The sequence below is a fragment of the Vidua macroura genome, chromosome 15 (genome assembly GCF_024509145.1).
Source record: "Vidua macroura isolate BioBank_ID:100142 chromosome 15, ASM2450914v1, whole genome shotgun sequence".
NCBI classification, from domain to species: Eukaryota; Metazoa; Chordata; class Aves; order Passeriformes; family Viduidae; genus Vidua; species Vidua macroura.
Genome location: NC_071585.1, coordinates 2073619 through 2353832, shown reverse-complemented (window position 1 = coordinate 2353832; position 280214 = coordinate 2073619). Strand labels below are relative to the sequence as shown.

At 51.2% G+C, this 280214-nt stretch overlaps 10 protein-coding genes and 1 non-coding gene across 21 annotated transcripts; 6 read left to right on the top strand and 5 right to left on the bottom strand.

Moving 5' to 3' along the window:
• Positions 1–136152: 136152 nt before the first annotated feature.
• On the top strand, positions 136153–154347 carry DELE1 (DAP3 binding cell death enhancer 1). Its single transcript, XM_053990967.1, has 11 exons — positions 136153–136271; positions 136356–136452; positions 136556–136676; positions 136993–137136; positions 143446–143501; positions 145194–145287; positions 146004–146146; positions 146956–147114; positions 147910–148002; positions 151254–151410; positions 152295–154347. The coding sequence occupies exons 1-11, from the start codon at positions 136168–136170 to the stop codon at positions 152549–152551; spliced, it is 1425 nt and encodes a 474-aa protein (XP_053846942.1). The 5' UTR covers positions 136153–136167; the 3' UTR covers positions 152552–154347.
• Positions 154348–154983: 636 nt separating this feature from the next.
• PCDH12 (protocadherin 12) lies at positions 154984–165528 on the bottom strand. Of its 2 annotated transcripts, none has more exons than XM_053990965.1 (4): positions 162520–165528; positions 161990–162084; positions 160691–160854; positions 154984–155998 (listed from the first exon to the last, which is right to left on the bottom strand). In XM_053990965.1, exons 1-4 carry the CDS (start codon positions 165421–165423, stop codon positions 155634–155636), a joined length of 3528 nt encoding a protein of 1175 aa, XP_053846940.1. In that variant the 5' UTR covers positions 165424–165528; the 3' UTR covers positions 154984–155633. The 2 variants fall into 2 exon arrangements, with proteins under 2 accessions (XP_053846940.1, XP_053846941.1); XM_053990966.1 differs by having other exon boundaries at positions 161990–162051.
• Positions 165529–169965: 4437 nt separating this feature from the next.
• On the bottom strand, positions 169966–173779 carry SMIM33 (small integral membrane protein 33). The gene is made up of 2 exons (XM_053991179.1): positions 173540–173779; positions 169966–173093 (listed from the first exon to the last, which is right to left on the bottom strand). Exon 2 carries the CDS (start codon positions 173075–173077, stop codon positions 172694–172696), a length of 384 nt encoding a protein of 127 aa, XP_053847154.1. The 5' UTR covers positions 173078–173093; positions 173540–173779; the 3' UTR covers positions 169966–172693.
• A 1970-nt stretch (positions 173780–175749) lies between these two features.
• Positions 175750–195521, top strand: ECSCR (endothelial cell surface expressed chemotaxis and apoptosis regulator). Of its 4 annotated transcripts, XR_008439550.1 has the most exons (12): positions 175750–175829; positions 184912–184953; positions 185456–185506; positions 186816–186929; positions 187389–187442; positions 189266–189334; positions 189868–189966; positions 190712–190810; positions 191368–191404; positions 192535–192634; positions 193149–193212; positions 193412–195521. XR_008439550.1 is itself a non-coding variant. In XM_053991519.1 (11 exons), exons 1-11 carry the CDS (start codon positions 175778–175780, stop codon positions 193155–193157), a joined length of 726 nt encoding a protein of 241 aa, XP_053847494.1. In that variant the 5' UTR covers positions 175750–175777; the 3' UTR covers positions 193158–195521. The 4 variants fall into 4 exon arrangements, 3 of the variants coding, with proteins under 3 accessions (XP_053847494.1, XP_053847492.1, XP_053847493.1); XM_053991519.1 differs by having other exon boundaries at positions 193149–195521; XM_053991517.1 differs by lacking the exons at positions 193149–193212; positions 193412–195521 and having other exon boundaries at positions 192535–193141.
• A 54-nt stretch (positions 195522–195575) lies between these two features.
• On the top strand, positions 195576–209975 carry DNAJC18 (DnaJ heat shock protein family (Hsp40) member C18). Its single transcript, XM_053991106.1, has 7 exons — positions 195576–195690; positions 195812–195957; positions 197287–197472; positions 200153–200265; positions 202050–202159; positions 203839–204011; positions 207475–209975. The coding sequence occupies exons 1-7, from the start codon at positions 195653–195655 to the stop codon at positions 207597–207599; spliced, it is 891 nt and encodes a 296-aa protein (XP_053847081.1). The 5' UTR covers positions 195576–195652; the 3' UTR covers positions 207600–209975.
• A 3570-nt stretch (positions 209976–213545) lies between these two features.
• Positions 213546–218474, top strand: PROB1 (proline rich basic protein 1). The gene has a single exon (XM_053991465.1). The coding sequence runs from the start codon at positions 213546–213548 to the stop codon at positions 218088–218090; it is 4545 nt and encodes a 1514-aa protein (XP_053847440.1). The 3' UTR covers positions 218091–218474.
• Positions 218475–219081: 607 nt separating this feature from the next.
• MZB1 (marginal zone B and B1 cell specific protein) lies at positions 219082–220452 on the top strand. Its single transcript, XM_053991355.1, has 4 exons — positions 219082–219273; positions 219558–219664; positions 219868–219972; positions 220049–220452. Exons 1-4 carry the CDS (start codon positions 219082–219084, stop codon positions 220221–220223), a joined length of 579 nt encoding a protein of 192 aa, XP_053847330.1. The 3' UTR covers positions 220224–220452.
• A 34-nt stretch (positions 220453–220486) lies between these two features.
• Positions 220487–225122, top strand: SLC23A1 (solute carrier family 23 member 1). Its single transcript, XM_053991456.1, is given in 17 exon segments — positions 220487–220541; positions 220544–220609; positions 220612–220682; positions 221156–221227; positions 221415–221519; positions 221609–221766; positions 221838–221926; positions 222003–222070; positions 222208–222389; positions 222963–223083; positions 223187–223343; positions 223530–223677; positions 223797–223902; positions 223979–224108; positions 224289–224432; positions 224574–224669; positions 224787–225122. Coding segments are annotated over 17 exon segments (2016 nt in total). The 3' UTR covers positions 225035–225122.
• Positions 225123–228188: 3066 nt separating this feature from the next.
• PAIP2 (poly(A) binding protein interacting protein 2) lies at positions 228189–235731 on the bottom strand. Of its 3 annotated transcripts, none has more exons than XM_053991282.1 (4): positions 235712–235731; positions 232011–232176; positions 229615–229794; positions 228189–228419 (listed from the first exon to the last, which is right to left on the bottom strand). In XM_053991282.1, exons 2-4 carry the CDS (start codon positions 232146–232148, stop codon positions 228354–228356), a joined length of 384 nt encoding a protein of 127 aa, XP_053847257.1. In that variant the 5' UTR covers positions 232149–232176; positions 235712–235731; the 3' UTR covers positions 228189–228353. The 3 variants fall into 3 exon arrangements, with proteins under 3 accessions (XP_053847257.1, XP_053847255.1, XP_053847256.1); XM_053991280.1 differs by lacking the exon at positions 235712–235731 and adding an exon at positions 235583–235665; XM_053991281.1 differs by lacking the exon at positions 235712–235731 and adding an exon at positions 235583–235665 and having other exon boundaries at positions 232011–232170.
• A 2470-nt stretch (positions 235732–238201) lies between these two features.
• Positions 238202–264047, bottom strand: MATR3 (matrin 3). 5 transcript variants are annotated; one of them, XM_053990766.1, is made up of 15 exons: positions 263970–263994; positions 255096–256176; positions 250754–250815; positions 250156–250197; positions 249806–249909; positions 248620–248672; positions 248011–248136; positions 247288–247413; positions 246930–247100; positions 245553–245684; positions 244314–244357; positions 243457–243847; positions 241463–241856; positions 240752–240873; positions 238202–239265 (listed from the first exon to the last, which is right to left on the bottom strand). In XM_053990766.1, the coding sequence occupies exons 2-15, from the start codon at positions 255984–255986 to the stop codon at positions 239215–239217; spliced, it is 2709 nt and encodes a 902-aa protein (XP_053846741.1). In that variant the 5' UTR covers positions 255987–256176; positions 263970–263994; the 3' UTR covers positions 238202–239214. The 5 variants fall into 5 exon arrangements, with proteins under 5 accessions (XP_053846741.1, XP_053846740.1, XP_053846743.1 ...); XM_053990765.1 differs by lacking the exon at positions 263970–263994 and adding an exon at positions 263607–263822; XM_053990768.1 differs by lacking the exon at positions 255096–256176 and having other exon boundaries at positions 263970–264047.
• A 2900-nt stretch (positions 264048–266947) lies between these two features.
• Positions 266948–267150, bottom strand: LOC128815125 (small nucleolar RNA SNORA74). The gene has a single exon (XR_008439557.1). It is a non-coding gene; the product is annotated as a small nucleolar RNA SNORA74 (small nucleolar RNA).
• Between the last annotated feature and the right edge of the window lie 13064 nt (positions 267151–280214).

The window sequence follows — 280214 nt, the reverse complement described above, 5'->3', positions numbered from 1 at the left end:
ATCTCCTGCATTCCAAAGGATTTCCATGTGCAATATGGACTAGAGCAAGGTGCCTCTGGGAGCATTACTCAGTGCAAGAGTTCAATCTCACAACTCCTGGGAAGGAGAGATCCAAGACTGCAAAGATATCCAAAGCCTCATCTCAGCACCAGGCACCTGGAAAGAAGAACTCACAGCAAACAAGATTTATGTGCACTGAGGAAATCAAAGCTCTGTGTAAGCTTTTTGGAAGGTAATTAATACATTTTGGCATTTGGGCACATCTGACACAGCAGAGAATGTGCTGGACTCCAGGAGAATGCAAAGGGCTGAGTGGAATGACCAGCAAAGAAACTCACCCTGCCCTGAGCTTCCCACCCCAACCAGGTGTTGACCTAAATAGAAATGAGGAAATGGCTGGAAATATCAAAGGTTTTGTGTTCAGGGAACTTCTGCTCTTTCCAAATCTCTCAAAGCACCACAGAACTGTTAAAATTGGCAAATAAGTGAGAATTCTTGAGAAAGGCATGAAGGAAAGGAATTATGCAAATGTGCAGATGATGGAAACAAAGATCTGGTGGGAGGATGGGAGAAAGGAGCCTGAACTCTCAAAAAGTCCATGACTTCCCCTTCAGAGGGGTAAAAGCAATCTCTAAGGAGATCACACACCCAAAAATAAACACATCAGACAGTTCTTGGTGATGGGGGATGAACACTGAGCAAGAGCTAAAAAAAAAATCTCCAGGCATTCCCCATTTCCGAATGCCTTCAGAAAGAGCAGGAAATGGTAGGAAAAGCAGCATTTTGTGGGCACTCTGCAAGCCCCAGCAGCGTTCCCAAGAGCTCCAAGAGCTTGGAAGTTTCCTGTCATGTTGCCACATCCTGACCCCGCTGATCTGGAGTCGCATTCAAAGGTAGCCAAATCAAAGGCGGTGCTAGCCCCCGACGAGGCTGGGACACCACCCATGGCAATTACTGGAAACACAGGGATCAAAAAGCTCAGCTCAGCTCCACCAGGAATGGACTCACTCAGCAGAGGGATAAAGAATTCCCTTTGCTCCTGCCTCGCCTCCCAGTGCAGGAATTTTTCATGGAAGGGGAATCACTGCAGGGCCATTCATCCCAGCCCTGCTGCTGCTGCTGCTGCTCCTTTGGAGCTCCCTCCCAGCAGTTCCATGATTTGGAGCAGCCTGGCACGGTCAGGGCACGGAGAAAATGCAGCATGAGGCTCCTCAACAGCCTGGATCCCTCTGGAGTCCTTGGGAACACACAGCTGAGCTGAAATAGCACCAAACATCCTCAGCAGCCACAGGAGAAACACTGAGAGGGTGTCATGAGCTGATCTCAAAATTGTAGAATCAGAGTTTAGACTGGAGGGAACCTGAAAGCCCATCCAGTGCCACCCTGACATGGCAGGGACACCTCCCAATGTCCCAGGCTGCTCCCAGCCCTGTCCAGCCTGGCCTTGGGCACTGCCAGGGATCCAGGGGCAGCCACAGCTGCTCTGGGCACCCTGTGCCAGGGCCTGCCCACCCTCACAGGGAACAATTCCTCATTCCCAATATCCCATCCATCCCTGCCCTCTGGCACTGGGAGCCATTCCCTGTGTCCTGTCCCTCCATCCCTTGTCAATTGTCTCTCTCCAGGTTTCCTGGGGCTCCTTCAGGCCCTGCAAGGCCACCCTGAGCTCACCCCAAAGCTTCTCCTCTCCAGGTGAACAATCCCAGCTGTGCCAGCCTTTGCTCCCAGCAGAGCTGCTCCATCCTCTGCTCATCCTGGAGCCTCCTCTGGCCTGGCTCCAGCAGCTCCAGCTCCTCCCTGTGCTGGGCCCAGGGCTGGGGCAGCTCTGCAGGTGGGGGCTCACCTGGGCACAGGGGCAGAATCAGCCCAGCCCTGCTGCCACACTGGGCTCAGCCCAGGGCTGGGGGTTCAGGGCTGGGGCAGGTCTGGCTCTGCCCCACCAACCCCCCAGGGCTCCCCAGCCTTTGGGGACTGTCCCCTCCCTCCCAGGGCCACAGCTGGCAGTGGAGTGGTTTGATTTCGGCAGGCACTGGGGCTCAGAAATGAGAAGTATTTTTGGCAGTGTCCACGGTTGCTATTGCCACGCACTCCGCTCCAATTTTTGTTCCTGTCTCCCACTCCAGCACCATCCAAATGCTGGTGGAAAGGGGTTAATTTCTTAATTTAGGAATCATTAGTGAGAGAAATTGCACTGCGCAGCTGTCTCAGGTCTTTAGGAAAATGCCTCGAGCAGCTGCAGATTTGTGATTTGCCTTGACCAGCTCTGTTCTCATCCGTTTGACACCAACAGCAACAGTCATTTGGGGTCAATTAAATGTTTTCTTCTTTGTTTATCACCATAAGTCTTAATAATACATCTGGCAGCATGAGTCCATCTGAAGAGGAGGCCACCACATCCATAATGGATGGGAGCTTGCAAATCACAAACAAGTGGGTAAACACCAAAAGGCCTCACATTCCCAGCTGAATTCCTCCTCTCCCCAGTGCTTTGCTCACTCACAGGGCCTCGCAGCAGCTTTGGGTGCAAGGCTTCACTTCTGTAATGATTTTTAACACCGTTTTTAATTGCTTTTCTGTGGCCCTGAGGAGCCAGCGCTGTCAGCACAAAATTCGGGGTGATTACACAGCGAAACAGAGGCTGCTGCTGCTGCCTGTCCATCCCTGCCCCACAGCCCGCCAGGCAGGAGGGAGCCTGCACGGGGCTGCTGCGGGATCCTGTGGAATTCCTCAGGAGCTGTCAGCAGGAGCCAACGCCCCTGTCGGTGCTGCTGGTGCCGTGCCCTGCAGCCGGCGCGGCTCTGCAGCAGCCGCTGCGATCTCTCCATGCTGGGCTCCTGCAGCAGGGCTGGCTTGCATTTAATAACCCCACACTTGGCCTTCCTTCAGCACAGGCTGATCAGGATTTGGACCTCGTCTCCCTCAGCGTTCTCATTTGGGAGCTGGGGAAGTTCAGGCTGGATGAAAGCGCTGTTAGAGGGCTGGAAAATTGGCCAGGGATCGATGGCTCCACCTCTGCTTGGCAGCCAGGAATCAGCAGAGCCTCGGGGGTCAATAGTGGGGCTGGTGTGGGTCAATATCTTCATCAGGAGCAGACAGAGCCACCCTCAGCAGCTCTGGGGGCACCACGGGGTTGGGGGAGGGGGTGATGGACACAGCTCTACTCCTGAGGGGCCTGGAGGAGCCTGAGGATGGGAGCGACAGGAGCTCCACGGAATTCAGCAGGGGCTGTGGATATCCCTCATGGCTGGCTTCATTCCAGGCTGGGAATGAGGGATGAAAACCAGCACAAAATCATCCTGATACTCCAAACCCCACCCTGCACTGGGGGAAACATGGAAAGGGACAGTCCCACCCCCTCAGCAGTGCTGGGGACACCACGGGATTAGAGGGTGATGGACACAGCTCCACTCCTGGGGGAGCCTGAGGATGGGGCCAACAGCAATTCCACAGAGTTCAAAGAGAAGCAGGGACTGTCCTCGTGCCTGGCACCATTCCAGGCTGACAAACCAACCCCAGCACCCTCATCCTAAATAATTCAGACCTTATCCTGCATGGGGGGAACGTGGCCAGGAGACTGCAGGAGGTCCCCATCCCCTCTGGAGCTTTGGGATGAGAGGGTGATGGACACAGCTCCGCTCCTGGGGGACCTAGGGGAGCCTGAGGACGGGGTCAACAGGAAATCCACCAAAACTGTGGGTTGTCCTAATGCCTGGCTTCACTCCAGGCTGGGAATGACAGGCTGGTGAGGAAAACCAGCACAAAATCATCCTGAATAACTCAGACTCCTTCCTGTGCTGGGGAAACACAGATGGGGACGGTCCCCATCCCCTCAGCAGCTTTGGGGGCATTATGGAATTAGAGGGTGATGGACACAGCAAACAGGGGAGCTCCACTCCTCAGGGGCCTGGAGAACCTGAGGATGGGGCCAACAGCAACTGCAAAGAAGTTCCTGGCACCATTCCAGGCTGGGAACCAGCCCCCAGCCCCCTCATCCTGAATAATTCAAAGCCCATCCTGCATGGGGGGAGCAGGGCAGGAGAGTGAGGGAATTCCCAATCCCAGTGCTGGGGGTGTCACAATTTGGGCACCACCAGTTTTGGGCCCCCGAGTTCAAGGGTGACATGGGAAAAGCAGGGATGAGGCACCAGAGGCCACCAAGGTGCTTGGGGTCAGTGGATTCTAACCCTGAGAGTCCAAACACTTTTCCATATCCTTTCATCTCCATCAGGACAGGCCAGGGGACGTGGCTCAGTGTGGCCACCAGTGGGCTCAGGGGTGACCTAACTGTGTCCTTCACCTCCCCAAAGGCCAAAGAGGACCATGGAGACCCTCCCAGGGGGTCAGAGCAGCACTGCGGGCACGGGCTGGACCTCAGGAGGTTCTGAGCTCCTCAGAGGAGCAGCGGGAATTCCCTCTGGAGCTTTCCAGGGCTTGGCTGCACAACACCGTGGCCTGATCTGCTCCAAGCACTCCATTTGACCAGGAACTCCTCAGCAGCACCTCCCCAGCCCCTCAGTTCAGGTGGAAATTTCAGAGGATTTCCATCATTATTGTGGGCACCCCTGAGGCCCCCCCTGCTCACCCATCATCCCAGCTTTCAAAATCCAGCCAGTTTCCCCTCCTAATCCTCACCTAAGTGTCCTCCAGCCAGCCTTTCTGCCAGAAATTGGGATCGTAATGTGCTGTAATCACATAATTCCTGTCAGGAAAAGTAAACAGGGATGCCTGAGTGATTTCCAAACAACACACTAATGGCCAAAGTAAGGAAAAAATCCTCCTGCTTCACTTCTCCTCAAATTTTTCTTGAGCCACTCTTTTGCTGTTCATATTTATTGTAGGTTTTCGCCTCATTTTTAGGTTTATTTACCCTGAGCTAATGAATAACACGGTGAACATATGCTATAAACCACCATTAAGATGAAATTTGGAGAAAAGAAAATTACTTTAGTGGCAGAGCTGAGAGGATGTGTAACCACTAAATGCCCAGTGCTGATATTTGAAGGCTTCTTAGGAGAGGTCTCTTGGGATTTCTTGGTCAAATAAAATGAGGTATTTTGTAGGAATTCTCCTTTCAAAGTTAGACTTGTTTTTCTAACAGCCTGATGCAGATGCTGAAAAAAAAAAAAAAAAAAAAAAAAGAGTCAACTATGGACTTTTTCCATCTTGAAGGCTTTGAATCTCATTTTTCCTGATTATCACAGCTGTTCCAGGCAGCAGGGTGAGCAGTGCCAGCAGATGAGACCTTGTACACCAATTTTAGAGGGGGTTTGAGCCATCTTGCAGCAAACTCAAGCATGGAAATCTACAGACGTGGAAAACATTTGAGGAGAATTTCATCCAGCATGAGCACAAAAGTTGCTGAAAACTTGGGGTTTTCAGAGGAGCTGTGAGTGAGTCGTTGTCAGAAGGAAAGGCCCCAAGGAGGCTTTTCCACAGCACATCTGTCCAATGTTATTCCATTTTTCATTAGGGACCTGGCTGCTGCCCCGTGGAGATGCTCATTAATTGGGCTGCTTTAGTGGGGAAGGAGCTGCAAACATCTTGGAGGATGGGATTAGAGCCCAACATAAGCCTGAAAAGGATTATTTGTTATTAAAATGACACCATCCAGTGGGATGAGGGGGAGAGTCTGCTCCATGACTGCACTCACTCCCAAGGAAATGCTGGATAATGGGAGCACAGGCAGGAGCTGGAGCCCATTCCAGCAAACATCTGCTGACTTCCAACAGACCTTGGGAACCTGGTGGTCATAAAGGGAAAAAAGCCCTTCAAGACACAGGCAGGGAAAGCTAATCAGGCTCCTAAACCTGCCAGCTCCACGTTCCAGCCCAGGCCCAGAATTTTGCAGGAATACAAAACAGCACGGGCACGAGGCGAGCCAGGAACAGCTGGAGCAGCAGAGCCACCAACATTAACTCCAGGATCAAAGGTGGAGCTGCCACAAACCCTTGGAAAGCAGCAGGAGGAGCTGCCAGGCACCTGCAGCCCCTGTGGCACGGCTGGGAACTCAATCATCCTGGCAGGAACAGCTTGGGGAGGGCATCTGGGCACGGCTCGGGCTTGTGGACACGGAATGTTTGGATCCAAGGCCTGGAAGGAGCCTCCAGACACAATTCCCGTGCCTCTCCTCAGAAGTGCAGCATGTCTGAGCACACACAGACCTTTCCTGAGCCAGCCAAAGGCATTTCTTGTTTGGGGAAGTGAGGTCTGAGCTGGCCCCTGAACGAGTTTTAGGAAAAGTTATTCCCTGCTTTTCCTGCTGGGGAGGAGCAGCCACATCTCTGAGGCTCTGAAAGGCCAGGCTGCATTTGCCTGGTGAATCCAGGGTGGATTTTGGTGTGATCTCAATTATTGATTCCTTCCCTCAGCCTGAAATTGCTGCTCATGATTCTGGAGCCACCTCAGTCACGGACCAGCAGGCACCTCTTGAACAGAACTTCTCATTTTTACTGGGAGAGGGGGAAGTCCCAAAACCCAGGATGTGATTGGGGTTTTCTTGGGACTGCAGCTACAGAGGAGCTAAAGGGAGGAACATGCTCCTTGGAGCAGCCACTGATTACTCCAAGGTTTCAAGGAGATGCCAGATTTAACTCCTTAGGTTTAAAGGCGATTCCAGGCTGGTTTTGCTCCCTGTCACCCCTAACCAATGGCACTTTGCAGTGACTTCTGCCATGCCACCGGTGAAAAAGAAGGACAAAGCAGCTCAGTCCAGGGACAGCAGCTGACACCACCCCAAAGGGGACATGGGTTCAGCCTGGGGAGGTCCAGACTGCTCTCCAGGAAGGCAGGGACAGCACCATGAGGTTCTCAGGAGCCTCCACTGCAGCCCCTCCACCTGCTGAGGTGACAGGGCTTGAGGCTGTCCCTTGCCAGTCCTGATTGCACAATTCCAAACAATTCCAGTGTTTGGGAGCTGGTTCCTTCCCTGGCCCAGGACATCCCTGCGTTCCCAGCCCCCCTGCACTGCCTGCCCTGGTGTCCCAGTGCTTCCATCCTTCCCTGGATGCTTTTTCCAGGGTTGCTGTGGCTCCATCCATTGCAGCAGGAAGAGAACAGGGGCTGTGAGCCCTTCTGTGTTCACAGAGCTGCCAGAGCCCTCAAACAGCCCCAGTTCCAGCCATCTCTGCAGTCTCTTTGTGTCCAGCCCTGATGGGTGTAGTAGCAGCTGTTTGTGTTTCAAAGTTGATTTCTGCCAGCGTTGTTTCCTTGTCTTTTCCTCCACAAATGCCATAAAAAGCTCTGGTTTCATTTTCTCCCTTTCATCCTGGCATTAGCTCTGCAAACAACTTCCTTGCTTCTTCCTCCAAACTCTTTGTCTGGCAACCTCGGCTGTCTGGGACCAGCATTTTGTTTTCTCTGGTCGCAGTTGCTGCTTTGTTTGTTCATTAAAGACACTCTGCTCTCTGCTGTGATCCCACAGCACTTTCTTCTTTGCCAGCAGAGTCCTAAACTTAATGACTGGGGAGTTTTTTCTGGAGGCTAAGCAGAGACTCAGGAAAAGCATCCAGCTCAAGAGGTGCTCGTACCTGAAGAGGCAGCCAGGAGAGCAGGGCTGGCTGTTCAGGCAGCACTGAATGAGAAATAACTTTGGGTTTTTTTTACTCTCAGTGATGTTAAATTAGTTTATTTTCAGAGCTGCTGTCCCAGCTGCACTTCTCACCCCACTCCTCTGCTTTGCTCAAAACATCTTGTGCTGCTCCTGAATCGTGGAATGGTTTGGGTTGGAGGGGACCTCAAAGTTTGTCTTGTTCCACCCCTGCCATGGCAGAGACACATCCCACTGTCCCAGGTGCTCCAAGCCCCATCCAGCCTGGCCTTGGGCACTGCCAGGGATCCAGGGGCAGCCACAGCTGCTCTGGGCACCCTCAGGGCATCCCCACCCTCCCAGGGAACGATTCCTTCCACATGTCCAACCTAAACTCTGTCATTTTGAGCCATTCCCTCTTGTCCTGTCCCTAAATTCCTGATCATCTCTGTGCTCAGTGCTTTCCAGCCTTCTGAGATCTGAGTTGGAGGGCCCCAGGGAGCTCAGTGCAGTTCTGCTGCCAGCAGTGCCACCCCTCAGGACAGCCCCTGCAGAGCCCAGGCCATGTCCTCTGTCCTCTGGTGCCACCCCCAGCTGCCCCTGCCCAAGCAGGAGCTGCCCTAGGGTGTAAACTGAAGTTTGGCTGCATCAGTGTGGGAAATGGATTTACGGAAAATCTTTAAATTTGGACAGAAGGCTGACATGGCGTGCATCTGTAGACAAACCTTGAGATGAGAAATGCTGACTTAGAAATGCCATGGAATAAGACAGACATTGTTCAGAGAGAAATGGAACTAAAAACAAGTCCTAGAAAGAACTAGAAACTTAGTCCAACACATAAGGAGCTGTGTTAAAGCCTTTATACCTCGGCAAATAAGCTGAGCTTGGTGTGCAATGTTGCCTCGGTGCTGTTTCATCTCCCTGGCCTTGCATGAAACCATCAGATGAATAAATCCGGGCAGCTCTGGGAGATGCTCTGCTTATTCCTGCCTGGCCCTCTCCCTTTGAAACCCCTGGAGGCCAGGCAGGCTCTGAGCAGCTCATCAGCACGGCCTGAGCGAGGAAGCAGCACCTGCAAGGTGCAGCCCACAGGATTCTGCAGGGAGGGAGCAGAGGAGCTGCCGTGGCCCTGGCAGCCCCTCTTCCACAGCCAGCTCAGAGATCAGGCCCTGGGGCTGCCAGGGCAGCACAGCCCAGCCAGAGGCTCCTGCCAGCTCACAGGGCTACCAGTTCATCCTTCTGATGTCCAGCAGCATTCCTGTGAAAAGGTTTCACAGCCTTGGAAAGGCCAGAAAGTCTCCCCACCTCTCAACCTGTCCTGTGCTCTGTTCCCCTGGCCCCTTCTCCCAGTGTTTCCAGCCCTCTCCAGGCATCTGCACCCTCTGGCAAAGGCTGCTCCTGCTTTCCTGGCCTGGGGCCCACCCCCTGTGCTGCTCCCCATCCCCAGCACTCCCTGCTTACCCTCCACCAAGGGCTGCCCACATCAGTGGCACTTCCATTCCACGGGGTCAGGAGCGTCTCCTGAGCTCCTCCTGGTGAATCCCAACCCCCCCGGCCCCTCAGTGCCCTGATTTCACCACTGCTGATCCCACTCAGTGCCCTGGAATGCTCCTCCCATCCACAACCACCCCAAATCCATCCTCCAGCGGTGGCTGTGCCTGTTTGTTGGCTTCCCATTTCCAGCACCACCCAAGAGCTGAAGGAGACCCCAAACTGTGCCCTCGGGCTTGGTTCCCTCCTCTCCCTGCATGAAGAGATGTTCCCTGCCTATCCCTCACCTTGTTTTGCTCCAGCATCCTCCCAATCCAATGGGAAAAGTCCCTCTATTCCCAAACTCCACCTTTCTGGAGCCCTCTGAGCCCACCAGCTGCTCCTCCTTCCTCCCCAGCCTAAACCCTGCCAGCTTCCAGCACGGTGGGGCAGGATCCTTAGCAAGAAATTCCAGTTTCTCTCCCAGCCCTGCAGACTTCCAGCTCCATCCTTTTCCTTCCTCACCCCCAGGCTACGAGGAGGCAGATGAGGAGACCCCACTAATCCATTTTCTTTCCCCAGCCGAGGAAGGTGGGAAATCCCAGAGGGGGAGGAATGGGAATCCCCTTGGCACCTGGATGCTTTGGGAAAAGGCACTTTTAGGTGGAGCAGCCATGAGGGGCAGCCACCCTGAGTCAGTCCTGTGGGACAGCCGTGTGGATATTCAGGGACAAACACAGTTTGAGGTATGGGATCTCCAGGCCAGCACTGGAGGAGCTTCACGGAGCTCAGATTTTCTGGGAACTGCAGGAGCAAAGCTGCTCTGGATCCCACCTGCTCCAGGCTCAGAGCAGGAGAATTATCCCAGCCAAAAACCACTGGCACAGCATCCCCCAAAACAACACCCTCCCAAAAAATGGCTTTTGATAGAACCCAAACTGCTGCTCCTTAATAGGGCCTGGTAATGGCGAGCCTCCCCTCTCCATGCCAGCTTTTATCCATTCCAGCAGCTATCCAGGATGTTCAGTGCCATGGTGGCTGTCACCTGTCCCCTGGGGGTGCTTCCCAGCCAGCCCCAAGCCCCCCAGGAGCGGGGCAGCAGCAGCAGGGCTCCCCCCTCGCCGGCAGAACGAGCAGGAGCCGCTGGCTGCTCTCCTCCTTTCCCTGGATATGTGCTGCTGGAATTTTAAACAGATTATGTAAGTGGCTCTCATTTAATCCAGCTGAACTCTCCTCTTTTCATGGCAGCGAGATCAAAGCAGCTGCTGGGAGACGAGCAGGGTGCAGCAGGGCTCTCCCCGTGCATCTGGCCTGCAGTGGGTGACAAGGAGGGGACACTTGCCAGGCCACCACGCTTCACCAGCTGCTTTTTAAAACCCTCCACAGCAAAGCACAAGAGCTGCTGCCACTTTCTATGGATTCCTCGAGGCCTTCCCTTTGTTCCTCTGCATCCCAGAGATGCAGGACATGCCCACGGATGTGGAAGTTCCTCAAAGAGAGAGCAGCTCTCTCTCTCTGTGTCTCTCTCTGCAATTTATAGAGTTTACCTTTTTCATTCCTTCTCCTGAAGGCTGACATTTAAAAATGTGTAATTGTGTTTATCCCTGGCAAGCTGTGAATGGCTCCCCGGGCTGGCCGTGCTTCCTGCACTGCTGGATAAATTACACTGACAAGCCCTTATTACAAAGGGAAAAATAAGTTAATGGGAAGGCAAAGCAGAAAGAGATGCATAAAAATCCCCGAGTGGCCGAGTCAGCAGAATTGCCCCCACGTGAGAGTCATTGCCAGGGTTTAATTAAACAGAGATCGATCGTGGGGCTGAGGGGGAGCCGGGGGGGCGCACGTGCAGCCCAGGAATTGGCACTTTTGGGCTGGATTTATTTTTCTGATAGCCAGGAGTTATTGATATTTCACTGAAGGCTGCCCTGGCAGCGTGGCTCGGGGAGGGAGAGGGGCTCCCAGGCTTCCTCCCTTCCCTGCATCTCTCCCTGCATCTCAGGGATGGCTGGCAGGGAGCTGGATTGCCTGGCTGCCCCTCGGGAACTGCAGAGGCTGGAAGTGCACCTGCCTCGAGGTGTGAGCAGCAAATCTGCACAGCAGCACAGGGAAATAGGAATCACCTTCCCAAAAGAGCCCAGGGTGCTCAGGGAAAAGGCACTTTTAGGTGGAGGAGCCACCCCAAGTCACTCCCGAGGGATGGTGACGTGGATATTCCAGGAGAAATATGGACTGACACAATTTGAGGGGTGGCATCTCCAGGCCAGCACTGGAGGAGCTTCAGAGAGCTCCAGTTTTCTGGGAATGCTGGGAACTGCAGGAGCAAAGCTGCTCTGGATCCTGCAACCCATCCCTGCAGAAGGCCCTGAGGGGTTCCAGGGGGCACAGAGCTGGATCAGAGCTCCAAAGGGACCCTGCAATCCACAGGGTCCTGTGGGAGAAGGCTTGGAGGCAGGGAGAGCTGCCTGCCTCTGCCTGAACTCCCTAATTCAGATCCTAAGGAAGAGCTGCTGCCTGTGGGGCTGGGAATTGCCTGTTCATGGCAGATTTGGGTCTGTCCTGAAGACCAGCTCTGTCTCCCTGTGTTTTTCCATGGGATGAAATGCCAACCCCCAGTCAATACTGGAGGAGAATTGCTGGGAATCCAAAGCAGATCCTAAAAAAAGCACAAAATGGCCGGGCAGAGGTGGGAGTGCTCGGCTGCAAGTGCCAACAGGAGCTGGGAATGTTTCCTCTGGGGACACTGTGTCCCTTCCTGTGCCCCCACGGGAACCATGGGCACACAGGCAGCGCCAAAATATTTTGGGAGGCATTAAGTGAAGATGTGCAGAGTGAGAGTGAGCTCCACATGCCCAGATCGATTGGAATTCAACCATCCTGGGAGCAGAGCAGGGAGGTTCCAGCTGCTGGAAATTACACACAGCTCCTTTCATTTCCACACATTTTTCCTGCCTAATTGGAGCGAGGTGAGGGCTCGGGAAGGAGCTGGACACAATTCCTCCATGACTCATTCCTGAGGGAGGGAAGGAGGGATGCAGGGATTGCTCCCTGGGGTACCAGTTGCACCAGTCTGCTCTTACTGGGCATAGAAGGAGGAACCCATTATCTCCAGGCACCCACAGATGTCATTTGGATCCACGGGATGAGAAAAGTCCCATTTTTCCTGTTTCAGGTGTGGCTGTACTGCTTTTCCACACCTCCCCCTCAGCAGCAGCAGCATCCAGGCTGGGCTCCTGTAAATGTTAGCTGAGACTCGATGGAAAGGAAATAAAACCCCCAAACAAAACAAGAGGAATAATTCCTATTTCTGTGCCGCTTTCAGATCAGTCCCACAGCCCCAACATCTCCCAGCTAATGACTGAAAATCCCTTTTCCTTGCAGCCTGGACACCAATCAATAGTCCACAAGCAATTTCCAGGGCTCGTTAAAGCCCAAACATTCCCGTTCTGGGAAGGTGGGTGGCACAGTGAGTCACAGAGAGCCCAGCAGGATGCTGCCTCTACCTGCTGCAAGCCAGGCTGGAAAGCAGGAATCATCCAGAAAAAGCTGTTTTCCCAGCCTAGGGATGAATCCTGAATCCCAGTAAGCACTGGAGAGGCTTCAGGAGAGCAGCAGGTCCCAGAGGTCCTGGCATTGCCACCTTCCTGCTGCAGGAAGGGCTCACAGGGTTTGGGAGCTCATCCTGATCCCAGGCTTCCTAAAATGTGCTTTTCCATGACCAGTGACTGCTCCTGGCAGGTTTGCTCTGAGTCTGGGATGTGGCCAGAGGGGCTCCAGCATCACTGACCCACCCAGCTGCCATCCCTGCAGGAATTCTGGCCCCTTCCTCACCCCTGCCCCTGCAGAGCTGGGACAGACCCAGTGGGATGGGGCACCAGGCTGGAGCAGGAGCCTGAATCTCCCATCAGGGATGGTGGCTGGGCTTTTCCAGCAAGGGACCCCCCCAGGAGCTCCTCAGCCTGCCCAAATGAATTTCTTTTAAAGTTGCTTTCCTTAATTACTCTGGGATCCATCTGAAAATACGAGGGCCACGAGCCTTTGAAGTTCAGAGAGACTCGAGCAGGTGCTGTAATCCCCTTACCCTAATCCTGATGGCCAAGATGCGCTGGCTGCCCTTTCTCCTGGCCGAGGTTTAAATCCGGAGTCTTTGTCTGCTCTCCTGGGATGAGCTCTGGAACCCCGCTGACCTGTGTGGTGTTTATGGACATCTTGGCTTGGCTGGGGCTTATTTATATCTCCCTAAAATCTCGTGGGAGCACCCAGGAGGGCAGTGGGTGTTTTTCCGTGCCAGGAGGTGGAGAAACACTCGATCCACCCCTGGAAGTGGCTGGAGCGGGTCGGGGGCTGCATCCTGGGGCATGCAGAGTTACCAGGACCCTGTGGCTCTGGGAGAGGCCAGGAGAACATTCCAAAGGCTGGGAGTCGCTGCCATCCTTCAGCCAGAGCGAGCAGGGAAAGAAGGAATTCCTTTTCCACAAGCAACGGGAGCGATGGAATCGCCCAAAGCAGAACAAAGGAAGAGCTGAGGGAAGCACTTGGGAAAGCTGCAGGGATGGGGATTTGTCAGAGGGGTCTGGGGGCTTCTCTGAGGGCAGGAAGAAAACCAGGAATGATCAGGAAGCTCAAGGTGGCCAAAGCAATGCTTTGTTCAGAGGAAGCAGCAAGGCTGGGATGAGCTGCCCAGGGAGTGGTGGAGTCCCTGTCCCTGGAGGTGTTTGAGGAAAGCCAGGATGTGGCACTCGGTGCCATGGTTTAGTTGAGAAGGTGGTGGGGGGTCAGAGGTTGGGCTTGATGATCTCAAAGGTCTTTTCCAACCTGGATAATTCCATGATTCTGTGATTGGAAAACGGCTCGGGAGGTCTGGAGGCCTCGATCTGCTGCCACAGCCCAGCTCAGCTCAAGGGAAGTGCCGTTCCCAGGAATGTTTTCCATCTGAAACGAGCTCCACCACAAACACCTGGCTCTGCTGCAAGTTCCCTCCAATCTGGCAAGAGCTGCCAAAAGTCGAGGCTGGATCGGCGCTAAGTACTTCCATCAAATTCCATAATTGCAGGATGGTGAACGAGCCGGGAAATAAAGTCAATTGTGGAGCAACAAATGAAGTATTCACTGCAAGAGAGGTGCTCGAGCTTTCACCGCTCACGAAATGTCTTCTCTCTCTTTTTTTCCCTTTCTTTTCCCCAAATTAAATTTTCCTTGAAATCAATGTATTCCCATGGAAATTCTTTATTACAACAAAGTGCCATTGAAATGCCATTTTCTGCAGGCAATGCTCTGTTGGTTTATTACTGACACGCTTCAATTGCTGCACTCGCAGCAGCCCCGTGCCAGCAAACAGCACCCAGGGCACTCTCCCCTCATCCTCCACTGGCATTTGTGTCCCCACAGCTCCAGGGGCTGGAATCCAGCCTGAAGGGATTCCTCTGGAATGTCTTGATGCATCCTGGGTGCAGAATTCCTGAAGCCTCTTGTGCTGCTTCATCCAGGACTGTTCCCATGAGGAGTCACGTCCTGTCCCAGGCTCTTCCCACCTTGGAGCCCGGGAGAGACACCAGGGCTCAATCCATCCCCTGAGTGCAGGAGAGGCTCCAGACCTGCTGAATTCCTTCTCCAGGCACAGGAATCCTTCATTTGACTCCCATCTCCTGCTCCTCTGGCCATGGATTTGCATCTTCTGCCTCTGCACGGCAGCCATGAGATTTCCCAGGCGCGGGAGATCCCACAAGTGTGTCACCAGACTGGTTTATAGCCAGACTGGCTGGGTTTGTCCCAAAATTCCTGTGGGAATCACACGCTGGGCTCACAGCTTCCAGCTCCAGGCAGCTGCTCCCTGTGGTTTTTAACCCTGCAAACCTGGATAAACATCCCAGATCCTTTGAGGGGGATCACACCACTCCCAACTCCAGCAGGAAGTCACCACTGGAAGCCCTGGAATAATTGTGCAGGGGAAAACATCTCCAGTGAGGTCACTGTCTGTCCATGGCTGGGAGGAACTGGGGCAGCAGGTGGGACAGAGGGCCCCATTCCTCAGGGAAAAGGGAATGGATTTAAGCCAGAAAATGGGATATTTAAATGGGATATTGGGAAGGAATTCCTCTCTGTGAGGGTGGGCAGGCCCTGGCACAGGGTGCCCAGAGCAGCTGTGGCTGCCCCTGGATCTCTGGCAGTGCCCAAGGCCAGGCTGGAGCAGCCTGGGACAGTGGGAGGTGTCCCTGCCATGGCAGGGGTGGCACTGGATGGGCTTTAAGGTCCCTTCCAACCCAAACCATTCCATGATTCCATAAAACACCTGATGGACAAATCATCCCTCACGGGGACATCCACAGGCTGGAGAAATGGGCTGGTGGGAGCTTTGTGTTCCCAGTGTCCCCGTGACAGGCCAAGAGGCAGCAGCACACACAGAAATATGGGAATTTTCTCTCGTGTGAGAAGATTTTATTGGGAAGTGCATTCTTGGAGTTCACAGGTGGCCATGAGGGGTTGTGATGTTCCCATCCTCGGAGATTCCCAAACTCCACCTGGATGTGGGAAACCTGCTCTGGATGACTCTGCCTGTGCAGGGTTGGGCCAGGTGATCTCCAGGGGTGTCCTCCAAGCTCAGCTGCTCTGGGATTTGGGGATACTGAGCCCCTATTTGTGGCTGCCCTCCCCAGGCCCCTGAGTGGAGAAAAGCTTTTCCCAACTTCCCTGTGCTTGGGAATTTATCTGGTACCATCTCCTTGTACAGAACTGGGGGGAGTTTGGAGTGATGGATCTGTTGTCCTGGATCAGCTGGGGCTGACCTTGCCCTCCCATCTGAGCACGTGTTCCCTCTCCAGGTGTTTTCCTTGCTTTGCTGTGGAAGCATCCAAGGAAATGGAATAAAACCTCTTCTTATCCCTCAGATCCTTAAAGCAGAGCTCCCAATTCCTTCCCAAATTAGGCTGATGTCCATTTTGGCAGCAAGTTTAATCTCCTGAAATGCTCCTGAGAGGCTGCAGGACCCACTCTGCCATTCCCCTCAGCCAGGGCTCCCCAGGAGTCAGGGCTGAGTTGTTCATTCCCTGCAGGATTTATTCTGGAAGCACAAACCCTGTTTTCCTGGGAAGTGCTGCCAATGCTGAGCTGTCCCAGCCTTGGGATTCAGCTGCCATCCCTAAATCCTGCAGGAACCTGCCCAGGCTCCTCTGACCACACCACAGCCACCAAGGCCCAGATCCAGCCCTGGGGGATTCATTCCCACACAGGGATTCATTTCACCCCCTCGAAGTGGTCCAGGCTCATTTTCCCTCCCCTTTTCCCATATTTTCCCCTGATTCTCTGCTGCAGCAGTTCTTTTCCTTGGAAGATGAAGAGTCTTGGAGTTTGTCCTCCCAACAAACTGACCAACCCAAAGCCAATTAAAAGCAGCTCTTTGCCATGCAGATACACTTGGCTTCAGTTTTATTTTCAGGCTTGGCAGTTCATTAATAACAGAGAAAAATATGCCACAGCCAAGGAATCAGCAGCACTCAGCAAGGATCCTGGGACAGGGCAGGCAAAGGGAATAAAACCAGGCACTTTGGGCCACAGAAATGCAGCTTTCCCTGGCAGGCAGCTCAGCAAACTCTTTATTGGGGTCATTTCTCTCCTGATGGAATATTTGCAGTGGTTTTTTGGATCCAGCGTGGTTGGTGATGAAGCAGCTCCGTTAATCACTCGTGCCCAGCCATTCCTGTGTGTTCTTATCCCACTCTTTGCCTCAGGAGCTGGGAATCCAGCTTCCCAGGACTTACAGCTCCCTTTGTGCGTCCGTGGGCAGAAAAACGGGCTCAGGTTGTTACCTGAGGGCCAGGAACAAAAAGGAGTCCAAGGAAAATATTCCAGTGGGGGATGACTGGTTTTTATTTAACACATTACTTTTTCAAATATAGGCTCCAGCTTACTTAAGGCAAAGTTCAAGTTAATATTGATATTTGAAGGAAGCAGCACTTTCATATTAATCAGCCACCTATTAAATGTCTGTTAGGAGACAAAGCTCGTGGACTCTGGCTCCAGACACGTTTTCAAATGGTTCAGGCTCACTTTGATCCCTCTTGATGACAGAGAGCAATTAGAAAATGGGTTCAGAAACTCTTTTCACGCATAGCTTGCATGGGTGAGAAGGTTTTTTTTTTTTTGTAATGTTGTCAGATAATATCTCCATGACATTTCTTGGAAGCCAAAAATGCCCCTCCTTGGCTCATCCTGCTCAGTAATGTCAGGTTTGCAGCAGCCTGGAGGTGAAACGGTGACAAAAGTGTGAGGGGCTGCAGGGGAGCAGATCCTGAGGGTCCTCCCTCGGCCTGGGATGCAGGAATTGTCCAGCAAGAGCAGGAAGGAGCTGGGGATGCTGTTCCCTACAGGACCTCAGGCATGGATTGCCACGGCAACCACATCCCAGGGCAGCAGGGATGGTGGGAAACCCATCTGACCCCAAAGCCAGCATGGAGTGGGACCTGACAGCACGGGCAGGGCAGGAAGGCTGTGACAGATGAGTGATGCCGTGGCTGACTCTCACAATTCAAAGGCAAATATCCTGTATATCTGTTAGGAGAAGTTTTACAGATTTATAGTTGTGTTTTATCCCCCTTGTGCTGTTATCAGGGGTGCCTGGGTTTGGGACATTTGGGAGGGTCGGCTCCTTACTGTGGCAGCACCTGACCTCCAGTCAAGGTGTCAGGAAGTGATCTCCAGCACTGGGCAGAGCAGGAGGAGTCGATGGACAGAACTTTGGGGGAGATAAAGGGTTAAAAGGTGAAACCTCCACTGTGTGGATGAGCACATGGTGGGGAAAATCCTCTGCTCCCAACACTGTAATATTTTCTCTCTTCAGTCTTCTGTTGTGTTTTTGATAAGGTTTAATAAACCTTTTAAATTCTTGGAAGGGAGCATGGTTTTTCTCACAAGGGGATCCCACATTCCTGCCCTGCTCCAGGCTGGACATCGGTGCAGGTTTTTTGTGGGGGGTCAGGTCTGTGGTGCTGGCTGGGGATCAGAGATGGGAAAGAGTGATGGGAAAAAAGGGCTGGAGGAGCCAAAAGGGTGCAGAGCAGAGTGGGCAGCTCAGCTGAGGAGAAAGGTCCAGCAGAGGCTGTGGCTTCTTTGGGCAAACCCCAAATGTGCTGGAGCTAGACCCTCCTGCAGGTGCCTCAAGCTCCAGGTGGTCCCCAAAGGCACCTCTGTGGATCAAGGAGAGTCCAGGGTGAAAAATCTATGGGAGAACCCAGGCACCTGGAAAACTTCACCCCATTCAGCCCTGTCCACGTCTCTCTCCCCCCCAGCAGGAGACAGGAACTGCCCCTCTAAGATCACCTCATTTCCAGCAGTCACATCCTAAAAACAACACTAAACAGGCTGGAACCATCCCAGGAAGCCACAGCATCCAATTCCCCCTTTCCCCTCTCCCACACCTCCAGCTCCACATCTCCTGCCTGGCAAGAGGGCAGCAGGGCCGGTGGCAGCTCTTGGGGAGCAGCTGGAAAATGGGAAAACAGGAGGCAATTCTGTGGGGCTGATCACACGGAGCCCCTCTGCGTCTGTGCTGTTGAGCCCTTCCCAATTTTCCCTCTTTGAGAAGGGGAATGTTTCATTCTGCTCCATCTTGGCATCTTTTTAGTCTCAGGTTTCCTGGACTTGCTGACTGGCTCATTAGGGAGCAGCTAACGAGCTTTCTCTGCCCACAGTGGATGGGTGCAAAATCCCTGACAAATCTCTTGTTTTTCCCAGGATTCCTCAAGGTCTGGGTTTAAATTGGTGTGAACAGAACAGAACAGATAAAGGATTTCAATACTAATGAAGTCTCTTTGTTAAGGAGGTGTCAGGGACACCTCACCACCCCTCCAAGGGGGATTCCAGAGGTGAAAATGGTCCAGATCCTGCTGAGAAACCCCACAAATCATGTGGAGAATGGACCTAAAAATCCATTAGGTGTGGCTACATCTGCTAAAAGTATAGGAGTTAAAATCCTGGGAGCCCAGATTCCATCCACACCAAGGCACCTGCATGAGAAATTTGGTTTGCAAAAATAGGGAGCGAGGCAGGGGCTCCCAATGTTCCTGTGCAGCCTCACAGCACAAAAGATGCTCCTTTCAGCCAGCCAAATTAGCAGAGGGAAGGGAAAATTATGGTTATTAAACCCCTCTTTTACCTGAAATGCAACCTTTTATTTAGATAACAAAGACATTTTTGGATATTATGGGCACTTTCAAGTGTAGCAGTTGGAACAGTGACATCAAGAGCACAATCCCAGCGTGAAAAATCAAAATATAGAAGTGACTCTGAGGTCCTCCATGCCCCTCCTAGTCAAATTAATTTAAAACCAGCTCTAATCAATCTGGACCTGACTCAGCTGCTTCTCCCAAGACTCTGTGATGGCACAGCTGGGCTGAGAGCTCCATGCTCAAATTCCATAGGCAGGAGAAGGAGATGGGCTGGAAAAATCCAACGTGGCATTTGTCAGAGAGCCCTCTGGCCTCACCTGCTGCAACAGCAAACGAGGCCCCTGCCAGGTGCAGATTTGCAAGCCCCAGTTTTTGTGTTCCCATCTAAAAAAAGGGGGGCTCTGGGAATGCTTTTGAAACAATTTTGGTTCACAGCTGCTCTGCTCTGCTTCTCTTTGGGTGGCAAGGACACAGGATTGCAGAATTCACAGACTCTTCCAGTGCCTTTGGAAAACCAGGGCTCCTGGGTTTGAAAAGGCAGGTGAGTGCTAAGGAAGGCAGGAGCCTCCATTGAAATGGAAAATTAAACCCCCTCCCTCTGAGTTGTTATAAATTTGAAATTAAGGGGCTCTCAGGCAAAGATATGGGAGCAGGAATAACAGTTCTTTACATGGAAAACTAAAAATACAAATGCAATAGTACAAACAAAACCAAACCCTGCCAGAGTCAGAGCAGGCCCTGGCAGGCTGTGGGTCAGGGTGTGGCAGCAGTGCCATTCCATGGGGGCTCAGCCCTCCTGCAGTGCCAGCTGTGCTTCTGCTGGAGCAGGATCCTGGACAAGGCTGGAGTTTTCCTCTGGAGCTCCAGGGCTGCTGGAGATGGGCCTGGGCTCCCTCTGGGAATGCAGTGGGGCAGAAAGCTGCTCCTGTGGGAATGCAGTGGGGCAGAAAGCTGCTCCTCTGGGAATGCAGTGGGGCAGAAAGCTGCTCCTCTGGGAATGCAGTGGGCAAAGGCTGCTGTGCTGTCCCAAGGTCAGATTGTATCCAGGTAGGAATTCTTGGCTCCTCCCCTGGGCAGAGCCTCTCCCCATGGGATGCTGGAATTTTCTCAGCCATGCAGGGACACTCAGTGGCCATGAACAGAAGAGATCTCCTGGAGGGAGGATTGGCTGTGGGAGAGATAAAGAAAACTGCCCCATGAGCAGAGGAAAACTGCCCCAGCTCTATGATGATAACAGAATTACACTCCCCATTTCCAGCCTAAGGCACAGGGAGACTGGAGGGGCTCCCGTGCTGAGGAAAATGCTGCAACCTTTTCAAAGTCTGCAAAATGAAGGGAAGAAACACCCAGCAATCCAGACAGGTCCTTTTGTCTGTGGGGTTTCCACCCCGAGGGCTGGCCAGGCTGTGTCCCAAATCCCACGTCCCAGGCTGTTTGTGGTGTTTGCAGCCCTTCAGGTCCAATGGGACAGTGCAGGGAGCCCTCTCCACCTGCAAACCCAAACATTCCCTGCCACGTTCCTGCTTTGATCCCCTCTGCTCCTTCCTGGGGTGGGAATTGTGGAATGGGGCTCTGATGGATGCCACTGACCTGGGAACACACCCTCACCAAGGGGTGAATTTGTATCTTGGCCTGAAGCTCTCCATTCTTAAGAGAGGAGAAACCCAACCAGGAGGAATTCTCATGTCAGCCTCCAAAATGAGCCTCCGAGATGCCCAAAGAAAAGGGATTTTTATGGATCCTGCTGCTCCTCATGCCAAGTGAGGATGTCCAAGTGAGAGGAAACAGCCTCCAACTGTGCCAGGGCAGGCTCAGGGTGGGCAGCAGCAGGAATTTCCCCATGGGAAGGGTGCTCAGGCCTTGGCAGGGGCTGCCCAGGGAGGTTTGGAGTGTCCATCCCTGGAGGTGTCCCAGGAACACCTGGAGGTGGCACTGAGTGCTCTGGGCTGGGGACAAGGAGGGGATCAGGCACAGCTTGGACTCGATGATCCTGGAGGGCTTTTCCCACCTCAGTGATTCCATGATTTTTGTGTTCACAACATTATCAGTGGCATGAATCCATCTTTCCAGGATGCTGCATCCTCGGGAAGGTCTGCCAGGGGCTGCACATCCATGGAATTAAAAACTGCAGCAGACCCCCAGTCACCTGCAGAGATGACAGGCACCAGGGCTGTCCCCAGGACTGAAGGTGCTCCTCTCCACAAGAGAGGAGTCTGGAGAGTGATTTCTCCAGGCTGGCATTCCACATCTCCAGTGCAGGGAGGGACGAGGCTCTGGGAGCTCGGCCTGGCCCCTGGCTGGTTCTGGGATCAGGTGACAGGCAGGTACAGAGCACAGCCAGGCATGGGGGGCTCCTGAGCTCTGCAGCCATCCCACAAGGAATTAGGAACACTAAAATACCCCTGAGGGTTTTTTCCCTCCCATCTGAGCCTGGGCAGGACCAAGCCCAGCATCACAAACCCCAAACTGGAAGCTGCACTTTGGGGAAGTGTCCTGCAGGAAGGAAAGGATTAGAGACGGGTTCTTGTCAGCAGCACGGGGTTATCCCAGCACTGATCCTGCGGGAATGGGGGACAGAACCCCCTGGGAATGCGTTTGACACCAAAAACACCCTGTGCTGCTGTCAGTCACCAGCAGCAGGGAGGGGAAGGTCTCCCAGGTGACACCACTGCCCTCACATCCTCATGCCCAGAGCTCTGCCTTTCACCAAAAGCTTTTGGGGAGCTGGAAGTGCCACTCTTCCCCCACTGCCACTCCCTGGAGCTGTAGGAATGGGAATGACACCCCAAGGCTGTGCTGTGCCCCTCCCAGGTGGCCCCGCTGGATCCAGGCCCTCCTTGCAGGAGGGAGGAGCTGTCCAGGAGGGAGGGAAGTGTCCCACGTGAAGGTGAGCGAGCGTTTAAGCCCCGTTTAAAGCTGCGTAAGACCTTAAACCCTCGGTGTCACCCAAGGGCTTAAAGGCCTTAAGGCTGCAGTGAGTCCTGAGGCAGAGTTAAAGTAGCTTAAGCCTCCTTCAGCCTCCCTGCTCCTCGAATGGCAGTCCTGCAGCGTCCCAAGGGCTCCTGCTTTAAAGGTCTCCCCAACCTGGGCTTTCAGAGAGTGGCACTTTCTTCCAGGCTGCTCCAAAGTCTCCTGTTCTGTCCTGGCTGGGCTCAGTGCAGGACATCTCTCCTCCCTTCCCCAGGTTTAAGACAAAAAGGTTTCTGGAGCTGGTTTTCACCTATTCCTTGGCTGGGAGGTTGAAGGAGCAAGTCCTGGGATGCTGCAGGATAAAGGCAGAGTGTTCTCCAGCTGGCACAGCCCCAGAAATCCGGGCTGGACAAGGGCAGGAAGGGCAGGAGAGGCTGGCAGAGGGACTGTGCCCTCTGCAAGCCTCCATGCCCTGATCCCCAGGGCTTCTCAGAGCCTACAAAGCCCCGTCCTGTGGCAGACCCTGTGAAGATACTGACTGCACATCCCTGCTTTAAGCCCCTACAGCAACTTAAACTGGCTCTAATGTTAAGCCTTTGGAGTATTTTAAACTGCTTAGGCTGCTCAAAAGACCAGCTTAATCTTAAACTGCAGAGCAGCTGCTTAAACAGTTTAAGCTGCTCTCAAAGCTGGCAGGAACACGGGGCTTGAACTGTGCTTAGCCCTGGTTGTTGACTGAAGCACGGGGCTGGCCCTGTCATACCCAAAGTGACACTGGAGCCGCTCTCCTGAACAGACCTTGCACAATCCAGGGGGAAAAATGACCTTTTGTGGTCCCTTCCCAGCAGCTCCAGGTGTGCTCATCCTTCCCTCAGCTCCCCGGGGCTCCAGGAACAATGGCCCCAGCCAGGGAGGGCACGCTGGGAATTGTCACCTGGTGTCTCTTTGGTCCTTACAGCCACTGGGAATTGTCACCTGGAGTTCTGTTCGGTCCTTACAGCTGCTGGGAATTGTCACCTGGTGACTTTTGGTGATTACAGCTGGAGTTTTGCAGGGAAAGGAGCTCAGGAGTTGGATTATTAATGGTGCTCCCCTGCACAGCCCAGCAGGAGGGAAGGATGAGCACAAAGGCACCTTTGTCTCCCTAAAATAAGGAATTGCTGTAATCTCCAACTTCATCCCTGAGCAGGATGCAGCCACATCTGAACCTTCCATGGCTTATCTCAATCCTGTGGCTCTCTCCCCCAACAGGCTCATTTTTCCCCACTCTCCCAGAGAAATCCCATTGTTTGTCTGGGGTTTATTAAACATACTCTGATTTTACAATTTTTTTGGTTTTTTCTCTATTTACACCCATGATGCAGCAAAGGACTTGTGCATTGGCTTGGGAAAAGGAGGGAATTCTCCCTGGTGGCCTGTCTAGGTTTGAAAAAATGGGTGAATATTGCCCAAAATAAAAATTATATCATGCTCAGCTGATGCTTTGCCTTGTGGATGAGTTCAGTTCATACATTGGTGATGATTTGGGCCTTTCATATAAAATTCCTAGTTTTCACATCATCATGATATTAAAAAACACCAAAACCCAAAGAATTGCCTTCCCAGTTGTGCCAAGCACTGATGGGAGGCTGTAAACCCCCACCTTGTGCTGTAATTGCTCCCCTCTGGAATATTTAACATTTTTATGCCTGGATGTGGCTGCTGATGGCAGAGACTGCACAAGTTTCAAAGGGATTTGCACCTTTTCCTCCACATGAGACTTTGACAACCTGAGAGGGCACAAGCTGTAACTATTTTGACAGATTTATCACTCAGGGAGCTGAAATGGAATGTGCCTCTTGGTTTGTTTCCCTAATGGATGTCATTCCAGGCCTGTTCCTCCTGCTGAGGCTGTGGCAGACCTGGAGAGTCTCTGTGCTCCTGTGGCATTATCCATTTCCTAATAATTCACTGGAATATCACCACAGGATTATAGTCTGGGCTGGAAGGGACCTTAAGGATCATTTAATTCCAAACCCCCTGCCATGGGCAGGGACATTTTCCACTATCCCAGGTCGTTCCAAGCCCTGTCCAGCCTGGCCTTGGGCACTGCCAGGGATCCAGGGGCAGCCCCAGCTGCTCTGGGAATTCTGTTCCAGGGTCTCCCCACCTTCCCAGGGAACAATTCCTTCCCAATATCCCATCTAAATCTCTCCTTCTTCAGCTTAAAGCATTCCCTGTGTCCTGTCCCTCCATCCCTTGTCCCCAGTCCCTCTCCAGCTCTCCTGGAGCCCCTTTAGGCCCTGGAAAGGCTCTGAGCTCTCCCTGGAGCTTCTCCTCTCCAGGTGAGCACTCCCAGCTCTCCCAGCCTGGCTCCAGGGCAGAGGGGCTCCAGCCCTGGGAGCAGCTCCGTGGCCTCTCTGGACTCACCCAGTGGCTCCACATTGTCCTTCCTGTGCTGGGTACATCCAGCAGCATGCTGGGGTGGTGCTGGCTTGTCACACGGTGTCACCCAGACACGGGCAGGGGTCACCAGGCCACCCCTGGGAGAGGAATTGTCCCACGCAGCAAAGGTTGTGGAACGCCGCCGGGCTGGGAATGACAGCGGGCAGGGACTGTCCCTGGCAGCATCCAAAGCTGTTTCCCAGAGCCTCGCTGAGACGGGGAAATTTAAAAACAGGACTCGGGATGTGCGGAGAGGCCTGGAGGAAAGGCCACGCGTGTCCCCGTGCTGCTGCCAGCCCGCGCGGATCAGATCCGGCCCAGCGCCCTGCCGCCCTCCCGGCGGATGCACGGCTCGCAGCCACCCCCTGCCTGCACACACAGCTCCTGCCTGCCAGGAATTCGGGAATTTTCTGCCCCATGAGACCCTGCCTGCCAGACCCAGAGCCCCAGCACGGCCCCATCCCTTCCCTGCTGTCCTCCGGGAGCTCTCCCTGCTGCGCCAGCGACTCGGGAACTTGCTCCTGGTTTCCTGGCTCGGGAATCGTTATCATTTATTGATAAGCTGCCTTTTGCAAGCCTCGGGGCACTCTGGAGCCGCTGGGGCTGAGCACGGGGGGAGCAGCCCGGGCCCGGCTGCAGGAGCACAGGGGACAAAAGTGTCCTGGCCAGGGTGCAGAGAGCAGCTGGGTGGGAGCACTGTGGGAAACACGGCCACTCTCCCATGAACATGTAAAAAGTTTAATAAAGGACAATGGGAGACAAGGACCCCAGAGCAAAGGCTGTTACAGCCAGGTGCATCCCTGCACTCAGCCAAGAGCACCCTGTTACCTTTGGGTACCCCTTCAACACCTTTTCCCTCCCATCAGCCTGTTGCATATTCATAGACCCTTATGCACAGTAAACTTTCCTCCAAATAATTTACATGTTCCAAGAATTGTTTAGCCTGGCTCCTCCTTGGATCTGCCTTTTCAGAGGATGCACATTCCTTGGTTGTGGTTTTAGTCCAATCTCATCACCTCCAGTTTGAGCCCTGGCCCACGCTGCCCTCAGACAGTGAGTGCTGATGGTTGGCAGATCCGTACAGCTGTCCTCATCCCGTGTCCGTTGGGTGCTATCCCATCCTGTGTCCATTGGGTGTTATCCCATGTCCATTGGGTGTTATCCCATCCTGTGTCCATTGGTGTTATCCCATCCCGTGTCCATTGGGTGCTATCCCATCCTGTGTCCATTGGTGTTATCCCATCCCGTGTCCATTGGTCCATTGGGTGTTATCCCATCCCATGTCCATTGGGTGTAATCCCATCCCGTGTCCATTGGGTGTTATCCCATCCTGTGTCCATTGGGTGTTATCCCATCCTGTGTCCATTGGGTGTTATCCCATCCCGTGTCCATTGGTCCATTGGGTGTTATCCCATCCTGTGTCCATTGGGTGTTATCCCATCCTGTGTCCGTTGGCTGTTATCCCATCCCGTGTCCATTGGGTGTTATCCCATCCCAGCAGGAATTTTAACACAAGCACACCGATATCAGCTATTGCACTGAGCTTAATTGCCAACAGAAATAAAAACTGTATCTTTAGAACAAAGTCACTTTAACACCACACATATAAAATCCACTTTAATACCTGTGAAAAGCCAATATTATAATAGGCATCTACAACACCAGGAGCTGCAGCAGAACTCCTGGATCAGCACCTGGATGTGTGTGGGAATGGTACACATGGATGTGTGGGAATGGCACAGGGATGTGTGGGAATGGCACACAAATGTCTGGGAATGGCACATGGAAGTGTGGGAATGGCACATGCATGTCTGGGAATGGCACACGAATGTCTGGAATTGCACACGAATGTCTGGAATTGCACATGTCTCCAAGGCTGGCAGCAGGGCCCTTGGGAAGCACCCCAGGCTCCTCTCGCCCACTGCAGAGCGTTATTCCAGCAGCATTATTCCAACCTCATCCACACCATTCCCAGCTCCTGGACTCCCCCAGCCTGCCCACCGTGTGCTTTCCCTCCCTACCCACTCACACCTGGAGTTAAGTTGGTACCAAAGGGTAAAGCAAGTTCTCCTGAACAGGAGGAAATTCTTCCCTGTGAGGGCGGTGAGGCATGAAGGAGCCAACAAAAAAGATGGAGAGAGGTTGTTGGCAAGACCCTGGAGTGCCAGGACACAGGGAATGGCTTCCCACTGCCAGAGGGCAGGGATGGATGGGATATTGGGAATTAGGAATTGTTCCCTGGGAGGGTGGGCAGGATTTCCTGGAATGGATTTCCCAGAGCAGCTGTGGCTGCCTCTGATCCCTGGCAGTGCCCAAAGCCAGGCTGGACACAGCTTGGAGCAGCCTGGGACAGTGGGAGGTGTCCCTGCCCATGGCCGGGGGTGGGATGAGATGATCTGTAAGGTCCTTCCAGCCCCAGCCATTCCATAACTCCATGAGGAACAGGAGCTGGCTCTGTCACCCCTGAGCCACCTCCCCTGCCAGCAGCACATCCTTGCCCGGGCCTAGCTCTGGCGTCTGAGCAGCACAGAGACAATGTCCTCCCCTAACTGGGTTAGAGGAGATTGGATTAGCAATTTCTGAGTTAGTAAAAGTCTAAGGATGGCAGATAAAACAAAGTGTGACAGCCTAAGCAGCCCCTGTCAGCGGGGATTGATCACAGCGCTAATGGCCAGCGACAGGCACACATTAATAACACAATAACCCAGCTCGGGATATTGGCACTATCACAACCCTTTAACCTGGCAATAACTCATGGGGAAAATGCTCCCAATGGCAGAGCCAACGTGGCTGTGCTGCTGCCTCCCCCTCCCACCTGCCAGGCAGCTGCAATTCCAGGGGGTCACCTGGCCAGGCAGGTGCCAGGTCCCACCCCGAGACCCAACCTGTGACCCCAGTATCCCACCCTGTGATCCCAGTGTCCCACCCTGTGACCCCAGTGTCCCACCCCACGACCCCAGTGTCCCACCCTGTGATCCCAGTGTCCCACACCCAGGCAGGGATTTACACCAGGATGCCCCTTTGGGGTGTGGGCACAGCTCAGGGAGGGGCCAGGAGATGTGCAGTGATGATTCCAAAGTGGCGGCAGGGAAGAACAAGGAATGGGGAACATCAGGAGTCAAGGAAGGTGGGACTTCAAGCTCAGAACACTCATTGAAGGTATCTGAGAGAAATGGGCATCAGGTGATTGGGGGAAATGTTGGGATTTTTTTCAAGATATTTTGAATTTAAGTCACACAAACCATTCCCAGTTTGCCTGAAGCCTTCTGCTTCTACTCCAAGCTATGGTGAGGAGACACTGGGGAAATAACAAAAAAATACCCAATCAGGACTGTTTAGAAAATTAAAAACTGAATTAGAGACTGATTTTTTTGAGAAATGTAACTTAAAATTTGGGGAGGGGTGAAAAAATTAAAGCCTATGTCAAGGCAGAGAGCAGCCCCTGGTTTCCAAAGGCTTTTCCAGAGGCTGCTTAGTGTCACGAAGCAGGGAGAGGGAGGAGAGATGGAGAAATACCCCTGCTGTTTCTCCACCCTGAGCAGGAGCAGGCTCTGCTCTGGCTCCCTCCCAGCACTTCCATCTCTTGGTTGAGCTCGTCAGAGCAACGCCGAGACCAACCAATTCCAGGGATTCAAAGGGCAGCAAATCCCGAGTGAGAGCAGGGCTGCAGCACCGGGATCTGCAGAGGACCTTCCCTTCCCTTCCCTTCCCTTCCCTTCCCTTCCCTTCCCTTCCCTTCCCTTCCCTTCCCTTCCCTTCCCTTCCCTTCCCTTCCCTTCCCTTCCCTTCCCAGGGCTGGATCTGCCAGCACCTTCGAGCCCCAGACAGGTGGAATTCCTGGGAAATGCTGTTGCAGCCCCAGTTGGAATTCCTGGGAAACGCTGTTGCAGCCCCAGTTTGGCCGTGTGGAATTCCTGGGGAATGCTGTTGCAGCCCCAGTTGGGCCGGGTGGGGGATCTGGGATGCCATGAGCTGAGCCTCCTCCATGTCAGCCTTTCCAGCGGACCCAGCTGTCCTTGGGTTTGGCCCGGACACTGCTGGCAATGTCCATGTGTGCCAGCCATGGAGCAGGAGGTGCTGGGGAAGGAGAGGGGCCTGTGCCTCAGTGCAGGGATCAGTGTCCTGCCCTGTTCCCAGTGTTCCCTGCATCCCCTCATCCATCCCTTCCAGGAAAAAGAGGATTAACCCACTCCTGCTGTGCCAAAAAATTGAATTTAAGGGCACAGAAACCCCACCAGCTGTTATAAAGTGCATTAATTCCAGCATGGATTGCTCTGCTCCACCTCCCAATCCATGGCTGAGGTGCTGCTCCGACCTCTCTTTGGAGTGGTGACCACTTGTTGCCCAAAACATCAAGTCAGGGATTATCAAGAGGAAAATTTGGGAGGCTGGGGGTGTTATTTAGGGATTCGAGGATGTGGCAGTGTCCCAGAAAAATACAACCCCCTCCTCAGCACAGCTCCCTTCAGGAGAGAGGCAAATCCCTTCTTTCCCAAGGGGTTCCTGCCACCTGTCCCCCTCTCTTTGGGGCAGAAGGCTGAGCCTAAAACAAATATCAAAAAAAAAAAAAAAAAAAAAAAAAAAAAAAAAAAAAAAAGGTGGAAATGCCATGCAGCTTTGAAGGACCCGCTGACTAATAATTCTGGGAGCTGAGGGAGCTGATCACAGCCAGCCTGGCCTGCAAATCAGAGCCCTGAAAGGTTTGCTGCCAAACGGGCACTGGGGCTGGCAGTGAGAGCATCCCGACGATCCCATCACCAGCACTTTTCCCACCACAGCTGCCCCAGCGAGGGCTTTGCTGCAGCATTGCATGCGAGGGCCGTGCATCGCCGGTGCAAAAGGGAGGGCTCAGCTTGTTGGGCTTAATTAGAATAATGAAGCTGTGAGCGTAATAGGAGGAGGGTGGGGATGCTGCGGCTGTAATTGGCAGGGCTCGGGAAGCGGGAGCTGGCGGCTGGCAGCCATATGGAAGCAGCAAAGTGAGGGGAGTGAGTGACAGCCCGAACCTGTGGCGCTCTCATTAATTCCAACAGCAGAGCCGTGATGGATGTGGCAGCTCCCTGCTGCTCCGCGGCTCCGGCGCCTCGTTCCAGCGAGCTGCTGCCGCTCCTGCTGCAGCCAGGGCCGGGCAAGGGGGCAGGGAGAGGAGGGGAAGACAGGGAGAGGCGGAATAGGAAAAGGTTGTGGGGCGAGATAGGTGTGTGTTCTTATCCATATTATCCAGGGTCAGTTCAGGCTTTCACTCCAGAGTCACATTTTCCACTCAGGATTTGCTCCCTGTTGGAGTCAGAAGTGTTTAGAGCCCCCAGGACCTGGCCCTGGTCCTGCTGGCACCCTTGGCTGTTTTTCCAGGCTCCAGGCAAAGTGGCAGGGCCAGGCTGTGCCCTTGGTGCCTCTGCCAAGGATTTGCTTCTCAGTTCCCACCTCCTCACGCTGCTGAGGGGCAGCCCAGTGGCACCCACCAGTACCCCCATCCCAGGCTGGCACCGGCGTGTCCAAGGTGTGGGATCGACAGAACCACAAGAGTTTGTGCTGCAATCCCAAATCTGAACAGGAGAGACCCTCCCTCTCCCCCACCTTCCAGGGTCCACACTGGGAGCTGACCCACAAATCCCTTCCTTGTTCTATCCCAAAGCTTCTGCCACGACCCCATCAGAGTTACGGCATTCCCAGCACTCCGTGCAGAGCCAACTGACCACGTTTAGCTTGATCTTCTGCAGGGCTTCCACCTTTTCTTCAGCTCCAGCCACATCCACGCACAGCCAGTCCATGTGGGATTCCAGCCAGAGGCAGCTCCCTCATGGGTAAGAGGTGGATAATGGGCACTCCCACATTCCATGTGCTCCTCGGATCAGGGGGAACCATGCCTGTGTTCAGGGAGAGGTGGCTGCAGGATCCAGCCTGTGGCAGGAAGCTGTGGGAGCAGGGAGCACGGCTGGGAAGAGTCTGGATCCCATTTCTGAGCACCATTCCCAGGGAAGGGGCTGGGAAGTGTTGGCTGGAGCAATCACCCATGGATGGGCAGGGATGGGTAGGGACAAACCCTGTGTAATTCCTACTCTGGTTGGCCCAGGAATTTGGAATCTTTTCCATTGGAACAGCCAATTATTGTAGTTCTCCAGGAGCCAGGTTTAATGGCTGAATGTCCTGAATGTCCTTTTCCCTCTCTGGAGGGAAGGGAAAAGATCTGGGCAGCTCCACCTCAGAGCTGTGCCTCAATGGGGCTCTGGGCACAGCATCCAAGCAGTTTTCCCTCATGGAGAGAGCTGTGGCTGTGGGAAGTTGTGGGAGAGGCTGGGAGGGCCCTGCCTGTGTCACCGTGAGCTGCAGGTTCACAGAATTCACAGAATCACAGAATTCACAGAATCACCAGGCTGGAAGAGACCTCCAAGATCAGGAGTCCAACCCAGCCCCAACACCTCAACTAACCCCTGGCACCCAGAGCCACATCCAGGCTTTGTTAAACACACCCAGGGATGGTGACTCCACCACCTCCCCGGGCAGCCATTCCAGAACTTTATCACTCTTGCCATGAAAAACTTTTTCCTTGGGGCAGTTGAATTTCCCTTGGGGCAGTTGAGGCTGTGTGCTCTGGTTCTGTCAGTTCCTGGAGACAGAGCCCAAGCCCAGCTGAGCACAGGCACCTTTCAGGAGCTGTGGAGAGTGCTGAGGTCACCCTGAGTCTCCTTTTCTCCAGGCTGAGCACCCCCAGCTCCCTCAGTTGTTCCTCACAGGGTTCACCCAGCACTGCCTGAATCCAGGTTTTCCTCCCTCCCTCCCTCTGAGGGAAGCAGCTTCCCATGAGGGGAACGGGGGATGAGGTGCCAGGATGAGAGCTCATTTGGGTGAGGCCATCAAGCCTCGTTTGTTTTGCCCCATTGCCTTTGTGAAGGAGCGTGCAAAATGAAGGATTGGGTGTGTGCAGAGAGCAAAACTCCAGCTGTCCCCTCTCCAGACATTCCCAGTGGGGAGAAGCCGAGGTGATGCCTCACTCCAGGGCTGGCTCCCACATACTGCAAAGCTAAGGGGGAAAAATAGAGAGTCTCCTTCTCCGGGCATCTCCGCTGAAAGCACGAGGCTGCTCCACTCATTTGAAGCAAGAAAAACAAAATGGAGAAGGAAAAATGGGGTTTTATTGCAGTGTTGCAGGCACGGAGTTCCTCCAGCAGGAAAACAAGGAACAGTCAGAGCAGCCAGGAGCTCTGTAGCCTGTACAGTCATTTTTCAGTGGGTATTCATGCTGGAGCCCATCAGGTAGAGGATCCCAGAATAACAAATCTCCCTTGCAGGCTCCACGGTGAGGAGGAGGTTTCTCAGCACCTGGTGCCTCCCACACTGCAGCTCTTCCCAGAGTGGGATGAGGCTTTTGCTCCTCAGGATGCTGAGATTTGCTCCATGATCCCTCCTCAGTGTCCCTGTCCTATCTGGGCATGCCACATGGCAAGGGCCACCACCAAACTGCAGGAAAGCCCAGAGGAGAGGCCAGGCTGACCTTGCTGTCACAGTGTGCGAGGGGGGGCCACAAAGCCACAGCAAGGCACTCAAACCCCCCCTGAGTTTGGGTGGAGCATCAATCTCCAGCAGTTTGTTCCTCAATAATTGGTGACCCAGCAGCTGCTGCCACCTCTGAGCTGGGACAGCCCGGGCTGCCCTCGGGCCGTGCCCGTGCAGCTGTGCCAGGGCAGCACCAGCCCCGCTCCTCTCGGATCTGTCCCTGGAGCGAGGCATGCGCCGTGTCCAGCCCGGCCTCGGTGACCCTCGGAGCCCCCAGCTGGCCCTGCTGTGACCTGTGGGAGGCCAGGCTGCCCCTTTGTTGGCCCCAGTTTGGCCCCGAAGGCAGCGCACAAGCCCGGCTCATCCAGAGCCCTTGAGATGCCTCTGGGAGCTCCAGGTTGGAGGTGCAGGAGGTGCTGGAGCCCCAGCTGAGGGAAAGCATGGCACAAATCCCAGGGCTGAGCAGCTCCAGCAGAAAGCAGCTCTGATCCTGGACAGGAGCTGTGCTTTGGAAGAGCAGCAAAGAAATTAATTAGAAGGATGTGCCAGCAGTCAAACACAGCAACCCTGTCAGCTTTTCCCACACATTTCCCTTCCTAAAGGTGTTTCCAGGGGCTGAAATGCAGAATTAAGCTGGCTGCAAGGCTGGGTGCTGTTTCCAAGGCTCTGTCTCTGCAGCTCTGCAGAGCCAACCTGTCTTTGAGCTGCTGGAGCCGAGCAGATGAGAGGAGTGCTGCTGCCTCAGTCTCTGGAGCTTCACGGGTCCTGCATGGGTGGTAGACAGCAGAAGGCAGCATTTGTTGAGTAGTCAGGAGAAGAGAAATGACTACATGATGGCCCCAGATTTGTCCTCCATGGCCATCCCAGCATTTCCAAGGCTCCCAAGCGAGCAGCAGAGGGATGGGCAGTGGGGATGTCCAGGGAAAGGCTGGCTGGGGGTGGCTGGGATGCTCTGAGCTCCCTCTGGGGGGCTGGAGGGGACCTGAGCACTCATGGGCCGGGGGCAAAGAGCCCACCACTCGTGGTGGCCACCAGAATAACGAGACAGAACACTGTGAGGGTGTTCCCAGCATCCCAGGTGCTGGCCCAGTGACAAACCCCAGGGCCTGGGGGTGTGTCCCACGTGGCTGCAGGCTTGGAATGTGCCTAAGGGTGAGAGGGAAGAGCCTCAGGCTGGGCCAGGGCAGGCTCAGGGTGGACAGCAGCAGGAATTTCCCCATGGAAAGGGGGGTCAGGGATTGGGAGGAGCTGCCCAGGGAGGTTTGGAGTCCCCATCCCTGGAGGTGTCCAAGGAAGGGCTGGAGGTGGCACTGAGTGCTCTGGGCTGGGGACAAGGAGGGGACTCAATGATCCTGGAAATGTTTTCCACCCTCAGTGGTCCTGGGATCCCGTGACCCTCTAGGGGGATATCAGTAATCAGATATGGTGGCCAAGCTCAGCCCCCTCTGTTTGGGGGTGGGGATCGGCAGGGGGAGGCAGCAGCACCTCCAAACCCTCACTGGAGCTGCTGCTGAGCTGAGCTGGGGATTTGACTCCTCCCTCACCTTTTCCATCCTGCTTTGCCACAAAATGGATGGAGAAGCAGCTCCTGAGGTGCAGCTGGAATTCCCAGATGGATTCCCTGCTCCCATCCCTGTGCATCCACGGAGTGAAACACTTCCCTGCAATCCACGCCCCTGGCTCCTGCTCCAAAGTGTCCCATGCCAGAGGTGGCGCTGGGCACGGTGGCAGAGCACACACACCCTGCAGCAGGGGACAGGCCGGGGAGCAGCACCTGGGAATTCAGCCTGCACAGGCTTGGGATACCAGGAACAGGGCTGGCATGGCTGAAGCACCCAGGGATTCTTTCCATGGTGCTAGAAAGTTCTGGAGTCATGGGAATGCCTCACAAGGACACCTTCCTCTGCCAAAATGTTGTCACCTGACCAACGTGACCAGCCTGCATTTCCTGAGCAGTACTGACACAGCAGGGTCATTTTCCATTTTCTGCTGTGCTGCCGAACATCCTCCTCCTTCTCCCCACCACTTCTGCCCAGAATGGTGCCATTTTTCTGCTCTGAGGCCTTCCACGCCCAGGTGTTCAGAGCTGATGGTGCCTTTGCTGCAGCATAGCTGAGAAAAGCTCCAAGAAGGGTCGTGCTGGGCTCCAGAGCTGGATCAGAGTTTGCAGGGTGGGCCAGGCCAAGAAATCTCCATCCTACTAAACCCAAGCAGGGCAACCATCACCCCCTGCCTGAGCCTCTCCCAGCATTTCCTCCAGGCTCAGCATCCCACAGTGCTGTGATCATCTCTTCTGCAGGGTTTTTTTTTCACTTTAAAGCTTTCCTCTCCTCAGTCTGGGGCTTTATGAACCTCCCTGGCTGTGCTGGATAACTCTGTGCTCCCAGCACCGTCTGCCTGGCCCTGCTTGCTGGGTGGATTAATGCCGGGCTGAATTTGGGAATTGGGACACTCCCCTCAGCCAGGATGGTTGATCCCTCTGGGGCTTCATGATGTTCCTGACTCCAACCTGGGAATGTTTTGACTGCAAACAAGCCAGGTGATGTGGATCTGCTTCTTAATCACATCAGACTCCTCAGGTTTCCGAGGCAAGCGCTCATAAGTTCAAAATTCCTGTCTGAAACACATGCTGCTGCATCTTTGTGTGGAAAACATTCCTGTTGGCAGGCTCTGCAGGAGTGCTTGGAGAGAACAAATATCAAAGTGTGACAAGCAGGGCTGATTACAAATAGCAGGAACATTTGCAGAGCACTGCAGAGCCAGGCCCACGCAGGAGGCTCCTGGGTAGCAGAGCCCAGCTGCTCCCCAGGGATTGTCCGGCTCCGGGAGTTCTGTCCATGAGCTGGCTCTCCAAAGGCAGGAGAAATCACCTCAAAGGCTGGCAGGAAGGGATGGGGCAGAAATGTGCACCGGCCAATATTAGCGAGGAAGCGGAATTTGGGTCTGGCTGCAGCTTCACAGAGGGATGGGTGTGCAGGAGTTGTTCTTGTGCTGCCTTTGTAAAGCTGGAACAGGTTCAGCAACCTTTTCCCATCAGGGCTGCAGAACCTGTTCCAGGACTGCAAATCCCACCCCAAAACACCACAGCTTGTTCCTGCAACACAACAACCCCGCCTTTGGTCGTGTTTCTGGCCACATTTGCGTGCTGAGGTTTGATATCTCTGCAAGGAGGGTTTGCATCCACCATGGGGTATTTGTGAGGATCCCGGTCTTCCTTACATCATTTCCAGGATGGTTTTATGGGAACAGTGAGGTAGTGCAGAGAATTTCTCCCTGGATGTCAGGGATTCAGTGGTGGTGCAGTCCCAGCATCCAGCCTGCTGGCAGCCAGCGTTCTCGGATATCAAATAAACGTTCATGGACAATTTTCAGGGTCTGCATTGTGCCATCTGTCAGAGCAGCACTGGGAGGTTTTAATTATGGTTTACACTCTGTCTTCAAGCACCTGGATTCGTTTTTTCCTCCTGTCAATTATTGATGGGGATTTGCTAAAAAGTGCTTTAATTCCACTTTGTGTTCTTCCCCTGCAGCAGCTGGGCCAGAAACAGAGATGGGAAGAGGTCAAAGTGTGCAAAATGTGAGGACACTTCTGACTCAGCCACTTCCCAGTGTGGGGGCCAGTTCCATGACCATTCCCAAGTTTATCTCTGGAATAATTTTCTAAGTGACTTATTTGGGTGAATGATTTGTGAGGGAAAAGGGATCAGAGCAGCTTCCCAAGGACGAGAGAGATCTGGATGGGAAATTCTGTGCCCCTGTGCCCAGGTGAGCCCCCACCTGCAGAGCTGCCCCAGCCCTGGGCCCAGCACAGGGAGGAGCTGGAGCTGCTGGAGCCAGGCCAGAGGAGGCTCCAGGATGAGCAGAGGATGGAGCAGCTCTGCTGGGAGCAAAGGCTGGCACAGCTGGGATTGTTCACCTGCACAGGAGAAGCTTTGGGGTGAGCTCAGTGTGGCCTTGCAGGGCCTGAAGGAGCCCCAGGAAACCTGGAGAGAGACAATTGACAAGGGATGGAGGGACAGGACACAGGGAATGGCTCCCACTGCCAGAGGGCAGGGTTAGATGGGATATTGGGAATGACAAATTGTTCCCTGTGAGGGTGGGCAGGCCCTGGCACAGGTGCCCAGAGCAGCTGTGGCTGCCCCTGGATCCCTGGCAGTGCCCAAGGCCAGGCTGGATGGGGCTTGGAGCAGCCTGGGACAGTGGGAAGCGTCCCTGCCATGGCAGGGGTGGAATGGGATGGGCTTTAAGGTCCCTTCCAATCCAAAGCACTCCATGATTCCATGAGATCCCTGCTGTCCCCAGGCTGCACTGGTTGGAGGAGCACTGCTTGGGGAAATCTCAGAGTGAGGGTGGCAGGGCTCACACAGAATCTGCTGGCTGCACCTTCCAGCGACTCCTCCAACCCCAAAACGCAGCTCTGGAACGCAGCATTCCATGCCCAGCACCCTGCAGGGCTCCCGGAGTCAAGGTGTGGCCTCCGACACTCCCAGAAAAATCCAATATATCTGATTTTCCAAAGCAGCCACTCGGTTCTCTCCAATCACTGCGTGGCCATGAAACAATGAGGGCACAGCCCCAAAAGGGGTGGGAGCAGCGAGCTGCCAGCTCTTCCTGCATCCATGAGCCCGCCGTTTCCAGGAGGAATCACTTGCCAATACATATGGTGTTGTGTGGATGGGAAATGTCACGGAACATAACGTCCTGATATGTTTAAAAATAAATCGCTGGGACGGCTGAAAAAATAAATGACTGAAGGGAGGGGACTTGTGGTGGCTTCTGCTGGGGATTAATTTTGTCGTTCGGTTTGGGGAGAGCTCGATTCAGGTGTCAAAGTCGGTGTTGGTTTGATAAACTGGGGGGTTTGGCTCGGTCTCCAAGGAGTGCTGGGGAATGAGGTCAGTTTCTTAATTAATTTATGCAAATTGCTGCTTCCTTCTCCTCTGTCTGAACGTTAGTGACACCTGTCTTATCTCCTCACAGCTAATTGCAGGGAACAAACAGGGAAGCACGGGCAGGACTTTGGGAACGGCACTAGCAGGAGCGATGGAACTTCCACAGTGAACCCAGAAAGCTGCAAAATGATCATAACGATTATTGATGATTGATTTCTATTTACACATTCTGTAAAGCATTGATCAGAGCCATTCCTGGGCTCCCACTCCGTGCATGGAGCAGGAATATCCTCACAGCAGCCTGGAGCATCAGGACGAGCTCCTGGCTGGATGTCACACCTGGAAAATCCACCCCAAATCCCCTTCCTGGGTTTCCTTCGTGTCCCTCCACCTCTCCCTCCCTGCTCTGTATGAGCCTCCCAAACCCAGAATTTGCCTTCCAAGAGAGCTGGATCCTTAAGGTCTCTTCCAAGCCAAACAATTCCATGGTTGGTGATCCCAAGGGCAGCTTCCCTGAGCCTCCTGGAGTGGTGGGAGCTGTCCCTGCTCACTGGGATTGCACTGGATGGCTTTAAAGGTTCCTCCCAACCAAATCATACTGGGATTTTTCCATAGAACTGGGCTGTAAATGAATGGATTCTTCATCATAATAATTCAAAAACAGTGCATATTCCTGCCCCAGAGGGATGGGAAAAGGTAAAATGGGCTGGGAAAAGACTGCAGTTGCTGCAATGGGAATGGTGCACCCCAAAGTTTCTCCTCTCCTTCTCCCCTCCCCTATTCATGGGTTATCTGGGGAAGAGAAAGTCTTCAGAATTCCAAAAAAAATCCTCCCTGCGTTCATTTTGTTATTAACATTCCAGATAGCTTTATTTAATTTTATTTTTTAAGAAGTTTCCCCTGGTTTTGATGAAGGCACAAGGAAGAAATCAAAGTTGGGACAGCAGGAAAAAATCCCAGCAGAGGGAAGGGAGATGAAGAATTTTGGTGCAGCTGCATCAAGGCACCAGCTTGGTCTGAATGCCAATATTTGGGGTATTCTGATCATTTCCTCACCCAGACAGCACAAACTGGACCAGCTCATGCTGGGCCCATGCAGATATCCCAGGAAAATCCTGTTTTTCTGGTGCAAGATGCTTCAGAACCAGTCAGCACATGGCAAATGCCTATTTCCAGGATAATTTATCACAATTCCCTTTGGATCTTTTGTTTCTTTTGTGAGTGATTAAAAAATACAAATTTCATTTAATAAAAGAAAAAAACCCAAACCATTATTTGGGCCTAAAATTGCAGAGTTTTGCATGAAAAAAAAACATGTCCAGGTTTTTAAGTAGTTCTAGGTTGCTTGTGTGGGTTTTTGTGGTCATTTTTTCTGAAGAAAACCTGTTTTGTTCAAAACTCCAAAGCCTCCAGCATTATATCCAAGAGGTTCTTCATGTTTTATTCCCTTCTTTTTCTTTTTTTTTTTCTTTTTTTTTTTCTTTTTTTTTTTTTTTGGAGAACTGTTTGAAAATTTGGCTGGGGTGAAAAAAAGCAGAATGACAGGAGCCCTGCCTGGCATGAAAGTTCCTTTTCCTGGCGAAATCCAACCCAGATGTGATGAAGCAACACCCCCTTGGGGGAGCAGCCTCATCCCAGCAGGAGAGCTGCAGGTGGGACTGGAGGCTGGGCCATTCCCACTCCTGGGGCACAGCAGGATTCCTGCCTTTCCATGGTTTTTTCATCAGTGCTGGAAATACAAGCTCTTTTCCCTAGGAAAATACCCAGAATTTTTCCGATTCGTGCTCCTGCCTCCCTCCTCTCCAGCCCTGGGGTTCCCTCCTCTCCCAGCCTTCTCCTGGTTCCCCCCAAAGTCCAGCCTGGCTGGATTTCCCTCCAGCCTCCCTGCCTGGGGCTGGTGGTGGGGCTCCTGAGGAGTCTTCCCACCAAACATCAATTCAGGTGTCCATCTGGGCTGCAGGGGGATGTGGGAGGACCAGGATGGGGATGGAGATGGGGATGAGGATGAGGATGAGGATGAGGATGAGGATGAGGATGAGAATGAGGATAGGGATGGGGATGAGGATGTGGAGGGGAGACATGGGATGCAGCTTAGGGCGGTGTCCTTGGCACTTTGGGCTCCATGATGGCTGCAGAGCCCCCAGTGTCACTGTCCCCACTGTCAGGTTGGGGACAGGGCTGTCCTGAGGGCCAGCAGTGCCCAGTGCTGTGTGCAGGTGCTCCCACAGGCGGGTGCAGAGCTGCTGGAGCTGTCCTGTGTCCATCTGCGGCTCCAGGAGCCAGCATCCCGTTTGTCTCCTCCGTCCCAACATCCCACGTGCCCAGGGCTTTTCCTCAAGCTCTGGACCAGGGCACAGCCACCTGCAGACCCCAGCCACTGGGCTGCACCCCACAGGTGCCTCATCCCTGAGCAATTCCAGCCGGGATGAGCCTCTGGCACTGCCCAAGCACCAGAGCCAAGCGGCTTCTCCCGAAATAACTCCCAGCGCCGCGCCGCTGGCGGATCCTCCCTCCTGGGATGTGTGGAGGGGCTCAGCACCTCAAACTCGGCAGGGAATTCGGTGCTCGAGCGAAGTGTGAGACTGTGGGAAGCGTCTGGAGCGGCGGCGGCTCCGCTGTGCCAGCCTGGCAGCAGCTGCCACCGCCCGTATGGCTCTGCCCACATGCACCCCCTCTGCAGTGCCTCCCGAATGTGCAATATCAACATTGCGGGAGCAGAGGATTTCTGCATGTCATTATCCCAAGGTTTATTTGAATAAAAGGCTGGCGGGGGGAGGCAGAGCCGGCTCCGTTGAGCGGCTCCGGCGGAGTCTCGCAGCTCGGCTCGGAGATGCCGATAGACAGCGGGAGCACACACGCAGCCAGGGCTGTGTTTGCTTTGCCGAGTGCTGCTAAAACATGTTGCCATCGAGATTCCCAAGCCCCACGTTTCTAAAATATTCATCGCCACAGCCCAGATTCCCTCCCAAGGAGCAGAAATCCAGGCAGAGACGAGAATCTATCTGGCATCCCCTTGTGGCTTTGCTTCTCCCTGCTGCGATGGGAGAGCGAGGAGCACAGCCACGGCAGAGCCCAGGTCTCGGTGGATTGCTGCCAGGCCTCGTGGCAGACATGAGAGTGTCCTCACGTAGTTATCCCCTCAATATCTGCACCATGGAGTCTGGGATGAGGAATCAGTCATGAGGAACCCATAAAAAGGGGATAAGGAATCAGTGCTGAGGGGTCTGTAAGGAGCAGCCACACAAGCTGCAATGAGGAACAACAGCCAGCAGCGTGGGCAGAGCCCCTCAGTGACACTTCAGAGTCACCTGGGCACCTTCAGAGGTCTCTGTGTCTAGGGGCAGGATGGACATGCAGAAAAAACTCTCCAGCATGGACCTGCTGTTCCTGAGGTCAGGAATTCCATCCCCTGCACGCTCTGCTGCCCTTTGGGAGCTCATCCAGTGCCCCACTGCTGTCACATGGAGATGTCACCATCATGGTGGCTTTAAGTAAGAAAAATACACTCTCTCTCCTGACCTAGTGGAGTTTTACTGTCCCTGAAATTCCCGAAGGTCCTGGTCGCAAACGCTACATTTTGGAGCGACTCCATGTGCAGAGCTTTGCCCCGAGGCAGCAACAGCTGCTCCAAAATGACCTGCTTTGGGGGCAGGGGTCCCGTTTCAAAGGACCAGGGAATGTTCGTGGACCAGTTCAGCCGCAGCCCCATGAAAAGGCTGAGGTCAGGAGGTGCCCCAGGGCTCCAAACTGCGCCTCCAAATTCCCAGGTGCAGATGTTCTTCCCACCCAGCTCTCCCAGCACCCTGCAGCCCAAACCATCGTGTTTGTGGGTCAGATTTCATTAAGGAGGGCCGGATGCTTGGAAGCCATCGAACGTTTGCCTCTGGTTATTGTCCGGGTGATTTACATAATGGATTAGCACAGATTAGCCCGGCGCTGGGAGAGGCACCGGCTCGCTTTGCATGCTCCACAGGCGAAGGATTCCGGCTGGAAATGGGATGATCTAATAACAGGGATAATTGCTGCTTTATGGACTATAAGTGCTGCCGTGTCAGGGGCTCGTCTGCCTCGACAGTGAGGCCATTGTACGAATTTAAATCCCCCGGTCACCCCACAGCTCACGGTGGCAGCGAGTGGCCCCACAGTGACTTCCACGGGGACACTGAACACCTGCACCACGAGATACCAGCAGCGAATTAATTCATCCAACCCCTTAAAGCTGCTTTCACGGGATCCCCCGGTGCTGATATTCCACTTTCCCAGCCCCTAGACCGATGCTGGAGCAGGGGAAACCGAGGCAGGAGCAGTTTCCCTTTGCACGCGGTGGAGGGTGGGGTTCCCTTATCACTCCCCAATCTCAGTGCTTTTATCTTTGATTCCCTGAGGGTAAATTCAGGGCTCGACAATTAATTTCTGCCGGGTGTTTTGCACTGCTCAGGAGCCAGCCAAGCCCATACTGTGAATATTACAAAGCTTTTTAGAACAGGAGAGCTTGGCAATTGCGACAGCACTTTTGAATCATTCATAATTTTGCACAGGGGCAACTTCTGTAGGTGTCTCGTTTCCTCTATGTTCATAATGTTTTAGGACTAAAAATAACAAGGAATTGCTGTTTGAAATGTGAACGAGGAATTAGAATTGCCAAGGAACTCAGGAGTCAAACTGAACTGGAGGACATCAGAGCTTTCCCACAGCCGCAGCTCCAAACCCAATTAATCCTGGGTTAGGCACGGGAAAACGTGTGGCTGGGAAGATTGGGAACCAGCTTCCACTTCCCAGCCAAGCAATATGCAGATGAGTGAGGAGAAGGGGATATGGGGGAAAATTAGTTGGAGCTCCTTTGTGCCCACAAACAGCACAATGCTGAGGCCAGCTGAGCAAATTGGGAGTCTCCTGCCTGTGCTTCCCATGTGAGGCTGCTCCCATTCCTTGGGGCAAAATCCTGGAGAGGTTTAAATATCTCCTGGGGATATTGGATCCCTTCCTGCAGAGCGACTTTGCTGGAGCTGCCTGGGACACTCAGTGGTGACAGTCGTGGAGCTGGGATGGGCTCCTGGACAAGCAGGGCACAGGAAGGAGCTGGAGCTGCTGGAGCCAGGCCAGAGGAGGCTCCAGGATGAGCAGAGGATGGAGCAGCTCTGCTGGGAGCAAAGGCTGGCACAGCTGGGATTGTTCACCTGGAGAGGAGAAGCTTTGGGGTGAGCTCAGTGTGGCCTTGCAGGGCCTGAAGGAGCCCCAGGAAACCTGGAGAGAGACAATTGACAAGGGATGGAGGGACAGGACACAGGGAATGGCTCCCACTGCCAGAGGGCAGGGATGGATGGGATATTGGGAATGAGGAATTGTTCCCTGGCAGGGTGGGCAGGCTCTGGCACAAGGTGCCCAGAGCAGCTGTGGCTGCCCCTGGATCCCTGGCAGTTTCCCAGGCCAGGCTGGACATTGGGGCTTGGAGCACCTGGGACAGTGGGAGGTGTCCCTGCCATAGCAGGGGATTAGAATGGGATGAGGTTTAAATTCCCTTTCGACCCAAACCACTCTGGGATTCTCTGACCAGGATTGCTCTGGGCTGGGCTGAGCCAGAGCTGCCCTCAGACCCCTCACACTGTCCTGGCTGGCTCAGAATGAGCAGCTGACCCTCCCAACTGGTGGAGTTGTCCTAAAGCAAAGGTCCCTCTCTGACCCCCTTGGGTTTGGGATCCCCTCGGATTCCTTTCCAAGAGGTCACTGCTCAGATCCTTCCCTGCCTCTCCCAAGCCTTGCCCAGCCCCCCCGAGCCCTCCTCCATGGCAGGGGTCTGCTCCAGCCACTTGCCTGCTGATTTCTGTGCTGAGCTCTCCTCTGAGCCAAGGGGATGAGGAGAATTCACGTCCTGGAAGTTTCAGCCTCTTCTCTCGGAATTAATTTTGCAAGCTCCTCCTTGGCCCAAGCTCTCTGCGGGCTCAGGCAGAACAGGGCCAACGAGAGGGGAAAGTCATGTTGCTGGTTAAATCTCCAAAGCAAAAATAATCCATTTTAATGAAGGTTCACAATCTGCAATGAATGTGAAACAATGTTGTCAGCTAAGCTGTTGCATTATTCACTTTTATTTGTACAAGGTCCTTCCATTAATATTTGACTACAAGAGAATGCAATTAAAAATTTTCTACTTGAATAAACCTCTCACCACGGTGTTGGTTAAAGGATAAAACCCTTTTAGGGTGGTGGAGAGGGGAATTTAGCACACTGGCACGTGGGTCACACACCGAGACTCTCATCCTCCTGCACCCCTGGTTTTGTTCCCTGCTCTCATTTTCTGCCGTGCCTTCCCTTCAATCCTCGCCCCACATCGGCTCCTCTGGGCTCCTCTGCTCCTTGCCCTGGCATCTGGAGGATCCCAGCGCAATCATTTCCTTCAGAGCAGAGCCAAGACAGGCAGGGAAGGGAGGGGGGATGTGCAGGCAGGTGGGAAGCACCCCCAATCCACAATTCCCCAAATTTTCAGGTTGAGGCAGAGCCCCATTTTCCAGGGAAGGAGTGGGGCTTTGCCTTCGTGTCCAGGGGTGTTTGCTGGCAGGGAGAGATGATTTATTATTTAAATTTTGGCATGCATGGCTGGGCACTGAATTAGTTGTAATCTCTCAGGATGGGAGGAAAAAACCTTCTAGGATCAGGGAAGAGAGTTCAGACATGAGCTCAGCTCATCACAAAAGAGAAGATGTTGGGGACAAGGGACACGGGGATGAGATGCAAAGCATGGAGTCACATATAGAAGGATTAGGCACTAATTCCCTTTCCAGAGCATCCAGGAACAAAGAGCCTGTGGTGAAAATAAAGCCACAGAGCTGAGGTGGGCACAGAAGGTTGAAATATGGCCAGGTTTGTACGGATTGGTGGCAGGGAAGAGGACAATCCATGAGCATGGAACTGTTGGGCCTTTGGGAGATCCCTCCCTGCTCCCAGGCCCCTTCAGGGAGCTGGGAAGTGCCACCAGGAGCTGGACATTCCATCCCGTGCTGCTTCACCTCCTGGAAGAGTCCGACACTCCTTGGGGGGCTGCTGGGAAAAGCATGAGGGACGTCTGGGAGCCTGGATGGGATAGAAGGAGAAAATATGTGTGGATGTGTGGAAAAGGAGCCTCTGACCTAAAAAAATGAAGTCTAGGAGAGGCTTGGAGCTTCTTTTGGAGCAGAAATTTGGGGGCCGAGAAAGCCAACCCTGGGGGCAGGGAGATGGCCAAAGAATGTAGGAGTGTCTCCAGGAGCAGGGGAATAACCTTGGAGAGTGACTTTTAGAGGAAAAGGACCCCCAGGAGAGTTTCCACCTCCCCAGGGACCTCCACACAAGCAGAAGAGAAACCAGAGAGGATTTTGGGGAATAAATGCTCTGGCTCAGCTGATCCAGGTCGATCAGCTTTGGTTTTTTGGGAGAAGATCTGCCAGGGCACACAGTGGGCAGAGATCCAACCCCATCCCATGGCATAACCTCACTGATCCCTGGGGGAATTCCATACCCTCACCATTAAACCCCACCCAGGAACATTTGCACTTCTACATCTCTTTATTGGTTGGATTTGCTGATCTTAAAGGCCTTTTCCAACCTAAACAATCGGGATCTGTCTCCTTTCAGGACCAAGCAGGACCTGCTGCTGTGCCATAAAATCCTGAAAAGCTGCCAGCACTGTCCTCTTCTTCCTGGGATGAACATTTTCCCATTTCTGGGACAAGCACAGCTCCTCAGGAGATCTCCTCACCCAGGATCATCTGATGGAGCAGCCCATCCACAGGGATCCCAGGGAACACAACAACCAAGCAGCAGCAACTGCAGGGAGGATTCAGGGAATATTCTGTGCATTATTCTGCTCTTCCCTTCTCTCCTCCTGGGCTCTTCCCTGGCTGTTTGAGGGGAAGGTGGCAGCGACATCCAGAGCTCCAGAGAGGCCGCTGGCACCATCTCTGGGCTCTCCTGAGGGGCCCTGGCTGCACCCCTGGAGATTTCACAGCCCACTGCAAGGGGGGATCAGCTCATCCAAACTTCAGGAATCTGCCCATGGAATGCTGAGCAGCACATCAAGCAAGGCCTGGGAGTGCACAGAGAGGAATCTGCAGACCTTCAATTCACTACGCTTCAACTCTTCCCAGATAAAATAAGGATTAGGAAGCCCATCCATCTTCGGGAGTGCTGTGGAAAATCAGTCCATTATTTGTGTCCCATTAATGTTCTCTGGGCCAGGGAGATTAATAATTCCATCTCCAGCAGCAGATTTGTACAGTGAGGAGTACAGAAGACAAGGGCCCACCCCAAACAAGCAGGCTGGAGAAGGATGTGAGGGATGGTTCATGGAATGTGTGCCAGGATTCCAGCCCAGGCCAGGCTGGGGCACCCAGGAGCTCTCCCAGGAGGAATGGAGCGCAGCTGCATCCCAATGCCAAAGCATTCCCAGAGAATCACGGACTGGGTTGAGTTGGAATGGTCCTTAAAAATCACCCAGTGCCACCCCTGCCATGGCAGGGACACCTCCCACTGTCCCAGGCTGCTCCAGCCCCAGTGTCCAGCCTGGCCTTGGGCACTGCCAGGGATCCAGGGGCAGCCACAGCTGCTCAGGGCACCCTGTGCCAGGGCCTGCCCAACCTCCCAGGGAACAATTTCTCATTCCCAATATCCCATCCATCCCAGTGGAAGCCATTCCCTGTGTCCTGTCCCTACATGCCTTGTCCCCAGTCCCTCTCCAGCTCTCCTGGAGCCCCTTAAGGCCCTGCAAGGGGCTCTGAGCTCTCCCTGGAGCTTCTCCTCTGCAGGTGAGCACCCCCAGCTCTGCCAGCCTGGCTCCAGATCAGAAAGGGACTCAGCCTGGAGAAAAGGAGGCTCAGGGGGGATCTTCTCCAGGAGGGTGGAACCACGTTGGAGTCGGGCTCTGCTCCCAGGGAACAAGGAACAAGACAAGAGGAAATGGCCTACAAGCTCTGCCAGGGCAGGCTCAGGGTGGACATCAGCAGGAATTTCTCCATGGAAGGGGTGGTCAGGCCTTGGCAGGGGCTGCCCAGGGGGGGTTGGAGTGCCCATCCCTGGAGGTGTCCTGGATAGGACTGGAGGTGGCACTGAGTGCTCTGGGCTGGGGACACGGTGGGGATTGGGCACTGCTTGGATTTGATGATCCTGGAGGGCTTTTCCAGTCTCAGTGGTTCTGGAATTCTGTGAAATACTTTCCTTTCATCCAAACCCCTCTCCTCAGTACAGACCCATCCTTTGAGCAGAGACCGATCTGAGGAAACCTCAGAGACAGAGCCTGGAGAATTCCAAGCAGCTGGAAAAGGCAGTGGCTGGACAGGAGCTGGCCGCTCCTCCTGTGCTGGGTGAGGCTCCTGTCCCACCCCCAGAGCTGCTGGGAAAGCCTAAAGGTGCTAAAATCTGGTTATTGAAGGATCCGGGAGTGCTGCACTGCTGCTCAGGGAGATTTATCCCCCATCTGTGCTTGTTTTCCTTCCACCGGCACACCTAATAAATATCCCCTTTTAAAGCAAAGCACCTCCATTTACAAACCTGTTAGCAGAGCTCTGGCATTTCCCAAGGATTTTGCCTCCAACATCCCCGCCTGCAAGGCCACGTGTTAATCCCCAGAACTCGCTGGGATTTCTCAGGCTGGAGGTCCCTCGCGTTTTCTCCTCTGCTAAAAAACAGATAATCCAAAATCTTCCAGCTGCCCACGCAGGTGAGAGCCAATAATCCTGGGAATTTGAGAGAGCGATTACAAACTGAAATTCCCATTTTAGACGAGCACATCAAGGCTCAGAAACCTTTGTTGTGCATGTAGGGAAGGGGAAAAAAAAATTTTAAAAATTAAAAATCACCAAATCCCAAAGCCCTGCGAGGCAGTAAGTAAAGTTTGGCAACTTTCAAATGCATTCCCTGTTGTTCCAAGCTGTTCCCTGTGGCTCCCCAGAGGGTTGGTCCATAAAGGATAACAACCTTTGCCTGCTGGGAGCTATTAGTTTAAATGGGAGCGGGCTGCTGCAGCATTTAAGTCTGATTAGAATGGTGTCATTGGATTTGTATGCACTGGGATCCATGCAGATGGATTTCACAAAAATTCCGAGAAATTACATCCAGGAAAGGGAGTTAAAAGGATGTCTCAATGCGTGGCAAGGCTCGCTCGGCTGACTGAAATTGCAAATAGAGGAGCAGGAAAAAGAAAAAGAAAACCACAAGGAAGTGAAAATGAGGCTGGGGAATTTAGGAACAGAATTCCAGGCTCTGGAATGGGCAGATGGATTAGGGATCAAAATGGCCACATATCTCTTCCTCATTTTTCATTAAATTCAAATTATTTTCATTAGATGTGTGAGCACATGAAATCATTGCTGGGTTACACATGGAACTGCACAAGATTCGGGATGCATGGTTACCCTCCATGCAGGTGTCACCCCTGGACTGAACCTTCTCCCATCCCAACATTTCCAGGCATTCCCAGGCCACCCTTCGAGCCAGGAAACCTCACCAGCTCAGGTAGCAACCCCCAGATTTCCACATCCTGGGAACAAGCAGGGAATTTGTCGCTGGATAAAGCCCCTGACCCAGAAAAGCATCGTCCTCTTACAACTCATTTGTCTCTCTTTGACTTGCAAATCTCAGGAATTTTCCACCCCAGTCAACTCAGCTCTCACCTCCCTCTGAGAGGGCAAGGCAGCTCAAAGGTTTTTGGTTTCCCTCAATGCTTTAGCGGCTCCTTTTGGGGGTTTTCTCACCCATGGAGCTGCTGGAACATTCCCAGCGTTCCCAGACACAGGGAGTGAAGCTGGGCTTCCCCAGCCGCCCCGGTGATGCCACAAAGGGTCACTCAGCCGACCCCAGAGTGCCCAGCACGGCGCAGTCGGAGCTTTCCAGCAGCTTCTTGGTTCCTAGAGCCATTGATGAGCTTTCACTTCATTAAAACAATCGCTAATAAGGCTGGCATTCTTCAGGCAGGCTCAGAGGCTGCTCCCTGTGCCCAAAGCCATGGCCTTGGCCTGATGGGGATGGAGCAGGGATGCTGGAATGAGGGAAAGGACAAGCAAGAGTCTTTAAACTGCGTGAAGCAGCCTGGTGAGCGTGGCCATCTTCATCCCATCATGTTCATCTTCATCCCATCCTTGGGAAGAGCTGGGATACAGAGGGGCACTGCAAACATCCCACTAATTCCACTGCCAAGGAAGGCAACGTTCCTTGATTTTCTGGCCCCACCCAGGCCCACTTCCCCAGCTCCAAAAGGTTTAACCCTTCCTTCCCTCTCCAAACCCTCCCTGCTTGGATAAACAGCGCCTCAGCCCCCAATAATCCTTTTTTTTAACATTTAACAAAATCTTTCTCTCCTTCTTAAGGAGAACAAAAAAAAAAAAAAAAAAAAAAAAAAAAGCACTTTCCCTATTTAGCAACATTCTTGTGATGTTTATTGGAACGGGCTGAAAGAGCTGAGGTTTGAAAATTAGGATCTGGCAAGGAAACAGTGTCCTCAGGGGCCAGAGAACAAACCTCTCTGGGAGGAAAGTGATGGGACCAGCCTTTAAAGGCTGGAAAATTGCAAACCAATGTGCTCAGCAGTATTTTCCTTTATGCAGTTCTTTTATTCTTAAGATGAAAATTGCTCGGGACAAAGGCATTGGTCTCATACCTGGGACAGTGTGCTCCTTCCTCTCCTCTTCCCTGTGAAAATGTGTGCTGCTTTGAAGAGATGTTCAGCACGAAGCAAATGCCAACGTGACCATTTTTAATGCAAATTCGCTGCCATCTCTCCCCTCTCCTCTAATGCTGCCTGGAAATGTGTGACAGTGCCTTGGCAGGGCTGTCACTCGGGGAGGAACAGGGGCCTGCGGTGCTTTTCCAGGATGAGAAAGTGCCTTGTTGGGTTTCCAGCCTCTGATCCCACCCGGACACGACAGCAAAAGTCTTTTCCAGCCTTCCTGGGGCTCGCTGCTCAGTCACTGCGAGGTTTTAATGAGTGGACAAAGCTGGTGGCATCACTGCAAGGATGCTCCTGTGGGCAGGGCTAGCAAAGTGCCCCTTGCACAGGCAGGGGTGGCCAGAGGTGTCCCCAGTGCCCCCTTCTTGTGTAGGGGTGTCCCGGTGTCCGTGGTTTGGGTAGGGATGGACAGAGGTGTCCCCAGTGCCCCTTTCTTGGGCAGGGGTGAGCAAAGATGTCCCAGTGCCCCTTTCTTGGGCAGGGGTGGGCAGGGGTGTCCCCAGGGCCCCTTGCCTGCGTAGGAGCAGGCCAAGGTGCTCCCAGTGCCTCTGGTTTGTGTCGGGGCAGGCACCGAGTCACGTCCCGCACCCCCAGTCCCGTCCTCCCCAGCCCGCACAGGGTTAAACCCTCTCTGCTCTGCCCGGGGCTGGGAATTGCGCTGGGGCCGCTGCCCTGCCCCTGTCCCCGCTCCGGGGGGACGCGGCCGTGCCTTTCCCAGCCGTTCTTCCCACACTTTCCCCGAGCGCGGCTCCGGTGCGGGGCCGGGGCCGGCGCTCCCCGCCCACGGAGCGGGGCGGGCAGGCCGGAGGTTCCCACAGCCCACGCCGGGAGCAGAGGAAGCGCAGGCCCCCAGGGCCGGCTCTGGGAGCCACAACTCGCCACAGCCCCCTGCTGCCGCCCGCCTGGGCCCGGCTGGGGATGCCGTGCCCGCTGCCGCACCCCCGGGCGCACCCGCGGCTCTCTCGGGGGCTGCGGGGGTAAATACAGCCAGGGGAGAGTGGCCGTGTGCCTTTTCCGTGGAACTGCATCCCCATCCTCTCCCGAGCAGCCCGCGCTGCTGCGACGCTGCCCATGCCCTTTGTGACCCAGGCACTGCCCGGGTGCACGCCCGGGGGGAGCAGCACCTCTCCTGATCACTGCTGTGGCACACCAATTGTGGAATTCTGGGATCACACAATCATGGAATGCAATGGAAGGGGTGTTAAAGCTCATCTCAGTCCACTTCATGCCATGGCAGGGACACTTTCCACTGTCCCAGGCTGCTCTGAGCCCTGTCCAACCTGGCCTGGGACACTTCCAGGGGCTGGGCACCCTGTGCCAGTGTCACAGCCTGGTCACTGTTCCTGTGCCCATAAAGGCACCTGAACACCACTCCTGGCCTGCGTCACCCCCTCCATCAGTGACACCACCCCTACAGGAGCTGGAGGAGCCCAGGAGCTCCTGCCCCAGCCTTTGGGGCTCCACACCACTCTCTGCAAGTCCTTCTCCAGGCCTGCACCTTCCTGCTACCCGGGGGTGCCTCCTGTGCCACAGAAATGCCCATCCTGGCTGCAGCTGCAGAGGGAACACGGGGGGTGGGGGTTCAGCCAGTGATGGGTCACCATTCCCAAAGCCTGGGAGGATTAACGAATTCTTACTCATTAATTAGTCCTGTCTGGGCAGCACACGTGCTACAGCAGGCATGGAGGAAAGGTCATTTCCTCCAGGTGCCCTTACACCTGGGCTTTGCTATGGAAACGACATTCCCAAGGCAGGGAATAGGAGGGTGGAGAGATCAGAGCCTGGGAACAGCATCCACCAGTGCCCCAACCACGAGAGTCCTGCCTGTGGCATCAGGTGACCCCACCTCAGACCAGGACCACCCAAGCTGATTTTCCCACCTGAGCACACCAGAAGATGGGAGGAGAGCTCCAGGAACCATTCCTGACACCCAGGGATGATGGGGAGGCCACGGGAAGCGGCTGGGAGAGGCAGCAGGCGAGGAGCAGCCGAGCTGTAATCCCACACCCTTGGCTATTTAATGCTGCTTATTGCAGCCCTCAATTCTCCCTCTCCCTGCAAGACAAATGTGATCGGTGCTCCATGAGCCTGCCCAGCCCTCCCCAGCCCCGCTGCAGCCAGCAGGGAGTTTTGCTGGGGGGCAGGATAAGATTGTGCAGATATAATAACTCCATTCATCACCGGGAGCAGGGCTGGGCGGGCGGCGCTTTGTAAATGGCTCGGGAAGTTTGGCAGCTCAGATGCCACCAATCTCCCTGACAGGCAATACCAGGGTGCCCTGGAGCCCCGAGGCAGCACAGCCAGGGCAGCCAGAGCTATGGGCACTGTGCCAGCCGGGACTCTGCTGCCCCATGGGGATAGGATGGAGGGGAAGGCTCTCCCTGCCTTGAGAATCCCAGGGAAATGCTCAGAGCAGCAGGAGAACAAGTCTGGAGGGGCTCATTCCCCAGGAATGAGAGATGGTCTGAGGCCAGAGCACCCACAGCTCCCACGGGACCCATCCTCAGCCTTCCTCAGATTCTGGGAGCTCTGCAGTTAAAATTACAAAATCACAGAAAACCTGGATTGGGAGAGAACTTAAATATCTCATCCCACCCCTGCCATGCAGGGACACCTCCCACTGTCCCAGGCTGCTCCCAGCCCTCTCCAGCCTGGCCTTGGGCCCTGCCAGGGATCCAGGGGCAGCCACAGCTGCTCTGGGCACCCTGTGCCAGGGCCTGCCCAACCTCCCAGGGAACAATTCCTTCCCAATATCCCATCTAACCCTGCCCTCTGGCAGTGGGAAGCCATTCCCCCTTGTCCTTGCTCTCCATCTCTTGGAAATCATCTCTCTCCATCTTCCTTGTAGTCCTCCTTCAGACACTTGGACCCTGTGGATGTGTTTTCTATGGAAAACCTGGATATCCAAGGATTTGGTGCTTCCCAGCTCACTCACACACTCAAACACAGCACTGGTCCGTGCGTCCCTCCTGTTCCTCCTGACTCAAAGCAGCATCTTCTGTCAGCCAAACTGTAAAAGGAATTATGGATATTTTTAAAAGAAAAGGTGCTCCAGCTGCATCCCACATTCCTCCTGGTTACCTTGAACCCCTGGGAAGTGCAACCCTGCTGCTGACACAGGGCTTGGATTCGGGAGCTTTATTAACCCAAATTCCCTGTCCTGATTCTCTCTGCTGATTCAGGACCTGCTGATTTCCATGCCCATCCATAACCTCCTGTGCATCCCTCCCTGAAAATTCCAGCTTTGCAGAGACACCAGCGAAGGACAGGGCTGTTAAACACTGCAGAGATTGTCCATTCCCATCTCAATTTTTTGGCCTACATCCATTTTTAGAGTTTTGGATTCCTTTTCTCAATTTTTAATTACCAAGTTGGTACAGAAGGAACATTGAACCCCACTAGTTTTGCTCCTATCTGTGCTTTTCATTAAAAGCCTGGCATCTGTGGAAGAAAATCCAAGAAAGACTTTGTCTTTCCTGACACAAAACAGCCTTCCTAGAGCTTAATAGAAATTTGAGTTAGGCTCTTGCTGCCAAGGATGCAAAAAAAATTGATTTTGTGTGTTCAAATTCATGCCTTATTTTTTGCAAAATATTTTCAGAGGGTGAAATTTCCCGTGCTTGCTTTCAGCAGAGTTTGCAGGAATGTGTTGAGCTGCTTGTCCATAGAACAGTGATTACCAATGTTCATTTTCAGGATTAAAATAAAAACAACAAACAAACGATTCTTGTCATTCCACAAAGAATTAGGGAGCTGTTGCAGCTTCCTACACACACATGCACAGTGTGAGGATTTCTCCACAAAATCCTTGGCACACCGAGGCTGGGTTAAAGGCAAAATAAATAAATAAGTGTATGACACAAATAATTATCAAAATGCCTCGGAGCAGCCCATATTTCAGCAGAGTAATGAAGGTAGGTACTCATTGTGCCCTGTCAAACCAAACAACTCACTTTTAGTATTCCTGCAGTTCTTTCTTCCAGGTAAGCACTATATTTACTTCTAGAATGCTATGGAGGCACTATATTTACTTCTATATTCCCCCTGCTTTTTATATTTTAAGGGAATGGCATTACAGGTGCATTAAATATGGGGATGGAGGAGCATTACTTGGAATATTCAAGGTTCTTCTCATGGGAGCACAGGGTGAAGATCTCCTGCCCAAGGGAGGGACCTCAGGCAGGAAAATCCAGGGGTTTGGATCAGGTCCCCCACCCGAACTTGAGGGAAGAGTCAGAGGGAGAAGAGAAGAGAGGTTTTCAGGCATAGGAGAAGGAATTGGGTAAATTCTTACAAATACTGAGGGGTCACAAGATCCAGAGTGGGTCAGGCTGAGGGCCCACAGGGCTCACCTGGTGCCACATCCCTGCTCCAGCAGGGCCATCCCAGAGCTCAGGGCACAGCAGGGTGTGCTCACAGCTCTGCAATGTCCCCAGGCAGGGACACCCCACAGCCTCTGCACCATCTGCCCAGGGCTGGCACTGCCCAGGGCAGCAGTTCTGCCTCCTGGGCAGGGGCAGCTCCTGGGCTCAGGCCCTGCCCGGGGCTCTGGGGCCATCGCTGGGCCTGGAGCAGAGCCTGGGGCTGCCCTGCCCTCCTGCACACAGGGATGGACAGACAGGGGACACAGGGACAGACAGAGGACACAGGGACACACAGGGACACAGGGACACACAGGGGACACAGGGACAGACAGGGACACAGGGACAGACAGGGGACACAGGGGGACACAGGGACAGACAGGGACACTCAGGGACACAGGGACACACAGGGACAGATGGGGGACACAGGGACAGACAGGGGGACACAGGGACAGACAGGGGACACAGGGACACACAGGGGACACAGAGACACACAGGGACACAGAGGGACAGACAGGGGACACGGACACACAGGGGGACACTCAGGGACACCTGAGGACATCCAGGAACACTCACAGACACTGAGGGACACCCAGGGACACACAGGGATACACAGGGGGACAGACAGGGACAGACAGACAGGGACACCCATGGACACTCAGGGACACCCAGGGACACACAGGGACACCCAGGGCTGAGGCCCCTCTCACTGGGGCTCCTCTCCAGGCTGAGCAGCCCCAGCTCCCTCAGCCTTTCCTGGGCACAGAGATGCTCCAGGCCCTTGCTCAGCTCCAGGAGCTCCTGTCCCTGCTGTGCTGAGGAGCCAGAGCTGGGCACGGCACCCAGAGGTGCTGGGCACAGGGGCAGGATCACCCCTGGCCTGCTGGGAATACTCTTCCTGAGGCACCCCAGGATCCCATTGTGCTCCTTGGCCAGAATTTATTATTTCTGTCATTTTCCTTCCCTGGAATAGGAGGGAACCACTCATCCTATGTTCCTTCTAAGTAAAACCTTCCTTGCCAGGAAGTGCTGGATATCCTTCTCAATCCCAGGTGCATTGGGAGTGCAAATGTCCTGGACAAAGGAGCAGGGAAGAAATCTCATGAGACAGAAGGTGACCAGCTGAAGGGGAGCAGTATAAGGACAGAGCACATGCAGATGTGGCTGGCTTGGACTGGGCAGACTGGGAGGAAGAGCTCCAGAGCAGGCAGGGCAGGAGCTGAGCTCTGGGAAATCCATTTGGGAATGGCCACAGGACTGTGCAGTGACAGCACAGAACAGCAACTCCATAAACGATGGACAGCACCATAAAAACAGAACACAAACCTAAAACCTTCCATCCTGTGAGCATCCCTGGAAACCAGTAATGCACAGCAGGACACGGGGTCATCAGAGCAAAATTCAAGGACTTTTGGCAGAGAAACTTCATTTTTAAGAAATTTATTGTTGATGCATGGAGTGAGTGTCCTGTGTGCATTCATTGTTTGGAAAACGAGCCCTTTCCCAGGGGCTGTGGTCTGTTCCTGCTGGGAACAGGATTCTCATCCCTGTTGTGGAGCCCTGGAGCAGCTCATGAGCATGAGGACAAAAGGAAGAGTCTGAGGGTTGTGATCCCCAGGATCAGCCTGGGTTGACTCCATTTGTCCTTTGTAATTATTTTTCCTCTCTTCTCTTCCATTGCAGCTTCATTGCAGGTATGTGAAAGGCAAAACACCTCACATGGAGATCCAGGCCTCCAGTGGTGTCCTCAGCAGCAGGAACAAGCCCTTTTCCTAAAAAATCCAGCCAGGACAACAGCCATCAGCTGGAAACAGCCTGTGATGGAAAGGATGCAAATGTGAGAGGCTGCACTGCCGCTCTCTGCCAATGACCTAATGAAGCACAAGAAGCGTTTGTGAGCGTGGCTGTGGAACAGACATTTACATAATGTTTGTCTGCAGCTCGGCTGTTACGCTGGGATGGCTCTGCAGGAAGGACAGGCTGTCCTCCTGGAGGTGGCACTGAAAAATGTGCTTCCCTCCGAGGCCAAGGGACAGCATTTGTATTCCTTGTTCCCAGGGAAATCGGCAGCCTGGGGAGATACTGGTCAGGTCACCCTGCCTTGGGCCTGCAGGGAGGGGGTAGGAGGCACCCAGCACCTTCCCAGGCACATTCCAGCCTGGAATGAGTGGCATCACTGTGCCAGGGTGTCTTAGGTTGAAAGATGTAGCTGGGTGTGAATTCCATCACCATCTCTCAGAGCTGGGGCAGTTATCCTCTGTTCATGGGGCAGTTTTCTTTATCTCTCCCACAGCCAATCCTCCCTCCAGGAGATCTCTGCTGTTCATGGCCACTGAGTGTCCCTGCATGGCTGAGAAAATTCCAGCATCCCATGGGGAGAGGCTCTGCCCAGGGGAGGAGCCAAACATTCCTACCTGGATACAATCTGACCTTGGGAACCCCACAGCAGCCTTTGCCCACTGCATTCCCAGAGGAGCAGCTTTCTGCCCCACTGCATTCCCAGAGGGAGCCCAGGCCCATCTCCAGCAGCCCTGGAGCTCCAGAGGAAAACTCCAGCCTTGTCCAGGCTCCTGCTCCAGCAGAAGCACAGCTGGCACTGCAGGAGGGCTGAGCCCCCATGGAATGGCACTGCTGCCACACCCTGACCCACAGGCTGCCAGGGCCTGCTCTGACTCTGGCAGGGTTTGGTTTTGTTTGTACTATTGCATTTGTATTTTTAGTTTTCCATGTAAAGAACTGTTATTCCCATTCCCATATCTTTGCCTGAGAGCCCCTTAATTTTAAATTTCTAACAACTCAGAGGGAGGGGGTTTAATTTTCCATTTCAGGGGAGGCTCCTGCCTTCCTTAGCAGACACCTGTCTGTTCAAACCCAGACACAGGGGAGAAGTGGGAGCAGTCAGGGGGCACAGGGTGGCAATCAGGAGCCACCAGCCCAGGGAGGTAAATGGGGACAGGTAGCTCAGGTGCCTTGGAGAATGAAATGGGTATTTCCAAACTATCCCAGTATAGGGCAGGAAAGGTATTTTCCAGCTGGGTGTTGGGAGCAGGGAGACAGGCAGGAGGTGTCAGGGAAGTGTTGGAGCACCTGCAAAGCTTGCACAGGTCAGCAAGGATAGCCAAGCTTGGGACAATGTGGGTTTTGTAGGAAATGATCTTTTGATCCAGTTTTACTTAATAAAACTGGAGAGAATCAGCCAGAATGTCACAGTTTGATTGAGGAGTGAAACAGAGAGAGTTAATTACTGATTGCAACCTGAGGCTCAAAAACCAGCCAGAAATCAGGGTTTGAAATGCTGCTCTCACCAGCAAAGCATGGGAAAAGCCATGGGAATGCCACCAGCCCCATCCCTGGGAAAGGGGCATGTCCATCCCTGAGCTCCACGGAGCTGGAGCCGTGCCCAGTCCCCACTCCCATCTGCTGGACCTGCAGGGGGGCTCAGATTGACAAAACTTCAGCTTCCCCATGGATTGGAGCATCAGAAATCCAGGAGCTGAGAGCGGACACCAAAATGGACTCTGATTTTAATTTTTCAAAGACTTCTATACTTAGAAGTCTCTTGTTGGCCCTCAAAGTGGACCTGTTACTCTCTGCTCTTCAGATGATTTATTAATTACAGGCAGAGTTACGGAGAGCTGCAGCTCCCCCAGTCCTGGTGATTTGTGTGAGACTGGGAATAAAAGCCATCACCCTTTGCAGAAATAAACCCCACATGCCCAGGCAGGAAAAAAAAAAGGAATGTCATCCTTAAAAACTACACCCAAACACACACAAATATCTATTCAGATATATATATATATATATATATTTATATATAGCATTTGGTGATGTGTCTCATGCTTCAGGACTGAAGCTATTTTTATGCTTTTCATAAATGACCATGGAAGAGCATTTCAAATGAAGCTCAAAGAATAACATCCTTTTGTTCCCATGAACAGATACAGCCAGAATGGTCTTGGCTGAGAAATAAAATCAGACTTTGAGAAGAGGAGACAGAGCAAAGTTACCTGAATAGCTGCAGACTCAGAACTTCTCATCTCCCTGTCACTGCATGAGAGATTTCTCGAGTTTGGAGAAAGCTCTGGGTTCCATCTTAGGAGGGACACAAAGAACAGTATAAAGTCTCCTTCTAATTCCCAAAAGAATCATTTGATGCTCTTTTGGAAGTGGTTAAATGCCCTGAAGGTCTCTGGAGGTGTGTTAATTATGGACAACCCAATTCTGCCCTCATGGATGCTCAGCCATGGAAGATATTTCAGGTACAGCAAGGCAGACACATCACAACTCTAATAAATAGGTGGATCCTTTATTAAATGTAAAGAGAGAGCCAGGATTGGAGGGAGAAGATTATATTGGTTTGTCCTGGATAAATCAAACAGAAGAGCTCAACTTTATTTCTGCAGCAGAGAAGGTTCAGAAAACCCCAGACAGGTTTGGGTTGGAAGGAACCTCAAAGCTCACCCAGTGTCACCCCCTGCCATGGCAGGGACACCTCCCACTGTCCCAGGCTGCTCCAAGCCCTGGTGTCCAACCTGGCCTTGGGCACTGCCAGGGATCCAGGGGCAGCCCCAGCTGCTCTGGGCACCCTGTGCCAGGGCCTGCCCACCCTCCCAGGGGACAATTCCCAATTCCCAATATCCCATCCATCCCTGCCCTCTGGCACTGGGAGCCATTCCTGTGGATATTCTCAGTTCAGTCAGAGAGAAAAGAGAGAGAATTCTCCCAGTCCTGGGAGAGTCCTGGGAAAGTTAGGAGAAGGAATGAAAACAATTTATTATCTCTCTTTCTGTTCATATTGTTTATAGATGTGTTCTACCACCGTGTGCTATTCATAGTGCACCAATGGTGTGAAAGGTTTTCACTTTGAGACCAATCATATTTCACCTTAGTGATGCTGTTATAAAAGAGGAACGCTACTTCTTAATAAAGATCACTCTTTTGCCTTCTGAAATCGTACGAGTCATTTCACCCATTCCCTAGCTCAACAGCATCAATTCCTGTGTCCTGTCCCTCCATCCCTTGTCAATTGTCTCTCTCCATATTTCCTGGGGCTCCTTCAGGCCCTGCAAGGCCACACTGAGCTCACCCCAAAGTTTCTCCTCCCCAGGTGAACAATCCCAGCTGTGCCAGCCTTTGCTCCCAGCAGAGCTGCTCCATCCTCTGCTCATCCTGGAGCCTCCTCTGGCCTGGCTCCAGCAGCTCCATCCCCCTGCAGTGGGATGAACACAGGGATTGTGTCAGGACAAACATTCAGGATGCTCTTGGTGTGAACATGAACACCAAACAGGCTGAAGAAAGGAAAAAGTGGGGATATGGAATTTTTTGGGGTGGCTATCCCACATTATTAACCCCCCAGTGGAATCTGTACCCCCTGACACCCCTTCCCTGCTCCCTGTGGGGCTCCTGCAGCCTCAGGGATCCTCTGCACATCCCTGGGCTCAGAACCTGCTGCTCCAGCTTCATCTGAAGAAACCACTCCAGATAATGCATCTTTATTTGTTTTGGAGGAATTAGATTTAAATTCTCCCAGAAATTCAATGAAACTCCTTTGTAATAGACAGCACAAAGCCCACGAGCCCACGCTCTGCATGCCTTCAGAGCAGAACATCCATCTTTGCAGCACTCAGGTAATTCCAAACTGAGGGCAAGTTTTTGGGATAGAGACACCTGCATTAGAGCCAGGTCTTGAACCAACAAGGACACAGCCTGACCTGTGGCTCCTAAATAAGGCTTTAGAAAATACAGGATTTAGAAAATCCTCACCGAGAAAGCTGGGGAATCCAAAAGGTTTCAATGTGAGATGTGAAGTTAGGAGCTGAAATTCCTTTTCAAGACCATCAGCAGGAGGAGGACCAAATAAAAGCTGTCACTGTTATTTTTCTTGTTGTCATATGGTAACAAGCGAAAGCAGAATGGGGCTTTTGCATCAGAGGATATAATACAGTCTGTAGGTGTTGGGGAAGAAAGGGGAAGGACGCAGCAGAGGGGAGGAGGGGAAGACGAGGGGACAGTTACATCAAACTGCAAAGATGAAGCCATTTTGAGCAAGAAGGTTGAAAGAAACTGAAAAGCCACGAAGGTGGGAAGGTTTGTGCTGCTGTGCTTGGGGGTATCCATGTGGGACTGTCCTGGTGTGGGAATCCTCACAGAGCCACAGGCATCATGTCCAGTGAAGGCTGAATTTCTGACTTCCCCAGGGGATGAGGAAAAGGCTCAATTTCTATTTCCTACAAAGAATGAGGAAGAGTATGAATTTCTATTTCCTACAGGGGGTGAGGAAGAGGATGAATTTCTTTCTTCCTACAGAGATGAAGAGAAATATTTTCTATTTCCTACAGGGAATGATGAAGAGGATGAATTTCTGACTTCCTACAAGGGATGATGAAGAGGATGAGATCCCCTCAGCTGCCTCCAGGGGTTCCACAGCCACTGGATCCAGCACAGGCTTTCCAATGCAGCCCCAAATCCAAAGGGAAAGGGGAGGTTTCCCTTCGCTCCAGGGGAAAATTTCTTGCTGATTCTATTCCCACTGCCAGCTGGAACATGGGACAAATCCTGCTGCCCCTGTGGTGTCCCTCAGCAGGAATTCCTGCTCTGGGGACACCAGGCCATGGGACAAGTGTCCCTCTCAGGCAGGACAGGGTCGGGGTGCTCAACCAGGGCCTGGCATTAAGGCAGCAGCAGAGATAAAAACCCGAGTAAAACCACAAAAGTGCAGAGCGTGGCTGAGCCGTGGGGCAGAAGGGAAAAGCACCACACAAGAAATTGATTCCATTAAAAAGTAATCTCAAATTTAATAAAAGTTATGATTTGATTATAGCCGTAGAACCGCAGGGCAGGGGAGGGAGCACGGGGAGAGCTGGGGGGAGGCACCGGGGAGGGGAGAGCAGCTCTCAGGGCTGGCTCAGCCTCCTGAAGGGCTCTCCCAGCCTGCCTGGGCATGCTGGCTACTGCCTGCTGCTGCCTGGCTACCTCCTGGCTACCTCCTGGCCTGTCCTCCCCAACCCCCTGCACTCCCTGCACTCCTCTGTCCCCACTTTGGGATCAGGCTCGGGGGCAGAGCACAGGGGAGGATGGAGAGGATCATGAGGGAGCTCCTCCAAATAAAGCCAGCATTTATGAAATCAATGCCTCAATGTGCCTGCACGGATGCAGGGAAGTCCTTCATCATGCCAGGAAACGCTGCTGCTTTTCCAAAGGCTGTGGCACGGGAAAAGCCACTGCTCTGCTCCAGGCTGGCTTCTCCTGCAGGGCACAGCAGCCCCACATCCCCCTAGGGATGAGTCCCACCTCCCCTCCAGGCTCAGAGGGCTGAGACAGGACAGACCCCAGGGGATCTGCCCACCCCAGGAGCAGCAGATGCTGAGCTGAACCCTGGGGCTGTCAGCAGAGCCCAAATGTTGGAGGAGCTGCCAAGGCTGAGCCCTTCAGTGCCCAGGGCTGTGACACCTCTGCTGCCTTTGAAAGCTCTCCTTGCTCAGTCCAGGAGTATCCCCTTCCTCCAGCTCCAGTGGGGACACAATTCCTGGTCACAGTGTGGCTGGAGCCTCCCTGGGGGCCCAGCTGGGAGGGTGACACCAGTAAAAGGCTGATGGGGATGTGGGGAGGGGCTGGTCCCAGCCTGGTGTTGATCCAGACCCCACATTCTCCTAGAGAATGCAAGTGGTTCCCCTCATTTTTGCTGGGAGAGGGATGGAAAAGGCCTGGGAGGGACAGGAGGAGCAAGATGGGGAGATGGTTTTGCCACTTGAGCCAAGTAGAGGTGAAGGAGAACTTGCTGGTTCCCAGGAGGGCTTTCCTTACCTGATCAATCAGAAACCAAACCCTCCAGCTCTGCTGTGCAAAATAGAGAAACACACACAGATTATTTGCCTTGTTGGAGTAATGCAAAGTCTCTACATTAAAAAAAAAAAACCAAAGAATGAACTGATCTGTGAGTCACCATCACACTGGAATCTCTGGTTGTCCCCTCTTCAGTTCTTCTGTTCTCATGGAAAAATTTGGCAGCTGGATGGCTGCCAGTGCCTCAGCAGTAAATGCACATGAAGGATTCCTGTGTTTATACAATATTGTTCTAGGTAAAGATAGTCCTTTAAATGCAGGTGACAGGCAGTGGCTGTGAGTGCAGACACCTCTGGAAAGGAGGGAAGAGAAATTAATTAATCCAGCCCCAATTACCTGGGCTTTACCTTTTAAGCTGAGCTATTACATTATTTGAAAGTCTAGTTAGGGAAGTAAAGAACAAAAGAAGAAAACAGCCAAGTGTTAGGACTGAAAGAAATCTGATAATAGGAATTAAAAGGGATCTAATGCTGGTGTAAAGCCTGCTGCTAAATGGGAATGATAAAATTGATGGAAGTGTTGCTGAAAAGTTAAATATGTTCCAAAAATATTTCTGCTTAGTAATTAAAAGAAGCCAGAAGGATGGAATATTGCAAGTTTAAGGAGCTAAGGAGTTATTTTTCATTCTAAACTGTAACTGTGGTAGTTATTAAATTGTATTATTGAGGCAAATGCATTTAAATTAGAGATGCTGTGCACTGGGCTTTGGAGAAACTCCTGAGGAACTTGGGGCTTAATGACACATCCTGTGATAATGTGGAACACTGGGGAAGCTTCAGTGAGAGGGGAGCACTGGGCTGAAACACAGACCAGAACCACATTGCTGAAGTGAGTTTGCTCCACACTGTTCCTCCATAAAATAGCAGGGCAGCTGCTAAAAAGATAGAGCTGATAATTAATTGAGAACATTATTAGAACAGTTTATTACAGCCACTCAGCAGGATTTTCTGGTGAATTATTGAGGATCAGGCAGGATAACCGTGGGAGGGACTTTCCTGGGTGCCTCCCTGGATCACACCCGGAGCTGGAGGATGGACAACAGCAACTCCACAACAGGAATTAAATCCAGGGCTTCAGAGAAGCATCCTGAAGCTTCACAAGCCACAGATAATCCTCCAAGGTTCCTTAAAGCTCTTAATTTCAAGTCTAAAATATCAAAGACTTCAAAAACAAGGAGAGGGAGATTGTGAATGTGCCACTGCTGTGGGTTCCTGCAAAAGGAGGGTCTTGGCCTGATAAAAACGCCCAGGAGGCCTTTGAGAGTGCAATTCCATGTCATAAAGAAAGTAGGAAATAGAAAGGCATCCCTATGATCCTTGATTTAAGAAAAATCTTCTTGATCCCAAATCTGGTGATCAGGTCAAGATGCATCTTCCCAAACCAAATCTGCCTTTACCTGCAGCTGCTTGTTGGTGTTGCAGAAGGAAAAAAAACAACCCCAAACCCCCAGTAATACATCCAGTGGCAGAAATAGGAATTCTTCCTGATCCCTGAGCCCTCAGGATTATATAGAGCCTACTATGGAATAATAAATACATGTCCTTGTGTCCCCTTTAGATAGACCCAGGTGTCCCCTCAAGCCCCAGAGGTTCAGAGGAACATCCAAGAGCTTCACAAGCCACAGATAACCCTCCAAGGTACTTTAAAGCTCTTAATTCCCACTCTAAAATACCGAATTCTACAAAACCCAGTGAGTCAGAGGAAGAAAGGAGAGCCTGTGAATGTGTCACTGCTGTGGGCTCTGCAGCAGGAGGTATCAGCCCAGTCACAGCATGCAGGTGACAATTTCTCACTGCTTCCTGTCTGGAGGAGGACAAGGGCTGGCGTGGGATGCCCTGAGGTGTCTGCAGTGAGGTGTCATGGATTTGGGAGCTGCCTGTCCTGGGGAAGGGCTGGGCAGCTCTGCCAGCCTGCGAGGGAGCTGGGCTGACTCAGAGGGAACCAGGGCTGCTTTCAGCAGGAAACCAGAGACGGGGACTTGAGAAACTTCGAGCTCTGTGCTGGGAGAGGAGCAGCTGCCTCTTTCTCCTCCTGTTTTCCCTCCCTCCCTGATCTGCTGCTCTCAGAGTGCTCTGACTCAGCCTGTGAGGGGAAAAGTGGAGCTCGCTGTGAGCTCCAGCACTGTAATCACAGAATCCCAGAATATCCTGAGCTGGAAGGGATCCACAAGGATCACGATCCAGCTCCAGACCTCCCAACAATCCCCCTGTGCCTCCCTGGCAGCGCTGTCCACAGGCTCCTGGAGCTCTGGCAGCCTTGGGGCCGTGCCCATTCCCTGGGGAGCCTGGGCAGTGCCAGCACCCTCTGGGGAAGAACCTTCTCCAAAATCCAGCCTGGCCCTGCCCTGGCCCAGCTCCAGCCGCTCCCTGGCTGCTGTCCCTGTCCCGGAGCAGAGCTGGGAGCGGGCCCTGCGCTGCCCTCACAAGGAGCTGTGGCTGCCATGGCTGCCCTCAGCCTCCTCCTCTCCAGCTGAACAAACCAAGTCCCCTCAGCTGCTCCTCACGAGGCCCTTCCCCACCCTCACGCCTCCTTTGGACACTCTCTAATGGCTTTTCCTACACGGTGCTGCCCAAAACTGCCGACAATATTCCAGGGGAAGCTGCCCCAGCCCGGAGCAGAGCGGGACAGTCCCTCCCTGGCCTGGCTGGGCCTGATCCCCCAGGACACGGCCGAGATTGAATTCAGGATTTGGTGTGGGGAAACCAGACTGGCCGTGGGGTATCACTGTCACCGCCAGAAGTGAAGGGATGGGACTATTTTCAAGTTAAGAATGATTTATTGTTTACATAAACATCAATCTCAGAGGCCATGAGATTTGACAGGAGCAAGCAGTCAGCCATAGCTCAAAAGTCACAAGTTTTTTCATTACAAGGCTGTATATAACTTTCTAAACCAATAGACAGTTGCCGTAGGATTTATTTTGTTTTTCTAACTTATCACCTTTAGTTACTTCAACTGCACTGTGGATACTTTTATCTAATGGGCTTCTAACTCACATGCACACATATGCTTCTATTATAACTTTTAAACTCTTAACTTATTCTATACAACGACACCCTTACATTGTAAACTCTTCACCATCTCATCAGTACAGTTTCTCACTTAAGGCATATTCTCACCTACAATTAGAGAAACATAAGTTTATGATTTTTTTGCTTAATATCTGTGTATTGCATTTTTACATCAAAGCTTCTTCTAAGGCTGTAGATCAAATCTTTCAGTGTCTGTGGAAGTTTTGGTTTTTCTGGTTCCTACAGGGGGGCTGAGAGCAGAGGGTCTGCTGAACCCTCCACACACAGATCCAGCTCCAGGAGCCCTGAGGAATGCTGTCAGAGCAGCACAGCTCCTTCCAAACCTGTGGGACTGGGGGGTTTTGGCATCATGACAACTGCTCTTGAGACAGCTTCAATTCTCCCCCTTCTCATCAAGGTTTGCTTTTTAAAAATGTGTTGTTTCTCTCAGATACATGAGGAACAAGAGTTCTCAGCTTTGTGCAGTGGGTCCTTAGGAGGCTTTTAAGGAAATCCTCACCCAGATGGATTTGCACTTTCTCCTTCTGCTTGGAGCTGAGTCACTGGAACTGCAAACTGTGGTCAGCACAGACATTTGCATGCGTGATTCTGTTTTTATCTGTGAAGCTGATGCCTGCTTTAGAGTTGGGGACGGCGCTCTTTAAGTAAAGACCAAAATAATTGGAAATTCTGGGATTACCTGAGCCCTGGCAGCCTCAGAGCTCAGAGATGAGCAGGACAGAGAGGTCTCAGCTCATGGGTGTGGCTGCACCAGGAACTGAGCTCCATGTTCCTACTGGCCAGAATTAGGTTAGGCCCAAGATTGTCCTCAGAAAATCACAGGAATTTTCTAGAGAAGGAACAGCCCCTGGAGGATCTCTCTGTGCTGATGGCTCCAGAGAGATCTGGAGAAGCTCTGCTGTTAGGAAAGGCTGGGAGAATTGGGAATGTTCAGCCTTGAGAGGAGAAGCTTTGGGGTGAGCTCAGTGTGGCCTTGCAGGGCCTGAAGGAGCCCCAGGAAACCTGGAGAGAGACAATTGACAAGGGATGGAGGGACAGGACACAGGGAATGGCTCCCACTGCCAGAGGGCAGGGATGGATGGGATATTGGGAATTAGGAATTGTTCCCTGGGAGGGTGGGCAGGCCCTGGCACAGGTGCCCAGAGCAGCTGGGGCTGCCCCTGGATCCCTGGCAGTGCCCAAGGCCAGGCTGGACACTGGGGCTGGAACAGCCTGGGACAGTGGGAGGTGTCCCTGCCATGGCAGGGGGTGGAATGAGAACAGCTTTAATCTCCATTCCAACCCAAACCATTCTGGGATTCCATCATCTTTTTTGATCCCCTGAGGATTTGTTTGCAGGTCATCCAGCTATGAACTGGAGCAGCTCCTCCCCATGCTGCAACCCCTTTATCCCATGTGCTCCACAGAAGTTTTTGGACTCCTATTTCCCATCTCTTCTCCTTACCTCTTTCAGGCAATGAACATTATGGATTGCTGGACTGGGGCACTCTGGATGGGTGGAGGAGTTGAAATTTAGAAGTGCAGGAGCTGAGAGTTGAAAATGCCATCTGCAAGTGACAATTAAACCTTGGAATGTCCCCAAAATGCAGAGAGGAGGAGGGGCTGCACATCAGCAGGCTTGAGATGGAGAAGGATCAGGTACCAGGACATCCCATCTCTTCTCCCAGCCCCAAATTCTGCATGTTGTGAGCAGCAGTGCCACACTTCAGTAGTACTGAGCTGAGGCTGCTTCCAGAGGCTGTGGGATTGGGAGGGAACATTTTCCTGGCCTTGCATCCTTATCCCAGCAGCTTTTGTGCCCAGATGGAGCTGCCCTGGCCCTCAGGACACAGCGTTTACCCCACCCACCCTGTCTGTGCAATGCTCTGTGCAGGAGAAGGCTTTGTATACAAAATGTGTTGCCAGGCTCTTTGGAGGGGGTGGAATGTGAGTTTTTCTCCCTGTTTTCCAGTATCTTTGGAGTCCCGGGGAAATGCGATGTTTCATCAGGCCCTGATTTTGCTGCTGAAGCAAAATCCTGGCTGCCACTCATTTCTGTGTGGGGCTGTCACAACACTGCTTTGGACCTGACTTTTTTTATTCATTATTGATCATGGGAAATTGTTTCGAGAAGAGGGATGTAATTTATTTATCACCGAGGCTTCCAGCGGAATGTGATTTGCGCTGCAGTCCTGTTCCCTGAATTGTGCTCTGGCAAATATGATAAGGCTCGGGAAGTAGGACAGCTTTGATGCTGAGGAGTCACTCTTAACATCCCAAACACTGCTGGGAAAGGGCTGCACCCTCCCTTCTGTGCCTCCTTCCTGCTGTGCCAGAGGCTCCTCTGGCAATCTCCACTCCCCCTCTGCCTTTGGTGGCAATCAGGAGGGCCTGGAGCACCCCAAACCCTCCTTTATCACATCCCATCAATATTTTCACCCTTGAGAAGCTCATGGGAAGTGGTTTAGGCAGAATAAACTTTTTTATGGCAGGAAGTGAGCGAATGGAATTAACTCCGTCGTAAAGGTTATTTGCCAGCCAATAAATAGATACTTTTAAGGGCAGACTCTGGTATTATTCCATCTGTCAGAGCTATCCCTGACTTTAGGATTCAATATTTTTATATGGCAGCGTGTTTATCCTCGCCATGAAGTGAGGTTTGAGGGGAAATCCGAGATTTGAGTACCCCCAGCTGAGCAATATTCACTGGCATCTATTGCTTTGAGGTAGCCACAGGAGCCTATTCCAGCTGAAGGCAGATTATGACCTCCACAGATGATGTCAAGAAGGGGGAAAATCCTAGAACTGCTGTTATAATCTGTAATAATCTCAGCCTGGCATTGATCCTGTACTTTTTTACCCAGGGCAATCCCATTGTTTCATTTCTTCTGTTCTCCCTTCACTTCTGATTTCATTCTTCCCCCCCATAAAAGTCTGGAGTGTCCTCCTGCACTCCTGCTGCTGTTGTCCCCAGGATTTTAGTGTGAACATTTGAAAAATAAATAGCAGCCAAGGAGCACATTCCCTTTTATTACAGCAGTTCTCCCTGCGTATGCAATGGTGAATTAACTCCATTTCCACGAGTCTCTTGATTTTTATGTAGCAGTGGAGAGGAGCTCAGGCCATAAAACTTGTTTGGTCCTGTCCACATTCATGTTGTTAAATATCTCAGGACACCCCAGTGGAGCCCATGCTGCTCCTCTCTTTTTGTGCAGCTCCTTTTCAGTGTGTTTCCATCTTGTTTAATTTCCCTTAAAAGCCAGAAAATCTCCCCCAATCTGTTTCTTTGCCTCTTTCTGAGCCTGCCTGTTATTGTTGGGGAGTTCTAGCATGACACTGCCTCAATATAGGCAATTTTCTCCTGCAAACACGTTATCATCACTGCTCCAATCCATTTATTGCTTGAGAACCTCTGGGGCAGTGCCTGCTCTGCTCCACTGAGCACCACAGATAGACCCTGGCTGCTCCTAAAGCTCTCAAATTGGTGCCCTGCTCCACTGGCTGGGGCATTTCAGCCAAACCTGTGGCTGCTAAAGAAACATTTTCCTCTTCCTGGAGCTTTTGTGACTTGATCCTGCTGTATCCCTGGGTTTATGGTGGTGGATGTGCAGGCTCGAGCTCGGCACCTCGTTTATTGAGTTACTTTTATGGCAGCAGCTTCCATCCTTCTGTCTTAATCTCATTTTATGGGTTTTTTTTCCCCCTCTCCCAGCCTTCACAGCCGTAAGTATCTCTGATATTTAAATGCCCACATACATGATCAGTGGATCTTTAGAGTAATATTTTTATTTAGTTAATGCCAGGCCTGGCTCCCTTTCCGAGGAAATCTCACACTCACATCGCATGAGCTCTTCTGCAGTGGCCACAATAGCAATAAATAGGTTTATTGCTCTTGTCAGAGACATATGTTTCAAGGCCAGCAGGGCCTTTATGATTATTTGGTTGGAGATTATGGATTGCTCAGAGCAGAACTCAAAGCGCTGAGTCAAAATTAATAATGTGGAGGGGACTTTGCGTGATCCGAATGCCTCACTTGGGGACACACAGCCCTGATGGAGGTGGCACTTGAGCCTGGCTTGGCTGCACTCCTGGGAGCAGCCAGCTCCCTCCTCCGAGCCCACAGAGCTTTCCCAAAGCTCCCAGAGTGGTGGGGAAGAGCAGCCACGTGCTCACAGTTTTCTTTGCACCGTGGAAATGTCAGGGCTAATTTGCAGTTTGTGTTCCTGCAGCAGCAGGACCTGGGCATGACGGGGGCTGCCAGCAAGCTGGCAAAGTCTCCCAAGCAGTCCCTGAATCTCTGCATCCTTCTGGTCCTGCAGACTCGATATTTTTGCTGGGAACTGCTGTTCCCAGAGATGCCATCTCCAAATGACACAGCTCCCCCAAAAGCTCGTTGCTCAGGGGGTCTTTAAAGCCTCTCTGCTGCACTTAGGCCCCGCTGAGCTGTGCTGCTGATTATGATGCTCTGCAAAGAGTTGTTTCACAACTATGATTTTCCAATTACTTAAATCACCTGGAACTGAGGAATAAACCAGAGCTCCCTGTTATTTCTCTCTTTTTCTCTGCTCGTTTTGAGGGGAGTTTTTGGTCCTGTTTTGCTCCCTGCAGAGAGCACTGCCTGATTCCTGGGGGCTACCTGGATGCAGGTGTGTATCCCACCCCCCTCCCATCGCAGGTGGGCTTCAATTGGAATTCAGGACATTCCTGCAGGGATCCAGGATTCTGGAGGGCTGCTGCAATGGTTCACAGGGCACAAGGACACATCAGGAAGCTGAATTTCAGAGCCCTCATTTCCAGCTCAAACAGAGCTGGATTTCTCCTGTGGGGAGAGGAGGATGTTCCAGTACCTGTCAGACCCATTTGCTTTGGGAGGTCACAGCCAGAGGTTTAGAAAAGGGATACAAAAGACTAAAAAATGACCCACAGGGGCACCTCTGACTGCTCCAGGCTGCTGGAACACAGATCCAGATCTGTCCAGAGCTTTGGGGTGGGTTTGCCCAGACTTCCACCATATTGAAAAGACCCACCCTAAATATTAGATGGAAAACACACCAAGAGAGACGGAAAGGGAGCAGATGGGACAGAAGGGAATGTTCCAAAGGGTTATTAACAGCTCTTCCCATGCCCAGGGTGTCCCTGCAGGCAGACCCTTGATTACAGACTTGGTTTAGGCAAGTGATTAATGGATTTTGGGATTGCAGCAGCCACTTCTCATCCCAGATCTTCCCACTCTCTCCCAGGCCTGGCTCCTCGATCCCTGTCCCTCGCTGTGGGATCTCTGACAGGTTTGCAGGTTCCCAGCCCCAGCATCCCAACCCTGATCCCACCCATCCTGTGCCTCCAGCTCCTTCTGCCTGGAGCAGTGACTTGCCCTCTCTCCAGGGTATCCCACCTGATCCAAACTTCTTTTAGGAAAGGGAGACAGCTGGGAATGTGTCTGTTCCACACGAGGTGCTTCCCACAGGCCCTGGTGACAGCAGAGGGTGGGTGGGTGTGCAGTGGATAAATTCCCATGACAACATAAATTGTTTTTAGTGGATGGGGAGAGAAAACTGGATATGGATTTAATACAAAGCCACTCAAATCTGCTTGGGTAGGGGAGCCTGGTTATCCATATATATATTTCATAATTCCCAGCCCTTTTACAGGACACACTCATTAAAAGCAGCTGGAAGTTGGAATTACCTACCCAGAGCAGTTCACCAGATTGTTGCTTCCGTGAGAACAATGTTATAAACCACGTACCAGGGAAGTTGTTTTAATTAACCAATTATCTATTCCAAGTTTCTCGTAGCTCTCTTTATCTCTGTTCTTTAGCTACAGTACAATATGGAAATGAAGGTAAATGAAAGCACTTTATTAGGCAAAACAGAATGAACCAAGAAAATAAGAAGTTACAATGAATGAAACACAGGCCACCCAAACATGCTTGGAACATGTGAAATGGGGGGGTTTAACTGTGGTTGTTGAAACATGGATATTAGGAATTAAATCAGTTAATCCACGTTATCCTGCAGCTCCACAGGCAGGCTGAGCTGTACCTGCCGTGCTGGAGGGGCCCCTGGGAGAGTTCATATCCCTCACCATCACCCCAGGAATTTGTTTCTGGCCTCAGCATTCCAGCTGTGCCTGCCCTGTCCCACATCCCCTGGAAGTGGGAGCAGCACTGAGGAATTTTCTGGATTTCCCCATTAATGGTCATTCAGCACATCTGTTCTCAGTGACAAAACCCTGCTGGCACAAAAAGCCCCAGCCTGTGGTCACAGGGGAGGTGCCATGACCGTGCTGAGCCACCACGGCCTGGATGAGAGGTCCTGGTTATCCCACAAGGATCCCACACCAGGAAAAAAGCCCTGGAGAGAGGCAAACCTTCAGTCCAGGGTGTGGGGGCTTTGTTGGGCACGGCCTGGGAGCTTGCAGGTAAAAAGCTCATCCCGGGAACAAGGAACTGCCCGGAGCAGTGCCCTCTAAGCAGTGCTCTCCAGTGCCCTCTAAGCCTCATTCCACTGGGATCAGCCTCCTTCCAGTGGGATCAATCAAGTTCTGCAGAACACACCTCAGGGAAGGCTCCATCCCAGACCCATGGGATTGAAGAATCCCTTAACTCTTTGTTCCACACTTCCTGAAATGACCCTGGGGGCACTTGGGAGCAAATCTCACCCTCTGCTCCGGGCAGTTCCTTGTTCCCGGGATGAGCTTTTTACCTGCAAGCTCCCAGGCCGTGCCCAACAAAGCCCCCACACCCTGGACTGAAGGTTTGCCTCTCTCCAGGGCTTTTTTCCTGGTGTGGGATCCCTGTGGGATAACCAGGACCTCTCGTCTGGGCCGTGGTGGCTCAGCACGGTCACAGCACCGCCCCTGTGACCACAGGCTGGGGCTTTTTGTGCCAGCAGGGTTTTGTCACTGAGAACAGATGTGCTGAATGACCATTAACGGGGAAATCGAGGAAAACTGAGGATGGGGTGGCTTCCAGGCTGTTCTCAACCTCAGAATTGCTCCCACCCTGCAGCAACTACTCTTCTTGTAAATCTAGGACAGCGCTGAACCCCCAAGTCCCTCACAAGCCTTTCATTCAGGTGAAAATCACTCAGGTAGGAGCTTCCAGAGGAGAATTTGGACACCAAGAGGCATCTTGTCACTTGGGTAAAGCAGACACAATGATCAGCTCCGTGTGGGGCTTATCACCTGGAGCCAGCAGGGGAGGGAGAGCTCCAGCTGCAGCTGCAGTAGCAGGGACTGGCTTCCCAAGATAAACCAGGAGCACATTCAAGTATTTTCTCTCCAAGTGATATGAAAGTCATGTTGTTGCTCCACATCTTACGAGGCCGCTCCCTAAGCAGAGGAAGTTAACGAGATGTGGGTTGTGGATGTGATTTAAGGACTGGTGGCTGCTCCTCCAGCTTTCCCTGGGATGTTTGGTGCTCCAGGGAGAGGAGAGCAGAACAAGGGATGGGGGTTTAGTCAGCCCCTTCTGGGAAGTGCCTGTGGTTCCTGGCACTCACTGATCAGAGGGGTTAAAATGAGAGTCCCACCTGGAAGCACCTCCTGCTCCTTCCCGAGCAGGGAACAAAGCCCGTGCTGCATTTTGGCTGCTCTGGGAATGCAAAAGGAGGAGCATCCTCAGTTTGGGTGAAACAGCTCCAGCATCTCTGACCCCTAATTAATTGTGCAGCTGGAAGTTCTGCTGGAATGGCTGTTAATTGAGGCCCTGGCCAGTAATGATTGCTGGGAGGGGCAGCCCCCGTGCCCTGCTGACTGGAGCCACCCCAGGCTGTCCTCAGCCACCCTTCCCTGCCGTGGTCACACATTGTCCTGTCCTGCATTCTCCATTTCAAAGCCATAACAAGGTCTCTGAGGATTTTCTTTCTCCCTGTCTGCAGGGAGCCAGGAGCTGTGGCTGCCCCTTCCCTGTGCCTGTCAGACCCCAATTGTTATTAGGGCTGGAATGGGAACATTTTGTGGAACCAGGGATTTACTGTTGGTCTGATTAGAGCCAGAACAGTCTAATCAAATGTAACAAACTGTTATTATCCCAGTTCCAATAACACCAGGGCTAGGAATTAATACGGAAAAGGATCATCAATAACAGAGCCATAAAATCCCTGGGATCTGTCTCACCCCTGTGCTGATCCCAATCCTCGAGCAGAAAACACCCCTGGGTGTCCCAAGGGTCAATGGCAGCTCCAAAACTTCACCAGGGTGGCTGCAAGGGACCCTTCCCTGGTGTCACCACCAACCCCCCAGGGATAAATGATTGGGAAAGGTTGGTTGGGATCGAATTGGATTTGGCAAAGAGCTTGGTGCAACCTGGGATAGTGGAAGGTGTCCCTACCCATGGAACTGGATGAGCTTGAAGGTCCCTCCCAACCCAAACCAGTCTGGGATTACCCTTTCCTGAATATCCAGAACTGCTTTGGATGTTCTTCCTTATGCTAATAATAATAATAATATAATATTTTATTTCTGTTTAACATTTTATTGCTTCTATTTAATAGGTTATATATTAAAATTAATACCAGCACTTTATTTTCCTGCACTTTTATGGGTTCTCCAACATTAGAGCCAGCTACTTTTTAGAAGATTTTTTTCCCTATCAAAGTGCTATTTTGTCAAAAATTAGGCCTTTAACTGGAGTAGGACTCCTCAAATGCTGCAAGAATTTAATCAAGGAGAGTGACAATGATAATTTTGCTTTCAAAATAACCTTTCCTCTCATAACTTTTTATTCGTGGCCGACAGTGACACAAGGATTTTTTTAATACTGAAATTACTTTGGGATGATTTGTTGCAGGTGGTTTAACCCAGTCATCATTGCAGCTTTGAAATGTGGCGGGTACTGATGTTTGAAAGGTGTGAGGACATGGTGGGAGCTGCCTTTTGTCTGAAGTTCTTCTGCCTTTGGGCTTTGAGTTTGCTGATGCTCCACAGGGACTGAGCTCGAGCGATTTGAGATAATTGTGAAATCTGAAAGAGCTCCCTGACACCTCTGCTCTTCCCCTCCTGCTCCAAATGGCTGCAGGAGGGATTAACTCTGCTCTGGAATTGTCCCTGGCTCCCTGATTTTAGTGCTGGAAAATTACAGAGTCTGGTGCTCCTCAGAGTGGGGCTGTGATTACAAAACTTCCCAAAATTGATGCAGACAGCCCCGTTTGCAGCTCCCTCAGAGCAGAGAGGGGAGAGCTTGTTTTGGTAACATATTGCAAGTGTTCACATTACCCAAGCAGCTGCAAACTGCCCTCCATTTTAGGGAAAAATAATGGACTTTTTTCCAGGGAGAAGTGCATGTTTATATCTGCAGGCAGTAATTAGAGGCTGGTGAGTCAAGGCACTGCAGAAGGAACGGGGAACAAACCAAACCTGTGGGGAAAAGGAGCTGAAAACTGCTCTGCTGCTTGTTCTGGGATAAATTTAACCTTCCTGAAACTGATCCAGGTGGAGCTTTTTCCACTCTGGAGAGGCACCACAGGGTTGGCTTTGGCCAGTGTCTGTCCTCCGTGACTTTGCCAGCTGGAGCAGCTGGATGAGGGATCCTGGTGGGCAGCAGCTCCCGTGGGATGGCATTTCCTTGTCTCCTGAAAAAGGGACCCCTCCAGCCCCTCTCAGAGCTCTCAGAAAGGGCTGGGTCGTGTCCAAGTGCCTTTGGAATGTGGGAGGCTCCTGGGATGGAGACTCTGAGACCTTGTTGGGTGGATCCCATCTCCCTGTTTTCTCCCCCACAGCAGTTCCAGGTACGAGGCTGCCCTCATGCTGTTCCAGGCATCCCCATCCTTCCCTCCTCTCCTTAATATTCCCAAGTTTCACACCAACTTTTAATAGCTGATCCAAAGGGGCTGGCAGGAGGCTCCGGAAGGAGCAGCCAGGCTTGACCAGCACTATTAAACAGTGATTTTATCCATGTTCACACAGGTGCAGGGGGAGGGAACGGGGAGTACATAACAGAAATCGGATTTTTTTCTCGAGTTTACAGGAGTTTGAGATTAAAGAAGTTTGTGGAAGCTGGTTGGATAAATGAGATGGGAGCTGCTGAGAGATAACAGGGAGGATTAGTGGGAGCTCAGCAATAATGGAGAGCAGGTCTGGGGTGGGAATTGTCACCCTGGAAGTTGAGAAGACCTTGGTTCCAAAAGGGCAGACCTGACACTGGGACTGGGGAAAGACCGGTGTAAAAATGATCTCTTTTCTCCGTGAGCAGTGATGGCCACTGTGTTTTCCATATCAAAGTGTGATGGTAACAACCACTGCTCCACTCTGCCACTGGAAATTCTCTTTAATTTCCCTCAGAGGTGTGGAGCAATCCAGCCAAATCTTATGCAGTGAATTTGTGGAGAAATCCAGGAGAGAACATTAATTCTGCATTTCTCCTCTTCATCAGATCACTGCCCTTTAAGCACCCTCATAAACTCATCCTGTTCTTGCATTTCTTTGCAATATCTACAGAGAGAGGCACTTACACCAAACTATTTCCTTTTCCTGAGCACTTCCCCGCTGCTCTGTGATCATCTGCACATTAGGAAAGGGTTTGTCCCCTTCTCTCTTTGTATTTCACCTTCACACTTGGAAGGGATTTCTCCAGTCCTCTCTTTGCTCCGGAATATTCTTGTTTGGGGCAGAGTTCTCACTAATCCTGCCGAGGTGCAGCCCCTTGGCCGTTCCCATCCTTCTCCTGCTGCCCGCAGACCACACAAATCATTCGGGTCAAACAGCCTCAAACTCATTTGGGGTTGATTAAATGCAACTCTGAAGAGCTGCAAAGCTCTTCTCCAGGAAAATGTGCCTGTCCCAAAGCGTTTTCCCCGTGACTGTAAGATCTCTGACAAGCAGAGCCATTTCCTGAAGAACACGAGGATGTGCCACAACCCCCCCCTCCCCCGATGCCTCCAGGCTTGCTCATGGCCTTGAGCACAGGGACCTACTTATCTGGTGCTGTAACTGCTTTTAAAAGCCCTAAAACACACCAGGAAAATGCAGAGTGCTTGTGTGGACAATTAATTTGTGCTTTACAGTGCCTAAGAGTTCTTCTGAGTGCTGGCACAGTGACTCAGAGCTGGGCTGGGTGGTGACAACCCCGTCACTGCTGTGATGGAGCAGCTCACCAGGCTTAGGCCAGCCTTTGATCCTGCACAGGTTTCTCTCCTTGACAGGTTGGGTTGTTTTGGATTCAGTGTGTCCAAAGAGCTCAGCACAGCTCAGAGCAAGGCTGGGGCTGGAGCCAGGTCCCGCTGGTCAGCGGGTGACCCGAGGGATGTGGCCATCCGTGGAAATCAGCTGAGAGAAGGCGACAGTGGCACTGCTTCTCCACCCTACCACCTTCCCCAGGAAGCTGCCTGCTCATGGTTCACCTGCCCTCTGTTCCCCAGGGCTCTTCACTCCTTAATTCCCAGAATTCACAATCCTGCAAGGACCTGTTCCCGTGATTCAGGTTTGGGAATCATCTCCACAAGGATAAAAACAACCCTGTGACTTCACCTCTCTGTGCTCCTGTGGTGGAGCCTCTCACTCCCAGCCCTCAATCTGCCTGGGATGTGGCCACAGAGATGGGACACAGAGGTGACAGGACAAGGTCCCTGGCAGGGGCTGAACACAGAGACTCTCAGCTGGGGCAGTTTTCAGTGCAAGCTGGAAAATTGGATTTATCTAGGGGACTGGTTTGGGCATCCAAGACCAGTATGACCAGAGAATGGTGAGGTTCCTGTCCTGGATTCCCCTTTGCCTCTGGCAGAGTTCCCCCTCCTGAAGGGCTGGGAGGGCAGAAAGCCTGGCTGACAAACACCAGTGGGGTTTGCAGGAGCACCACAGCTCCACGGCCATGCCCGGATGTCAAACCTGGAGTTTTCCACCTCTGCCAGGACGTGACTTCCACAGGAGACCCCTCAGACCTATCCATGTCTGGGAATTAAGTGGGATTCCCAAAATGTCACCTCCTGGGTCACCTCCTCCTTTGCCTGGCACTTGTGTATGCGAGCTGCCCTAGGAGCTGCAGGACAGGAGTTATTTTGGGTGCTGTGCCTTGACACATTCCTGCAGGGAGCCTCCCCCAGCACCCCTGCCACCGGAGAGCTGTCGCAGAGGAGCTGTTAATTAGCCAGGATCCCGGGAGCGGCAAGGGTGGCTCAGCTCCCAGCAGTGACAGCTCCAGCTTTGCTCTTCTGTCCTGCCTTGTTTTCATTGAAACTTCCCGGAGCCCTGGAAAACGCACAATTAGAGGCTGTTAGGTGATTGATTCCTGGGCGAAGGGGCCTTTCCTCCTTGCCTGGAAGGTCTGGCAGGTATTATTTAAAGAGCTAATGAATGTTAATGGGCACATTATTTGCAAATCTTGAAGTGGAATATTAGATCAGGGCTCCTGTGTGTCATGGTAATCAGCTTTCCCTCGCCCGATCTGGCTCGGGGAGGAGGGGGAAACACCCTGCAGTTGCTTTGTTGTGTGCTTTTCAGATTAATATCCTCTTTCCAATCCAGCAGCTTTTCTCGGGGTGTTGGAGTCGGAGAAGCAGATGGTTCACATGCTGCTGTTTGATGGCTGACCCGGGGATTGTCCTGCTCAAAACTGCCCTGCTGCGAGCACAGAGCGAGCTCCCTGCTTTGGTCTCTGGTGTCTGGGAGGAGGCAGGGCTGGGCTGGACCCTGCACAGCAGCACCCCTGGCATGGAGAGCAGGGATGAGCTGCTCAGAGCCCACCTGCATCCTCCTCGGGATGGGTACCGAGGGCCAGCTCACAGCAAGAGCTCCCTGCTGCTGCTCCAAGCTGCCTTTTCTCCAGCACTTCCCGAATTTCACTTGGCTGCTTCCTCCTGCACTTCCATCCATGGTGATGCCTTGTGAAGGCTGACCTAGAACAGAGGCTGGACAGAGTTAAAGAATAAGGTAGAGATTTATTAAAAGGATCTCCTCAGTGGATCCACCTTGGGCAGCACAAGAGCCCAGCCAGGGCTGCACCCAAGATGAACCAAAATGGTCCCAAAATGCACGAGCGCTCCCGGGGGCTCTCACTGGGATCAGCTCTGCTCCATTTGCACCTTGCAGTTCATTGTCCCATTCCAGCTTTAGCCCATGCACTCCCATCCTGCTTGTTTTTCTCTCTCCAGCCCACGCTGTTTGTGCTCTTGGGCCTGAGATTTGGATCATTTGTCCTTGGTGCCCAGCTGGAGAAGGAATTGTTTTGTCTCCCTGCTTTGTGAAGAGAGCTCACCATCCCATAATATGAAGCCCAGACCCACACACTAAAGCAGCACAGAATCTCAAATATAGAAAAGCCAAAACCTGAGGCATCAATGTTCTCCTCCAGATTCCCACATCCAGGCCAGCCCAGACCTCTGGCCGGGCTGGTGCCCCCCAGCCCACATGCCCTGGATAACTGGCTGCTCCTGGATGCCAAAGGCGAGGTTTGAGTTGTGTTTTCCACAAGAACTCACTGAAAGGTTCATGCCCCAACCTTCCTGGACACATCTGGATCAGGGAGCACAGCCTCTGCCAGCTGTGACCCAAAATGCCTGGCACACCTCTGGATAGCACACACGTGGTGTCCCTCAGGAGGCCAAATGAAAGGAAAGAAGAAATCACAGGGGATTTCCCAAATGTTTTTGCTGGACCCTGCCTGAGCATCAGACAGGGAAGTGAAGAGCTGCACAGAGAGCAGCACAGCTCTGCCCTGGCTCACGAGGTGCCGTGGGCCCTCCTGGGGCCCAAAGTGAGCCACAAAATGGGGAGTTGGGAGGCTGGGAAACCTGTGGGTGATAGGAAGTTGTGATTCAGGTGTTCCACCTGGTGGGATTCAGGTGTTCCACCTGCTGAGTGCTGCTCCCAGGTAGGGGATCCCGGTGGGAAGAGCAGCACCAGGAACTGTGTCAGAAAATTCCCCCAGATGCAGCACAGGTGAGGGATGGGGGAGGGCTCTATTCTTCCAAAATAAATGAATAAATTGATGATGAAAAAAGATCCATCATCTACTTCTGTATTTCCAGTCTCCTTCTGGATGAATCCAGCAGATTTCTGCCTCGCAAGGGGAAGATTCCTGCTCTGTCATGCACCTGCTCTGCTGCTCCAGACTCCTGAGCATCCACCCATCCTCCTCAGCTTGTGGTGCCAACCTACTTTGTATTAACAGTGATTCAAATGTTAACAGCTGCTGTCCGTGTTCATCAAAAAGCAGCTTAATACAAATATATGATTATTGTATGAGCATTGTATAAAAGATACTTGGTTGTGTCTTAAGCTAAAACAACAATATACACTTTTATCCAATCCTGATACGTTTATAAATATATTTAAATGGGTATAAATATTTATAAATAGTTTCTGTAATCTCCTGTAATTAGGCTCTAAGCTCTGTGACAGACAGCATCTGTTTGATCTGCGGGTGCTCTCCGTGTGTGTGTGGCAGGTCTCTCCAATAAAAGTGGTGGAGTCAGGAGATGCCTCTGAAGGGAGCCAGCTCCTTCCCCTGGGAGGAGGAAACCCAGACCTGGAGCAGCTTCAGGTGCAGGAAGAGCCGAGCCCAGCTGGGAGTGTGCAGCCAGAGCAGGGGGATGGAAGGATGAGCAGCCCAGGGCTGATGCTGGAAATGCTCTGTGAGTTATTGGCCACTGGAAGCTGGGCTGGGAGGCAGCGAGGACGTGGTGGGTGGGAAAAGTGATCATAAACCCTTTTTTTATTTCTCCTCATAACTCTCTTTATTTCCTCTCTGTCTGACTGTCGCTTTGAGCTATCTCCATTCCAGAAGGAGAGGAAGTAACCTAACACAGAGTGAAACAAAACAGGCCCTTTTTGCTCTAAAAGCCTTTTGGGAATGCTCCCGACACAGAGGAAATGGGGTGGATTTTCTCAGGGCTATGGCAGCAGCAGATGAGCTTGGTGGCAGCAGGACAGGACAATCCATGGTCACACAAAACCACCAGGAGCTCCCATGGGTGGGATTCAGGTCCCAGAGCAGCTGCTGAGCCAGCTGGAGGCCTGTGTGGACTGCTCCACGCTCGTCCTTTTCCAGCTCAGGACAGACTGACGTGGCTCAGGTGGCTTCTGGGTATCCCTGAACACCCCATGGCACAGGGGGATCCTCAGACCATCCACCCCACCCAGGGACCCCATGGGGGCTGGCAGGACAGAGGATACCATCCCTTGTGCCAAGGGCTGGCTGGGTGTGTTTGGTGAGACAAACAAACTGGGCACTGCAGAAGCTTTATGGGGACAGCCTTCTTGGCTGGAGAATGGTTTTTGGGGTGATGGCACGGGTCACGCTCTGGGGAGCTGCTGCTCAGTGGGCACCACTGAGATGGGCAGGAGGAGGAGAGGCAGAGTTTGCCTGCCCCAGTGGTGGATCGTGATCCAGTTCAGCTGCTCATGTGCCAGGCTGTGTCCCTGGCACTGCAGAGATGGCCTGGCTCCCATGGGCACCGCTCTGTGCCCCCACTGCCCGCTCTGGGGGTGGTGGATGTGTCCCCTGCCCTTTGTCCAACCATCCCCGCTGTGTTCCTGCTTCAGGTGTGTGAGAAGAGCCTGTTGTGCCCGTGGGACTGGGGGAAAACCCTGCTGGTGGAGATGGAGGCATCTCTGCTTCGTGCAGGCTCAGGGAGAGGCCGTGGAGAGCCATGGAGAGAGGTTTGCTGTGCGGGATGGAGACAATTGCTGGAATGGCAGGGAAAGGGAAAGTGGAGCAGAGCAGAACAAAGGCACATTGAAGCAGGAGCCTGGGGCTGTGTAGGGAGTGGGAGAGGATCCAGCAGAGCTGGACTGGCTGTGCCAAAACCCTGGGAATTGTTCTGGCTCCTCTCTGGCTCTCTATGTTGAGCCCAGCTCCTGAGCTGGGCACTGTGGTGTTCTGTGGCAGATGATTGTCATTCCCAATTTCTGTGTTTAAAAATGCAGGAGAACACACTGAAAGGAAAATAATCAAATTGCCAAGTGCAAAGTTGCAGAGTGATCTTTGCTTTGCAGCTTTGACTTGGGCCCCGGCTGTGTATCTTTAATCTTCCAGAAGTCTTTAATCAGAAGAAAATCTGGCTTATCCCTAAAGCCCAGGGTCTGAGCCTGTGCAGTGCAAACAGAATCCTCGGGAGCCTCCAGGAGGGGATGGAGCAGAGACAAGTGGAGATGTGGCTGTGGCTGCCCCTGATTCCAGCAGGGCAGCGCCCAGCAGCTCCAGAGGCAGGGCAGGAGAGGAGATGCTGGAGGCAAGAATGGGGGGGGAAATGAAACTGTGACAGCTGTGAATGAATAAACAGGCTGGGGGGTTAATAGGGAAACAGGGAAATGTTGGGAAATGTTGTCTGCACTCACCTGGAGTGAAACCTGCTGTGTTTTGTTAAGCCTGGATTTACCACAGAATCACAGGTGGGAAGGGACATTAAAGCACCCCTGCCATGGGAAGGGACACGTCCCACTCTCCCAGAGTGATCCAGCCTGGCCTTGGACACTCCCAGGGATCCAGGGGCAGCCACAGCTGCTCTGGGCAAGCAGAGAAACCCCACTGATTTAGGGGTGATGCTGAGGATTTAGGGGTTTTTGAAAATAGGGCAGTGATTTCCTACCAGTTTACAACAGATTGTAAAGAACCAAGAGGAAATAGGAGAATGCAGTGGAGGCTGTGCTGCTCCTGGGACAGGAGCAAAGCCAGCCCTGCCTTTCCTTTAGAGCCCAGTGCATCTACCTCGAACTCCAGGACAGATTTTTCTGGCATGGACAAGGCTTTTCCCACTGTCTTTAAGGAGAGCAGACTCACTTTCCAAATGTTTTCAGGCAGACCCAGCCAGGGTGGGTGGCTGCTCCTGGGTTTCCCTTTCCTCCTCTCCTGCTTTGTTGAGCGTTCCTGGCAGTTTTCAGCTGTGCTGAAACCTCAGAGGAAATGATGGGGCCTGGGAACAATCCTGCTCTCAAGCTAGAACCTGGCAGAGGGGAAAGTGCTGGGATTGTCACCACCTTCCTCTGGGTGCTCACACATTCCTAACTCCCCTGTGGCAAATGTTGGAATAACCTCCTTCCCTGGGGAGAGCTCTGGGGGATGAGAGAGGCTGGGAGCTCTCCTTAAACTTTGTCATTATCAGCATAAACTTCCCACTGCTAAAGTGAGTTATTTGGTGTCGTTTTCTCATGCAGATTTATTTGGCACCACACACAAATCCAGGTAAAGCTGGATGTGTCCATTCTTAGGAGCAACAATCCCAGCTGGAGGGGGAAATTGTCCAGGGAAAGGGGTATCCTGGAAGCCCCTTTGGGCCAGGGTGGGACCTAGTGAGGTTTTAGCCCAGCTTCTGGGTTTTCTGTGGAAATCAGAGGGACAAGGCCCCAACCCATGAGAGCCAGGACAGAAAGCAGCAGTGGTGCAAGTGCAGGGGAGGGCTGGGTATTAATTAGTGCAATGAACAATTAATATTAGAAATTAACTCACTCTGTGAGCTTAAATTCAAAACCAAAGCGAAATGTTGAGGCCACATCAGCACCACCTGCCCAGGTGACTCTTAACCCTAAAAGTTGTCAAGAATTTGGGGCCCAGGGGGTGCAAACCAGCCCAGAACTGGGGAGAATTCCAAAAACTCCATGGAAAAATGGATAGAGACAGCCCAGGAGAGAATTCCTCCTTGGGACAGCCAGGAGAAGCAGTGCCAGATTTAATCCTGAGCAGGCCACAGGGCTGATTTTAAATGCTGTCATTGAAGGGTTGCTCTGTAAAAGTGTCTCAATGTACTTAAACTCGGTAACATTGTAGGAATTTAAAAATAAACCCGCAAAAGTTCATCACAACTTCATTTCAAAAAGGCTCTCCACATAAAAGGGGAGAGGCTTGTTAAAAAGAAATTAAAAGCAGCCACCAGAAGGGTGACATTTTTCCAGGGGACACAGACATTGTTTAAAGATCTTCTATTAGAGGATGAGAGCAAACCTATACAATTATCAAAAGAGACCTTAAAAGGACAAAAAATTAGCAGTTCTCATTAAAGAGCAGACCAAAGGAGGCTGTCAGAGGTAAAACAGTATCCTTCAAAAAGTGGAAGTCATGTTCAAAGGAGAAAAATGAGAAAAGGAGTGTGAGAAGACAAATCTGTGACAGCAGAGAAAAACACTTTTTTTGAGGAGGTGTAAAAATTGAATATTAAACCCTAATAAATCTAAAACTAAACATTAAAAAATCTAAAACCTTGGAGCAACCTGGCATAGTGTAAGGTGTCCCTGCCCATGGGGTGGAATCAAATAATCTTTAGGGTCCTTTCCAACCCAAACCATCCTGGGATTCTGGGATTTGAGCTGAACCAATCACAAGCCTTAACCAAGCTACAACTGCTCAGGAAATGTGACTTTTTCCTCGCATGCCCACATTGCAGATACAGTTAGGGAAAAAAAATCGCCTCAGTGATCTGTGATAGCCTAAAAGTAAATTGAGTGTGGAAATTTTTTGGGGGAAAAATGTTAAACAAAACAGAAGAGATCAATTTGTCATTGCACAGATCAATATTTCACCTGCTACTTAACTACTGTTTGCAGATCTGTTCCCTCCACTGGAGGAGGAAAAAAAAAAAAAAAGAAAGACAGGAAAGAAAAAACCCTAGGAAGGAGAAAAGATGGAGAGAGAAGTGGGGAAGATAAGGGTTGAGGAATGTCTCTGCAGGCAGAGAGATTTCGTGGATTGAGACTCTTCACTCTGAGCAGAGTGTGAGTGATGGGCAGGGCTGGCACAGGGGAGATAATTCACACTTCCTGCAGCTCAGAAACTCAGATATCACACGGGCCAGGACATTCCACACAGGCAGGAAGAACCTGCCTTGTTCAGATTTTGTGTCCCTAAAGTTCCTCCCCACAGGATTTGGTCGGGTTTGTGTGAGCTGCAGGATAGCCAAAACCTCCAGGGAGATGCACAGGTTGGTCTGGGCCTCCTTGGCCTCCCCACACCCGGCCACGTTTGCTTCCCTTAATTCTCCTCTTTGTTTGAAAACTTCAGCTGGGAATTCTTCAGGAATCTCCTGCAATGGGTGGGCTGGGCCGAGCTCTCACTTGAGGATGAGGATGAGGATGAGGATGAGGATGAGGATGAGGATGGGGTCTCGTGCACAGCTCTGTGTTTATCTAATCCCGACTGGAAACAGAGCGTGCCTCAGTGTGAGGTGGCAGAGCAGGATTTTCCTCATGGAGCAGACATTCAGCTGCTTTTCCAAGAGCATTCCCCACTGCACATCAGCTCACCTTCCACCTCCGTGAGGGCACTGGTCGTGGCTTAAATTCTTCAACAGCCTTGGAGGAAAATGATTGAAAATTCACCTCACGCTCCGGCAGAGCTGCAGGGCTGGAGCAGAGGAGCACTGCTGGAGCTGCAGCCAAGGAGGCATCTCTGGGACCACCACCGTGGCATCCTGTGTGCAGCACAAGGCTGGCAGGTCATCCAACACAGCCAGGGCAAGCAAACAACAGGCCACGGCTTCAAAGAACATTTCTAAACCCCAGCAGGACTCAAAGCACATTTCCACTGCAGCACTGGGGGCAAAAAATAAATATATTTTGTATTTTCCTTTCAGTTCTGCCACGTTCAGGTTGAAACCACGGAGCAGTGGTGCAGAAAGGCAGAGGCAGAATTTGTCATTCCACTGTCCTGAAAATGGTTAAAGCAGCATTTGTTCAAGGTTAAACACCCCAGCAAAAGTTCCTCTTGTGCTGAGTAGAAATAGGCAGATTTTCTGCATGAAAAGGGAAATACATAAAGTTGTGAATGCCTCGCATTGGAATGGAAATGCTGAGATGCCAATGAGGTGCTGGGAATGGGGAATCAGCGCCGGGAGCAGCCCAGGCCCGAAAATAATTTATTTTCTCCAGCGAAATTTATTTCATGAAAAGTCATTATTTGAAAATCAATGTAAACAAACCAAGGGACAGCCAGAGCAGCACTGCAGCTGGGGATGGCACAAAGCTCCAGGGAAAAGCTCTGCCAGGCTCCTCCTGGCCTGGGAGACACTAAAAAAACACATTTTCCCCAGATTTCACCCCCTGTCCTGAACCCCCACAGGAGGGAGGTCATGGAACAGCTTGGGATGGATCTTAGAGCCATCCACGGGCGGGGACACCTTCCACCACCCCAGGCTGCTCCAGGGCCCGTCCAGCCTGGCCTTGGACACTGCCAGGGATCCAGGGGCAGCCACAGCTGCTCGGGGAAATCCATTCCAGGGGCTCTCCATCCTCCCAGCGAGGAATTTCTTCCCAATATCCCATCTGAATCTCTCTTTTTGCAGCTTAAAGCCATTAAAGATGTGGAGTCCTGTCGTGCATCCACCCCTGCAGGACAATATTAATTCAGATTTATGGATTTCTAACCACTGTAAATCGTGATTGAGGAAATTGAGGGGATTTTGGGGGCTGACACCAGGGCAGGGTGCAGAGCAGCTCCTGCCATGTGCCACAGAGTTCCCAAAGATTAAAAACCCCATTTGGATGCAGGAATCAGGCTGAAGCCCACAGCAAAATCCGCTGGGCCATCCTCACACACAGAGCAATTGTTAAAGCTCTCTCCACTGCTTCACTGGAAAGCAGAAATGTCTCAGATTCTCCCTGAAATAACTGGCTTTTGTTTCCCTTCCTTCTTGGCAGGAGCATTTATGGTGATCACAAAGGAAAGATCACAACACATCTTGGAAAAAAAAAAAAAAAAAAAAAGAAACCAGAGGAAAGAGCCGGCCTACAGATAATAAGTAACAAATCAGGAAAGGGAGGAAGATAATGGCTGTGATTAAAAATTAGACACTGGGAAATAAAGAACAATGAATGTGAGAAGTAAAAGCATCCATTAAAAAGAAATCCATATCCAAATGTGTTATGGACAACAAGAAAACATTTTAGATTAGGCTGGAACAAAAGAAATTCCAGCAAAATTGCCATGTTATAGATCCAGGTTTTGATAGGGCAGGAATGCCATCAATAACGATGCAGATGATGCAGAAAAGCCCAAAAATCTGCTCTGGGAAACAATGAAGGGAACAGATTTCCAGCTCTCATCCCCCAACATTTTCCATCCCAACGGCAGCAGCTCCCAAATTGTTCACAGCTTAAAAATCTGTGAAGCTGCAAGCTTAATTAAGTGAAATAATTATTAATTTTTAAAAGCTTGAAATTAATTTTTAAACCAGTTTTCACCTGCAAGATCAGCCAAGTTGTTTGGAAATTTGTGGAGGGAAACTACTAAATATTTTAGAAGAATAAAGCTGGTGTCGAGGTGGTGGTAAGAGGGTGAAAAATGGGGCTGGGGTTTGTCACCAGCCCCCAGCTGGAAGTGCCACTGTCCCCTAAAGCTTCTCCTTCTCCTCCCTCCTCCCCTTTATCTTAGGCTGGGCCTAACCTATAAACCCCCTCCTTTGTTTTCCCCTTGGCATCAAACATATTTTTTATAAGCTGGGGAATAAAAATTGTTTCCAAAAGCATCTTGTGATCCTGGGGGTTCTCTCTGCTGCTGAAGTTGATTGTCCTTGTTATTCCAGGAAAAGTTTGGAGCTGTTTAATTTGTTGTCTCCCAGCAGGTGGAAGGTTTGATGCAGGATTTGTGGGATTAAGGGTGATTTGGGACATTCAGGGTTTTGCTCTGAGTGAAATCACCACAGCTCCAGCAGAAGTATATCAGCAAAATAAAGTTGCAGGGTCCTTAATTAAGTGCCCTTAATTTTATTATAAATCTTGAGGCCTTACAAGTGAATTGATGTTTAATCAGGGAAATGATGATTCTGCCTCTGTCTGTGAAACCAGAGGGAGCCAAAGGGAAATTCAGGGGATTTGGGTTCAAAATCACTGGTTTTAATGAATAACCCCCTTGAGCCTTCATGGAACACCAGAATGGTCTGGGTTGGAAGGGACCATAAAGGTCATTGAGATCCAGCCCCTGCCATGGCAGGGACACCTCCCACTGTCCCAGGCTGCTCCAAGCCCTGCCCAGCCTGGCCTTGGGCACTGCCAGGGATCCAGGGGCAGCCACAGCTGCTCTGGGCACCCTGTGCCAGGGCCTGCCCACCCTGCCAGGGAACAATTCCTCATTCCCAATATCCCATCCATCCCTGCCCTCTGGCAGTGGGAGCCATTCCCTGTGTCCTGTCCCTCCATCCCTTGTCCCCAGTCCCTCTGCAGCTCTCCTGGAGCCCCTTTAGGCCCTGGAAAGGCTCTGAGCTCTCCCTGGAGCTTCTCCTCTCCAGGTGAGCACCCTCAGCTCTCCCAGCCTGGCTCCAGGGCAGAGGGGCTCCAGCCCTGGGAGCAGCTCCGTGGCCTCTCTGGACTCACCCAGCAGCTCCAGCTCCTTCCTGTGCTGTGGCCCCCAGAGCTGGAAGCAGGAATCCAGGTGGGATCTCTTTTCTAAGCATGTCCTTCCTCTTAGCACAGCACTTCCATCATTCCTTGCCCAGGCTGGGAATGCTTTGCTCCAGGAGAGAGATGAGAAATTGCTGGCAGGATTTGTTTTGTTGGGAGCTTATTTGGGTGGGAAGGAACATTTTGCAATCCTGGACCTTCCTGTGACAACCTCAGTGTGATCAGCTGGAGTGGAGCTCCCAGAAGTTATTTAAGCTTTGCTTAATCCCAGCCCAATTGTGCCATGACCTGGCCTGGAAGGTTCCTGCTCTGCTGGAGGAGGGATTGACCCTGCTGGCACCACACCCTGGAGCTGGAGGATTTTGGCATTGCTGCCCTGTGTTCCCAGGGTTTTGCACAGCAGTGGCCTGGCAGGAATGGAATGGAATGGAATGGAATGCAGGGAATGGCTAGAGGACATCAAACACCCCCAGGGCAAAGCCAGGGCTGCAGGAGGGAGCTTTAAGCTGGGAACACTGTGCCCTCTGCTCCTGCTGCTCAGGAACCACGTGAAATTCCGTGATTTTTGAGGTGTTTGGCAGCCTACTGTTGTAGGCTGCTTTCAGATTTTTGGGAAAAGTTTAGTGCCTGAACCACCTGTGGCTGTGTTTCCCATTTGCTGGATTTGAAGCTCCCAAAGGAGGCAGATCTCAGGCTGTGGAAATGGGATGGAAAACTGCAACTTCTGCCACAGCTCTGGATAAACCCCACGGCGAGAGGAGCTCTGCTCCAGGCTCAGATTTGGCCCAAGGAGCTTCAGTCCAGTGTAACCCCAGGACCCCACAGCCTGTGGGTGCGGGGTGCAGGTGGAGCCAGGGACAGTCTGCCTGTCTGCAACTGCTGACAGCAGTCCCGGGGTGGAGGCAGGAGGAATTTATCCCCCCATTGCCAGGAGCTGCAGCTGCATCTCCCACCCCATGGCTCCAGGACACTCAAGGGCAGGATGAGGGATACATCCCAAAAATGTCAGTAACACTTGCTGAGGAGAGGAAAGGCAAAGGGTGAATTTGCTGTAGTCAGGGTTTAACAGAGAAGGGACTCAAGTTAGAGGCAGGTATAAAGAAATACAAGGAATCAATTTTTAATGGATTTGCCTGTGCTTTAGACTGGTTCCAAAAAGCGAGGAGTAATCCAGGGAACAAGGGAATAAATTGTTGATATATTTGCAGTGCTGAACAGGGCTGAGGTCTGGTGAAATCCTTGGCTAGGGAGGTGAGGAATCCTGCAGAGAAGCTTCCATTTCTTCCTTCGTGGTTATCATCAAACTCAGATTATTTTTTCCCCAAAGGTTTCCCATTATTTCTAACTCGATGTTTATTCCCTAGGGTATCTGCCCTGCTCCAAAGGCAGGGAAGGCTTTTCCTGGAGGCTTTTCCTTGGGGAGTTCCAAGATTGAAAACTAACCTGAGGGAAAGGACCATCCTGCTGAGAAAGATCATTTTTTTTCTGTCTTACTCTGAATTTTCTGTAATTGACGAGGTTCAGGTGCTCTGATAACACCAAACCCACAGTTCTGGGCTCTCCCCATGGGGTTTCCAGTTGGGAACAGGCACAGAAATCCTGGGAATGAAACATCTCTGGGACCTGCAGGCTTTGCTGCTCCTCCAGCCCTCCAAGGGAAACAGTTGCAGTGTCAATATTGAGCAGGGGCTGAATGAGAGCGTGGAGGCTGCAGTTCTTCAGAGGTCAGGTTTGATGGGATTTTGGCCAGCTGGAAGTTCCCTGTTTTTGCATCTCCCCCTGGAAGTCCGTGTTTTCCTGGTTTCTGTGCCAGTGCCAGCAGAGGCTGAAGCTTCCTGGGATTTTGGCTGTTTGAGAGGGATCTTTCCCACCCCTCTGCCCAGGGCTGGAAACAGGAGACTCTGAACCCCCACCCAAGCCTTTCCCAGCCCCTCTGGCTTCCAGGCTGGAGAAACCTGGATCCAAACCTCAGACAGAGCAAAACTATTTAAAACACGCAGGAAAAGGCCATTTTATGGACAGACCCCTGAGGGCAGCAGGAATTTCTCCCATCTCTCTTCTGTGGTGCCTGGCTGGTTGTGAATGTGCAGCAAAAGCCCCCAGGCACCTGGAGGAGGATTTTCAGCATCCACGATAGTCTTGCCTGTTTGCAGCGTGTTTCCTGCCCTGGGAAATGTTGGATTTGTTCCTGAAACCCTGAAAACAACAGGTTCATGTCCAGCCGGGGAAGTCAGTGCTCTGGATGACAGGAAAACACCACAAGGTGGTTTTCCATGTCCTCAGGAGGGATGGCAGAGCTAAAACAGATGGGTCAGAAGCCTTTCCAGCTGAAGAGATCCATTTCCAAGCTTTGGATTTCAGATTTATTTTAAAAATCCCTGTCTGGGGGGAGGCAGGAGTATTTCCAGTTCAGTATTGTCCAAATCAGGAATTCTTCATTTAAAATAACCACCACAGACCCTCTGGAGCAGCCCTGCTGTGCTGCCTCCTCGCAGGAGCTGCCAGGACACCTGGGAATCCAAACACTGGATTGGGAAACCACCTCTCCATCTCCACTGAGGCTCTTTTCCCAGCTCAGGTTCTTGTCAGGCCCTGTTTGCATCCCTTCTTTTCTGCCCAGTGATTGTTGCTGTCAGCTTGCTCTTATCCCATTTCTTATATAGGTTGCTTTATTTGGTTTTATTGCTTCTTTCACCTCTTATCTCATCAAGGTGCATTTCTTCATTGCTTCTGTGATCGGCGTGGTTTTCAGGAACACATTTAGGGCATCTTTTAAAAGAGTCTTCAGCAACTCCAAATTAATCACCCCAATCATTCTGATGATTTTCCTGCCAGTCCCTAAATGTTTTCAGCAGGGCCCTTCCCCACAGATACCCAAACCCAGGCAGGGATTGTGTTTGGGCAGAGCAACAAAATCAGGGCCTGGTGGATGAAAAAGGGTGTTGTTTGGTGATCAGTTCACCCCAATCCATTGGAAAAGGGGCTGAACCAGCAAGATTGGGAAGGTAAAGAATAGTTTGAGCTGGAAAGTAATCAGGGCGTGTTTGAGAAGCTTTGAGGATTGCGGTGAGGAGCCACCCACAATGCCCCAGGAGCTGTTCCTGGAGCCACCACAGCTTGGAGTCTCCTTATCCCCCTCCAGCTACAGCAAAACTGGAGTCAATCCCTCTCCATCTCCTTGGGTACACCTGGGGATGAGGAGGGAAATCCTGCTCCTTTGGAAGAGGTCCCCAAAACCCCCAGCCCGTGGGTGGAGATGGAGGAGCACTGTCAGGAGATGCTGGGGGCTGGTCCTGCCTCTTTCCTGGAGGGCAAACAAACCCTGAATTCCCTTCTTTCCATTCCCAATAAAGCTGCAGGTTGGCTGTGGATCTGCCACGGTGCCGTGCTCCTGGGAGTGTGTGGAGCCTGGCAATGCTGGCTCTAGGCTCCAGGCTGACACTGCAGGGCTCTCTGGTTGTTTTCCTACCACTCCGTTGTGTTCCCAGAGCATCATCAGGAAGATAAACATGAAAGCAGACAATTTATAATAATAAAAATAAATAAAAGGCATAATGATGTAAATTATGCACGTCATTAACCCCAACTGTTGCTCTAAAATGGACAGAGATTCTGCAGGAAAATCATATTGAGGTTGTGCCTTGACAATTTTCCCTGAGGGATGGGAATCTGTGGTGGCCACGGACCTGTGGTGGCCACAGACCTGTGGTGGCCATGGATCTGCCACCCTCAGCTCGTCTGTTCATGGCAGATGAACTCTTTGCACAGCTCATCTCCTGCAGCAGGTGCCAGGTGAGGGCAGGGGAGCTCCACTCCTCCCCAGAGCGCCCCTTGTCCCCTCTGGCCATGGAGGAACCCCACAAGTCCAGCTCAGGTCCCTCACTTTGCTGTCCAACATTTCCAAGGGGAATCCCAGGGCCACATGGATTTTTTTATTCTTGATTTTTGAGGAATATAAAGGAGGGGATCGGGACGGAACTGGTGTTGGATGTCTCCTCCCTTCCAATTCCTCCCCTTTTCTCCTGCTCACTCTTTTCCCTTTTCAAAGAAGAAAGAGTCACTTTAAACTCTTTCATCAGCTCACCCTCATCAAAGGCAAGTGGGCTCAGCCTGAGTGGGATTTCCCAGCCCCCTCCCATCTCCCAGATTCCTAAAGCTGCTTTAAAGCGCCTTAAACCCTTCCTGCGTAGAATTTTTCCTTGCAAAAATTAGACCTCATGAAAATAAATAATTCCCAGAGGAAATTTCAATTTGATTACAAATATTGACTTGCTTGAGGAAAGATTTTTTTAAACAAAAATCCATTTGGAATCAACATTTTCAAATTAAACATGTATGTTCGCTCTGTCAGAGTACTTAACTTGGAAAAATACCAATTTTATTTCCAGTGGTTGGGGATTTTAGGAGTTTCTCCCACCCCATAGTTTTTTTTGGCGAGAGACGAACAAAAGCGAGGCCTTGAAATCGGGCGAAGTCGGGAAAAGATTTGTTTTCATTTCAAGGGATTAAAAAAAATGCAATGTGAAATGTTGTAAATCATTTTCATGCTTCTAAAAAAAAAACCCTACAAATGCAGAAATATGGGGATTAAAGCTGGAGCTCCAGGAGATGCCTGAGCTGGAGGAACACCAGGCAGGGCTGACACAGCGGGCGCTGCAACGCTGATGTCACTTGGATGGTCCCCATGAGCCCACTGCTCCCAGTTCCAGCAGTTTGGGAGGGATTTTGCAGGGACTGGCAGCCAGGAGATGTGGGAGAGGAGCAGACAGGTGGGAAGAACTTGGTGGTTTGGCAGCTGAGTGGTGCCACCAAGCTGTGCATTGGTTCTCCATCATTTTTGGGCTGAATCCAGAGGGTTCATCAGCACCCCACAGATGTTTGTGCAGAATCAGGGACTCCCAGACTGGTTTGGATTGGGAGGGACCTTTAAAATCATCCCATCCCACCCCCTGCCGTGGCAGGGACACCTTCCACCATCCCAGGCTGCTCCCAGCCCTGTCCAGCCTGGCCTTGGACATTTCCAGGGATCCAGGGGCAGCCACGGCGGCTCTGGGCACCCTGTGCCAGGGCCTGCCCACCCTCCCAGGGAGGAATTCCTAATTCCCATATATCCAACCTAATTTTCCCTTTTCATCTGAACCCCAAATTCCCAGTTCAGTGACCAGTATGAGCAGTATGAGTCACTGAACCCAGCTTAGGCTCCACACCCCACCAAAGCAGCACTTCAGATTCTCCTTCTGGTGTCCAGCTCCGCCTAACAAAGCTAAACCAAACTGCTCACAATGTGGATCTTTGTTGTGCTCTCCCCCAGATTCTTCCTGTGCTTTCTGTGATCCCTCTGCTCCTGGAAACAGTGGAGTTGAGCTGAAACATTTGGGAAACCTCCCCCAGTTCAGGACAGGGAGCACTCAGGTGTGAATGTGCTGCTTTTGCCACTTTGTGGATTAAAAAAGGCACAAATAAATCAGCTTATCTTTGTGCAATGTAGGAGCTGTCAGGGGAGAGGGTAAATTGGTTTTTGTACAAGAACCCAGTGTCCTACTGATTTTGGGAGGGAAGGAAGAAGAAGGAGCTGGAGGAACAGCAACTTTCTGATGTAGACAAGATTTCCACACACTTGCCCTGGGAGAGGTACTGAGGGGGCCCAGCCTTCAGCCATTGTCCCTGCCATAATAACACACATCCATTAATTAAAATAAATCAACATCAGCATCAGAAGTGACCCTGGCAAGAGTTGGGGGCTCTCCTGGAGCCTGAATCAGGGGGCAGAGGGGTGAGGGGGTCCCCAGCAGCTGCAGCTTCTCGGGACCCTGCTGAGGTGAGGCAGCTCCAGCAGACACTCTGCTCACTGGAGGCATCCAGGCATCAGCCAGGAATGACTCCAGACACATGAGGGGCTTTTAAGGAGCACTTTGTTAATAAATGCACATGAGAAATGGCTGGTAACAAATGCAGCAAGCCCTGGGACGCCAGGCCCAGGCAGTGGCCCCACAGCCATTAGGCCCAGCGGGAGCTCCGGGAGCAGCATTCCTGCCAGGAGAGCCACACTCCCACATTAAAGCAGGAAAACAAGCTCTGAACTGTTCTCTCTGCAATTCCAGCACCTTCCCAGCCACATCTCAGCAGGTCCAGCAGTGCCTGAGCCTGGTTTACCCCACAGGGGCCCAGCAAAGCCTGAGGAGCTGCTGTGACCCCCATGGCTGCTGTTGGCCCCTCACCGTTTGCCCAGAGGTTCCTCGAGCCTATTCCCAAATAATTGTGTTTAAACAGCCCGTGCAGACATGCTGAAGCTGCTCAGGACAAGGGATGTTGCCAATGAGGACAACTTCTCTTAAGGTTAATTAATCATTTGTAAGCCGACCTTTGAGGGGATGAATTATTCATCAGTGCTCCTCAACCAACACAACACAGAACTTTCATCCAGTGTTTTTTGGTCGAAGTTTTCCACTTTTCCATAACTGAGGGAGAGGGAGAGCTGTGCCCCTGGCTGTCACCTCTGTGTGGGATGCTCCTGCTTGCCCAGCATTTAAACCACAGCCAGGCTTAGGCTGGACCAAAGCCCAACCACTGCTGCTCTTCCCTACCTGTATTTCTTCCTTAAAGCCTGACTGACCTTAAATTCTCTCGAAGACTCCTCTCCAGGAGCTTGACATTTAAAAGTGCAGTGACAGAAAATAACTTCTTCTAAAAATATGTGTAACTTATTTACCAGCAACCAGGAGAGGAGGAGAGGAATTCAAATGCAGACACACATTGACATCACACCGCTGGTTGTGACTTCTCCTGGGGGCAAAGCTGCTCCCTGTGCATTCCAGGCCTTTCCCCCACATCCAAACCTGGGAATGGCTGGGCAAGGATCAGGCGAAAAGAGATCCATCCCCATTTACCTTTACCCCATTTCCAAACCTGGGAATGGCTGAGCAGGAGCCAGGGATCAGGAGAAAAGGGATCCATCCCCATTTGCCTTTCCCCACATCCAAACCTGGGACTGGCTGAGCAGAGACGAGGAGAAAAGGGATCCATCCCCATTTGCCTTTCCCTCATATCCAAACCTGGAAGTGCCTGAGCAGAGACAAGGATAAGGAGAAAAGGGATTCCTCTGTACCTTCCCAGGATGCAGGGAAAGGCAAGGCTCCAGTTTTGGGGGAGACAAGGATCTGATTTAAGATCTCACAGCCTCCAAAAGTGGGAGGCAGGAAAACACAAGCCACTGTTTATTGGGAAAACATCCCATGCATCATTCTTTGTCAGGTTACAGAAATGAAGGAATAAAAAAAAGAGAGAAAAAATAAATCAAAGACAAAACACAGCACAAATCTGGGAGCTCAGTACTTGGAAAACTGCTCATTCCCATAGGGAAAAGCCTTCTCCACCCCATGTCCCCTAGGAGAAAGCAGCTCCTGCCCAAACAGGCTCCTCACCCCCTTCCCCACCCAAAACTCCAGCACAACCCTGGGGGATTCTCCTGAACGTGAGGCGTTCATGTATCTTTAATTATTGTTTCAGCCACATAAATCCATGCAGAATTAAAATTCATGATGGTTCTAGGGTACAAGTGCAAACAATTTGTTCGGTAAACTTTGCTCTAATTGGCATTCTGAAAATTTCCTGTTAATCAAGCCCCCTGGGCTCAGTTTACCAGTGTAGCTGTGCCTGGGAACGTCGGTGCTCGGAGGGTGCACGCGCCAGCGCCGCTTTCAAGGGTCTTTAGATGATATTAACTCACACACTTTGTCCTCGCGTTAATTTGCAAGTAATTTTTTGACAACCTTCCGTGGCCCTGCCTTTTATCTCGCTGCTTCGTTACTCGAGGCGAGCGAGCGCGAGGGAGAGCGTTCGTTAAAGCTGAGACTAAATCACACTCGGGAGCCGGGCGTGGAACATCCCCAGGGCTCCTGGAACTCCTCCCTCCGGGAGATGCCTTTCCAGTGGCTTTGACTCCAAGTGGCCACAGGAGACACAAAGAGATGTTTGGGCCAGTGTGGAAATCTCAGGAGTGTGAGGCAGGGACCCCAAAAACGGGGATATGGAGGCGGGGACACCTTGGGCCTCTTGAGCCGAGGATGTGAAGGTCCTGAAGATCCAAGGCATGGGCAGAGCTGCTTTTCCATCCCAACCCATGTGCAGGGAAAACAACAGGAGATGCCAGGCTCTGGCACTACCCACACAATCCAACATAGAAAAACCAGCCAGTTCTGATCTCTTTCCCCCAGGGAACCCCTTCCCTGCTCAGGGTCACCATCAGGATTTCAGGAGCTTTCAGCCATCCCCTCCCTTCAGTTTTGCAGCGTTATCAGGCCAGTCCTTAACTCACATCCCAAGAGATTTGGGAATAGGAGAAGCTTTGGATCACCTGAGCATCTCTTCGCAGCGGCACAGTGAGGCGGGATGATAGAAATAACAAAATAATGAGCAGCTGACAGAGATCAGGGCTGTGCTGGAGGAGCTCTCCTGGATGGGAACGCGCAAGAAGGAAACGCAGCAGCTCCCAGAAGACACCAAAGATGGTGCACAACAACAAACTGCTTCCCAGGAAAGCTGATAAGGAGCATAATTAGATGGAATTATGGCAGCAGCGGTGCCTAGGAGCTGGAAAAAATCATGTGGAGAGTGGGAACAGGCACATTCCTGGGGGAAAAAAAAGGATAATACAGGTTCACACAGTGGGAGCTGCTCAGGAGGTTTTGGAGGCAACCAGAAGGGGCCGCAAATAAATCAGATGTAAAAGAAGAACAGGAAGATGTGGAGGGCCCTGAATGTTTGGGGAGGGAGAACAGACTGAGCATTCCAGGCAGGGATTTGTCCCATCTCCATTGCTTCAGTCTTTATCCAAAGGTTAATTGTGGATGAAACGTAATGAAACAGCTTTGAAGGAAATTGTGGGGAAGGCCAGAGGAAGGGAAGGAATTTGGAGCCATTTGGATGTGTCAGATGTATTCAAAATGATAGAATCTGATGAAAAACACCCTGAAACATTGAACCCTTGGTGGTTATCTTCAAAACTGATGAAGGTGCAGAGGTCCTTGGAGATGAGAGAAGCACCTCTCTTTGAAGAGGATACTTAAAATTAAAAAAAAAGTTAGAAAAAAAATCTGAATAATCATCTTAGTCTAAATTCCCTGAAAGAGGCTGGAGGAAAGGCTTAAATGAGCAACTTGTAAAAGGATGAATAAAATCAAAGAACATGGGTTTGTCAAGAGCCAGTCATGTCAACCCCATTTAATTTCCTTCTTTCATAAGGGAACAGCAGGACCTGATGATGGGGAGCAGCAAATGCGCAAGCGAGGAGGACTTTTGCATTTTCCCACTAAAAAACCACTCTCAAAATCCAATCAGAGCTCAACTGGCTCTGAGAGAAACCACTCCTGAAGAGGAGGGATCAGGGGACAAGGAGATTGTCCAGCCCCCACCTTGGCTCTAGAGGAGGGGCTGTCACCCTCCCTCTCCATCCTGCCTTTCTCCAGCCTGGCAGTCCCCAGCTTTGCCCAGGAAAATTGAGACTTTGTTGTGCTGGTTTTTAGCCTCTCATGTTGGTTTATCCTTCATTTCCCCACAACATCAGCATCCCCATGAGCGTTCCAGCAGAACCACCTTGATGCAGCATTGTCCCATGTTAACCTGGGACGCTGGCAAGGAGCAGGCAAAATGCATTTGGTGGAACTTCAGTGACTCCAACCCATTTAGAGAAGGTGCAAATCCCTACAAAACCAGCCTGGGAAACCGGAGTGGGAGCGTGGAGACTCCGGAGCTCCACTCCTGGAGGGTCAGATGGACTGAGGGATGGGGCTCCTGCCCGCCCCAGCCAGGGACTTTGGGAGCTGCAGGAATGGCTGCTGCAGGATGGCAGGAGTGGAAGCTTTTGATATAGTTTCAAACAATGTGTAATTATCAGGTAGCTGAAAATTAGCCCATCTGTGCCTCGGGAGAAGACAATGGGAAGTTGTGTGTTACTAATGGCTGAAAAGCGCTGGCAGCACAAGACAGGAAATTCTCAGGCAACTTTTTTCTGCAGGTAATGTAATTACACGGCATAATCCCCAAATCTCCTGACTTTTTGGTGGGGTTTGATAAAGCTTAGGAGGTCTTCATCTCCCTTTCTGTTTCCTCTCCTCGCTGCAGCAGCACAGCTCTGGGGATTGCAGGCCCGCCTGGGCAGCAGCAGATGTGGGTGACATAAAACTGCCTTTAAACAGCCAGCTAAAGACAATCTCAGCTTTTGCTAAAGCAGATTGTAAATTCCCAACTGCCTTTGCCACAGCCTCGCTCTCTGAATGCAAAGCACAGAGCTTGTAACATTATTTTGGATAAAATTTTCTTGCTGGTAGAGTCAGTCAGAGCCTGATCCAGGTCAGTGCACACACAGGCAGCAGCTTGGGTCACTTTTAGGACCCCTTTTGTTTTCTCTGCTTTTGGGCCCTGCTGATGCAAAAAAAAAAAAAAAAAAAAATCCCCCAAGTCCCTTGATTTCTTGAAATGCCTCGAGGATCCGGTGATGAGGTCTTTGAGGGTCGGTGAAGCAAAGCTGGAACGGCGCAAACCTCCTGCAAACAGTCCAGGCAGGGTAAATAGCCGATGATTTTTTATATTCATACTTTTGTCTGAGGAATAACTAGGAGCAAATTGCTTTTCCCTTGCCTAGTTGAAATTATTCAGAGTGGTTTTTTTCTGCTGATTTTTGCTATTCTCCCTTTCGAGAGGTTTGCTCCTGAAGATGGCTCAGCCCTGAATGGAAAGCAAACGTTGCCTTCACCTTCAGTGAACTTTGAAGCGATTGATTTTCACCGGGCATGAAAGAAAAGCTGAGAAGTGACAGCTCGTGGGCTTTGGGGAGGGTGAACGTTGCCATTTCACGCCTGTTGGTGCAGGAGGACTCGGGGCAGTGTCCCAGCACACTTTGACAGATGCTCCTTGGGCTCATCCAGCCCCAGCCTCTCCACACGGGGGGTCCTGGCCCAGCCCAGAGCAGGGAGGGCTGGGAGGAAAACGATTCTTGCTGGCTTTTGTCTGGTAATCTGAGGTCAGGAAAACAAAGTGCTTCCTCCCAGCTCTCCCCAGCGCCGTGGTGGGAAATGCAGCCAAGCTCCAGCACCGAGAACAAAGCCAGAGCTGGCACAAACACAGCAGCTCCTTAAATGAGTTTGCCATTAGCCGGAAGGGCTGCAAATTGAAGCGAAGATAAGCCCCTTAGCATTTCCCTTCTTTAATCCCAGCCTCATAAAAGCAGAGATGTGTTCCTATTCAGTGGGCTTTATACAGAGGCAGGTATTTCATTTACCCAAAAAACCCCTGGATCGGATAAATTATTAATGTTATTTATAAAGGCAATTCTGCCATTCAGCAACTTCTTTTGGATCCCTCTGCTTAATCTCGCTGCTTAGCATAAGATACACTCCAGTTAAAAGGCAAAATCACATTCCCTTACAAGGCCTGCAAAATAAGGGAGCGCTGAGGTGCCTGGAAAAGGGTTGTAGTTGAAATTCTGCTCTAAAGATTAATACATTTATCAGTGGCAAACATAAGCCCTGATTTCCACTTGCTCGTACCCTCCCTGCGTGAGGATGGGGCCTCACTCACGCAGCAAGAGCTGGTTAAGCTGCTCAGCAACACCCTGGTGCTCCCAGAGCCTCTGTGAGGCTGCCTGGGGGCTGGGTGGAGCCCTAGGGGGAGAATTTCAGGATCACTGAGGTTGGAAAAGCTCTCCCAGACCATCGAGTCCAGGCCGAGCCCCATCCCTGCCTTGTCCCCAGAGCACTCAGTGCCACCTCCAGCCCTTCCTGGGACACCTCCAGGGATGGGCACTCCAAAGCCCCCTGGGCAGCTCCTCCCAATCCCTGACCCCCCTTTCCATGGGGAAATTCCTGCTGCTGCCCACCCTGAGCCTGCCCTGGCCCAGCCTGAGGCCGTTCCCTCTCCTCCTGTCCCTGTTCCCTGGGAGCAGAGCCCGACCCCCCCGGCTGTCCCCTCCTGTCAGGAGTTGTGCAGAGCCACAAGGTCCCCCCTGAGCCTCCTTTTCTCCAGGCTGAGCCCCTTCCCAGCTCCCTCAGCCTCTCCTGGGGCTCCAGCCCCTTCCCAGCTCCGTTCCCTGCCCTGGACACGCTCCAGCCCCTCCAGGGCTCTCTGGCCATGAGGGGCCAGAACTGGGCACAGCCCTCGAGGGACCTCACCTGTGCCCAGCAATCATTTCCTGGTCCTGTTCCCAGCCCCTCTGCCCCGGCCTGGAGCACTCCTGGGGTTGTGTGACCCAAGAGCAGGAGCCAGCAAAGCAGCCCCGTCCCTCCTGTGGCACATCCTGCAGCACGTCCCGCTCTGGGACACCCAGAGCCACAAATTCAGCTCTGCAGGCTCAGGCCTGCACCCACCCCATGGGCCAGGCTGTGCCAAGGGCAGCCAGGCACCAGAAGAGCCATCCAGGAGGTGTGGGGATGCTCAGAGTGCCAAGGAGGCCCAGGAGAGCTGCCAGCACGGTGGCACTGGGGATTTCAGCCCCAGCAGAGGCAGCGAGGCTCAGAGCCCTGAGGAACAATGGGATAAACACAGGAAACTGGGGGTTCTGCTCAACATCCCCATTCCAGCTCCAGCGGTGGCACATGGTGGAGCAGTTCCCACACCCTCCTCCCTCCAGCAGGCCAGCAATGGCTGTTTTGGGGTCAAACACCCACCCTTGGGAAGAGCAAAGCCAGCAGCTCCCATGGGAGGTGTGCTCCACCCTCTGAGAGGGGAACAACAGCTCCTTGCTCCCACATCAGGTAATTCCACTGGGAATCACCTCTACCCCACCCCGTGACCCCAGGAACATCCTGGGAGCTGCCACAAGCCACCCCCGAAATCTGAGGGCAGCACTCGTGGGGATTGCAGGGAGCTCTGGAAAAATCCCTCATGAGATGTTTCCTTCTCCGTCTGTTCCCCAAAATCCTTTTCCAGCATTTCCCTCTCCCAAGGCCACACAAGCAATGGAGCAGCCAGCGCTGGCTGAGGTTTTGTTGCAGCACAATTTGAACCCAGGCAGAGCATTTCTGTTTGCTAAGCTCGCCCAGCCTTTTCACAGGAGGGTTCTGACAGCAGTGTGTGTTTTCCATGTGTTTTCCATGGATTTTCCATGCTGTTTGCCCAGCCCTGGGGATGTTCAGGATGTGTTTTTCCTCCTGGGCTGGGTGTGGGGACAAGCAGGGGCTCACAGGTGGCACCTTTGATCATTCCTGGCACCGAGGGCTCCTGCAGCTGCACTTGGAGCTGGAGATGTCTCAGCTTTGGGCACCACAGAGAAGCTCACTTTTATGTCAAAACGCCTCCTAATAAGATTTTAAGTTTGTTCGGGGAGCTGAAATGAAATATTTAACCACGGCATCACAGCAGCATTTTATTCTCATGAAAATGCTGAGATGCCATTTGCAAATCAGAAATGTTTTCAAATTTTGCTTTGAAATCGCAGCGTCTTTATGCAACTGTTTTGTGTGGGTTTGGGTTTTGTTTTTTGGTTGTTTTTTTTTTTTCTTTCCAGGAAGAAACAAATCATGGGGAAAAATAGCTGAGATCTCGGGCATTTCTTCACAAATCAGGTGTCTGCTCTTGAGTCTGTCCTGGTGAGGCTCTTTGGAGCCATCATTCCCACTTGGAGCAGGGAGAAGCAGCCCCTGTTGTTGCATCCAGCATTCAAATTTCATTATCTTTGTTTCTTGCACTGACAACGAGACATTTAGGTTGGAGAACTCCACTGGGCATTAGTGCTGCTCTGAAGGGTTTGCATGATTTGAGATAAATGTCATAAAAGAAATAGCAAGTTCTGCTAGAAAAGCACAGCTGTCCTACTTTTTATTATTATTATTATTATTATTGGGGCAGTTTTCCCTTTTTTTTTGGTACAGCTTATTCACTTGCAGTTCTTTATCTCCCTATATAGAAATTATATCTTGTTAAACACAAGAATCCAGCTTGGTTCAATCCCTCCTCAAGACTTGGATACTTTCTTATTCCACTCTTTTCCCTGCTCCAGGCAGGTACCCAGAGCCATCCAAAATCTCTGGGTCTGGGTGACGTTTGGTGAGTGGCTGAATTTTGAGACATGAATTAAAGTATTTCCAAAAGGAAAAGCAGTTTTTTAGGCAGTTCTGGCCAGACACAGTATTCAAGGCTCAAATTGTTCTTAAGAAAGGGTTATTCTATAATAGTGACCAAAATATTCTTGAATTCAGCATCTTAGGATCAAAAAGCCCCAAATCCCCTAAGATGTTGCCTGACTTTAAAAAAAAAAAAAAAAAAAAAAAAAAACAAAAAACTTGTGATTTGTACACAGTTTATTCATGGGGGTTTGAATACAAAATTCAAAGAACAGCAAGGAGAAAATGTTGGCAAGCAGCATAAAAAACTGCTTAAAAATAACATATGAAAGTGTCAGAAAGAATGTGTGTCATTTATCCCAAACACCGAGGATCCGAAATAGCTGAGAGAGGAGGGGAGCAGGAATCAGAAAAATCCTCCCAACCCAAGGCAGGTCTGAACACAGAGAGGAGCCAGGGCTTGTCCTGGCCAGTCACTGCACAGTGAGGATGCCAGCGTGGTACAAGATTTTAAGGCACAAAAGGCACGGCAAGGACAGAGCTGGGAATGGTCTGGTTCTGGGAGAAGCTGTTGTGGTCCTGGAGGGTTCTCCTTGGATTGAGCTGTTCCATGCAGAACCAACTTTTAGGAAGGCAGCAAATCCACAGCCTGCAAACACTGCTCTTCTAAATCCTCCCTGAGATTTGGGCCAAACCAGGCATTGGGAAGTCTCTCAGGAGTTGGAAATGCACTGGAAAATCAGGAAATCAGCTCCTTTCAGCAGTGCCATGACCAGGAGCTCGTGCTGGCTCCAGCTGATCACAATTTCCCCTTTTCACCAGTTCCCTGATGCTTCAGGTTCTGCTCTGCTGCTGCTGGAGCTGCCACAGCCCCTTCCAGCACCCAAAGCTGCCTCAGCCCCTCCTGCTGCTTCTCCCAGAGCCACCACAGGTCAGGGGATGCAAGGGAAATCAGTCTGGAGAAGAGAAGGATTTGGGGAGACCTTGTAGCAGCATTTCAGTCCCTATAGGGAGCTTCCCAAAAAGATGGAGAGGGCCTGGAGTGCCAGGACACAGGGAATGGCTTCCCACTGCCAGAGGGCAGGGCTGGATGGGATATTGGGAATTAGGAATTGTTCCCTGGGAGGGAACTTCCCAGGAATGAATTTCCCAGTGAAGCTGAGGCTGCCTCTGGATCCCTGGAAGTGTCCCAGGCCAGGCTGGATGGGGCTTGGAGCAGCCTGGGATAGTGGAAGGTGTCCTGCCCATGGGACTAATCTTTAATGTCCCTTCCAACCCAAACCATCCCATGATTCCGTGAAATCTGGCTGGGATTTCTTCCACCCTAAAAGCAGATCCTGCTTAATGATGTTCCCACCATCTGGAGGGAACTTCCAAGGCAGCCTTCCCCCCTCACCTGGGTCCTGCAGCTCCCAGCAGGGAGGCAAAACCCCTGGGAGCACTGTGGCTCCCACTGCAGAGGGAATTGCAGTGCTGAGGCTGCAGCTCCTGCCTGGCTCCTGGGAAGCTGCCAGGGAAGGGAAGCACAGGCACAAAATGAATAGCAGAAGAGATTGCAGGTAATTATGTTTCTTAAGCTGTTAACAGGATTGGCCATTTGATAAATGAGAGGATTTGGGAATGTTTTGTCACTGACAAGGCATTGTGAGATCCGGGTGGGAACGGGAGTGTTCCTCTCCCACAAGCAGGAAATTCTCCCGGGACGCTCACGCACCGTGAAATCCATCTGAAACCTGGATGGCAGCACATGGAGGAAAGAGGACAGATCCAGGACTCAAGTTGAAAAACCTCACTAGGTCTCTCACATATGGAATTCATTTGGGTTTGTTGCTCCTCCCGTGTCCCCAGAGGCTTCTGCTCTTTCATGGTGATCCCCCATGTGCTTCCATATGGATTTTGGTGCCACCAGGGCCCCTCAAATCCCTCCATCTGCTTTGCAGTGCTCTCAATCCCTCTGGCTCCCTCTGCTTCCCTCAGCTCTTGGTTTGCTTTTGTGTTCCCTTGATGGAAAGGGAAGAGGAGAGGCAAGAGGGAGAGGCAAGAGGGACACCAGCCCTGCTCTGTTTGTCCTGCTCCAACTGTGCCCCTCGGGAGGATTTGGATACCCCTGGAGTCCCTCTGTTTCTTCTGCAGTGCCCACAGAGGCCCTGATGTGATTTTCAGGGTGTCCCAGTGCTCTCAAGCTGATTTTCCCTGGAAATCTGTGCTTTGGTGCCCTGAGGAGCTCTGTCCACGTGCTCTGTGGGCCCTCCAGAGCCTCAGTCCCATCCCACAGCAGTGAGGCTGGGGCAGGACCCAAAAGGGCAGAGTTTGTTCTCTCCCAAACCTCCCCCACAGCTTTTCATTTCTTTGCTTTGGATGTCTTTTAGCAGCCAGACTGCTGCAGGAGCTGTGGGACAGGCTGAGGATGAGGAGCAGGAGGGCAAGGTCTGCTCCAGAGACCTGTTACAAGTAAACAATTCATTAAATAAACAAAAAAAAAAAAAATCAGCTTGGTTCAGCCTGTGGCTGCTCCACTTTTGATTTCCAAGAGGAAAACTATCCCAGCATGGTTGGCTCTGGCTCAGGCCTCCCTGTGTGTGACTCCCCAGTGAGGAGCTGCTTACAGGGGCCTTTCCCCCCTGGGGCAGCTCCTTCAGGGGGAAATGAAGGCACAATCCAGCTCCTGCTCCTTTGAGCAAGCTCTCTGGAAAACAAGGTCACTGACGCTGTGCAGCTCCAGCTGAAGTCTGAAACGCTGGCCCCAAGCAGCTTGGAGGGTGGGCAGGAGGTGAAGTAGCAGCTTATTCTTAGCAATAAACACTTAGGAAAAAGAAATACCAGCAAAGACACTCCAGGTGCTTTTCCCTTACAAACAACAGGACTGAAAGCTCTGTTTTCACCCAGCCAGGGGCAGATGTGAGTGCTGGATTTGTGGATTTGTGCCCCTCTGCTCCAGCACCCCCAGCCCAGCCCAGGCTTCCCTTCTTCAGCAGGACACAGAGCTCCAGCCCAGCTAGGCAAGGCAAAATCCCTGCCAAAGCTCAGCCCAAAGGCCAGGGCAGCCACAGGGGCACCATGGGCACCTTCAGTGTGGCTCCAGCACAGAGAGGTTTGTTCCTGCCAGCACCCCCAGAAAAGGAAGATGGGTTATCAACCCACTCTTATGGGTGGGTGAGAAGACTTCCCAAAGGCCTGAGCCCCAGAGGCAGCCTGGGCCCTTCATTAATGCCCCAATTAATGGCTGTCCTAGGAGCTGGGCACCACATCAAAGGCAGCTCTGAGCAATGGGCAAGATGAGACAGGAGAGAATTACAATTTCAGGAAATCATGGAATGCTTTGGCTTGGAAGGGAACTTACAGCCCATCCCATTCCATGGGCAGGGACACCTCCCACTGTCCCAGGCTGCTCCAGCCCCAATGTCCAACCTGGCCTGGGACACTGTCAGGGACCCAGGGGCAGCCACAGCTGCTCTGGGCACCCTGTGCCAGGGCCTGCCCACCCTGCAGGGAACAATTCCTAATTCCCTGCCCTCTGGCAGTGGGAGCCATTCCCTGTGTCCTGTCCCTCCATCCCTTGTCCCCAGTCCCTCTCTAGCTCTCTTGGAGCCCCTTCAGGCCCTGCAAGGGGCTCTGAGCTCTCCCTGGAGCTTCTCCTCTGCAGGTGAGCACCCCCAGCTCTCCCAGGCTGGCTCCACAGGAGAAGAGCTCTCCAAACACCAGCCCCACTCTCCAGCCAAGGCTGGGAAGGACAGGACCATCCTTGGGCACCACAGCACTTGAGAGAACAACTGAGAATTCCTGGTTAATCTACCGGAAAGAATTTTGGAGCAAGGGGAAGGAAGGCACATGAATATGCAGCAAATGCAGTGGGGAGCTGCTGGCTGCTGCAATGGCTCATTAGAGCTGCACAGCCCCAGCCCAGCAGCGCTGCAGCTCCCTCTGAATGTGGCAGGATGTGTCACCCCAGATGGGTTTGCCTGGAGAGGCTGTTTCACAGGATGGGCCTCACATTTCCATGGAATTTCCATATTCCCCAGCAGCCACCTCGTGTGAACCAGCAGAATGCAGGGGACTTGCAATTAAAAATGGATTACAGAAAAATAATTGTGAAGTTCAGATTGGAGAAGAATGATGCCTGAAATGTTCTCACTGGAATCAGGTTAGAGCATCTTAACTTTCCACAGGACGTTTTAATGGTGAATGTCACTCACAAAATAATTTTATGTACCTGAATAAAATTAATCAAAACCAGTGGAAGAAAAGCAGCACAAGATTAAATATCCAGAAAAGAAACCCAGAGACATCTTGGCAGGAAGGATGAGAGGGAAGGACAGGGACTCACACTCCATCTGCTAATAATGAAAATGAAGAGACACAGTGGTGGGAGAACAAGGAAAGGTTCACTGAGGAAAAGCCCTGCAGACTGGAAGTGCTGCAAGTGGAGCTGTAAGAAAAGAAAGCCAGGGGCTTTCAGGTGCAAAGAACACAAAAATCCTCCAGCTCACACAAAGCAAAGGACCAGGGGCTCTCCCTGCTCACATCTTGTGGCGCGTAGTGAGTGCTGTGGGAAAGCCCAACAGAGAGGACAAATAAACACACTTTTCCTGGCTAATTGTCTGATTATCAGTTCCTGGCCTGTGGCCACCAGCATTTACAGCCCAAAGCAAACACCAGCGAAGCAGGGAGAGGACACAGGGCTCTGCCGGGCCATGGAGGAGCAGCTGCACACATGGATCTCTCTCTCCAGGCAGGAATTCTGCCCATCCACCCCAGGGACAGCACAGAGAATCAGCCAGGCCCGGGGGGACACTGGGGCTTGGAGCACCCTGGGCTAGGGAAGGTGTCCTTCCCATGGCAGAGGGTGCCACTGGAGGAGCTTTAAGGTGCCTCCAGCCCAAACCTTTCTGGGATTCTGTGACTCCATGAGGAGGCTGCTGGGGAGAGGAGATAACAGCTCTGATAAAGGAATGAGAGTTGATAAAGGATCTCTGACAGCTGGGGATGGAGCACAAGGCACAGGAGAGCCTGGGGAGCGTGGAAGGGTTTGGAAAGGGATCACCTGAACATCAGGGATGATCTCCTGTACCTGCAGCCCTGCTGGGCATGGATCAGGATGCCAGGGGCAGAGCACAGGTAGCCCTGAGCTCTTCCCCACACACTGCTGAGGAGGAAAACAGCATTGCAGTGTCCTCATCCCCTTCTGTGGCCTGGGATCTACCAACAAAGGGGGTTCTGAGATCAGCAGGATGTTGTCACCCTTGATAAAGACTTTCATTTGGCCAAACCTGGAGGCACAGGGTGGTGCTGGGCTCCATCCCACATTCTCAACAGGCATCGCACGTGGAAAAGCACCAGCTTTCCACCTCTACACTGCAGATTTTCCCTGGTCCCACCTGTGCCTCTCCAGCTATTTCTGTGTCTTTTCCTACCTTACATCTGTTTATCTTCTAAATGCTCCCTCCTGCTTTGGCTGTGGGCTCTGCTGGCACATCCCAGCTCCTCTGCCCTGCAGGGCAGTGCTGCTCCTGCCTCCAGCCAGGAGCAGGGATGGTGTTGCACAGGGGCTCTGTGGATCCAGAGCTGAACATCCACAGACTGGCGTGGAGAGAGCCTCAGAACATGGCAGATTTCTGAGGAAAAAGGAAAAAATTGCACATTTTTCACTGGGCTTATTCCTTTTCTAAATTTCAAGCCTTTAAATGTTAAGACTGTGACTTGGCAAATTTGGCATTGCTTTTGGGGGGGTTATTTACATAATAAATATAAATAAATCTATTACAAATGGAATAACAGAATCACAGAATGGTTTGGGGTGGAAGGAACCTTAAAGCCCACCCAGTCCCACCCCTGCCATGGACAGGGTCACCTTCCACTATCCCAGGTCACTCCAAGCCCCTTCCAACCTGGCCTTGGACACTTCCAGGGATGGGGCAGCCACAGCTTCTCTGTGTGAGGGCCTCCCCACCCTCACAGGGAACAATTCTTCCATATATCCAACCTAAATTTCCCCTCTTTTAGGCTGAACCCTTGTCCTACCACTGCAGCTCCTGATGGATAACACATAATAACACATTATACAGAGATAGATATGTATCAAAAACACTGGGAAAATGGTGTCTTTTCCCTAATCCTCTTGCCATTTCACCTGACACTTTAAAAAATATCACGGAGTCAAACACTTGGCGTGAAACCTTAAAAAAATTGACTGGCGTGGTCAAAGTTTGGTGGTGACATCAGCAAAGGAAAACAAAGCCCCAAAATGTCAAACACTGCTATGACATCGAGCTGGTTGTAAATCAATCGCCAGGAAAAACTCCTGACCTACATGAACAGAAGCAGGAAACAAAGAAACCTCAGAATAAAATCCATGGCTGACAGAGCTTAGCACAGGGAAGTTGTGTTTGCAGAAGAAATCCTAGCAACAGTACGGGGTCACTGCTCGGTGCAGACAGGAGCATTGGGAAGGATTATGCAGAAAATGCAGAAGGGTTCAAACAGACTTTTATTCGGTATTTGGAAAGAAGGATGATTTGCTTTCATTGCTCGAAGATGATGAAATACTTTCCAGTCTATTAGGAGCTGAGAGGGATGTTAGGATCTCTCAGCCATGAGGAGTTTGAAAGCAGCACCGCTGGCAGAGGAGCTTGGGCCCTGCTGATGCTGGATGGTAACAGCAGCAGATCTGGAAATGCCCAACTTATCAAAATCTGCTCAAGCAGAAGGGAAGCAGCAGGAATCAATGAACCATGGGAGGAAGGAGCAGCTCTGGGTCACAGCAAGGGAGGGTTTGTTTTAGCCTGTCTGTCATCAGCACGGGCAAGGGGAACTTGGAGCCACATGGAATCAGGGAATCACAGGGTGGGGAAGGCAGGGAGGGAGCACAGGGCTCACCTGATCCCCCCGCTCCAGCAGGGTCACCCCAGAGCACAGGGCACGGGACTGAGTTCAGAAGGTTCTGGAGTATCTCCAGTGAGGGTCCAGCTCTCCTGACAAACTGGAGCCACCCTCTTTCCCAGGCTGGTGGCTCTGAGGTACAGAGATGTCACCTGGCACTCACTCAGACCAAAGTTTTCTTCTCCATAACAAAACCTTGAATTCTTGGTCAGCTCACAACTTTCTGCTGGAGGTAAGAGTCAAACAAAAAAAGCTCTGGGCTCAAGCTGTGCTCTGTTCTTGCCCACATGCAGGAGCAGGAGTTTGTAACCAGGATTTTTGTGAAGCTGTTCTTGGCTGCACACTGGTCCCAGTGACTGTGCAAAGCTGGTTTGTGGCCATGAAATGTCCCAAAATGGGCACACAGAGAGCCAGGAGTGCTGTGCTGTGGCTCTCAGAGCCAGGAGCCCTCCCTCTCCCAAACCCACACCTCTGCTGGCTCCATGTGCCAGCTCCAGAGTTGCTCTAAACAAGTTTAACTCCTGTTTCCTCCAGCAAGAAGTGAAGTGAATTAAATCACTGGTCACTTTACACCCCTCTGTAAGCTCCAAAGAGCTGAGGGGGCTGGAAAGATTTAAGAGATACCAGAAGCCTTTTCTGCTTCAGGGTAGCGCCAAAGACCACCCCAAACCCAAACATTTTGGGCACAAAACTTCCCCTTTACAACTCCCTGATGTTTTCAATTCCCCCAAAAAGCGTTGCCCTAAACAAGGCTGTGCAGAGTGGAAGTTGTAAAACACTGTTGGATCTCCCATTAATGTAATGAGGCTTCACCAAAAACAGAGGAGCAGGAAAAAAAAGATTAATCAAAACCCTACGTGAATTTATTTATGGATCACAAAAAATGTTTCCAGAATATCCAAGACATGGTCGAGGGATAAAGTTAGATGAAGTTCGGATTTATCTCGATTACCTAACCTGGCATTAAAATCCTTTCCACTGATCAGCAAACAGAGGGATAAAAAGATTTTAGAGACATTATGTAGGTCTGGAATAATTCCCAGTACGAGTTCCTATAAGAAGAGGAATTGTGGGAGGAATACAAATATTAATCAGAAGAAAAGGTTCTAAATTGGGAAACTGCTCTGGCAATGAGACAAAAGTCTAAGTCATTAGTGTAACAACCTCTAATCCCTATCAGAGCAGCCAGTCTCATGACAGAGATGGACGTGAAATGGCTTTCTCCATAAATATTTCAGGTTTGATTAATTCTAACTTTCTATGTCTGGACGTAACAAATATGTTGTGAAACATACCATGAAAAAGCAGAGACATTTGGCTGAACAATCCAAAACCGTGTAGAAATTTCATTTTCTAGGAAATGGAGAAACACATTTTAAAGCTGTTTTCCTCTTGACTCCATGCAGAAAATTCCCCAGTGTCCAACTCTTTAAAAGAACTTCTCCCCAAAAGCAGCAGCCTATCTAATTAAGTCCAGAACCATGCTACCAGTTTGACCCCGATTTCAATAGGCAACTCCCTGGCAGGCACCAAAACACCTTATTAATTTTTTTCTAGGGATAGCAGCTCTGATTTATAGGAAAAGAAAAAAAAAAAAGAAGTACATATTTTCTAGGTCAGGAAAGGCGAGAAATGCCAGGCACGGTCCTGCGGTGCCAGGATTCACACGGAGCATCAGGCAGTAAGCTCAGAGTCCTGCTTTGGTGACAAGTCCTCATGTAAAGCAGATCATCCCCACCCAGAGACTGAAGCACATCCATATGCATAGCAAAGCTCCGAGATTACTCCCAGCATTCCCTTTTTTCCCTGTAATTACAAATCTTTTCCTTTCAGAGGCTGTAGAAGAAATATTCTTCAGCGTAAGAAGCTCCCCTACACCCCCACAGTTGTGACAGTTCTGTTATGTTGGGGCTACACCAGATCAGGGTGGATCCCACCCATTTTGGGGGGAAAAGGACTTTTGGGGCAGCTCCATCTGTCCCAGGCTCCTGGGCAGCCTCGTCGTGGTCAAAGGGGACTGGGCACACAGTGAAAACTGCTTAAATCTCACCCTGCAGTGGGAGAAAGGGACCTGTAATGGTGGTCTTTGGCTGATAAATAAAACAGAAATAAATAAATATTCCTTAATAAAGCAGGAATTTCCTGTGTGACAGGGAAGCTGCAGTGTTTTCCTACCAGGCTCATGGCCGTGGGGAGTTCTGGGAGAGGTTGGTACCTCTTCAATCATCACCAGCACAATGTACAGGAACTTTACCTTTGAGCTGATGGATAGGATCCCAGAATCCCAGAATATCCTGAGTCAGAAAGGACCCACAAGGACCATCAAAGTCCAGCTCCTAGCCCTGCACAGGACAACCCCAAGAATCCCACGATTAATAATTCTTGACTTTAAAAAAAAAAGAAATCCTCAAAGTACTGAAAGATTTTGGAAAAGCAGAGGGACAACTCCAAGCTCTGCTCCCAGGGAGCAGCTGGAGCTGGGCCAGAGCAGGCTCAGGCTGGATTTTGGGAGAAGGTTCTTCCCCTAGAGGGTGCTGGCACTGCCCAGGCTCCCCAGGGAATGGGCACAGCCCAGAACTCCAGGAGCCTTTGGACAGCGCTGCCAGGGATGCACAGGGGGGATTGTTGGGCAGAGCCAGGGATTGCACTGGATCATCCTTGGGGTCCCTTCCAGCTGAGGACATTCCCCGATCCTGTGGGTTTAGCATGTTGCAGTTTGACCTACTTTACAATAAAGTTGCCATCCAATTTCCCTTCATTTAAAGGTTTCCACTTCTGATGTTCTAATGGGCTCCTTATGTAACACTGGAGTGCAGTTTAAAGGCAGCTGCATTAGATCCCAATTTTGCTTTTAAGTAGTGCTCCCAAACTAATTAAATCATCATTCCCTGAGTTTGCACCCTGCAGATGAGGAATTCTGCTTCCCAGAGCACTCCGTGTCCTTCCCAGCTCCCCGAGCCAAACCCGTGGCTGCCCAAGCACACAGCAAATACCTGCAGCCATTTCGGAGCAGGTGGAAACACCCTGGGGACAGCTGGCACAGAAACTCCAAACAGAAACAAGTGTTCCTCTAAAGCATGAAATGAAGGATGAAAATACAGCTGAACATCATGGAAAATGAAAGCAGGATGGAAAGAGGGAAGTTTGGGATCACTAAACACAGTTTTAGACTAAACCAACTGAGCTACAGTGGCAGCCACATCCATAATTCAGATCTCCCCCATGTGGAGGAGCTGGAGATGTTCTCCAGCCTTACTCTCCACAGCCCTGCACAACGTGTTAGCTGCTCCTTTGAGCCAATCCATCTAAAATCTCTGTGTTTGGATCATTCTGGATTGAACTCAAGTTCTCTTCAGTGACAGGAGCTTTGGGACAGGGGTCACCATCCCTGGAAGGGTTCAAAGAATGAGGAGATGTGGCACTTGGTGATGTGGGCATGGGGGAGTTCAACCAAAGGCTGGACTTGATGACCTTGGAGGTCTTTTCTGACCTTAATGATTGTGTGATTCTCTGATAATGAAACACTGCTCTCCAGAGAAGCCAGGGAGTTTGGAGAGAGGGAGATAAACTGGGCTGAACGTGGGTTTGAGCAATTTCAGTTTTCAAAAGGCACCTGGCAAAGCCCAGAGTTTGCAGGTGATCCCAGGGCCTGCATTCCCAGCTCCAGGCTGGGAATCCCTGGGAAGAGCTGCACTGCTCATGGATGGTCTCAGTCCAGGCAGCCCTAAGGTGCTGCAAACACTCCTGATTCCACCTTCTGGACATTCCCTCTGCAAGGAATGTTGGTTTATGGCTGTCATTGGTCTTCCCTCCTTTTCTAAAACTTCTCCACAGGATTCCTCTCTCTGCTTTTCCCTCTCCTTCCCCAAAGTCTGTGCTGGAGCATCCCACACTTCCTGATCCCGAGATCCAAGCTCTGCTTCTCTCATCCTGGTGCCCCACTGCTGGTGGGATGCTCCCCAGTTCCTCACTCACTGTGTCTGTTCTACCCCAAAAATTGCCTTTATTTTCATCCTCCTCACCTGCTCCAGGTCTTTCCCAGGTCCCTCTGCTTGGCCTTTGACAGCTGAAGGAGCATCCCTAATTCTATTTGGCAGGACAGTGAGTCCCCATCAGCCTCCCAGGAATTCTTAATTCATTTCTACTTTTGACCTACACAGCAGCCCGAGGCAGTACAATTTATTAATCAGTTATATGAGAACATCTGACTTTCTGATTTAGACCTGATGCCTCATAATTTCATGGAGTATCCTGAACTTTTCCAATTCTTATTTTAACTTTTCCCATTCCCTCTTATTTTTTCCTAGCTAGGAGATCTCAAGGTTTCTGTCCCATGCCTGACTATTTCCCATCCTGTTCCCAAAACTATTTTGTCCTCACCTACTTTCTGTGGGTGGAATTCAGATTAAAAAGCTTTGATTTCCTCTTGGAGTTGCTCTACCTCATAGATTGACACCTCCAGGTAGAAGCCTAAATTTAAGAGTCTCAGTCTCTGAGCTAAAGAACTCCCACCCATCCTTTTTAGCTCTGTTTTATTCTTTATGGAGACAGGATGAAGAGAACTGCAGATATTAATCAATAGGTGGGTTTGCCAAACATTTATACAGTGACATGATCACATAATCATGTTTTCCTTTTTTTCCCCTTTGCTAAAAATTTCTTTCTCATTCAGCTGGGATATTTTAGTGCTGGGGCCACTGCTCCAATGTTTTCATGGAGTTTTCCTACAGCGGCTCTATATGCTGAGTGATAATAATGCTCTTAAATTAAGTATAAAATAGAATTGAATAGACAAACTGTTCTGCATTTCTTAGCTCTGACTTCCACCTGCTGCTCCTGACAGCCACAGGAACCATCTCCTTCTCTTCCCAGGGTCACACTGGACTATCCCAGCTGATTTTGTGTCACCCCCAAACCTTGCCAGAGCCACCTTCACCCTCCTCCCAAATCACTGATGAGTTCCTAACCACGGCCAAGCTGCAGAGCTCCTTTCTCTGGGAAATACAAGATTTCCTCCCACTTTTTGTCCCATTTTATCTCAATCTTATTTCCCTACAGAGGACATCTGATTACCTCGGCTTAACCACTTGAAGAGTCTTTAAAGAAAGACTTATTGGCATTTGTTTGGGAGTCCAGGTGCACTTTATCAGCTGCACCAGCCTTACCTACGAGCTGGGTGACATCTCCAAAGAGCTCCAAGAGATTGATGAGACACGGCCTCCTTCTGCAAGAACTGTAATGACTTCTTCCAAATAAATCACATTTATGAAATTGCCTCCTGGTTCTCTTCTTTATTATTGTAGTTTTTACCCACTTATTCAGGCTGAAGGGAGATTTACTGATCCCTGCTTTTCCCCATTTGTCCTGGAGACCTTTTCCTCAAGGCTAAAGACACATTTGCCACTGTCCATCCCTCCTGCAGTGTGGTCAGCTCAAGTGACACTTTTCATGCTACATTTAGCTTTCTCTTAATCTACTGTTTGAGGTCTTTCAGAGCTCCTGATCGAGTATCATCTTATCTTGTTGCTTTCTGACTGCTCCTTTTATTGATTTGTTCCAAAGTGTCCTCTGCTGGAACTTCATTTAGGGACAATTCCTCATGCCCTCCACTGCTTCACCACTAATGCGCCCCTTCCCAGCCTTCCTCTGTAATTTGTTCCCTATTATTATGGTTTCCTACCCTTCTGCCAAGTTTCTGAGGCATTTATTATGTCAATAATTTCCTTTAAAATCAGTCCAGTTCACCTCTTTGGGGCTCCAGAGTTACAGCATTTGTATAGATATATTTTTACATTTTTTATTGATCTCATTGCCCATTTTTCATGGGACCTGCTTAGCTGGGACTTTAATTGCTGGGCCCATTCTTTGCTATTTCCTTCCTTGATGTTATTGATTTCAGCTCCTTCCATTTTTCTAAATCGCATGAATTTTCTTCTTTCTCTTGAAGAGGAGCTGTGATCTGGAGCCATGTGCAGTTGTTTGTTTGGTGAGTTTCCACAACTGCCAGCTATAAAAAAATCCCTCCTTGCTCCGGAATGTTAAAACCTAGTTTGATATGTTGATTTATATAGCTTATCTCCCCTGTAAAAACTACCTCACCAACGACTCAGAATCTGCCTGTCTGCTGCTGTGACAATTTATAACTCAGTGATTTCACTTCCAAGTCTCTTTCCTGCTCACTGCTGACGTCGGTATCCACATCACTCACACCACCAGCTCCCTCTAGCACCAAGTGTGGACACAAAAGTCCAGCAGAGCTCAAAGCACTGCAGAAAATGAAGCTTCCCCCCCCCCCCCCATGTTTCTGTAATACATTTCATTAACACCTCCTGGTTTGAGACTTTGGTGATTGCTCACTCTTGTTAAATTTTTTATTTTCTCTAATTCCCATGTCTGTTCCTGGCACACTTCAGGCAAGCAGTTGGATCTTTTTTTATATATTTTGGTATCTGTTTCCTCTTTCATAAATGTGGTACAAAGCACTTGTTTCTATTTATCTGTTGATTTTTTGATCACTTTCTTCTCCAGGTTAGAAAATCTGATCCTGACCTTCAAAGTGCCTCCTGCTTTTAGCACAGCCTTTGAGCGAGCTCTTTGTAAAATCACATCGATGATTAATTAAACAACTGAACAGAACACCAGGACACACCAGCAGGGTTCCAGCCCAAACTCCAGCCTGACAGGGCACCCACATTACAATAAAAACCTCTGCACGAGGAGCTGCCAGCTCTGAGCTGCCAGGACAAGGGATTTGGCTGGATCCAGGGCTGCCAGAGGGGCTGCTGTGGGCAAGCGCAGCCCAGCCTTGCTGGGTGCCCACCCAGTGCCTCTGCTCATGGGCCTGCTCTCCCAAAAGCAATAAATCTCTGCCCCAGGCCCGTTCCTGTGCCTGCACGAGGCACTGACATCCATCAGAGCAGGGGCTGCAGCAGATGGGCTCTGCCTCACACAGAAACAAGGTAAGTGGCTGGCCCAGCCAGAAATGCTGGGCACACTGATCCAGACCATATTTCTTTAGTCTGCTTCTCAGAGAATCATGTGGAACAGTTTCAAAAGCTTTCCTAAAGCAAAATATGTCCCATCTGCTGCCTCCTCTTCATCTCCTAGACATTATTTTCTCAAGGAAAGAAATTACAGTGAGCTCGCATGATTAATTCTTGCTAAATCTATGTCTTTGCCTTTTTATCTCTTATTTCCTTTAAATTGACCATGTAATATTTTTTTTTTTTTTTTGTCAGACCTTTTTCTGGGAAGAGTGGTCCCTCATTCCATGGTTTGTCTTTTTCAAAGGAATGAACTGCGTTTGCCTTTGGACAGAGCTCAGTGATCTCACCTGCCTTGCAGGAGCTTCCAGGGCAGCCACTAATGCTTCAAAAATTGCTTTGGCTCCTGCCTGCCCTGCCCACATGGCTCTGCCAGCACAGCCCCAGAGCAGTGAGAGGCCAGAGCTGCTAATCTGGAACGACAAAGAGAGAACAAATCCAAAGCACAGACCCGGAGTGAGAGGACGGGAGGGACGAGGCCTCGCTCACCCTCTGCTCTCCTCTCACAATAAATAGTTTAGCCCAGTGCACAATCGTGCAATGGTTGGGTTGGGAGGACCTTAAAGTTCATCTTGTTCCACTTCTGCCACGGTTCCAACCCTTCCAGGCTGCTCCAAGCCCTGTCCAACCTTGGGCACTCCCAGGGACGGGGCAGCCACGGCACACGGTGTTAAATTAGCAGGAAGCTGCCTTCCAGCTGAGGAGAAGCAGGCTGCCAGCTCCAGGAAGGCTCTGGCTGAAAATCCATTTGAAATTGAGAATTTTTGGTCGACTGTGCTGCCGGGGATTCAAACACCAGGAGCACAGAGCAGCTGCACAAGTGCTGACAGATCTGCTGACTTCCAGGGAGAGCTCAAAGGGGCCTCTCCTGAGACACCTGGGTGGGAAATGCTGGGGAGGAGCACCAGGTCCTGCTGCATGTCACAGATCCTAACGGGAAATGCAAGTGAAGGATCCTGGGAGGCAAAGTCAGGCTGCTGGCTGAAGATTTAGCCCCAGGCTGCTGTTGGCAGTTTCCCTGAAACGCTCCCAGTTCCACACGCAGCTCCAATTAGGCACAGGGGGAGGAGATGCTCTGCGGAGGTGATGGGCTCCATCAGAACTCCACAGAAATCAGACTTGGGGAAATCAGGCTCAGGAAAACGTATAGGATGTGTTTAATTAAGTGGGAGCTGGGGGAAATCTGTCATGAGCTAAGGGTAAACAGATTGCTGAGGGTTGGTATGACACAAGTACTCAGTGCATCGAGCCAGTGCAGAGAAAGAGCTTAGTACAGATAATGGGTGAAATTTTACATCTCAAAATGGACTAAGAAACTAAACAAAGCTGCCCCCTTAATTAAAAACTATAAGTACACGTACATAAAAATGGGGCAGTGTTAAATTAAAGAAAAAAAGCTAGATGAAATAAAACACAGGTAATAAAATCAGCAGCAAACAGCAAATCCCAGTGACAAACCCAACAGAGTGCTAAAATATATGACCATAAACTACAGAAAAGTGAGTATAAGTCATAAAAGTGAAAGATTCTTTTTTTATATCGAAGAGAATGTTTTAAGGAATCTAGTCAGACTGAAATTCTTACTGGAAAAGACCATACACTGAAAGTGTCTGGCAGTGAGAATGTAAATATATGAGCAGAGCTACCCCATCAGTCACCAGAGAAAGGAGACTGAGTGCTTAATGCTGAGAGGTGAAATACCAAACACGGGCCCCTCTATTATTCATAAAATAAATGGATATAATGGCACAAAGGGGAAAAAAGGTTAGAGAAGCAATTTCCAGGAGCAGAGGCTGCTGTGCAGAGCTCGAGCAGGCACCGAGGGGCTGCTCCTGCTTCATCTCCTGTGAGCTGCAAGAGGAGCCCGCAGAGGAACCAGCAGAGAACTTGGGCTGCTCTTGGAGCACAAAACTGCTCTTGGAGTGCACACCTCCAACACAGAGCTCCCCACAATTCAAGGTGAAGTGAGATGAAATGGGAGGAGGGGTCAGAAATAAGGAATTCTGTCCCCCCAGCAGCACTAAAACAGAATTCCACAGAATCAGAGAATTCACTGGGATGGAAAAAACCTTTGAGACCATCGAGTCCAACAATGAAAGCCTCAGTACATCCAATTCTGGTGTTCCTGTCGAACACTGTGGGAAGATTGGATTGGGGGCAGAAAAGAGCCATAAAAAGGATATGAGGAGAGGAGAATGTGTAGCTGGGAAGCTTAAACAGCTCAATTGTGGGGCAATTCCATAAGAACTTTCACAAGGGGGAAATATCAACCAAGGCTTTTTAATCTTGCCCAGACAGAAGAAAGACTGAGGACTGAAAAATGAAAGTGATTCAAAGCAGAAATGAAACCCACATTTTTTAACAGCAGTGATGATTAAATTTAAGAACAAACTACCACCTGAAGTGATGGATTTTTCAACTCTTGACATCTGGAACATATGTTCCTGTGAAAAGTTCAAGTTTTGATAAATAAGGATTTTTTTCTTCCCTGAAAAATAATTTTGTCAGAAAATTCCTCGCCACTGTTCGGGTTTCTTGTCTACTTAAAAAAGATAAAAGATGAGACAGAGGAACAGCTTTGTACATTGAAAGTTGGTCAAAATGATAATAAAAGCAGAATAATGGAATTCCTAGATAAGGAGTATGATATGGCAGGAGTTAATTATCACAGCGACTGTAATGAAAATTTTGCATCACTAATATTCCAGAACTATTTGAACATTTCTTTATAATCATGATCAAAAGGGAACTGCTTGACATAATCTACTTGAGCACTTGAGAGCCTTCAGATAGTGTTTTTCAGGCAGGGCTAATCCCGAGGAATCTTGAAATTGTGGATGCTCCCAAGTGCAAAGCACAGACAGGTCACCAGGCAGAGCCCCGGTGTCACCAACTGGAATTTCCTCCCAGCCCGGGCTCCTCTGCGAAGGTGTTAAGTGGCATCGTTCCAAGGATCATTTTTAATTGCAATCAAGGCACCAAGAACTCTTGCACAAGTGCTTTTAATACACTACAGGAATGAAAAATGACACATGAGGCGCTGACAAGTTGTGGAGCATCATTAACCACACCACAGCCATTAACAAATGTGCCAAGGCAGGCTGGTACAGCTGCCTGGAATTCAGGAGCTGGGCTCCACATCCTTGGACTTTTTTTAGTCAAATACTTCAGAAGGGTGAAGCTCATCCTGAATCAATAGGATGTGAAGCATCACTGAAAAAAAAAAAAAGAACCCGCATCCTCTGGGGATTTTTTATTGGCCTGAGAATTGTGGCACTCCTCAGTAAATGTCAGGCTTATCAGCCTTGTGAGTAAGCATCAGTTAGCTCTCAAACGAGCTGACTCTGTTCATTTTTCTCAGAACTGTGTGTAATATTCTCCTGGCAAGGAACAGCTCTTTTAGTAGACTGCAGCACAAATTTGTAAAAGGAGCTTGTCTCAGCTCTGATCCAAAAACCAAAAGAGATCCAGATTAGATGCCTGTGGAAAGAGCTGCTTTTTGACTACAAAGCCCAGATCATTTGGAGTTAAAGCGATGCAAGTACAAATTTCTCCTTTTCAGATCACAACAGATGCACCAATTGTAAGAAAACTTTCTTCCCTAGACTTGTTTACCTACTTCAAATTACATCAGTCGCTTCAAGTGTATTTTTGACCCGTGAGTGGTTAATGACATCAATCTCTCCAATACATATTCATCCCTTTCTAAAGACCCTCTCGTTATTTCTCCCATGTAGCTTTCCTCTTTCTAGTGCTCGCTGAGCCCCAGCAGCCTCGTGGTGAGATCTTCATTAGCATTCAAATAAAAATTCATTGTTTGCCTGTGTAGTGGGGAGAGGAGCCATCACAAGTGTTTACATTCCAAGCCGCGTTCCGTTTGCTCCTGACAGAACACAACAAAGCACAGCAAAGGCTGCGCTGGGTCAGGGGAAGGTTCCCCTGCTCCAGCAGCAGCTTTCCAGTCCAGATGCTCGGGGAAGGGATGTAAGAGCACACCAGGAACGCAGCAGCGCTTTCCTGGAATGTTATTGTGCTTCCCAACAATGTGTGTCTTGGGACTTTGCGAGTCACAATCCTTGGTTTTACTGCTGAACAGGTTCTGCTTTAACTTCCCTCCATTAACTTCTCCCGCTACCCCCGGAGCACAAGGAAACTCCGAGCATCTATAATATCCCGTGGCAAGGGATTTTACAGCTCCACCACAAGGTTTGTCAAGAACCATCAACCACATTATGCTGATTTTCAGTTGTTGCTTTGCAAGAGACACTAAACGGGCTCCTTAGTTTGGAGAGAGCGAGGAGGATGTGAGTGAGACTTGTAAAATTACGGTGATGCCACCACTCCTGTCCCGTGTCCGGGTCTGGGCACCGACCTGTGAGAGAGCCCTGGAGGGGCTGGAGCGTGTCCAGGGCAGGGAACGGAGCTGGGAAGGGGCTGGAGCCCCAGGAGAGGCTGAGGGAGCTGGGAAGGGGCTCAGCCTGGAGAAAAGGAGGCTCAGGGGGGACCTTGTGGCTCTGCACAGCTCCTGACAGGAGGGGACAGCCGGGGGGGTCGGGCTCTGCTCCCACGGAACAGGGACAGGAGGAGAGGGAACGGCCTCAGGCTGGGCCAGGGCAGGCTCAGGGTGGGCAGCAGCAGGAATTTCCCCATGGAAAGGGGGGTCAGGGATTGGGAGGAGCTGCCCAGGGGGGTTTGGAGTGCCCATCCCTGGAGGTGTCCCAGGAAGGGCTGGAGATGGCACTGAGTGCTCTGGGCTGGGCACAAGGAGGGGATCAGGCACGGCTTGCACTCGATGGGCTTGAAGGTAGGTCTCTTCCAACCTCAACAGTTCTGGGATTCTGGGATTCTCTGGTCATTTCTAGGACAGGTGGACAGTGCAGGCAGAGGAACTGTGCTCTCACCCATGAGATCATTTCTTGTGTAGTTCTGAGCAGGTCCTTTAGTGCCCTTTCAGGACCTGTTCACAAGCTCCAAACTTGTGAGTTGTGGTTACTCACTAGAAGAAATTTCCCAAATATGTTGGAATTTATCCATTTATTCTGTTTTTTCCTTATCATTTCTCCTCCCTTGCTCAGCACAGCCTCCACTGTGCCCATCTGCAGTTCTGCATTCACTCCTGGGGACCTTCTCCAGGATTGTTGTGACATCTCCCAACTTCCATCCCTCCTGCAGGGAAACTGATTTAAGTGACAGGTTACACACTATTGTAGCTCTATAATTGCATATTTGTTTTCCTCCAGAGCTCTTGAGTGATTACCAGATGGTCTTGGTAATTTCTGACTCTTCATCTTATCAATTAGTCCTAAAATGAATTTTATTGTCATTTAATTTGAGACGGCTCCTTACACTTGTCCCCATAAGTTTGGTTCTCATGGGAGAACAACCTCCCTCAACTACAGACAGCACCAACACAAAGCTCACTTTACTTTCCTCTCCTACAGGAAATCCTATTAGAGACTGCTCATCTGTTTACCAAATCTCTGGAAATATAGGATTCTGGAAATTTTGAATATATTTTTACACTATTTTTATTATTCCTTTAGTGAGTTTTCACCTTAAAATTTTGCCTTGTCTGCCCTACAGGTTTAGCTTCACAGTTAATGGGTTTTTTTTTTTTTTTTCACCCCATAGTTTCCTTATTTGCTCAGAAACCCCTGATTTTGAATACTCTCTTTCCACTCTGCTGTTAGAATATTGCCTTTTTGGTCCCTTGTAGAATTATTTCACTTAGTGATATATTGCTGTGAGCTTCAGATAGGGTGGGTTTATCTCCTTTCTCATCTCCTGCATCCTTAGAGCAGCTGCTTTTAATTTCCTTTTAGGAAGCTCCTGCACTTTTGAATAGGTCTCATTTTTAAGTTAGGCGGTACTGTGAGGGAGTTGGGGGGGAAATCAAATATTCCTCAGATAACGTCACAAATCCCCCTGGAAAAAGAGAGGGATATTCACCAAGGCTCCCACAGGAGGGAGGCTGGGGAGGAAAGGATGTGCAGCACCTCCAGCTGGAAAGGGAAGGATGGGGAGGACTCTGCCCTGGCACTGCAGGGAGCAGGGACCACCTGGATGCTGGGAGAGGTGGGCAAAGGAACTTCCAGCACCAACATCCAAAAGGGCCTGGAAAAAGACAGGGAGGGAATCCAGAGAAGCAATTCCCAAAGGAAAATTCCTGTTCAAAAGCAGGGATGCACCTCTGTCAGCAGGATGATGTGAGCTCAGCATTCAGCTGGAAGGATCTCCTGTAGTTCCAGGCTCCCTACACTCACAGAGAGGGTGTCTGGGGCAGAGCTGTCACATGTGGCCTTTCCTCAGCATTCCAGGGCTGGTTTTAACAGCAGGATCCTGGGGGGCTGTGGAAGTGTGGGGTGAGAGCCTGTGTGCACCCCCCACACCCCAGGCTCAGGAATTGTGGTTACAGGAACTCAGAGGTGCTGCAAAAGCACCCCTGGATCTTTTCTGGGTGATAGGCATCCAGCTCCCCTGGAAAAAAACAATCTCCCAGCAACACAAGAGGGGATGCAGTGTGGGCCGTGGCCTGCTCCCCTGGTGCCTTGTGCCTGCCTGGATGTGACAGCAGCTGGCCACACTCAGAGTGCTTGGGAGCCTGGCACTTCTGGAGTGTTTGACACCGTGTGGGGAGGAAGTGTGTGTATATTTAAATGAAAGTACAATAAAAGATGTGGCCAGGCAGACTTGCCCAGAGCTGCAGGTGCCCAGCCCTGGGGACAGGCTCCCTCCTCCTGCAGACGAGGTTCCAAGCTGCAGTGGCCATGGAATAGCGAGCAGGCAGCTGGCAGATCCCACAAACAAACCTGCCAGATGTTCAGCCCCACAAGGGAGCCACTCTCCTGTCCTGCTGCAGAGACTGTGCTGTGCCTCCTGGTGGGTTGGCTCCTTGCAAAGCACACTGGAAAACAGGGCTGGCTTGACAGCTCCTCAAAATTGGTGCTACCACAGGTTTGTGGAGTGAGCAAACATCAACAAGGAATAAATCAGAGCTGGGAGAAAGGCTGCTCTCCACTCTCCCTCCAGTGTGGCTTGTTTACACTCTGCACTGCAATCTGAAAAATGCCATCTCTAATGAATACTAAATAGTGGGAGGCTTCTCCTCAGCAGCCTGGTGCTGAGGCTGATTGCTGTGCAGGAGAATGAGCTGGTGAGAGTGGGGGCTTGGCTGTGGCTCTGTTTCATGCAGTCATAGAAACTGTCAAGCTCAGGTGCCTCTGTGATCTGCAGGCAGCCTCTCTCCCTGCACCCTTTCCTGGCTACCCATTTATTTTTAAAACGTTCCATTGTTACTGTCGCTCAGGTCTTGCAGCCAATTTTCATGTCATTATTATTTCTGTCGCTTTAAAATTTATCTACTTATACAATTTTAATCCTTTTTTTTTTCCCCCTACACCAATTCACAGTAATATGCTAACAGCTGCCTTGTAGTGGAAGTCACTGGGAGTTAATACTCCCGAGCCCTCTCTAGTAAGAACTGACTCACCTCAGTGTTATAAATCTATTCCACACTGCCTTGTACCCCTCTCCTCAGAACATTCACATGGATCTGCTTCGTCACCTGCAACATTCCCGACCCTGCCTGTGCAGGGGACATTAAAAAAAAAAGCATACCAGCAAGCAAGAACCCTTCTCCACACACAAATGGAATCTAAAATTCTTCTGCAGCTCCTGAAGCTGTGAGGCTGAGGAAGCAGAAGGGGATCTCTATTGCAGAAGATGGGGAATACAAAAGGAAGCATCATAACAGAGCCCCTGCTCACATTTCAGCATTCCTGCAGAGAATATATCTGCCTCTGTTTTGGGAGTTTGATGATATTTTTTGTTTTTCTCCTCCACCAGCAGTTCCATCTTCCCTGTGAGGCTGGGAGGTGCTGAGGTTGCCCAGAGCAGCTGGGGCTGCCCCTGGATCCCTGGCAGTGTCCCAGGCCAGGCTGGACAGGGCTTGGAACAGCCTGGGACAGTGGAAGGTGCCCCTGCCATGGCAGGGGTGGCACTGGATGAGGTCCCTTCCACCCCAAAGCAGTCTGGCATTCTGGGGTTATTCCAAACAAGGCATTCCCATGGTGATAATTCCACATAACAAAAATGCAGAGCAGGAAAGGCACTGACTCAAAGGCTTGTTAATGCACACATAGCTAAGAGTTTGTTGGGTGATATTTTTTTGTAAAATACCGAATTGAGGCAAAATCAGTGTTTCTGGTTAACAGCAAATTGTTCATCCCAACTGCAGTGGTTACTCTTTCTTCCTCCACTCATCTGCTGGAGTGTTCACATAAATATGCATGCACTTCCCACCCACGCAGTATCAAACACTCCACAAGTGCTCCAGAGCCCAGGATAATCCGTTGTTTTGGAGGGATCAAACCTGCAGCCACGTGTGTGCAGTGAGCAGGAGATTCTAAAGCCCAGCACAGGGGCACTTCTCACTGAGCTGTGCAAAGGTCACCCTGTGCTGTGATTAAGCTCCTGTCAACACTGAGCCTGTAGGAGAGTTCAGAAAACACTCTGCAAACGAGAGCCAGGCTCTCTGGGTTAAAAGGTTATGAAATTTAGTCTAATCTCTAGTTCTATTGTTTTAGATGTTCACTACCAATCTATTACAGCAAAAAAGTCAGTGCACCCCAAAATTTGGTTTCACAACTTCTTCTTTCACGTGACCCTGGCCATATTTATTGTAGAATCCCAGACTGGTTTGGGTTGAAGGAACCTTAAAAATCACCTCATTCTACCACCTGCCCTGGGCAGGGACACCTTCCACTAGCCCAGGTTGCTCTAAGCCCCATCCAGCCTGGCCTTGGACACTTCCAGGGATCCAGGGGCAGCCACAGCTTCTCTGGGAAATCCATTCCAGAGTCTCACCACCCTCACTGGGAAGAATTTCTTCTCAATTTCTGATCTACCAGACAATTTCTACAAGGCTGCTCAGACTTGCAGTTCAAACTGTTCAGAATTCTCTCAAGACTCCCTTGAAATCTCTTTTTTAAGTCGTGCTGATTTGCATCATCATTTCTCAGACTGAAATGAAATAATTTCTTTTTGTCAAAACATTCCTTCCACCACTCTCTTGAAAACCACTTGTGACTCTGTGAATTATCACAGGAATTTCACATTTGGCACAGCATTTCTCCCAGTGAGAGGTTTGGATCTGTTGCCTTCCCAACTGTCCACAAAGTTCTCACACTTTCTAACACTGGGAGTTGTCCACAAATCAAACAGGACAAGTAAGATATCAAAAGATTTAACACCCGGGAAAAGTAAATCAGCAGAATAATCAGAATGTTTTCTAAGTGTACAGAAACTAACAGGGAGATGAGTCCTTGCCTCAGGAACAAAACAAACTGATGCAATCCAATTCTTCTCTCCAGTGGATGAGACTTTGTGGATAAGGAAGAAGCAGCAGATCCCACACACCTGAGGCTCCTGACATGGTCCCACCTGACATCCATAAGTGATGAATACCTTGGCTGAAGTCCTGACACAAATCTGGTTGGAATCTGCAGTTTGAGAGCAGTTTCCAATGGCTCACTGTGAAATGCAAAGGACAAATTGAATGGTTACTCAGCTGCTCAGAAGATCCATTCAATATTTTATTGATAGCCTGGATGAGGGAACGGACTGTGTGTTTATTAAATCTGCCAAGATTAAATCTGAAGAGAGGCTGCAAATACATGGGGCAAAGCAGTATTAAAAACTTTTGACAATTTGGACAAGTCTATAAATACCGAAGGCATCTCGCTGGTAAAAAGCAGAGTGGTTTCACTTGGGCAGGAGTAAAGTGCAAAAATAGAGGACAAGACACCAGCTGGCAGAAAGCAGTCTGGAAAAACAAACAATCAGAAGGTTCTGCTGGATCACAGGCAGTCCAGGGTTATTATCCTGAGCAGGTCTATTAGCAGAGTTACCTGCCAGACATCTCACAGGTCCTCTGCTGTCCTCTGAAACACCTGAGTGCAGAGGCACGGCCAGGTTTGGGTGCTGCTCCTCCAGAAAGATTGACAGGCAAAGCAGCAGGACAAGGAAAACATGATGTGAATCGAGAGACTGAGAACAGGAGGTGCTCAACAGAGAGCAGAGCATGGAGAGGGGCAGGAACAGCCCTGACAGAGCAGGGTTGGTGCAGGAACAGCCCGGCGTCAGGTCAAAGTCTGCTAAAAATGCAACTGAAACAACTGCTCTGCACAAGCAGCTCTGATTCTGCTGTGGAAGGAGGAGATGGACTGAGTGATCAGCTGAGTTCATCCAGCTTCGCTTTTCAAGGGTTCTGTGCCCAGCTGAGGCTGATCAGAGTTTGTCTGTCCCCAGTTTGCCCAGATGTACCCCAGCAGCTTCACACAGCATTTCTATCATTTCTGCATTAACATCATCATTAAGGTGAGTGGTTTATGCTCATCTTACCATCTTAGGGCTCCCTGTCTCACAAACACCTTATCAAAATGCTATTTGCCAGACCAGCGTGACTCACAGCTCATCCATCAAAAGCCATTTTAATAATTAGTCCTCAAATACTAATTTAATAAAATCCTTGGACCTTGATTTTCCTTCCCAAGCAGCGCAATGGGCAAAAGGGCTCGTCATCCTTGGCACTGCTTCTCTCACACTCACAGGAGGCAGATCAGAGCTGCTGGTGCCAGTCTGCCATCCCACTGACAGAATTTTAGAAACAACTACAATTTTAGCAAACATTGCAGACACTTGGGTGTCTCAACTGCAGATTCTCACAGAGACACCAGGTCACTGCTGCTGCCTCCAGCATCCAGACCAATCCCTGGCACAAAGGCAGGACCAACTCTCCTTGTGTCTATTCTGACATCAGAAAAGATCTTCAAACACCTTAATCTTCCCCAGATTACCCATTTCAGTGATTCTACATCCTACATCAACCATGTATCCCTGTTGTTAGTGCAGTTCAGCCTGTTTTCTCCAGCCATTTTCCCATGGAAAGCAGTTTAAGCTGCAGTGGCCAGGCTGACTAACACAACACCTTCTGAGCCAGATGAATTCTCAGGGTGTCAGGGAAAGCAGTCCTGCTTTATCAAACAATTATAATCAATTATCAATATTGATCAGAAGCAGCTATAGCTGAGCTTCCTGCAGGATCCATTGAATTAAATGCCTGTGCTAGAAGAAGAGCAAAGATCCCTGTGAAATTGTGCAGGTTCTGAGATTTATGAAAGCACAGCTCGATTTCATTGGCATTCCATCAGTTAAATCAACATTATATAAACCCTTATATATAGGGGTTCTTATATAAAAGAAATCGTGCAAGTCACAGACCTCGTTAGCTCTGTGTATCCTTCTACCACTGCTAAATTGAGTTGATATGTCAGAGAGTAGAAACCCAAAAGATTCCTGATTTATCATCTTAATTCTTTACATCTCCTCTCAAGAATTCACAGTGCTGTCATGCTCTCCTCCATTCCCATTACCTTCTTTTTAACATATTGGCCTTCTTACTTTTACTGAATAATTCCTGGTCTATTATATCTATAATTATACTAATAATTAAGCATGCCTTTTCATCAGCTAGCAGCTAATTACTTCTGTTCCTACCCAGCTTGCTCAGAAAACAGTCAGTTCATCTGTATCCCCATCACTCTCACCGTTGCTAAGCACTCAGTGCCACTCAGCAGTGCCACTGTCATGGTGTGGGGTGGCTCAAGGTGCTCTGCAGTCCCCGGGTGCTGCTGCCTTTTACCCTCACAGGGGTTCCTCACCTGAGAGAAGGCTTTCCTCACCTGCCTGGCATTGCTGCTGAGCCCAAACAGCTCTGGAGCTGCCCACGAGCAGCTCCTGCTTTCTGCAAGGAGCAGTCACTGCAGAGACAAAAGGAACTGGATTCCAAATCATCCTGCACCAGCTTGTGGGTCAGAGCATACCCAAGGCTGTGTTAGATGGCAACTGAAGTCATGAAGTCTAAACTCTTGGTTATTTGGACTTCTGTGAAGCTTTTGGCATACTCAGAGGAATGGAGCATGTCTCCCATGAGGAAAGGCTGAGGGAATTGGGATTGTTCACCTGAGGAGGAGAAGCTTTGGGGTGAGCTCAGTGTGGCCTTGCAGGGCCTGAAGGAGCCCCAGGAAACCTGGAGAGAGACAATTGACAAGGGATGGAGGGACAGGACACAGGGAATGGCTCCCACTGCCAGAGTAGCTTTAGGTCAGATATTGGGAAGAAATTGCTCCCTGGGAGGGTGGGCAGGCCCTGGCACAGGGTGCCCAGAGCAGCTGTGGCTGCCCCTGGATCCCTGGCAGTGCCCAAGGCCAGGTTGGACATTGAGGCTTGGAGCAGCCTGGGACAGTGGGAGATGTCCCTGCCATGGCAGGGATGGGCTTTAGGGTCCCTTCAGTTTGGGATTCCATGGTTCTGTGATCCTCTGGTGTGAAGAATCTCTTGCTCTCACCCTGGATCATTCCTGATCTGCTGATGTGACAGCTGGACATTGTCATTGCACCTCTGCTCCTTACTCTGCCTCCTGCCGACACCCTGCCCCAAATCACTCACAACAATTAGTATCAAACTTCAGTGATGTGGTGATAAATCAGTTCAGACTGGTTTTATTTCCCCAATTTTCTGTCATTTGGTCCGTCGCAGGCTGCAGACAGAAGTGGATGTTTCAGGGCAGGAATTTTCACCATCACCAGCTTTGGCAAACTGCTTCCTTGCCTGCTCCTCAGGTAATGAAATCAGGGAAATTACCATTAGTGAAATGTTAATGGCTGGTATTTCCAGCCTTCCCAGAGACTGGGTTAGGCTAAACCCTTAATCCTTTTATCTGACTCATGACTGCATCCTCTGAAATGAAGCAATGTTGGCAAATGAAGTGGTTGTGCCTGATTCCAGCAAAATGAAAATTGGAAAATGAGGGAATTTGTTACAGAAAACACTAAGAGTGGCAGCCAGAAAGGTAAAATGTTTTCAGATGGCAGGTAGACTATTTTAGGATTTTATATTGGAGGCTCAAAGCAAATGCATATAACCTGTCAAAAAAAAAAAGACTTGAGAGGAAAACAAAAAGCTTGCATCATAAAACAGCAGGATCAGGGAGGCTCTTGGAAGTTAAAAGGTATCCTGCAAAAAGCTGAAGTTGTGTCTGAAAAAGGAAATCTAAAAAGAACATAAATTCTGGCAGACTAAATGTAAAAGCACAATAACATAGATGGAAGAAAGAGTTTAGAAGCAGTTTGCTAAAGAAATAGAAAAGAATGTTATAAATCCTTCTTGAATACATGAGGAGCGAGGAGCTTGCAAGCGCCACACAAGAAGCACTCAAAACCACAATGCAATCACAAAAAAATCCCAAAAATTCTTGGATTTTTTTTCAAACCTCTGCTCACCTGGAGAATCCTGGAAACTCTAGAACCAGGATCATGTTTATAAGGCCTTCACAGAAAGCTTGTCTTAATTTAAGGGTGTTAAGTGGAGATTACAAAGCAGATAAAAAGAATAACAACATTTCACTGGGTGCCCGATGGAATTCACACAAGGTTTTTATAGAATGTTAAATATGAATCATCACTGAGCTAATACCCTGAGTACGTAACCTTTTGCTGAAAATTGCTGTGATTATCAAAGGACTGGAAGGTAACTAATAAGAAATCATTTTTTTTTTAAATAAATCCACTGGCAATTCATGAAGCCTCAGACCACTAAGCCCAATGTCCATATGGGTCATGTTGGCTGAAGCCCCAGTAAAGAACAGAATTAGTGAATACATGAATAAAAGTAACATGTTAAGGAAAAGTAAACATGACTTTTGTAAAAGGAATCCAAGCCTTCTAAATCTGCTGGAATTCTTTGAAGGAGTCAAAAGCATGTAAATAGCAGAGCTCCTGCTGAGAATTTTTCCCTGCATTTCCAACTCACCCCAAGCTTCCAGAAACCTCATGCATAGAAGGTCTCATCAAAGGCTTTTAAATAAACTAAAACAGCCAGGGACTACAGGTAAGGACCCCATAGAGTTACAATTTAGCATTGGAAAAAAAAAGATTATCCTAAAGGATGAGTTTTCACAGTGGAAGATGATCAGCAGTGGAGTCCCATGGGGATTAAGGTCCACGGTGTTCAATGTGCTCAGAAATGATTTGAAAAGTTGGGGGGAAAGTGAAGAAGTTTTCTGATAAAAACTAAATTAATTAGGATAATATTTACTGCAAAAAGTCCAAGATGCCACAACACTGAGCAAGCCTCATGACAAAGTGGAAGATAAATTTCAGCCCTGACAACTATAATCTGGTTATCCACAAAAAGCAACACTTTACACGCAGAGTGATGGGCTCTGAGCTAGTTTGCACAATTTAGAAAATGCATCTCAACATTGTAACAGCTGTTCTATGAATATATGACCACACTGCTCGAGAGCAGGCAAAAAAAAAAAAAAAAAAAAAATCCCAAAGTTCCTAAGAGAGAAAAGTACAGCCCTGCCCCTGTTTACATCCACGGTGGCTCTGCTTCTCCAACAGCCAGCACATCTCTGGTACTCTCACCTGAGACAAAAAGAAACTGTAACAGTAAAAAGAAAAGCTACATGGCAGGATGACAAACATGGGGAGCAGGAAAGTGCTTTCATGTGAGACACAGAGTTAGCTTGAATGAGAGGCTGAGCAGGAAGGGATGGCTTGGCATTTGTCGTTGCCAATTGTGCCGAGCAGGCCAGGTGCCAGCAAGGGGAGACGGACACCGAACACGAGCTCTGTCGTGTGCCTCTTTGTTCAGCTGCTGAAGCCTTCATATCCTGTCAGGCAACAATTCCGAGGGCTCCGGGAGGACTGTGACAGCTCCGTTTCCTACATAATCCCAGCGTGCTTTCAGGGAGATGTAAGGGGAAAGGAGGAATGAAAGGCTTGCAGTGCTATTTGTGCCCATTACCTTGAAATCGTTGCTCATTAGAGGTCTCCACTTCCTTTCCCAGCTGTCCTCCCCCACCACAATTTCAGAATTAAAATAAATAAAAGTAATAAGCCCCACAAACACACACTTGGGCTGTGTTTACTAACATCTGCCTATGGTGACCCAGCTGTTTCTTGCCAGCCCCTTCAGGGATGTGTTTTAACACGGCTCCTCTCACCTTTTCACACTTCCCTCATTTCCCAGCTCCTGTGAGCACTGTGGGTTCAGGCTGTTAACTCAGCTCTGCCTTTCAGTCACTTGAGCACTGACTTGTACCCGCTGGTCCCAAACCTGGTAACAGCCTCAAACTCCTGGTGAGCCATTAATAATACACCAGCAATCATTTTAATTGCAGCCGGGCGTGTGGAATTTTGGAGCTGCACGCAAAGTTCCTTCTCCCCACAATATTATTGTCCCATTGTGCATTTTGGAGTTTAGCTCTCATTAAAAGTAATAGAGGGAAATAGTCTGTGGCAAAGTGAATGTGTTTGTTTTCACAGTTCACCTCCTGCTCCTCTGCATTCAAACACACTCTCACTCAGTGACAAGACCACAGCTGCTGCCACCGTTTACTTACCTGAGGAGTGCAATATTTAGCTGGAGGGACACTGGAGTTTTCTGTTTGTTAGTTATCAGGTCAACAACTCTCACCTTATCACTTCAGTTTCCATTCTGTTGATAAAACCTGTCAGCCTTCCTTGAGTGGTTCCAGGCCCTCAGAAGAAATCACATTAAATTGGCACAACCAAGTAAATCTGTAAGGGATGTGCTCCTGCCTAACCAAAGGGAAGGGGGGAGGGCTTGGATTTCTTTCCCTCTTCCTCCTTGCACGGTTCCAATGTCCGAGTGCTTGGAGCTGTGTTGAAATCCTCCCTGAGGATTCAGCAGTTCAAGTCAGATCAGGTCTTTGACTATGGCCCAGAGGAGATGTCTGCGGAGCCGAAACTGATATGTTTAAGTGCAAGAGACAATAATCATTTCTTCAAGTAGAAACTAAAAATACCCACAAGAAAGTGGAATTCATAATGGAGATTTTAAAGATCTGTGACACTCCAGAGCCTGCACAGGGGTTTTAATGAGAGAGAGGTCAATTTAATTGGTCAGAGCCAGCAGTGCTTGGCTGGGTGAGGGGCTCTGAGGTCTCACACTCGCGGTGAATGCCCGGAGCGTCACTGGACGAGCCGGTGTCACAGCACAGCCGTGTCACAGCCAGGGACAACCTCCATCACCAACAGCACATGGCCCAGCCACGAGGAGAGGGCACTAAAAAGAGGAGGCAGAAGCAGGCAAAGGAACATTCCTAAAGGTAATTGCAGGACTGACCATCTCCATGTGTGGTTTGTTTCATTATAGCTCTGGGAACACAGCTAAACAGCTTGTTAAGTTTTAAAGTCTGTTAGGGCTGACTTAACAAGGACTTGCTGAGCACCTCAGTCTGAATTCACACCCCTCCCCTGTGAAAACTCTCCTGGAGTGTTTGTGGAAACCCAGAAATAACTTCCGTGGACCATTCAATTACAGACAATCACCACCCAGAGCTCCCTGTCCTCGTGGCACGGCTCATCAATCAGGTTTGCTGTCACCGTGTCTCTTCTCATAGCAGTCACCAGAAGGCTCTGAGCTCCCTCCGAATCCATGTGACATTTACTGTCAGGGGCTGTCAACACCAAGAGATTCTCCCAGGGCCTCCGAGTTCATCACAAAGCAACAAGATCTATGCCCAAAGCTGCTCCCAGTCCCAGCTCTGGATTACAGTGACTGACTGAGGGGCTTTGCAGCACGCTAGGAACAGGGAAGCAGCAGAATGAGCCACAGCTTATGCACAAATACCTTTATTTTCTTATTCTCTTCTCTTTTCTTATTGCACAACGGCTTAAGAGAGGTCTCAGGCATGTGATTAATTAGCCTTCCTCAAAAATATCCCTTATAAACTTATTAAGAGAAAGCTGAGATTGTTTACTTGGAAATTTTGCCTTCTCATCTTTAGCATTGATCCTGCCTTCACTCTCTGTTAAACAACATAGTGACCTAGTGGAAAAAATTTATAAAACTTAATAAATTGCAGTTGGCAGTATTGACAGAGTGTGTATATGCACATTTGGGTTTGTATGAACGTATCATAAGAAATCTAATAAAGTAAAACAAACACATTTGCTTTGTCCGTGAGCTGTGAAACGAAATATCCCCTGTAATTACACTGTTTGAAGTATATTTGGTCAAAGGGGGATGGCGAGATTTTTGGTCATAAAATTCTGGGTTTAGCTTAAAATAACAACTATTATCTATCAAAGCTTACATGGTCCACTAAGTTACTTTGCTCAAGATGTAGAAAAATAAATATGCAGATGAAACCTTAAGTTAGCAGGAGGCCACTATAAGACAAGAGGAACCAGCTCCAAAGAATGAAGTTCCAGTGCCAAATGTGCCTCAAAAAAAATAACCAAAACCTTGGAAATACATTCATTTTGTCTGCACTTTGAAGGGGAATGGTCATTAGTGACTGTCCAAACCAGTGACTGGAAGAGTGATTTCAACTGCAAAGGTTTTTAAAAGAACTCACAATGTGTATAACCTTCTAGAACTTCTATGTCTATTTTTAGCTTGCTTTCCACAATCAGCCTGGTTCCCTCTTCCAACCAAAATAAATATATTTCTTAAGGAGTACAGTATTTATTTCCCTCAGGAGCAAAGTATTTATTTTCCTAAAATTATCATGATAACGAGCAGAGTTTTCTCAGCCCCTTCTGGTACACTCTGTGTGCTGCTAACCCACTGCTGACCAGCAGCTGAGCCCAGCAATCCAGGCTGCTTTCAATCCAATTTATAGCCCATTTACCCCATCCACACCTCACCCACCAGGCTGGTAAAATGACACCTTTGTGGTAGAGTCCAGTAAACAACGCCCATTGCTCTCCCCTTATGCTCTGAGCCAATCTCATCACAGAGGTAGTCGGGTTCCTTTGGCATCATTGTCTTTAAATCCATCCTGCCTGTTCCCAATCACCATCTTGCTTCAAATTGTTTCCAGGAGAAAGCTCCCCATCCTTCCCAAGAGTCAAGTTAAATCAAATGTTTTAGAATTGTCCAATCCATCTTCTCACCCTTCTTATAAAATCCCAGAATGATTTGGGTTGGAAGGGATCTTAAATCCCATCCAGTGCCACCCCTGCCTTGGGCAGGGACACCTCCCACTGTCCCAGGCTGCTCCAAGCCCTGTCCAACCTGGCCCTGGACACTGCCAGGGATCCAGGGACAGCCACAGCTTCTCCAGGGCCTCACCCCCTTCCCAGGGAAGAATTCTTCACTGAGTGTATGCTGCTTGCCCTTTCTCAGTCAGCAGAATCCTCTCCTGATTGCTGTGACCTTGCCAAGGGGCCCTGCAATGACATTGGCCACTTCCCCCACCGCCCCTGGGTGCACAGAACAAAATCCCAGCACCAGCAGGCAGAAAAGCTGCAGCAAGACACTGCACCTGCAGCAGCTCCTCAGGGCTGGTCACCTCCTGCTCCTCAATGTCCTTTCCACTCTGCCTTCAAGGACACGAGCTGGCTGAGCTGGGCAACCCCAGCAGCAGAACCTCAGGTGGAACACTCTGAACATTCTCCTGTCTCAGCCTGGAGAGAGGCCACTCTCTCTTCAACATTTCCTCCTTCAGCCACGTTCCGGCACAGCAGCCCCCAACTCTGAGCTCAGCCTTGCCTTGCTCTGGACAGGTCCCTGCACAGGATCCAGAGTGGGTCAGGCTGAGGGCCCACAGGGCTCACCTGGTGCCACATCCCTGCTCCTGCAGGGCCATCCCAGAGCTCAGGGCACAGCAGGGTGTGCTCACAGCTCTGCAATGTCCCCAGGCAGGGACACCCCACAGCCTCTGCACCATCTGCCCAGGGCTGGCACTGCCCAGGGCAGCAGTTCTGCCTCCTGGGCAGGGGCAGCTCCTGGGCTCAGGCCCTGCCCGGGGCTCTGGGGCCATCGCTGGGCCTGGAGCAGAGCCTGGGGCTGCCCTGCCCTCCTGCACACAGGGATGGACAGACAGGGGACACAGGGACACACAGGGGACACAGGGGGACACAGGGACAGACAGGGGACACAGGGGGACACAGGGGACACAGGGACAGACAGGGGACACAGGGGGACACAGGGACACAGGGACACAGGGACAGACAGGGGACATGGGGACAGACAGGGGACACAGGGGGACACAGGGGACACAGGGACAGACAGGGGACACAGGGACAGACAGGGGACACAGGGACACACAGGGACAGACAGGGACACACAGGGGACACAGGGGGACACAGGGGGACACAGGGACAGACAGGGGACACAGGGGGACACAGGGGACACAGGGATACACAGGGACAGACAGGGGACACAGGGACACAGGGGGACACAGGGACAGACAGGGGACACGGGGACACACAGGGACACAGGGACACACAGGGACACACAGGGGGACACGGGGGGACAGAGGGACACACAGGGATACAGGGACAGACAGACAGACAGACAGGAACACCCAGGGACACTCAGGGACACCCAGGGACACTCAGGGACACCCAGGGCTGAGGCCCCTCTCACTGGGGCTCCTCTCCAGGCTGAGCAGCCCCAGCTCCCTCAGCCTTTCCTGGGCACGGAGATGCTCCAGGCCCTTGCTCAGCTCCAGGAGCTCCTGTCCCTGCTGTGCTGAGGAGCCAGAGCTGGGCACGGCACCCAGAGGTGTCCCCAGGGACAGGATCACTGCCTGACCTGCTGGAAAAGCACCTCAGGATCCCACTGGCCTCCTTGGCCACTAGGTTCTTCCCTGCAGAGCTGCTTCCTCGTCTCTCAGCATCCCCTCACCTTCATCCCCTCACCTTCAGCCAGTGATTTTCCTTCTCCAGGGTCAGACACCAACCCACAACTGCACCATGAACACTGCAGGTCCTGGGGAATTCTCACAACAGGAATCCAAACAGACCAGCTCTGCTCGTGCCTTGCCAGGCACAGAGAACTTAGAGTATCCCTCACCACCTGGCTGGGGACTTGAAACCAGGACCAAAGCATTAAAAATTCAGTGATCAGCTGAGAAGATTGTGGATGAACCAATACCAACAAATACAGGTTCCATTTTTGGAGCATTAATTAGTGGTATCAACCTGATGAGCAAGAAAATTAAGGCAAGATTATAGAGTGGAGATGCCGATATTTCTATTTTGCATGTAATTTTCATCCCCAAACAAACTGTAGTAGCTTAGCAAACACCAGTCTACTAACACGAGACAATTACAGACACATTTAGTGTAACAGGCAACTAAATTACTTTGTAATTACACTATTAGGCCAAATCTGGGGTGAAAAGGATAAAGGATTTGTGTCTCATATGCCACTACCAAAAAAAAAAAAAAAAAAAAAAGCTGTGGAACACCAAGAGAAATTTGGTAGTTTAAAGCAAGTGTTTAGGCTGATGAAGGAGAGCAATTATGGATCTTCCACAGTTGGAATTAAACCTGCAGCCATTCAAGCATAAACCACAGCTAATACTGAACAAGAATTGTGAGCTCATAACAGGAATTACCAGCACAGGAAACACCACATTCTAGAAAGAGAGATCAAGCTGGAATGACCAAGAATTTCTGTGCCTATGGAACAAAGAAATAAACAAAAGTGTTTAGCTGGAATGAGCAGGGCAATATTCCTACTCCTGGTGGAAACCCAGGGTGAGGAGGACATGAAGCTGTTTTTTTTTTTCCAGGCTGGCATGGTATGGTCTCTGTTGGGTGCAACTCTGGGTAAGGAAAAGGCACTTTATCCAGCTTATAGTGCAATAACAGGAATCCTTCAGCACTCCCCACTATTGAAGTGTTTCCTATATTTTGTCACCCCCAGGGCTCAGGGAGCACTCACAGACACCCCAAAGCCACAGGAACAACCTGGGTATGACAAGCCTGGGGAGTGTCCCTATCCATGCTTTTCCTAGGAGGAGTTATCCCCCACCCCACACAACAGCAGGTCCCCAGGGACTCTCCCTGTTAGCCCAAAACAGGTTCTTTCCTCTGTGCAAGAGGCTGGTCCACACGGAGCCGAGGTGTTTGATTTATTTAGTTTACATTTTAGCAAACAAAGTGTTCACTGGCTACATGTCACCTAGTTCTCCTATTAATTAGGATTCTATCTTCTATTGGTTAATGAGTCTCTCGCTTCTCATGCTAATTAGTCCCACGCTCAGTCCTTCTCCTTTTTTGGGTCAGTGGTTTCTTGGGCCATGGGTCAGTGGTTGTGACCTGCCCCTGCTGGAATTACCTTCCACCCAATCGGAGCCGATTTCAGCCCAGCTGCTGAGTTGGCTTTATCACATTCTTCCTTATCTTGTGGGTTCTGCCAAATGTCCTTGTGTCTATAAATTCTGCCTTGTGTCCACCATCAGTGGTACATCCTTCTTTACAAGCTTCCTCAACCTCCCTGGGGTCTGAGGTCATTGAAACATGTCCAGCCCTAAACTTTAGCAAGGCAATTCCAAGTAATTTGTCCTTCTAACACCTGGACATCACTTAGAGCTTGTAAGGTGCTGTTTGTTCCAGGGATTAAATCTCCCTTCTTGTTGATGTGGCTTGAAAGCATACAAAGATCAAGCACCAAAGAACACCCTTCTTTATTTTTAATTCATTCCACATTCTGCAACAATAAGGCAGCACCCTGTTTCATAACGCCCTTCTCATTCCGTGTTACACTCTGGACAAATTGTTAACTATTTCTGACTCATGAAATGTCAGCGTTATTAGCAAGGTCACTCTACGCAACAAGTAATCGGCCTTTGAACACCTGGACGTCACTTAGAGCTTGTGAGCTGCTGTTTCACGGACACAATCACCCTTCTTGTTGATTAGGCTGGAAAGCAGACAGAGATCAAACACCGGTGAGCACCCTTTCTTCAGAGATGTTTTACATTTCCACATTTCGCAGAGCAGGACCCCCCGCGCCCCCAGTGCCCACACGGGACCTCCCGGCCGGGCGGCGCTCTGCGCGCGCTCCATGGCGGCGGGGCCGCTCTAGCCGCGCTCTATGGTGCTGCTGCCGCTCTGGCCTCGCCCCGTGCCGCCCGTGCCGCCGTATCCCCTCTCCGTGGCGATGCTGCCGCTCCGCCCGCCCGCCCTGTAGCCGCCCTTGTCCCCGCTGTCCCCTGTGTGCCCGCCGTGCCCGCAGTCCCGGCCCGCCGTGCCCCCGCCGTGCCCGCCCGCCCGTCTCTGTGGCCCGCCCGTCTCTGTGGCCCGCGCGTTCCGGCGGGGCGGGCGGGATGTGGCGGCTGCTGCTGCCGGGCCGGGGCCGCTGCGCGCCCACCCCCGCCCGCCCCGCCTGTGCCCCCGGGCTGGGCGGCGGCCGCGGCCGCAGCCCCGAGCGGTGAGTGCGGCTCGGGTGTCCCCCGCGCCGGGGCCGGCGGCGCGGCCCGGCCTCACGGCGCCCGTGTGTGTGCGCTTGTTGCAGGGAGCCCGCGTGTCAGGATGGCCCGGAGCGACGAGGACGGCGGCAGCCGCTGCCCGGCCTGCTGCCCCGCTACTCCGTGCGGGAGGCCGTCACCTGGGTGAGGAGCGGCGCCGGGGACACCTCGGGGGATCCCCGAGCAGAGCCGGGGAGAGGGGCCGAGCGGGAGCGGGGCCGTTCGCTGACCGTGTCCCTCTCCGCAGGGAGCTGTGGGCGCGCTGCTGCTGCAGCTGCTCCGGCAGATCGCGGGGCTCAGGTCGCTGCAGGACGCCCGGACAGAGCGAAGGCTTCCCTGGCGTTCCTCGCTGCCTCCCCAGCCCGCAGGTCAGCGGCTGGGCCTGGGGAGGGCGGCGCGGGGGCTGCCGGCTGGGATTCCTGCCTCGTGGTGTGCTGGGTGAGGCTGGGAGAGGCTGGCACCGCTCTCGGGCCCTGGGGAGAGTGTCAGGAGAATCTCTGCTTCTTAACGGTTTGCTGCAATCCCACTCTGTGTGCCCTTACCTTTGTTTTCCCTTCTGGATTCTGGTGCACGAACTTTCCTCCTGCTTGGAGGAGTGGTCTGTGTGGTGAGAGGACACTGAGTGCCTGCACAGACCGATGTTGTCACCTGGAGCAGACACAGCCTTTGTGCTCTGTGTTACAGTGGTGACTGAAGCCTCAACCAGCTGTCCTGGCGAGCAGCTGGGGTCCCAGTTCCTGCAGAAAGCAAGTCCAGAGGCTGTAGCAGAGAATTCATCCTCAAGCATCCCCTCGGGGCAAGGAGAGAGGCAGCCCTGGGCAGAAGCAGGTATGTGCCATGTGCTGCAGGGCAGGATACTCCTGGCAGAAGGACCTGGGACTTCCTCCTAGGCAAGCTCGGAGCCACGGACTGTGTATCCATTTATTGACATTAGAGGAGGCAGGTGAGAGTGGAAAGGCAGAATTTCAGAGAGATGAATCAGAGTCCAGAGACAGGAGGAAAAAACCTCCTGAAGGCAGAGACAAGGCTGTGCTGTAACTGCAGGTGACAACAGCTTTCCCAACAGTGCTCTGCCTTAGCAGACTGATTGCAGCATCCAGTCCTGTTCTTTTATTGTGGACAGATGTTTGCAGCCAGAAGGATTCAGGAGGATGCTGCACCATTGATCTGGGAGACTGGTGTACATGGTGTGAAACTGGAGGAATTATTCTCTTCCTGCAAGATGAGGATGCATTTCTGAGCTCTTATGGCATAGATAAGACAGTGGAAGGAGGTATCAAAGACATTATTAAAATGAGTTTTATAAAAATAGAAAGATAGACTCCAACAAAATTGAAGTCTCGCCCAGGAAAGTGTGTCCTACATAGGGAATTTAAAGTCACACCAAGGAAGATCAGATGAGGCCTGCAGCTCACTAGATATAGAAACACTGATAATGGCCTCAGGAAAGTGGTTGGAAGCAGGAAGCCTGCTGGAGCAGGTGGTAAGGGGACAACATTCAGTAGTGGTGTAGAAGAGGCACATCAGGAAACCAACCACAGATGTAGGCTATATCACAAGATCACAGACTGGTTTGGGTTGAGAGGGACCTGAAAGCTATTCTTGTTCCCTGCCATAGGCAGAGACACCTTCCATTATCCCAGGCTGCTCCAAGCCCTGTCCAGCCTGGCCTTGGACACTTCCAGGAATCCAGGAACAGCCACAGCTTCTCTGTGCCAGGGCCTCAGCACACTCACAGGGAAGAATTTAAATAATGAAGTGCTGCAGAATAGGTCAGAGCTGTTCCCCATTTTCTGCTTGCTTTCAGAATTTTGGCTTCCTTCTGTGCTGATTTCAGCTACTGCCCATCACTGCTTATCAAACCTTCTCCTGCCAGAGGTTACCATTCCCATCAGTTGGCAAATGGAGCATTTTGTTTCCATGTCTCCTAATTAACTCCAGGAAAACAGCCAGGTTAATTTACCTAAACTGCCAATTAGACTGTTTAACCCATCTGCTTTAGCCTGGAGCATATTAAGAAGCACTCCAGCACTGGCAGGTGACTGGACATGGACCTCTGGGAGGAGTGGTGGGAAGGAGTGGAGACAGCAGTGCCTGCAGTTGGCACAGCTGAACGTCCTGGAGTGACTGTGTGTCTGACAAACAGCTCCTACTGAGAGTCAACAGGAAGAGCTTTGGGCAAACTGATAAATTGAACAGTGACAAGGCACGAAGGCCACGTGGCCTTTGTTCAGATGTTCTTCAGAAGCTGGGAGATCACTGAGCCTCCGAGGATGATCTGTAATCCCATGCTCAGACCTGCTCTGTGGCCAGGGGAATGAGCACTGACAGATTGCACAGCTCGACTTTTAAAAAGGGGTGGGTGGCTGTTGGTTTGAGGCACAAAGCTGCAAAAAAGGTGATTCTAATTTGGTAGAAACTCTGTTACAGGAGAGAGGTGTTAGATGCTGGGATGAGTGGGCTGTATCAAAGGTCTTGGAAGGATTTAGGAAGCCATTTCTCAGGCCAGTTTGCTCCCTTGCAAGAGACTTGAGAGAGTTGTAAATCTATTAAGACTTCTTTGGAGAAGTCAACAGGCATGTGGAGCAAGATAATCCAGCTTTTAGCTTTCTGAAAATCATCCAGACAAGACCTAAACCAAAGCTGTCTAAAGAATTAAAGCTGATGTAAGGGAACATGGAGGAGTTACTCTTGGGCTGGTAACTCCTTAAAGCACAAGAAAGTTTTCACAGTGAAGAGCCATTACTGTAGGATTCCCCTGTCCTTTGTTAAACCTGCTCTGTTCAGCAGTGGTTTGGAAAAAAGAGGTGATGAACGAGGCAGCAGAAGCAGCAAATGGTAGAAAATTCTCCAGGACAGTCAAATCTGAAAGTCACAGGCAAAGGCTGCACGAGAGGCAAAGCCACGGTAATCCCCAGGTGGGTTAAGCGAGTGTGCACAGGGGAGTGTGGCTGTAAATACACATGCAGAGTGAGGAGTGTCAAATTAATAATTGTCTTGCAGAGGGAACATTTAAAGTCACTGTGGATGTGCTTTTGATAAGGTTAAGTCAGTGCTCGGCAGCAGTGAGGCCAATTAAATGTTAATTATGGTGAAGGAAGGATCTGAGGACAAGGCAGTGCTGTGGGTTCATGTGAGTCTGGGATACAGCCACGTCTTGAGCACTTAAGGAAAAGACACTGCCTGAAACACAGGGACAAAACTGCAGAGAAAAGATGACAGGGAGACAATTACATCCAAACACAGGCTGACTCTTCATCTTAAAAAAAATGAAGTGGCAAAGAATGTGCTGGTGCTCTGTGAAACTGAAAGTGTTGAGAGAAAGAGAATAGGGACAGTCTTTTTCATAATGCTGATATAAAAATGCAGCACAGAAGGGTCAGGTGGCCAGTTTGGAAAGAAGCAAAAGGCATTTTGTGTTTGGCCAGTGCCCAGGTAAACTGTGGAACTCGCTGCTACAGGCTAGAAGTACAAGTGGGTTCCAAGAAGTGATTAGGTAAAATTACACATTGAAATGAGACTTAATTGGTCCAGCCAAGCCTCCTGCTCAGATCACAGAACAGCTGATTGCTGGAAAGTTCTGCCAGGGAGAGCGTGACTGTATAATCCCTGCTCCTCACCCTTTCTGCCCAAGCATCTCCAACTGTCACTTGTCAGAGATAATATATGTCAGAAATAATTTGATTTCGTTCTGTACATAAGTCCTCGGGTTACATTCCACATTGTGTTGTGCCTCCATTTTGTGGGAATTTATGGAGAAAAGTCAGGGGGAAGAGATTTGGTAATCTGCACTGAAGAGGGGTGAAAAAATGCAGGGTTTTGTCAGGTGAGAAGTCCTGGGAATCTTTCCATGGAAAGTGAAGCTTGATGATCGCTTTCTTTCACTACATTTTGCTTTCTACAGAAAAACCTGCCTGAGGTACGGGATTTTTTTTTTCCCTGGTGTTTAGCTACTGAAAGAGGGTGAGGCGGGCAAAATGAGGATGCAGCAGGAAGCTGGGGAGAGCAGAAGGAAGGGAAGGACAGACGCCTGGCAGATGATGCAGGGGAATCTGGTAGCAAAGCCTTGCCATGAGAGAGCAGAGCTCAGAGTGCAGCAGAATGTGCCTTCCCTGCTCCAGTTTGCTGCTGCCAGCAATGGCAAGGGATCTTCTGGAGAGAATTCCATGTCCTTCCCCTTTCTCCGGGTGTTTCAGTTCATTTCCACACTTGCTGGTGCTGGTGTCCCTGTGCAGTGACAATCTGCTTTTGTGGCAAAGATCTGTGGGATGGATGCTACCATCTCAGCTTTCCACAAGAACCATTCCAATTTTATTGGAGCACAATAGGATCAAAAGCTATTCCTTTGTTTAAAAAGAAAACTTCAGGAAATTAACTTAAAGCTTGCTTTAAGTAGCATTCTGGATATTGCTACCAGCAAGTCCTCAGCTCTGTGTTCACATCTTACTTTTTCCATGCAATTTCTGCCTCACTCAGAGGCTTTTTGCTGGAAGTTAAAGGCACAGAGTGAGCAAGCAGGTGATTACAGCCAGTCTCAGTGTTACAGCAGCTGAATGATGCCCTGGGGAGTTGTATTTTACCCCTGGCAGAACTGTAAAATTCGTTATTTCAATTCTGAGATTACAGACATTGCAAAAGTGTGTTTTCATTTCAAAGCACAATGAAACCAATTGGAAACAGTGAAATTTTCCATGAGGCAGAAATGCTGGATTTTGGCCAGCTCTTGTTGTGACTTCGTTCTCGTGGATGTTTTGGGATGAGCAATCTAGGCTGTCTAGGAGAAGATTATTAATTCCTCATTTGGAGCTAGCTGTGAGCAACACTTGATTAGTCCAGGATGAACAGTGGAGAGAGACAAAAATATTTATTAACTGCTGAAGATGTGAGCGTTGGGCATCCAAAACACTGAAAGCTGCAAGACTGCATGGAAAAAAAGAATGTGCAGTCATGTTGCATCATAGCATGGGTTTGAAGAAGTAGAAATAAAGTTGCACAGAAAATTCCAGCTGTGATAGTCCCATCTTTTAAACATAACCTGAAGAACAATTTAGCTTGCCCAGCCTCAAAGGTGATTCTAAGGGAATCCAGGTCTCCCAGAGCAGCTGTGGCTGCCCCTGGATCCCTGGAAGTGTCCAAAGCCAGGTTGGACAGGGTTTGGAGCAGCCTGGGATGGTGGAATGTGTCCCTGCCCATGGCAGAGGTGGCATTGGGTGAGCTTGAAGTTCCCTTCCAGCCCAAACCATTCTGGGACTCTCTGATCCTTCAGGACTGGGGCTGGGTATCAGGATAAGTTGGTCCCTGTGCTTTTTTCCAGATGTTCTCTGGGATTGGTAACCCTGATCTGTGGAGATTTGAGTGAGGAATGGTTTCCCATGGTAGAGAGGCACAAGGTGCTTCTGCAGGCTGACAGAATTCAGAATTCGTGGCTGTTTATTTTTCATGGTTCAGTGGTTTGTCCAAATTGCAACATTTTCCCAGTAAACAAGGAGTCTCTGATTTAGGAGTAGACACCCATGCAAAATGTACAGTTTCTTTAAAGTGTGGATGTACTAATGTTGTTTAAACAAGTAGTGGGAGAATTCTTAATACAGACCATTTTTTCCATGGGATTTGCAGTTGTTTGTGTGGCAAAACCCCAAATTACGTCACAAGGGAGATACACGATAGAGCCTTACAGTGAGAAATATCAGATAATTTGATGCCTGCTCTGCAAAGAAACAGAAAGCACAACTAATAAATTCACAGATTATACTACTTTAGGTGGAATGCTGCATAGAAGTCATGTTTGCCACAGTGATGTTGCTTGTTGGGTGAATGGGGCCTGTTCAGATAACACACATTTGAATACAGCCAGGGGGGAATTGTTTGTCTGGGAATAATGAGGCTGCAGCTGGCACACAGGCCAGGGCTCCCTGCTTGCTGTACAGTGCAGGCACTGCAAGGAGCACTCCTGCCTGCTGCACACCTCATTGCTGCTGCTCCTGGAGCCAAACAGTGCCAGCAGTCAAGGAATCAGTCCCTAAAAGGACATTTTGTTTCACTTGTGTTGGCTCTCACAGCTTGAGAGGGAGTCACAGGGAGGGCCCAGCTCTGGCTGAAAGTGGTTGAGGCTCCAGCAGCTGGAGTTCAGTGTCCAGTGGGATCCAGCTGCTTGTGGTGACCCAGGTTAAAATGCTTGGCCTCAGGCTGTCTCCTCTTTGTGGAGGTCATTGTCCTCTTACAGTGGCAGGAGTGAATGCCACTGTAACCACTGCCAGCACAGTCCTACTCTGAGCAAGGTGGCTCAGGTCGGGCTGGAGATGCTCTGTCAGATAATTCTGATTGAAACTAGTGACAAAGTGCTGAGCACATGGCTGTCCCAGTGTGCCTGAGAGGGCTGATCATCCCCTGACAGAAGCAGGGCTGTACCCTGCAGAGGAGTTACCTGAAGAAGGAGATGGGGAGGCAGCACTTCACCTGAGGGTTGGGTGTGATGCCCTGGGCGAGCTGAGAGCTGCAGCAGTTCTGATCCAGGCAAACTGGGCATGAGGAGGCAATGTCACCCCTCCTGTGACACTGCTGAGGGGCTGCACCTCAGAACCCTGTTGGAAATTCAGGAATAGTAGCAAAAAGTCATAAAATTAACCAAGGCTGGTAGAAAAGTGCTGCAGTTGAAAGATGTGAATGGTGCAGTCTTTTTAGAATCACAGACAGGAATCAAAAGGGGCTGATTAGTCGTGTCAGGAGTTTCAAAAGGAGGAATTGGCTTTTTAGTAAAGAAGAAAAAACCTAGAAGAGCCAGTGCCTGGGAGCAGAAACCCAGAGTAGAAGTACTTTAATTTGAAATGAAGCACGGGGGTTTAAAGCAGTGATTACAAGTTACTGGAACATTTAGGAGAAGCAGAAGATTCTCTACTTTTGGTGTCTTCAGATCAAAACCAGGGGCCTTTTTGGAGGAGCTGCAGCCACAGGGCTGGATTCCAGAGCTTGCTTTTGCTCCAAAGGTCAGATTGGTTGGGATTCCTTCTGTTCCTGATGTCCTTGACTGAATGGGAGATCAGATCCTTAGAAAAGAGATATGGAATAGAGAGGCTAAGAAGAGGCAAAGATGCAGCACTGCTAAACTTTGCTTTTTTGTTGGATTTTTTTTTAATGCAGGGGAGTTCCAAATCCCTGTGAGCTCCAGGGTGGGGCCAGTTCTCCACAGTGCAAAGGTAAGGTTTCATATTCCACCTCCTCTGTCTGCACCTTCCCTGCAGGAACGCATCCCAGAGCTACCCCGAGCACAGGCTGAGCAACACTCACACACAAGACTGGGAAAAAAAAGGGAGATGGGATATACTGACCTCTGCTATAGCCAGAAAATTCCAGGATTTACAAACTGCCATCCCCATCCTTTGATGTATCTGTGTAACAGGGCTGCTGGCAAGGAAGCACTGAAAGAAAATGGTGAGAAACACCAAACCAAGCAACCAAACAAAAAAAATAAATTCAGCAGCACCAGTGTGTTGCTGTGTATATGCATTTTGATGCAATCTTTCACTAGGTGATTACATGCTGTTGCTATTTTGGTGTTTACCAGACAACCCATGACTGAGGAAGGTGGTGTCACTCCAAACGCTGCAAATCAGGGCTGGCTCTTGTCTGGTAAAGAGGGAAGCACTTGGGGCGTGAAGAGAGTGCATCAGCTCGAGAGTCACAAGGCCATAAATTATATTATTGTTCTTGTTGTGATTAAACCTGCCAATTTTTTGCAATTCACATCTTAGATGCAAATAATTCCCTTTTTAAGATAATCACTTGGCTGAGCAATCGCTCAAGGACATTGTGAGCAGAGTGAGGTAAATTCAGTTTTTAGCAGAGTGAGTTCCTGCAAAAGGCACCAAGGAGGAATTTGCTTGATCTGCTGAGGGGGTGAGAATGGATCTCTCCATCCTGGGAGGTGCCTCTTGTGCAGGGCTGGAGGAAGAGCCTGTGGCTGGGTCAGGGAGGGGCCTTGGACCTGTCTTGGCCTCTTGGGAGTAGCCCCGAGCTCAGCAGTGGAGCTGTGAGTGCCAAGGGGCATTTTCCTGATTCCCTGTGTGCACTGAGCTCTGCTGCCACTCGATGGCACTCGGGGTGTGGGGCTGGGCTGGGCTGAGCCTCCTCTCACATCCCAGGCTGTTCATTGTCCAGGAGGAAAGGATTTGGCTGTGCCCTGCAGGGTTTCAGCAGCACTGGGCAGTGCTCAGTCCAGCTGAGGGGCAGCTCGGCTGCAGCTGGGTAAAGCAAAGGTGTGAGGGTGTTTTGGCAGGGACTCTACTCTGAGCACGATGTGGGTGGGGGAACAAGGGGTAATGTTATTTTTGGAGGGGGGAGCTATCTTAGAATCATGAAATATCCTGCTATGGAAGGGATCCATGAGGATCATCAGTCCCAGCCCTGCCCAGACCCCCCAAACAATCCCCCCTGTGCATTCCTGGAGCAGTGTCCAAATGCTTCTGGAGGTTTGGCAGCCGCAGGTCCGTGCCCATTCCCTGGGGAGCCTGGGCAGTGCCCAGCACCCTCTGGGGGAAGAAACTTCTCCCAAAATCCAGCCTGTCCCTGCGCTGCCCCTCGGGAGAAGCTGCAGACTGCTCTGAGTAGGATCAAGTGCAGACTGCTCTGAGTAGAATCAGGTATTTGCTGAATTCTGAAAGGCTGCACCAAGCTCCCTGGCCAGAGGGCAGAGGAGCAGTGTCTATACAGCTTCCCCCACGAGGTGGCTGTGTAGGACAGGGAGGGTTTTGTGTGTACACATGCCCTCACCCTTCTGATGACTGAACTACCATACAAACAGGTCTCACTGCTTGGTTTCCAAGCCAGAATCTCCTCTAGGGTTGATATGATTTAGCTGTCTTTAATAGCTTTTCTCTCTGACTCCTCAGGGTGACCCAGCTCAGCGAGGGCATTTGGAGGAAGCCGCTTTCCAATTGCAGCAGATTTTCCGAATTGATATTTCCATTGCATTGAATATCCTTGGTAATGTGGAGTTGGTTTTGTTTTGCCCTTAAACCACAGGTTTCTCATTTTGGAGGACCTCCAAATGGTTGCAGGTCTTGTGAGAAGGCAGGGATGGCAAATACCCAAGCTGAAGCCTCCTTTCAGCAATTTTAACTGTGCTTGGAGAGATTTATTGCCCTTTGTCCCATCGTGCCACCTGATTTATCTCAGCATATTTCAATCCAGACCTGCTTGAAGCCTAGACTCTTGTCCTGACATCTGTAGCTGGAAATTAAGCCATCTCTGTCTTTTTTGCAACACGAGATGTCATATCCTTGTATCCTTCTTTTATTGTCTGAGCTCACAGTTTTCCTGGCAAGCTGAAAAAGCAATTGCAGGATTGCAACTCTTAGAAAAGCAGAAGGAAGATGCAATGAGCTAAGAAAAGTCCCTGTCCTATATACACCACTAGTTGCAGCACTGAAAAGCAAGTTGTTTCTGTGTGAGCCATACGTTGTGTTAGCCTGTGATCCCTCTCTGCCATGAGCCCAGAAAAATCCCTAAAATGCAGTGTTGCCATTTTTCTTACGGAAACTGTGGAGGGAGGATTGGTGAGCCAGCTGGAAGTGGCCCAGAGCACTTGGCGTGAGCCAAGGAAGGCCCAGTGGCTGTGGGGGAGGTTGCTGCATTGGAGGCTGGGTTGTGGCTGTGTGCTTTTCCCTGTTTTCCATGGTTTTAGGCTGTGTTTTCCTCAGGGATCGAGAGCATGAGGGCGGGGCACTGCCGGGTGGCCTTCACCTGCTTCAAGCTGGCGGCAGATCGGGGCTACAGCAAAGCCCAGTTCAACGTGGGGCTGTGCTACGAGCACGGCAGGGGCACGGAAAAGGACTTGGAGAAGGTATCCAGGGCCTGCCTGGGGGGTGGGTGTGGGCAGCACACATCAGGAGAGGGATCTGTGCTGGGTGCTTGGAGCTTTGTTCCTTTTACGGGTCTGGGAAAGTCATGGAATGTCCTGAGCTGGAGGGAACCCCCAGGGATCATTGGTCCAGCTCCTGACCCTGCACAGACACCCCAACAATCCTCCCTGTGCATCCCTGGTGTCCAAAGGCTCTTGGAGCTCTGGCAGCCTCGGGCCGTGCCCATTCCCTGGGGAGCCTGGGCTCTCAAGACTCAGTAGAAAATGCTGGAAATAATAAAATTGCAGCTCTGCAGAGCTGCTTTCAGTGTCACCAATCTCCTCAGAGAGGTGTTCTGAGATCCCTTTCCCACAGCTTCTGAGGGTTCTCCAGGTGCACAGGCTGTGCTACCAGCACCCAGCGGGGTTCCAAGGAGAAACCTGTCATGTCGCTGTATTTAAGACACCACTGCACATCCCAGCGCTTCTCAGATCTCCAGCTTGGCTCCCGTAACTCCAGCCTGCCACCTAGTGCACGCTGGCCAGCGGCTGCTGGAGCTGGGAAGAGCTGCAAAGGCAGCTTGGTTTGAGTCATGGTTGGCCCAGTGCCACCCCCTTCAGCTCGGGCAGGGTGCTTCCAGGGCTCTGGGGTACTCACAGCGCAGGGTCTCACCTGACCCAGCTGATGTTCTGCTGTGGGAGGGCTCTGGGTGGGATGCAGCTTGTGATGGGTCTAGCCAAAGAGGTGAAGCTTGAAGGGAGCCATGTCATGTTGAGGGCATGCACCAGCTGGGTTTCTCTCTCTCTCTCAGGCAGGTTTTTATTACTGCCAGGCAGCCAGCAGCTGTCACCCCATGGCCCAGTACCGCTACGCCAGGTACCTGCTCCAGCACGGCCCTGGCAGCCTCCAGGACAGGCACCACAAGGCTGTGGCACTCCTGGAGCAAGCAGCAGGGGCTGGCATCACAGAGGTTGGTGTCCATAGACTGAAGGGTTGGAGCCACATCCTAGACAGCACTGGAAGGGAAAGCCTTCCAATGTATTTATCCCTGCTCACAGCACAGAGGCTGGAACTAGAGGATCTTTAAGGTCCCTTCTGACCCAAACCATTCTCTGATTCTCTGTTTATATTCCTGACAGTGTCTGGGAGACAGCCCTGCCTGCAGACAGAGCCACTGTGCCACTCTTTGGTTGGCTCTTGTCAGTGGGGCTCTTACATTAAACCTTTGGCTGGGAGAGCTGACCTGTGCTTGAAAACACAGCTCAGTTTTCATCTCCTCTCAATTCCAACAGTACAGGTCGCTGTACCGGAGGAACTTCCAGTGCTTGAAGCAAGAACAGATCCTCATTTTGTATCTGTGACTTTCTGAGATGACTCATCTGTGCAGATCTGTCTCCTGCCTTCCTTTCCAAGTCCAAGAGATGCATTTAGGCATGTGCCATCTCGCCCTGGGAATGCCAGGCTGGCAGTGCCTGTGCCTCCTGGAGCTCAGTGGCCAGGGGGTGCATCCGCTGGATCTTGGGGACAGGACACAAGTGGGAGCCGTTCCCTGGCCCTGATTCCCAGAGGGAGTTTGAAATGATTCTCTGGGTCTCAAATGTGAATTCTTTGTGTTTACAAAATCATACTGACTTTTCTTAGGGCAGCCCTGCCTCTCCTAAGAGCCCCTGCCACAGTAACCCCAGCATGTGAGCAGCTTGAGAATCAGTAAAAATACTGAATAATTAAAACCCTGGCTGATCTGGACCATGTGGTTTTGTTGCAGGCACAGGCTTATCTTGGAGTGTTCTACATGAGGGGGCTGCAGCCTCAGGAGAAGAGAGGTCTGAAGTACCTGCTGCAGGCAGCAAACAGTGGGGTAAATAATCCTTCTGCCAGGGATTGTCCTCAGCTTGGGATCTGCAGGTGGAGGATTGCAGGGTTTCTTGGAAACGGGAGCAAGAGTCAGGATTTTGCTGCCCAATGTGAAGGGACAGAGTGGAGCCTTGGTGCCTGTTGGAGAGGAGATAGGCCCTGGGCACAGACCCTACAGAGACAGCAGGAGAAGTTCCTACCGCACCAGTGCCTGTATCCAGCTTCCAGCATAGTACAGCTTTCCCATTATGGAGCATCTACACCCTCTTCAGTCAAAATCTTTCACTACTGCATCATTTGGAGAACTTCATTGTGTTTATCTCAAATCTGTTCCTCAGAATTGGCCCATTGTTTCTCTCCTTTTATAGAGAGGATGGAAAGGGTGTTTCTGGATTTACTTTTAAATTCAGGCACCTTTAACATATTTAATCACTTGAATCTCCATTCAGCCTTCCCCCATTGTTGCTCTTTCTCTTCACAAGTCATGTTAGATCCCCAAGAATCTTCTTGCATGCACTTTCCCCAAGTGACCCAGGCTTCTCTTTCTTGAAGGGCAGTGCCACAGTGTGGGCACAGCACCCTCCTGAACTCCCACCAGCATTTAGAGAAGTGTGGATCCCATGTCTTGCAGCCAGGTTTCTGCATCCCACAGTTCTGTTTCTGGCCATTGTCTCCTTGTTTTCAGCTGCATTGTAATGGCCAGGGCTTTTTTTTTTTTTTTTTCCCCTGAAGAACTTGTTCATTTTAACTCCAGTTCCCACAGCTTTTGTGCAATGGAAAATAATGAATAGCTATTGCCTGTTCTGCTGGCTAATAGTTGTGGTTGTGGTGCCCTTTAGTGTGTCCTCTCTGAGTCATTCCTTTTGCAGGCTGCAGAGTGCTGGTTTAGTTTGTGTCTCTGTGTAGTTAAGCTGTTCTGCTTGGCTTGTCAGTCTTCTGTCTATTTTTCTAATTCTCCTTTGACCATTTTAAGATGCTTGGACTAAAAGTGGACTCAGGATGGAGGTATGCCATGGATCTCACATAATGAGCTCCTCTGCTTTGTTCTGCATTCCCTTCCAATAATTCCTAGTCCTGCTTGCCCTTTGCCTGGCACTGAGCAGTGATGAGATGGTCTCAGGGAACTATCACAGTGTGATACCCAAATTTCTTGCTATCAGCACTACTTTGCATTTGGCAATTCTGTTTCCTCTGTGATTGTATTGCCCACTCCTTAGGTGTGTGAGATCTTCTTTAATTAATTCTTTATAGTAAGTTTGACCATTTTGAATGGTCATTTTTACATCATTGTAAACTTTGCTACTTGGGTTTTCACCCTCTTTCCAGCATGGAGACACTCTCAGTCTGGTGGGACAAGGCCTGACTTGCCACAGCAGCTCAGACATCACAGTATTTAGTTCTAAATCTGCTTAAGATCTCTCCTAAGCTTCATCCTTGGCTCCTTTTTTCCAATCTGGAGTCAGAAGTTTGTGCTGAACAGTATCACATTGAGCTATCCCATTAAATAGATGATTGGCATTTACTGGTAGTGCCTTAACAACACAAAATCTGTCAGGTAACTGCAGGTCCTCAGGTGCACCCTTGGTATGTTTTGGTCAGAGTTCTCAGACCCCCAGCATCCTTCCCCATCTCTGCTGCTCAGAGGATGCTGTGGATGCTTCAGAGCCTCAGCCTTGAGGGCAGAGATCCCAGGCTCCCTGAGATGTCCCCATTTTCTTGGGAGAGCGGCTCCATAGACAGGTTCACTTCCCATTACCCTGCAGTTGGAATTTATGTTTAGTTGGCTGAAAGAACACTGGGCATGGATAAAGCAAGGACAGCATAGTTTAGTACAAATCCAGAAAAAGGAAAATAGCACAAAAAGTCACGGATTCAGCATTTCTCTGGTTTTTCTCTCTGCTAGAGCTGAACTGGGAACTGACAAGTGTTTTTCCAACACCAGAACTGTGTTCTGCTTTGTTTCCCACTTTTTATCCTCCCTGATTTCCTACATGCAGCCACAGAATATAAGCCCCTAATAAAGAGTTCTGCTGGAGAACTGAGCCTGACCTGCAGATTTCCAAGGGTGTCGCAGTCACTTCTGCCATGCTAATTTGGGGATCTCCCCTCGCTGCAGTCTTGGCTCTGAGGTGTTCATCCTGTGAGAGATGGTGGTGCAGCTCTCCTGATTGAACCCTATCTCTTGTCACAGCTGAAGTGCCAATCCTTCAATGTGTTTATCTCATCTCTAAAGGAGTTTATTGCTATCATAAGCTGAGACTTGCAACATTTTGCAAAGCACCCACTCACCGGCTTCTTCACTTGCCTCTACCAGCTACATCCTAGACAGCAACACTTGCAATATGTTCTTTTCTAGTGGCTTTATTAAAACTTGCTAGTTACTTGGGGTTTTTTTTTTCTTTTTCTTCCTTTTTGTTTTTGCAAAGCCTTGTTTAGATTATGTTTCTAGCAGTCACACTCTTCAGGCTGTGCTGCTGGCTTTGTTGCTGGAAAGGTCTGTGTGACCACAAGTCTTTTTAATGTCTTCAGGAGTGTCATCCTGCTTTCCTGCTCTCTGAGACCCTTTGCCTTCCATTGGATCTCAAGGATAAAATGCACAGCTGACACATAAACATGTCATGGGTTTGCATTTGGCTTCACTGCAGTGCCAACCTTTGCTTTCCAGTTTGTTCCCAGCAGTTACATATGTCTGAGTGGTTCAGGTGCTTTTTCTCTAGTGGATATTTGCTTCATTTACTTCATTTCTGCTGCCTGAGATTTCTTCTGGAATAGAATGAGGTGAGGCTGAGCAGAAGAGTGCTGCACTCTTGTGTTAAAGGGGAATTTCCCAACCCTTGGCAGCAAGTATCTCTGTGCCATTTGTGATGTTTTCACAAGACTTGGGCTTGAACTCTCTTAGGGCAGTCTCAGGGCGTGCTCAGAGTTTGGGTGGGATCAGGATGTGGCACAGTCAGGGCTGCCCAAGACACCTCAGCTCTGACCTCTGAGACAACTGGGATGCTCTGCAGAGCCAGCTGCTCCTTTGTTCCCCAGCCACAGCCCTGGGTGTTGAAGGGAAATCAGTGAATTTAATTGGAAAGGGATGGGAAGGAGCAGAGCCAGAGATTTTGCTTCTCGCCAGGGGACTAAACTACTGAAGATACAGCCTGAGGGATGGAGCAGTAAACTTAGCAAGGTGACCAAAGATAGAGCAGTAAACTCTGAAGAAGGTGCTAAAGACTCTCTGTTTCCTTTCCTGCCTGCTTGCTGTGCCAGGATGCCCAGAGCAGGTTCCACGTGGGCGTTTGCTACGAGCAGGGCCTGGGAGTGCAGCAGAACCTGGCGGAAGCACTGAGGCACTACCGGCAGTCGGCAGCCACGGGGAACAGGCAGGCCCGGGACAGACTGCGGGCATGGCAGCAGGAGCTGCAAGGTACCAGGGCCAGCAGGGCACCAGGGGCTGGAGGACTGCATGGGCAGGTGGCCCCGTGCAGGTGGGGCCTGTATTGCCAGAGGAGTGCTCACACAGGGCCACGGCACAAAGGAGTTCTTTGTGCTGAAGGGAAGGCACCACTTTTCCTCCTCAGTTCTTTCCAGTCCAGCTGGAGAAGCTGTTCCCGTAATATGATGTGTCACAGAATAATTTCTGTTGAAAAGACCAACTGTGTCCTGGGGGACACCAGGCCCAGCATCACCAGCTGGGCCAGGAGGGGATTGTCCTCTGCTCTGCACTGCGGCAGCCTCACCTCTAGTCCTGCGGGCAGTTTTGGGCACCACAGTATAAAAAAGACATTGAGCCATTAGAGAGTGTCCAAAGGAGGCCACAAGGATGGGGAAAGGTCTGGAGGGGAAGCCTTGTGAGGAGCAGCTGAGGGCACTTGGTTTGTTCAGCTGGAGAAGAGGAGACTGAGGGCAGAGCTCATTGTGGTTTTCAACGTCCTCCTGAGGGGCAGCGCAGGGCTCCAGTATCTGCTCCCTGTGACCAGGGACAGGACCTGAGGGAATGGCTGGAGCTGTGTCAGGGGAGGTTCAGGCTGGATACCAGGAAAAGGTTTTTCACCCAGAGGGTGGTTGAGCAGTGGAACAAGCTCCCCAGGGCAGTGGGTACAGCACCAAACTTGTCTGAGTTCAAGAAGCATTTAGACAATGCTCTCAGGCACAGAGTGGGATTGTTGGGGTGTTTGCGCAGGGTCAGGAGCTGGACGTGATGATCCTTAGGGGTCCCTTCCAACTCAGGATGTTCTGTGATTCTATGGTTGTATGATCAAGTCCAGCGTTTGCCAGTGTCATTAATACCTTGTTTTTCTGTACTTTCAGATGTGCACACAAAGCATCCATTCCCTTCAGGATTAAGAGCCTCCTCCTCCAGCCCTGATTTCTGGACTATTGAGCCTGTGTCTGCAGGTCTCCACAGCAGCCAGCCAGGACAGTGTGGCCTAACCCTGCCCCACTCCTGGAGCACAGGCACACTGCACATGATGCTGCTCAGCAGTGCAGGGTGGAGCTGTGCCTTCAGAGCCAGGACAGTGCCAGTGCAGCTGCAGGGCTGGGAGCCCCAGCACTGCTGGCAGTAGAGCAGGCAGTGACACCAGCAGGCAGAGGGCAAGGCAGCCCTTGGTGTGGGCTGGAACCAGGCTGGCAGTGAAAGGAAAGAGAAAACTCTGTTCATGGGACAGGAGGCATTTTTAAATACCTGGGCTTGGAGAATTAACCTTGTGATATCTCCTACACCACCAAATCCTCTACCTTCCACACAGGGATGTTGCTTCTGCACCTGCATTTCTGTATTAGAGCCAAGCTGTGGCTGCCCCTGGATCCCTGGAAGTGTCCAAGCCCAGGCTGGATGGGGCTTGGAGCAGCCTGGGCTAGTGGAAAGTGTCCCTGTCATGGCAGGGGGTGGGATGAGATGAGCTTTGAGCTTTTTTCCAGCTCAAATCATTCTGTGGTTCTGCACCACAGTGGTTTGATCTGGGGTTCTAATTACAGTAGCCCTGCATGTCTTGCTCATGGTCCCCCAGGGAGGTTTGCAAGCCACCATATGGGGACGTTGGCAACTAACCCTGGGCTTGTCCTGGCCCTCACCCTCTGAGGCAATTTCCTCTCTCTTCAAGGCAAGTCCCCACAGTGCCCCTGCTACCAGCACAGTGTAGGTTCTGTAATGGCTCTGTGTTGCCATTATGGCAGTTTAGTCTGCTTCCAGACCTGGGCAAGAAGAGAGTGAATTCTCATGATGGGGCAGAGTTTTTTATGGGATGTGACAGATCCACCTGTAGCAGTGAGGTGACAGCTGTCCCTGGCCGTCCTGCACCGTGTCAGTGTCCTTCTGTCCCCACTCCTCCTCCTGCAGCTCTGGCAGGGAGCTGCTCCCACGGGCACACCTCTCTGAGACACAGTGAGCAAGGTTTGCTTCAAAATCCATCGTGTCCCTGTTTGCTGAGCACGCCGGCTCATTTTCAGCAGAGTGGATAAGGGATGCTCCCAGTGGGAAGGCACCACTGGCAGGCAGCGGCAGCAGGCAGCTGGTGTGATAATTTCTTCCACTGGGGCAGCTGAATCCGGAAAAAGGCATTTGTTCACACCAGTTTCAACTGGTTCAAGGGCATCTGTGCAAGCTGCCCAGCTTCCTGTGGCCCTGCTGCTCTGTGTAGATCAGGCTCTGCAAAACAAAGGCAATGGCCCCATCCTGAACTTCTCCATGCAGCAAGGGAGGGGCGCAGCCAGCCCTCAACACATCTGATTGTTCTTCTGGTCTGCTCTCTCCTTCTGCTCAGACCAAACTTTCTTAGACCATTTCCTTTATCAAGCAGGATACAAGGAGCAGGAAATTCCTGGGGTGGATTTCCTATGCTGTGATAATCCAGAGCGCGCTTACGCATCGGTCAGGATGGGAGAGGGGCTGGGGGGGCTGAAAGCAGTTTGCAGAATCAGGAAATTGAACCAAGAGGGAGGAATTTGTCTCCTTTTAAACCTGCTTGTTATAAGGTATTTTTGTGTAAGGATTTTCCTCTGACATGAACATCAAAGCAACTGTGCAGAGCGAGATGTGAGGTTGTGCTGGCTGTTTGTCCCTCTGCCTGTGCTCCCAAGGTGCAGAGGACTCCCACGGGGCTCAGTCACAAATGCCTCCCTCATGGTTTGCACAGCTGCATCTCAGTTAGAATCTGGCTCTCTGACATTGTTTTGGTGCAAGAACCTGTTTTGTTTGTACAACAAACCAGCAAGAGATTTGTGTTAGCAGAGGAGCAGCACAAGCAGGCCAGGCCAAACCCATCCGTGGATCGATGCCAGACACGGGTTCATGTGCACAAGCATTTTGGAGACTCAAAATAAAACATTTTGGATATTAAAAAGTCCACCTGGGGAAATCTCACCCTATTGCTCTTGTCATTTAGCCCCAAGAGCAACAGAAAGGGGCAACTTTCTCATTTACTCTGTTTTAAATGATCTGTGTGATTGTCTGGTGCCGTGGCTTGGGTGTGTACACACCTGAAGCTGGGAACTGTCACCTCCAAGTACGTGGAAAAGAACAGGGGTAGGATACCTGAGATGGTCCAGGAGAGCCCAGAAGCCCTTACCTGCCACCCCCACAATGCTGCATGAGCCCATGGGTCAGCACTGCCCTTCCCTTCTCCAGGAGTGCAGAGGCACAGACACCTGTGTGCTTCTTCCTTTGCCACCAATATCTTGGTTTTCCTACCCTTGCTATTATCTCAGAACTGTCTTACAGCTCCCAGACAGACAGATCAAAGTGAAAACCCATAAGAAGGGTGAAGCTTGTGACTGAGTATTTCAAAACAGCATTTTCACACTTCCTTTTTCCCAGGTTACCTTTGGCAGACTCCAGCCATCTGGTGTCTGCTTTTGGATAAGGACTGTGCTCCAAAATCCAATGGCCTCAAAGGAGAGAACAGAATAGAATGGAATCATTAAGGTTGGAAAAGACCTCTGAGAACATCAAGTCCACCCTGTGATTGATCCCCACCTTGTCACGCAGCCCAGAGCACTGAGTGCCACATCCAGTCATTATGGAGAAGGAAGTGGTGGGCACTTGGAGCAGCCATAGGAGAGATTCCAGTGCTGATTTTGGGGGCTTTTACAAAATGCCAACTTCCCAGTGGCAGAACCACAGAAGCTGGAAAGACCCATAGGAGACAACAGGCTCATCTCCACTTCCCCAGCTGCCACTTCAGGCTTTCTGCACATATATTATGTCAGCTACACTGCTGACAGAGAGGGTAGTGTTAGAAAAAAACAGTTTTATTTAAATAACTGAAACCCTGGAGCCCAGCTGCAGCAGTGTCCGTGACAGGTACTTTCACAGTCTATGATCACATGGATGTATCTCACTGTGCTGTGGTTGTTCTCACAACCCCCTTGCCTGGGCCTGTCCTGGGAGGAAAGGGCCCTCCTGCTGCTGGGTGGGATGGGAGGCTGGCAGAGCACTGGGAGAGCAGGGGGGGAGAGGAGGAAGGCAAGGACAGGCAGGTGGAGGGGAACTAAAGGTGAAATCAGCTGTGGAGAGATTTGGTGGAGCAAGGCAAAGGAAGAAATACACCTGTCTAGGCATGGATCATACAGTGACTCTGCTGGGGCTGGGGATAGGGTTGGGCACCCCAAATCTCTGACTGTTCTCTCCCTGCCACAGCCACCGAGCTGCTACAGCCCTGGAGCAGCGTCCCCCAGGCCGAGGCTGTGCCCGCGGGCCGACAGCTGCCGCAGCAGCCCCGCGCCCGCCTCGCTGTGCTCCTGCACCTTCTGGGACAGGATCATCTCAAACAGGGTGCTCATCTCTGACAGGAAGGTGCTGGCCAGCCTCGTCCCACTGCCCCCGGGGTCAGCACCAGCACCTTTGCCAAAGGTCTCAAAGGTCCTTGGTTTCTCCTGCCTTGCAGCTTCCTCATCCTCGGGGGAGCACGGCGAGTCGGGGCAGAAGACGTTGTCCTTGTAGCTGCTGGTGAGGGGCAGGGACAGCCGGGCCACCCACTCTGGGTCTGCAGCTGTCAGCCTCTTGAGGGCCAGCTCTGGGGAGGGACAGCACAGCAGGGAAGAGAGGGGGGGGAAATAAATTGATAAAAATATTGATAAACGAAAATATCTAAAACCAGATGAGAGGCATGATTGTGAACAGATCACCGGTGACACCATGCAAACCAGCAGCTTAAAAAAGCCAAACAAAATAGAACTGGTTTGAAACTATTGGGGGTTTTGTTTTGTTTTGTTTTTAATATAATAGCCATCAGAATCACTGTGTTCTCATTTGTTGCAGTCTCAATTGGCACTTCACTAAATCGTTAGCAAAGCCTGAGAGAGGGAGGGTTTAGTACTGGGTGAAGGGGAGCAGACAATGAAAAGCTTTCCAGAAGGAAGTGTTGGACACAAAGATAGTGGACTTCCCTTCAGGGTCACTCCAGGGTGGGAATTTGCTGCTAAGGAGGCAGATTGAGACCAAAAATAAATGGGTTACTGTGAAAACAATAATACCAGAATGAAATTCTGGATTATAAAATGCACAGCTGGATGGCTGGAGACTGGGACCGAACAATTGAGCGCTAAAGTAGTTGCTCCTCGATTGGAAACAGCTGAGGAGCAGGGGGAGCCTGGGCTGGGGGCTGGGGCAGGCTCGTTAGTGCACCAGTAATCTGATTGTGGCCCACAGTGGGCAACTGGAATCACACAGAGGACTCAGGGTATTCCCAGCTGGCAGGGAGACACAGCCAGGGTGGATTGTTACTGGGTCTGATTAGGGGAATTACACACAAATCTGATTATCCATCTCTGGGAGAGGGAGCTGAAACGACACCAGCAGGGAAAACTCTGGAGATGAAACCAGGAGTGGTCCAGGCTGACACAATGGAGACCCCAGGAGCTGGGGGTTGCTGCTCCCAAGGAAGCAAGTGCTCTCCAGGGATTTGACTGCAACCTGTCATTATTTTGAGGACATACGCGCCAGCAGAGGAAATCTTTATGCTTAAAATAGTGTTGGCAAGAGAAGAAGTGATTATAGCTGTCCATGAATAAACATCTCCTGGAAAATAAAGGAAGGACCCCATAGCAGGGAGAGCCTGGAATAGCTTCCTTGTCAGACAACAGGAAGGGGAACAGGGATTCTTGTTTTTTGAGGTAACTGGTAAACACGAGTCCGTGCTGTGGTGCACAGAGGCTGCATTCCAGCCCCTCATTGTTCCTTCCCAAAGCACATCCCAGAACCTCACAGGCGTTCAGAGCAACCAGCCAGTTTAGGAAAGGTGTTGGGAGCAGCAAAATCTCACTGGTAAAAAAACCCAGCAGTCCCAGAGTGGCAAGGGCTGGTGTCACTATAGTAATAATAATTGTGTGGCTCTGACTAAGAAGTGGCATCTGAAAGGAGGCTCCCCATTCCAATGCTCTTATCCTGCTAATTCCAGAGGGTGGTCAATACCCTGCCACAGCTGGGACCTGGGATCTGCAGTCAGTGACTGAGACAAGACTCCTTCCTTAGCCAGCCAAGCAATTGCTCCTTCTTCTCTGGAAAACAACTGCCCTGGTATGGGCTGGGGGCAAGAGCTGGGACTCCAGCCTGGTAAGGAGAGAAAGGCAGGTACATCCCTTAGATTTTTGTTTCAGCTGGAGCCCCAAAATTCTTTTGTGTTGCTTCACATCCAGGGTTTCTTTCTGCAATCTCAGTATCTGAGTTGCAGTGACTGTTCCTTGAGATATCACCCAAGTGTGCTGCAGGTTTAGCTGTAAAACATGCAGTTTTCTCCTCCCCAGTCTGCAAGAAGCCACCTCATTCCCTGAATATTTGGCTGCCTCAGCTCTAGAGCAGGGCACCACTGGTCTGCTCTCTGCAGGGAGAGCTGGGCTGACGGTCCCGTGGCCATGAAAACCTCATAATTAGGTATGTTTAATTTGACCAATAACTCTTGACTGCCTTGTTTTAATGGTGTTTGGGGAGCAGGGGTTGTTTTTATCATCCATAAAGTTCTATCTCTCATCTGCTGCTGGGAGTGCTGTGCTGGGCTGCTGGGGAATCAGAGCTAACAGACGGCGCTGGGAGTTCATCCCACAACATCAACAATCCCAGAGCTGCCTGGGATTGCAGTCCCCCCGCTGGGAACAGCACAAAGGCCCAGCCAGCCTCAGCCAGCTGTTAGGATGCTTCTGAGCACCAGCAGTGCTTCCTTCCTCCCTCTCAGGATGCAAGTCCACAGCTCTGTTTGTGTCTGGGAGAGGAGGAAGGAGCCCAGCAGCTCCGGCGGCTGCGCTCGGCCGCCTGTGCGGGCAGGTCTGGGCTCCTGGGGAAGCTTTGGCAGGTCTGGGACAGATCAGCCTCTGGGCATGGCCAGCAGGAATCCACACAGCCTCAGCATTCCCTGCTGGCATGGAGCAGGCTGCCCAGGGAAGTGGAGGAATCATCATCCCAGGAATGGGATGTGGCACTGGGGACACGAGTCACTGGTAGACATGGCAGTGCTGGGGAACAATGGTCTGGGAGGGCTTTTCCAGCTCTAATGATCCCATGGAATTCCAGGACTTTGGCCAAAAGGATTTTTTTCCTGTCAGATCCAAGGATCACGGGAGATGGCGTTTCATGGATCAGCCTCACCATAGCCCAGATTTTTGTGTAGGCAGGACTGGATCCAGAGGTGCTGGGCAGCTCCACCAGTCCCTTTTCTGGGATCAGGGCGTGTCAGTGCACCTGGGATGGAGCTGGGCTCCTCTTTGCTCCCTGCTCTTGGCTGCAGGACCTCAGAATCCAAGGAAACTTTTAGGTCTCAGCCTTTCCTTCGTTTGTTTCTTACTGGAATAAAAGAGATGGGAGGCAAAGGGGGAGAAGCAGCAGATTCTGCCCCCAAAAAAAGGGCACCAAAAATGGTGGCCAGCTCTGGTATTCAAACCCCCAGTTTTGAGCAGCAAAGCTCATTGAGTTTCTCTTCTGTGGAGGAGCACAGAGGCTCCACAATGAAATTTCTGCTACAGGACATGAGTCAGCCCAACTCTTTCAAATTGAAATGCCAAGAGAGGAGATTTTTAGAACAAATCAATAAAAGGAACATGTAGAAAATGTCAGGCCCAGATGGTATTCACCCCGAAGTGCCAGAGGAACTCAGTTATGAAATTGCCTGGTTTATTAGCTGCTGTTCATTAACTACTGCTTCAAATGAATGCAGGATCAGAGAGAGGGGAGGTGGAAATGGTGACAGGAGTTTTTAAGCATGTGAAGGTGAACCCAGCCCAGGCAGATTCAGAGAAATCCTTCTGTGCAAGGCTCAGCAGAGAGAGCCATGGAGCTGCTGCTCCCAGAGGAACCACATGACATTTTCACATGGGGAATTCTGTTCTGGAAATTTGGAAGGGCTGCATGGAGAGTCCTGGATGACTTTGGACAAGGGTCCGGAGTGCCAGGACAAGGAAATGGCATCCCAGAGCCAGAGGGCAGAGATAGGTGGGATATTATGAAGGAATTGTTCCCTGCAGGGTGGGCAGGCCCTGGCACAGGGTGCCCAGAGCAGCTGTGGCTGCCCCTGGATCCCTTACAGTGTCCCAGGCCAGGTTGGACACTGGAGCTTGGAGCAGCCTGGGACAGTGGAAGGTGTCCCTGCCATGGCAGGGGTGGGAACGGGATGGGCTTTAAGGTCCCTTTCAACCCAAACCATTCCAGAATTCAGTTCTGTGAAGGCAGAGGTCACCTGAGCTGATGGAACAGCACCAGCCAGGCTTGCAGGGGACCTGAGCCATGCCTGAATTTACAGCCAGGTTCTGTAGGGACTAATATGTGTTAAAAGCTGGGAAGTGAGGGTAGGAATAATTAATCTTCCTCTCCAAGGGAGGTCATTAGCAGAGTCCCAAAGTATCTGCTCAACACAGTGATAAATGATATGGCAAGGGGACAATGTTGGTGTTGACTCCACTAAAACACCCAGAAGCAGAGGGTTGCTGAAGGACCTGAGAATGCTGAGTGCTATGAGCAAAACATGGCTGGTGAATTTCTGTGTCACCAACTGTCAGATAATTGTCCCATGGAACAACAACCTGTCACGTGTGGCTCTCCCACCACACAGAGGAGGGATTTGGGCATCACAACGAACAGGGCTCAGCATGGAGCTTGGGCAGGACAGGAATGAGGAACACACCAGAAAACCTCCTTGTACCCCCAGCAGATCCTAAACACTGTGCACAATTCTGATCATACATCTCAAAAAAGATAAAATTAGCAGGAGGTTGGTCACAGGAGATGAAGAGGAAGGAGGACCCAGTGGGGCTCTGAGGGTAGATAACATCTTGAGGGGTTTGACAAGGAGAAGTGTCCACCTTTCTCACTCTGCATGGACCAGGAGACCACAAAGGGAGGGCTCAGCCAGCGTGGGAAGCAGTTCACCAGCTGCAATGTGAAACTGGACCTCATCCCTCAGCAATGACAGAGGCCAAGCCCATACATCACTAAACCCTAAACCTCAGCATACACATCCATGGGAGGGAAGAGCAGCTATAAACACATGGCAAAATCCAACGTGAAGCTCAGCAAGTCCCTTGGCCTGCTACCAAGAGCCTGGGATGTTCCAGACATGCTGCCCCAAGCACTGCCCCTGCCAGAGCCACTCTGGGAGATGCAATGTGCCCTGGCTGCTGCAGGCCAGCAGGACCTCCTGGATGGGGTTAGTGTGGGTTACCTGAGGAGGAATCACTGCTGGAGCCCCCAGCCCCACCCTGTCCCAGCAGCAAGGTCACCTCACCTGCCTGTGGCTCCAGGAGGGTCTCCAGCTCCTCTCCCACGAGCTGCTGCACGGAGAGCTCGAAGGCGCTGTCGGAGTCGCGGTCCCCGGCCTCGCTCTCGCCGTGCCCGCTGTCCTTGGTGCTCAGGCAGTCCGTGTCCAGCCCCGTGTCCAGCCCTGCAGCCCTGCCAGGAGTCACAACACCCAGGTCACTTCAGCCCCAATGAGCCCTTGGAAGGGTCTCTATCTCCCCAAAATGCGCCAGAGAGCGGCTCTGGGCACCATCCCCATGCATCACTCACAGCACCAAAGGCATTTTGAGTGCCCATCAATTAATGAGTTTTGGGAGGTTGCTCCACATTTCTTGCCTGAAAGGGTTTTTATCCTTCTGCAGCAAGATCAGAGAACCACAGAATAGTTGGAAGGGACCTGAAAGCCCATCTCATTCCAGCCCCTGCCATGGGCATGGACATCCTCCATACCATCCCAGGTAATCCAAGCCCCATCCAGCCTGGTCTGGAACATTTCCAGAGATCTAGGGGCATATCCTGAGCAAACAGGGGCCTGCTGGCTCCTCCTCATTAATTTAGAGGAGCTTCCCCCTGCAGGACCAAGTGAGGAGCACCCCAGATACCCTGGAGCTGCTCTTCTTCCCTCTCCATCCTCTGCAGCTGCAGGTGAGAAAGGTGGAGAAACTTGTGCCTGCCCATGGCCTGGCCAACTGGGGACAGGAGGATGAAGGCAGTGATGAAGACTCAGCATCCTCAGGAGTGTGCACCCAGAGCACACAGCATAATTTAATGGGAACACCACGAAGCTTGGGGATATCTTTGGCACACAGCTGGGATATCTCAGTGCCTCCAGCCCTGCTGCAGTTCCTCGTTCATCTGCCCCCTGGCACAGGGTCAAGTGTCCCAAACTCATGTTGGCCAGCACTAAGAAAGCGTCCAGAGCCATGAGAACACTCATCCTTGTGCTGCTGCCTCCAGAGCTGGGCCCCTCTGTGCTCCTGAGCACCCAGAACCATCGGAGTCCTTGGCAAGGGATGGTTCATGGCCATGGGGGAGCTCAGGTAAGTATGGAGGGACCTGCTAAAGGTACCCTGGGAAGGAGTACCCTGGATACCTTTGGGAGCCAAGATACCTGGATACCTTTGGGAGCCAGGACCAGAGGAGCACAACCTGCCCCTGAAGGGAGAACCTCCACTGTCACAAGATGAGGCTTTTCCTTGTGTGTCTCTGTCCCCGGAGGTTTTGGCCTGGTGGGGCTGGAGCAGGGGAAGGGGGCGTGGGGAAGGGAAGTGCTGGGAGCCAGCCTTACCTGCTGCCATTCTTGGCCGTGTACTTGTTTCCCCTGTAGTTTGTTTTGGGCTGGAACTGGCCCTGGTGCAGTAGAGAGAGCAGCTGGGAGATTTGCTGCAAGGCAGGAAAAGCCTGTTGAGCCCCGGGCTGGCCACTCAAGCTGCTTCCTGCCAGGACATCCCTCCGAGCCCCCCGGCCTTTTTATAGCGTTTCCTCCTCCTGCAGATGGCTCAGCATCCCCACACCGGGGAAAAAACAAACGCTGGGCAGCCCACCTGGGCCTGAGCTTGCCCTGCACCCCTCCTGCTGTTCCCTGTCCCTGGGATTGTCCCCTTCCCCCTCTGACAGCCCCGCTCCTGCCTGTCCTGCTGGGGTGACCCTGCTGGGTGGGGGGGGGGGGGGGGGGGTTGTTCATCCTACCCCGGCCTGGGGGAAGAGGCAAAGCAAAACCCTCAGGTTGCACATTCCCACCACCCCAGGGTGGGCACGGCCCAGGCAAGGAAGGACTGCGGGTGCCCACACTCCGGGAGCGCCCGGAGCCGCTCCTACCTGCACTGGGGGCGACTCCATGGCAAACTCCCCGGTCGGGCTCTGCTCCGCCAGGGCCACCAGCGACAGCCGGACCAGGCTCCTGAGGATCTGCTGGTGGGGCTGGGGCTGCCCGGCTCCCCCCGCACCCACGGGCTGCTCGCCTGGCACTCGGGGCTCTCCCATGGGTGGCTTCACCAAGCTCTTGCCGTGCAGCGGTGCCTCCGGGGGGCCCACAGCCTCCTTCACCGCGTGTTTGGGTCTGTGGGGCTGGCAGGGCCGGCGCTGCAGGACGGGCAGCTCGAAGGTGCCCTGCTGCTCCTCTGAGCCTCTTTGTGTCCTCTGATTCCTCAGCGTCCTGTAGAGAGTGGGGGTGAGGTGGAGGGGAGCCTGTGGGGACCCCCCGGCCTCAGGGGTGGCTGTGGCGGGCTGCTCCTCCTGGCAGGCCCGGGGGGGCTCGGGCTCCCGGGGGCGGCCCCGGAGCAGCGGCACCAGGTGGATGTCGGCCTTCTGGATCTGCCTGTGCGGCTTCTTGAGCTGCTGCTGCCTGCGGGCGTCCTCTGCCTCCCGGCAGTTGTAGGCCATGCCGTCCTTCTTGTCCTTCTTGCGCATGGACAGGGTCAGCGCCAGCAGCAGCACGCACCCGCCCAGGAGAGTGGCCAGGCAGATGAGCAGCACCACGGAGAGACTGGGCCAGCCGGGATCCCGCGCTGACATCTTGGAGAAGGCCCCGTGCCGCCGGAACAGCAAGCGGAGCCGGGCCAGGGTGTGCAGGGGGGTGTCCCCCTGGTCACTCACCCGGACCAGCAGCTCCCGCTGGCTGCCGGCCAGGCTGCTGGCATTGCTGGCGTTGAGGGACACCTGCCCCAGGATGGGGTCCAGGATGAAGAGCCCGGCATCATCCCCACCCACCAGATCATACCGGAGAGCCCCATTGATGCCGGAGTCCACATCCTTGGCCATGACGGTGAAGAGGAAGGGGTTGGCAGGGCACGACACCAGTGTGGAATTGGTCACTGCCACAGCCCCCTGGGTGCTCCCATTCCCAGGGACCACCCAGCAGCACCCAGTGTCCACATTGACCAGGACAGAGAGCGTGGCCACCCCTTCCACCAGCGCTGGCGTGGTGATGATGGGTGTGTTGTCGTTCCGGTCGAGCACAGCCAGCCTGATGGAGATGTTGGATGCCAGCTTGGGATGCCCTCCATCCTCTGCGGTCACCAGGAACTCCAGGCTCCTCACCTGCTCATAATCAAAAGCTTGGAGGGCAAAAACATCTCCAGTGATGGGATCGACTGAGACCAGCCCCAAAGCAGAGGGGTCCAGGATCCTGTAGGTGACTTTCCCGTTGGAGCCCAGGTCGGGGTCAGTGGCACGGACGGTGAGCAGGAAGGCAGGTGCTTCACTGTTCTCATCAACAGCAGCCTCGTAGGCGGCCTTCTCGAAGGCTGGAGCGTTGTCGTTAACATCGCTGATGCAGATGGTGAGGTATTTCAGCACGGCCAGGGACAGGTCCCCCATGTCCCGCACCACCAGCGTCAGGTTGTACTCGGCGTGCCGCTCGCGGTCCAGCGCGGCGTTGGTCAGCAGCGCGAAGCTGTGGCTGTTGGTCCTCTTCAGCCTGAAGTGCTCGTACCCCTGGCTGAGGGAGCAGAGCACTTGCCCGTTGGTTCCCGAGTCGGGGTCGCTGGCTGTCACCAGGGCCACAAAGCTGTCCTTGGGGAGGGCCTCGGACAGCACGGGCTCCCGCGCAGCCCAGGTGACGTGGACGTCGGGAGCATTGTCGTTGACATCCAGGACCCTGACCAGGACCTTGCAGTGTGCCGGGATGGGGTTGGCGCCCAGGTCCCGTGCCTGCACGTCCAGCTCATAGGTGTGGGTCTCCTCATAGTCCAGAGGGAGCCTCAGGAGGATGCTGCCTGTGCGGGCGTCGATGCTGAAGGTGCTCAGCACCTCGGGGGGCGCGTGCCTGCTCAGGCTGTACTCAATCTCCCCGTTGGGACCCTGGTCGGGGTCAGTGGCCGTGACCGTCACAAGGAGGGTCCCAGGCTGGGCGTCCTCCCGAACCTCCACCGTCAGGGAGCTCTCTGCAAACACGGGGCTGTTGTCATTGGAGTCGAGGACAATGACTTTAATCAAAGCAGTACCTGATTTTGGTGGCTCCCCGTGATCAGTGGCTGTCAGCACAAGGTCGAAGGAGGAGTGCAGCTCCCGGTCCACCTCCTTAACCACGACAAGCTCCGCGTGCCTCGTCCCATCGGAGCTGGAGACAACCTCCAGAGCAAAGTGCTCGCTGGGGGAGAGGGCGTAGGAGCAGCGGGCGTTGGGGCCAGCGTCAGCATCCAGGGCTCGATCCAGCGGGATCCGCGTCCGCAGGGATGCGCTCTCTGAGATCTCCAGCTCCAGCTTGGGCGTGGGGAACCGCGGCGCGTTGTCATTGACGTCCATCACCTGAACCTCCACGTGGATCAGGGCCGGGTTCTGGGCGGCCAGCACGTTGAAGGACACCCAGCAGGGATCACTGTGGCGGCACAGCTGCTCCCTGTCCACCCGCCCGGCCGTGCTGAGCACCCCATCCCCACTGCCCACGTGCAGCGGGAACCTCCCGGGGGTCTCCATCAGCTGGAAGGTCTCGGCCGCCTCGCCGCTCTCGCCGCCCTCGAAGTGCTCGGCCAGGCTCCCTATGACAGTTCCCGGGGGCACCTCCTCCAGCACCCGGTACTGCACCGTGAACGTGGCCACCTCCTGGGCATCGGCACTCAGGAACAGGTACCACCACCACAGCGCCGGCAGCCGCAGCGCCGAGCGGCTCAGCCCCAGCACGCTGCTGGCTGAGCCCCCGCGGCCCCGCCGCGCTGCCATGGGCTGTCCCGCTGGCCACCGCATCCCCGGAGAGTCCTCAGGGCCACCGCAGGGCCTCGGCATCCTCTCCCATCTCTGAGGGCCGTGGGCTCCAGCCAGAGCTTGGAAAGGAGGGGAAATCACAAGCAGGGCTGGTGGTTGACCCCCGCGCTGCCATCACCGGGAGCTCCCCGGGCCGGGACAGCCCGGAGCGGAGGGACCGTCCCCGGAGCAGCCACCGGCCGGCTGGCCGGGCTGGGACGGAGCTGCCGACATCCTATGGAAACCCCACCTACAGGAAAAGGGAGGACCGGACCGGTACAATGCCGGGGCGGGGTGGGGGCTGCGAGAGGGTGTGGAAGTGCCCTCCGATCCCAGCCGGGGGGGGACCGTCACCGCTGTCACCTGTCACGCTGTCACAAATGCAGAGCACAATGCCCAGAAGGTGGGACTCCTGCAGGCCCTGAGCCACCACAAACCTCTTGTGCTTCAGGAAGAGGTGATGGACTCCTGCTCCTGCATTGACCCAAAGCCTTGTTCCCCACACTTTTACATCTCAGACTTTGACATGTTCTCATTTTGTCTAAATCCAAGTGCAATCCCTGCTCCTTGCTCTGCCTTTGGAGGGCGATGTGCCCAAGTCACCTTTCCCAGTACAAAGGTGATGATGTCACCAGTTCCAGCTGGACACACCAAATTGAGCTGATGAATCAGCAGGAGCGTGACCACACCAAACACAGCCGGGAGGGCACGAGGGAAGGAGGGAGGTGCTGGCAGACACAGCCTGTGTCCGTTCAGGCCTCTCCCCATCCGCGCATCCGTCTGTCCTGGCTGCTCCCTCTCTTTGCACGTGCTCCATCCCAGCTTGGCTCAGTACTGATTTCCCTGGCGTCTCTCCTGCACCATCAAATCCCTTCTTGGCCTTATTTCAGCACCTCACCCCGAGCCCCCACCTTCAGGCTGCCCAGCTGCTGCACGGTATCAGCACAGCTGGCCAGCTGTGCACACACGGGTAGCACAGCCTGAAGGTGTTCCATGTATTCCTCCTGAGTCTGTAGAGCCCCCAGACCCCAGACTGGGTTTGATTTGGTCTCGAGGTGACTGAAGGCATTCAGGACAGGGAAGATCACGTGGAATTTTCTTTGGCTGTTATGGAGTATCCTCAAGGTGTGGTTGGAGCCCCACCAGCCACGTCATCTTTGTGTCTCCACACCTCTCAGGCAGCCTCCAGCAGCCTTTGGTGTCCTGTGCCCACCTCACCCTCCCCTCCTGCTTTTCCAGCCTTGATGGGCACCCCTGTCCCCCCAGCCTATTCCCATCCCCCCAGCTCCCCTCATCGCTCTGGTTTTCCCAGGTGAGGCTCTGCTGTCATCGCTTTCCTTTGTCATGGTGAATTTTGATGCCCCAAAGAGCAGCAAAGCCAGAGCCACCCCAGTGCCACAAGCTGTGCCCTCAGCACAGGGAGGAAGGGACGGTGCCACGGGGGGTGGCCGGAGCCCGGCGCTATTCCTGGGCTCGGCCCCAGCTCCAGGTGACCTTTGCCAAGTCATTTCCCTGCTTTGTGCTCGCACTTCCTCCCGCGCAGCCCGGGGCTCTCCCGGAGGGATGATCCCGCTCGCTCCCGGTCGCTCCCGCTGTCCGAGGAGCTCCGGGTGGAGAAGCGGATGTCTCGCAGCCCGTGCCCGATTTTGGGAGGGGAGGTGGGAAGGCCACTTCCTTCTGCTGGGACTGTTACCCCTTCACCTCGCGTTTTTTTAATGCTTTTCCTTTTGAGGAATGGAGCGGAACAGAAGAACCGCGCTGGAACATCACAAGGGAAAGGGAATAAATATGACACCCCAGGACTGTGGGGGTTCCCCGAGGAGGCCTGCGTGGGGTTTCCTTCCCCCATCACCTCCCAGTCCCACTGCAGAACAAGCCACTCTCCCCGAGTGCCCCGTGTTTAACCCATCAATGACACCACAGGAGGTGAATTCCCCCTGACTCCAGCACCCACCTGCCAGACCCCACTTGCTGCCATCCCCACCCCTCAGCTGGGAGGATTCCAAACCTCCAAAGCACTCATTTTCCTCCCCAAAGACAGGGACCAGATGGGATTTTGAGTATCAATTTATTCAGGGAAAGGCTGGGAGGAGAAGTCACTGTCACCAGGCTGTGAGCCCCCTGAGCACTGTCCCCAGTCTGGCTGCCCAGATCCCAGCACTGGCGATAGGTCTGGCCTGCCCTGGAGGAGCTCCTGCATGAATTATTGATGATTCTTCAGGAATAAACCCCTACAGACCAGGCCTGTGACCCCCTGCCATCAGAACATTCCCAGCTGGCAGGAGGATGCTGCAAAAGCATGGCTGAGCTGCAAATCAGGGCCGTGGAGGGAGATGGACAGAATAAAGCTGCAAGAAAATAGGAAAGAAAAACGGGGTCGAGCTGAGACTTGCCAGAAGCACAGGCAGGGAAATGAGATCTGGTGCTAAAAAGAAAACGTGTTTCCTCCTGTTTCCTGTTCACACCCCGGCAGGCTCCCAGCGTGCTTCAGGACCTCCATGGACACTGCGGTGGCTACAAACACAAAATTCCCCCTCTAGGGTTTAGACTGCACCTGAACCCTTTCATTCAAAGCTCAGGAATTCTTAACAGCAATGTGTGCAATATTTTCTTCAGCTCCTGCCCGATGCTGTCCATGCCCAGAGCAGCTGGAAATACCTTTTTCAGGAGTGCAAACCTGTCTCCTCTGCAGCTCAGCTGCTCTCCAGGCTCCACAGCAGGACACGGGCACACCCTGAGCTCCCAGGGGTGCAGAGCTGTGCTGGAGGCACCACTCTCCCTGTCCATCACCTGGCAGAGAGCAGCACCACCAGGTTATTTCGAGCTCCACTGCACAGCTGGAGGTCTTCAAACTTTGTCATTTTGGGCTGACACGGTGTTAGCCTGGGACCAGGAGCTGTGCCATAACACAGCAGGGAGCAGAGGGCAGCTTGAAATGAGAGTGAAGAGGCTTTTTCACATCTAATAATTTCCTCTGATGAAGACAGGCTGAGAGCTGGGGATGTTGGACAAGAGGAGGTTCCAGGCAGACTTTGAAGCCCCTTCCAGTGCCCAAGGCCTCCAGAGCTCCAGGAGGGTTTGGGCACCGCTGCCAGGGATGCCCAGGGTGGGATTGTTGGGGTGTCTGTGCAGGGCCAGGAGCTGGACAGGATGATCCTTGTGGGCCCCTTCCAGCTGTGGATTGATTCTATGAATTCTGTTGTGATTCTATGAATTTTCTGCCCTTCAAAGACAGCCTTTGCTCCTCTAGAAGCGTCACTCCCTTTTCAGTGGGCCAGCAATCCCTCCCTGAGCTTGAGGTGTGTGAGGTGCAGCTGCACAAGGGAGCCCAGAACCTTCCCTATCCTCAGCTGCCTGCAGGGACCTGGGAGGCTCCTGGGGGCCCTTTCTCAGGAGGAAGATTCCCCCTCTCACACCAGGTATGGAGCTCTGCAAGAGCTGGAGGGACCTTCCCTCGGGGTGGCCTGGCTCTCCCTGAGCTCATCTCCGTAAACCCAGCAGGTGACACCGGCTGAAGGTGACCTCCCCGTGCCACCAGCTCCAGCCTGGGCTGGGCTGCTTATCCTCCACCACCATCACCAACCACCCGGGTGTCCTTGCGGGCCCCTCCAGCGGTGCCTGCCGGGGCCGGGGCGGGCCGGGGAAGGCGCAGCCCCGGCGGTGCCTGCGCTGTGCAGTTGGATCCTTCCACCACGAGAGCCCACTGCTGCTCCGCGCTGGGCTCCGCCGCTGTCCCCGCCTGTCCCCGGCGCCGCCCGAGGGGCTAGGGGTGCTGAGCCCCCCAAACTCTCCCCACAGCGGGGTGCGACCACCCTTCTCCCTGCGCACGGTCCCGGGGGGCTCCGCCGCCCCCAGCCCTGCAGGGAGGCTCGGGCGATGCTGCAGCTGCCTCCCCTCCATCCTCAGCGGGTGCTCTGGGTACCTCCCTCCGTTCAGCACGGTTTTCGTGTGCTTCCCTCGGTTTCACACGATTTTAGGGTGTTTCCTCCGGTTTTGCACAGTTTCAGGGTGTTTCCCTTGCTTTTCTACGATTTTACGGCGTTTCCCTGGGTTTTACACGATTTTAGGCAATTCTGCAGCATCACAAGCAGAGTCTCCCCCAAACCCCGCTGTACCCCCCACTAAACTCTCCTCTGGGGGATTACAAAGGTGCCTCTCCTCCTGTAGGGCAACACCTTAATTAGGGGGGAAATAAAAGGGGGTGCAGGCGATCCCTGATGAGGACAGAGTTAATTATTGATGTGGCAGCTCCTGAAAGCTTCCCCAAGCAAAAACCTGGTTTTGAGCAAAGCAGCTCCTGCCTGCCAGGCTCCAGGAGCTGCCCTGCACAGAGGGGACGATGAGGAGAGGTATTGTTGCTCCGTGCTCATAAAAGGATTATTATTAAGGAGGAGAAGAAAGTTGTAAGTGAAGTAAATTGGGCTAGGCTGGGTGTTTGAATAGACAGGAATAATGTTATGGTAATTTCATGCACGGCTCTGCTGCTCCAGGACCCTGACGTGTTTTATAAAGCCCGGTGCTACAAAAAGCAATTCTGTGAGCAGAGAGAGGGAGAGCTGGCCAAAGAGAAACGAGGAGAAGATGTAAAAAAATGATGTTTTATTGTGTGGGAGAAAGCAATGAGTCGAGATCTAACCCTTGATGTCCTTCTGGAGGAGAAAGCTGGCAGCATATTGTCACTCGCTTGTATGATTCAATTTGCTATTCTAAGTCTTACAGTAATTTCTTTCCTGTGCTCCAAAAGCTTGTATCTAAATTTCCGTTTGCAAATGAAACACATTGAAGAACTCCCCAAGGCTGGGGCTTCAGAGCTGGATCTTCCCAGAGTGCAGAGGCTGCTGACAGGGTGGGGGCAGGGGGCACCCAGCAGCACCACCTTCCACTGCCACTTTGATTTGATTTTAGTTTGACAACCCAAAACACCTGAACAGCAACCCGGGGTGGGCTCCCTGTGCTGCACAGGGTAAGTGATGGATCCAGCCCCGACACAGTGTGACATCAATCAGACCTTTACGAGTCCCCAGCGGCTGCAAATCAATAAGTGCCAGCAATAATTACCCATTTTGTCTTTCTCTTTATTAATATTTAGACGTTTTTAATCTTTTCTCTCTAAACGTGACGTTTCCCTGCTGTGGGTGTCCTTCAGAGGGAGCTGCCAGGAAAGCTCCTGTTCCTCTAACTAAAGGCTTTGTGCTGGATGGAGCTGCTCCCTGAGCAGGAATGACACAGCCACCAAAGTTGGGGACGACTCTGCTGCCTCAGCCTGGGCAGGTGACACCAGCTGATGTCCCCAAGAGGAGGGTGCAGCCTCTCTGGGTGTCACAGTGCAGATCTCGTCATGGTCACAAGGGGGTTTCTCCAGCTCTTCGTGGGGCTGACCACAACCCACAGATGTTATTTAAAGAGATCATGGAATGGTTTTAGTTGGAAAGGACCTTAAATCCCATCCAGTATCACCCCCTGCCATGGCAGGGACACCTTCCACTGTCCCAGGCTGCTCCAAGCCCTGTCCAGCCTGGCCTTGGACACTGCCAGGGATCCAGGGGCAGCCACAGCTTCCCTGGGCACCCTGTGCCAGGGCCTCAGCACCCTCCTAGGGAAGATCTCTTAATTAGGAGAAGTCCCTAGAGGTGATTATCTCCTCAGGGGTGCTGTTAGGGATGTAGACATTGCAAACAAAGCCCTCTTTTGACATGGAAAGGGGCGCAGGACTCCACGATTTTCAATGGAAATGACAGCCCTTATCTCCTCTAACACGAGTGTGGGAGAGCTGACGGAAGCCCTGTCAGCCCTGGAAAACAAATGGGAGCAAATTCAAAACAGAAAACAACCGTCCCTAAAAGTAATATAAATTATGTTTTTTGTTGAAATAAAAAGTTTCCAAAGTCCAGCTTTAAAGCAAGAGAAGGGCTGGAAATAAGTGAGAGGAGGGATCCTGGAGCATCTGGCACATCGGGAATGCCTCCAGCACCTGGAGGAACAGGTGAAGCCCATCTCTTGTCCAGCTGTGCCCACAGGGATCTGTGCCAGGGATCTGAGGGCAGACACAGACCTGGCTTTTCCAGCGTGGGAGAGGTGGAAGCTGTATCCTGACTTTGGGGCTGTCCCTGAATAAATCCTCAGGGGGATCTCAGAGGCTGCTCCCTCCCCAGGCACTGCAGACACCGAGGTCCTGCGCCCACCACGGGAGGAGAAACTGGGACTGCAGAGATCCCGGTGCTTCCAGCAGCAGAGACCCCAGGGCTGAACAGGGACCGTGCTCTGACACCCCCAGGAGCCTGCAGAGCTCAGGTTTCACCTCTCCTGATCCCTCTGTGCCACCTCAACAAGGTTCTCCCCAGGGTGACAGAGCCACCTCAGCATCACCCCACTGAGGGTGACAGTGCCAACCCCACCATAGCTCCTTCCTTGGGACAGCAGTCAGGGATGGGGACAGACAGATGACCACAGTGAGGGTGACCACAGTGAGGGTGACCTCAGGTGTCCCCATCCCTTTGCACTGAGATGCTGCAGGCTCTGCCCAGAGTCACATGAGCTTCCCCTCTGGTGCCAGCACCTCCAGATGTTCAGCCAGCTGTGATGTGCCATTATCACCTCTTGCCTCTGCTGTGTCACTGCTCTTCTCTCACCCACCTCCACTGGGGACAGGACACGTTGTCCCCTGTCACTGGCTCCACCCAACACAGAATCAGGAGCTGCTTCCTCTGCCCTCCTCTCCTCTGGCTGTTTGCCCGAGAGGCTGGGGGGGCTGGCAGAGGCAGGACCATGTTCCAGCCCCCCAGTGTGGGAAAAGGGGCTGTGGCATGAGGCAAAGAGCAGCTGGAAGCTTCTCATATAAACAGTGTAACGAGGACACCGTGAGTGTGGAAACATCTTTCACTGGAAAACAATTCCACATGATGCAACTTCCAGCTACTGCCAGGGCGCTGAGCACAGCCCCAGAGCTCCCCAGATGAGGCAAGAACCCAGGCAGCTCTGCTGGCCACTCCCAGGCAGTGTGGGACAGGTAAAACCAGGGCAGGTAAAACCAGAAGAGATGCTGAAGCTGCCCCATGTAGGCTGAGCCAGCCCCAGAGCCCAGGCTGGGACCCAGCTCCTGCCGGGGGACAGTGGCACCCCTGGGCTGGACTTTTGAGGGCTGGAGATGGGTCTTGAGCCTCCTGGCTGAGCATTCCTGAGGCCAGACACGGGTCTGAGGAGGTGCAGCCTCTGCGTATGGGCAGCAGCGAGTCCCAGGATACACGAACATCCCATCCCAGCTTTTCCAGTGGGACGCGTCCCTCGAGCCCCGCCCGGGTGGCCCCAGGCCGTGTCACAGGTAGGTGATCTCGATGACATTGGGCTCAGCACTCCCGTGGGGAAGATGGTGGTTGCAGGAGCAGTGGCAGGTGACTCCAGCCGAGTCCATCTTCCCGTGGGCATCCAGGCGCCTCCAGTCCGTGAGGAGCACGCTGTCCATGTGCTGGGCCATGGGCTCGTGGTGCAGCGTGACCTGCACCGTGCGCAGCTGCGGGCCGTAGTGCACCACCAGCACGATGCACACGGCCAGCAGCACGAAGAGGACGACGATCACCGAGATCACGGGCAGCGCGTCCGATTTCTTGGTCACGCTCTTGACGATGGAGACGGGAGTGAAGGCGGCCACGTCCTGGGGCTCGGGCTGTCTCAGCTGGCTGCCGGGCACCGAGGCGTTCATGGCTCAGCGGGGTGACCTGGCACGGGGACACGGGCGGTGACCACCGAGCCGAGTCCGTACCTGTCCTTATCTCCTGCCCTCGAGCCCGCAGCTCCTGCTTGCACGTGCAGCTGCCAGGGAATGGGACGATCCCATGAGCGTCCCCTCCCTCGGGCTCGCAGCACAGGAGAAGTTTTGGTGTTGAAGCCTGGGGCTTGCAGGATGAGGCAATCCCTGCACCCCCCTGTCGTGGGCACCGTTGGACACTACACCTGGCTCTTGTGGGGTCCCTCTCTGCCCTCCCCTCTCCACCCCCAGCCCCACGGTGCTGATCCAGGACCAAACCCCACGGGAACCTCCCAGGGGGACCCAACCCCGTCAGTCGTCCCTCGCCAGAGACAAGATCGCGTGGAGCCAGCACGGGTGGGAGCAGGGGGCAGTGGGAAAGGAAGGAAGGAGAGCCCTGCCAGCCCCACGGGGTACCTGGGCGTCCCTGCTGCCTGGGAATCATCATCTCCGGCGGCGGGGTTGGGAAGCTGCCGGCAGGGCGAGCAGGACGAGCTGCGGCTGGTTCTCCGGTGAAGGTGCAGCCGGACTCACCTCGGAAGTTGCCACGTCACGGCCCGGCCCCGCCGCCGCCGGGACTCCCCGGGGCACACGGGGAGCGCCCGTTCATCCCGCGGGCAGCGCTGCTCCCGTTCCTGCCGCTGCCACATCAGCGCTGCCGCCCTGCGACCCTCCTGTCCCCCGCTGCGGGACAAGGGCCCTTTTGTCTGGGGAGAAGGACCCTCCCTCCCCCCTTCGGCTGCAGGAAACCTCCCGGCTGCCACCAGCGGGGCGTGAAAATTGAATGTGGTGAAGGAACGGGTGTAAAAAATCCCCTTCGGCATGTGAGCTGTTTGCACAGCCCGGCACGGTGTCCCCACGCCGTGCTCCGGGCTGGAAGAGCCCTGTCCCCAGGGGTGGCACAGCCCCGGGGATGATGGTCCCTGCCGGGGGTCCCACTGCTGCAGAATTTGCCCATTTGCCAGCATGGCTGTGGGGTGAGTCCATGGGGAGCTCTGGATGCTTTGGGCCTCCAGTTCAGTGGTTGGACTCAATGATTTTGGAGGCTTTTCCATCCTAAAGATTGTGTGAGCTGCTGGGGGTCACAGGCAGCAGCCAGAGCCAGGTCAGGGCTGGCACATCCCTCCCCTCACACGTGTCATCCCCCTGGCCCAGGGGTGCCGTGTGTCACACCCTCTGCCCCAGGAGTGACCTTGAGCACATCGCAGAGCAGAAAATATGGATCCCTCTGAGTTTCGGCCATTACAAAACGCATCTTCCCGTCCTTCCACCCCAAAACACCACTGCTCTTACCTGCAGGCTCTCAGCAGACAGGCTGGGGTGAATATCTGGGCTCTGTTCTTCCTGCACATGGGGAGGACACAGTGGGAAATGCCTTTTCCCATCCAGCCAAGCATCCAGAAGAGATTCAACTGTGTGTGAGCTTCTGGGTATTTGCACTCATTTCAGGATTCAGTAAAACCTTAATCTACAGCATAATCTCTGAGCGTCACATCTGTGCAAGGGACAAAAGGATGGGGGGGCTGCTGGCAGGGGGTTTGTCCCAGTAAGGCTGCTGTGGAAGCCGCCAGCCTTGGGCCTGGTGGTTTTCCTGGGGGGTTGGAGGGGTTGGAAGAGACCCACAGAATGTGAGGAGCTGTGCCATGCATGGGGGATCATTCCCCCCAGTGCTGCTGCTGTCTGCCAACTGTGGGAACAAGGATTCTGCTGGCAGCACAAGACACTCTTGATGCTCTCCATGCGGTGAAGGAGAATCTCCTTGGCCTTTGGCTGAGGGTCTGCGGCATTTGGGGGCTGTGGGAGGGGGCTGGACACTAAAATGCTTCTCCTCCTGCAAATCCCCACTGACATCCAGCACAGGATAAAGCAGAACCTCTGGGGTTCACACTGTGACAGGCAGGACCTGCACGGAGCAGCACAACACAAGGTCAGGGCCAAGAAACCAAATGCCTGAACCCCTCGGGCTGGACGGGGGCAGAACCAGCCCAGCTTTCCAGCTCCTGCCCTTCTCCAGGAACCGGGGATGGGGTAGGTCCGAGCCCAGTATGTGCTGTGTGTCCTGCAGGGTGCTGCCTGAAGAGGAGCATCCCAAAGCCACCATCCCAAAGCCACCATCGCAAAGCTGGCATGTCCCAGTGCCCAGACTCACTGGAGCTGCCCAGGGAGGCACGGGGTACAGGGCAGGCCCAGCTGCTGAGCTACCCTGGCCCCACAAGGAGCAGTTATTCCTAAATTTCTCACGGATGTGTAAGAAACCCCCTCTCAGGTGGCAGGGAGGCTCCTCCAGCAACTCTTACCCCAGGGAGGCTGATGTGGGGGGGATGGGAGCTGGGGCACATCACACCACACACAAAACACCTCCCAAAAGATCCCAGCACCGTAAGGAAGCCGCTGAGACCCAGAGCAGGGCATCCCTCCGAGCGGGAGCCGAACCCCGGCAGAGCCCAGCGAGGTTTCCTATGCCGCCGGTGAGCGATGTCTCACATCCTCCCCGGCCATAATGGGCTGAAAAACACAGTTCCCCTGTGGATTGAGCCCGTTTCCTCCTATTCTTTAACAGGAAGCTGTGCGAGAGTCAGCCCAGGCAGGCGAATCGCTGCTCGCGGTCCCTCCCGGGATGGCCAGAGGCTCCGCGAGCCGCAAACCAGCGCGGAGATGCTGCTCCCGTCCCTCCATCCACTGCTCTGGCTCCTCCTGCTGCTCCCAGGTGAGCTGCTCCGCACCCCGGGGAGCACGAGGCTGGACGGGGGGATTCGGGGGTCCCGGCTTCACGGGGGGCTCCAAAGGCAACGGGGCAGAGGCTGGGAGCTGCCACTGGAAAGCTCAGCCTTGCAGCTCGGTCGGGCTGCTGGGGAAAATGTGGCTTTGTCAGGTTTACAGGCTTTGTTTGGCACTGCTGGAATACAAAGATTTGTTTGCAGGTTAATGAAAGGAGTGTTTCTGCTGAGGCGTTTGCAGTAAGTCACTTTTGTCAAGTAAGAGTCAAGGTGGAATGTTTCAATGTACAGGACATTGTTTTCCTCAAAAATACTTTTTATTTTCACTTTTTGCTCTCATTAATATCAATAGCAAGCCCATGTGCAAGGCTCGTGCAGAGCACATCTCGTCCTTGCTGTAATAATTCTGCTGCTTTGGGGTAATTATTCTTTAACTTCTCTTTCCCATCTGAGTCGAGGTGTGGGATGAAGGAGCTGATTTCCTGCTCCAAAGGACGACAGGTTGCTTTTCCATGCATTGTCAGGCCCCTCTTGCCTTGCTGACAGCTGTAGTAGCTGGGAGCTGGAATACATTCAAAGGAATATAAAATAATGTGTCTCCAACTCCGAGGTTTTATCATTAAACCATAGAAGCTGCCTCAGGTTACAGCCACTGTGCTGGTAATAATGGGATTTTTAAAAGGCAGAGGATCATAGAATGGTTTGTGTTGGAAAGGAAAGATCATCTCATTCCACAGAATATAGAAAGCAATTCAGTTTGTAGCTGTATCATTCTAAGAAACGAGAGCACATGGATTGGAAATTTTGTCTCTTCATTAGAGGCCAACACTGCTGCCTTCAGCAGAGGGGGGATTTGTGCCTGGGATCAGAGCAAGGATCACATCAAGGGGCTTTGAGCACCTTGGCCACCCTGTGACACTCCTTAATGCCCACCCAGAACGCTGCTTTCCCTTTTAAAACTGCTTGGAAGGGCTCTTATGGGACAGCAATGGCACAGAGGGGGTCAGGCCCCTTCCCTGCCTGGGCTGCACCACACCAAGATCCATGGAGTGAGAATCCCAGAGGCACTGCCCAGAATTCCAGCTCCCAGCAGCACCTAGTGCTGCAGCACCAGGTGGAAGAGATGCCATCCTCCATCCTTCAGTCTCGACAGCATCACTCTGTCCTCTCAAAGGCACCTGTCTAAAATCAGGGACAGGGACCATCCCCCTCCATGGTCACAGCACCGTCACACCTCTCCCACCAAACCAGCCTTCCCTGGGATGTCCTGCCTCCCTCTTCTGCGCTGATCCAACAGCCCCAAAATGGCTTTTTAATTTCATTTTTAATTTTACAGCAAGTCCCAAAGGCGGTGCAGCCCCTGGGGGAAGCCTCTGCACAAGGCAAAGCGGCAGCTTAGTGAGAGGGGCAGTCGGGCTCCGTGCTGGTTCCCCGGCACACCAGCAGCTGGAAAAGGGAATTAGGGGCTCTGGAACAAGGCTCCCTGCCCTGGGAGAGATGGATGTAACCTTGAGGAGACAGAGAATCAGCTTTGGCTGGACACTAACACCTGCCTGGTCCCACACACGCCTTTCTTGCTTTTGCTTGGTGCAAATTCAGTATTTTATTAATTTATCATTTCCTAAATTAAAATTCTTCATTCTCATGGTTATTTCTGAAGGGAGGTTCAAATAAGGGAAGTTCAAACTGTTATTTTGAAATTGCTGAATTGGGAAGGTCTGGCACATTTCCAATTTGGTTTTCCTTCCCCTAGAAACACTTAGCAGAAAATTTGTCCAAACAAACCTCTTCCTATAGACCCTTTCCATTACAATGGGCAGGCGTTTTCCAGACAAAAGATTTCCACTGAAAAAATTCCTCCTCAAAGCTGATGAAAACCCAGCAGGGAATATCTCTCTCAACAACAACAACGGAGGAGGAGGAGAAAAGAGAGAGATATCTCTCTCAACAACAACAACCGAGGAGGAGGAAAAGAGAGGGGATTGTGTTTTGAGATATATTTTTGATATAATCAAAAAGATGGGGTGCAGCTAAAGGACAGGCACCCAGATTCCAGACTTGCATCCTCAAACCAGGGCATCCTAAAACAGATTTCTCAGGCAAGGGCGAGGCCAGCCCAGCCCTGAGGTGGTGAACAAGGAAGAGAAAGCAGGAGGTGGTTTGGAGAAATGTTTGCTCACACAACAAACTGCTCCCTTCAGTAACACGAAACCCCTCGGTGACTCTGCAGATCTGACTGCAGCAGCTTCCAGGAATTCTGTCCCATTTACAATAGGTGAGTCAACTACAGGTGTCCTTGCAGGAGGTGCTGCTGGTGTCCCAAAGCCAGGAACGTTCCTGCTGGGAAACCAGGCTGGAGAAGGGAGCTGGGGCTTCTGCAGCACCAGCAAAGTCCCAGCTGGGAACTCTCCTGGCCTCAGTTCCCAGAGGAGCCCACCCAGCACAACCCAACCACCTCAAGAAGGGAAGAGCTCCCATCTGAGTCCAGAGCAGGCACCGGGATGGTCAGAGGGATGGAGCAGCTCTGCCGTGGGGGAAGGCTGGGAGAGCTGGGGGTGCTCACCTGGAGAGGAGAAGCTCCAGGGAGAGCTCAGAGCCCCTTCCAGGGCCTAAAGGGGCTCCAGGAGAGCTGGAGAGGGACTGGGGACAAGGCCTGGAGGGACAGGACACAGGGAATGTCCTTAAGCTGAAGGAGGGCAGCTCTGCAGGCGGGGTCTCAGCTGAGTGAGGCAGAGGGGCAGAACCCTCCTGCCCTGCTGCCCACACTGTGGGGATATGAGATGTGGGGGGATACATGAAGAGTTAGGAAATGTGGGAGTAAAACCGGGGTCATTCACCCAAAATCTGGATTCAGATGAATTGTCAGGCCAAGATGCTTTACCTGACCTGTAGCTGTTGCTTCCGTGAGACTGGAACCTCTTCCAGGCAGGGTTATCCTTCAAGTGCTCCCCTGACACTCAAGCCAGGACACTGAAGAAAAGCAGGTGGAAAGAACAGGATTTCTAAGAAATCCCTTAGCCACCAGCCCAGCCCCTTTCACACCTCATCTCCTGAACCAGTCTCAGCAGATCACATTCCTGCTTGGTGGTTCATAAACACCACAGAGCAGCACTCAAAGAAACCTGGGGAATCTCAGAATCACTGGAAAGAATAATCAGTTTGGGAACAGACTTGGAAAGTCTCCTCTGTAAAGTGCTTTGAGCTCTGCTAATAAATAATATTATTAAAAAACTGTAGGTAGGCAAAAAGCACCAGATGGGCTCCGGGTCCCATCAAGCCTGGATTAGTGGTGCCCCCATCTTTCATTTGCACTGGGCATGGAGTGATTTCCCCTCCAAAATCCCAGACCCAGCTCCAAACCTGAGGAGCAGCACGGCCAGGAGAAGGACAGGACCCACACCACCAGGAGCAAACCCAGAGCTGTAAAATAAGCAGGGCGGGAGGAAACTGGAACCAGCGAGCAGCTGCGAGGGTGATGGAGCAGCAGGCTGGTGGAACAGTGGGGGTGCAGCCAGGAGAAAAGTCAGGCTGCTTTTCCTTCCAGGAACAAGCCCTTCACATGGAGAAACCAGCCCTGGGCAGCACAGGGGTGCAGCAGAGCCACTCTGTGCTCGCAGCTTCCCCACATTGTTTGTCTCCCGGGTTGTTTCTACATCCAAGTGGGTTTTAATTGCCTCCCACTAAGATCTGCTTCCAGACCAGCTCACCAGAGAGGAGCAGGGAATGTGGTGCTTGGAGAGGATGCCCAGACCCAGCCCTTGAGGACAGGCAGAGGAAGGCAGCGATTAATTTTAATTGCTGATGAGATCCGGGATTAATTCCCGGCTCTCTAAACTTTCCATAACACTTTGACTGAGTCATTACAATTCAGAACAACTTGGCAGCCAGTTGCCAACCCCCCCATGCCATTTGGGAATTAGGCACTTGAACACTTCTGTGGATCTGGCCCTGATTCGGGCTGTCAGTTATCCACCCTGCAGAACAACACTTTTCCTCTCTCTCCTCCACAATTCCCACCCCACCTGTTCTGCTGTGAGACCCCCAAGGCAGAGACACCTTATTTAGGCACTTAATAAAACAGGACCTAAGCTTTGGCAGAACTCTCTGCTTTCCAGGTTTCCTAAAAGAGAATTTCTTTCCATGTGGAAGTCCTAAGAAGTGGGTGTTGCTCATTGCTGCTGTGTTTCACCCAGGAAACAGCTGCACCTGTGTTAAGTGGTTGTTATTGTTTTTTTTTTTGTCTTGGGTCTTCTGACAGAAGTGCCAATATCTGAGTTGCAAAGCCTATTTTAACCTTGCTGGATCTCTTTTCTGAAAGCGTTTTCAAGCACAGGGTGACACAGAGGTGCAGCACTGCAGGTGGGACATCCCCCAAAACTGCCAGGGAAGGGACAAGTCCAGGGTTCCTTGTCACTGGGAATAGATGCTCCCTCCCATTCAGCAGTTGTGAGTGGACAGGAGCAGTCCCTGTGACTCCACACCAGTGCCAGAGGTCCTCCCCAGTGACTCCAGCCCCCCATGAACACGGGATGAACACCACAAGCCTGTCCTGAGCCTGATATAAACTCTGCTGAAACCTTTCCAACAGCTAGCTGAGGTCTCTATAGGAGGGCCTGGCAAAGTTTGGGGGTTTAAAGTAGTCCCTCTCTTTGGTCAGCAGCTGGAAAAACCATGCTTTAAATGTCTACAATTGCCAAAAATAATACCAAAGCAGAAATACCTAGAATTCACCCATCTTTTGGTTGACATCACCCTCTTTGTGCTGAGGAGTGAGTGGGGTGAGCTGCTGGCTTTGGAACATCTCAGCTGCCATGAGAGAAGGCTCCAGGTCAGTCTAGACACACCTAACCCCACAGAAAAACAACTGCCAAAAACAGGAATCCAAAATTCTCCTGTTTACCCTTTGGAAAAATTAACGGGGAAGCAGCAAGCACCGAGTGCAAAATGCAGCTGCAGCCCCGCCGCGCTCCTCTGCAGCCCCGCAGCTCCGGAGGCGAACTGGGGCTTTCCCATGACAGCACGAGCACAAAGCCGTATTTCCCATCGTAAATCCCTCAGCCAGCTCCCAGTCGCCACCCAGGACTGCACAATCCAGCTGTAAATCCTTTGCACCCAAACACGCAACGAACTCCTTGGCAGTGCTTGCCCTTGTGGAAGGGCTTTGATGTTTATTGCGATTCCAGCTGCGCCAGCCGTGTCCTGATTATTGCTGGGAGCTGTTTATACAGCCAGGGATCTCTGTGCTGGCAGCAGCCCTGGGAGGGAATGGTTTCCAACTCCAGAATCCCCTGGGATATCTGCAGGGAGCCGCGACACATGGCGCGTTGTGTTCACCCCATCCTGCTGCCCAGCCCCACAATGGGAGCTTGGTCTCATCCTGGCTTGCACAGATCCATCCCTCTCCTGTGGGAGATGCTGAGCACCCTCCCCAAAAGAAAACACCCAGTAGAACAGGGCTTTTGCTTATTTGAGTTGGCAGGGAAGGCACAACAAGCAGCAGCGGCCAGAAGCCGGAGCCAGGCCTGCTGCACTTTGAAATGAAGTGTGGATGTGTTTAGAGAAGGCAGGGCCGTTTATTCCGGAGCAGAAAGCCAGAAGGGATCTCCAGCCCTCAGCCTCTCCAGAGCAGGGCAAGCATCAGCCCAGACACAGGAACTCTGGGAACTGAGCAGTAGGAAAAAAACTGCTTTTTCATCCTTTTTACAATAACCACAATGTTTAGGTTTGCAGAGAACTTCAGAAGGCCTCCAGCGTGACCCTAGTGACAGGATGAGCTGCAGTGAAGAAAGTGTTGAGTACAATCATTTCCTCCTGTCCAAGGGATGCTGGAGCTGACCCATGGATGGTCCCATCAGAGATGGCAGAGCAGGGCAATGTCACCTCCCTCACCTTCAACTTCCTCCCACCCCCAGAGGCTCTGTTCAAGCTCTCAGATTTCTCCTCATCTGCACCAAAAATGCTGGAATAAAGGTCCAGCTCAGCACCTTCATTTCCCCTTTCCCTTTGGCAAAGGCTAGGTGCAGACAGCAGCTCCTTCCCCAGGGATTCTGGGTGCTTCCACCATGTCCATGAAAAAGTACCTGGGAGCATTTCCATAAGTGTGCCACAGCTACTTCTCCCCTCAGGAAAACATGACAATGGGTCCTGAAAGGGACGTTTGGAGAAAGGGGAGCTGTTTGAGTCTGGCAGCTGCTGGAGGATATTGACCCTCATGATGATCTCAGCACTTTATTTTTTGTGCTGAATGTAGAGAGTATCTTAAGGCATTTTCAAACCAAATCCAGAATCACACCCTTTCCTCAAAAGAAGCATCTCTACCTCTTGAGGAAGGGCAAACATATGCCTAAAACATTCTTTTTTTCCCATTATATTAATTGATGTAGTAGGTGATGGTACAGCTGCCCATAACCCTGTCTCTTACTACCGTTGATGCCTTGTGAAGGCTGACCTAGAACAGAAACTAGACAGAGTTAAAGAATAAAGTAGGAATTTATTAAAAGGCCTCCATGGATCCACCTTGGGCAGCACCGGAGCCCAGCCAGGGCTGCACCCAAGATGAACCAAAATGGTCCCAAAATGCACGAGCGCTCCCGGGGGCTCTCACTGGGATCAGCTCTGCTCCATTTGCACCTTGCAGTTCATTGTCCCATTCCAGCTTTAGCCCATGCACTCCCATCCTGCTTGTTTTTCTCTCTCCAGCCCACGCTGTTTGTGCTCCTGGGCCTGAGATTTGGATCATTTGTCCTTGGTGCCCAGCTGGAGAAGGAATTGTTTTGTCTCCCTGCTTTGTGAAGAGAGCTCACCATCCCATAATAGGAAGCTCAGACCCACACACTAAAGCAGCACAGAATGTGAAAAATAGAAAAGCTGAAACCTGAGGCATCACCCTGATGCTCCTTTAAGTTGCTCTTCAAAACCCCCAGGGAAGGATATCCCATGAATTCTCCAACACAATCACTCCTAGCACCTCACCAGCCCTGTGCTAAGGCTGGTTCCTATTTCCCAGCCTCCCCTTTCCTTGCTGCACATAAAGGTCCTCATTTCCTGATCCTGCTCCAAACAGAGTTAGAAAATCAACGAGTCCCTTCCTCACTGTGTGATTAAAGACCTGATCTTGTCTCCTCTTTCATGGATTGAACAGAACAGTTTTCCCAGCCTGCTGCCCAGTGAACCAGAACAGAAAAACATGGAAAAGGTCTGAAAAGTCCAGTCTGATTTTCACAGCCAAGCCATGTCTGGGAATAAACCACATTTTATTCTGTATTCACCATGGGTTACACACTTCCTGTCTGGCTGGGATCATTGTCATAAAGCCTCAGACACAAAAACAATTATGGCTCCAGAGCAATTCCATGAGGAAAATGAGATCAATCAGGAACTCACTACACCCAGAGGGTGCTGAGGGTAAGTCTGAGCCAGAACCACACTCAGGGCTCAGGGTCTCCTTCCAGACACCCCTCCCTGGCCGGGCCCTCAGCCTCCCCCAGGCACCAGCAGCTCATGGACCTCCCCCAGAGCTCATCTACACCACCCCTACAGCTCCTGGCATCAAATCCTGGAATCACAGAATGGTTTGGGCTGGGAGGGACCCTAAAGCTCATCTCATCCCACCCCTGCCATGGCAGGGACGCCTCCCACTGTCCCAGGTTGCTCCAATCCGGGTTCAGCCTAGCCTGGGACACTTCCAGAGATCCAGGGGCAGCCACAGCTGCCCTGGGCACCCTGTGCCAGGGCCTGCCCACCCTCACAGGGAGAATTTCCTTCCAGGAGGTTCTGGCTGAAAACAGGCACTGCTGTGCCCCGGATGATGTTGCCCTGGCTGGACCCTCCCCTGCAGCCCCTGCAAAGGCACTGCTCCCATCACAGAGCCCTGAGGCATCATGAGGGGACAGTGTGCTGGAAGAATTCAACCTTCCCTGCTGTCCCTCTCTGCCCAAATCCTTTTTCTCCCATGGGACTCTGGTGAGATGGATCACCAGGGCAGTCAGATTCAGCTGCTTTCTGAACATGTAGTGTCATTTCTGTCATTAAACTTAACCACGAAGAGCACCAGGGTCACCAGCAATAACCATTTGAAAATCCCAATTAGGATGTACATTCCAGCAATGACAGACTCAAAGTCACCTTCCCAAAGTTAAACCAGCTGGGTTGGATTTGAGCATTTAAAGGTTATTTACATTTTCCAAGTCTTGTCCTCATGTGTGGGACATTTCTTTCTCCCATTTTCAAGGGCAGTATTTTTAATTGGCATCTCATCTAACCCTTGGGGTTGGACTAGATGACTTTGAAAGTTCCCTTCCAAACCAAAATACTCTGCTCTGTGACTCCATGAGCACTGGACTCCGGGAGCCGGGGCTTACAGGAAAACATCACAGATGCTGAGAGTGGAAATGTGAGGGATTAGGGCAGGGATGCTTTGTCATGAATCCAAAAGAAAAGCAAACAAATAAACCAAACAAAGCCACCTCTCAGTTGAGGAACTGGGGACCCAGTGAACACCTACAGCCTTGTATGGACCTGCAGGACTACCCAGCCCTACAGGGAAGGCAGCTCCTGAGGGCTGCAGCTCCCTGCAAACTCACAGCCCCAGGCTTCAGCTTCCCAGGACACTCAGGACAGGAAGGAGAACAGTCCCATCAGCTCCTGGAAGCCTTTACAAACCTCATCCATCCATTCCTTAAGGTCTCAAGGGAACAAAGTGTTCAGATGTGTGTCTTACCTCTGAACAGCTCCACAACACAGGTCACACACCCTTCTGTGCCAGGGCTGGGCTGAGGCAAACAGCTCACGGGCAGGGAATGACCCCATGGATTTATATGGACCCCCAAAGGGGAGGAGGACAGTTATCCTGGCTGGATAAACTCCACTACTAATTTACTCAGAGCCTGATAGTTTTACACTTAGTAAAACTTCTTTGCTACTACTTCTCTGCTAATGCTTTTGGGGCAATCCCATATTTCAAAGTTATTCCAACATAAGATAAGGAAAACCCAAACCCCACAAGGAACAAGAACAGCAGTGTTAGTGACCACCACAGATCAGCACCACTCACACTCTGCTCTTTCTTTTCAGGTTCTACAGCTTCCACAAACTCCTCCACCCCCGCTGGAACAGGTACCTCTGCCTTGTGATGTGCTTTATGTATCTGTTTGGATGTGGATGCACATGGAAATGGGGGGATGCAAATTTAGGGAGAAGCCCCACATGGGACCCTGATTCCAAACTCCCATCTGTTGAGTGATCTTCTCCTGGGATCCTGCCTCTGCCCAGATCTCCAGGGAACATGGAAAGCACTGTGCCCCAGAGGGTGACCAGGCTTGGCTCCCTTTTGTCCAGAAGGGAGTGAGGCTGTGTTCCAGGAAGCCTGGGGAAAGCAGAGGGATCCTGCCTCATCTTTGCTCCCTGTTCCCCCAGCTGTTCCCTAGCAGCAGTGGATCCATGGAGCTGGTCCCTACAGCCACACCAGGGGCAAACCCTCTCCTTGGCATCTCTTGTTCCCCTCACCCTTTCTGCTCTCATTGGCTACCATGGCCTCTTTCTGGCCCATCCTCCAACCCTCCCTGTGGGATCCCACCAGCCTGGAAATGTCACTTCCATGCCTCTGCTTGTGTTCCAGGTCCATCCCAACCAACAGCACCCAGCCCTGAAGCCAAGAACCACAGCTCAGGTAATGCTCAGCTGGAGACCGAGGAGGCTTCGGGGACATCCCAGTGGGGGACTGGTCTGACCTCAGTCCAGCTGGGCCACCCCACAGTAACTGGGCTGTGCAGAGGACAGTGGTGAGGAGGAAGGAAATTCTGTGGTGTCAGGGCTTCTGATCCAGCTAACTCACCCCACAGAGATCAAGGCACGGGTGTGAGCAAAACCAGGGGGAAAAAAAATCACTGAGTTGGATAGGGAGAATGAGATGATCATAGAGTGGAATCCCAGAATGATTTGGCTTGGAAGAGACCTTAAAGCTCATCACATTCCCCATGGGCAGGGACACCTTCCACTATCCCAGGTTGCTCCAAGCCCTGTCCAACCTGGCTGATCTTTAAGATCCCTTCCAACCCAAGCCTTCCTATGATTTTTGACATGTACAGAAAACTGATTACACAAGAAATTATCTCTCCAGCTCCATACCTGTTAGTGTCCACTTGAATCTTTGGAGACAGATCTCCTGCTACGGTTCAGGAAATAAATAAATCTAAGCATAGCTACCCTTCCAGAACGACCCCAAAAATATCAAGGAATAAGATCTCAAAAAGATCTCTGCTTCTGCTTCCAAGCCTTGCAAAAAAAAAAAAAAAAAAAAAAGAGAAACTTAATCCTAAATGCTAATATTTCAGTGAAACATTTGGATAAAGGGGAAAAAACCCAACCACACTAACCTTGAAACCATTTCACCATTTTCACAATTTATTGGAAAGCCAAGAGCAGTCTAGACAAGGAAGTTGCCTATAAATTCCCACCTGGTGATCCACTGTTCCTTGCAGAGGGATTATTGAAAGCTTTTCCCCTCCCATATTGCTCTGGATCAGGTACAGTTTGGAGCAGGTTGAGGCAGAGGATGGAGCCTCCAGACCACTTCAAGAGCTGAATTGTTTGTGCTTGGAGGCTGTCAGTGAAATGAAAGGTGAAAGCTGCATTTCAGAACACACAGAAATGATCATGTGGTGCCAGGCAGGTCAAGTGTCTGGTAACAAAAACACCTTCACTTTTCACAGCAGGGAAGGAAGCAGTGGCAAACCCTGACTTTCTCCACGTGTTTGCTGAGCTCTGCCAGCTCAGCATCTCCTCACAGTGCAAAGAGCAAAAGGAAATTCCAGACTACAAGAGCTCCTTGACTCTGAGCAGGATGAAGGCTATTTCCATGCTTTCTCTACCAGATTGTTCCTAACTCTCAAGAAATGTGAGGGCTCTGCAGTAGCTGTGCCCTCTTCAAGCTGTTTCTGAGCTGAACCTTTTGAAGTAACACCACAATTTCCCTACAGAGCCATCAGTAAAGCCAACACCACTGACCAACCTGAGCCTCACCTCTGTGGGTCAAACTACTACAGCCAAACCCTCCACCACTACAACAAACCTGACAGCAACCACTGAGCAAGGTAAGGATGGAAAACTCAAATATTTGCTCAGGCAGGACCTGTTTGTGCCTCCCTCCTTATCCAAGCCAAACTGCAGGCACCAGAATATTTGGCCTAGTCTACACTATGCTGGTTATTCAGCAATTCTGCAAATATTGAATTTCTCAGAGTTTTTTGCTGAAAGAGCAGCTCATTCCAGATGGACACAGCCAGGCCAAGCCCATATGAAAAAATCCAGATCATGCTTTATCAAATATTGGAGCAGCTCCAGTCTCCCCAGGCTCCCTCTCCCAAGCTCACCTGTCAGGTCCACTCTGAGCTGACTCCACACCTGGCTAACTGGGCATCCTGATGTCTGCCTGGAGGGAAAGTGTCATGCAAATAAAGATTTTTACTTCATGGACACCCAGCAGCTCTCCACAGTGGAAGTTGTAGTGGCTTCCCAAGTTAATTGTCCTTTCCCATGTTTTCTTTATCTAGATGAAAAGTCCAGTGGAAACAGAAGCACAGCAGCTCCTTCTCCAACACCTCGAGGTACTTTGTCCTTTCAGAGACTAACAATAAGATCACATAATTTGATGGCAATCAATGGCACAGGTTCTCTAAGCATGAGTCTTTTTTGGGTGGTAAGCCATCCAAAATCACATCTGGTGTCTTTATAAGCAGTGATAAAACACAAGATAAATGCTCTTAACATCCTCTGCTGGGATGAACTTTAGCAGCCAAACAATGGATCTGTGTTTAGGAGAGGGGAGCCCTTTTAAAATCTTTTAAAATAAATATAATTTTGCTTTTGACAGTTTGCTTAACCCAACCTGTAAGTACAAAATAGAGAATTCAGTAAAAGTTTTCTCAGAATAAGGGCAGAGTCCAAGTGACTGGAAAACTGAAATCTGACAACTGAGCTGATTCTCCATTAAAAATTCAGCCTCAAAAATCTGCAATGGTCAAGAAACTGCTCTGCTTCTCCAAGTATCTCTCAGATGTCTAACACAAGCAAGGTGAGGAAGCTGTGGTCAGCTGTGCCCACACAGATGCCCACCCAGCAGGGCTGTGCCCAGCTAAGCCAGGAGCCCTTTGCTCAGAACAGATTGCAGATTGTTCATTCCAGCCCTGATTTACCACTGAGAAGCTCCACACGTCTTTGAATAAAGATGCTGATGCTTCCAAAAGCCAGCTCTCCCATTGTGTGAGACCCAACATTTCCCAGGGATGGGGTATCTGTGCCAGGCTCAGCAAAGCACAGCTTCTGCCTGTGGCTAGAAGAACAATTTCAGAATTAAACAAAGAATTTGATGAGTGGGGAAAAAATGGTACAGCAGCAGACCTTGCTTCTCCAGACTGTTCTGCTCCTTGTGGCTTCTGAAATGGCTAGATTATTATTTCATGCCTTTTTCTTCTGGCTTTTGGCAAAATGCCATTCCAAATCAGGGATATTTGCTGTGGGACAGGACTGGGCTTCAGCTGCTCCCCGGGCAGTGCCAGGAGCTGTGCACACCTCTCCAGGTACCACAACCCCTTGGCCAGCGCTGCTGCTGGGAACCTGGGCATGGGAAAGCAGGGAAGAAGATCCTACTTGACCTACAGATGATCTTGTGAAGCTCTGAAGTATCACTTGGAGTCTCCTGACAGGGCCTGTAGCTGCTGATTAAGGTCGATGCAGACACTCTGGCTGTTCAACAACAGCCTGGAGGCAGCAAAGGATGTTTTTTCTCTGTACAAGTGAAACACAAGGGCTGGCTTTACATTTCCTTGCACAGGCACTGGAAGCAGCTGTCATAAAGCAAGCAGTTCACACAAGCCAGTTTATCCCACTGAGAACAGGAGTCCCTGCTTGGACAAACCTCTGTGCTGCTACAGCTAGACTACACATGGTGCACAAGTTAGTCCAACTCAAACAGGTTAATTACTTCTAGATAACCCAGCATAGCAAATCCACTCATTTCAAGTCCAGGGACAAGCCAAACACTCAATCCACATCCACATTCTGCAATATTTTTTCCCCTAATCAGACTTTATTTTAAAGTCTCAATGTTTATGACCTACAACACATCTATAAGCTCAGCCTTCCAGCCTTGCCTTGCTGTTTCTGTCCCAGATCTGTACCTGGGACTGCAGGCCCTAAAGAGTTCACAGAAGGGTATTTGAATTTTGGTTCCCTAGGTTTCCATTTAGACATGGAAAACAGGACAAAGTATGTTTGGTGGGAAGCTTTTAGTATGGAGGTGGGAGTATTAATTGCAGATTTCCCCAGATATCACTGGCACTACAGTGAATCCATTCTCCTCTCCATCAATTCCTTTGGTTCTTGAATGTCACTGGAGGTCAAGACTCACATTCTGTGTCTCTCTGTGCAGGTCAGGATCCCATGAGGAATGAGAGCACCACAACATCAGCGACTCGAGGTGCTTCCTCCTCACAGAGAGGTGATTCCTGCTCCATATTTTATATTCCTCTGCACAGCCAGCAGCAAGGCCATCACACAGCTATCTTCAAGGCAGCATGGACACCAAGGATTTCCTGAGGGGTGCTGAACATCCCATCCAGCCCTTGAAAAGCCTGTAACGCTCTGCAGAAACAGCACTGCAGGGCAACTTCTTGAGCCTGGGAACAGCAGGAAAGGTGCCATTATGACAACAGGTTGTAAAAGCAGGAAGGCTGGACAAATTCCCTCCTCAAACGCAGCGCCAGCGCTTACTTTGACCTTTCCCCACTGGGGTCCCTGAAGGAAACCCTGTGGGTGCTCTCAGCTTGTCCATGAAAGGGGCCCCACCAAGACAATGATTCCACACAGGTCTTGCTCACTTTAATGTTAATATTGATGGACCTGGCCAGGATCCAAACTTGGTCTCTTCAGTGAAGTACAAGTGAGAGTTAGGGCCTCTAGCATTGCTAGGAATCCTCTTCCCAGGCGTGGAAGAATGACTTTTATGTAAATCTACCTTTCTCCCCTCTGCAGGCGCCTCAGAACCCATCACCCCAACACCCAACTTCTCCAGCCAATTGCCCGAGCCCACCCCGACAGACGAGAAATCACCGCTGACGGTGGCAGCTTTTGGTAAGGTCTTGTGCCACCAGGGACAGGAGGGCGTTCTCTTTCATGCTGGTTTGGACACTCAACTTCATGAGGCCCTGGCACAGGGTGCCCAGAGCCGCTGTGGCTGCCCCTGGATCCCTGGAAGTGTCCAAGGCCAGGCTGGACACTGGGGCTGGGAGCAGCCTGGGACAGTGGGAGGTGTCCCTGCCATGGCAGGGGTGGAATGGGATGGGTTTAATGTCCCTCCCAACCCAAACCATTCCAGGATTCCAGGATTCTAAGTCCGAGGGATTCTTAGCAGGACAAATTTCCTGTGCAAAGAATCGTTTGATTTATTGAGCCCTATGTCAGTATCAAATCTACACTTGATTTAAAGTGCCTAAAGATGGTTTATGGGGCAGATAACATCACCCACAGCTCTAGCTCGTCTCTCCCTGTTACATTACTTATTTATCTGGCTTTACACACTTTCAGGATAAGATTTACCAACTGTAGCAGGAACATCCGGACTCTTATCAATCCCCAGTGTAATCAGCTGACTTCTGCCTTCCTGGTACTGCCTTACCAATTAATTATTTATTGATTAAGTATTCATAGAAGCCCTTTGAGGTTAAAACACAGGAGAATAAAGCTATTTGTTCTAACAACTGTTTACTTCTTTGCCTATTATGAACCATGCTCACATTAATGGAAATATTGATTTCCTAGCCAAGTTTTGATGTCAGAGTCTCTCTGCTACTCAGACAGTTCTTTCCTCTATCCCCAGGTGTCATCAGCTTTGTCATCATCCTGATAGTGGTGGTGATCATCCTGGTCAGCGTGGTCAGCCTGAGGTTCAAGTGCAACCACTCCAAGGATTCAGAAGGTATTTGTCTGGGAGAATCTGCGCTTCCCTAATCAACAAGTCACCAGTTTCCATGTGGATCTGGCAATTCCTAAAAGATGCATTTGAAAAGCTTACACCTTGGTGGGGAGGTTTGGAAGTCAGACTGGAACATGGACTGAGCAGTCAGGAATGCAGTGTGACCTCCTCGCTAGAGCCCCAGCCCAGCCTCATCTGGATGCAGCCTCAAATTCCTGCAGCCCAAATTCCAAGAGGTGGGCAGCTCTTCCATCAAAAATCATGGAGTTTGACTCTCCTTTTCCTTAGGAATCCCATTTCCCACGAAGCAGTGCCCAGCAGAGGGCAAGGCTGCTCTGCAGCAAGGCAGAATCCCTCCTAAAGCCCGGCAGGACCAGCAGGTCCTGCCTGTACGTCCCCTTAGCTGAAGGGTTTTCTCTAATCAACTCCCAAGTTTCCTCTACAGTGTCTCCAATCTCATTCAAATTTCATTTATATCCCTGCATGAAGTGATTCAGAATAGAGCTGACTTATTTTATGACTTCTCACCTCTACATCACCATGTGCTTTTCTCCCCCCAGACAAACAGAAACCAGGAACCTCCATGGTATCAGAGAGGTAAGGCTGCTCCTGCCACCCACATCTGATTGAGAGTGCCTGTTTTATCCCAGAGCTAATTTTAGCAAGGAAAAGAGTCTGATTTGGTTATTTCAGGTGGAAGGAAGCTTGTCAAGACATCTTTGAGAGAGTTAGAAAAGCAAAATCAGCTTTGATAGCACCTCATGCTCTGATAGAGACATAGATAGAAGATCAATATTTAGGGGGCTCATCTCAAAGCTGCACTGAGAGAAGACTCCCCACCTTCCCAAAGCAGATTGATTGTCTTCCTTGCCTAGATAGAGCCTTGAGGTCTAAACTCTAGTTTCTGGATCTCAGAGCAGTCTCAGATACCTCCCAAGATGCCCATTACTGTTTCCCAGTGAGAGCAGGACAAAGGAGCCCCAGTTCAGAGACTTCTGGAAGAGAAGCATCAAGCAGAGAATGGTCCATCAGAACCCCATGGTCCGTCACTGCTATTCCAGAGGAGAGGCTGAATGTGGGAAAACAGCAGGAAACAAGAGCTGGAAGGGACCAAAACATACTGCTGTTATTTTTCCATCTGATAGTTTCCTAAACCCTGCTTTGGAAAGGGACCAGGGACACAGGGAGCAAAGTCTGTGACTATTTAGGTGCCAAATTTGCATCAGCATCAGTGGTCACTAAATACCCTTAATGATCATGATCCAAGAGATCTGAAGCCACCGAGGCAGAACATGCCAGAAAACAGGACAGTGCCTTAGGTTCCCTGACCCCAAAGTCATCCAGCCTCCACTGGCAAGGAATGCACATCCCAGCCCTCAAGGTAGGAGAAAGGGGGAATTCCACCTTCCAAAGCCTTGTAACTCCCTATAGATGGGCCTGAACCAGGACAGCAGCTCAGTGGGTGGTGGAAACCAGACCTGGTCCCTCACACCAACTTCAGCCTTGCCTGTTTGTCTCCAGCTCTCTGCAAAGAAATTTTGTCCTTGGAGGTGTCCAAGGAACACGTGCACGTGGCACTCAGTGCTCTGGTCTGCTTGACCAGGTGGTGATTGCTCAAAGGTTGGACTCGATGATCTTGGAGGTCTTTTCCAGCCTCAGTGACTCTGTGATTCTGTGATTCCCTCTCTTATTTCCCAGAGTAATTCATTATCTCCTTTCCTTGGCAGCTGCTCAGCAGACACAAGCCAGAAGGGGAACAGCATCACTCTGATCTCCATGAAGAACATCAACACCAACAACAGCATGAGCTACCCCCCATCAGAAAAGGTTTTCCTTTTCAGCCTTGCTTTTTAGGGAATCAGCTGGGGATCATTTCTCTGGCTAGATAAGAGCATGCCTTGAGGTATTTCTTTGCTCTTTTATTCCTTCAGAAATATGACAAAAACCACCTGCCACCAAACTTCTAAAGGTCCAAACTGCTTCCAGTGAGCCTGGTGAAAATTTGAGTGCCCATCTCAGGTTTACCTGGGCTGGCTGAACTTGAGGTGCCAAGTTTACCTCATAGACACAGGTGACATCACCTGTAGCCAGCTGCAAAGCTGGAGGGGTTTGCCATTAAATGGAGAGGTCTATGAGAAATCGAGGTCGCACCCTCCAGCCCAGCTTAGCTGCTCCTGCCCCACAAGTGGTTGAAGCACATCCCCATCAGTGCTCTCAGGTCCATCCCACATGAGGAATTTTTATCATTTTCAGTTGTTTTAAAGCTGGGAGAACACATTGCTCTACTGCCTTTGTCAGCCCAGCCAGGCCACTGATGAACCACATTTTGTTCTTTTGGCAGGTGCTATGAAGCCAAGAGCCCAGAGCTTGAAGCTGACATGTGACAACCAGCAGTGGCTTTCTAGGTTCCTTTTTTTTTTCCTTTGGGGAAAGAGCAAGGGTGGACTTTATATATAAATTATTATGTCTTTTCTGATCAGTACATTTACAGTAGTGTCCTACATAGCTTCCCCACCTGGGGCCTAAGGGCTTTCTCCAGTTACAGCCTGCCACTCTCGGTGGTTGATATCTAACTCTATTTTTGATATGCCTTCAAACACTCAGATCATTCCAGCAGCAAGAAGCACCAAGGCACCATCCACTCCACTAATAAACCTCTGCCTTAGATGAATGGCCTTTATAGTCTGTGCCAGGCAGCCACGGGCTCATTAATCAGCATAGCCCCACGTGGAGCCAGACCCGCGCGTTGGGAAAGCCTGATCCGAAGCTGAAGGCCTGATGGGACTTAAATGCCCGAGTTCTGGGTCAAATCCCAGCACGACTGCTCCAAGCCCCTTATGCCCTCATTGTCCCCACAGCAGTGGGATGGTGACATCCCCCTACCTCACAGGGTTGTTGTGAGGCCTCATTAATCCCTGTCTGTAAAGCATTTGGAGAGCCGTGAATTAAAGATGCTGCTGAAATGCAAATTGCCATCTTAAACACTTTATTATTATTATTAAGAACAACGGAGCTTCAGGAAGGCAGATCATGATCTCTCCACGTGCTCAGCTGAAGTGTAAGGAACAAAGTCCCTGCATAGATCAGGGTTTATCTCAGTGTAAAATGAATGGCCACAAGCAAAATGCTGAGCTCCTTCAGCTCCTGGAGTGTGGCAGCCCAAGTTTGCCAGGAGAGCTTCCAAGGGAAATACAGGTTGGATATTAAGAAAAAGTTTTTTACAGGAAAGTGATAAAGTTCTGGAATGGGCTGCCCAGGGAGGTGGTGGAGTCACCATCCCTGGGTGTGTTTAAAACAAGACTGGATGTGGCACTGGGTGCCAGGGTTGAGTTGAGGTGTTAGGGCTGGATTGGACTCGATGATCTTAAAAGTCTCTTCCAACCTGGAGATTCTGTGTGATTCTGTGTGATCTCCACCACTGCTTCCCCAAAGCTTCCTGGGACCAGGAAGAGCAGCATCCCCTTGTGCAATGCAAGAGGCAGCTGTGCTTTGCAGCTGGCAAGGAAATGTTCAGCAAAAAAAAAAAAAAAAAGCAAATTTTCAAAGCTCCTGGTAAGAGCCAACACACTTTTAACCTCCAACATCTGCACTGGGCAGTTTGCTAAGTTCTTTCTTAATAAATGAAGCTTTTCTGGTAACATTCATGAAAAGTAAACTGTTGTCACTCAGCCAGGCTCCACCAGACTGGTGAATTTCCTTAACACAGAGTCCCAGATAATTCCCAATTAGATGGACCCAGACAGCTCCAGTTCCCAGAGACCTGTGACTCCACACATCGAGCACAACAAGTAGATTTTTAGCGGAAGTAAAGCTTTAACAAATCTCCCTGGACCTCTGAGATTCCATAGGATCTCACCACTGCTTTAGTTTTCCTTCCTTTGACCTCCTTCTTCCCACAGGTTCTTGAAGGTCTTAAAATGAGGGTGGGCAGGCCCTGGCACAGGGAGCCCAGAGAAGCTGTGGCTGCTCCCGGATCCCTGCAAGTGCCCAAGGCCAGGCTGGACACTGGGGCTTGGAGGAGTCTGGGATGGTGGAAGGTGACCCTGGCAGGTGGGATCAGGGGAAACCACCAACAGCATTAGCAGTGATGAAAGCAACCAGGAAATGTCTTGTAGTGAGGGGCCAGACCAGGACACAGCCCTCGAGGTCCCCCAGCAGTGCCAGCACAGGGGATGGGCACTGCTCTGGCCCTGCTGCCACCCCAGGGCTGGCACAGCCCAGGGGCCATTGGCCTCCTGCCCACCTTGGGCTCGTGTCCAGCTGCTGTCACCAGCACCCCCGAGGCCTTGCTGAAGCTGTTCCAGAGTGTCCAAAGGAGGGGCCGGGCTGGGGAAGGCTCTGCAGGGGCCACCCGAGGAGGGCTGAGGGCACTGGGCTGGTTCAGCTGCAGCAGAGGAGCCGAGGGCAGAGCTCAGGGAAGGAGGGAACGGCTGCAGGGGGAGCTTTGGGATGGACATCAGGGAAAGGTTCTTCCCCAGAGGGTGCTGGCACTGCCCAGGCTCCCCAGGGAATGGGCACGGCCCGAGGCTGCCAGAGCTCCAGGAGCCTTTGGACACCAGGGGTGCACAGGGGGATTGTTGGGGTGTCTGGGCAGGGACAGGACCTGGACTGGATGATCCTGGTGGATCCCTTCGTGCTCGGGACATTCCACAATTCCATAATTCCACAATTCCACCATTCCACGAGTCCCGCTCCCCTCAGAACCCCTTCATGACGTCACCGCCCTTCGCCGTGACGTCACACCCCGCCGGCGCCGCCGGGCCCGCTCCCAGCAGCCCCCGCGCACAAGATGGCGGCGCGGGGCGGCGGGCGGTGAGCGCGGGGCGGCAGCGGCCGCGGGCCGACATGACCTACACGGCCGAGCAGCTGGACGGGGTGCAGCGGTGAGCGGCAGCGCGGGGCCCGCGGGAGCACGGAGGGCGGCGGGGAGGGGGAGGGTGGAGCCCGGGGAAAGGCGGGGAGCGGGCCCGGGGCGCCCCGGCATAACCCCGTGTGCTCCCTCAGGATCAAGCGATGCCGGGATTACTACGAGATCCTGGGCGTGAGCCGGGACGCCGGCGAGGAGGAGCTGAAGCGGGCGTACCGCAGGCTGGCCCTCAAGTTCCACCCGGACAAGAACCGCGCGCCCGGAGCCACCGAGGCCTTCAAAGGTGAGGGGGCCCGGGGGGCGCCGTGAGGGCAGCGCCGCTGCAGAGGGGCCCGCCGGCCCACGGAGCCGGGCGGGGTTACGGACACGGCAGCGTCCTCACGGAACCCTGCTGCGGCTCGGCAGGGTTTGCATTTCTGTCTGCAAAATGCACGTCTCCCTTAGAAACGATGGGAAATGCATCCCAGGTCTCATTCCCAGATACTTCGGAGGAGCTTTACAAGGGTCTGGAGGGATAGGACAAGGGGGAATGGCCTCTACACTGTCAGAGGACCGGGATGGATGGGATATTAGGAAGAAATTCTTCCCTTTGAGGATGCTGAAGCCCTGGCACAGGGTGCCCAGAGAAGCTGTGGCTACCCCTGGATCCCTGGAAATTTCCAGGGCTAACTTGGATGGGGCTTGGAACAACCTCGTCAAGTGGGAGCTGTCCATGCTGGTGGCAGGGGATTGGAATGAGGTGATCTTCATGGCTCCTTCCAACCCAAGCCATTCTGGGATTCCATGATACTGAAGAAGGTTCAGAACTTGGAACTGACACTGCCCATGCAGGAGAATTGGGTGTTTGTCATCAATAACTACTCCTTGTCAGGAATAAATTTTTATTTTATATATATGTATGGGAATATGAAATTGAATCCAGTGTGCTGTATCTGTTATGCTGCAGTGTTACTGTGTAAACTCATACATATTTCCCCTTTCCATGCAGCCCAGCACAAGGAAAGCCAGTGATTCATTCAGTCTGTTAAAACAAGGAGCTTCTGGAGGGCTTTTCTTTATTTGTTTGTGTTTGGGTTGTATTTGTCTATGAACTTGTTCTGTCAGAGATCAAAGAAGATGAGCCGAACAAACCCTTCTGAGCGGTTGGATGTGAAGTGTGAGACAGATGTGCCACACAGCTTCAGGAGCATCTCAGCCAGCAGGAAAAACTTGGGATAGCCCTATGCATTTTATTTGTGCCTGCAGTTATTAACTTTGTGTTAATTGTCTGTGGGATATGGAGGTGCACTCAGACCGAACTTGCATTTGGCTTGAGCTGATAAAATGCTCCATTCTCACCCAATTTCTTGGCTGAAGTGAACTCTCATGTCAGTTTTACAAATATTTCAAGTCTCTCCATATACTTGGACCCTTTGTGTTTCTCGTGGCATCAGTGACAGCAGGAAGTGGTTTCCATCACAGGTAATGGCAGGGCTGTTACACATCTTTTGTAGAAGTATCTCAATCTTTGGTCAAGCACAAATTTCCTAGGCTTGTTTGGGCTTTTTTTGCTGCTCCCCTTCCAAAAGTGTGAGCTCTGGGAATGTAACACTGGTTTTAATTCCCTCTCCAGCAATAGGCAATGCCTTTGCAGTTCTGAGCAACCCTGAGAAACGGCTCCGCTACGATGAACTCGGGAGTGACCACGAGCATGTCAGCACTGGCCAGGCCAGGCACTACAATTACTACACAGAATTCGAAGCAGACATCACACCAGAAGAAATATTCAATGTGTTTTTTGGTGGGCACTTCCCTACAGGTCAGTACCTGGCTGCAGTGGTTTCAAAGGGCAGTGGACTGACTAACCCTGAGGGAGCAGCTGGAGCTGGGCCAGGGCAGGCTCAGGCTGGATTTTGGAGAAGGTTCTTCCCCAGAGGGTGCTGGCACTGCCCAGGCTCCCCAGGGAATGGGCACGGCCCCGAGGCTGCCAGAGCTCCAGGAGCATTTGGACAGCTCTTCCAGGGAGGCACAGGGGGATTCTTGAGGAGTCTGGGCAGGGACAGGGGTTGGATGATCCTTGGGAGTCCCTTCCAACTCACCATATTCTGTGACTCCACAAACCATGAGGAAGTTCAGCTTCCCTTGGGACTGCTCAGGCAGTTCATGATACATCTGAAAAGAGCAGAAACCTTTCCACATTTGATTTCTGCCTTTGTTTTATCCCCTCCATCATCTGAAGCCAGTAATGGTATGGGAGGTAAAACAAGGTGTGAATGGGAAGGGATCAGAGTTGTTTTCCATGATGGTTGGACTCAGTGACCTCAGAGGTCTTTTCCAACATGAACAGTTCCATGCCTGGGTTGTACTTGTGGCATCTGACAGCATTCCAGGCCCAGCTCCTGGAGCTATGGTCTCAGGGGAAACAGGAGCTCCTGTGCCTCACAGCAGGCTGTGCTGTAATGGAATTACAGCCTGGGAGCTCAGCAAGTGCTGCCTGCCAGGAAGGGAGCCAGGATCCAGGGGGTGTGCAGGATCAGTGACACAGCAGTGAGAGCTGCACCTGGAGTAGCTCTGCATGTCTCAGCCCAGCCTTGGCATTTGTATTTGTAGGAAAAATAGAAAGATCCTGCAAGATCAGTGGATTAAAAGGAAATCTGAAGGTTATGAGGACTTCAAGGGCCTTCCTGGCAGCATCTAAAGAATTGCTTTAGCACTCCTGGGAACTTTTCACCTCCAAGGTGTCACAAAAAGTGAGGTGCACACCACTTACTACAGCCTGAAGACACACAGATGAGTAGTTACCTACTAAAGCTTGCTGTGAGTGGTGCATCTTGCAGCTAAGGGGACCTCAGATCCCAGACTTGCACCAGTGGATATGCAAAGCCAACCCCAGCATGGTGTAATTCTAGCTGGAGTCTGCAAGTTTTCCATCTCTGACTGTGCAAGGAAGTGCACCTGGATGTGCCCTGTGTGGAACTTCACCCTCGTGGAATGGGCCTGTGGGGGACAGGGATGATTGGAGGAAATTGAGGAGCTGTGGGAGGATTTGGATATGGAGCATGGCAGGTTTATCAGGGAGACTGGCATGAAGGAGAAAATGGGAATTTTTGGCAAAGCAGCAAAGAGTAAGAAAATAAAAACATAATTTTGTAGTGGTGTTGGTAGTAAACAAGAGTTTCCTCACTGGCTTTTGAGGGCAGGTTTATGGATTTATTTTAACTGAGCAGTTTTCCTCTATGGCTATTCCATGGAAAAATAGTTAAATTTAAAATGTTAAATGTGATAAAACTCAAAGGACTTGACATTCCACTAGACAGAGTGTTGCAGTTGTAATGAAGAGAGGCTACAAGTTCTTGGCATAGAAAATAAATGCACATGGAACAAAAGAAACTGCTGCCAGAAATCCTTGGAGAAACTTAAAATTTGGGAAAACTTTTTTTCTAGGCACCCCTATAAAAGTCATTCTTCTTTTCCCACATTGGCTGCTTCTTTCCAGAGCTTGATAAAATCCTGTCTGAGCAATGTTGAAGGATAGAAAGAAACTTGCTTTTTTCCTAAAAGAAACTTTCCTCCTTGGAGCCAGCCTGGCCTGGCTCACTGTTGGAGCTCTGACTGCACACATGCCTGGAGCTTGGAAAATCCTTGAGCAAGCAGTGGAACAGGGGTTTTGACACAACAGCAGAGGTCACCTTTGCCCAGGTTTCTTGCAGAATTCTTTGGGAAACTCAAAAAAAGGACAGGATAAGAATATAAAATAATGTGACATCTTTCCCAAGGCTTAAAAATAGTTTTGCATTTCTGTTGTGATGATAAGCCACAGATTTCAATTCTCTAACACAAAGATATTCTGAATTTCAAAAGAGGAGAGCACAGCTATTATTAAGATATTCATATGGTGATAAAATCAGATCCTGAGCTTCAAATTGAGGCAGCAAATGCAATTCTTCCCTCATTTTAGATTTTTTAAAAATAAATCAACTGCATTCTGTGTGCAAGAAAGAAAATCTTGAATTGTTCTCCTTTTTTACTCTTCTTAAATTCTTTTTCTTTATTATAAAATAATTAAGTGAAATTATTAATGGTTTGAAGGCAGAGGAATTAGACATTAGGGTAGAAGACCACATTCAGTAATTACGGGAGACTATAATTCACAGCCTGAGCCTGGTGAAGCAAATTCATTTTCCTGCCACAGCCTTGCAAGTGAATGTGACACAAACAACATTAAAATATGAGATACAATCATACAAATCAGAACATGTTTCTGCAGCTTGATTTAAATTAAGATGGATTGGAGCACACTACAATTTCTTTGGTAGGCTTTTTGGAATAACGTTGTGGTGGTGTTTAATTCTGAGGTGGTTTGTGCTTTTTTTCTCTGAGATCTCCCAGCTGTAATTCAGGCTGTGGAGTATAAACCTGGATAATTCAATAGAAGCTGAGGAATCCAGGTGAGTACCAGCAGCTGGGCGAGACATGAGTCTGTCCTGGTTTCTTTGCAGGGAATATCCACATGTTCTCCAATGTAGCCAGAGATGCTCACTATTACCCACGGAGGCACCGGGCCGAGAGGGCGTGGACACAGGAGCCAGAGGAGGAGGAACACAGGCCACAGGTAGCCAGGAGAAGAGATCTCCTCAGCTTAAATATTTAAACATCTCAGCAGGGTGAGGGATCCTCTTTCAAAGCCAGGACAAACCCTCCCATGCTTGAGTGCTCAGTGTTTGTCTTCAATGGGCCACAGCCACAGTGGATGCTTTCTTTGTCACTGGATTGGCTTTTATTAACCGCTGCTGTAAAGATCCATGGTATTTATAGCCTCTCAGGCCCTCCAGTTTCTGTCACTGAGGGTTTTGCTTCTGCTTGCTTTTTGCAAGCCCCAGTGCTTGGTAATCCAACAACAATGACTCCAAATGGGGACTGGTGGTGGATGTGGAAGTAGTGGTTTGTCCTCAAGGTGTATTTAATTCTTCAGTAAATGTGCACCCAGGGGCTGCACAGGCCTCTTCCGGCTGGGGACAGGATGGGCCTGGGACACATTTCTGCCAGCTGAGACTTCCAGATGAGACACAAGGTGTCCTTTGCTGTCAGTGCACATATGCACCTGCCACCTGCCTTGGCAAGATCTTCCTCTGGAGACAGGCTGTTAACCTCCAGGGATCATTCTCCAAGGAAAATGAGTTTTGCCTTGTGAGTCTCAGGCTCAGGAAAAAAACCTGGTACAGCTGACAGACAGCTAAGCTGGGGGAAGTGAATCCAGCCCCTCATTTCAAGAAAGACACTTGAGGGGCTGGAGTGTGTCCGGGGAATTGTACAGAGCTGGGAAGGGGCTGGAGCCCCAGGAGAGGCTGAGGGAGCTGGGAAGGGGCTCAGCCTGGAGAAAAGGAGGCTCAGGGGGGACCTTGTGGCTCTGCACAACTCCTGACAGGAGGGGACAGCTGGGGGGGTCGGGCTCTGCTCCCAGGGAACAGGGACAGGAGGAGAGGGAACGGCCTCAGGCTGGGCCAGGGCAGGCTCAGGGTGGGCAGCAGCAGGAATTTCCCCATGGAAAGCGGGGTCAGGGATTGGGAGGAGCTGCCCAGGGGGGTTTGGAGTGCCCATCCCTGGAGGTGTCCAAGGAAGGGCTGGAGGTGGCACTGAGTGCTCTGGGCTGGGGACAAGGAGGGGATCAGGCACGGCTTGGACTCGATGGTCTGGGAAAGATTTTCCAACCTCTGGGATCCTGTGAATCCTACCTACTGCTGCATCAGGAATCCTTGTTGCTATCCCAGGGCAGAGGGCTCTGTGCCTAAATAGCTGCATATTATATTTTCCTCTGCATAATAAAAGGCATTTTAGAAGCCAGTTTAGAAAGAAATGGAAGAGTAGAAGGAAAGATCAGTGTTTTCTCTTTGATAGTGTTTCCACTCTTTTGTTCTGCTAAATGAATCCAATGAAAAGCCCCAGTGCTTGCATCTTGTCTGAAGTTACACTGCATGGGAGCTCTTAACCCTTTACTGCTCAGGCATTAAATGCAGGGCTTGGGCAGAGGCTGAGGTCTTTACACTGGAGAGCAAATTCAGAGGCTGCAGGAAAGCTGTAGGCACACAGGAATTGCAGGGTGTTGCTGCAGGCTGGATTGGACACTGACAGGTACATTAGTGCAGTGGGTGCTGTGAAGGAAGGGGCAGAGGAAAAGATCATGGAAAGAAAATTGTCTTCAAGAGTGTTCTGATATTATTAATAAAGGTTATTTAGAAATTACAATGTCTTCCCTCTCAAAATCCCAAAGTACTTCCTCTTTTTTCTTCAAAGTTTACAGGTAACGTTGTTGATCTGTGACTGATAGCCTGGCTTCTGTGAACAGGTGCTTTTTTCCATCTCTGTATTTTCTTAACTGCTAATCTTTGTACTTTTCAGAATTCATACTCTGCATTTATCCAGTTGATGCCGGTTTTCATCATCATCATAGTGTCAGTTATAACCCAGCTGATGGCCACCAACCCACCCTACAGCTTATTCTACAAATCGTAAGTCCTTTAAAACCACATTTTTCTGCTGCTGCTGTTTGCAGTATGAAGGCAGATGGAAGTTGGGTTTGATAGCAAAATGCACATTAATGTTCTGCTCTTTATAGGAAATGTTACCAGTTTGTAAATAAGGAAATACCAACAGCCTGCACTGGTGAGTTCTGAGCACTGTGAAGTTACCTGTGGGGAGATTCAGTGCACAGGGTGCTGAACTGTGAGGGTCAGAATCCTTCTTCAGCTGGCATGGAATGGCTTTGCACAGTGATACAGGATGGGGAGTGTGGATGTAGATCAGCCCCTCATCTGACCAAACCCCAGAATCTGTGGACCACCCCTGAGGTTCCTCTGGAAAGCAACTAAAAAATGAAACCTGTGGTTTGCAGTACAAATCCAAATCTTTTCTGGAGCATGAATTCCACTGGAAGCTCAACAAATCGTTAAAGCCTTGAAATGCCCTGGTTTAACCTCTCTAGAGAAGCAGGGCCCTGGGGGCTGGTGGGCTCTGGGAGCAGAAGGATCCCACCAGAGCTGCTGTGCTGGGAGCTGGTGGGGCAGAGGAGTACCCACATGCTGCTCTCAGCTTCCAGGGCTGGAGGAGGGAAAGAACTGACCTGGGCTGGCCCTTACTGAGAGAGGAGTGGGATTGGCAGGTTTGGGGCAACTAACAGAGTGCTCCAAATAGTCCCCTTGTTCCCTTCTAGGAGTAAAATTGCTCAGGTCCAACTTTCCCCTCCTCTCCTCTGCCAGAGCAGCCCAACACCCCTCATTGTTTTACCACATTATGTCAGTGTGAGGCCCTCAGTAAAGAACAGGAGGGTGGATGTTTTTTAGAGTGTTTTTTTTTTTTTTTTTTTCCCAGGGAGTGTTTTTGCTATCTGCCAGTCCCATGTGAAACTTCCCACGCTGCCCCCACAGCAGCTGAGCTGCTTTTCTTCTCTACCTCCCCTTCTCCTGGTGATGGGAGATAGTCAGGCCTGAGCCTGGTTCAGAGTTAGGCTATTTATCTAGATCACAGCCTTAAAACACTGAACAGCCTAAAAACTGAAAGAAACTGGGGACACCTCTGAGACACAGGGAGAAGGAAAAGAGGAATCCAGGAAAAAGGGCCAAACAGGATTCTTTTGAGTGTAACCTTTGTGTTTTGGCTGCCTGCCTCTCTCTGTGGGCAGTGATTTGAGCAAAGGCCTTGGGTATCTGCTCAAATAAGGAAATTCACTCCAGGAGTGTGGTTTAACCCAGTGACTCTCTCAGAGGGGCTAATTCTTCCTACAGTGTGTTTTCCAGCCTGTTCCATGCCTCATTTTGCTTACGTATGATTATAAAACCCTGAAGAAAAGTGTAACTAGAATCCCCCCTGCTAAGTTTTATTTCTACTAAAGGATCCAAAAAATGGGAAAATCCAGATCCAGCTGCATTGTGCCCTAAGTTTTTATAGACTCTGGGATATTTTCCTGTGGTTGTAGCAGGAGGGTGGATTCTGTTTGTACTGCACAGCGTGCTGTCCCTGAGATTGTAGTTTCTTGACTGGGTGGTTGAGGGAGCCATAATCCTGCAGAAATGAACTGTACAAACATTGCTGTAAATGTTTTCCTCTGGAAATGCTAATACGGAGAAATAGCTCTTGATATTTTGAGGTCTGAACTGCTGAAGCATCTGACTTCTCCCTGCTGCTCCCACAGGTCCATAGGCCACGTTGTCAGCAGAGAAACAGAGAACTTGCAGGTGCCTTACTACGTTGATAAAAACTTTGAAAAGAATTATCAAGGAGCAGAACTTCAAGAGCTTGAGAAAACAGTTGAGAAAGATTACATAGACTATATTCAGACCAGCTGCTGGAAGGAGAAACAGCAAAGTAAGTTATTTCTGTCTCAAGGGTGTTTCAGGGGCTGGAGGGTGGCTGTGCTTCACAAATCTCTGCTGTTTTTAGCCTCAGTTTCCAAGCCTTGTAACATATCGGCCTTGCACTGGTTTAAGGTGTCTCACATCTGCTCTTAACACCGAATTTGCTATTCTTGAGATCTGTCAAAATCATTTTAAGTGGTTCTGAGAGATGAGTGGAAAGTAGTCTTCACCATTTGAGACAGTTTTTTCCGCTCAGGTTTTATGCTTGAATAACCCTTAGTGATGTTTTAAACATACAGCCCACCACATTTATCTAGCCCTGACAGATTGCTAGGCTGGAAAAGATCTTGAGACATCACCTATTCCATGTTTCCTGTGCTGGAGCAGAATCAGTTTTGCTTTGACTGGCTCCACAAAAAGTTTCTGTAACTTTTTCCTTAAAATTTCTCCAGGAGAGTCCAGAGTGTGTCCAGGTGCTTTTGGCTCCCTTGCAGTGGGCTGTGCTCCTGGTATCAGTTTTCAGAGCATGCTTCTGTGGTTTGGGTGTTATTTGCATTTTCTATCTTTAGCTGAGTTGGAGATCATGTTTTTCACAATTTTCAAGTCTTTCAAAAATAAGAATTGAATGCAGAAAGGAAGAACACAGATGTGGGCATTCAAAATCATTATTCTCACTCAGCCCTGAGTGGATCAGTGGCACAAATAAAGGCATGTTAACTCCATATTTTATTGCTTGTTAATTGCTACTAATCTGGTTCGTTGAAGAGACAGCAAATTCCTCCTGTTTGCAGAATGATAAGAAATAACAGAAGTCAAATCACAAGGAGTAGCTTAGACTGGGATGTCATGACTGGTTTTATTCACTGATTTTATTCACCTAAAGAGCTCATCACCTTCAAATGAGTCAACACCAAATAGTGCTGTGTATAAAGGAAGTTGGAACAAGTTGTGTGAATGTACAGTAGCAGCAGACAAGCTGCTTTCACATACTGGTGGGGGTTTTTAATGGCTCTGTGCAGAAAAGTCCTCAGCACACTACTAAAAAGTATCTTTGCACTTGTTTTCAGTTTCTTTACCAATTTACCTAAAGAAGGCTCATTTAATCCTAAAGGAGAGGTAACAGTAGTGTTGCTGACTCCAGGCTCTTTACAGGTGTTTGATGGGAAGGCTTGTTTTGGCTTACTTTATATAAAAATTGCCAATCCTGCTTTTAAAGAGAGATAAAAATATGTAGGCTCTGAAGTTAAAAAGGAAAAGAACATATAATATAAGACCATAAAAGCCCTGAAGTTTTTGGTGTGTTTGATATGTGAGCTTTGAGTGTCTGTGTCTCCAGGGATAATGTGGATGTTCATACTCATAAATGTACGCTTGCTGAAGGGGAGAGTTTATTTCTCACAGAAAAGTCCCTTTAATTGACCTCGTGCAACTGAAAGCCACCACGCTGTCTCTTTCACAGGGAGCTGGAGCTGAGGAGAGCCCAGCCCCAAAGAGGGGACAGGGTTTGTGAGTCTGAGAGAGTCCAGGAGTCAGGGAGGGGAGATGATCCAGCCTGGAATGCCAAGTGCCTGCCAAGCCGTGCTCCTCCAGAGCTTTGTACACTCAGGGTTGTGTTAGTCACCAGCTGCAAATACATTCACAGCAGCCACAGTAAGCATAGCCTGAGGCCACTGCTGTCATTAAAAACTCACCACTTTCAGAGTGCTTCCCATCCTGGCCATAGCTGAGACTGGGCTGACCTTAGGACAGTCATGTTTGTAAAAATAAACTCTGAATACAGGATGGACTGCTGGGGAAATGTTCTGCAGGTGCTGAGGCAGTTCTTAGTCAGCTGTTGCTGCACAGTGTTAGTCCCTTAATCCTTGCTGAAGTGTTGGACTTGATGTGATGAGCTTTTTGTCAGTTGAATGTCTATTTATAGTACATTTGTTGTGTTTACTAAGGGCACGTTTCCCTTGAGCACCAACAAAACAGACAGAGATGAGTAGTTCAGGAACAGCTTGGGTTTTAAAGTCCTTGATTTTAAGACTTGAAAAAGCATTACCTGGTGTCCAACAACCCTAAGGAAAACCTTTAAAATAATGGATTGGTTGTGCATTGTTCAGCCAGTCAGTTTTACAGTGCTGCAGCAGACTCTCAGCAGAGCAATGTGTGAAAGTTGGGTGTGCTGTGGGTTTGGGTCTTCTGAAATCTGGGGCACAGTTAAGCTCAAAAAGCACATGCCAGGTTTTACAGGAGATGGCTCAGTTGTAAAGTGAGGCTGCAGAGAGCTCAGGGTCACAAAAAGGCAACTGAAAACCAAATCAGGATAGTGTCAGAGAATCATGGAATGGTTTGGGTTGGAAAGGGCCTTAAAGCTCATCCAGTTCCACCCCCTGCCATGGGCAGGGACACCTCCCACTGTCCCAGGCTGTTGCAAGCCCCGTCCAGCCTGGCCTTGGGCACTGCCAGGGATCCAGGGGCAGCCACAGCTGCTCTGGGCACCCTGTGCCAGGGCCTGCCCACCCTCCCAGGGAGGAATTTCTTCTGTATATCCAGTGTAAATATAGTTGGAATGCAATATTTTAGAATCTCCTTGAAGAAAAGGCTTCAGAAGAGCTACTCTGCAACAGATTGAAACACACAAGGAGCAAATGTGATGGAATGAACGCTGTCAAAAGTGCAGGGAATAATTTTCCTCAATTGGATAAGTGTAAACTGAGATTCTCCACTGCACAACTCCAGGGACTCTGGGCTCAGGGACAACTACCTGAGCCTGTTTTTTACTGGAGGCTTGACAAGGCTGTGCCTAGCACTGCTCGAGTAGCATTTTGGTTATAAACCTGTAAATGTATTCCTGCTCTAAAATGAGCTGTTCCTGCCTGTCAGTTTGTGAAGCTTTTCAGTGAGTGGGAGGAGGGGTTAAATGGCTTTAAATTTCAGTGGGACAGGGACAGAGGACGTAAGGCATGAAAGGATCTATTGAAGTTCTTTCCACTCTGAATAATTTTGTAAAATGAGGGGCTTGTAAGGTGTATAAAAGCTCTTTGAAAAATTGAGTGTCATCAGGTAGCCTGTGCTTACGGAGATGTTGACCTTTTCAGGAGTAACTTACTGCTGTTCTCCTCGGTGCAACTAATCCTGCAGCCAAATTATTCTGCAGGGAGAAACCTATATTAAGACTTCCTCAGCTAATCAGCAAAAGAAACTTCTCTGAATTACTGGGAGGAAATAATTTAAACAATGGGATTACTTCAGTTTTATGTGGCTTTTGAGAAGAAGGGGAACAAAATGCAAAGTACATTTGAGATTGTTAATGAAAGGGCAGGGAGGCCTTTCAGAGGAGTCCCTTGGGTAGCTGTTCACCTCCCTGGCTTCAGTACTCACCAAAATTAAAATTTAAACGTGCCACAAGGATAACAAAGCACTTAGAAGCAGTTCTTTAAAGGAGGCTCAGGACTTCATCCTAACACATCTTTTTTTTCATCTTTCAGAGTCTGATTTGTCCAATTTGGCCAAGCTCTACAGAGATGAGCGGTTAAAACAGAAAGCAGAGTCCCTGAAACTTGAGCACTGTGAGAAGCTCTCCAGTCTGATTGGGATGCATAAAGGGGGCTGACCAGGACATACACGTTCCATACTTTTATTTATTGGTGTTTTAACTTATGTTTTTATTTTCCTCCATGTGAAAAGGAAGGAGTCTGTTGTAAAGAGTCTGGATATTGGAGTCCTTCTGCAGGCAGTGCAGAGAGGGGCCGGCACGAGCTGCAGGGCTGCTGTTTGCTGTAATATATCCTGTACATTAGATTTGGTTCCTAGGACCAGTGGCACTTTGTAAATTCATTTTCCAGGACACACTCTGAGCTCGGACCCCAGCTGCGTGGGTGGTTTGTCTGCCATCCAGGCTGTGTGTGCTTCCCAGGAGAGCAGGCTCCTCTCTGCTTCCCATGTTTCCTGTGGATCTGCTGCTCTGGATCCCCGCACAGCGCCGTGCTCGGGGCTGGGTGTCACCTTCCCCTGTCCCTCCGGGCTGTGCCACAGAGCTGGGGTGGTTCCAGTGCAGGAGGGACAGTCCCTGCCTGAGGGGGGTCCCGAGCACATTCCCAGCTCTCCCACTGTCCCAGGGATCAGGCCAGTGCTGCTCCAAGGGAGGGCTGTGCCCGTCCTGACACCAGCATGGGGGTCTGGGAATTGTACCCATCCCAGTGTCTGCCAGACTGCTGGGAAAGCAGAACTCTGGTCATTCCCTCCTCTGTTTCCAGTGGCATATTTTGAAGCTGGCTGTTCCGTTCTGGTTTTTATCTGCACACTCCCCCAGCTCTCCCAGGATCCTGCATTTTCCGGTACAGTTCTCATGTAGCATATTTTTACTCTGTTGAGCAACTATGAATGTTTCACTATAGACATGATATTGCAGAGAAAAAGATCCATGTGGCAATGTCCTGTTTTTTCTTGATCCTCCTTCACACAGCCAGGCCTTGAAGGGCAGGTTGGTGCTGGGTTGTCCTGGTGAGCAGCAGACCAGTGTTAGACCGGTGTTGCTCCAGCTGAGCACCATGAACCCCCCGAGGCACTCTGGTGTGTGCCCTGCATGGAATGAGCTGCTCTTCCAGGGAGTTTCTGCCCAGGGTGGGGGCTCAGAGCAGCACTGCTCCCCTCTGACCCTGGAAATGGGAGTCACTGACACCTGAGCAAGGCTCTGCTGTTGCCACGTGCCTGAAACTCGAGTCACACAGGATGCACAGGTGGCCTTGGCTGAAACCTAAGGAGTAAATGCTCAAAAGCTTGGGAAATGTCAGGATTAAACCTGCCTTTAAAGCTCAGACTGTCCATGTGCTGGGCACTGGTGCAGTGGGGTAGGAGTCCCACTGGATGGAACTGGGAATGTTGGTGCCACAGTGTGTCCCCTCCATGTCCCTGTCCCATCCATACAACCCTAGGAGGTTTGGCAGGAAAGGAAGCTGGGAAAAAACCCTTTTCTGTGGTCTGCATGAGGATGAGGGGTTGGTTTGAGGCCTGGTGGTTCTGCACACGAGCCCTAAACATCCCAGCTGGGAGGAGAACATGCCAGGGGCAACAACAGTACTGTGGTCAGATGTCATAAAAAGGGAAAAAAAATGACACAGTGACTCTGAATTGCATTTTTATGCCCCATTTGTAGGAAGCTTCGTAGGAATGTGGGGAAGTTGAGTAGAATTCTTGGGACACCTGGAACAGGAAAAGCACCGGTGAAAAGGGCATTTTGAGAAAGTTGGTGTGGAACATTCTTAGTGCCAGGGTTTAAGGGCAGGAATGGATGGTGATTCCAGGTTGGTGGCTGGCAGCCCTAATTCTGATATTTCCCACTTTTGAGCACATGAGTGTACAAAAAGTGAAAATAATGTTGCTTTTTATATATTAAATAGCTTGTAGAATATATTAGAAATCTATTTAAGTGGTTGGACTTTATTCCAGGGTTGGGATCTTCATTCCTGTAGAGGGATGCAGGTAGGGGGACCAAATCCGGTGACTTCCTGGACTCACAATGTCCTGCACGGAGCTTGAACTCCTCCACAGCATTTTGCACTGAAACAAGATTGTACCTTTCATCCAAAGAGCTCGAGTACTTGATGGAGACCTCCTGTGGGAAGCACAATCAGCTAGGAAACGCAGGAGGGAGGTAAAACATCCCCAAAAGCAATAAGTGTTCTGTTCCTAGCCAGGGTCAGGGTGCTGTCCTGGTGTGTGCTGTGAGGGAGGGCGTGTGGCTTGGGACCTCTGCGGTGACAAACAGGACAAGTTGTGTTTGTTGGGTGCTCCTCAGGGAAAAGGAGAATCCTCTCTGGAGCCCCTGATGTGGAAATGCGTCGCTGTCCTTCTCCAGAAGGTACTTGCGGTTCTTTGTGGGGCTCTGACGGGAGGAGGGGGTGTTCCTGGGTGCACCAAGCACTTGCACATGGGTTTGTGTGTGTATATATATTTATTTATTTTTAAATAAAGACGTGACATCGCTGTGCCTGTCGTGGTGGTCCGAGCCTGGCGCCGGGAGGGTTGCGGGGGATGGCGGGGACGAGCCCTGGGAGGAGCAGGCGGCTGCCATTGGCCGCGGGGTGCGGGACGTGGCCTCGGATCGGGATCGGGGCTGGGATCGGGATCGGGATCGGGGACTGAGCCCTCCCCCGTGTCTGAGGGGCCGCAGTGCCGGGGTGGGCGGGGCTTGCGTTCCCGCCTTCGCTGCAGGGGCGGGGTCTGCGCGGGCCCCGCCCCGCGGCCTGCACGTGACGTAGAGCCAGGCGGGAACGGAACACGGGATCGGGATTGGGAACGGGACACGGGATCGGGAACGGAACACGGGATCGGGATTGGGAACGGAACACGGGATCGGGATTGGGAACGGGACACGGGATCGGGAACGGAACACGGGATCGGGATTGGGAACGGAACACGGGATCGGGATTGGGAACGGAACACGGGATCGGGATTGGGAACGGGACACGGGATCGGGAACGGAACACGGGATCGGGATTGGGAACGGGACACGGGATCGGGAACGGAACACGGGATCGGGATTGGGAACGGAACACGGGATCGGGATTGGGAACGGGACACGGGATCGGGAACGGAACACGGGATCGGGATTGGGAACGGAACACGGGATCGGGATTGGGACAGAGACACGGGATCGGGATTGGGAACGGGACACGGGACCGGGAACGGAACACGGGATCGGGATTGGGAACGGAACACGGGATCGGGATTGGGACAGAGACACGGGATCGGGATTGGGAACGGGACACGGGACCGGGAACGGAACACGGGATCGGGATTGGGACAGGGACACGGGATCGGGATTGGGACAGAGACACGGGATCGGGATTGGGAACGGGACACGGGATCGGGAACGGAACACGGGATCGGGATTGGGAACGGGACACGGGAACGGGACAGGACCCGGGGTCGGGAACGGGACACGAGAACGGGAACGGGACCGAGGGCTGGGAACGGGGCTTGGAACGAGACAGGTGCTGGGAACGGAACAGGGAACGGGGCAGGAAGAGGGAACTGGGAATGGGGCAGGAGCAGGGAACAGGACAGGCTGGGAACGGGGCTTGGAACGGGGCAGGGGCTGGGAGCGGGGCTTGGAACGGGACAGGGAACTGAGAACGGGACAGGGGCCGGGAGCGGGGCTTGGAACGGGACAGGGAACTGAGAACGGGACAGGGGCCGGGAGCGGGGCTGGCCCCTGGCACGGCGCCGTGCGGCCGCAGGACGCCCCTGCCCCGCCGTGTCCCGGCCCGGCGCCGCTCGCTGGCCCGTGGCTCTGGGGCGCACAGCCCTGGCACCCACCTGGGCATCGCCCCTGTGCCACGGCCCCGGCGCGGCGGTGCCGGGGAGCGCGGCTGCCCCGGGACACCCTGGCACGGGGATGTCACACAGCACCCCGGGGTGTCCCCGTGCCTGAGCTCCCAGGGGCTGCCCCGTCCCGGATGCCCACATCCCTCCTGAACCCGAGGCGGCTCTGAAAGCCCCCGCCAAGCCAGGCCGGCGTTTCCTGCTTCTCCGGAGCTGCAAAAAGTAGCTCCAGCGTGGGAGAGGCACAACCTGCTTTCAGCAGCCACCAGCAGCCTTCCTCCTCCTCCTCCTCCTCCTCGCTGCCCGTGCCAGGCTTGCCAGCACTGAGGGGAGCACGCACCGAGCTGGCACGAAATGCAGGTTAATAAGCAAATGCAGTGGTGAGGCTGCAGGCAGTATTACGCTGGCTTAAACATAAATCAGTGTTTAATTAGCAAGTCTGGCTCAGCCGGGGTCCACCCGCTGTTCTGTAACGTGTTTGTGCCCCACAGGCACAGCCCAACCTGCTCTGGGTGCTGGGAGCTGCAGGTTGGGTTTCAGGCGGCAGGATAAGCCCAGGGGTCTCTCCATGGCCTCCACAGCGAGGGCCAAACCCGGGAGCGGCAGGAGGAGGTGCAGGTGCTGCAGCGTGGCTTGGCTTGGTGGCAGCCTGGGGCTGCAGCCAGGGCAGTGACAGCAATGCCCGGCCAGTTCTGCTGCTCCCACAGCACCCCCAGAGGGGCTGTTCACAGCATCCTTGGGATCCCAGAATCACAGACTGGTGTGGGTTGGAAAGAACCCCAAAGGCCACCCCCTGCCATGAGCAGGGACACCTTCCACTGTCCCAGGCTGCTCCAAGCCCTGGCCAACATGGCCTGGAACACTTGCAGGGATCCAGGGGCAGCCACAGCTGCTCTGGGCACCCTCTGCCAGGGCCTGCCCACCCTCACAGGGAAGAACCTTCCCAAAATCCCACCTAACTCTGCCCTGTATCAGTATGAAGCCATTCCCTGTGTCCTGTCTCTCCATCCCTTGTCCCCAGTCCCTCTCCAGCTCTCCTGGAGCCCCTTTAGGCCCTGGAAGGGGCTCTGAGCTCTCCCTGGATCCTTCTCTTGTCCAGGTGAGCACCCCCAGCTCTCCCAGCCTTTCCCCTGCCTCACTCCAACACTTGTGCTCGGCACAGTCCTTGCTGCTGCTGTGACCCAGGTCACCCAGGTCCTGCTAAAACCACAATGGTCACAGTGACAACAGCTGTGACAAGTGACACAACACCACCGGAGGCTGCGAGGGTGGCAGGAGAGCAGCACCGGACACCCGGCTGCGGTGTCCATCCGCTTCCCGCACCCACTGGGAGTGCTGTGGGGGGTGGGATGGCCCCTGGAGCTCTGTGGAGAAGCAGGGCCAGGGGTGGCAACTCTAGCACTGCCCTGGCAGTCTGTGCCTGTGCCTGACCTTGAAGAAAGGGATTTGGGGGTTTGAAATCCCACAGACACACTCCTTCTTGCACAAGGCCACCACACCAGTGAGCACTGCCCACAGCAGGTCCCCTGCAATCCCTGTGGGCACAAATGCCACCTGCAAGCCCAGCCCAGCTCAGCAGTGAAGGGTTAAGTGCCAGCCCAGCTCTGTGGGAAGCTTTCCTCTCCTCCTTGCCAAGGTTTAAATTTAGTCCCTGCATGAACGCAGAGGACGTGGGCATCGGGTTGCTCTGGGATTGGCAGTGCTGGGGAGCACCTGCTGCTGCTGTTTCATAGCAAAAATTCCCCCAAAAGCTGGGACTGGGCTGCAGCAGCGCTTGGGGTGGGCAAGCTGCAGAGACCCTTGTGCCATCCCACCACTGGCTTGGGGTGTCCCCAAAACAGACACATGGTTGCAGTCCTTCGGTCAGCTCCTGTGAATCCCAGGGGTGCTCCATGCCCGGGTTGATCCCAAGCTTTCAGTTTGCTCCTGGCTGCTTGGATTGGCTATGGGGGAGCTCCTGCTTGGGGTAGGGTGTGTTTAGGAGAAAGCCCAGCGTGGACACACCATTGCTGTGGCGAGGTGAGCAGTGGCACCGGGAAAAGAGCCGTGGTGAGGAAGGAGCTGCAGCTCGAGATCCTGCCGTGCCCTCAGCACCAGGGATGGGACGTCCCCAGAGGAGTCTGCAGGTCTCCCCCGCTCCGGGGCAGCCCAGGCCGTTCCATGGGGTCACACACCCGGGAGCTGTATGGGATGCCCTGGGACCTGTCCTGCGGTTTGGGGAGAGCAGGGCGGGATGAGGGGCAGGGATGAGCCGGCGGCCCCCCGGCAGGTCCCCGAGGCTGGGGGCGGCGGTGGCATCCCTGCAATGCGCTTGGCATCGGCTGCCCCGGCTGGCGCTGCCCGAGTCCATGTGATCCGGGGCTTGCCCTGCGCCGCCGCCGGGTCCAGCCGCCGGGACGGCGAGGGAGCCAGAAGGTCGAGCCAGCGGCTCCGGCAGAGCGGCCCCAGCCCCGAGCAGAGTTCCCCGGCACCGGCTGAAACCCCCGGGCTCCTCCCTGCCACCATGCCCCGCGGGAAGAGGGACCCGGTCCTGCTGTCCCCCGCCGAGCTGCCCGGCCCCGAGGGCGAGGGGCTCCGCGCGGCTGGGGACGGCCGGCGCTCCGCGGAGGAGGAGGAGGAGGACGGACACCTCCCGGGGCTGCCCCGCGACGACCTCACCAAGAGCATGTCGAGCTCCTCCGTGTCCTCCTACCACTCCGCCCTGTGCTCGGACGGCACGGAGACCTTCAAGGACTGCCTGGAGTTCCTGGACGAGGAGGGATCGCCCGGCCGGGCTGCCCCGGGCCGCTGGGCTCCGGCGGGGGCCCCCGGCGTGCCCCCGCCGCCCGGCCCCCTCGCCCGCCCGCAGCGGGCTCAGCTGTCCAGCGCGGCTAAGAATAGCCCAGCGCCGGGCCAGGGGGGCAGGATGGGTCCCCTCGGTGGGGACCGGCAGCCTGTGCCGGCCGCGGCCGCCGGCGGGGAGCCGGCCGTGCCCCGGCAGCCCGCGGCGATGCTCGCCGGGGCTCCCAGCGACTCGGACGAGGTGGACGGCGAGGTGCAGGCGCTGACGGCCAGGGCTTTCCGCAGCCTCTCGGGGCTCCCCGGAGCGCGCCTCGACATGTGCAGCTCCCACACTTCCTCCAGCCTCTCCAACTCGCTGTCGGAGGACGGCGGGCGGCCGCGGCGGTGGCCGGCGGGCGCCGGGGATCCCCGGGGCGCGGCGACAGCTCTGCATGGCAGGGTGGGCTGGCCTTTCCCCGCCGGCGTGGACGGGGAGCTGCTGGGCAAGGAGCAGTTCGAGTGCGTGGACGTGGAGCTGGAGAGCTGCGAGGCCAGGAAGGGACACGGCAAGAAGAGGACGGTGCCCAAACGCCAGATCCTGCTGAAGAGGAAGGAGAGGAAGGAGACGGGCTTTGGCCCCCGGGGAGATGGCCCAGCGCCCCAGCCCCCTGCCAGGAAGGAGCCCCCCAGCAAGGGCAGAGCCGTCGGCGAGGACTTCAGGCTCAACTACCAGCAGTTCATGAAGGCGGCGTCCCTGGAGGCCAGCACCGACAGGACCAGGGCGGCCTCGTGCCTGGTGAAAAACGTCCTGGCCAAGAAGATGCAGTACGAGCAGCGCATCAAGATGGAGCAGAAGGGGTTGCGGGGCAGCTCGACCTCCTCGGGGCCGTCCTCCGCCGGCACCGACCTGCTGGGGGATGGTCTGGAGGGCAAGTCCAGCTCGCTGTCCCGCTCGGACTGCAGCTTCTCGGCCGAGGACCTGCGGAGCGGCGGGATGCCGGCGGCTGCGGGGAGCACCGCCACCACCACTCATCCCACCAAGGGCGTGGTGCTCAGCGAGGAGACGAGAGAGACTGTCTGCAACCTGAGGAAGACGTTCAACGAGCTCAACCAGAGGATGAAGTACCAGGAGGTGCTGGAGGGCCGCTGGCTGCCCGCGGCCGCGGAGGAGCACGCGTCGGAGAGGATCTGCTACCAGCGAGCCCGCGCCTTGTTCGAAGCTCAGCCCGGGGTGGGGAAGGTGCTGGATGTCGCCCCCCGGTTTGCGAGGGCGCCGAGGCCGTGGCCCAGCTTGAAGGAGCGAGCCATCGGCCCCATCCATTCCCAAAGCCTCCCCTTCAAGGCCGAGAGCCGGGCGCTCCCCGCCACCCCGCCGCGCCGCCCCTTCGCCTCCTCCCGGGCGCAGGAGGCGAGGACGCTGCCGCAGAGCCAGCCAGAGAAGCCACCAGCAGTGCCCCGCCGGCCGCCCAGCCCCGGCACCATCCCGGCATCCCGAGGGTCCCCGCCAGCCGCGCCCCCCAAGGCAGAGGAGAAGGGGAAGGGGCGCGTCCCGCAGCCCCGGGACGTGCGCAAGCTGGTGAAGAGCAGCTACAGCCTCAAGTTCGGGACTGCCGGCGCCTCCCGCGGCACCGTGGCACCGGCGAGCAGCGGGGAGCCGCCGCCAGCCACCCCCCTGGTCATCCACTGCACCTCGGTCCGCCGGGAGCCGGCGCCGGAGCCGGCGGGTGAGGAGGCGCTGGCAGCCCCCGGCCGAGAGCCAGCCCCGGCGTGTGCCGAGGGGCCCGCAAAGCCCCCCGGAGGCCGGCCCGCAAAGCCCCCCCACAGCTCCCCCATCAACATCACGAGGGTCCAGGCCACGCGGAGGGGCGCGGCCCCCACGGAGGAGCCGCCGGCATCGCCCCCGCGCCGGGAGCGGAGCGAGCTCAGGCTGCCACCACGGGCCCCGGCGGCCGAGCGGGTGCCGCACGTGGAGACCCATCTGCACGTCCTGGTGGGCCGGCCGGGCCCCGCGGCCGGGGAGGGCTCCGCGGCTCAGAGCAGCGCGGTGCTGCGGGCAGAGAAGACCGTTCTGCTGCCGCCGCCACCGACGAGTCCCGCGGAGGGGAAGGAGGTGCGCGGCCGTGGCAGCAGCAGAGCGCTCCCCGCCGCCGAGGGGCCGGAGTCGCTGGGGCGGCGGCCCAGCAGCGGTGACAGCCGGGACCCCCGAACCGGAGCCCCGGGCGGCAGCAGCGCCCGGCCGCGGCCTGCGGAGCCGGCGGCGAGGAGCGCGGCAGAGCCCGGTGCCAGCGAGCAGAGGCAGCGGCAGCCCGGCGGCCGGCGGCTGTCGGTGGGCAGCGGGGCCTCTGCCGGTGGTGCCGGCCCCGCCGCCCCGCTCCGAGCCCCGGACAGCAGCGAAGGCCTCCCCGGGCGGCTGCCGGAGCAGAGGGAGACCTGGGAGCACTCGCCGCAGTGGCCGGCGGCTACCGAGCCCTACCCACCTGCTGCCCCGGCAGAGAACTCCAACTACTTGGCAATCCCCGAGAGAGCCTCCAAATCCACGCTGATGCCAAAGCTGTCCTCGGTCCCCAACCCAGGCAGTCCATCCTTTGGGACCCCCTTTGTCCCCAGCTCAGCCAGCGCCTCTTTTGGGGCTCCATCAGCCCCCAACCCAGCCAGTGCCTCTTTCGGGACCTCCATGGTCACCAACGTGACCAGCTCATCCTTTGGCTTCCCATCAGCCTCCAGCCTGGCCAGCACATCATTTGGGACCCCCTTAGTTTCCAACTCCAACAAGTCTTTTGGGGCCCCTCTGGTCCCAAACCTGTGCAGCACATCCTTTGGGAACCCCTTGGTCCCCAATCCATCCAGCGTGTCCTTTGGGAACCCCTTGGTCCCCAATCCATCCAGTGTGTCTTTTGGATCCCCAGTGGTTCCCAATCCATCCAGTGCATCCTTTGGGAGCCCCTTGATCCCCAATCCATCCAGTGCATCCTTTGGGTCCCCAGTGGTCCCCAATCCATCCAGTGCATCCTTTGGGTCCCCTTTGGCCCCCAATCCATCCAGTGCATCTTTTGGGTCCCCTTTGGTCCCCAATCCATCCAGTGCATCATTTGGGTCCCCTTTGGTCCCCAATCCATCCAGTGCATCATTTGGGTCCCCTTTGGTCCCCAATCCATCCAGTGCATCCTTTGGGAACTCCTTGATCCCCAGCCCAGGCAGCTCATCCTTTGGGTCCCCCTTGGTCAGCAACCCAGTCCCCACTTCCCTTGGGCATCCATCAGTCTCCAACATGGCCAGCTCTTTCTTTGGATCCCCTTTTGTCCCCAACCCAGCCAGCGCTCCGCTGGGAACCGGTGCCTATCCCCTTCCTGGTGGGGAAGTGCCCTGGAGCAAGCCCAGCCCTGAGCCTCCCCTGCCCCGACCCACCGAAGGCTCGGCTGCTGTGGGGCCCCCAGCCCAGCCCCACCTGGAGGATGCTCCTCATTTCCTCAGGGGGACCGATGGCCCCTCGCACAGTGGGAGGAGCAGGCAAAGCCCCCCCAAGCCCTTCTCCGCCGCCGTGCCCGCCCAGCGGAGGATGCTCGTGGATCCCAGCAGCGGGAAGTGCTACTACATGGAGCCGCCGCGGCAGCCCCAGATGAAAACGCTCTACGACCCCGAGACCGGGCAGTACCTGGAGGTGCTGGTCCCACCGGTGGCATCACACACCGGGCTCTACCAGGCACCTTTCAACCCGCTGGTCATGGCCCCGGGAGTCTATGGCCCACCCTATGCACCCTACGGCGGCTTCCCGGGGCTGCCGGCACCGCCGCCCTCCGCCCCCTCGCCGCCGCACCCCTCGCTGCCGGCCGCCGACAACCCCGGGACCCCCGGCTCCACTCCCAAGGGCGAGGGGCCGTCCCCTGCCGGGGGTGCTGACTGCGGCTACCTGGAGAGCCTGTACTACATCCCCACGGGCATGCGGGCCAGCCCCGGCCCCGAGCAGCCCCCGGCCCGCTCCAGCCCTGCCGCGCCCGAGGGCTCGCTGCTCCGGATGTGACGGGATGGACCCGAGGGGATGTCCCTTCCCTTGGCCCGGCTTAGCCCAAAGTCAGCATCACCCCTGGCACGGGAGAGCCTCCCTGGCCACGGCTGAGCTGGCAAAGTGCCGAGAGGTAGCGGGCGCTGGTTGGACTTCACTGGCTTCTCATGGAAACGGGGTCAAAAAGGGTATTTTCCGGTGTGAGCACCTGGCAGCCCTAGGGGGACATGGAGTGTGGGCCCCAGCAAGCAAAGGGACCACAGAAGCCCTGCTTCCCCCTGTCCTGCCTGTCCCATCCCAAGGATGACCCAGGCTGGTTCGCACAGGGGGGTGATGGCCTGGCCACCCCCAGCACCCACAAACACCCCAAAATAGTAATAAAAATGCTGAAACAGCTTTAAATCTGCTTATTCATCCTGCGCTTGTGTGGTCTGTAAAGGGAGGCGAGGGGCTGAGGCACTTGGAACCTGCAGTCCTTCTGTCTGTCTGTCTGCCAGAGAAATCCCAGTCCCGAGGAGCAGAAGGGGACTCTGCAGCCATCAGTGAGCACTAAACCCCAAACCCCAGCCCTCAGCGCCAAACCACAACCATGAGCCCCAACCACAACCCTGAGCCTCAAACCCCAGTCCTTAACCCCAAATCGCAGCTCTGAACCCCAAATCCTCACCCAGCCCCAGCCCCTGCAGGTCCACACCATCCCAGGAAGGACTGAGGTTGAGAAGGGATCAGGCTGAGTTACAGGATTGAGTTACTGCAAAAACCTCCTGGAGAGGGGGCAGTCGGTCGGGGACACCCCATGCACAGCCCCCTTCCTGCCGCGACGCCCGGGTCGGACGGGCTGCCCCAGCCGGATGCAGGTGCGTGCTGGCCGCGCCTCAGCGCCGCTCGCCAGTCCCGGGGGGTTTATAGCCCGCCCCGGGGTTTATAGCCCGCCCCGGGGGTTTATAGCCCGGCCGGGGGGTTTATAGCCTCCCCACGCCTCCAGCCCGCACTTTCGGAGCGCGGCAGGATGCGGGCGGCGCTGGCAGCGTGGCTGGTGCTGAGCCTGCTGGGGGGGACAGGGGCCGAGCACACGTGCGGGGACCCCCCCGCCGCCCCGTCCCGCTCCGTCCCCGCGCCCCAGCTCAGCCCCGAGGAGCGGCTCTCGCCCCACATGCCCGAATCCCTGCGCTGTGACGCCTGCCACGCCATCGCTTTCCAGGTGGGGACCGGGGACACGGCACCCCAAAAGCGGCAGTGAGAACCCTTGTGGAGAGGCTTCTGCCTGGGGAGATGCTGCTGCTCCTCTGCGGCACGCCCCTGATGGATATTTCCCGTCGGCACCTAAAAAAAGCCTTTTGGGGCTCCTCATGGACCCTCTGACCCAGATGTGCTTCCTCTGCCGGGGCTGCACAGAAGGGGGTGCAGAGCCCAGCCCCGCTCGGGAGCAGGGTCAAGGACAGGCTGCCACTCTCACTGCCCGGATTCTGCCTTTTCTCACCGCAGATTGAGGAGCAGCTGCACAAGGCAGAAGGGAAGGTGAGCAAGAAGGCTCTGAAGGAGTCGGACTACATAGAGGTGCTGGAGAGGAGCTGCTCACAGGACTGGGAGAGGTGAGCAGGGTGTCCCTGGGATGGGGGTGTCCCTGCGATGGGGGTGTCTCCGGGGTCAGGGTGATCCCAGCTACAGGCGAGTCCCCAGGGGTCAGAATGTCCCCAAGGACGGCGGTGCCCTAAGGAACAGAGTGCCTCGGGGGTGTCCCCAGGGACAGCGGTGTCCCCGGCGACCATTTTGCCTCCAATCCCCCTCCCCGCAGTTACGGGGTGCTGGAGCTGGACGGCGAGAAGCGGCTGTCGGGGCCGGGGCTGCGGACGCAGCAGCCCCTGAGCGTGCTGGTGTCGGGGGGACCGTGGCCAGGCAGGTGAGTCGGGGTTTGGCGGCGCAGGGGCCCGGGCACCGTCCCCTCGCCGCCAGGTGACCACCGCGGCTCCTCGCAGGCTCTCCAAGCTGTGCCACGGCTACGTGGGCGAGCGGGGCGAGGCGCAGATCTACGGCGCGCACCGGCGGGGCCCGGCCGCGCTGCGGCAGCTGCTGTGCCACGGGGACAAGGGACCCTGTGCCGGCCGCAAGGAGCGCCCGGACCCCCGCAAGGCGCTGCAGAACGAGCTGTAGCCCGGCGTGGTTAATGCTTAATGCCCCGGTGACCTTCGGAGCCGACTTCGTCCCCAGCGGGAGCCGACACGTGCCGGGAGATGGGCGCCTTCCCGGTGTCGCCTGTCACCGATGTCGCCGCTGTCGCTCGACGCCCTGCCCGGCCGTGCCAGCAGCAGCGCGGACTCCGTCCGGGCGAGCTGGGAATTACTCTGTAACCCGCGGGCTCTAATGTTTCACCTCGGCGCTGCTTCGGGCGGGTGCAGCCCCAATTAAAGGAGTTAATGGCTGATCCGTGCCGGGGCTGCGCTCGCCGGTTTCACAACCCCCAGCCAATGGCCGCCCTCCCCCTGCCACCGCCACCGCCCGGCCGGGGACTAAAGTCCTTCCCACGGCCATAAAACCCCCCGAGCGGGGACAGCGCCGCCGGGGACGCGTCGGAGGATGGGGACCCGCTCAGGAGACCTGGCTCAGCCCCAGGTGAATGCAGGCGCCGTCCCTGTCCCCATCCCCATTCCTTCCTCGGTGTCATCCCAGGGCGGTGGGGAGGGAGGTGGTGGCCGGGGACACTGACCCCAGCGATGGCCAGCTCAGGGTCAGGATGCCCTGCTGGGGCTGGCAAGGGCCACGGTGAGCCTGGGGACTGCCGTGAATCGCGGGACCAAGGGGACACGCTGGAATGCTGCGGCTGGGCCTGGCTGTGCCACCTTTCCCATCACCTGCAGGGGGGATCCCCTTCCAGACTTTCCAGGAACAGATACCACGTAGGGATGGGTGGGTTTGGAAGCCTAGACCCCTCCTGGGTGTCAGAGCGGGCAGCGGGTGGGACTGACAGGAAACACGCTGGGCCATGGCCTGGTGTCACCCGCATCCCTCAGAGCAGAGCCCAGCCCCTCTCCCGTGGGACACCTGGGTCCACCCTGACCCAGCTCCCCCCTCGTCCCGACTGCCAGAATGGGAACTTGGCTCTGGCCCCCGCGGGCTCCCTGCACACCCCTGGGAAGGAGCTGCCTGCGGCGGGCAGGGTGAGTACCGGGGCACCCCGTGGGCAGCACCACACCCCAAATCCATCTGTGACACACCTGCGGATGGAGGTCAGTCAGCCGGGACCCCTCCCATCCCTGCGGGCACAGGGGCTCCCATGGGGCAGGGTGGGGTGCCCGTCCCTGCACACAGCCCCAGGGTGAGACAGGCTGAGCTGTGTCCCCACAGCAGGACCCTGGCACGGGCACCAGGCCCCCCCGGCCAGAGGTGGACATGCTCTACAGGATCGAGGACGTGCCGCCCTGGTACCTCTGCATCCTGCTTGGCTTCCAGGTACAGCTTGGAAAGTGCCAGACCCCAAATCCCCGTTCCCCGCAGTGTGGGGCACCCCCAGCCCCGCTGAGCCCCCCCTCGCCCCGCAGCACTACCTGACCTGCTTCAGTGGCACCATCGCTGTCCCCTTCCTGCTGGCCGAGAGCCTGTGCGTGGGCAAGGACCAGCTCACCGTCAGCTACCTCATTGGCACCATCTTCACCTGCGTGGGCATCACCACCCTCATCCAGACCACCGTGGGCATCAGGTAGAGCCGCTGCCCCGCGGGCCCCCTGCCCAGCCCCAGGCCCGGGCACAGGCATCCCTCTGTCCCCGCAGGCTACCGCTCTTCCAGGCAAGCGCGCTGGCTTTCCTTGTCCCCGCCAAGTCCATCCTGGCCCTGGAGAAGTGGCGATGCCCACCTGAAGGTGAGGGCAGGGGGGTGCAGGGGGTGTCCGGCTGCTCCCCACCCCCCGGGACCACCTCACTGCCCTTCATCCCCAGAGCAGATCTACGGCAACTGGTCACTGCCGCTCAACACGTCCCACATCTGGCAGCCCCGCATGCGAGAGGTACATCCTGCCACCACCCTGCCACTACCCTGCCACCACCCTGCCACCACCCTGCCACCACCTTGCCACCACCCTACTGCCACCCAAGGCACCCCGACTCCCTGGCAGGCTGCTGACACCCTCTCCATGCCCTGCAGATCCAGGGGGCCATCATGGTGTCCAGCCTGGTGGAAGTGGTCATCGGGCTGCTGGGGCTCCCCGGGGCACTGCTCAGCTACATCGGGCCGCTGACCGTCACCCCCACCGTGTCCCTCATCGGACTCTCCGTTTTCCAGGCGGCTGGTGACCGGGCTGGCTCCCACTGGGGCATCTCTGTGCTGTATGGCATGGGGACACAGGGGACACGGGGGACAGGAGGGCAGGGTTGTACAGCACAGAGCCAGGAGGTTGTCAGAGGCACAAGGTGATGCCTTGTGGAGGTTGACCTAGAACAGAGACTAGACGAAGCTAAAGAATAAAGTAGGGATTTATTAAAAGGTGTCAATGGATCCACCTTGGACAGCACAAGAGCCCAGCCAGGGCTGCACCCAAGATGGGTGCAAAATGGTCACAGAATGGATGACCATTCACGGGGTCTCTCACTTTTATAAGTAATGGTCCATTTGCATATTGGGGTTAATTGTCCAATTACAGCTTCAGGATATAATGTCCCATCCTCTTTGTTTTTCTCTTTTCATTCCACGTTGTTTGTGCTCTTGGGCCTGAGATTTGGATCATTTGTCCTTGGTCCCCAGCTAGAGAAGGAATTGTTCTGTCTCCCTGCTCTGTGAAGAGAGCTCAGCATCCCCTAATATGAAGCTCAGAACTGCACACTAAAGCAGCACAGAATGTGAAAAATAGAAAAGCTGAAACCTGAGGCATCAGAGGGATGCCTTTCTGTCTTTCTCTCCAGGACCATCTTCCTGATTGTCCTGTTTGCCCAGTACCTGCGGCAGGTCGCCATCTGCCTGCCCGGCTACCGGCGGGGCCACGGCTTTGTCCTGCTCCGCATCCAGATCTTCAAGATGTTCCCGGTAGGGACTGGCTGAGAGCATCCTGGGGCGGCCCCAAATTCCCCCGTTTACCTCCACGTGGGCTCGGGAGCGGTGCAGGAGGGTCCCGGTGTGTGCCCCGCAGATCATCCTGGCCATCATGCTGGTGTGGCTGATCTGCTACGTGCTGACCCGCACCGGAGTCTTCCCCAGCCAGCCCGAGGAGTACGGGTACAAGGCCAGGACGGACGCCCGCGGGGAGATCCTGTCCGTGGCACCCTGGTTCCGCGTCCCCTACCCCTGTGAGTGCCCGGCAGCCCCGCGGCGCCCTGGGCCCCCCGATACCCCTTTGCCCTGGGGGATGTGGGGACCTGGTACAGCATCGCCGGGGTGGGGAACGCCCGGGGGGGTCCCAAAGTGGCACCGGTGAGCACCGGCTGGGGAGTCCTGGGCTGTCCCCAACACTGCCCTGCTCTGCCCCCGGGCAGGCCAGTGGGGGCTGCCCACAGTGACCTCAGCAGCCGTGCTGGGCATGTTCAGTGCCACGCTGGCGGGCATCATCGAGTCCATCGGGGACTACTACTCCTGTGCCCGGCTGGCAGGAGCGCCCCCGCCCCCTGTGCACGCCATTAACAGGTACAGCCGGCTGTTCCCCCCTCCACCGTAGTTCACTCGCACCGCGGCACCCTTGGACACCGGTCAGGGATGCTGCCGGAGAGTGGGATGGGCACCAGCCCGACCGTGTTGTTCCTCAGGGGCATTTTCACCGAGGGCATTTCCTGCATCATCGCGGGGCTCTTGGGAACCGGCAATGGCTCCACGTCCTCCAGCCCCAACATCGGCGTCCTGGGCATTACCAAGGTACCGGGGTCGGGGAGGGTCCCGGCTTGGCCGGGGGGCGCAGGCACCGTCACCGCCTGCCGGTGTCTCTGTGCAGGTGGGCAGCAGGAGGGTGATCCAGTACGGCGCCGGGATCATGCTCCTGCTGGGGACCGTCGGCAAATTCACGGCGCTCTTCGCCTCCCTGCCCGACCCCGTGCTCGGCGGGATGTTCTGCACCTTATTCGGTAACTGTCTGCCCCAAACGCAGCCCTGGGCCACGGACCCGGAGCCGCGGGGGCCGGTGAGCCCAAAGGTGCAGGGCGGGTTTGGGAGGAACGGGGGCTCCTCGCACCCTCACCGGGGCTGGGGCAGCCCCGGGCCCAAGGCGGGCACCTCCGCCTGCATCGCCGCGTCTCTGCCGGCAGGAATGATCACGGCCGTCGGCCTCTCCAACCTGCAGTTCGTCGACATGAACTCCTCCCGAAACCTCTTCGTGCTGGGCTTTGCCATGTTTTTCGGGCTGACGCTGCCAAACTACCTGGATTCCCACCCCGGGGCCATTAACACAGGTACCGCCCGCAGGGAAGAGCCGCAGTTTTGGGAGTTTGGAGAAACAGGAGGGCAGATCTCCCGGCGTTCGCCCACCCGGGGGAACAGCGGGGAAATCCGGCTCCTCACAGCACCCCTGGGTCCATCCCACGCTGTCGCAGGTATCCCCGAGCTGGACCAGATCCTGACGGTGCTGCTGACCACGGAGATGTTCGTAGGGGGGACCATCGCCTTCGTCCTGGACAACACCATCCCGGGTAACCGCAGCACACGGGCCGGGGAGGGGGAAGCAGCGGGTTTGGGGCAGATTCCTGTTGATTTAGAGCTGCCGGAGGGGATGGCAGGGGCGGGGGGTGACACTGGACACCCCGCAGGGACGCAGGAGGAACGAGGGCTGGTGCAGTGGAAGGCAGGAGCGCACTCGGACAGCACGAGCAGCGCCAGCCTGAGGAGCTACGACTTCCCCTTCGGCATGGGCGCGGTGCGGAGGAGCCGCTGGCTCAGGAACGTGCCCATCTGCCCGGTGTTCACCGGCTTCAGGGCACGGCCGAGGGGCAGCGGCAAGGCGGCCGCAGAGGGCCCGGACGGCACGGACGGGGGCTCGGTGTGCACCAAGGTCTGAGCGAGGGGAGGCTCCCGGGAGGTCCCGCCCCAGCGCCGGAGGAGCCGAGCCGAGCTCCCGCGGGGCTGTCGGGGTTCGGTAGCGCCCACCAAGGCCAAAGCCAAGGCTGCCGGTGCTCGGCTCGAACGCGGGGCTAGGGAAACACGACGCTGCTCTTGGGGGACACCCCGAGCTCCGGGGTACAGCCTGGGGACCGCCACCCCGTGCCGTGCTCCACCCGAAGCTTTAGCTGGCTGAGACTCGTCCAGCGCTTGCTGAAGCCCGTCAGCCACATCGGAAGCCACCGGGGCCACCAGCTCCCACCCGGGGCCACGGATTTTCACTCTGTGTCCTCGGCTCCAGCACGGTGACCCAGCAGCTGGCACGGGCTCTGCATCAGGCAGTGTCCAGACCAGCGTTAGGATGCCTAACTTAAGACAATACATTAAAAATGATAAAATATTCAAGTACACGTGCCCCGCCAGTGTCTGTGCTGCCTCCTGCACCGTTCCCTCGTCCTTTGTGCACCGCAAAGGCGTCAGCACCTTTGACCGTGCTCCTCCTGGGCTGCCAGGCACGGAGACACGCTGGATTTCTTCCAGGTGGGCTCCGCCTGAACCCGGTGCTGTGGGAGAGGCAGCTCAGCACAAGCCCTCGGCACACCCTTCCTGCCCCGGGAGTTCGGGAGCGCTGGCTCTGTCCTGGCCATGCTGGTGACACTGCTCCATGCCACCGAGGTGCTCTCAGCTGCAGGCACAGAGGTGGCTGACCCCCAACACAGCGGGGTCAGGCCAGTCCTTGGCCTGGATTTACCACCAAAGTTGAGCTGAGGCAACATTGCACAACCCTGTCACAGCCCGGGGTGGCACTGTCACACGCTCACTCCCAAGCCTGAGCAGGGAGAGAAGTGAGAAAATCTGTTAAAAGTGAAGATGAGAGAAAAAAAACACCCCAACTTAAAATAAACCTCAAGGGATGCAAATACAATCACTCCCCACCTCCCACGAGCACCAGCCTGGCTCTGAGTCCCCTCTTTGGCTGCTGTCCTGGCGCTGGTGCCCAGCACGGTGTCACAGGGTGTGACACCTCTCTGGCCAGCTGGGTCCCCTCCCATTTCCTTGTCCCCCAGCCCAGTGCTGGGGCTGGAGCAGGACTGAGGAAGCCTGGGGCAATGCCAGTGCTGCTCAGCGCTGGGTGCCACCACCTCCGCTGCAGTCACACCTCAAACGCAGCAGGGTTGCCATGGACAGCGGCAGCTCCTCCCCAGTGAACATCCCAGGGCTGCGGGATACAGGAGAGGGACAAACCCAGCTCCAGGAGAGCAGCCACGGCCAGGCTGGCTGCTCCTGGCTGCTGCACTCAGCTGCCACCACCCCGAGGTGACGGTGATCATGCTGTGGACAAACTGCAGCCACGCAGGGCAGGACTCGCTGGTGGAACTCCCACTGCAGATAGAAATCAGCTGTGTGTTATTTGCTGACCTTTTTATTTAGGAGCTCGAGTCTAAACTCTCCCCAGGTCAGTGGAAATCCTGGAGTTTTGCCAGCTCTGTGCATGGGAAGGGAAGGCAGTACCCAGCTGGAGCTGGGGTAATTCCATTATCATTTTGCAGAACAGCAGCAGAAGGGGTTGGTGCAGCTGAGCTCCCTCAGGAGGGAGAGGCTCTCCTGACACAGCGAGGTGGCTCTGCTGCAGGGTAACACCGCAGGGTAACACCGGCGGGAAAGCCCCGCCTCACCCTGCCTGTCCTGCAGAGCTGCAGCTCCAGCTGGGCCCCTTCGGTTTCATCCGAGCTTAAAAAGGAGATACTAACAGCGAGGCTGGGCTGTCCTGAGCAGGGTCTGGGCTTGATCCTCGTGGGTCAAACTCAGGATATTCATTCCATGAAGCAAGAGTGGATGGGGCTGGAGAAGCTGCTGCAGCCAGCACTCAACTCCAGCTCTGGGGCTCCTGTGCACCAGGCAGCAGCTTCTGAGAGCCCTCAGCTGCTCCCAGGGCTTCCAGCAGGGCCAGGCTGGGAACAGCCACAGGGAAAATGATGGGAGAGCACGGAGTGGGAGGAGAGGAATAAATTCCCATCCCTGGAAGCGTCCAAGGCCAGGTTGGACACGGCTTCAAGCAGCTTGGGTTTCTGAAGTCTCTTCCAACCCAGAGCAGTCTGTGATTCCATGAAGAGTCCAGCTTCGGCCAGGATCCAGGGCCATCAGGTTGCACAGTGCCAGCCCTGTCCTCCACATGCTGCCAAGTGAGTTCCCGTGCCAGATGCCCAGTTATGAGACAGCCACCACATCATTTCTACTATTATTTATTTTTTTAAATATTTTTGAAAAAATATAATTTTTTTACAATATTTTCAACTTAAACACTATTCACACTGAACACGTATGGCAGCTTAACCTACCCAAATATGAAGTTTAAGAAGCCAAAACTGTTCTAGCTTTAGTAAAAGAAAAAAAAAAACAACAACCAAAAAACCAAAAAAACCCAAAAAAGTCATTGTGCTGTAGACTATTGTGTAGTGATGATTAAACAAAGCAAGGGAAAAGCACCACTCAAATCACTAATGCTGGGGTTTGCCTGGTTAAATCCAGCTGTGGGGAAGTCGGATGCTAAGGGCTCCATAGGCAGTGCTATGTGGGATGCCTGTTCTTGGCAGGAACTGTGATGGATCTCACACCTCCCTGAACAGCACGAGAATGGAAGGTTTCTAACATGATCACACACTGCAAAGGACAGGTAACTGCTTCCTCCCAATCGCCTGGATGTTAGTTCAGGAGCTGAGATCTACGACTCTGTACAGGTCTGTGAGATTTGGGTTAAGCTCATGCTGCTTCCCAGGATCAAGATGTTTTGTAAGGGGGGAAATTAACATTAGTAACAACACTGATACCTCAAAGGAAAGTTAGCTAATTTGCATAACAATCAGATCTCCTCACTTTCACTTGGAAGTTAAGGCATTATCAGGTGCAAGCTAGCACCAGTTAACAAATCTTTAGTTAAAAACAGACCATTCACCGCAAATTCCAAGTCCTGTTTAAAAAGTCAGAGTCTGCAGAAGGTTTTATTAAAGTGGTACTTTGTCTCAACTTGACTGGTGCTTCTTACCTCACTGCCTCCTTCGCACAGAGCCAGGGCCCAATTATGTTTTCATTAAACTTTTGACAGATTTACTTAATAACAGTCTCAGCACTTTTATTGAGCATGCAAGACTAACAAAACTTTGGCAATGCATAAGTGTAACACAGTGACAAGAAGAGAGAGCTTTTACAATTAAATCTTCTAATACTGGCTTCACAGTGTGGAAATTGTGCTACATCCACCAAAAGAGGGCCCAGTCTACTCAAATGTTTAAGTACTTCACCCCAGGAACAAACTCCTTTGCATTTGGATTCAGATTACTCTTGACCTGAGGAAGGGAAGAACAGAAATTGAGGTGAATAGTTATTTTCAGCTTCCATTTTCAAGCTGAAGACAATGAGAGGCAAAGGTTTATGGATATAGAGTAACAATCAGGTATACAATAGGCTTCTGACACTTAGCAGCAGTCTATAATCCCCAGAAAAGCCTGTTCCTCTGTGCTACTCCCTGAGTTATCCAACCTTCCTTAGCACTACTGAAGTTTCAGCTGGATGAGGGCTCAGGGAATAAGCAGCAAACCACAGGCATGCACCAAACCCAGCAGCTTCCCCTCATGCTGAAATAGCCTTTTCTCAACTTGAGCTGTTAAAACGTGCCATGAGGTTTTTGAATTTTGCTTATTTAAGCAAGAGGTGACTTGTTCCAGGAACTTCAGCCACTTCTGGGAATTTCTTGTGTATGAGCACTGTATTGATTTTTTACATGTCTCTGACTGTGCCTCCCCTGTCCTGTCCCTTGGCAAGCTGCTGCTGCTCCATGCCCTGCAGCTTGAGGTGGGCACCAGCACCTTCAAAAGGAGCTCTTTATCACAAAGAAATGGAGGATTAGGCTTTTCTGATCTTGACTGAGGCTGAAACTGCTGCCTGCAGCTGCTTCAGCTTGGGAAAGTCAGGATCTGCATCTGAATCTCAGAGCAGTTGTGTGACAGGATGGTGTGGGGTCTGTGCTTTGTACGAGGAACTGTGGGAAATTCTGTGAGGGAAAATAAGCACACACAGCCCTTTCCTTTGGGTTGAGCTCTGCACGGAAGTCACATGGCAAAAAGAGGGAAATAATCACAGTTCAGCTGCTTTCCCCTTCCCTAGAATTGCTCCAGGGATCTGCTGTGGTTCTCCCAATCCCAACCCTGGGACAGGGCTCAGACCAGCCCAACGTGTCACTGCTGGTGACCCTTTCCCAGCCCTGGCTCCACTCAGTGCCCTTCTTTCATAACATCCCACCCACTCCTGGAGTTGTGCCCTGGGAAAGGCTGCACGTGGGTATGAAGAAAGCCACCAAATAGGTCACTGGGCATCTGCCTTCATCCCATGAAGACACCTCCTTCCCACCTACCCTGCACAGCCAGGCAGGCTTTACCAGGCTCCTTCCTGCTGGAAAGAACTTTCTCTTACAATAAGCAGCAGTAAACCCCAGCCTTGCACAAAGACTTGAGCTTTAGCACTAGAATGAGCAGGTGAGCTTACCACCAGATCCTCCAGCGATGAGCTGTCACTGATAACAAGGTCATTGAACTGGTCCTGGATTTGATCCATTGTTTGTGGGAGATCACGGGCTGGAATAAACCATTCATGCTCCTCCTCCTCTTCCAGCATCTCCTGGAAACAGCGCTCAATGAATTCTTCTTCCCACAACTCCTCTTCAATCTGTGCAATGAAAAGAAACTGCTTCAGCAACAGATCTGTTGTGAGCTCGAGGGGGTTTATTCCCAGGTGTGTGCACCCAGCTGACCTTCCCAGCTGTCCAGCAGCACCCCAGCCCAGCACCATGTCCATGCAGCAAGGAGAACATCGGTGCTTTGTCCAAGGGATTGGGGCTGCAGCTGAAAGGAAGAGGCAGGAAAACCCCCAAGCCCCAGCTGTTTTGTTTGCAGCTTGTTATGACCTAAAGGAGAAGGAAAATGTAGGTCCCAAGCAAAAATTTCAGCTGTACCAACTAGTCTGGACTGAGCTCACAGCAAGTATGAGGAAGGGAGCTGTGCCAACACACAGTCAGGAAACACTCCCCAGGAAAGTGTCCTGCGGGACTCCTGGGGAAAAAATAACCCCTACCTGTCACCTGGAACAAGCAGCCTCTCCTCGCTGCCGGTGTGTGCTCACCCACTGTGCTCTCCTGGGGAACCCCACCTGATCCCAGCAGCTGTGAGGAATGCAGCCCTGCTGTCCTGGGAGCAGGACAAACCAACCCAGGCAGAACTGACACACAGTGCAGACATTAAAGCAGTTTTCCTTGGTTGTTCAGTAAACAAGCTTTGGAGTGAGTTCATCTTACAAGTTTTCCATGTCCTGCATCAGTGTTTAAGAGAGGAAAGCAGGGAAACAGAAGCTGGTGTGAAGGACTTGCCCAGACACAAGGGAATGGAAAATTGATTCAGGACAGATTTAGAAGTTCACTCAGTGGAAGCTCGAACAAGTTTTCCCATCTACCCTTCTCTCTGAAATCAAACACCTCCTCAATCCCAGAGTAGAAATTCAGTTACCACAAACACCAAATCAAAAACATTAACACGAGATGATCGGGACTGCTGTGCAATCTGGGTCCTTGCCCTTGGGGCAAACACACCCACGAGCTCACCTGGTGCTCTGGGGAACAGGGACTCATCCCCACATGCCCCGAGCCACCGCCCAGGCACTCCAGAGGCAGGGAAGGCTGACTCAGTGATTCCCCCAGCAGCACTCCAGTCTGGGTGGCACCTCCAGGAGGCACTGCCTCCCTCCTGCTGTGGGCACGCTGCCACAGGCTCCTGTTACACAGGGCTTGCCCAGCTCCAGAGGCTTGGTTACAGGCCTGTGCCCCTACAGGTGCCTCCATGGCAGCTCCAGCAGCACTACATAACGTTCAATTCCCCAAATAGCTGGAAATTAGGACTGCCTGCTTTTATTTTCCAGCTCCAGTTTAACTTGCTCTGGCTGCCAGAGGGCTGTGCCTGCAGCAGCAGGTGACCAGGCTGCCCCAAGTGTGTCTGTCTGAACAAGACCCCTCTCCCCTCACACTCCCACCTTTCCTCTGCTCTGACAATGGAATCTGTGCCTGAAAAATCATGGCACAACTCAGCTCCTTTGCAGAGAACTACACTCCCTGTATGCTGTGGGACAGTTCCTGGGAGAAAAAAACACCAAACAGGAAACAATGCATGAAAGGAGAGAGAATGGAGGTGCTGTGAGCAAACCTGACTCTGAATGAGCTCAGAGCTGCTGGCAGCCTGAGGATCCCATGCTGGCAGCTCAGCACCCAGCACAGCCACAGCTGCTGGAGCACAGGCAGCAGCTATGGAGAGCACAGAGCAAGCTGGGAATGGGAAAGGGATGTGGAAAGAGGCGGGCTGTTCCCAGTCTCCAGAGCAGGAGAGAAAAGGAGAAAAGGGTGACAGAGGCAAGGTGGCAGAGGAAGGTAAGGCTTCCTTCCCACCTGAGAAGGGAGCTGTGAGACTCAAGTTTTAAAATGAGCAGCTGTCACCCAGCACCCTAGGGAGCAGCAGTGCTGTTCCCAAGGCAGGTGTGCACCTGGAATTCCCCAGCTCAGCACTGGGGCACTCAGCATGTCCACACACGCACGCCTCCAGGCCAGCCCTTCCCAAGTGCCACGTACTTCTGTCAACTCTGTTCTCCCCTCCCTCCTGCAGAAGCAGGGAATTAATGGATGTATCAGAATGTGCTGCACTTCCTGTATTTTCCACCAGGACTACAGAAGATCATCATTTAGTGCCAGAGCAAGGGAGACCTGTTTGTTCCCCAGGATTACTCCAGAGAGCCGATCTGAAACTCCCTCTCCAAAGGCCTGTCAGTGGAGGAGCCCAGCTCTGTCCCTTCAGCTGGGAAGTGACACAGGACAGACGGGCCACTGAAAGCAGGGAATGACTTGCCTGCCTGTTAAACTCCTCCTCGTTCTCCATCCACATGTACTCAGCAAAGGGGTTGTCATCCTCGTGGGAGTGCCCGTTGATGATCACATCCTCGCTGATGATGCTGGGGCTGGTACTGCTGCGACTCGGGTCCTTCATGGCTGCCACTCCGATCCCAAACCTGCAACTGAGCAGGGCAGCAGTTAACACCTGCAGATTCCTCATTCCCTGCCCTGCACAAGCCCAGCCCAAGGGAACGGAGGCTGCACCTGCATTTGGAGGCTCCAGGCAGCCTTGCCCTGACTGCAGCAGAGCTCTGAGATCACAACAAGGAACAGCATCACAAGCACCATTCCCATTGTGTGCGGATTCCAGGGACAAATTCATTTCCCAAACTGAACCTCACCGAAGCCAAGCACCACCGCCAATGAAAAGTGACAGGAAAAAACAGGAAGCACACGTACTTGCCAGTAGGAAAATATTTAAACACTCAAAAGGAGAATTTGTTTTCCAAAGCACTTTTAAGTGTTGTGTGTGACGGCACGAGCCAGGTTTCACAGCCCTTTCCTGCTGGGAAACCTTGCATGGAGCAGAAACCACGAGGAACTGACCCTGCACCTGGAAATCTGTGTGCTCTGAGGTGACACAACATTGCTGCCCTTCTGTACCATGCCAAAATACACAGATCAACACTGGAAAAGCTCAGTGTTTGTTGGATACTATGTCTGGTAGTATCAATTTTCTTTAAACAGCATGCAAAATGAGTCAACGTCTTAAAAGAACAAAAGACTTAAAAAAAAAACCTGATCAAAAAATCCATGACTCAAGTAAAATTTGAATGTTTTTCTCATGTTAAAATTCACAATGAAAGTTGCAGCAGCGAGTGAAAATATTTTTATTTTATTAACAGAACTTCGTTGTCTGCATATCAAAAAGTGACTTCTTCAGAGAGGAGGGTATCAAAATACAGCCCTGCTGCTACTAGAGTACAAGGGCTTATCACCTCACATTTTCTCTTTGCATTCCAGTTGGTCCTGTTATCTAGGGAACTAATGCAAGTTTTGGTTCAAAACTCTTGATAATACCAGCTAAAAACCTGCCACATCTGAGTGACCAATTAAGAAAAGCACAAAGAAGAAGGAACCTGCCTGGCTTGCTCTGTTCCACAAATCCTTTGATTTATTTCTCAATCAAAGGCAAACCCCAGCACGGAAGTCACTGCAGCTCCCTGGGAAGTGCCACAAACGGGAGCAGATGCCTGTATTCCAGTGTGTATTCCACCGAGGGAAAACAGGTTCTTTTTGATGTTCTTTCAAAACAAACTTGCTGAGGATTACTGGCAACATTTACATAAAACAGGAAAGGACGTTGCATTTAACACCCCAATTCAAGCTTGAAATTGCTTTAAGCCACTTCAGCTGTTCCCAAGCCAACACATGGGATGGAGTACAGGAAATAAAGCCTAAAAAACCTAATTTCTTCCCCTGCATTATCCCCCTCCCCTTTTTACTGGCATGTGTTTTCACCTTATCTTTTGTGGAGCTAGTCTTGATATTATTATTTTCCTGAAAGTAACTGCCTCAGCAATGAGGAACTCAGGCAGCTTCTACACAAAGGTGACTGTACACAAGTCCAGAATGGTAAAAATAATTTAAAAAACCAACCCAAACCAAACAAACCAACCCTACTCGTTTGTGTAAAGCTTGGAAGGGTAATTTGTTGAATCATGGGCCAGCTTTCCCATTCTTAAGTGTTCCCACCAGACAGGAGCTCTAGCTTTAGGAGGGACAGAGGGAAGTCCAGCTTGGACCAAAGCAGCTTTGCCCACCACTGCCCAAGGATGATGGGGATATCTTCAAGAAGGACCCAGGCTCAGCCGGAATATTTGAAGTTTATCTGATGAAGCCCTCAGTCCATTCATGCCTTTCCCACAGGGAAACATGCCCACACTCACTTACCCTGCAGGAACACTGAGGAAGCCCCAGGCCCGTCCCTCACTCACAGCACTCCTGATTTAATTTTCTGCAGCTTCCAACAGAACAAATAAACCTTCCCATTTCTCCCCTTCAAGACACACACCAGATTTCTGTGCTCACGTGTGAGGACAAGCTCCGTCTTGTCTCACCAGCACTGGTACAACCTTTTCAGTCAGGGAATTCTGAGGGGAAGAGCCAAATGCCACTTCAGTCTTGCAAAAAGTCCCAATCTAAGCAGGCTGCTGCAGGAAACAAGCCCCAGTGCCAGGCTACACTGCTGCTAGGAATAAAAATAACCCATTTTCCATCTGGGAGTAGGTGGGAAGCAGAGGAGTTCAAAGCTCCTCACTCTAGAAGAGGAAATGTAACGTTGGCAGCGCTAAGGAACAGAAAACAGGGAGAATTCTGCCACGGTGACACACTGTGAGGTTCTGACCCAAGCTCCTCTGGGATTTTGGTGTGGAGTGGGGGCAGTGGAGCAAGCACACTGCAAGTGCATAAGGAAAAGACACTAATAAAAATCAGGATTTGTATCTTTGGAATGAGGACAGAAATAAAAAATCCTTTAACAACAGGCTTTCAGTTAAGCCTGAGTTGTTTTCTGTATGCAGTGTGGAGATTGTTACTCCAGAACATCACCAAGGCCCATTAATTCACCCATTTCCCTGAATTTTGCTGCAGTTACAGCCATGAAGAGCCCTTGACCGACCATCATTAAAATTCAGAGCTTTGTGACTGAAGAGTCTGCATTTAAAACCCAGTCACGAAAGAAGATTATCCACTGCCTTCTCCGGAGGTGAGGTCAGGCCTAATTGCATGCAGCAACCACGGGTCCTTACCCTAACCCGCCACAGAAAAGAAGAGAATAATTAAGTAAAAAAATTAAGATATTTGCTTTAAGCACTTAAAAACAGCATGGTTTTAGTGGGAGCTGCAGATTAAAGGAAGGTGTTTTAGAGCAGCTCGGCCAGAAGTCAGTGACTTGTTTATCACCCGGTGATTCCTCCTGCGAGTCGGCAGCGCTGGCCCAGCTCCTCCTTATCTATCGAGATTAGCACACGGCTCTTATCAACGGAGCTGATTATAACCGTCTAATAATTACACTCGCCCAATAAACAGATTTCTTAATCACATCCACGCGGGACGCCAGCGCTATCTGACACAAACGCCTCCGAGTGCTGCGCTGGAGGTTACCGAACGCAGCCGCCTCCCCCGCGCGGGGCCGAGGCGGGGGTTGTGGGAGCAGCGCCCCGGCAGGGACGGGGCCCCTCGGCGGCTGCCGGACCCGCTCCGTGGCCGTGTTTCGGTAAAGCGGGGCCGCCGCCGCGAGGCGGTGATGTCGGTAAGCCTGGCGCCGGTAACCCCGGCCCGCGCCGCTCGCTGCCCCGGCCCCGCGCGGGCGGGAGCGCCGGGGGGCCGCCGCCCCCCCGGCCCCGCTTTGTTCGGCACCGGCCGCCCCCGCAGGCCCCGGATGGCGCCGCAGACAATACCGAGGGGCGGCCCCGCCGCGGGGGGTGGAGGCCGCGGCCCGGCGCCGCCTCAGGGGAGGGGGCGGCGCCCTCGAGCCCCCGCGGCGCTGCCGGCGGTGCGTGCCCGGGGCCGTCCCCCGCCTCTCACCTGCGGTGCGCAGAGGAGCCGCCGCTCCGCCGTGACCCGCCCGGACCCCACCGGACCCACCGGCCCCGCTCCGCTCCGCCCGGTCCGCGCTCGGCCCGGCCCGCCCCGCTCCGCCACACACCGCCGGACCTGACGTCACTTCCGCCAACGCCGGGCCCCGCCGGCTCCGCCCTCTCTCCCCCGGAAGCGGCGGCGGCAGGCACGCGCCAGGCCGCAGCATCGGCGGGGGGGGCCCGGCGCGCTGCACACCGGGACGCGTAGTCTTTCCCCTCCACCCCTCCCGGCGCGCGCCATGCCGGGAGCTGTAGTCCCGCACGGCACCTGGCGGCCATTTCGCGCGGCGGCGCGGGGCACGCCGGGAAGCGCAGTCCGGCGGGGCGGCCGCCATCTTGTGGCAGCGGCGGTGAGGGGCGGGGGCCGAAGAGCCCCGGCGCTCACGGAGGGATCGCCGAGCGCCGCGGGGCTCTCGGAGGGGGATGCGAACACTCCCCGTTAGCGGGCTCCCCCCGAGGCTCCCCCGGTCTCCCTCGGGACAGCAGCTGACCCGGGAGGCGCAGACCCCTCGCCTCACTGAGGGAGGGGGATAATGGAACACTGGTGGAACACACTTCACTAAGTGGTGTTTGTAGACGGGCTCGTGCATTTTAAGGCTTTCTATCAGGAAATGGAACGCAATAGAGACTCTTTTTCGAGTACGTGCCGAGGCTTCAGCCCCATTTACAAAATGGGTTCAGAAAGCCATTTTTATTCTCTTTGCCTCTCCTCTCCCTTTTCCTCAGGGGAAGGTGGAAACGCCTTTCCTGCCCTGCTGTGCCCTCACTGTGCCCATCGACAGCCTCACGGAGGCACAGGAACCAGCCAAAATCTGGAGCCACAAACCCTCCTTGAGCCGGCTGCCCCAGCTGCAGCCAGGCGTGGCACACAAGCACCTGGAACTGCCCAAGTGCCTGTGAGTTTATACTGATTTCATCAGCCACCATTACCAACTTGTTCCCAGGGCCCAAGGGCTTCCCCACAGTCCATCAAACACTGCAAAATACCCCTGCAAGCATCATCCTTAGATAAACAACACCATGCTCTTGCTACTCTTATTTCCACAATTTCCAACTCTACAAATCCAGCAGGATGTGGTTTTCTCATCTCTAAGACGTCCTCACAGCTGAAACTCGTGCTTGAAGTGCAGAGCCAAACATTTCACACTCACCCTCGTGCTCTGGGATTTCCCTCACCTTTCACAGTGCAGTTATTCCCAAATAAGCAGCCCACAACACCAGCGTGTGTGTCTGGAATCTGTCCTCAAGATCAGTTTTTTCTGGCACCTTTTCCTCCGAATTTACCCTAAGGGCTCTATTCTCCCTGCCCTCTGCATGGGAACAGAAGACACTTTGCAGAAAGCAGTGGGTTTGATTTAACTTCTCTGGTGTAAAAGCATACTTACACTTGCAATCACTCACACCTGGCAATGCTTTATGTTTAAACACTAAACATTATGTAAACAGGTAAACACATGCTTACCTGTTCACAGGTCAGCACTCAAGTTACAAGATCAGCACAGGTATTAGCTAAAAAAAGGCTACTTTAAAAACTGAATGTAGTATTTTGATACATTAATCTTAAATGCACATTGTAAGGAACCTTAAAGGACCTTTGAAATAAATTATCTGCCACCCTCAGAGAGAAGGGGTGCCTGGTCTGCAGCCACAGCAGAGGGACTCAACAGCCTCTCGGTGACAGATGAGTGACAAATGCCACCTAACTGGGACTCCAAGCCCATCCTTGACTTAGTTCTGCTCCTAAGTGCAGAGCTGCTGGTGCCTGTGATTTCTTTCAGGGGCCTCAAAGCTTTAAGAGTCTATCAGTGCCTGACATTTAATCCATTTCCTACAAACCCAAACATCACTTTGCATACTAATGAGTGTCGTGTACAGAGCAGTAACTGCTCTCTGTACAGGGATGAGTCACTGCATGGTAAAACTTTTAAATTGGATGTGCTATTTCAACAAACCCTGCACTGGAGCTGCTCCTCAGCACTTCTCCCCTCTCCAGGCCCCTCACAGAACCTGCTGCCCTCGCTGGAGATGGCTCAAGCTCTGTGAGGGACTGCACCCCCCCAGGTGAGGGTGCAACACAAAGTCACAGCTGGAAAAACAAGATCTCGAGGCTTGACCTTGCACACAACCAAGTCCTGTGTCTGCTGGGTGTGTCTGCTTAAGGAAGGACATTTTAATTTCATCAACACAGCCTCCAGCATGCCAAACCCCTTCCGAGTCCCAGATCCTCCCTGGTGGAGGCTCAGGCTGGAAGAATGGGCCCCAGTCTGTTTTGTCTGCATGAATGGGATGTGGCTTCAGCTTTGATGAGAACACCCCAAAACTCCAGAAATAAAAGTGTCAGCAGAATTTACCTACCAGGGTTTTATCAAGTGATATTTTAATTTGTTTGGAAATGCAAGAGGGTTTAGGGAAGAGAAAGAAGAGTTATGCAGGAAGCTGCTGAAGCAAAGGTGTTAAAAACATGCACATTTTAAAAAGAGCTCAAGTTTTGGTGTGGTGACGTGACACAGGATAAAGAGTTCAGCAGACACACTGGTTAACATGCCAAACATCTATAACAAATCACTGTGGTCTAGCTTTGTTTATTGGGAATCACTTTAGTAACCTGAAGTCACAAATAAGCAGTAAATAACAAAAACTACAGATAAACACAGGTTACACATGCAAATTCCTGTTCACATCTCACATGTGCAGGTACATTAAGTGCACAGTTCTAAAGAGTCTTGACAAAACCAGGTTTTAACAAAAAATGATGTTAAAATGCAGGTATGAAAACCTCCATGTGAAGAATATAAAGATACCTTTGTCCCTTTTAGGACTCCAATGCTGCTTTTGATATACCAGAGATGTACGACAGCGACGAGATTCAAGTAAAAGCAGGAAGAGCTCAAGGAAATAATACTGGTCAGAGAATGGGCATTTACTTCTCACTAAAAATACACGGAATAGCTGAATAGGAAAGTCTAGCAAGAGCTTAGGAAAAAAAAAATCACAAAGTTGTAAAGCTGACTAATCACTAATTTTCCTATTTGCTATAGATAACAGCAGTGACATTAAAAGAAACTGCAATTCAACATTTAAAAATGCAACTTACATTTAACGACTTTTCCAAAGTGAAATGCAATGACAGCCTTACACTAAAAATTAAACAGCTGCTAGGCTCAGACCAAAATACGGAATGTTCTAGATAAAATAAAAATACAGTATTACTTTTCATTTTTTATTCAGAGTGGAATTGAAAGACAATTTCTGAAGCTTTAAAGTAGTAAGTTTCATTTAAACGCAGTTTTCTTCTCATAGATAAGCTTTCCACAAGGGTGCAAGATTTCTTTTTCTGTAATAGCTTGAAGTGTCAAATGAAAAGTTGTTGCCATTCTCACATTAAGAACAAACTGTTGTCATTAACTTAACTGCATATGCTTTTTGCTACAACATTTAACACATGAACAGACCTATAATGCCTACTGTATCTCACTAAAACAAAAAAGAATACAGTATTTCCATCTACTACTTGTACTGCTTTTAAAAAAGATTAACATTAAAAACAAAGCCATGTTTTCCTTACATCCTTCCTTCTTTTTAACCTTCTTTCTTTTGCCTGAAGTCTTCTGCCATTTTATCCAGAATTTTCTGTTGAAAGAAAGCAGTTACAATGGGGATATATTTAAAGAGTTTTTCACAGGCACAACATAAAGAAGGGAAACATAAATCCAATTTTCCAGTTTAAAATCTGTGAGCATCAATTGCAATGGCAAAGGTCATAACTAACAAGGCTGGCACTTCTCCCTGCCCTGGAGTGGAGCTCTCCTTGGCAAACCAAGGGAATTCCTTCCCCTTTTGTCATGGACTTGTGACATGACCGAGCCACTTACCTGGGTGGAATCTGCTCTCTACAGAGGCACGGACACAGTATCTCCCCTCCCTGGAGAAGGGTTAATTTGGAAGTCTGAGGAATTTGGTACCACTTTGATGACATTTGGCAGCAACATCAATTCACCTATTTCATTTTCCCAGCTCTCCAAGCAAAGGAGACTTCCATCTCCAAGCAAGTGCCACTGTGAAACAGAAGCTGCATTCCCTCTTCCCTCCCCAATTCCAAACCCCACCACAGTCACACGATCACACACAAGCAGCTCACTGATCATTTTTGCCATGGAAAAAGCAAAGCAAATCATGTTTCATTCAAGTAATAAAGCTCAAAAATTGGCATTCCCCCCTTTTTTACATCAAGGCTTTAATGTCCCATAAGCAGGTACCTCAATGGAAAAAAAAAAACAAAAAGCAAAAAAAGAAAAAAACACTATGGTGATGGATGAGGTGGATTTTCTTCCTACAAGATCCTGGCATGGGAACTGATTTTCTGATCTACTCCTTCACAGTGTTGTTTGATGACAATTTTTATGCCATCTGCCTTCCTGGGCCCTCTGTTTATTTAGGGGTTCCCTGTTACTGCAATAAGGTGAATGTTTGAATTATGAGGTGCCACATTCTCCTTCTCTGTAGAGCCCCTGGGGTTTGCTTTCAGCTCAGGGATCAACTGCCCTGAAATGCATTAATGTGACACTGTAGGACTATCAGAATTCCTTTGGGATTGCCCTTTCCTCGAGGTCATATTTGCAGCTCACAGTATGAGGTTACAGCAGCAGCATTGTCACTCATGCCATGCAATCATGTGATACCTCATCCACGTAGAAAATGGAAAAAATGCTCACAAAATCAGAAGTTGCAAAGGTTTTTGCTTTTTTAAACATATAAAAACTTCATCTTAAGCTTTGTTGACTGGTTGAAAACACTCTCAAAGGGACAACTGGAAGGGATCTGGGCCATCTGTATTTACTCTGCATCACTACTTTGAAGCCTGGCCTTATTCCAATTGGAATTCCCTCTTTAATCCAAATTTACAAGATAAAAAAATGCTGGAGCCACTCTTTAAATTGTGTATTCTGCATATTGTTTTCACAAGATGAAGTTTTGGAGAGATCTATCTAGAGTTATAAGTTACTGAGTAAGCCAATTTCCACTGCCTGAAAGGTATTTTTATTCTCAGTCCGGTCTTGTTGAGCTCTATTCCCCAGAAAGAATCAAGCCATTTAAAATGAACAAGTTTTTGCCTTACCTTCAACTTTTGATAATGAGGAAGGCTGCTGCAATGGGTCTTTTTTGCAACATCTTCATTTGTGTAGAACAGGGAACACAATTTGCAATAAAACCCTGTTTTGGGTACCACATAATTCACACCTAGAGGAGTAAACACCACAAAATAAACTAAGAGATCTACTCTACATCATTTCTTTTAATGTCATATGTCATTTCAGCTAAATCTTAAAACCATAATTCACTTTACATTAAAAGCTGCTTTATCTTTAAAAGTCTGTTTTAGTTTAGTCAAGCAGGGGCCTAGTAGTAACTAAATATGTGCAGGCTTTTTTTTTTTTTTTTTAATTTAAAAATCAACCTTTCAGATTAAGGGTCCATTTTTTTGGGTCCTTCAAGAACTCACAACGTTTTGTAATCAGTTTTGGAGTATTTAATATGACTTTGAACTATTACCACTGTTGTGCTTTGTGCTAGCAATTGAATTTGTGTTGCTATAAGATACCTCTGTCAATTTCTGCCTAAGGAAAGGGTTATGAAAAACGCTATGAAAATAAGGAAAAAAGGAAGAAAATACAGGGTTTAGGGCAGGAGTGAAAAAGGGGGAGGAGACGAAAGCCCTAAAATGAAAAGCTATGGGGCAACGTATTGCCAAAAATAAAAGTCAGATGAAATGAGAAATGCTACTGCAATGCACAGAGACATTTTGGAAAATAAATGGAAACAGCCTTACCAACAGGAATGTTTGGCTGGTATGGCCCAATCCTAAACTCATCTGGAACAAGAGGTTTCTCCAGAACACTCTTTGTTTCCTGCTCGCCCTGGGGGTCTGTGTTTTCCTGGGTGTTTTTCTCAGTATCCTGTGCTGTTGTAGCATCAGAAGCTTCAACACTTTCAGCCTTGGCATTCTCTTCGCTTTTTGTTCCATTTTCTAGCGTTTCACTCTCCTGCTCTGGCTCCTCAATCTTGTCCACCTTGATCTCTGCCAGGCTGTCCTCACTCTTGCCCGCAGCCTTGGCTGCCAGCCCGGACTTGCGGAGCTTCTGGTGGTCGGAGTCCTCCTCGTCGCCCACCTCGTCCAGGGTGACGAAGCCCTCCATGCTGCGCGGGAAGCCGCCCACGTAGCGCTGCGGGGACAACGGGGCCGTGTCAGCTCAGCCTGAGTGCTCCCCTCAAACCCTCCTGAGCTTCACAACACAAATAGATTCTCCAAACTCCTCCTACAAGAGCTGCCTCGCTCAAACTGTTACTCAAGATTTAACCAGCTCCTTTTGTACCCCACTGCCCCAGAATCAAGGAATCCCTTTCACAATGATTTTTTTTTTTTTTTTTTTTTGCATGAGGAGTGGCCCTGTTTCACCACAGCAACACAATTTCAACTTAAGAACAGAGCCAAAACCACTTAAATTCTCAAGATGGAAGTTCTTTTTAACTTTTAACTTTAAATGAGTACCTTAAGTGATTTGGAGTGCACAAATTTTGTTTTTATTTCAGAGTCCTGTAAGATCCTTGAATTCATGGCCTGAATAGAAGGCAAAACCTTAGCAGAAGTATTCTGCCCCACTAAGGGTATGAACGTTCATCAAAAAAAATGAAAAGCTCTTTTCAACCAGTAGAAAGCTTAGAGCATCCACATTAAAACAACCACTAAAACACAAACAAAACCAAACAAAACCCAACCCAAACCCACCAACCACCCAAACTGTGACGGCCTCTCAAAATTCAGGTTTCATTAGAAGCGGGATTGTCTAAATTCTGAATTTTTGAAAATGCTCCTGCTGATATGGAGATACCATTATTCCACATACTTAACAGCATCTCTGAGTAGGACTGAGGCAGCATTAGCTTTGTGAATGTGGGTCTTCAAGGAATGAAGTTTGGCTCTGAAGCAGTTTATCACAGCCAATGCCCACATGCTAATAAGGAACAATAAGAAAACTGGGAAATGCCATTTGCATGGTCAGTATCCATCTCAGCACCATTAACCAGGTTCCTGACAAAGATCCCCCAAAACTGAGATTGATGTACATATCATTAATTAATTAGGAACATGACTTTCTTGCAAAACAACATTCCAAGTCAACAAATTACTAAAACTTTGCACACAACAGAACTGAGTATGATTAACAAAGCAGGTAGGACATAAAACCCATGAGAGTGTGGGATGATGTGTTGAGAAAAAAGGAATTCACACCAAGTAGCCTCTGACTGGAAACATCTTGAAACCAATTCTTGTCTTTCCCCAGTGGGAAAGGGACCCTGGCTAACTGCAGATGGCCCTACCTGCCCCTCAGTGTAAGGTGTAGCTGTACATCTAATTCTGTCCAAGCTCAGATTAGCCTCAAGCCCTCAGTACATTATTTTTTGAACATAATTTTGAGGCTCAAGGGTAACTATAGACAGCTTGCTGAGAAACTGCTCGGGAGAACACAGTTCCTGGCTAAGTATTAGTCAAAAAAAGGGTGAAGAGAAAAGCAAGCAAAGGCAAGCAACAAGGGTAGAAGCCCACAAATTAAAGCTTCTGTCAAAACAGAATCAGGGATTTTTAACTGAATCCATGTGCAAGTTACATCCAGTGAGATCTTCCATTTTCTTCACAGGTGCTTTAACACCTGTTTCTCTCTAGACAGGTGTTTTAAAGACCCACAGAGCAAGGTCTGCAACAGAATGCACATGGTGTGCTACCTAAGTTAGACTGGGCTTTCCCCATCTCACAGTGTGAGTTACCTTTTTAAGCTTTTTCTTGGCTGCTGGAGTGGCTGCAACATTCCCCTCAGTTTTTACAGTCGCATCATCAGGTGTGTCCTTTTTTTCCTCAGTAGCCACATCAGCTAAATTGGCAACATCTGTATCCTCTCCTGCTGAGCTGCCACTTTCCAACAGTGCTGCTGCCTCCTCCTCATCCACCAGCAGCTCATCTTCAGACTCCAGGAGTAAACTGGGCTCATCTTGCTCTGTCTGTTCCCCACTTTTGGCACTTGAAGGCTCAGCAGTATCCTCCTGTTTCTCCTCTTTAGCCTTTTCTTCTGCATTGCCACTTTCAGGTTTCTGAGCAGGTTCTGTTTTGGACTTCTTATCACTGGGAGAATCTTTGCTGTCTGGGGAATATGTTCTCTTTCTGTAAAGAACAAAGAAGATTGCTGCTTGCAAACCTGGAGAGAGCCCAGAAATTACTAAAGAAGAAGATCATATTTCTTTAGACAAGCCTGGAAACTATTGTGTTTCAGTTCAGAAAATGGAAGGCTGAGGGAAACCCTGAAGGACATCATTCTTCAAACATACAAAAGGCTGCTTCAAGGAGAAATTATCCTTACAAGACAGGACAACTGCTTGTGGGTTTAAATTGCAGGAAGGCAAGGCTAATTAGGGACTGCAAAGGATTTCCTGAGAAGCCTGAAGAAACTGTGAAATCTCCATCATTAGAGGAAGAGGGTGGGTAGCATATTTGAAACAGTTAATCTCTGGGCACAACCACCAACCATTTGATCTCAAAGCTTGCCTGACTCTTTTGTATTGTTTCTATACTCTGAATAAGGTATTTTCATATTTCCTTTAAACAACATGCTTTAACAACAGGAAATTACCTGGTTTTATCCTTTTTCAGCAGTTCAACTCCTTTGTTGGGAATCTAAAATAAAAAAAAAATCTGTGAGTCACAGCAGACTATGACTTACCAACTGCTACATTAATTCAGACCAGAATCCAATCCAGCCAAGTGCTTCCAGCTACATTAACCCTCAGGAACTCAGTCCATGCCACCCACCAACTGATCAGTAAACTTTTATTTCATGTCAGACAGGTCCAGACCAACCTAGAAATCCCCTGCCTTTATTCAGAGTAATTATTCAATACAAAACAAATGGGATATCCTGCTCCAGAAAATTCACATGTAATTCCTGGTTTGTTTATGAACCAACAGCATGTAGTGCAGGCATTGGCATAGATCAGTCCCCAGCTGTCCTTTTCTCCATCATTAGTGGAAAACCTTTAGCAGACTCCCATCACTTCACCTGTTTATCAATTACTGAACAGGAAATGTCACTTGTATTCAAGTGATTCAATCTATTCAAATTGCCACTAAGTGCTCATTTTGCTGCACTAGCATGTGCAACAGTAAGATTTGTTCATGCTCCACAACAAAGCTGATGTTTCTAGGAGACAGCCTGACAGTTCAGATTTCTCCTGCTTTTATTATCACAGAACTTTATTATCATCACATAATATTCTGAGTTGGAAGGGACCCATAAGGATCATCAAGTCCAGCTCTTCAGTGAATGGTCCTAAAGGGTGGAACCCACAACCTTGGCATTATCAGCACCATGCTCTGACCAGCTGACCTCCTCTTGGTTTTCTACCTACTGCCCCAGTCTGATGAAGAAACATCTACAACTGCATGAATATTACCCTGGTGTTATGTAAAAAACTCCCTTTAGTCAGCCTTTCCCTCCTTTATATCAGCTGCAAAGGCAGAGGTGCAGTTCTGATACATTTTAAGTTTTCACAAACCTTCTTTATTTTCATAGATGAAGGGGAAAAAAAAGGATCCCACATTAGAGAATGTTCTAAATGGAGTAATTTTAATTAAAATCTACATAATTTACTCTAAAATCTGAATTTTAGTAACTGCTTGGGTTGTTTAATCTGGAAGGAATATCCTTTAACTTGTCCTCATAACACCACACTCATGCCAAGTAACTGCACTTGAGGAGCCAGAGATATTAAAGCTAACTGTTCAATTTTACATGCAACACTGAGTTTTCAATAAGCAATAGCTGCCATCTACTTCCCTTTATGTCTTCAGCTACAATTAAAAAAGTCCTTACCCTTAACACCAGTTTCTTGTACTTTTCAGATAAATCCACTTTCACACATCTGCCTTGGAACCAAAGTGCTTTGTTGGCACAATGCTCAACCATGGCCAAAGCATCTTCTCTGGTCTCCATCTCAATAAAGGCCTGAAAAGATTAAAACACACATTAAAAAAGACTCTGAAACACACAACACGTTCCCAGGCAAAGTGATTTAACTTAAAACACAGCATTTCCAAATACTGAAACAAAACTACGAGGTTCAATTATATCCATCCTCACCAAACACTTTAACATTTACCCAAGTGCTCTGCAAACCCCAGCTTTCCCATTCAGAACATCTGTCCCAGGGACAGTTCTGAAATTAAACAGGCATTGGAATAGTCTGCCAAAAAAGTCACCATAAAGTAAAATATGATTTACATAAAAACTTATCAGGACAACAAAACTCTTTATTTAGTATTTATGTACCTGGGAATTTCAGGGGAGCTGTGTGACTACCTCCGTATTTTATTTTTGGTTTTTGAGAGAAGGCTGAAACAGAAAGGCAGCAATTGCTGCTCCTCCAGCTTTGTGAGGAGATCTCACGAGGCTGCTGAATGAGCTTTAAACAAACACATCTGGGTTGGAGTATCCTTGCCAAAAAACTGAAAGCTGCTTCAGCAGCCAACTTAGACAGCAAAGGGATTTTGTTTTTCCAGTGAAGTAAGGTCAGGGAGGACTTCCTAGGGGGTCACACAATAGTTTAGTAATTTTTCACTTCTCAAGTGTGGCATTAGGGGATTCAGACACCCACCTCTTTGTAAAAGCAGTGGAACTTCCTTTTTTAACTCAAGGGAGCAATGAACTGGGACAGTAAAGCTTAAAAAAAATTAGAGCTAAATAGTTTAAACTCCTGTATATTTCTAGAAATCTTGTCCATGCATATCCAAAGCATTTCACTATACACATGCAATGGTCAGTCTTCAAACCTTTCTCTTCCAAGCTAGAAAAGCACAGGACTGCTTTTGTTTAGTTTTAAACAATGAAAAATAAAGGGTAAATAAAAGGAACATGTAACAGTGGAATATATTTATGTTTCATAGGTAATGGTTTTTCAGCCCTAAGAAAACAATCCCAAGGCTCCATGGAATCTGCATAATCAAATAATTAAACCTCCATGCTAAAATACCTTTTTTTTCTGTTTTTAAATCAGCTCATATTCCAGGGACACAGGAAGCATCAAGGAAGCTTCACAGGAAGCTCCAAAGCAAACCCCCAACCTAGACAGACCCTGGATCATTTCCAAACTTTGCCAGAGCACAAAGTCCACACATGCCCCAGCTGAAGGTGTAATTTCTTCCCAGTTAAAACCCCCTTGAAGCCCTGCCCCAGGGGCTCCCCTGCAGTCACCTGGCTTTTCATTCTCATGAGGATGTAGTTCTTGATCTTCCCGTAGGGCTCAGCCAGTTTGAGCACGGCGTTGTCCGAGTAGCCCGAGTGGGGCAAGTTGCTCAGGTGGATCACACGACCAAGCTCTGGTTTTGGTGGCTCAGTCTTTTGGTCAGGTTTACCCTCAGGTTTCTAAGATGAAAAGGGAAAGACATTTTTTAAGACCTATATATAAAATATACATGGGTGACTGAACCTTGATTAATCTGATGCACTGGGAAGTTCAGAAATTAGGAATAACTTAAATGCAGCAGCCTCGTCACACTGACTGCCCCAGATTAAAATAAGGCAACGCTAAAAAAAAGCAGAAGTATTTTACCTTTATTCTCTTGTATTTCTGTGACAAGTGGACTCTGACTGGTTTACCAAACACCAGGGCAGGTGTTGTTGAATAATATTCCACTGCAGCCTGGGCATCTTCAGTGGTTGACATTTCAATAAATGCCTAAAATCATAAATATCAAATTAAGTGCTGCTCTTTCAGCAATCTAATTTTGTTTCAAATTTCCAAGCTCTTCCAGGCTTCCTTTTAAAAATAACTGGATCAGAAATGAAAACTGCTTTTTGGTTATGATGTGAACTGACCTGCAGAACTTGGCAGATACTTTACTTAGGTGCCCAAACAGAACTATTTTTTTGTTTACATTCCACCTAGATTTGGATTCAAAACATTCAATTGCTTACTGTTTTTTTCACTTCTATGGTATTGCTTTTTTTCACACTTCAAAATAAGAAACACTCCATAATACGAACTAAAATCAAGTAAGTTTTCAGATTGTTTTCAAACAAGAGCAGAATGTGGTGTTGTTGAGAAAGCAATGAACAACCAACCAGGAGGATTTTTCAATATTTAAGTGAAAATGCAGTAGTGCAGCATTTCTGGAACCACACTCCTCCTTTCCCACATGTCCCTCATGACAGATGTGGCATCTCATTGGGTGGCTGAGCAAGTCCTTCTCAAAAACAAAGCTCAGACAGTGACATGAAGCTCACCAGAGACACCAGCCAGCCCCACCAGCAGTGCCCTGGGACCCAACCTTACCTCATTGATTTTGTTTAGAATCAGGTGATTTGTGATTATCCCAAAGGGCTCAACGAGCTGAAGCAGCTGATATCTCAGGTTCTTTCCCCTCTGGAAATCCATGATGTGCACAACTCTGCTTGTTTCCTGTTGAAGACAAAGCATGTGCAAACAGCATGAAAAAACCTGAGTACCAGCAAAACCTAAAGTCTGCCAAGGCTTTGCTCTACTGGTGTAACTGTTTAAATTTTTTAAAACTATTTTTATCTATCTTCACTAGTGACCACAACAAGATGCATCCAGAAAAGGCACAGAATTTCTATGGATTTCCAGAGCAAGATGCCTGCCATGCCAAAGCTGCCTTTCCCTAAGTTCACTTCCCACAGCTTCATCATGAAGAGAATGTTTAAAGAAGTTCTGTACAGTTTCGGAATAAATATTCTGTAGAGTACTCAACACAACAAACTCCCAATCTCATGCCAAAGCTTCAGTACTTATACAAATTGCAAAATCTCACTTCTAAAGACAATCAATTCATTAAACAAACTAACAAAATCCACACCTTAAGAAAACACAGAAAAATTATACAACAAAAATGGGAGTTAAAAAAAGAAGAATTTCAATACTAACCACTCTGCCCTTCTGCATGTGTCTGGGTCCTTGCATATTTCCATTTCCAGCTCCTTTAAGAAATTAAGGGAATGAACAAGCTTAGTTCAACCTGTAAGACTGGGATTAACATGTCTCATCATGAGTTCTTGAAAGATATGTCACTTGTAATACCAGAGTGAGATCAAGTTCTGAAAACTAATTATTTCATTGTACTCTGAAAAGGCTTTTTATTTATTTCAGAACTCTTGTAACTCAGGGTCCTCATTCCTGCTCCTTCTCTTCATTATAGCATTAGAGAAAGAGCTGCATTTATTGCTGTTCAAGAACAGCAGAGTAAGTACAGCCCACTGGAAAAAAAAATCACCTGTTTTAAACAAGATTTGCCAGAGGAAAACTTCTCTGTACACAAAGGATGTGAAATGTCTTTATCTGAGACACTCTTTATACAATTGAGGATTTAGGTTCTAAAACACCACCAATTTAATCACAATACCCATTGAAAAAATAAAACCCAAACATAAACAAAACCCCTTTCAAATAGTTTGGCCTATAGTGAAATCTGAGATATTTTGAAAAATTAACAGTGTTATTTTAATGTAATAAAGTATGAATGCATCTATAATCTAAAAAGTGTCTAAAATACTTGTACTCTGTCAGGATATCCAGCTCAATTCATTAGTTTTGCTATTTTAGTAATTTGAACTATCTAAAAGGTAGGAACTAAGAGCACCAGGCAAGAATCTGATTCTTAGCCTGCTTTCCTGAGAGGAATAGGCTTGCATCATCCATCTTTCCACTTCTATTCCCATTTATTTCTCGATTTCACTTGAAAATAAGGGGAAAAAACACTTAGGACACTGAATTCTTACCAGAAAACTCCACCAACATGTAGCTACTCAGAAGACAGATAGAAAAATCTCCTACATAGGAAAAAAAAAATCCAACTGCTCAACACATGTAGATTAATCTCAGTTAAAAATCACCAGCCATAGGGAGCTGGCAGCTGGCAAAAAGGTGAAGTGTGGGAACTCAGTACCAGTCTTTAGTCCCACCACTGCCAAAGTATTTCAGTTCTCGTGCTGAGAAAAGCATTCTCCTTTGTTCTTTTAAAACACTGGTAACAAATCAAGAGTAAAAAAAAAAAAAAAAAAAAAAACCTAGCAAGAAACTAAGCCTGGTGAAGGTAGGTGCCTGCTGAGGTTACCTCTGGGCCCAACAGGAGGTCCTCCAAGGTGGAATGGAGGTGGTGGTGGTCCCAAAATTCCCGGTGCAGGGTTTGTAGATTGCTGCAACATAAAGGGATCACCCCTAGAAAGAGAAAACACACTCATTTTAAGGCAAGAAACTGTGAATCTTTAATTAACAAAATACCCTAATTTCTGCAGAGCTTCTATGCAGACAACTCAGGCTACTTTTACTGCTGCCCTTCAGCTGGAAACCAAAGGGAGGAATCCATCTAAACCAAAGGAAGTGTGTTGTGGCACATAAAATGTTTGGAACTCCCTCTGCTTCAAATAAACAATTATAAATACTTCAAAATTAATTACTACTTACATTCCATGTCCTGAATCACTGTCAGGATTCCATTCTGGGTATCTTAAAAGAAACAAAATTAAAAGAAAAAGTAAGAAACATGCAATCTCCCTTAGCTGTGTACACAAGCAGCGATACCTGGAGGTGTAAGACAGCTGCAACACAGGCAGCACTCCAGGCCCAGTGCCAGAGCCATGAGCAGCACTGACAAAAATGCAGCTCGTCAGGACAAACTCCCTACTCTGTTTGCAGAACTGCTGGTTTTACAACAAAAATGTACAAGTTGGTATCAGTAACTACAATTACAACAGATTCTCAACTGCTAAGTTCCAGCTGTTACATATACATCAGTAGGATTCCAAAGCTAGGATCCCCTTTTGTCCTGAAGATGCTCCAAGTTGCTTTTATTCCCTAGAAGGCAGTTTTCTAGTAAGTTTTCTAAACCTGCTTTGTGCAACTGTTATTTAGAATCAGGGAACATCTTGAGCTGGAAAGGACCCACAAGGATCATCCAGTCCAACTCCTGGCCCTGCACAGGACACCCAAGAATGGCAGGCTGTGCCCGAGTGCTGTCCCACGCTGAGCCCTCCTCCCCAGTTACTGTACTTCCAGTTCATACATTTCGAGCAGCAGCTGACAGCGGCGGCTGTGAGTCGCTCCATTGATGTGATGGTTCCACTCCTGCAGCAAAGTAAACAAGGCACAATTAGCAGCCACACATGGGAGTCCTTCCCACAAAGTCATGGCCTACAGCAGTGTCTTCTCTGCTAAGCTGGAGTTTTGCAGATCCATAGAGAATGGAATCTGCTGGTGGTGCTTTGAGGAGACACTGACACTGGACCTACCTCTTCCCTGCTAACCTGGCTGAAAAGGTGTCTGATGGGAACAGGGCTGCTCCTGCCTCAGAGTGCAAAGCTCCCTGGAAAACTCCAGCCCAGGCACAGAGGGCCATGGCAGCCTTTGGACCTGAAGGCTGTTGGTATGTCTTCAGGCATTGTAGAATTTCCTCTACTCTGCTTCATTCCTCAGATTTCTACAGATTAATATGAAGTAAACACTCCAATTTTAGAACCATAAAGAGGCCAAGAAATTGCACGGAATTCAGAAAGGAAAGACTAAAAGAAACCTAAGTGCATAGCTAGGACAAACTACAAGTATACAGGTAAAATATATGACCACTCGAGGGGAATAATAAATGAAAAAAGCAGATCTAAACCAAGATGGTACAAAGGAGAAATAATGAAATTGAACCAAATCATCGGTAAAACTCCTCCTGGTTCTGGTTTTAGCACTAGAAAGGAATGAGGGATTTCTACTTCTTCTCTGCAGACCGTTTTAACTACATAGGGAGTTACTTATTTTAGTGCCTGATCTCTGTATCTTTATATTCTTAAAAGTAAGAGCACAAATCTGTGCTTTATTCACATTTGTGAAGTGACAGAAGCTCTGGAGTTTCCCTGCTGCACATCTGGGAGCCACAGTCTGACCTTCACTCTGCTGCTCCTCAGGGAAGAAAAGCACTAGCAGAGATAAACGGGGGGGAAAGTCATTCAAGAACCTTGGGGCTGAAGGTTTTCTCCAACTGAAGGTCTTTTCTTACCAGCCACGTTTTCAACTATGAAAACAAAGTGCACTGGCAACTGCTTTATGTGGCTCTTCTTACATGTCTGTTTCTACTCAGCACCCACAAAGGATTTATTGACTAATCCCCTGATCTTTCCAGATTTTTGGTCCCTGCCACACTACAGCCATCCTGGATACAATGAGACATTCCCAAGGCTCACTGCAGCATTTCCATATGTTAAATGCCTACCCTGCACTTCCTACAAAGGAGAAAAATCTCAGTTTAAAGTCTCTCAAAGTACTACAATATTACTCCATGATGCTCCTGACATGGAACAAGATGAAGTCATCCCTTTTATCAAGATGTAAAATGAGAGCGCCACTTTTTCTTGTTAACTGCACAAGATGTAGGCTCTGCAACTATAAATAGGCTGGCAATTAGGATGAAAAATACCCACCAGAAAAAAAAAATCTATCCACCATTCAATATGCATTTTCTTCAGTTCAACACCTGCTAACAAGTGTTAATATTACACTCTAAAAAATAGTCCTTTAAACCCCAAATCCTTCTAAATTTGGGGGCACAGTCAGTAAAGCCTCAGTAGCTAGTTCCACCAGCCATAACATGCTTTCAATCTGTCTCAACACAAAACTGATGTAGAAGTTATCTGCAAACTACAGGCAAAATTCAGATTTAATTCTCATTCAAATGCTTCTAAATTGGCAAAAAAGGGGGATGCGATTGTAACTTCAGATTTTTCTTCTCCCCCAGGGAACAATGGTAGTTCATCTACATTAATTTTTTAATTACACAATTCTTAATCTGGACTCTCTTTGCTGCCTGCACCCCTTTGGAAGCATCCCTTCCCCAGGGTTTTGGGGCACCAGATTATTTGCATTTACAGGAACTCGTTAACACAAAGGCCCAAAGTTAAGCAAGAGAAAACCTGAACTGAGTTTCTGAAAACCCAGATTCCCCTTTGGCTCGGTCGATGCAAGCCAGAGGACACGCTGTTCCTCAGAAAATGAGGCCACACTTGAGCACCTAATTTTAGCCAGCCCTCTCCCAGGGCCACAGCCAGGTTCTCCCTCTGAGATGTACCAGGTTCATGCGTTTCACCTCCAAATTCATCTGCTCGGGTTGCATCAGCCTTTGTCTCTGGCAGGAAAACAATCCCTCCACATCTAAACACCTCACTCCCTGATAAAGGGATCAGGACTGACAAAATGCCTGAAGTAACTGGGGCACAATTTACTTCACAGACAGAAAATAAACTCGGTCTTAAAATATACACACATCAAATTAAAGAAGCAATTAAGAACATCACTAAAAAAAAACCACCAGAAGACTACTCTGCCAATTTAAGTTACACTAAGGATGCCTAACACCTTGCTTGCATTTAAATTACACATGGCTTGATCAAACACTTTTAAAAATCGCTGATATTTTTTGCTGGAGGTGGGGAAAATGATATTTTGTTACTAAAGTAATAAATTTACGTAGTCCCAGCTATGAAAAGCATTCCCTTTCTGCTTTCCATAAATTTCTGTTCAGATCAGATTACTTTAAAAGTTATGTTTTACTTGATTTGATTTTGTGGAAGACACAAAATAAGGAATTCTGTAATGGTTGGGTATGCAAAGCAGAGGAAAGAAGGAGAGAAAGAGAAAAATTCTTGTGGTGACATGATTTCTGAAATCAGAAATAAAGCCCCAACTTGGGTCATAAGAACCAGATGATCCAATCACAAATATTTTACTGCGTACTAGCAGTTTTAAAGTCAAAGTATGTTCCTAAAAAAAAAAAGTTACAGAAGAGGTCAGCCACTTAGGTTATGCTGTTAAAAGAATTTGGTATTTCTCATACCTGGAAAGGTATTTCCATGAGGATATCCTTTCATTAGATCTGCACTCCAAAGCACACTAAGAGCCATGAGCTTTTAAAATAAAGAGCTAAAAAGACCCCTACTTACAGGATTACTGGTTGCCATCTTCAAGGGCCTCAGAAGTTAGTATGTTCAATCTAACCAAATGAAGTCCTTTTACAGAACTGAGCATGGCAGCTAAACTGTTAACACTTAAAACTTTAGTGAAAATAAACGTCAAATACAGGAGACAAGAAACCTGGATTACTGTATTTTATATCAAAAGTAATTAAAGCAACACAAGTTCATAAACTGTCAGATCAGGTGGAGCCATACAATGTGTGCTCTAGAAGTGGTTTGATCCTTTCTTTGCAGGGACAGAATAATTCTTGTGTTTCAAAAAGATCAGATGTACAGAACAGCACTTTTTGAGAGGTAACTGTAAAGAAATGGTTAGTAACAGCAATTCCACATTGTATCAATTTTACAGTAATAGCACTTATTATGTTTTCAATTGAAGGCCTTCAAGCTAATTAGCCACTAATTATGACAAGAGGGGCACTGTATTAGCCAATTAGCCAATTAAATTGCCTAGTATACTGGAAATCAGCAAGATGAGTACATTGGAAAAGGTGAAAGTGAGAAGGCTCTGAAAACACCATCTGAATCATGTTGAGTAACCTGCTCCCTTTGCAGAGCTGCACTAGGTGTGGATAACTAAGAGGGAAGTTTCAGCATCACCGAACACACCCGAAGATCCACTCTACTTGTGAGCCAAGTAAAGAACACTACTAGGAACACAGAGCAGGATACTGCAACAGCAGACTGATTGCTCGGAGAGTCTACAGGGATAGATGCAACATGTGACAATAAAAAGTGAGTCTGAAGTGTTCTAAGAAAGTTGTGAAAAAAGGAGAAAAATGACGACAAATTTCAGCCATAGTATGAGATAGAGTGTTAAAGTGAAATTAAAAAGGCAAGAATGAGCTAATCTAAAACGTGGTTTTTACTTTTGCAAATAAGTTCCAGGGCTCTACATTAACTCTTTCCCTCTGGACAGGGAAAAAGCAGAACTGTGCAAGAATGCATCTTAACTACATATAAATCAGCAATCAAGACAGATGTGGAGGAGAGCTGAAACTAGCTTCCAGAATGGCACAGTAGATACACTGCAAAAAAACCCCAAACCAACAAAAAAATACCAAAACCCACCCAAAACTGCTTGAATGCCAGATGTTTGTGGTTAAGAGAACATGTAGATGTAAAATATAAACAAGATATCCCAGTAGATGATAGCTGTTTGACTTGAAGTTAAGCAATCTGGGCAAATAAAATACATTAATGTAAAGCCCTGGTTTACAATGTTTGTCAACAATTACCTTGCAAATAAACCAAGTGCCTTTTTCACTCTCAAACCAACTTTCAGATCATTTCAAAAGCAACCAGGCCATAGAAATAATTAAAGAAATAGGTAAAAAACAGAACAGATACTACAACGTAAAGGAAAATAGAAGTATCTGGTGCATAACTCACCTTATTAGAATGAACTGGCATATCACATATAGAGCACAGATGGGGATAACCCTTCGGTAAGAATCCATGGAAGTCTTCAATATTGCTATTTGGAGGAGCACCTCTCTTTTTCTCAAAGAGAGATCTCTCGGGACCAGGACCACGACCCATTCTGTCATACTCACTGTCAAATTTATGATAGTTATGCGAAGTCTCACCATAAAAAGATTCATCCCTACACCTTTCTCCATCTCTCAATCTGTCATCTTCATAATCCATTCTGTCATAATAACCAGATTCTTGAGAACGACTTCCATGGTCATAGTCAACCACTGGGTTGAGACTAGGACCACGATCATCAAAGCTATCTCTTCTAAAATGCCTTTTTTCTTCCCAATCATCCCTAGGTACTCTGTATGGTGGTTCCCGTGTGGATGATCTGCCATCTCTACCATAACCTTCTTCAGCTCTCCTCCTTTTAAGTTGTAGAAGGATCTGAGGCAAGTTTTCAGGAGTGATCTTGTCCTCGGGATAGCGACTCAGTTCATCTAAGTCTCTAGCAGACAGACCAAAGCTGGCCAAAATGTTTGTGGCCTGGTCTGCATCTCCACGGTGCTGAGAAGACAAAGGGAGCGGACCTCTACTTCCAATGTTAAATATAGACTGCAAATTATGGGAAGAGGTACTACCAGAAGACAGTGCACTATGAGATCCTTGTTGGTTCAATGAAGAACTCATTCCAAGATTCATTAAGCTAGCAAGGCGTGCAGTACCCTGGTTCATCCTTCCAAGAGATGCTGGCATATTTAAAGACTGGGTAGCAGCAGCAAGAAGGCCTATTCCTGCAGAGAGGTCACGCCCATGACCTTGTGAATCCCTACTCAGAGATGACTGCTGGAATGACTTGGACATTGTAGAACTAGAGCTTGTCTACTTTATGGATCAAAAAAATTCTTTTGGTTTAGTTTTTTTTTTTTAAGATGGCTGCAAAGAGAGCTCACACTAGAAAGCTAGGCAAACTTCACTTCAAAAATGGTAACGCCAAGAAAGAGGATCAATAATGACTGCAGATCTTCTTCAAGCTGAGAAACACCAGACAATTCTGTAGAAAAACAAGCAGTTTTAGTCATAAATCCCTTTAAACAGATGCAGTTTTAAACTTATGCATCATGTTGAGCTAAAAAAACATTAAAGATCTCAATCTTACAAGGCTTTTATCACATAACAGATTCAAGAGTTACCCAGAACCTACATATATTATTGCAGATAAAAACACAGTAGTGTTTCCTATACATACTACTCTTCTTCCACAAAAAGCTACTTTCACACTGAAGAAAAGTGAATTTCAGAAGTTTGCGATGTCTGAAAGCATCTATAAAGTTTACTGACATGTAAGCCTTGATCTCTGGTTAATGGCTTTGTTCATACCCTACATTACTGTACTATGTCTGTGAGAAGAACACAAAAAACTTAGGCCCATAGAATCCAAGATGACTTTGGCATATAACACATATTTGAAAATGAAACCTCTACCACCATAGAACAGGACGAAAGGAAGTTAAAAGTAACTGAAGTCTGGGCAAAAAGTTTCTGCTATAAGATCTGTTATTAAGACCAAACATAATAGTCAGTCTTTATGCAGTAAAATTCCAATTACTGATGTGAAGACAGATGTGAACAAGAAAAACAAGTTTTACATTTTTCAGGAAGTAAACAAGACCTCTTGTTCCAATTGCAGTCACACTGCTAACAGCCTTTCTGAAGGGATTCTTTACTCTGTTACATGGCAGCTGTGACATCAGCCTGTACTCTCAGACCTCAAACTAAGCAAGGTCAGGCTTAGTGCTGGGATGGGAGACCCAAGGAAAACCCTGCTCCTGCAGGAAGAGACCCCAGTGAGTCAGGAGATGGCACCACATCCCAGTGGCACTGCCTGCCTGGGGCTGGCACTGGCACCGTGACCACGTGTGGGAGTTAAAGATCCTAAAACACTGCTCACAAGAGAGAAGTGACTCTTTAGTGTCCCATTAAAGTACTAATCTAGCACTCAAATATTTGGTTCAACTGCGTTTACACAAGGTTTTAACTAAACAGTCTATCAAAATCCACAGCACGCTGCAATGAATAAATTTCATAAAATGTTCTTTTAGGGCAGAGCAGAAATAACTGTAACACTTCACCCCATCCTCCTCCAGCCTTGGGACAGATACACAAAGTTTAAAGCAATTCAACACTGAAAATATTCCAGCAGGAATAATCTGCTCTTGGGTCCCCAAAGCCCTTTCCAGCGTGGGCAGAGCAGTTCTGCTTCTCCAGCACTGCCACCGAGGAGCACATCAAACACAGAATCACTGGGAAAAGAAACAGGCACAAACTGCACAGCTGCAAACGAAGTCAGCTCCCAAGAGAACAGGTACATTTGGGGAGGAATGGAAAAGACAAAATGAAAGCAAGGACTTTTCCTTCAAGAGACCAGCTCTGCAGAGGGCAATGGCTCTTGTACTGGAAGGAGAAGGAAAAAGGTCAAGGTTAGAGGTCTCTAGCCCCACTGCCTGCTTAATACCCCGCCTGTTCCAACAGTGCACAAAACTGAAAAGCACTTGGTTTTTTTTCCTCTATAGCAGCATTTATGTAAAAAAAAAAAAAAAAAAAAAAAGATTCCCTGAAAAATACACAAAACTTTACCTCTGCAAAATAACTCCTTTATACATTTTGCTACAATTTATACTCCTTTATTCAATCCAATTTATATTCCTTTCTACAATCTGCTACAATTTGCTTGATCTGTTATCAATGCATCTAAAGTCATTTCAGCTACATTTTTAAGATTCAAATACACTCGAGTCACTAAAAGGAAGCTTAACTGTGTGTGACATTTGTTAAGAATAAGAGATTGAGAAACATGGGGATGAAAATAAGTTTGAAAGTTCTGAGGCAGAAGACAGAAAAACACTGCAGAAAGCTTCAGAGGAAAACAGTAACACAAGAACACAGGGGGAGCATACCAGGTGAATTCTAAGGGAGATGTCCCAGAGAAGGGGGCCACACTGGAGGACACCTGAACAGAAAGCACTGAAGAGCTATATTGTAAAAATCAAGAGTCTCTTGAGTTCAAACAGAGAGGTACTCTAATATTCACCTGGGTACCATGCTTTTATCTTACATTCATTCAGTATTCTTCAAAGTACTTTTATGACAATTTTACAAGCTAATCTTTATGCATTCAATTTTTACACCTAAATTTCCTCCTAGTTCATTCACACACTTTCAGAAGGGTTTGAAGCTGAACTTACTGGGTTCTTCATAAAATCAGGTATTCCAGAGGGCTTTCTGAGCCTGACCCAGCAGCAATTCCACAGATACTCCTGTGATCAGGACAGGCTTGCTTGTGTCCTGCTGTTAGTGCAAGGACACACACTATTCAAGTTTCCACTAAATCAGGAAAGTTCTCCACTTTTCAAAAACACCCTTTATTTGAACAAATGCTCCCTAATCCTCTCGTCACAGCTGTCAACTGGCAGTTCATTGTGTGCTGCTGCAGAGATTAGCAGGGAACAAACCCCATGGCACCCCGGCCTGGCAGGACCAGAGCTGCAGGACCCAATGGTGCCATGCTGAGACCCCACACCAGAGCTTTACAGAATGACACCCAGCTCCTGCAGCTGCAAACACCCAGAGAAGGGGCAAAGGGAAAATAAAAATAGGAAAGATGGGAGAAAAACCAAGACAGACATAGAGAGGGACAATCTTATGGAAAGGCATGAAGTGGGACAGTGTAAGACAAGTGTATGATGAAGACAGTACACCTCAGCAATTGGTGCTAGTCAGGAAATGCCCTACATCCAATTAGGTACTTGAGTACTTAATAAGTTTGAATATCACCAAAAAACTACTATTTATCACACCACTCATCTTGTAATGGCTGCTGCACTCTACTCCTAACGAGCCCTGTCCTTTAATATAACAGAAAGAGGTGGGGGAAGAGCTCTACCCTCACACCAAAGATGTTTAACTTCCACAGGGTCAGGTTTAACGTGATCCTAAGGCAGCGCTTCCTGTGCCGACGATTCCATGCCAGTATCTGATAGAGACAGGTTCCCATGGAGCAGGGCCAGCTTTTGAGAGAGGGTGCCATCAACTGAGTCACAGCAACAAGACGGGGTAGGATTGAACAGAGCTGCCTCGAGAGCCAGACATGAGTTAGTTGAAAGTGTTATACTACTTGTTCTCCATGTAACTTCAGCTACTCTGAACAGACAGGCTTTCAGATACACCTTTTTTTAAGATCTGTGGACAGAAATTTGGCCATATTAAGATTTGAAAATATATAATATTAAGCAATCTTGAAATAAGTTGAAGGTCAAAATGTTATTAGATTTCCAGACAAATGCAGACAGTGAAAACAATTTGTATCTACAAGTTGCAAAAGAGTTTTCTATAAAGGCAGGCAACAAAAATAAGGAATTTGAATCCTACAGAGTTATCAGAGCCCAAAATGAGGCTGATTTTCCAACACTATAGAAGGTTTTTCTCTTAGTATAAATCTGAACATATCTTTTCAATAAAGCTTATGAACTCTTGCTCCAATATTAAGTTTGACCTGAAAACCAAGTTTAATTCAGTGAATTTTTGGAATATATTGATCATGCTGAACACAACCTCAGCTTGTCACCTTTTATGGAACACAAATAGGCTGAAAAGTCCCCAGCTCCCTATTCCTTCTGCCACTCTCAGAGGGGTTTAACCTATGCATAGTTACTGTAATTTTAATGTTAATCTTGTTCTTAGAACAACACATCTTTTACCCATTTCTCTTCCACTATTTACAGGGAAAAGACTTAAAAATGAAAAGTAACTGTTTTCACTTTCTAGTCAGTTTCACTTTCATTTCAAAACACGTTGAATTAAAATAAATAAATTAAGTTCTGGTAAAAACATGAAATTATCCACAAGCTGAAAAGCACACCCTCATTTTGTAACAACACAATGCTTTTGCAAACCATACACCCTTGGGAAAAAAGTAACACAGAAGTTTTTGGGAGTCTGCTCTTTGGATAAACATCTATAGGTCTTCCTCCTCTCTTACACATCATACTCTGTGTGGCAATCCCTTCTGCCATGGGAGAATTCTTCTGCTCCTTGGCAAAACTAGCTCCAGCACATCATGGCAAAAAGGGCTATTGAAGGAAGAGATCTGGAATTTGGACCCACAGCCCCCCCATGCTGCTCAGAGAATTAATGGTAGCAAAAACAAGAACTTGCAAGTAAATTAGAAGCAGATGTTATCTAGTTGCTGAATGATCAAGTACAATGCATTTCAAATCCAAGGGATTAACTTTTGGACAATACAGAAAAGGTCACTGTATTGTCCAAAGGCAAAGGAGACATTGCCCAGCTGCCTTAAATAAATGCAGATTCTCGCTCATTTCAGCTCCCAATACTCAGAGTGGTTATTTAATATAGCTGTTCCACATGCAAGAAAAGCACTCATCTTGTTGAAGCCACCTCAAAGGTCATGCCCTTCATGAAACTTCAGGAGCACCTGGCACACAAGACTCGTGCTTTTTCTGGGCACGGATTAACCAGTCTGCTTCAGGCACAACAACTGGAGGAGTTTCAGTTCTTAGGATTATGTTTATCTTCATCCCAGGGACTTCTTGATCAGAGGAACACAAAATAATCTGAGAGTTGAAGTGACTGTAACAGAGGATTGCTTCAGAACAAGGAAGTGTGACATCTGAACAGGCATATTTACAAATGGGGAATTAAAATGACTGATTTAGCAATCAAGAATCTTAAAAGAACTTACAGTTTTCAACACCTGAATGCAAAAAGGAACACAAAAGAGGCTGGTTTCCTATTTCTTCTCATTATATAATTTAATATATTCAACCAGCCCTCTTTTGTAAGAGGTACATTTATTCCTTTGCAGAAACAGAAGTAGAAAAAAGAAGATTCAAGAACAGTAGAGAAAAAGGCAAAACCCATGTATTTTTTGAAAGGGAAAGAAGTAACACCCAGAAACCACAGGTAACTGTTGCCACTGTGGTGACCACACCACAAACACATATATGGCTTCGAGCCATTCCTTTCTACTGCTTTCAATCCCACTGACATCTTCAGAGGCACCACTCTCCAGTAAGACAGATGCACACAGGCTCCTGCAGCTCCAAAAAGCTCCATGGAGCCACTAACAGAGGGGCTCTGCCAAAACCAGAGTCTCTGTGGAATGCTGTGGGATTTCACTGGCAAACTCTGGCAACACAACTGTGTCCTCATGCACAACAAGGACACAATCCTCCTTCATTCCCAGCAGGTGTGGGGACCAACAGCCCCTCAGACACCAACCCCAGAACAATTCACGGACCAATTTTTACCATAAAAAAAAAAACAAACCAAAAAAAAACAAACCCAAAGAAAAACCTCACACAGAACAGGTCTGTGTTCTGATCTGGTAACCTGAATTTCCATCTGCCTCCTGGCATTTGCAGGGCTGGGATAAAATCCTGGTCTTTCCCAGCTGAAATCCTGCTTGAGGTTGCAAGAAGTATGCTAGCTGCAGAGAAAAATCAAAGAACTGCTTCATTGGTTCAGTGCTCAAAAAAAAAAACCCTTTTGTTGAAATTATGACTGCACAATATGGTACTTAAACCCTCATAAACTAAATGAGTTCAGAAATATAGTGAAGTATTTGCTTTTGTTTTCAAGACTTGTTGACTCAGAGCTGATGAAGAAAGGAAGCAACATTGAAAAAAACCACTCATAAATTAACAAACCGAATGGAAATAATTTCATTGCAGCTCTGCTTGCAACAGATTCTGCTTCTCCCCCACATTTGCTGAGCCACCCAGAAGCCTGTTGAGTATTACATTATAAAATACCTTTGTATTCACCAAATATCTCAGCAGAGACATGTGCAAGTCACAGCAAAGGGCAGTACACAGCTTTTCCTGATTTCTCACCCAATTAATGAGTGTTTTTATTTAACTGCAGTCCTGCATAAACCAAATGGCTATAATATAACAGCTATATGAAACTTGAGTCTGGAGCCCCAAACACTGACTCTTCTTCCCCCTCTTTAATTGATTTTCAGTTTTTATCTGTAGGAACATGGATATCCACATTTTAAGGACACATTTAGGAGTTTCTCTGGGGTTCTTTTCCCATCATTTAGTTCCAGGATGTATGTAACACCAAGTGCACCATGCAGAAGTACAAACACCAGCTTGTCACTTCACAAACACATCCAAGGTTTGAGTGCCAGTATCTTCATTCAGAATTCAGTAATGAATCATTTTGGAAAGTTTTTTTGACAAAATTCAAGACAGAAGTACACTAATTTCTTGGGAACATAATAAAAATGTTAGTATGTTCCACTACAATTTATAAAAATAATTTACCATTTTAGCACATTGAAAACTTAAAACATTAATGTTTCAAAATATAAGAAGATTAAATCACTGGATCAACAGATTCTTTGTAATGAAGATTCTGAAAATGCACCCTTTTCTTCTCCCCACGAAAACTACGCAGACTGCTTTAAGAAACTTACATTTTTGATCAGAACTAGTCCCTACTTATCTGACTCCAGGAAGTCAGGACCACCTACAGTTTAAAAACCCTGAAGACTTTAAGGCTGAGTAAAAAGAATAAAGATTGTTCAGCAGCTTGAACCCCTATCAGATACTTTTTTCCCAATGGTCTGCATCGTGGAAAGAAAAACAGGCAGACTTTTGGAATCTGAGGGATGGTTCAGCTTTCTTTCAACAGTGTAAATGCCTCATTTATCATTTAACAAAGCAGTTTTTCAGGCGCCTAGAAAGTTCTTTTCAACTTCTGGTTGTTTTCAGAACAGGCGAACTTTATATCGCATTACTCTGACTCTGGAAGCAGAGTGTGTACATTAAAGAAACGGAATGTTATCAATCCACCACAGGAAGAAAAAAAAAACATCCCTGCAGCTTGATTTGTAAGCACAGCCTAAATTATATGAAAGTGAAACTGAGTAGAAAGAGAGGTCAAACGGCTGCCTGCACTGTCAGGATTCTTGTTGCTCACTTCATTAATTCCTAAGGCCAGATGGGCATCAAAACCAGCAGTTTTAGACTCCAACGGCCTTCAGAGAGTTAAGGAAGGAGGGAGGAACAAGGCCGCCTGCGAGGCCGCGGCTGGCGCCAGCAGCGTAGGCCGGGGAGAGCTCCAGGCGGCAGGAAGCGCGGTGGAGCTGGGTCACGGCCGCAGCGCCGAGGGGTCGAGCGGGGGCCGCTGTCCCCGGGACCGGGGAGCGGCGGAGGCGGGGGGGGGGGTCGGGGCTTTGTTCGGGCCCGGCGCGCCCGCAGTTCCGGCTGGCGGCGGGCGGGGGCGCCCCGGGGGCCGCGGCACCGGCCGGGCCGGGCCTGCGCGTGACCGCCGCGCGCCGGCCCGCGCCCCCCCCCGCCGCGCGCTCCCGCCTCGCCCCCCACCCCTCACGGCGGGGCGGCCGCCGCCGGACCCCGAGATGGCGGCGGGCCGGGGGCGCGGCGCCGCTCCTACCTGCGGGCCGGCGGGGACGGAACGCGGCGGCGGCGCCTCCCGCTCGGTGCGGCGCCAGCGGCGGGGGAAGGGAACGGACGGACGGACGGCGGGACCGAGGGAGGGAAAGAGGGATTGAGGCGGCTGCGCGAGCCCCGCGCGCGCTTCGCCGCGCTCGCGAGAGCACGCCCGCCCGCTGCCCGCCTGCTCACGTGCCCGGCGGCGGCCGCCCCGCTCGGCTCCGGTATCGCCGGTGAGTGCGCGCCGCTCCCGCCGCTGGCCGGGACCGCCCGCCCCGCCCGCCGTGAGGGATGTGGGGTGTGGGATGGGGACGGGGAGGAGGCGCAGCCGGTACGGCTCTCGCGAGAGGTGGGGGCCGCTCACCGTGCTCTCGCGAGAGCGCCGCTGCACCGCGCGCCGCCAGCCCGCCGCCCGCGCCCCGCTCATTGTCCGCGCTCCCGCGGGGCAGCATGGGAAGGCGCGCGGGGCGGGGCGGGGCGGGGGCCACGCCCCCCGGGAGGAGCGCGGGGCCCGGGACCGCGGGTTCGCGGCTCCCCTCAGCCGCTTCCGGGGAGCGGCGCCGCCGCTGCGGGGCGTGCCCGGGGTATCCAGGGTGTCCGGGATAGCCACTGTATCCTCCGGTCCCCACGCTGTTCTCTGTGTCCCAGGGCACGCGCACGGGCAGCCAGCCCCGCCAAGCCCGAGGCCGCTCTCCTCAGCACAACGCAGGTGTCACCATCGCTAAAATATTCAAAACTCTGGGCTCTCGCTGGCTGTGAGGCTCGTTAGAAGATTCTGGTAAAAAGGCCCTGCAGCCGATGTGCAAGGCTGTGCTGTTCCTCTGGTCCAACATTGCCACCTTGTGCTGGATGAGGAGAGGTCCCTGTACTGGTGCCCTCCTGAAACCCGTGAGTTGTGACCAAAGTACTCCTACAACCCCTCAAGTACTATTCGTTATTTGGATTTATTTTGTAGTCAACATCTTTCTTCCCTATTTAATTTTGTGGCTAAAGAACCACTTTGTCCATTAGCCTGGAAACCGCTGTGCTCCAGCAGCTTTACGAAGGTGAGGGCGTGAACGTGAATTCAGGGAAAGCTCCAGGGGAAAGGAAAAATCTGCCTCTTCAATTGATCACAGGCTGGTTTTTCTTCTCTGTAAGTACCTGGAGAGCACAATGAAACAGTAACACAAGGTATTTTTTAAAAATGGAAGTGGTACAATATACATGTTGAAATAATATAAAAATGCTCAGAGTACAATCACAAGAAATCCAGCTCTTAACAAGCTCAAGGTAAGAAAACAATTAAGTGCTCAAAAACAAGCCCATAAATCTCAGTTAACAATCCTCCTGTGCTGTAGTGCTGCAGAGCCGTAAAAGCAGAGCAAATGTAAAGCAATCCAGCCACTTTTTCCTAGAAGAAGTCATATATAGATTGCAAAATGTATGGTGCTCCTAAACAGAACCATAAATCACGTTGTCATTTCCCAAGTACGAAGGCAGGTCCTGCTCCATTTCCTGGCTTTATTTCACTGCCAGTCTTGGACCTCATGGGCTCTCTCCCAATTCCCTTTGCTATCTGTGCTCGAGGCACCAGAGCAGGGCCAAGGTGAATCATTCTGACCTTTATCGATCGCCTTTGTGCTGCAGAAGGAGCTGCACGGTGCTGACTGTCCTCTTCCTGCTGGAGGTGACACCCCGAGCTCCAGAGCCCCGAGCCTGTGCTTGTGCTGACCACTGGAGAACCTTCAGGACATCTCTTATTTTTTATTTTCCAGTTGTGCGCAAAGCTGGAAGCTGGACATGCCCTAGAACCCAGAAGTCCCCCGTGCCCTGGGCTGAGCCCAATGTGGGCAGCAGGGCTGGGGGGATTCTGCCCCTGTGCCCAGGTGAGCCCCCACCTGCAGAGCTGCCCCAGCCCTGGGCCCAGCACAGGGAGGAGCTGGAGCTGCTGGAGCCAGGCCAGAGGAGGCTCCAGGATGAGCAGAGGATGGAGCAGCTCTGCTGGGAGCAAAGGCTGGCACAGCTGGGATTGTTCACCTGGAGAGGAGAAGCTTTGGGGTGAGCTCAGGGTGGCCTTGCAGGGCCTGAAGGAGCCCCAGGAAACCTGGAGAGAGACAATTGACAAGGGATGGAGGGACAGGACACAGGGAATGGCTCCCAGTGCCAGAGGGCAGGGATGGATGGGATATTGGAAAAGAGCCCATATTCCCCATTTTTTGGCACTTTGGGGAACGTCTGCTCCAGCAGCAGAGCCCCCTGACACAGTGAGTGTTCCTTGGCTGCCAGCAGGCAGGACCCCCCCCACCATAAGGGCAGCAGGCACCCAGCCCTGGGAAAGAGGAAAATTGCTGGGCACAACATAAATCCATGGGGAAACCCTTGACTAGTTTTGCAGGCAGGACTTGTTCCTACAGAAACAACACAACTCAGGCTTCAACCAGGAAAAACCTTTATTCCCCAGTGGTTAGTATTTTAACAAGTATGCGCAGTACAAAAAGTGTGTATTCAAAGCTCTGGATATTCAGGTGGCAGAAGGGCTCATGGCTAAACTAAGTGTCAGGGACATTTATGGAGTCTGGATTATTTCACAAACCCAGGGTTTCCTAGATGACTGCAAGGAATCCAACTCTCATCTTGGAGAGCAAAACATTCCTTTTGTTCCAACTTTTGCATTTAAACACCATTTTTGTCTGAATCCCTGATGGTCATCCTGCCCCTCCCCACCAGTTCTGATGTATTTTACATATTCATCAGCCTTCTCCAACCTTCCTTTGTGGGCTCACTTCCCCCCAGGCCTAGGGATGAGAGCTGGTGCCTCACTACAGCCTCTCCAGTCTCCCACAAGAATTCAACACCACTCTCAAACCCTGCTGCACCCAACAGCCTTGTAAGATAATGAAAAGCAAAGTGAGCAAGCTTAAATATAAATACATTTAATTGAGGTCATATAAAAATGTATTTCCAACAAGCAATGAGAGGAGATTAACAATGAATTGTACACATAATTATTGTTATATCTTGCCCCAAACCACCTTTGATTTTTCCAATTCTACATCCACATTCTGAAAACAAATTCTTCTCCAGCTGCCCTGTTTAAACTATTGGCTCCAGGTTTCCATCTTCCCAATGCCTTTCAAACAAGGCTCTTCAAAGCAGCCTTGACAGCTTTACTTCTGACCACTCCTGCTGCTCCAGCAAGCCCCACACCAACAATTTACCTGTAATAAAAACCCAATAAAGACAGTTGAAAAGAGGACCTCTATTCAACTCTTAGCACTGACCAGTTAATTAGCTGACATTTACTTTTACATAAAAGATGCACATTAAAGTATCTGCAACAGAATTTTCCTTTTTCTGTGTGTTGTCTGCATCCAATCTAGGCTCTAACTCCACGAGCAGGAGTTACACCACTCTCAGGCATGCAGAGTGCTGCCAAAACCTGGCACCACTGAGCACCAGGACGGCCCCACTGGTGCCAGGAAAGCTAAGCAGCACCTTTCTCTCCCAGCAGCATAACACTGGCACAGGCACTGAGCAGCCATGGGCAGCTGACTACTGCTGGGAGAAAGAAAAAAAAAAAAAAAAAACAAACAAAACCAGAGGGTTTACAGGGCAGAAAAAAAGTGGAGGCATCTCTCTGATGATGCCTACTCTCATCAAGGCTTCATCCAGCAAGAGGAATAGATAAGCTAAACCTATTGCTGGATAAACCATATAATTTCCACCCTGAGGACCTGATGCTAGCACAAGAGCCAGCAGACGCCTTTTAGTTAATTCAAGACAGCAAAAGAAATACTTCTGCCCATTTCCCCTCACTGGCTCAGGGTCACACCTCACCCACGTGGCTCCAGAGCTCTCCCTTTGTCTCACGGGCAGGTTATCCCTTCACATCTCTCCGCAGGCTCTAGTGCCCTCCTGGAGAGCCTCCTTGGCTGTCCCAGCACAGCACAGCTCGGGGGTTTCACACACGGCGCGGCCGGGCCACCTCATCAGGGCTGCTCCTTCGGGCGGCTCCCGCCCCCCACGGCTGCGGGTCACCGCGATTCCCCCATCGGCCGAAGGCCTAAAGATAGGACAGCAGAAACATCGCAAATAATCCATTAGTTCCATCTGTATTCATAAAGCTCAAAAACAGGGGCCTGGCTTCTAGCAGAGGACAAAAGCCAGCAAATCGAGCGAAAGGCTGAGGAATTAATGCGGAACAGCACTGCTGAGCAACACCCCCAGTCCCGGGGCACCGCGGGCTGCAGCGCTTGCCGGCCGTCAGTAACAGCGAAATTAAGTAAGGTGAATATTTCACGTGGCGCTTTCCGTCCCCTGAGCGCCTATCTCCAGCGCCGCTGCCGCCGCCACCCGTGCCCTGTTCCCCTCTCACCTCATGGCGGCGGTGGCCCCTCATGGCGAGGGGACCCGGCCCGCCAGAGCCGCTCCTTGCCCTCACGGCGGCGAGCTGAGGGAGCCCGGCCCGCCAGAGCCCAGAGCCGCTCCTTGCCCTCACAGCGGCGGGGGCGCAAAAGGAACGAGCCCGGCCGCGCTGCCGACGTGATTCCACAGGCACCGCCCCGCTCGCTTCGGCCGCTCCCCCCGGGGCGGGCAAAACCCCTCGATTATCAGTCACAGGGCGGCTTGGCTGGGAGGGACTTTAAAGATCGGCTCTTCCCACTCACTGCCGTGGGCAGGGACACCTTCCCCTATCCTCGGTTGCTCCAATCCCCGTCCAACCTCGTCTTGGACACTTCCAGCATCCCTGACAGAGCCAGAGCAGGAAACACAAGATCTGTGGAGTTGGGAGAACTGAACTCAAGCACCAGCTTATGGGAAGCAGAGGGCTGGTAAGCTGCGTCTGCTTTCCCCTGATGTGTCCCACTTCAGGCACAGGAGGTAGAAGTGCCAGCTCAGAAACAGCTGCCAGCAACAAAAATCCAGCCCTGAAAAAAGCAGAGCAAAAGTTGTGGTGCTGCCAAGTGCCTCGCTGGGAGAAGCACAATTCCACACCTTCCCTGGCCGCAACTGGATGCCTTAACGTCAGCCCAGGGCTCTGTGTATCCATGTCTGGGCATAGCAGTGAAACTGTGACCTCCCTCACTGGGGCTCCATTCAAAGGAAGTTTTTCTCTGGGCTTTGTGCTCCAGTGAGACATTTCAAGGCCTTTCCAGAAAGCCTGGCATACCTCCCCCATACTCCTTGTGCTTATGCTCTCAGAGCTCAGCAATGAACTCAGCTGGAGCTGTGCCTTGCCTCAGGCAATCATCCACTCCAGCTCTGTCTTCTTCAAATGTTTCATGGTCTATTTTCAGCCCAAGTCAGGCAGCTATTCTTCCTGGACGTGGGGTGCTCCTCCCCAGCTCAGCCTGATCCTGCTTTGTCCCGAGAAGCTCTGGGCTCGCTGTGCCCAGGACACGGCTGTGTGCAGGGAGAGAGGCTGGTGCTGAGCAGAAGGAGCTTGGTGCTTCCCCTGTCAGTGATGAATGAACCTGGTGAGGAACAGATTTCTCAGCTATGCCCAGTGCAGCACAGCAAGAGCTGTCTGGTGGAGAGACAGGTAAGAGCACAGAGCACTTCATGCTCTTGTTCCTGGAGTTCTCGCCGCCCGTGGCCAAGGGCACATGCCCACACAGGGATAGATGATGACTCTGCCGTGACCCTAAGCCACAGCTTCAGTCTGGAACTGTTTAATTCATTAGTGCAGCATGGGGCCCAAATTAATATGCTTTGTCTCTTTTAATAAGACATTTTCAGCAGGATTGGGGAGATACTTCAAAAGCTTCCTGAATGCAAAATAGCAGAACTCAGCAACTCTCAGTGCCAGAACCAGTCTCTCACTTCCCAGTATAGATTCCCTCTGTGTGCACAGCTTTTCCTCTGCTTGCTTGCCTTGGAGGGGGCCTCAAACAAAGACCTGCACATCACATGTGAACTTTAGGTAGAAAGTGTCGAAGCAGATGAAACACAGCAGCTCTGCCATGGGGCGGAAGCCCTTTTCTGTCACAGGAGTGTGCTCTCTGCATCAGTTGCAGGCAGTCCCTGTTGTTCATCTTGGCTTGATGAGTGCTAAACAAATCCTCCTTTTCTCCTGCAAGTGTTATGGCAGGCCTGAAGGGACTGGAGATGCTTTGTTCCAAGCCAGATTAGAGATATGAGTTACTACAAAACAAAAGCCCAGCTAGCCTTCAGGAGAGTTCCTCTAGTCTAGACACAGCCTCCCCTGAGCTCCCTGCATCCCAGCACAGCCCTGCAGCTTGCATTCAAAGCAACTCAACAGGCTCCAGAAGCCTGGGTAGCCTCTGTCGAGTGAATGTTCAGTTACAGCATAAAGGAGGAATCACATCTGAGTGATTCTGCTCCCATAAATTAGCAGGATGGGTTAAACCAGGACATGAGCACTGTCTGCTGGCACAGTGCATCCACTCAGGAGATCTGCACTGGCATGGAGCTGTAATGCTTCAAAATACGTGTGCTCCAAGCCTGGAGTGGGACATCCCCCCACGTAGCCAATGTCTGTGGCTTCTGTGGCAGCAAGAGAGATCCTTTACTGTCACCTCAGCCCTGAACAGGGCTCACTGCCCGCCTGTCACTGCTCACCTCCAGCTCTGGCACCACAGGGTTGGTACTGTGATCCTTCAGCACCAATCAGATTTTGGCTCAATGCCATTTGGCCACACTGTCAGTCATTGGAGAAAAAGACAGAGTAGTACCATGGGAAGAAGAAGAAAACTCAGTAAAGCTATGGAAGAAAAGATTTGTGGATGTACATCATCATTTACCATGATGGTCACCTCCAGCCCCACAGCCAAGCAAGTTCAGGCTCTGGTGAGAAGAACTTTTGTCCCCTTGGTGTCTATCACAGCTGGGGACCATGATGATGACACCTTGTGGGTGCTGATACTTGCACTGCCCTATGAGTGACACCAGCCTTGCTCGGCTCCCACACAGCAGAGGTGGCGGGGCAGCTATGGCCTCAATGGTGCCTTTTCCTCTTTTGGGAGATTCAGCACTCTTTGAGGTGCTGCACCGAGGTCAGGGCAATCCCACACATGAGCACAAACTGGGAGAAGAGCTCATTGACCAGCAGAGAAGGACTTGGAGGACATCATGGATGAAAAGCTGGACATGAACCAACAGTGTGCAGTGGCAGCCCAGAAACCCCATTGTGCTGGGCTGCAACACACAGGAGTGGGCAGCAGGTGAGGGAGGGGATTGTCCCCCTCTACTCTGCCCTGGTGGGATCCCCCTGCAGAGCTGCTCCAGCATCAGAAGGATATGGAGCTGTTGGAGCAAGTCCAGAGGAGGCCATGGCGATGCTCCCAGAAATGGAGTCCCTCGGCAGAGGAGCCAGGCTGGGAGAGCTGGGGGTGCTCACCTGGAGGAGCTCCAGGGAGACCTCAGAGCCCCTTCCAGGACCTAAAGGGGCTCCAGGAGAGCTGGAGAAGGACTGGGGACAAGGGATGGAGAGACAGGACACAGGGAATGGTTTCCACTGCCAGAGGGCAGGGATGGATGGGATATTGGGAATGAGGAATTGATCCCTGGAAGAGTGGGCAGGCCCTGGCACAGGGAAGCTGTGGCTGCCCCTGGATCCCTGGCAGTGCCCAAGGCCAGGTTGGACAGGGCTTGGAGCAACCTGGGACAGTGGAAGGTGCCCCTGCCAAGGCAGGGGGAGGAATAAAATTATTTTTATGGTCTCTTCTGACCCAACCCATTCTGTAATTCCATCATCTCCTCAGACTCCACAGAGGGGCCATTTCCACTTCCCCACTGCCATCACAAGATGGCATTCCAGACCTAAAAGCTGAGCTGGCTCAGCTGATACTTAGAGATCTTTTCCAGGCCCTGGGGTGTCCAACCCCAGAAGAAGCTATGGATTTAACCCTGCCTGCTGAGCTTCTCTGCCAGGTCTCAGCCCTGACACTGCCTTTTAATCACATCCCTTAATGCCAGGGCTGTGCTTTAATCAGCTGCACTGAAACACTGCTGCTGTTACTCTGCAACCTCTGAGCCATCTAATTGCACTGAGTTAAGCCAGTTATAGTTTTTACAGTGAATGGCATGCAGAGCACTTTAATCTTGACCTGCAATACATCCCACTCTTGCAGGGCCTCCTCTGCCTCCGAGGAGACATTGCTAATCAGACCAAGCCAGGATGTAGTTTAAGACATGGACAAAGGGAGGCAAGGGCAAATCATGAGCGAAATGAATCTGACTCATTTTATTACAAGGCACTGTTGAAGGTAGAACTGCCTTTTCTTTGCCTGAGAATGATTTGGGAGAGTAGTGAGAAGTCTTTCAATAATTTATAACTTCAAAATAATAACAAAAAAATTTTCTTAGATTTTTTTTTTTAAGAAAGCTTATTTTGAGTTAGGTGCATAAAGCACTGGTTGGTGCAGTGTGTTATCCCCTGTTTCTGCTCCCACGTGTGAGTGGGTGCTCCAAGCTTCATCCACCAGTTGCTCCCTGCAGAAAGAACCCATGATCCAACCATCTCCTTCCCTGGCCCAGGGCCTGCGGCCTCCCACCGGGGCTTGGGGCCATGTCCTGGGTGCCAGCTCTGCCAGCACAGCTCCCCGGGGGTGGCAGCGGGGCAGGATGTGCTGCTGAGCTGTCTCGGAGGCGGGGGCTGGCTGTGTCCCTCCGGGCAGCTCGGGGAGAGGCTGCTCAGGCTGTTCCCGTACCGTGAAGCTGGACAGCAATCACTTGGTCTGGAGGAAAGAGCAGTCGGGAAAGGTTACATCACCCCCAATCACCTGCCAGAGGGGTGGTGTGCCAGCAGCAAGGGCAGTGCCACTCTGGATGTGGCTGGACAGGAGCGTGCCCTGCCTGCGGGACTCTGCTTCCCCCAGGCCTGCAACTCCTCCCTCCATTCCCCCCTCCACACCCGCCTGGGTCTCCTGGCCCTCTCAGAGCCTGCTGTTTTTGTTGTTCAAAATGCACTCGGGCAGCTCAAGGAGCCCATGCAGCTCCCTCTGTTCTGGGCTAAAACTGCTGTACAGAATTTATTTTTCCATTTAATCTCTGGCAGAGACCTTGAGCTTTGCTCCCTTCCTCTTCCACCCTCCTCTCCTCTTTCTGAGCTTCTCCCTGGCCCAGTCTCCTTCCCTGGTGTTCCCTTCTGCTCCCAGGCCCTATTTAGCCCCTATTTTTTCTGCCCTCTCCTTCAGTGTTCCTACCCAGTGGACAGATCACAAACCACAAGCTCTGTTATTCATCTACCAGATTCTAAACCACGGTGTCAGTGTGATATATGTGATCTGCTAATCCTGTGGAGAGGATCCCCTAGGATGCAAAGTCCTGCTGCGATCTGTGGCAATCCCATGGCATCAGCCACAGGGTCAAACGCACAAGGGGGGGTTGCAGCTGCCTTGCCCCAAGTATGGGCACCACCATCAGCTCACCTTAGGAATTCAGACCTGCACAAGGCCCACCAAACACACCTGTGTCCTTCCAGTGCCCCACCAGCTCTCTTGGCAGCAAGGAATTTGCTTTGATTCTGTGAGTCTTATAAAGCCTGACTCAAATCCCAGGGATTTTGGGCAGCGCTGACACCCAGAGTGGGGTGGTGTGAGCACAGCACTGAGGTCAGGTGCTGGGGGAAGATGGGTGGGCACATCAACCCAGTGTTTTAGAGCAGAGCTAACCAGGAACAGCTTATTTCATTAAGGAAAAAAAGAAAACCAATAATCATTCTTAATTAGGACCGAAACCCCCAGATAGTCTTTTTTAAAGAAAATGCCTAAAAATACAATTTTTGCTTTGATTTGAAAACTATTTTTTGCTCTTCAGACTGTAAGATAAAACACATTTGAATTGATGATGCATTTCACAGCAAAAATACATCCCTTTTCATCTAGAAAATGCTGAAATGAGTTGCTACAAAATTTTCAACGTTTACCCCCTTTCTTAAAAACAAAATCTTTAATTTAGATGAAATGTCTTTTTTTTTTTTTTTTTTTCCCTAATGGAAACTCTTGATTACATTTTTACCCAACAGTTCTAATTAGAATTAACAATTGCAGCTGATTCTTGGTGGGGTGATAAACAGCTGGACTGTGCAGCCCTCTCCACTCTGGGATTTCCAAACAAGCCTCAGCCCTGGCAGTTTAGCCTTCTGCAACATTTTAGACTTGTCTAGTCACTGGAATTTATTTTTCTTTCTTTTTTTTCGCCACCCTTTCTCCTCTGAGGGTTAGTTTTTACTAGTGCAGCATCTCTAACAGTCAGAGAACTTCACAGTGAGTTGAGATCGCATTGATTTCTCAAGGAAGAAGCCGCATACTAATTTTTCCTATTTTTCTCCCTGGAGGAACACAGGTAACAGCTCCAGGAAGGCAGCTGGGTTTGTAGAGATTACGTTCACCTGCTGGCTGAGAGCGAAATTTGCGGTCTGTGGGACTATCATGGGACACGAGGAGACTTTGGCTGGTCTGGTGCAATGCTGGCATTGCTGGGAAAGCACACGGGATTAAAGCAGAACAAGTTAAGCCTGAGAGAAGCATCAGGTGAGGATCAGGGGATGGATCAGTCCATGCTATGCTGCCAGAGCTTTCCCCTGCCTCCAGGATGATCCTCACACCCCTCAGCTCTTTGGGGCAAGGGAAGGAACACTGGAGCAGTGTGAATGGAGACGAAGGGACTGTGGTGGAGTCCACGGTCTTCTCTCCCTGGAAACAAGCCCATGGCCTCAGCCTGTCCCACCTCGCCCCTCCCACTCCCCTGCCAAACAGTTATTACCTTCTTGGACAAACCTGAGATAGTATTAAACGAGAGGGAGGTTTTCATACACAAATGTTCCTGTGATTAATGGATTAAGCGTTTCTGTGTAAATTAAAGCCTTTCTTCATACTTCACACATCCAGCTCTTCAACTGTTGCTCTTTCCTGTCTAGTCCTTTACAAAAGTCCCTGTGGGCCTTGCTTGCCCGATCTCTTTTGCTGCAGTTTTCTCCCCACAGTGTCCCAGGGATTTTTCCCAAATCCTTCACCCACTGAGTCCGGGGCAGACCCACCCTGCTGCTCTTGAACCAGCACTTGGAGAGGAGGATGCTGTGAGCACAGCTTGTTTATACACAAAACCAGCCCAAGAGAGGGGCTGTAAATGCCTCTTTATTTCCATATTTATCATTGCAGCTCAGATGGATGAGGAACCCAGTGGAAAGTTTAGATGAAACAGAGAAGAAATGAAAAACTGTTGGCAAGCAGTGGCTCAGCTGAGACTGGCAGCCTCAAGGGCTTCCAGAAGGAGAAAGGTTTTCAATTCCTGCACTGCTGCTCCATAACATCTCAATTCTCCTGACAGGCCAGGAGGGCTGGGGCAGCTGGGGAGCCCTGCCCTCCTGTGATCCCACCCCAGGGAGATGGACCTGAAACCCTAAAGCAGCATGTTTGGTCTTGTTGATGTTTTATAGGGTTGATTTCTTCCCAGAGCAGCAGCAGTGTGGGTATGGAGGCTCTGTAAGGATCTCCAGGTGATGGGCACTGTGGTCACCCGTGCCATAGTGGAAAGGAGCCACAAAGGCTTTTCCAGACACCTTTGGAACATCCTGTGCTGGATGTTGGTGATGGATGATTATTTAAAGCCCGTTTGTGCAGGGAATAATGGCTCATAACCATCTCCTCTCCTTTAGTGGTGTGACACTGCTGAGATGGGTGATCTCGTGTTTCCACCTTAGGGGAGGTGTTTTATTAATTGTCCCTGCCCTTGCCCTTGAGCCCTTGTGTGCTGTGATGTGGACGTCCTTCAAATACAGTGAAGAGGAGGTGGCAGCTGGGATCTGGCTCCTGGGGGAGGCAGCCAGAGAGGCAGGGATGGGTACTGCCCACGGCTTTCCAACGATCTAAAACCTTCAGCCCTGGGAGGGACTGACTGCTGTTGCGGTGCGTGTTGACTTTATGAAGTTAATTGTCCAGTTGCCTAGTGGTTTGTTCTGTCAGTCCCTGTGCTATCACAGTTACTTTCTCCTCGAGTTTGACCCTCCTATCCGGTTGTCCATCAAGTAATCTCCTCCCTTTGTTCCAGACCCTTCCCTGCCCATCAAGGCAACCCTTCTGCCCTGTCCGTCAGTGCAAACCCTACCCTTTGTTCTGGAATGTTCCCTGCCAGTTACCCCCCGGGACCAATCCTAGCTGAACCCTCTCTCCTCCCCTCATCCTGATAAGTTGTTGTTCTGAAAACCACACCCTGAGTGCTACCCCATTGGTTGTCTTGTTGTACCCACCCCCTGTTTCATGAAAGCTTAAAAACCTGTGCACAGGAGTGTTTGGGGCTCTTTTTCACCTGTGACTTCTTCAATTTTACTCCTTTCTCTACCTGTCAATAAACAAATTGGATCTCACAGTGAAAGAGCCTCTCATGACTTCCTTTCTTGATCCCTGCTGTGCTGCTGTGGAGTCTCCAGTGTAGGGCACTTGGCTCTAAGGTTCTGGCTCTGGCACCATCCCAGCTGAGTCAGTTCCCCACACTTGGCATTGCCCCTGGAACAACACCGAGCTAGCCTGGGTTCCGACAGGCAGTGGCAGATTGCCCCGAGGCCAAGGGAGTCTGACTGCTGGAGGATAACCAGGACTGTGTGTCTGTGACCAGGCTCTGTTCCATGGGGAGGAGGCAGGGGATTGAACTGTCCTGCTTGCATGGCCCTCTACGCTGGTCAATTTTTCACCCAAATCCCTGCTTGAGCACCCATAAAGGCCCCTGCCCAGGTCGTTTGGCATGATGGCTTCTAGAAAAGCATCCCTAAGGTCACTGTTCCTGCCTGGTTGCAGCTGAGCTGGTGGCAGTGAAAGCTTGAGTTTCTCTTCACACCCCTCCCATACCTGCAGGTCCCTGTGCTCTCACTTTGGGCTTTATTCTCCTCTGTGCTTTCCCCTCTCCTGGAGGAGAGCACTGGGAATTGATGACTGTGTAGCCTTTGCTGATTTAATCCAAAGTATCAGGCGGGAGCGCGCAAGGGCAGCCCGGGGAACCCTGCGTGCGGCAAAGCACCTGGCGGTGCTGAATGGTGCTGTTAATAACCAGGTGTGGAACGCGGCAGCCACCCGGCATCATCCCTCTCACCCAGGCACGGCCCACCCTCTGTCCTGCAGCTGGAGCTCCCGTGAGGACAGAGCTGTCCTGGGGACGTGGCCCAGAGGCAGAGGAACCGTCAGGGGCTGTCACCCGGTGGGACACTGGCCCCAAGCTGTGCCACTATGGCATGGGCAGCAGCTCACCCGTGAACCTGGTGCTGCACCCCCACCGGCAGAGCCCTTCTGGAGCAGGGATGGCCCCTGGGCTCACTGCATCTCACTTATGGCTCCAGAGCCTCCGAGGGATTGATGGCAAAAACCCTTAGATGAGTCTCTTTTTTTGGCAGTGAATGAAATAGGACTTGTGCTGGTGGTGATAAGAGACTGCAAGCTGGACCCATCTGATCCTCACAGCAATTCAGAGAGGCTGATGCTGACATGGCAGAACAGGTCCTGCAATAACCTTCATATCACAGCACACAAAATGGGTGAGAAAAAGCATTTTTAAAAGTGACTGGGGAAACTCTGCAGCTGTGATGCCATCCTATCTCAAGCCCAGGGTTCCCCTCTGGCCTCTTTGGAGTCACACGTACTCCAAAAACGCTCTGCTCTGAACTCAGGCTGGGTCATGACTCATGTCTTGGGCTGTAAAAATGCATTTCATTCTGTCAGCATGGAAAGTGGCTGTGGGCAGCTCTCTGCAGCAGTGAGGCCAGCTGGGGCAGGCTGTTCAACAATTACACCCGCTGGAGCCCAAATTCCATCTCACATTTTGCTACAGCACACAAAAAAGGTTCAGGGAAAGAAAAGGCTGGAGGGGAAAAGTGTTTCACTTAAAAATCCTGGTAGGACTCTTTCCAGTGGCTTGTCTGGCCACAAATCCATCTATTTTGGTGCGAGTGCAAAGCCTGGACCTGCGACCTCAAGAGTCTTCTGCAGCCTGTGGAACTTGCTTTGTATCCAGGAGAGACACCTCTCATGCTCATCCTGGCATCCTTCCAGAGAGAAAAGGGCAACTGAACCCTCTGGATGTCTCTGCATTGCTGTGTTAAACAGCATCCATGGCTTTTTTCTGGTGCTACTTGCAGGTACTTTTAGTATGAAAATATCACTAAAAGAGTTACCTATCGAGGGGCAGCACAGTGACGCTTCACAGCATTGGCACCTTGCAACTTAATTTTCCTTTTGGACTTAAATGTTCAATTATGTGTCTGGGGGTGTTTAGCACCAGTCAGGTAATTTCATTAGTGACCAAATTTGGGACACGTTGCCACAACTGAGCTACTGAAGAAGGCAAACAGCGTGGAGAGGAGAGGAGAGGAGAGGAGAGGAGAGGAGAGGAGAGGAGAGGAGAGGAGAGGAGAGGAGAGGAGAGGAGAGGAGAGGAGCCTGGTGGCTGCGGGCGAGCATATGGCAGTCCTGGGCACAAACCCACACACCTTTTCCTGAAGAAAATCTAGATTCCTTAAAGGAAGGGGTTTAACTAGGAGGGATCAATTCCGTGAAGGAAATCTGGATTCCTTAAAGGAAGGGGTTTAACCAGGAGGGATCAATTCTGTGAAGGAAATCTGGATTCCTTAAAGGAAGGGGTTTAACCTGGAGGGATCAATTCCATGAAGAGCAGTTACCCTGTTGCCGCTGCTGTCCAGGACAGAGCGATGGTGTGCGACGGGGACAGGGGCTCTGTTCCTGTTAAAGCTTTGGGCACTAACGAAGCCCAGGAGCAGCTGCAAGCAGAGTCAGCTGAAGGATTCCTGCTGCCTCCCACCAATGCTGCCTCAATTCATCAATTACCTATCTGCTTAGTCCTTTTCTCCATCCTTTTACAATCTAAATAGCACATTTTATAGTTGCTGCTAAGTGATGTGATCAACATCAATTACCTACTAAAAGAGAATCAAGTCTTGATTTAAAATTAAGTGCTGCATTTTCCCATGTTCTTTATATGTAGCCAACAGAATAATTGCAGTGACATAAAAACTAATTACACAACTCCACAATTAGGCCTCCCTCCTAGTGCTGTGATTGTCTTTAAGTATACTGATGAAAAATTACTCCCAGTCCCAAATTACTCTCTCACACCCATCTTCTCTAGTACCTTTGGAAAAAGCCCTCCACCCCATCAGACCAAAGAGAGGAACTCCAGATGCAGAAAGTAATACATGCAGAGTGTATTTTCTTATCTCTTTGACGTGGGAGCAGTTTCAGATGTGGGATTTGGTTGGGATTGCCCAGGGATGCAGCAGTGCTCCTCTCTGGATGGACTGAGCATCTCAGTGAGGCTTCCCTAAATGCCTGGTGGCTGCTGTGCCAGCACCCTGAGACAAGCAGGGAGAAAATCCTCTTCCCAATGCTCCAGTTGACATTTGGCTCCTGGGCTGCAAGCAGAGAGACTAGTCCTGCCTGGCTGCCAGCCTTGGGCTTGGTGTGTGGAGCCCAAAAGGAGGAGGAAGAGGCTGAAGTACAGCAGTACTTTTGGCCATCCAAAGGCCAGGAGTTACATCCAGGCAGCAGTCACGTAGCTGCCTGAGAAACCATAAACCCCAACAAAAATTGATAAACATCAATAAAGCTCTGGTGCACTCCTGACAGGCTTTGAGGGATTTGATTCCAGATTATGTTTTTGAGATGTTTACAACCAACCTGGAAAGATTGAAAATATTCAATTACTGGCAAGGAGAGCTGAGATTTGCTTACAGTCAATCTCCTGCCTCCAGGATCTCTGTGGGTGCCAGCAGTGAAACACAGCATGGGTGAGCAGAGCCATGGGGACAGTGGCCCAGGGACAGGTCCCCTGATGTCACTGAACATCTTTCACTAGATGCTTAAGCATTGCAGGTTTAATTTTGGGGCTGGCACATTGGTTTTGGCTGCTGTGCAGTGGATCTCATGGCCTGTTCCTCAGCCACAGCCCAGCCCTTGCCAGGGAGGGCTGCACAGCTCATGGCTGATTTTCCATCATTTCTGCAATGCCATCACTCAGTCGCATTCGGGAGAGGGGTGGGAAATGCTTTGGAATGATTTTAATCAGCAGAGTGCTTTGAGTGAAAGAGGTGAGGGGACCAGTGAGCTGCCTGTGCCTTCTCTGGCTTTCCCACCTCATTTCAGCATCAGCTAGGGGTGCCAAGGCTGAGAATTTACACCCTTGTATTTACCTGAAATACATTCCTCAAAACCTGTGAAAAATAAACGGGGTGGTGAAGTAGCCTGCGGCAGGGACGATGTGATGTATAAGGCAAACATCTCCAGATCATTGTGAATATTTCCTCCTGTTCCCAGGCACCCATCCAATATTCCCACCTTGTCCCCATCCCAGAGCACTGAGTGCCACCTTTAGGCTTTCCTTGGAGATCTCCAGGGTTGGGGACTCCAAGCCTTCCTGGGCAGCCCCTGCCAAGGCCTGACCACCCTTTCCACGGAGAAATTAATCCTATGTCCAACTTAACACGATGCAGAGGCGCCCCCAGCCAGGCAGTCCCGTCTGGCCCTTCCTGAGGGACAGATCCTCCAGGACGGGGCTGCTGCCCGCTGCCCGGGACAGGCCGTTCCTACAGCCAGGGAGGCTCCTGCCCGCTCAGGGCAGCCCCGGCTTCCGGGGCCCGACCCCGGACACGACTCAGCCCGGCCCG

Excerpts from the sequence above, each read along its gene's own strand:
- DELE1 (XM_053990967.1), top strand. The coding sequence starts at position 136,168 with ATGTGGCGGCTGCTGCTGCCGGGCCGGGGCCGCTGCGCGCCCACCCCC. Across the intron at positions 136,272-136,355 it reads CGCGGCCGCAGCCCCGAGCG|GGAGCCCGCGTGTCAGGATG; the intron begins GTGAGTGCGGCT and ends CGCTTGTTGCAG. Across the intron at positions 148,003-151,253 it reads TGCAGGCAGCAAACAGTGGG|GATGCCCAGAGCAGGTTCCA; the intron begins GTAAATAATCCT and ends TTGCTGTGCCAG.
- PCDH12 (XM_053990965.1), bottom strand. The coding sequence starts at position 165,423 with ATGCCGAGGCCCTGCGGTGGCCCTGAGGACTCTCCGGGGATGCGGTGG. Across the intron at positions 162,085-162,519 it reads TGGAGTCGCCCCCAGTGCAG|CAAATCTCCCAGCTGCTCTC; the intron begins GTAGGAGCGGCT and ends CCTGCCTTGCAG. Across the intron at positions 155,999-160,690 it reads CCTCCTGGAGCCACAGGCAG|AGCTGGCCCTCAAGAGGCTG; the intron begins GTGAGGTGACCT and ends GTCCCTCCCCAG.
- SMIM33 (XM_053991179.1), bottom strand. The coding sequence starts at position 173,077 with ATGAACGCCTCGGTGCCCGGCAGCCAGCTGAGACAGCCCGAGCCCCAG.
- ECSCR (XM_053991517.1), top strand. The coding sequence starts at position 175,778 with ATGCTGCTCCCGTCCCTCCATCCACTGCTCTGGCTCCTCCTGCTGCTC. Across the intron at positions 175,830-184,911 it reads GCTCCTCCTGCTGCTCCCAG|GTTCTACAGCTTCCACAAAC; the intron begins GTGAGCTGCTCC and ends CTTTCTTTTCAG. Across the intron at positions 186,930-187,388 it reads GACAGCAACCACTGAGCAAG|ATGAAAAGTCCAGTGGAAAC; the intron begins GTAAGGATGGAA and ends TTCTTTATCTAG.
- DNAJC18 (XM_053991106.1), top strand. The coding sequence starts at position 195,653 with ATGACCTACACGGCCGAGCAGCTGGACGGGGTGCAGCG. Across the intron at positions 195,691-195,811 it reads CAGCTGGACGGGGTGCAGCG|GATCAAGCGATGCCGGGATT; the intron begins GTGAGCGGCAGC and ends GTGCTCCCTCAG. Across the intron at positions 195,958-197,286 it reads AGCCACCGAGGCCTTCAAAG|CAATAGGCAATGCCTTTGCA; the intron begins GTGAGGGGGCCC and ends TTCCCTCTCCAG.
- PROB1 (XM_053991465.1), top strand. The coding sequence starts at position 213,546 with ATGAGGGGCAGGGATGAGCCGGCGGCCCCCCGGCAGGTCCCCGAGGCT.
- MZB1 (XM_053991355.1), top strand. The coding sequence starts at position 219,082 with ATGCGGGCGGCGCTGGCAGCGTGGCTGGTGCTGAGCCTGCTGGGGGGG. Across the intron at positions 219,274-219,557 it reads GCCACGCCATCGCTTTCCAG|ATTGAGGAGCAGCTGCACAA; the intron begins GTGGGGACCGGG and ends TTCTCACCGCAG. Across the intron at positions 219,973-220,048 it reads GGGGGACCGTGGCCAGGCAG|GCTCTCCAAGCTGTGCCACG; the intron begins GTGAGTCGGGGT and ends GGCTCCTCGCAG.
- PAIP2 (XM_053991282.1), bottom strand. The coding sequence starts at position 232,148 with ATGAAGGACCCGAGTCGCAGCAGTACCAGCCCCAGCATCATCAGCGAG. Across the intron at positions 229,795-232,010 it reads AGGAGGAGTTTAACAGGCAG|ATTGAAGAGGAGTTGTGGGA; the intron begins GCAAGTCATTCC and ends TTCATTGCACAG. Across the intron at positions 228,420-229,614 it reads CATCGCTGGAGGATCTGGTG|GTCAAGAGTAATCTGAATCC; the intron begins GTAAGCTCACCT and ends TCCCTTCCTCAG.
- MATR3 (XM_053990766.1), bottom strand. The coding sequence starts at position 255,986 with ATGTCCAAGTCATTCCAGCAGTCATCTCTGAGTAGGGATTCACAAGGT. Across the intron at positions 248,673-249,805 it reads ACCTCCTGTTGGGCCCAGAG|GAGCTGGAAATGGAAATATG; the intron begins GTAACCTCAGCA and ends AATTTCTTAAAG. Across the intron at positions 245,685-246,929 it reads TCATGAGAATGAAAAGCCAG|GCCTTTATTGAGATGGAGAC; the intron begins GTGACTGCAGGG and ends TAATCTTTTCAG.